The sequence below is a fragment of the Lepus europaeus genome, chromosome 5 (genome assembly GCF_033115175.1).
Source record: "Lepus europaeus isolate LE1 chromosome 5, mLepTim1.pri, whole genome shotgun sequence".
NCBI classification, from domain to species: Eukaryota; Metazoa; Chordata; class Mammalia; order Lagomorpha; family Leporidae; genus Lepus; species Lepus europaeus.
In genome coordinates this window covers 45,346,567-45,560,176 of record NC_084831.1, presented here as the reverse complement: position 1 = coordinate 45,560,176, position 213,610 = coordinate 45,346,567, and the positions used below count along the sequence as shown (strand labels likewise).

The following is a 213,610-nucleotide window of genomic DNA, read 5'->3' as shown; positions in this document are numbered from 1 at the left end:
CAGCGTCTGAGCGGGGAAGACAGGCGTGCTTGGGACCAGAGGACAGGCACACGGTGCTCCGAGCAGCCGGCGGGGACCAGTGGGCAGTCCACTGGCACGGGGCCTTGAAGCGTGTTTCCTGCAGGGATTGTTTTCGGATGGATGAGCAGGGTGCGCACTGTGCGGACCCTGTGGGCTGGGGACAGTGGAAGTCCCTGGAGGGCTGAGCCGAGGAGATGTGTGCATCAGGGGGGCTGGGCACAGCCAGGAGGGGAAGCCCAACCTCGCTCCCCTCCAGCCCTCCCCGCAGTGGGTTCAGTCAGTGCAGGTCAGCTCCCCAGGGCGAGAGCAGGGTGGGGAGGAGGGACTCGTGCATCCATTGGGATCCAGGAGGCCCGCACAGAACCAAGCAGAAGGCTTTTCTCTCCCTCAGGGACCGCTGGGAGTCAGCTTTGGTTAAAATGAGTAACCACTCAAGTACGTGCTAGAAGGGCACGGAGGCAAGACTCCAGCCGCCAGGAGACCCACTGGGCAGGGGCGAGGAATGGCGTCCCTGCCACGGGGAACAGCATGTATGAAGAGGTGCGAGCGTCCGTCATGCCTGAGAGCCAGGGGTGCAGGGATGAAGCTGGAGAGACAGGTGCAAGTTATTTAACGCACCGGCACCTGCTGCTTCTCCAGGAACAAGCCTGGGGCCTTGCTTCAGTAGGAAGGCAATGGGATGGGCACGGTGGCGTAGCAGCCATATGGATGCCGGTTCCTGTCCTGGCTGCTCCACTTCCGATCCAGCTCCCTGCTCATGCGCCTGGGAAAGCAGCAGAAGATGGTCCAAGTGCTTGGACCCCTGTACCCATGTGAGAGACCCAGATAAAGCTACTGGCTCCTCCTGGCTTCTGCCTGGCCCAACCCTAGCCTTTGCTGCTGCCATCTGGGGAATGAACTGGTAGATGGAAGAACTTTCTCTCTGTCTCTCCCTCTCTCTCTCTCTCTGTCTCTCCCTGTCTCTCTGTTACTCTGCCTTTCAAATAAACAAATAAACACTTTAAAAAAGATCTTTAGCTGGTGCTGTGGTGTAGTGGGTAAAACCGCCGCCTGCAGTGCTGGCATCCTATATGGGCGCTGGTTCAAGTCTTGAATGCTCTACTTCCGACAAGGCTCTCTGCTATGGCCTGGGAAAGCAGCGGAAGATGGCCCAAGTCCTTGGGCTGCTGAACCCACATGGGAGACCTGGAAAAGTCTCCTGGCTCTGGGCTTCAGATCAGTCTAGCTCCAGCTGTTGTGACCAACTGGGGCGTGAACCAGTGGATGGAAGACTTCTCTCTCTGCCTCTGCCTTTCAAGTAAATAAATAAACATTTTTTTAAAATCTTAAAAAAAAAAAAAAAAAAAAAAAGGAAGGAAGCAAACACGGACTGCGAAGGGACAGGAAGACTCTGGGTCGCTGGTGTCTTTTCCCAGCACAGCTCTTCACCTGCTGCACCTCATGCTGTCTGCAGGCCAAGCTGCCTCCTCCTACGGAGTAACCCTGGCTGAGCAAGCCCCCGGTTCTCCGGGTCTGCTTCCGGAAGTACTGCCTGTGCACCCACCAGGAGCCAGGACCAGCCAGGGGCGTTAGAATCCAGGGAGGGGTGAGGTCGGGCCCACGTCAGGAGATGGGGTGTCCCCATCTGTTCCAGATGTCCCCACCCTGCTCTGCCTCTTGCTGCCCGGAAGCCCAGGCGGATTCTGTGACCTCTGTGAGCCTCCTCATCTCTAAGTGGGGAATAATAGCAGCCATGTTTTTTGAAATTAACTCTCCACCATTTTTCTTGATTATGCTTTTTGCATTTATTTTTCCTTTTTTAAAAGATTCATATGTTTTATTTGAAAGGCAGAATTACAGAGGAGGAGAGAGAACGCTTCTGTCTGCTGGTTCACAGCCCAGATGGCTGCAATGGCCAGGCCTGGAACACCTTCCGGGTGTCCTGGGTGGGTGCAGGGGCCCAAGCACTTGGACCACCTTCCGCTGCTTCTCTCAGGCACATTAGCAAGGAGCTGGATAAGAAGTGGAGCAGCCGGGACTCAAACCGGCATCCATATGGGATGCAGCTTAACGCGCTATGCCACAACACCGGCCCCTGCATTTACTTTCTCACTTATGTCTCTAAAACAGCCCCTGTTCTTATTCCTTCTAAGAGAGGAGGAGAGGGAGTGAAACCCAGGTGGTAGGTGGAAGAGCAGGTGCCAGATCTCAACCGTTAGAGGAGAGCACGTCCGAGGGACCCCCGGGAAAAGACAGCAGCCCCCACACACATTTATGGCTGAAACAGAATACACCCCAAGCTTTCAGCATGCAGCCTGCTGCTGTTCTAGGAATCCAAGCACTTTCCGTGAATATGCTCTCCGAATCTGTGTATGAACACGAGGACGATACTATTATGGGCCCCATTTCACAGATGAGGAAGCTGAGGCCCTGTGTGAGCAGCAGGTGGAGGTCACAGCTAATAGCTCCTGCTGGGTGGAACCAGGAATCGCTGTAGGCACTCACATTGTGGAGGTCTCATGACCCAGGGACTGAGCCACAGAGAGACATTGGTGACTTGCCCACAGCCACGCTGCTGACCCTGTTCCCAGCCCCCAGCTCCAGCGCTCCCCCCCTTCCGCCCCCCGTACAGGGCCTGGGCGGAGCGTGAGCTGATGGTAGCACTGACCTACAAGACGCAGGCCTGCCAGGAGGCTGGACGATGGATGCTGGGCTCCCAGGCTCTCAGAGGAGCCCTGAGAAGCTGCTGTGTCAGAGCTCAGGCTGCTTCTGGACAAGGCTTCCAGGAATCCGTGGCCGCCCTGGCCTTCTGGTCGTGTCCATGCAGGAACCAGGACACAGAGCGCCGAAGCTGTGCCCAGCTGCCCTGCACACGGCGCCTCGGGGCCTCCTAGCGCTGCCTGAGCCTCTCCCCCCAAGCCGCCTTCTTCCTGGAAAATCACCCAGACTCACGGTCGTCTGCTGGTTCCCTCCAAGACTGTCCAGGCTCAGGGAGGGGAGGGCCACCAGCTTTCCCAGCACCCTCACGCCACCTGGGGCTGGCTCTCTCTCAAACCCACAGCCTCCCTGGCCGCTGCTCCAGGTAGCGCACTGCACCGTGCCCTGGCCGCCAACTCCTTCACCATGGCTGGCAGAGATGGCACTACAGTGACAGCGCACCTACCCTAGCCCTCACAACCAGCCCGCTTTGCAGGTGGGAAAGTGGAGGCCAAGCAAAGCTTAGGGGCTCACCGAAAACCACCCAACTGGTGATGGAGGAAGTGTTGAAGGGGGACTCAGGCCCTGTTCCATGGGGAGCCTCTTTCCATGTGATTGCACGGGCTGTCCCCAGTGCCCACCGCCAACCGGGGGTCACTTCAGGGGTATTTGTTTGTGGCTTAGAGTGTCAGGCCCCAAGCCCGACGGATGTTGGTTAGACAGCGGCAAACGCAGGAGTCTGGGGAGACGCTACCCCCAAACCAACAGTGACACAAAATTAGTGAGCGGAAAAAGAGCCCAAACACAGCCTTAGGGAGGGGGAGGTCTCCTGCAAGAGGCTGTGTCTGGGCGGGGTCCCAAAAGGTGCCAGAAAGAGAGGGGAGAGAGGTGGCCAAGGTGGGCGGTTCAAATGGGGGCGGCTGCCAATAAGGGCTTGGGGGAGGCTCAAAGCAACTCCAAGTTCACGTGATGGCTTCAGTGCAGAGTGGGAAGGAGCAGAGGGGGGCAGGGAGGCCAGAAATGAGTCAGGGCAGGCCTGGCTGGAGCCAGACTCCCCACACAGCAGGGCAAGACCTGGGGAATCTTGGGTGGCCAGTTCCTGATCCCTGTTTGGTGGCTCCTCCACCTCTGATAGAAGGGGCTCTCCCCATCATAAGCTCTGTGCACCGCCCTTTTTAGCTGAAGCCCAGAGAGACTGATGGGCCCAAGGCGGCCCCAGGCAGCTAGAACCACACCCAGGGCACCTGGCTCCTGGGGGCAGTCTCACTGGGGGGGGCTGAGTTTCAGCCTGAACACCGCAGGGGGTGATCAGGCGCCCCAACTCTCGGAGTTCCCCTGGCAACTCTGCCGCCTAGGCCCCACCCACTTCACCTGGGTGAGGGAGTTTTCCTGTCTTTGAAATTAAACACAAACAACCCCCAGAGAGCTCCAGATAAACCCGAACCCATGGGGCGTGCACACCTTTTGGCTGGCGTTCAGGAGAGGGGAGGAAGCAGATGGGGGCTCAGTGATTTACAGTTTGCAAGGTGCTTTCCCCAGATGGTCTGTCCTCTGAATGAGCGAGTGAGTATGTGGCGCCAGCTGCATACGAAAATAGGACCTAGCGGGGTTTTTTTTTTTTTTAAAGCTTTATTTATTTATTTATTTGAAAGTCAGAGAAAGAAGGAGGGAAGGAGAGACATCTTCCGCGTGCTGGGTCACTCCCCAAATGCCCACCATGTATGGGGCTAGGCAAGACAATGCCAGGGGCCTAAAACTCCACCCGGGTCTCCCACAGGGAGGGCAGGGACCTGAGCACTTGGGTGATCACTTGCTGCCTCCCAGGGTGATCCTTAGCAGGCAGCTTGAATCAGAAGTGGAGCAGGGACTCAAAGCCAGGCCCTCTGATGCGGGATGTACGCACTCCAAGCGGCGTCCTAACCACTGTGCCACAAGGCCCACCCCTCACAGTGTTTCGGGCACCAGCCACGTGCCAGCTGTTTTGTCTGGGATCAAGGCTGTGAGACTTGGGCTAGTCCTGCAGAGGCCTGCACACTGGCATACGTGTGAGCACACACACTCACACACACCCACAGATGCACACAGCACAGCCAGCCAGGCCACACTCCTCTCGCGTGAGGTCACACTGCCTCGCCCACCGCCTGGCAGGGTGAAGGAGCCTGCAGGCCGGGGTACCAGGCGGAGAGCAGGGCTGGGGTGGGAAGCAGCGCGGTGGGCTCTGAGGCCCGCTCACCCACTTCCTCCTCTGGCCCTGCAGCTTGCCAGCATTCGGCACTGCCAGCTGCGGTGGGCTGGTGAGATCCTCCCTTTTATCCGGTCTCCCCGCCCATGCAAGCCTGCACAAAACCACAACGGCCCGTGTCAAAGGATGCCAACAGGGTCCTTGTGCCTCTGGCAGGCTGGGCCCTGTGCACAGAGTTCTTTACAAACAGGCGTTACTCAAAGAGATTCATCGGGTACCCAAGGCCACCGGGAGCTCTGATTTAGGGGTGCTGGACCCCCCACCCAGTGTGCCCCTCAAGTGTCCCAGCAGGGTCCACCAAGCCCCCTTGAGGGTCTGGTGGGGAACACCCAGCCTCAGGGAGTGCGGAGGGAGCAGAGAGGGGCAAGCCTTGCCAGGCGGGGGTGCTGGTGGGGTGCAAGAGCATGTTCCCGGAGCTGACACGAGGGCCGAACTTGGTGCTGGCCAGGGCCAGTCTGGAGGTGTAGGGCGACCTTAACTGGGCCCCAGGCCCTCTTCCCCGGCTCAGCTGTGCAGCAGGAAGGGCCACTGCAAGGCCTGCTGGGTGTCAGGTGTGCTGTGCACATGGCAGTTCTGAGCAGCCGGGTGAGCTGGTGTGCCACGCGCCCTGTGCTGGCCACAGGCGTGGCTGCCGCCGGTTCCTTGTGTGTGTGTGTGCCGCCGGGGCTGTGTATGTGTGGGTGTCTTTGGCAGTGCCTGCAGTGTATGTGTGTGCAGTGTTGCCCCTGCTGCACCCTCACGGTGCCCGGCCCGCTTCAGTCCTGTCTCCTGCAGGGGCTCATGCGATGCCCACCCTGGGGCTGGGGGGCACCGTGGTGGGGTCCTGGGAAGGGAGACTGCAAGGGGAGGAAGGTAGAGTCCCTGCGGGGCTCCAGGATGGGCGCCTGCCTGCAGGAGGAGTTGTGTGTGTGTGTACGCATGTGTGTGTGCCTATATATGTGCCTGCGTGTGTGTACATGTGTGCACGTGTGTACTTGTGCACTCTGTCTAGAAAGACTGGAGTTGATGCTGCCTTAGGTCCCTCCGCTCGGCCCCCTCTTCCTGCAGGGCATTTGGGGTCTGGTGGGCAGGAGAGTCCTTCTGGGGACAAGGTGGCTTCTGTGTGTGCGGTGGGTGTGTGTCTGAGCCCCTGAGCCCTACTGGATGGCGGTGGGGGAGCCAGGCTCCAGGGACTGCTCAGCAGTCCTTGTGGCCCCCCACCCCCGGCAGAGGCCTGGGTTGGCGATGGAGACAGTGCCACCTTGTGGGGCTGTGGGGAGGGCTCTGTGGCACCCCAGGGGAGCTTATGGCCGCTCTGAGGAAAAAGTGCCAGGAGGAGCGTGGCCTGGGGGACTGGGCCCTGGGGGCCATGCACACCCTCTGTCCTGTCTGCTCCTTCCCCTCCTCCCTCCTCTCCTTCTGCCTTCCTGCCCACACCCAGCCCCACTGCTTTCAGCTGTTACCCTGGTTCATCCAGTCCCCAGGCTGACCGCGGAGTCTGGTATGGGCTGGGGGATAAGGGAGAATGCTGGCCAGGACCTGCAGCCAGGCCCCAGGTCCTGGGAATCCTCACTACGCCAGCCCATGGACACGTTGTTGTCCCGACCCCACACTGCTGGGACTTGGCTTCCACCTGCTCCTCGAAGGGCTCTGTCGGGGAGGCCAGCCGTGCCAGTGCAGGCCTCTCTACTCTGTCCCCGTGGTGTGGCTGGTGGGGGCTCCTGCCTGGGCACCATGTGCCTCACCCCCCCCAACCCCCAGGCTGAAGACAGCTCCTTAGCGTGGCCACAAGTTCTGCGTGGCTGGCCCCACGGCTCCTGCAGCGACACCTTCGGCTGCTGCTTTTGCCTGTCTCTGCTCTGCTATGGCTTTTCTATGCTCCATGGAGGATGATAATGTGTGTGCAACGTGTACGTACTTGGTGGTATTTGTGTGTGTGATGTGACCGTGTGGGTGGCTGAGTGATGTGTGTGCAGTGGCTGCATCAGTGCTTGTGAGTGCACAGTGGGTGTGATGGTTGTGTGGCCTGCATGATGGTGGTTGTGCTATGTGGTTGTGATGTGTGTGTGCATGGCTGTGATGGTGGATGCGACAGTTGTGAGGGTTGTTGGTGTGCATGGTGTGCATGGTGTGGCAGTCTTCCGGTGGTGGTGGTGGTGATGGGTGTGATAGTTGTGGTGTGTGTGTGGCTGTAGTGGTTGTGATGATCTGTGTGCACTTGCAATGGTGTGTGTGAGGGGTTGTGATGGACGCGATGGTGCATGTGTGTGGTGGTGGTGTGTGAGTGTGTAGTAGGGACGGATAGGGACGCCAGGCCGCTGGCCTCCGCTTGCCCCACTTGCTCTGGAGAGCAGGGCCCCACACGTGACTTTGTAACAGGGCTTCCGGGGCTTTGCCAAGTTGGGAGGTGGCGGCTCCGGGCAGAAGCAGCTGCTCGCGCCTCTCCTCGGTGCCAGCAGGTTTTCCTCTGCTCCCGCGGGCCTCCACCTCTCCGGGGGGAGGCGGCCCTGGCCAGTGCCCAGCCCCACTCTGCTCTGCGCCCCTGTCTCAACCTCCTTTGTGTTCCTGTCTCATCTGCGGGAGCGAGAGCTACGGACTGAGTTCTTTCCGCTAATAGTCCCCCGCTCTGCCCTGCTGACTCACGCAGAGAGGAACAGAACCCCCGCCGGCTTCTCGGGCAGCATGCAGCCTGGGGGAGGCACACAGATGATGACGTCAGGGACACCAGCACTGTGACGTGGGGGAGCCTGGAGGCCCCGACCCAACAGAATGGAGGCAAGAAAGAGGTTTCCCAGGAAAAACAATGCCCCGGCGTGGTTGTAGGATGTGACGCGTGGGGCTGGAGGAGGGGTGGGGAAAAGGCCTAGGCAGCAGAGACAGCATGTGCAAAGGCCCAGAGGCACTGGGAAAGATGCCTGGCTCCTAAGGTGAACTGGAAGCATCAGAGACTGCCAGGGCACTTGTGGGGTACTGTGGCCTGACATAGGGGTTGGGGAGGAGCCACGCCACAGGGGCCTGCCCAGGACGAGACCCTAGGGAGCTGGAACTTCATCCCAAGTTGCAGACAGCTGAGAAGGTACTGACAAGGTCAGATTGAGCTAAAAACTTAACATACTGGGTTGAAATTCATGTTAACTTTGAGCGCTTCAGAATGGCCAATTCAGTGGCATTGTGTGTGTCCACAATGCTGTGCAAGCAGCATCTCTAGTTCCAAAACATTTCCATCACCCCACAGTGAAACCCTCTCACTCGTCCGGAATCGCTCCCTCACTCCCTTCCCCACACCCTGGGGACCACCACCTGCATTTGGCCTGTTATGGGTTTATCTGTTCCGGACATTTCACATCAGTACTCACATGACCGTCTATGCGTGGCCTCTTCACTTAGCGCGGTGAGTCTGAAGTTCACCGCCTACGCCATTCCTTTGTGTGCATGAATGACATTCCGCTGTTTGTCCTCCATTCATGCCCTGGTGGACAGTGGCCGGTCAGGGTTACTCTTGCTCCTTCTAGCTGTGTCCATGCAATGGTGTACAGGGGACACGCACGGACCAGGAAGATGAGCTGGGGGTGGCTCAGCGGTGCAGGCCTAGGGCAGGTGGTTGGAAGGGAAGGAAGCTAGATAAAGGGAGGAGTGAGAAACGTCTCCTGAGTCTGTGGCTTGTAAATTCCATGGTGGCCTTGTCGGAGAAAATCACAGAGCGGGATCTGAGTCTGGCTGGGACCTTGCAAGTCGGAGCTGCTTGTGGCCCCTTGAGGTGTGGGCGTGGAGCCGGGAGAAAGTGCAGGAGGGAGGTGGGGGCCCGGCGTCATCAGCACGCAGCTGGCACAGTCAGGAGTGTGCTGGGGAGACAGGAGGGGCTGGGGCCGTCAGGCCGTGCACTCCGGAAGGCAGGTCCTCAGCGTCTTGCTCATCCCTTCATCATCAGACCCAGTCATGGGGACTGACACGTACAAACAGTCCTTCCCATCCTGATTGGATGAACGACCAGGGGCCCCCAAAGCCAGAGTTAGGATGTTAGAAGCACCGCAAGGAGCGGGTTTCAAGAGCCGTCAGCCGGGGAAGGACGACAGCCTCGACTCTGGTGTGGGATTGAGGCCAGCACAGGTGGCCCAGGCAGGTGAAGCCGGGTCAAGGAGGGTGCGGGGGTGAGGAGCTGGAGACAGGGCCAGACACAGGGCCCTGCAGAGCTCGGCTGAGAAGAGCAGGGGCCGGGGGCGGGGGCAGGGGTGGGGTTGCCAATGGAGGCAGGCAGGGGTTTGATTGGTTTGTTTAGGATTTGGTATTGAGGATGGGAGGGTTTGGGTGCGTTTCAATATTGCTGGGAAAAGCTAAGGAAGTGGGTGGGTGGAGACATTGACGTGGAGAACCCTCCTGGCATAGGGCCCTGGATGGCACCTCCATCCCAGAGAGCCCAGCAGGGGGCACACCTGCTGGGGGAGGGGGGAGTTGAGGGAGCCCACGGGATGCTTCTATTCCTTCATGGCCTGGGAGGCAAGACCATGTGTTTGGAATACAGGAGGGGATGGTGGGTTGGAAGGCTGAGGCCCGGGAGAAGCCGGGAATGGGGGTGCTGGCCACAGTCAGGCGGCAGAGGGAGTGCCCTGTGGAGGGCTGGCTAGGAGCTGCCGCTGGGACCAACCTGCTGCTCCAGGAACAGCTCGGTGAGTGGCATGAGGACAGCAGCTGAGGCTGCTTCCCACTTCTGCACCCCAGTGCCCAGCCGAGGCCTGGCATGGCCAAGAACCATGGCGCCCAGTGAGCGTCAGGCTTGCAGACTGGGGTGAAGCTGGGGCAGTCTCAAGACCTTTATGGGCAGCGCTGGGTAGCAGACAGTGAGCTGGGAGGCCTCCTCCACGTGGCTGGGCCCTGGCCCGGAGCCTCATCTGGCTGAGAGGCCTTGGCTGATCCCCTCCCCTCCCAGGAAGGTGAACGGCGGCTGCTTGTGGAGATGAGCGGTGCCCACTTGGTGCTGCGACGCAGGCCCTTGGCTCTGCAGGGGAAGGGCTCCCGCCTCGGGAGTGCGGACGGAGGTTTCAAGTGGCCCAGGGAAGGAGGTGGGTGCACACGGTCAAGCTTCCAGCTGCTCTGCCAGGATTTCCAGGGCTCCGAGATGGTTTCTTTCCTTCCCACAGCTGAGATTTGCTGTAAGCCCCAGGCACATGGGCTGGGAGCGGGGAAGGCACCCTGGAGAAGCTGGGAGGCACCAGAAGCACTGAAACTGGGGTTGGCCCTGCACCGATGGCTCAGAAAGACAGGTGCTCATGCCCGCTTTGTCTCTAACTCAGCCTGACCTTGGCCTCAGGCCTGAGCGTGTGCAGGGTCAGACAGCCCTGCAGGGCTGGGTTAACCAGCACGGCTCCTTCCCACCCAGCTGCTGATTCAGTCCCATCCCCAGGCCTGCACGGCTACCAAGCGCCTAGATGCTGGCCTCTGACCGACCGCAGCTCTGGGCAGGAACGGTGACCCCGGCTCTCCTGCCTGTCTCCTCCCAAGGGGTGCTGGGAGGCTCAAAGCAAAAAGCCATGTGAGTTAGGGCACTCCTGAGAGCTGACGGAACTCCCCACAGGAAAGGAAAAGAGACCGAGGACCAGCGAGACGCAGCCCAGTCTCACAGTGAGCGTTCGGAATCCGGGAGGGGATGCTGGGTGGGAGGGCCGAGGCCTGGCAGAAGCCTGCAGCTGCTGCTGCTGGCTTCAATTAGCTCCCTAGCAGCCTCCAGCCCCCTGGCATGGGCCCCAGGCTGAAGGCCGCGCTGTTAGCAGCTCGTCTTTCAGATGAGGCAACACTACTTGGTGTTTGTAGCAGATGCTGGGAGTGTCCTGTGCCCCTTGCTGTTCCCCGTTCCTGTGCGTGCTGATCTATGATTCTGCCCGAGGGTTTTCTCTGGCCTCAGTGCCTGTCGGGCCTGGCCTGCCTGCACGCAGGAAAGTACCAGGGAGCTAATATCCATTCCCCCATGGCAGGCCCCAGTCAACGACCGCCGGACACACACCCGGCTCCCCCGCCCCTTGGGGCACGTTCCGCGCTATTGTCCAGAAGTCCGTAGTGCAGTCCAGCCCTGGCTGAGTACAGCAGAAACCTGCTAACACATCCTGTGTTGGCTTCTTTCCCGCCCTGTCTCACCTTCAAACACTACTGCAGGTGCTTTTCCTGATCACCCCTGAAACCACTTGTCTGAAATCCTTGTTTCCACTCCTGGGGGAACCCAGTCTCAGAGAGTATAGTAAGAATGGTGCCTGCCATTCACTGAACACCTACTGTGTGCCAGGCATTGCATACGTGCTCTCACGTGATTTCTATGACAACCCTTACCGGTGGCTGCTATCTCTCTGTGGCCACTTGAGGTTGCTCAGGGTCAGAGAGGTGAGGCAGTCTGGCCAGGGATCCCCAATTCACCAGGGAGAGGGTGAGCAGGTAGGTCAGACTCCTCTCTGCATCTGTTCCTTAAATGTTATTTATCTGAAAGACAGAGCAAGGGAGAGAGAGAGAGAGAGAGAGAGAGAGAGAGAGAGAGAGAGAGACTTCCATCTGCTGCTTTACCTCCCAAATACCCATAATGGCCAGGGCCAGGCCAAGTCTGGGTGGCAGGGACCCAAGTACTTGAGCCATCAGCTCGTGCCTCCCAGGGGGGCACATTTGCAGAGAGCTGGATGGGAGGCCGCGTGGAGGTGGCATCTCTGGTGTGGGATGTGGGTGCCCCAGTGGCAGCCTAACCTGCTACAGCATGATGCCCAAATCTGCAATACATACACTGGAATTCAAGGGACCTGGGCACTCAGGCCCGGTCCTGTGACCTGTGGGTGGCCACACCCAGAGAAAAGGCAGTGTGGACAGCAGGATTTGACCCCTTCGGCCCTGACACTGTCCCCGTGGTAGACATCACCAACAGCAGCTGCAGTGGGATGACTTCCAAGGGCCTGGTCCAGCATACTGATGGAGGAAGAGGCTGAGCTGGAGAGGAAGACCTGCAATACCTTAAGGTGACTGCAACTGATAGACTGGTTTGTGGCTATTCTTGGGGACTCCCAGGAAGAACTAGGGACCCTTGGAGAAGGGTAAGTTCTTGCTCACGTAGGCAGGGGTTCAGGGTCGCTGTCTTTTGGGTCAAAATTTTGTAACCCAGGCTTGGGAAGCCAGAAAATGTGAGGCTACATCTGACATTTCTACTGGGTTTGTGGGGACAGAAGATGGTCTTGGTGTATGGAAATGCAATGCTTTGCTTCTGGTTTAAGTTTCAAAGCAGGTCTCCCTGCTACACATCTTTGTTACAGAAGCAAGCAGTTGGGTCATGTGGTAGAGCAGCTCCCTCGATGGTACTCAGGGGCCCCCATCAGACGTCCCATTGCTGGAAACTTTGAGCGTCTTCCTGTGTCTGGCCTCAGTCCCCTCATGTGTGACAAGCCAGGCGGCTGCACGGGCCCCAGGCTCTCTGAGGTCCCAGTTTGACAGGGCCCCTGGCTCTCCCTCAGTGCCACCTGGAAAAGCTAGGCAGGTTCCTGCCCCAGCCTGGCCTGGAAGCAGATCTGTAATTGAACCTGCAGGGCCTCTGTGACAAGCAGAGCCCGTAAACTGCAGCCGGGGAAGCAGCCCAGGGAGACACAGTGTGTGCAGCTGCTCTTGCTGGTGCTCTGGGACAGCCTGTCCCTGGGGTTCACATGGAGAAGGCGGAGCTGCCACGGTCATTCCCCATGGTGCAGACACCCAATGGGCTGGAGGATAGGAGGCCCAGGAGTTGTGGTGGGGTGGTGCTTGCTCCTCAAAACCTGCAGGCACAGACATGGACAACTTACACAAATTGGGGCTTGGACAGAAGGAACGCACTGGCATGGACGGGTCACATCCCCCTCTCCCCTCCCCTGGGTCCCTCCCTGGTTCTCAGACCAGAGCTTGGTGCACCCAGCACAGGCACCTGTAGAGAGCAGGCATCACTGAATACAAGTGGCAGAAAACAGTAATGACCTGGGCCAGGCCCTGTGCTTGTTACTCTATTCCTATGATTTACTCCTACGTAAGCCCACGAGCTACCCTGATGCTTGAGCCGAGAAGACACCTCCACAGCACCGGGTGTTAGAGAACTCAAGGCTCACTTAGCTAACGACGAGCGGCTAAGGCAGGCTTGAAACCCAAGCCTGAGGTTTTGCTCCAGAGCCTGGGCTCTGAACCACACCGGGTACTGATGATGACAACAATGCAGACACCTGTCATGGGGACACGGGGGAATCAGCAAAGGATGGGAGGAGTCGCCCAGGAGCCCTGGCAGAGGGAGCATCAGGTACAGAGGAAGAAGCCCTTGCAAAGGCAGGTTTAGGACTGCAGTGCAGAGGGCTGCGCTGGGAGATGACCCTGGGGCCAGGTCCCTGAGAGCCTCAAGCTAAGGTGCCAAGCAGAGGGGTATGGGCTCTAGCCAGTGGGCGAGGTTTTCAGCAGGGGCAGGGCAGTGACATGGCGGAGTACCACCCACACCACCTCCCAGGGGCCCTGTGGCCTTGGGCGCGTCACTTCCCCCCTTAGGACCTCAATTTCTGTATCTGAAATGATCTTTCCTACCTCACAGGGATGAGGCAAGGGACTAATGAGACAATGGACAAAAAAGATTTTGTAGACTCCTGATTGTACAAATGCAAGCTGGCGGGTGGGGTGGAAAGCGGTGGGCAGATCACCTGCGAGCCATAAGTCAGCTTGTTTTATGTAGAGGCTCCCAGATTCACTCCAACTTCCCTGCTACTACAAGCTGATATTTGCTATGGCCATCTGGCTTCATTACATCACCTGAGGACACCCCAACCCTTCTGAATCGGAAGAAATGCTTCCCATTTCACAAGTGAACACACTGAGGCCCAGACAGGAGCCAGCCGCCCCAGGCTGGCAGCCCAGAGGGGCAGTTAAAGCAGAACCGTGTTACAGCTGCAGAGCTGTGCCCTGCCTCCTCCGCGTTTCACATGACCCTGTTCATATGGAGCAGTTGGTCTGAGCTGATGCCTACAAGCAGCAAACCATGGGCATACGGGGGCAAGGGGGCAGGCAAGGACTAGGCGCCATGGGGACTGTAACACCCGAAGTTGTCATTAACCTTGAAGGTCTACAGCAGGTCATAAATTCTTCAACTGCATGATCAGTGTGTGCACCAAAAGCCCCATAGCGAGGAGTCCCACCTACGGCCTAGTGTACGCATCTCAACACAACCTCCGGGTTCTTCCTGTAGGGACAGCGTAGCCCCAGCACGGACCTGAGTCACCCCTTCTGGAGCTCCACCCCAGCTCTGCTGCTGGAGGCTGACGGGTGCTGGAAAAGCAGCATCCTGGCTCTGAGCTTCAGTGTCCCGGAGGTAATACAAGGATCATACAGGGAACTTCGAAAAGGTCACAGAAAGTGAAATTAAAAGATAAGCTTATTTTGGTGCAAAAACAAAAACAAAAAAACCCTGAAATGCATGCATACTTGTAACACCTACCTACAGGGCTGTTGAGAGGATTAAATGAGACATTCCCAGACTCTGCAGGATGCTCAAGGACCTGGTCACAGTGTGGTCTTAGGGAAGGAGCCAGGGGCACAGGAGTGCACAGGGAGGAAGACTGACTTTTTTGGGTAATTTTTTTTTAAAGACTTATTTATTTATTTGTAAGGCAGAGAGTTACAGAGAGGTAGAGGCAGAATGTGAGAGAGGTCTTCCATTCGCTGGTTCACTTCCCAGATGGCCACAACAGCCAGAGCTGCACTGATCCAAAGCCAGGAGCCAGGAGCTTCCTCTGGGTCTCCCATGCGGGTGCAGGGACCTAAGGACTTGGGCCATCTTCTACTGCATTCCCGGGCCATAGCAGAGAGCTGGATTGGAAGTGGAGTAGCTGGGACTCGAACCAGCACCCATATGGGATGCCAGCACTGCAGGTAGTGACTTTATCCACTATACCACAGGGCCGGCCCCAATCTTTGTTTTTTTAAGCAATGTGTATAGGGTTCCTTGTTCAAATTAATGGAATTTCAAAGAATGAGAAATTGCATGCAAAGTACTTAGAACAGTCTTGGCACTTAATTAGACACAATATTATAGTGATTTTTTAAAAAAAAGGTTTATTTGAAAAACAGAGTTGCACACAGAGAGAGAGAGAGCGCGTGCTTCCATCTGCTAGTTCACTTCCCAAATGGCTGCAACAGCCAGGGTTGGGACAGGCTGAAGCCAGGAGCCAGGAGCTTCCCTGGATCTTCCACGTGGGTGCAGAGGTCCGCGCACTTGGGCCATCTTCTCCTGCTTTCCCAGGCACATTTAGTAGGGAGCTGGATCAGAAGTGGAGCAGCCAGGACAGGAACCAGCACTCATATGGGATGCTGGCATTGCAGGTGGAGGCTTAACCTGCTATGCTACAACACTGGTCCCTATACAGTGACTTTTAAAGAACTCTGTGAGAAAGGACCCCTCCCAAAGCTAAATGCTCCTTGATGGAACTGAAGCGAAAGTAGGGAGCTGAAGACAAGTGGCCCTTCTCAGCCAGGGCACACCTGCCTTCCACTTGGCTCTGTGTTGGTGGAGCCCAGGCAGGAGCCAGAGAACCAGGAGCAGGGCAGCTTCAGTGCAGAGGGAGGCGGGCCCACTGGGAGGGCCGCACTGTCCGCCAGTCACAGGTACAGCCTGTCTCTGTGGCCTACTGGCTCAGTCCCAGAGCCTCTTGGAGCCATCGGTTTTGCATGTATGGAATGAGGACAACGCTAGTGGACAGTGTGCTGGGCTGCTGTGAGGGCTACACCAGGCAGCTGGGCAACAGAGCCCCTAGTCTCCAGTCCCACGAGGCCCCTCCAAGCAGCACCCCAAGCAGGAGGATGGCTCTGGACTGCGCAGAGAAAATCTGAATGTCACTAATGGCGCTCTGCCTTGTCCCCTCGCGAGGAGGGGGTCGGTATTTACACTTGTTCTACTTTGAGCAAAAGCGACTCCGACTGCTAAAAGCTGTGCTTCCCCGTGGGCTCCACACCATCTGCTGGCGCGTGCACCTGGATTAGCTGTGCTGCTGGGCTGTGTGCGCTCCAGGGGCCCAGCTGTGGAGGGGGGATGGGCCCAGGCCCACCCTTGCATCCACACATTCATTCAGCGCATTTGCGCTGAGCCCTGTCCAGGCTATACCTGGTGCCGGGCACTGGAGAGACACGCAAGGTCTCTACTCCCTGGAAGTGTGTGCTTTGTGGGGAAGAAGCCAAAAAAATAAGCAAAGGAATGGATGAGTGACTATGGTAAGTCCCGAAGTCCTGATGTGTCAGAGAGCACCTTGGGTGGGCCTCGTTGGAGACAGTGGCTGTGGAAGAACTCTCCCTGGGCCGGAAGGACAAGGAGGCCCCATGAGACCACCAGCATGTGCTGGGCAAAGGAAAGAGCGGATGCAAATGCCCCAAGGATGGGGCACAGGCAGCGAGGCTGAGGGACAAAGCCCGGTGTGTCTGCAGACAACATGGAGACAGTGCCAGAGTGCAGGGCACACATGTCTGAAGCGCACGCAAACAGGTGGGTTTTATGTGGAGAGTGGTGGGAGCCACAGAGGGCTCCGAGCAGGGCAGTGGCGGGACTTGCCCCTGCACTCACCGTAGACACTGCTGCATGGAGAATTGATTATGGCAGGCGTGAGAGGCCCCCAAGGAGACCAGGTCCGAGGCTCCAGCAGGGGGACGAAGTGATTACTGAGCAGGAATACACTGGGCAGTGGCAGTGAGATTGATAAAGTGTGTGAGGCCCTAGAACTGTCTCTAGCGTGTGGCAGCTGCTCACTGCATGGTGGCCGGGGCTTGGAGCCCCCTCGGCCACACGGCCTCCCTACAGTAATAGCTCTGACAAATACCAACATTGGATCAGCACAAGTACTGGCCTGGAGGCTGCTGTGGGCTGGCCTCGAGCATGCCTCCCAAGGCCACGTGGGCTGCTTGCCTCCGGAGGACACTGCCACAGGCTGCGTGTGCTCTGGCTTGGATTCGCACTAGCCTTCGGGCTTCCCCAGAGTCTCACTCCGCGTCAGGCAGGACAGTGTGCGGTGCCTGCAGGGAGAGGGTCCGGCTTCCAAGCCAGGCGTAACCAGGCTGAGGGAGGGTTTGGCTCCCGGTCCTGCCTGCTCTTCGCATTTGCTCCTTCAGTGTTTGTGGAGCTCCTGGGTGGACCAGACTCCGCCGGGGATTCAGAGATGCATCTGATGCAGTCTGCCATGGAAGCCCCGTTCGGGTGGAGGGGAGAGCAGACGCACTGGCCCGTGTGCAACACATGCTCCGTATTTGTTGCTAACAAGCAGGGGCCCCCACAGTAAGCCCCTGGTATGTGGAGCCAGAATTCTACTCAGGAGTTCCTTCGTCCCGAAATCCTTGAACTTCTCCAAGCGTAACTTCCCCGCCCAGCATCCGGGGCCCCGCTTTGCTCTTATCTCACTTGAGGCTACTCTTCCTCTTCCTATAGCTTGGCTACCGCCATTATCACACGGTTTATTGTTCCTTCTTCTTAGCCTACACAGTCGCACACACCCTCCCTTGGGCCTGGCTACCTGGTACCTGTTAAAGCCCAGTTAAAAAATCAGCATTTTAGGGCAAGCACTGTGGCATAGCAGGTAAAGCTGCCGACTGCAGTGCCAGCATCCCATATGGGTGCCGGTTTGAGTCCTGGCTACCCCACTTCTGATCCAGCTCTCTGCTATGGCCTGGGGAAGCAATAGAAGATGATCCAAGTGCTTGGGCCCCTGCATCCGCATGGGAGACCCGGAAGAAGCTCCTGGCTTTGGATCGGCACAGCTCTGGCCGTTGTGGTCATCTGGGGAGTGAACCAGCATATGGAAGACCTCTCTCTCTCTCTCTCCTTCTCTCTCAGTGTAACTCTTTCAAATAAATAAATAAATCTTAAAAAAAAATAATCAGCATCTGCAGAGCCTTTCCTGACTCCCTCCAGACTAGGCTCCTCCTCCATCCTGCACCACGTGCCCTTTTCCAGTTTCTCTCTATGGCCTGGGATCTGCCACTGGGCGAGGCTCAGAGGAGCGGGTGGTCAGTTAGACTGCCACTTGCGGGAGTGGGTACTGGTTTCTATGAGAGTTGCCATAACACAGAAGCACAGACTGAGTGCCTTAGGCCAAGAAATTTACTTCCTCACAGCTCTGGAGATCAGGATGTTGGCAGCTTTGGCTTCTCCCCAGACCTCTCTTTGGCTTGTGGCCGGCTGCATTCCTGCTGTGTTTGTGCCTCCTGCCAGCCACACAGGATTCGAGTCTACCGACAGAACCTCTGTCAAGAAGCTATCTCCAGGGGCCAGTGCTGTGGCACTGAGGGTTAACGCCCTGGCCTGAAGCGCTGGCATCCCATATGGGCGCCGGTTCGAGACCAAGCTGCTCCACTTCCAATCCAGCTCTCTGCTACAGCCTGGGAAAGCAGTAGAAGATGGCCCAAGTCCTTGGGTCCCTGCACCCATGTGGGAGACCCGGAAGAAGCTCCTGGCTCCTGGCTTCAGATCAGAACAGCTCCGGCCATTGCGGGCAATCTCTCTCTGCCTCTCCTTCTCTGTGTAACTCTGACTTTCAAATAAATAAAATTAAATCTTTAAAAATAAAAAAACACACTACCTTCAAACAGGGCCTCATGCCCTGGTACTGGGGGTTAGGACTTCAGTGTGTGAATTTGGGGAGGGCCCAATTCAGCTCACACCAGGCTGTGAAGGGCAGCAGTGTGTCTGTGGCATCAGCGGGTGAGAGGCACAAGGGGGAGGCCAAACAAGCCGGCAGGTACTTGGCTGGCGAGCTCTTGAGCGCCAGGCCTCAGGCTAGACTTCAGCCATGAAGATCAAGCTGAGGAAGAGGAAAACTAGCTCCCACTTAGAGGGGCGAGAGCGCAGGGAAGGAGAACTCTTTGGGGCTGGGATAGGGAATATAAATATTGATCATGTTTATGAGATGTTCTCAAGGGCTATTAGCTCTGAGCTCATTTTCCAACATAAATAAAAGAAGATAACCATTAAGGACTGAAGGTCTAATAATAGGCAACAAAATACCTGGACTCTTATAAACAACAAACATTCATCCCCTTCTTCACCTCTGAGGCCGTTCAAGAAACATCCCCTTACTTGGAGGGGGAACTCACACGGGGAGAGGGGAAGTAGCTCCTCTAAGGCCGCTCGTCTAAGAGCAGGAAGCCGACTACCACCCTACTCACAGCCAGCCACAGAGAGGTACAGAGGCAGAAATCTTACCAATCACAGGACCTGTCAGGACCTGTTTCTCACCTGCCACTGTTATCTGTATATTTTCCCGATTAAAAAATAAGCAGTACATGAATTGTCTTCCCCGTGAAGACAAGAATCAGATCGCATTATAACCCAGTGTATAAAATGCAGCAATGAGTTCATATGGACATCAATTATCTAACTAAGTGAGGGAGAGGAGGCAAATCCTCCGGAGAGAAGGAGGTCCTAGCTCTACCCTGCAGGAGGGGAGCCGTGGTGGGCCCCAGCCCGCCCAGCCCTTGTGCAGTCTGGATTTAGACTTCCTTCCAAGGAATCAAGCACCGATCGTGGACAGTAACTCACCATGGAAACGTGCCTGTAAGCACCACCTTGACCAAGCATTGCCGCTGATTAGGTCAGGTGGTTACTGTGTGCCCACATACCCGGTATGACGTGAGGAGAAGGGTGCCTCACCTCCACTGTACCCTTCCCCAGAACCCATAATCCCAATTTAGTCATAGGGAAATCCTCAAGCTCAAGTTTAGGGCACATCTACCTAGTACTTGTGGCCATGGGAGGAAAGAGTGAGACATGGTCATGGAGCAGGAGATCAGAGAGACATGACGGCCAAGGCCAGCCAAGTCCTGAACGGGAGCAGGGCATTAGTGGGAACACTGCTGAAACCTGGCTAACAGGAATACATCAAGAGTGGGGTTTTACTTTTGACAAATGGCTACTTTAAGGTGTGATGTTAGTAATAGTGGATACCAGATGTGGGGTATACAGGAACTCCACCTTTTGTAAGTCTAAAGTATCACAAAACGTTTAGATTAGGAGAGAATAATGACTCCCCCCCCCAAAAACAAACAAACAAACAACAACAAAAAAAAAAAAACACCACAATAACACCTTTCTCTTCTAAAACCTCTCTCTAAATTGGGCATGTATCTGTACATATCTTTTCCTTTTTCCCCACTATGGAAACAGCATTTTCCTTGCATAAATGGTTCATATTATACATGTGGTACTGCAACTTCCTTTTCTTTTTCATTTAAAAATATATCCCAGTGATGTTTCCACATCAGTACCTACAGATCTCCACTATTGAACATAGTAGCCACACGTGTGGTTATAAGCACTTGAAAATACAGATAGGTCAAACTAAGATGTATTATAAAATAAACACAGAGACTAAGAACTCTACCCCTAAAGAATATAGGGGGGAGTGTTGTAGCACTGTAGGTTAAGCCACTGTTTAAGATGTCTGCATCCCACGCTGTCTGCCTGTGATCAAGTCTCACCTCTGCTTCTGATCCAGCTTCCTGCCAATGCACCTGGAAGGCAGCAGGTGAGAGCTCAAGTACCTGGGTCCCTGCCACCCACATAGGAGACCTGGATGGAGAGCTCGGCTTTGGGTTGGTGCAGCCCTGGCTGCGGAGGGCATATCTAACCAGCAATGGGAGATCTCCATCTCTGCTACTTTGCCTTTCAAATAAATTTTTAAATGAATAAATATTAAAATATATTAAATATCTCAGTAATTTTCATATTGATTACATGTTGACATGGTAACACTTTTCAGTATATTTGGCTCAAACTATATTGTTTTTTTTTTAAATTTTTGACAGGCAGAGTGGATAGTGAGAGAGAGAGAGAGAGACAGAGAGAGAGAGAGAAAGGTCTTCCTTTGCTGTTGGTTCACCCTCCAATGGCCGCTGCGGCCGGCGCACCGCGCTGATCTGAAGCCAGGAGCCAGGTGCTTCTCCTGGTCTCCCACGCGGGTGCAGGGCCCAAGGACCTGGGCCATCCTCCACTGCACTCCCTGGCCACAGCAGAGAGCTGGCCTGGAAGAGGGGCAACCGGGACAGAATCTGGTGCCCCGACCGGGACTAGAACCCAGTGTGCCAGCGCCGCTAGGCGGAGGATTAGCCTGTTGAGCCATGGCGCCGGCCTCAAACTATATTGTTAAAAATTCATTTATGTTTTACTTTTTTAAAGATTTATTTATTTGAAAGGCAGAGGCAGAGAGAGAAAAGTCTTCCATTCACTGGTTCACTCCCCAGATGGCCACCATGGCTAGAGCTGGGCCAATCCAAAGCAAGGAGCCTGGAGCTTCTTCTGGGTCTCCCACGCAGGTGCAGGGGTTCAAGGACTTGGGTTATCTTCTACTACTTTACCAGGCAATAGCAGAGAGCTGGATTGGAAATGGAGCAGCTGGGTCTCAAACCAGCATCCATATGGCTTTACCCACTGCACCACACTGCCAGCTCCTCTTTTTACTTTTAATGTGGCTCTTAAGTTTAAAATTACATATGTGATGCGGATTATATTTCTATTGGCCAATGCTGTTACACAGCCTAAATTTACTTTTTTTCTGCTACACAGTATTCCAGAATCTGGATACATTACAATTTCTTTAGTCATTCTTTTTTTCTAATGTACATCTAGACTGCTTCTAAAGTTTTACTATTATCAACCATGTTGTAATTAAAATCTTCGTACAAGCCTGCTTTGTATACACATAAAAAAATAAACAGTAGCATATGAAACAAATCAAAAGCATGAAGCCTATTACCATCAGCAGGCCATGTAGTTCATTTTTTAACATGTAAACAAACCACTGTCTTGACCCCTCAAGGTCAAGATTGCTTCCCAAGAGGTTAAGTTCATGGCTCTATGATGTCCACACTCTCAGAATATCAAGGTACACAGGACCCTTCCCAAGCAGGAGCTCACACATGGTCAAACTTTTTGAGGTTTGAGTGCCAATAAGCTAACGAGCTCAAAGGCAAAGGTAGGAACCTACCCCAAGGTGTGGGACTATGAAAACTACTGACATTCACAGAAGTAAGGTTCCAAAGAAGACTATCAACACAGCATCCCTCATGGACAGCACAAACGTAAATTCAGGGGAAACACCTGTGACATCTAAAACATTATGTAGTCTGGTAATCTCTTAAATAAAAGCAAACTTTTAAAAGACTTCTAAGAATGATGAAAAATAATGTGGTAAATGATTATATTATCAGCTTCCTCGTAATGAAATCCTATCAAATACACAGCATTAAAAAGTAATCAAAGAGGCTAGCACTGTGGCGTAGCGGGTAAAGCCGATGCCTGCAGTGCCAGCATCCCATATGGGCACCAGTTCGAGTCCCAGCTGCCCCAGTTCCGATCCAGCTCTGCTGTGGCCTGGGAAAGCATAAGATGGCCCAAGTCCTCGGGCCCCTGCACTCACGTGTGTTTTCCTAATGGTGGGATGGGGTACAGAATCACTTGTCTTTTTTTCCCTTAAGATTTATTTATTTATTTATTTACTTATTTATTTATTTGAAAGGCAGAGTTAGAGAGAGAGAAAGAGAGCGAGAGAAATCTTCCATCTGCTGGTTCACTCCCCAAATAGCAACAACGGCCAGGGCTGGGCTAGGCTGAAGCCAAGAGAAAGGAACTCCATCTTGATCTTCCCAGGTGTGTTAGCACAGAGCTGGAGAGGAAGCAGAGGACTCAAACCAGTGCTCATGTGGGATGCTGGTGCTGCAGGCTGCAGCTTAACCTACTGACCACAACACAGGTCCCAAGATTCACTTATTTAACAGACAGATTTCCCATCTGCTGGTTCTCATTTGACTTACTTTGGAGAGAATGTCCCTCGCATATCTGAGAGTCCACTGGTCCCTAAAAAATGTTACTGGTCTATCAGGCCCCTGAATTTTCATGGGGTTTTCTCACCCTCTCAGGAAAGCATGTGTCTCATTCAGGCTTCTAAGATACTTGCTGTTTCTTGCTCCTTTGGCCCAGAATACGCTGCAGCAGTGAGATGTTCTGCACAATGCCTAGGCAGCACAGATCTTTTCACACCATATTGTGAGAGGGCAGGGGAGCCAGCCCTGGGCAACACGGGGAATGTACACAGCCTATTTCCAGCAAATGCGAACTGTTTCTGACTTTCCTTTCTGCCAGGGAAGGAACAGGAATCCATTCACATCAATAGCAACATACAGGTCCCTGAGAACATGCCGACACACTCGAGAAAGATGCCGCATCGGCACAGCTCAACAAGAACTACCGCGCGGTGGATTTTGCTGTAATCGCCTTTCAGGATCCTACTAGTTTCCGTGGGGAGCAGACCAATGACTGAAAAAGAGGCCTACGAGGGGCTGGCGCTGTGGCGCAGCAGGTTAGCGCCCTGGCTTGAAGCACCGGCATCCTATATGGGCGCCGGTTCGAGACCTGGGTGCTCCACTTCCAATCCAGCTCTCTGCTATGGCCTAGGAAAGCAGTAGAAGATGGCCCAAGTCCTTAGGCCCCTGCACCCTGTGGGAGACCCAGAAAAGCTCCTGGCTCCTGGCTTTGGATCGGTGTAGCTCCAGCCGTTGTGGTTATTTGGGGAGTGAACCATCAGATGGAAGATCTCACTCTCTCTGCCTCTCCTCTCTCTGTAACTCTTTCAAATAAATAAATAAATCTTAAAAAAAAAAAAAAAAAAAAAAAAACAAGAGGGCTACAGGACCCCCTTCCCCCCAAATCCTTTAGGTCTTGAAGGACGGCATGAATCCTTCGCCATTTTCCCAATTACCAGCAAGGCCGAACGTCTTTTAATGTTTACTGGCTTTCTGATTTCCTTTCCTTTGAATTCCTGTTAGTCATAATGCTTACTGTCTGTCTCCCTCACCAGACTGGAGGCTCCCTGAGGCCAGAGACGGCCTTCCTTAGCCCCGGGACCCTTGTACTTGGCACGTAGCAACTCGGAACATGCACACTGAATGAGTGACTTTCACAAGATGGAAAAACAGCACTTGAATGGGTACCACAGTCTTCTTGGCTCTTGAAACCAGTCTCCTCTGCTTACGGGTGAGTCTGTCCCTGACAGCATCATGTCATTTTGGTTGATTTACAAGGAAACACAATGTCATTTGATCACATGGTCTTTCCTTTGAAATCATGGCAGTGTTACTAAACTAATCGAAGCTCCCAAATCCTTGTTTTCTGGATGGACTCCCTTTGATGGCAAGACTGGGCAGTAACAAACTGAGCCCTTGCCCCATCGAGCTGTGATAAACGCATCCAAAACACATTACAAATCTCAGAGTGAGGCCCCGGGGCCTGAGGCAGCAGCAAAAGCAAACCGAGGTTGACAGGCACAAGTTTAAGAACATTATATTCTATCAATGAAAAAAGGCCAGCTGCCTGTTCCTTCACCAATAAACACAGTAAATGCATTATCTGGGCCTCCTGCCATTTCTCAAATCTGGAACTCTTTAATGATACCTGTTCGGGCAACTCTAAACTTCATTTGTCAAAAAAAGAAAAGAAAAAAAAAGCACAAACCCACACACTTTAATTTACTGACTCTCAAGTGTTTCTTTGCTTTCCTTTAAATTGTTGGGTTTTTTTTAATGTTTCAAATTTTTTAGGTATCTGTACAAGAACATTCTCATGCTTCTGAAACACACATCTTTATTTTTTTAAAGATTTATTTATTTATTTGTAAGGCAGAGTTAGAGGAAGAGGCAGAGAGAAAGAGAGAGGTCTTCCATCCGCTGGTTCACTCCCCAGATGGCTGCAACGGCTGACACCGTGCTGATCCGAAGCCAGGAGCGAGAAGCCCCTCCCACACAGGTGCAGGGGCCCAAGGACCTGGGCCATCTTCCACTGCTTTCCCAGGCCATAGCAGAGAGCTGGATTGGAAGTGGAGCAGCCGGGACTCGAACCAGTGCCCAGAAGGGATGTCGGAACTGCAGGCGGTGGCTTTATCCACTACCCCACAGTGCTGGCCCCGAAACACACAGCTTGTTAGGCCCTGGCCTCCTCAAATACTTTCACAGGCCGCCGTCCTCTGGGGTCGAGGCCAAACTCCCTGACGAAGCCCTCCAGGCCCTGGTGACTGCTTTGCTCCATTTCTCACCACCACTCTGAAGAATCTATTCTTCAGCTCCCTTGTACTATTTGCCTTTATTGAAACCAGCCACGATGTTCACTCTGATTTTGTACACAGACTGCTCCTGACCCCTTACGCCTTGTTTCAAACATGATCTCCTACGTGAGTACTTTCTTCCTCTCAGGGCAGTGTTAGTCACTCCTTTCTGCATTTTCTCAGTATTTTAAATAAACGTCTATAGAACACCCAATATGCTATGCCCTAATTATTAACTGGTGCGCCTGTCTCCCCACCAAACAGGTCCTCAAGCATGAAAATCAAATTTCACTGGTGTTTCCCCACTGCCAGTCCTTAACACACAAGATGAACAACACCTATTTGTTGAGTGAACAAAAATAGACTCAGTCTCTACCAAAAGACAGGGACCTCCAATTTAACCACTTGCAAGAAAAGCATCAGAGAACTGCCCATGCCGACTCTGATGGTGCTTACTTTCCCAAACTTCCTCCAGAAACTGAGCACACTTGGAAAACATGTTCACGCCTAGATTTAAAGGTAACTCAGAGGTCCCAGACCATCTCTCTGCCCATTTCAGGCACACCTCTTCCATTTTTAACAGGCTAGGCCCCAAGGTGCTTCTTACTGGGTGGGCAAGGATGTCTGCAAGGCTCCTCCTCTTCGGCAAGTGTTCAGAATAGCTCCATTAGTGATCATGGGAATTCTGCAGATGCATCAAGGAGAAACAGCCATAAACACCACGGCCTGCTTTCCGAATCTCCAAAGCACATCTCTGCAATCAGTCTGCTTTCTAACTATCACCACTGAAGACTTTCAGCCAGAGAGCACTTTGCTTTCAACTTACTCTGGGTTCCTAAGTTAGCAAACTCTTTGATTGTTTATGAGGCTTCCTATGTCCAGTCTCTCTTCCTGCCCCAGCTTCTCTTCACAAAGCCTGTTAACACAAAACTGACCAGTTTCTGCTTGGAGTCAGCCCCAAAGTCTTTACCTGATTCTCAAGTCCCTTCCAATCTGGTCCTGGGCCTAGGCCTGGCCTTTCTCTCCTGCCTCAGCTTCAGCCCCACCCCTGTGTGTTCCTCCTCTACTGCCACACGGATCAGCTTCCAGTCATCTCCATCTGAGTCTTTCCAGACCCTGCTCTCTGCCAGGCGTCCACTGACACCCTCCAATGAGCTACTACTGCCCTTAGGACAGCACACAGCTATCACCTCCTCCAGGAAACATTCCCTGACTAGATTACACGGCTTTGTCTTACAACCACATAACCAGTCATTCAACTATTCAACCAATAGTAAGGAGACCTAGAATGTGTCAAGCTGTATTCCAGGTACTGGACTATGGCAGGGAACCACAGATTCTGCTTTTATCAAGCTCCAAATGTTAAAGTGGAGGGATACACAAAATATAAATGTGAGGCTGGCTTTGTGGGGTAGCAGGTACAGCTGACGCCTATGATGCTGGCATCCCACATGGGCACTGGTTTGTGTCCCAGCTGCTCCACTTCTGATCCAGTTCCGGCTCCCTGTTAATGTCTGAGAAAAGCAGCAGAAGGTGGTCCAAATGTTTGGGCCCCTGCACCCACATAGGAGAACCAGATGAAGCTCCTGGCTCCTGGCTTCAGCCTGGCCCAGTGCTGGCTCTTGTAGCCATCTGGTGAATGAACCAGCAGATGGAAGATCTTTCTCTGTCTCTCCATTTCTGTGTGTCAAAGTGTACTAAACATTCTGAAGAAAAATAAAGCAAGGTGGAGTATTAAAGGGTAGTCGAGAGGGTAATTTTAGTTAGGGTAATTGGTGAGGCTGTTCTGATAAGAGAAATCAAAACCCTGAATCTCGAGAGGGGAGGATCATGCAAATTAGATATCTGGGAAAAGAGCACTGATATCTCAACAGTAAGTTCAAAGGCCCCGAGGAAGGAGCATGCTTAGGATGCACGTGTAAAACAGCAAGGGAACCAGTGGACCGCAGGGGAGTGACGTAGAGAGAGAGCAGGGAAGCTGTTGGGTAGCTGGTAAAGCTGCTGCCTACAATGCTAGCATCCCATATGGGCACCAGTTCATGTCCCGGCTATTCCACTTCTGGTCCAGCTCCTTGCTGATGACCCGGGAGGGCAGTAGGGATGGCCCAAGTGCTTGAGTCTCTGCCATCCATGTGGGACCCAGATGAAGCTCCTGACCTTGGTCTGGCTCAGCCCTGGTCATTGTGACCACTTGGGGGTGAACCAGCAATGGAAGACCTCTCTCTCTCTGTCTCTCCCTTTCTGTGTAACTCTTTCAAATAAATAAATAAATCTGAGAGAGAGAGAGAGAGAGAGAGAGAGAGAGAGAGAGAGAGAATGAATGAATATGTCAGAAAATGAGATCAAAGAGGCAGCCAGGGCCCACATCACTCTGGGTCCTGGAGGACACGGTAATGGCTTGGGATTTTATGCCAAATGAGATAGAAGCCTCTGGAAGGTTATAAGCAAGGAAGACATGATTTGTCTTACATTTTTAAAGGTTTATTCTGGTTACTCTGTGGATAACGGACTAAGTGGGGAACAAAGAAGAGCACAGACATCTGGACATCAGTAAATTCCACATGTATCTGTGGGCTACTCTATGGACAAATATGTTCCAAGTGCCTAAGATACCCAGTAAAACAGGCTTTCTGACTTCAAGGGTTAGTCTAGTGGGGAGACAGGGCCCTAGGCACAACCACAGAACACAGGTACAGCAGAACACAAGGGGTTTTATAGCAGGGGCCAGAAAAGGAATTAGGGAAGCAGAAACACATGACAATGCTCAGATGCTTCAAGAAATCTGATGCAGTCAGAAACTGCAAGCAGCCTCGTGAAGACGGAGGGTCAAGTTTGGGACAGAGCTTGGAAAGAGGCGAGAATGGCGAGGGAGGAGACCTTTTTATTCTTAGTAAAATTAGCCTAGATCATAGACAGCCCTGTACACCAAAGTTAAGGTGCTTATATTTTACCCTACATGTGATACGGATCCACAGATGGGTTGCAGTGGAGAAGTGATGGTTGGATCACTAATTTTGTATTTGTATGTTTTTAATTTAAATATTTATTTATTTATTTATTTGAAAGGCAGGATGAGATAGAGAGGGAAGCAAAGAGAGAGAAAGGTCTTCCATCTGCTGGTTTCACTCCCCAAATGGCTACAACGGTCAGGGTCTGGCCCAGGCTGAAGCCAGGAGTCTGGAACTCCAGATCTCCCACATGGGTGGTAGGGGCCCAAGGACTTGGACCATCTTCCTCTGCTTTCCCAGGCACATTAGCAGGCAGCGGGATCAGAAGTGGAGCTGCTGGAACTCAAACCCACACTCTAGCGTGGGCAACTGATGTCACAAGCAGCAGCTTAACCTGCTCACCACACCACCAGCCTGGGGTCTCTAATTTTGCCGTGTCAGTTTGTTTATTGTGTGGAGAGGCAACTGTGAAGAGGGCAAGACTGGGGTAGAGAGAGCAGTTAGGAGGTGAAGTAGTCTTCTGGGCAAGTCCTGATGTGATAGTACAGATGAAGAGGCAGGAGATCCCAATGTATCTGGGGAGTAAAATGTTTAGGACATGGCTAGCTGTGAGTAGGAGATGTGGGTTTCTGCTGAGCTCCCTGGGGTTCCTACCTGAAGACTGAGAGAAGACATGTTACATCTTAGATGTCCCTGACACATCCAGGAGATAACATCCCAAACTAGGGAACAGGTCTGGGCTAAAGATACAAACTAGAGTATCACCATATGATATGAGCTGGGGGCAGGTGTTTGGTTCAGCAGTTAAGACACCTGCATGCCGTATTAGAGTGTTTGGGTTTGAGTCCCTACTCTGCTTCCAATCTGGCTTCTAGCTAATGCACACCTTGGAAGGCAATAGGTAACAGCCCAAATACTTGGGTCCCTGCCACCCACTTGGGAGACCCAGATGGAGTTGTAGGCTCCTCACTTTGGCCTGTCCAAGCCCCAGCTGTTAAAGGCAACTGAGGAGTGAAATCAGTAGACAGATCTCTCTCTGTCATTCTGCCTTTCAAATAAGTAAAAATAAATTTTTTAAAAAGAAACTGTAAGGATGGATAAAATCAACCAAGGAGAGTGTCTACAGTCAAAGAGACCTGGGTTCTGAATCTTAGGGCTGTAGCGCACTATCTGTGACCTGAGTAAGCCACCATACATTTCTGAGCCGCCCTTCTCTCATCTCTAATTGGGTATTTTCTTTCTGTATAAAGTTTACCACAGTGCTGGTACATGGTACCCACTCTATTATTCTAGCCCAGTGTTGCCAGCAGCGGGAAGCTGAGCAAGATTCCTCTGCTGGGGGAGCCTCAGGGTCTGGCGTGGAGCTCCTGCTCGGCAGCCACTGTGCACCATGAAATGGGTACTCAGCAAACGCTGCTGAATACATGAGCGCATCTAAAAACCTGAGACAGTGCTGCCTCCACGGAGCAGGTGAGAGAATTAGACAGGACTTTAAGAATATAGAAAGATGCACGTATGTGTTAGCGAATCATCTTAGGAAAAGTACCCAGCACTGGAAAAGCTAAGACAATAGTGTTAGCCCTTTCTCATCTATTCTTGCTTCTCAACCCTTTCCTTTTTTGGGGGGATTTTAAATCTCCCCCTCTCCACTGGCTTCTTCTTTTTAGATTACAGATTTGCTTTGGTCTCCTCTAATCTAAAATCCCTCCCTGGGTCTCATTACCTCCCTCATACTTCTGTCCCATCATTCTTTAATTTCACTAACTTAACCCTTTCTCAACTCAAAATACTTTTCAATGCACAAACCACTTCTTTTGTTTTAGGAAAAAAAACCCAGTTTATTCTTTTTAAAAACCAAGTATCATTTACATAATTGTTCAAACAGGCCTGTATAGAGGTACTTCATTTTAAATTATGGATGGATGTAGTTTTTTCGACTGCAATAATTCATTTCAAGAGAAATTTCATTATGTATCTTCCACTGAGCCCCACGGAGAGCGGCCGCCGTATTCAAATCAACCCCGAGGTGGGGGGAGCTGGAGGCCAGCTCCTCATTAGAAGCCACAGCATGGGGGCTCCAAGACCAACGCGGAAGGTCTTCCAGGGAGAGCTGAAATGCTCAGATAAGTGAGCTCTGGCAAGAAGGGGTAGTGTGCTGGCTCTGGCAGGCTCACCCCTGGGGTAGAGCAAAGAGAAGCGAAGGGGAGTTCTGAGAGGCACCAGAGCTATCTAAACTCAGGGGGACGGAACCGAGTGAGCAGCAGCAGTAATTGAGTTTCAGTTACCTGCAGGGTGGGGAAATAAAGCAGGAACTTCATCTGCCTGACATGGGGAAGTTTAGAGGTGTCCTTGGCGTACTCACAGTGAAATCTATCACCCTTTCACCGTGTTGGGTGATGGCAACCGTACGGCGCTTCCCAGTGACAGCCAGTGTGCGTCCTGTTGGGCGGCAGCAGCATGCTACAGCTAATGAAGCATGTTCCTGCAGGCCTGTCTCCCAGGGCTCTCTGCTTCCTCCCTCTGAAGGAATGGCACCATGGGAAAATTTAGCTCAGCCCTCACCAGCCATCACCCAAACTCAAAAGAGTCTTTGAATGGCAGAGAGAGGCCCATTTCCTCTCTGCCTGGCCCAGGGTTGGGACCGTCCCCAGGTCACTTTTTGTGGGTCTGTACAAACGTGCCGACCGGCAGCGAGCCGCTCTTCACCTGAGCCCGGATTTCAGCTTGGTGCTTTAATGTGAAGACCAGAGCTCTCACCGTCCGCCGGTATGGCCCATTAATGAGGCGGGAGCAGAGATGAAACGTTTCCCGCTCAATATTTTCAACCAGTAGGTGATCCATCTAAAAAACAGCAAAATTATCAAATTAGGTCCTTGCATTGCATAAGGATTAAAAGCAAGAGAGGCTGGAGCACTCTGCTCAGAGGCCTCCATTAATCAAGTGAAATTCAAGGACATCTACTTCCTGTCACAAGAGAAACAGGAAGAGCAAATTAATTCCACCCTGGCAATTAAGGAACAAGGCCATGTGCTTTGTGACAGGGACCTCATTCACAACCCCTGCCGGGTGGTAATATTTGCCATTATAACAGGAAACTGGCCTGAACTAAGCAACGGGTACTGAGCCCTGTACTTTACCAACCAGGAAATGAAGACCAAGAGTAATAAATCAGGGTAACAGTTTATACTTTGTGTGTGTTTAAGGTGCCTTTTAACCCCTTATAGCATTTTAGAAATGCTAGGTCTGGATCCTTACATGTGCATAGAGCAGTTTATAAATCACTTTTTAAAATATTTATTTTATTTATTTGAAAGACAGAGTTACAGAGGGAGGGAGGTAGGAGGGGGAGAGAAAGAGAGAGAGAATGAAACTTCCATCTGCTGGTTCACTCCCCAAATGGCTAAAATGGCTGGGGATGGGCCAGGCGGAAGCTAGGAGCTTCATCCCGGTCTTCCAGTGGGATAGCCCAAACACCTGGGCTATCTTCTGCTGCTTTCCCAGATGCACTAGCAGGGAGCTGGAGCAGAAGTGGAGCAGCGGGGATTCGAACTGGCACCCATATGAGATGCTGGTATCGCAGGCAGCAGTTCAACCCGTCACTACAACACCAGCTCCCCATTTTTCACACTTAATGCTTGAACTCTTAGGATCACATTTTACGATAAGGAAACTGGTTCAAAGGTCAAGGTCTTACAACTACTAAGAAACAAGTGAAACGGGGACCTAGACTCCAGGCTCCAAAAGTTCATGTTTCCTCCCTTTCACTACACTTACTACCCCCTCAATAGTCCAGCTGAGATGGGCTGAATTTAGAGCGACCCCTGTAGGTTCAGCTGATTAGAGCAGGCCAAGGGGATGGGATCCCTAGAAATTCTAGGGTAATTAATCTGCCTCAGAGCCAAGCCATCCTGAGTCACAGATGGAAGCAAAGCCAGGTCTGGGATTTTGCTCATATGCTGTGGCCAGGCCAGGCTACTTGTCAGGGCATCCCAAACCTACCTTCCTCTCTAGGCCCATCCCCACTCTCCCCCTCCCCAGTGCTGACCATGGCCCAGCTTAAGCACTCCAAGCTGGGTGCTGCACCACCCATCACCAGCACATGTTCCGTTGGCAAGGTATACTTTTCCCTAGGAACCACACTCTGCCTGTGTGTCAAAACATAGGCAAACAGCCTAATAAAAACACCCCAGCACAAAGGACGGATAGTTCTCCAGACTGCCACGATGACCTGAGCTTCCTCATCATTCTCCGAAACCACGATATGGTCTATGTACTGCATTTGTCTCTGTTGGTAGTAACTTCCTGAAAAGTTCTCTCTCATTTCTTTTTTCTTCCATTCCTTCCTCCTGACCTCAGCCACTCATTCAGGTATTTGTCTAGCACTTGCTTTGTGCCAAGCTCTGCGCTTAGGCCAAGGAACAAGCAGTGACCAAGGAAGGCCTGGCCTTTGGGTCCCCGGGGTGGGTGGTGGGTAGGAGACAGAGATGGAAGCAGGGACTGTAACGGCGCTGAGCAAGTGCCAGGAAAAAAGAGAGGTGCGAATGCTGGCGAGCAGCTACAGCAAAGCCGCCCAACTCACAAGGGCAGCGCCTGGCTCCAGGAGGCAATGTTTAACCACAGACCTGGAGACAGAACAGGATCTGGGTGTTTGCTTCATGATGAATTCACTAAGCTGTTCATCTCTGTTTTGTGTACTGTTCCATACGTGTATTGTACTTCTACATAGAAAGCAAAGTTTAAAAAGAAAACATGCCTCCCCCCAAAAAAGGTCACTTGACATTTGATAAAATGTCCTAACATAAAAGACAAATAGGCAGTCCAGAGAACCATGGGGCAGCGTGACAAGTGCAGGACCAGCAGCATGGTGGAAACAGGAAGCAGGCACATGACAATTCTCATGCATGCCTCTTCTTCAGGGAGGAGCAGTCAGAATGGAGAAAAATATGGGACATTAAAATGCAAATCACAAGGGAAAATGATTCATGTGCCATGTGTTAAGTCACTCACAAAGTGAAGAATGCTTAATTTATAACTGCCTTTGGGTAATCCAAACCTACTCAGCAGATGAGTCCCTTCCAGTGTGTCCTAACCTGGTACCTCAGGTAAACCCCTTTGGTGAAAGGACCAGAGGCTCACCAAGACTTAGAGAAAAAAAATTTTTTTTTCTGTGAGATATAACTATGTAAATGGAAATGGGAACAGAAATGTTGCAAGGAACCTAGGGATTTACTGAGGGACCCAGATCCTTTCTTTGTGCTTCTCCTGATCTGCCTGGTCTCTTTCTCACATGCTTTGGCTCTTCTCTGTGGGTATTACTAACAGTTCTAACTGCCACTCCCCCTAGTGTACACATCTCTAACCAACCGCTCTGCTTCCTCAAAATTCCTTCAACACCCCTTCTGTTTCAAGCTGTTTTCTTGGTATTCCCTGGTTCCTCCTTCTCAGACACAGAGAATGTGATTTGCCTTCCTTATCTGCCTGTGCCTGTGTGTTGTCCAATCTTGGATGAACCGCCATCTCTGGGGGAAAAACATAAAACATGATCACCTAGAGCTGTGCTTCTTCAAGGATTTTTGATTTAGTGGGAAATGGTGCCATAATCAAGCAGTGATGGTTGCCATCGGTAAGCTCTTTAAAAGCAGGGGAAGGAGTTCTTCATGTGGTTATCCTAACTGCAGAACTTCCCACACTGTTTTGTAACTATTTGTCTATCTTCTTCAGGGGAATGCTTGTGACTCTAGGGCCCACACCACATTGAATCCATTTATAAATCCCCTATGTCTACCACAGGTACTGGTAAACAGTAAGTGCTCAATAAATATTTATTACATAAATGTCCTTTCTCCATACATGCATTTCTCTCCATTCCTGCTCTTTCAATAACATCATATATGTAGCAGATAAAATTCCTATTTTATATGTTTTGATTTTATGTGTATTTTCTTGTTAGCAGAATCCTACCCCTCTTACAAGGTGAGTCCAGTTGCCATTTCTTGCATGGAAACCACCCAGATTCCTGTATTCGATTTAACTACTTCATATTTTGAGTGTCTATACACTTGCTAATGCCACTGTCTCTGATTTAACTAATTTTAGTTAGTCCCTTACAGGCTCTCAGCCAGAACATAGTAGGCTTTAATAGAATACAGAACGCAACTCATTTGTTTGTATTCTCCCCTGGTAGTCAGCAGATCCCTACAAAACACTTGTTGAGTTGAATAGCTGCTGAAAGCAAACTTTGTGTGGGTTTTCCAGTAGCATGATTGAATTTGTACATATCTGCCCACACTTCTTTTTGACCACTTGAATACATTTATGAGAGAGCTGGTCAAAGCCAGGGGGTACAGTTTGAGGCCATTAAACAAAGAAAAAAGTAGAAGTCCCACATGGGGACATACCCCTGACCTGGATCTCATTAGCACCATCTGACAACCAACTGAGCCAACCAGCCAGTGTTTCCTAACTCTTAATGATACAGGCTCACTTTGAGAATCAGGTTCATTTTTTTAAATGACATAATAGGAAAATGATCACAGGTTGGAGGTAGGAAGAAGAGTGGATAATGAGGAAGGGGAAGTAAGAGAATGACACCATAGGGGACGTTCATACGAGGAAAGATCTAAAAGACAGGGAGGAACAAAGAAGATCTGGAAGGGAGAAAGTAAAAGGGAATGGAGCCCAGGTTTCAGTGATGGAGTTTTTATTCATCTATCCCATTATTCCAAGAACAAGGAAATGATCCATGGATCTAGAAAGCAAGCTCTGTAGGGTAATGAAGAGATGTACCTTTAGTTGTGTATATATTCTTCATCTGTGGCTTTTACTATTAAAGGCTATAACTGAAACAAGAAAGATGGAAACATCTTTCTCTACAAAAATGCAATCAGTACATCTGGTGTTTGCAAAAACAAATGCTAACAAAAACAAATCAGATTGGAAAGGCTGTTTTAGTACCTGGGTCGGTAACTTAGCCCACGGTTTACTACTGCCCAATAAAGTACATTTATGGAGATCTGACGTCTGACTTGAACGTACTCAACACTGTCAAAGACCAGATACTGGATTAAGTGGTTCACTGATTTATCCTAATACGGAAATGCTTTAGATGATGATAGGTGCTAGAACTAACTTTATGTAAAAATGTTTGTATTTATATTCTTTGACATACCAAGCTAACAAAAATACTATCAAATGCCATTTGTGCAAGAAAAACAGATTGGTTTTGTGGTGTTTTTTTGGCCAAGGAAGACAGTGAGATGCATATTTTTAATTTTTAAAATTTACTCTTTGGGAACAAAACCATTCAGCTGTGCTTAATCTTGATATTTCTTCCAATTACATTGGAAAGCACTAACGAATGTATCACTTTTTTAACTTTGCTTTGTAACACTTGAGTGCTTACCACTTGATGTGCCATTTAAAGGATAATTAATGGATAAACTAAAAGGATAATTATTATAGAGTTTAATATAGCAGGCAAACTGCTCATTAATCCTTGCAAGCATAGCTTCGTTATTATCATTTACTTAAAAAGATACCACAGGGAACTGGTATTTACCACCACATTAACTACATATTATATACCCACACTGTATGTTTCTACAATAATTTTAGTTCATATAAAAATAAACTTTATTTAAAATAGCAAATCTTGCTGAAGTGATATTCTGACTTCATATTTTGCTGTTCTTTGAAAGGTTTAATATTCATTTTAAAGCTCCCTTTAAAAAAGTTACACAAACTTACAGCATATCAATTCACCAAACTGTCAAATAGACATTAAAAATTATAAACATGAAAAAATAAAGACATTAGGAAAAGATATACAAAATGACACTAACCGAAATTGATCAAGATTAAGGAGACAACACAAATATAAATAATTATGTCAATTTTCTGCAATGCCATTTGAATAATCAATAAAAACATCTTATAGAATATTTGGAATATAATTTGCTTTATGTAAATCTCAGATAGTTGTAGCTTGTCCAGATTCATTGAAAAAGCTATAATAATTTACTAAAAAAGGAAATGCACTAAAATGTTAATAAGATTATGTCTTGGTGGTAAGATCAATGGTGATTTTCTTTTCCTCTTCATATTTTTCTCATTTTCTATTATACATTCAAATTTTAAAAACCTAAAAATTTCTTTTGTAAACAAAAGTAAATGATATACAAAAGGTCCGTTTGCTTTTTTTGTGTGTATAAATAGTTGAGATAGATTAAAATATCTTTTCAGAAAATGTAGTATCAGGTCTAACATTTAAGCCATATTTTTGAATTGCTTCTTTTGTTAATAATATTAAATGACTCCTTAAAAATATTTTAATAAGAATACCCTAGGATATCTTGGAAACAGGAAAAAATATATTTATGTCTGATTTTCCAGAATGTTAATTAGCTTACAAGACCTGTTGTTTGATGACAACGACGATGAATATTACTGTTAAGGCACAAAAATCCCTCTCCTAGCATGAATACCTCAAACCATTAATAACATCCAAACTGCTAGTTATGAAGATGATAGGAAATATGTCTATCCGAATGATTTTATGTCCAAGAACTAAAGATGTGGGTGTCGTCAAAGAAATGGGGGAGTAGAATTTTACAGTTTTACTTTGCCACTGATATTCCAAAACGTAGTCTACCCTAGAATTTTTACTTGAATGGGAAAGGAAAGAAATTCTGATGGGAAAATAGCAACATTCATGAAATATCCTCTAACCAGCAGGCATATACATCATTTCTTTGTGTAAATGGCTAATTCTTCCTATGACCTCACATGGTAGGAATTATAATCTCATTTTCCAAACAAGGAAACCAAGTCTCAGGGCTGGTGTCGTGGCACTGCCTGTGATGTCGGCATTCTATATGAGTACTGGTTCAAGTCCTGGCTGCTGTATATCTGATCCAGCTCCCTGATAATGTGTCTGGGAAAGCAGCAGAAGATGGCCCAAGTCCTTGGGACCCTGTCACCCATGTGGGAGACCCAAATGGAGTTCTAAGCTCTCAGCTTTGGCCTGGTTCAGCCCCAAACCTTATTTCCACCTGGGAGTGAACCTGCAGATGTAAGATCTCTATCTCTCCCTCTTTCTCTGTAACTCTGCCTTTGAAATATATAAGTATTTTAAAAAGAAACAAATCAAGTCCCAGAAATAGATTTAAGGCGTCAAAACTAAAAGGGTTTCAACTCAGGTGTTGCTAGTTCTAAAATGTGCACTCCTACGACACTGTCTCTCAGAATGCTTAAAAAATATCCTGTTTGAATAAATCCACAGCATTAAGATTACAAAAGCTAGGGACTGGAGTTGTGGAGCAATGGGTTAAGCCACAGCTTGTGACATCAGCATCCCATATCAGAGCACAGGTTCAAGTTCTGGCCACTTTGCTTCTGATCCAGCTTCCTGCTAGTGCACCTGGGAAGCAGGGGAAGATGGCCCAAGTGCTTGGGTCCCGGATTCTCATGTAGGAGACCAGGATGAAGTTCATGGCTCCTGGCTTCAGTTTGGCCCAGACTTGGATGTTGTAACCATTTGGGAAATTAACCAAATGGACGATCTCTATCACTTTGCTTCTCAAAATAAAAGTATCATGAAAACGTAAGGCTCATTTATCCTAGGATACCTAGCAATCATATTCTAACCAGGACATTACCTTTAATTCCAAGGCTTCTGACAGTAATTTTTTGGCATTTTTCCTAAAGGACTCAGTTTTGGGATCACTTCGAACTTCAATAGCAGGTCTATCCAAATGTTTTTCAATGAAAGTTTTCCACTCAGTATACACTTCTCCGGCAAGACAAGCCACCTCTGAATCTGAGTGTTTGCGCATCTTGTTCACGGTATGACCTGGAACAGGGAAAGAGAAACTAGAGGTAAGGTTCTTCTGTAGTAATCTGAAAAGCACAGGACTAGACAGACTGATGTGCGGCTCTAAGAAACGCATGCATGGGTCCAGAGCTGTGGTGCAGTGGTTTAAAGCCCCAGCTGCAGCATCGGCATTCAACATAGGTGCGGGTTTGAGTGCTGGCTGCTCCTCTTCTGATCCAGCTCTCTGCTAACGGCCTGGGAGAGCAGTGGAAGATGGCCCAAGTGCTGGGGCCCCTGCACCCATGTAGAAGACCTGGAAAAAGCTTCTGGCTCTTGGCTTTGGATTGCCTCAGCTCCAGCCACCAGGGCCATTTGGGGATCAGCTCAGCTCCGATCACTGCAGTGGTTTGGGGAATGAACCAGTGGATGAAGACCTCTATCTCTTTAACTTTGTCTTTCAAATAAATAAAATAAATCTTAAAGAAAAAGAAGACCGGTATGGAATATCTATACATAAAATATAATTTAAAAAAAAGAAGAAACTCACTCACATATCCAAGGTTCTTGTGCAAATGAGACTAATTTCACAAAGGCTGAAACAACAAGATAACCACTGGGAAGAGCCACCAGACCAGTGGATGTGGTAAGTCATAAAACAGAAGCATGACCAATTGATTCTCTTTTTAACTGTTTATTATTTGCATTTATATCAAGGAGTGAGATACAGAGAGAAAGAGAGATCAATATTCCATCTACTAGTTTACTCTGAAGTGTTCACAACAGCTGGAATTGGGCAGGCAAAATCCAGGAGCCAGGAACCCCATGTGGCAGGGACTCAACACTCAAGCTGCCTCCCAGGATGTACATAAGCAGGAAATTGGATCAGAAGAGGAGGCAGGACTTGAACCAGGCACTCTGATAAGGGATACAGCAGCATCTTCACCCACTCTGCCACAATGCCTACCCCATATCAATAGATTCCTTAAAAAAACAAAACAAAGGCATCAATTCCTTAATCTAAAAATTACAATAAAATTAATTATGCATTTTTCTTGCTTTTTTGAGTGTATTTCAAAAAGAAACAGACAGTTCTCATTGAGAGAATGTTCTTTATTTAGCTAATAAGTAGGGAAAGATTGACAAATTAGAAACGATTTTTGCGTCTCCTGAAGAAATAATTCATTCAGTAGACAATCATCAGTCGATGAAATTATTACATTCAATGAAAGGCTGATGGGGAAATGTAAAATGGGGGGCAGGATAAGCTTCATCACTTGAGTCCACTACTCCATGCTAGCTTCCCAAAAAGCGGGCCCTTCGGGCAGTGGAAGTACTTCATAGCACTACCTATGAAGCAGTCTTGCACCCTCTTCCCAAACAAGGGATGAATCACAACCCATTTAGTCATTCGGAGCTCACTTTCAGCTTATAGGAAGTATGAGAGAAACAGATTATAGAACAAATAAATTCAGAACGTGGGATATTCCACAGGACTACAGACATGGTCTCTTCAATAGTCAGTGGCTTTTTTTTAAGGGATTAGGGCTAAGAACTGTTATAGATTAAAAGTGTCCTTAGAGGGGCTGGTGCTGTGGTGTAGTAGGCTAAAGTCTCCACCTGTAGCACCAGCATCCCATACATGTGTCAGTTTTCAAGTTCTGGCTGCTCCTCTTCTGATCCAACTCTCTGCTATGGCCTGGGAAAGCAACGCTGGATGACCCAAGTAGTTGGGCCTCTGCATCCACATGGGAGATCCAGAGGAAACTTCCTGGCTCCTGGCTTCGGATGGGCTCAGCTCCAGCCACTATAGCCATTTGGCAAGTGAACCAGCAGATGCAAGACCTCTCTGTCTCTCCCTTTCTGTCTGTAACTCTACCTCTCAAAATAAATAAAATATTTTTTTAAAAAAATGTCCTTTGAATCCAAAGTACCAAATAAGACATGTGATTCAAATACCAACTGGAACAAATCAACTGCTAAAAGACATCTTGAAATAAACAGGAATGTGACTATCTACTAGATATTAAATTATACTAAGGGGGCCAGCACTATGGTATAGCAAGTTAAAGCCCCTGCCTGCAGCGCTGGCATCCCAAATGAGTGCTGGTTCATGTTCCAGCTGCTCCTCTTCTGATTCGGCTCTCTGCTGTGGCCTGGGAAAGCAGTGAAGATGGCCCAAGTCCTTGGGCCCCTGCACCCTCATGGGAGACCCCGAAAAGGCTCCTGGCTTCGAATCAGCTCAGTTCTGGCCGTTGTGGTCATTTAGGGTGTGAACCAGCAGAATGGAAAAACCTCTCTCTCTCTCTCTGGCTCTAACCCCCTCTGTAACTCTGCATTTCAAATAAAGAAAATAATTAGCCGGCGCCGCGGCTCACTAGGCTAATCCTCCGCCTTGCGGCGCCGGCACACCGGGTTCTAGTCCCAGTCGGGGCACCGGTCCTGTCCCGGATGCCCCTCTTCCAGGCCAGCTCTCTGCTGTGGCCAGGGAGTGCAGTGGAGGATGGCCCAAGTACTTGGGCCCTGCACCCCATGGGAGACCAGGAGAAGCACCTGGCTCCTGCCATCAGATCAGCGCGGTGCGCCGGCCGCAGCGCGCCAACCGCGGCGGCCATTGGAGGGTGAACCAACGGCAAAAGGAAGACATTTCTCTCTGTCTCTCTCTCTCACTGTCCACTCTGCCTGTCAAAAAATAAATAAATAAATAAAAATAAATAAATAAATATAAAAAAATAATTATTTAAAAAAATTATACTAAGCAATTATTGTAATTTTGTTAAGCAAAATGACATTGTGGTTCCAAAAGCAGGTATCCACATTTTTTAGAGTTACTGAAGCATGTGGAGCTGGAAAGACAAAAGGTCTGAGATTCTGGTTTTTTTTTTTTTAAAGATTTATCTATTTACTTGAAAGTCAGAGTTACAGAGAGAAGGAGAGGCAGTGGAGGGGAGGGGGGAGGTCCTCCGTCCACTGGTTCATCCCCCAAATGGCTGCAACAACCAGAGCTGTGCGGATTCGAAGCCAGGAGCCAGGAGCCTCTTCCGGGTCTCCCATGCCAGTACAGGGGCCCAAGGACCCGGGCCATCTTCTGCTGCTATCCCAGGCCATAGCAGAGAGCTGGATCAGAAGTGGAGCAGTTGGAACGCAAAAGATTCTGCTTTAAAATAATTCAGTAACAACACAAAAACAAAAAAGGAAACAATCAAATGGGGCCAAACTTAGTAGTCACTGAATCTAGATGATAAACATATAGGATTTGTTGTTGCACTATTCACTTTATTTTTGTATATGTTTGAGATTTTCACAATATAATGGGAAAAACAGAGGAAAGGTCAAAAGTATTGATATATAAAAGTACTTAAAAATAAATATCTACAAAAGCCAAGGAAATCAAGTAAACATTTAAAACTTAAAAAAAAAAAAAAGGAAGAATGTAAGACAGATAAAGTCAACAGTTTTCTTAAGTCAGCAGCAACTAGTCAGAATACAAAAAGAGAAAGTCCTGTTTAAACAAACTAGTAAAAACCACCCCACTTAGTAAAACATCCACAAGAGCGGTGTGTGAATGTGCACACACACTTCTTGTCTACTTCCTAACTACTCAAGAGCTCTGGAATTGCTCCACCCCTGTCCTTCCACACTGTAGCTAGAATGGCCTTTATTTAATTTCCATGGTTTTTCTGTTAGGGACATTTTTTCTGAGAACACACATTTGGCCATTTCACTCCTCTGCTTAATTCCTTCAATCACATATCCAAACTGCTATCTTTTCAGACAAGTCCCTTCACAACCTGCCACCCGCCCACCTACCTTCTGCTTCACTTTCCTCCACTCTCTCATGGTCAGCCTCATCTCAGCTACTTGTAGCTCCTAAAGTATTTGAATATTTTGTCTTGTTTCTTTTAAACACACACCCCAACGAACATCCTGGTTTTTCTCCCCTCTATCTGGCTTATTTTCAATGAGCCTTAAGATTCATTCAGGGGACCGGCGCTGCAGCTCACTTGGCTAGTCCTCTGCCTGCGGCGCCGGCACACCGGGTTCTAGTCCCAGTTGCTCCTCTTCCAGCCCAGCTCTCTGCTGTGGCATGGGAAGGCAGTGGAGGATGGCCCAAGTGCTTGGGCCCTGCACCCGTATGGGAGACCAGGAAGAAGCACCTGGCTCCTGGCTTCGGATCAGCGCAGCACGCCAGCCGCAGTGCACCCGCCGTAGCGGCCATTTGGGGGTGAACCAACAGAAGGAAGACCTTTCTCTCTGTCTCTGTCTGTCTAACTCTGCCTGTCAAAAAAAAAAAAAAAATTCATTCAGAAGTCCCTCTCTTCCAGGAAGTCTTCCTTAATACCCTAAGCTTGGTTGGTACCACTACTCTAAGGTTTCTTAATACCTTATCAGAATAATTAGTATAGTATGCTGTAATTATCTGATGAGTTAATCTTTTTATTTTTTTTTTAAGATTTTATTTATTTATTTGAGAGGTAGAGTTACAGACAGTGAGAAAGAGAGTCAGAGAGAAAGGTCTTCCTTCCATTGGTTCACTCTCCAAATGGCCACAACAGCTGGAACTGCGCCAATCCGAAGCCAGGAGCCAGGAGGCTTCTTCCAGGTCTCCCACATGGGTGCACTTGGGCCATTTTCTACTGCTTTCCCAGGCCACAGCAGAGAGCTGGATTGGAAGAGAGGCAGCTGGGACCAGAACTGGTGCCCACATGGGATGCTGGTGCCACAGGCAGAGGATTAACCTACTGTACCACAACACTGGCCCCAATCTCTTTTTCTAAAATTTTTATTTAAATATTTTTTGAAAGATTCATTTTATTTATTTGAAAAACAGAGTTAGAGAGAGAGGCAGAGACAGAGAGAGAGGTCTTCCATCTGCTGGTTCACTCCCCAGATGGCCGCAACAGCTAGAGCTGTGCCAATACGAAGCCAGGAGCTTCTTCTGGGTCTCCCACGTGGGTGTAGGGGCCCAAGGACTTGGGCCATCTTCTACTGCTATCCCAGGCCATACGAGAGAGCTGGATGGGAAGAGAAGCAGCCAGGACTAGAACTGGCACCCATAGGGGATGCTGGCGCTTCAGGTCAGGGCGTTAACCCGCTGCGCCATAGCACTGGCCCCTATTTAAATATTTGAAAGGCAATTAGAAAGATCTATCTTGATTTGCTGTTTCCCTCCCCAGATGGCCACTCCAGAGTAGGTGGCAGGGACCCATCTTCCATTGCTTTCCCAAGAACATTAGCAGGAGTTGTACCAGAAATGGAGTATTCAAGACTTGAGCCAGAGCTCTGATATGGGATGCCAGCTTCGCAGGCAGCGGCTTAACTTACTGTGCCACAATGCAGGACCCTGGGCCTGCACCTCTTTTGCTCACCACCGTGAGCCTTGAAGGAAACAGCTGTGACATATTCATCTCTATCTCCAGCAGTGAGCACAGCAGCAAGAGACAGGGACCAGGAAAGGAAGCTGGCTGAACAAGAGATGCATATGAAAAATAACATGTATTTTTACTGAGGGGAAAATATACTGTACTATGAGATAGAAAGATAAAAACTAAGATGCCAATACAGAAATTAATTTGTAGTTTTAGCAAAAATCTCAGTAGGCTATCTTTATTAGAATGCAACCAAATGAGCCAGTGTTATGGTGTAGGTAAAGCCACCACCTCTGATGCAAGCATCCCATATGAGCACTGGTTTTAATCTTGGCTGCTCCACTTCTGATCCAGCTTCCTTGGAATGATCCTGGGTCCCTGTGAATGTGCCTGGGAAGGCAGTGGAAGATGGCCCAAGTACTTGGGCCCCTGACACCCATGTGGGAGACCCAAAAGGAGCTCCTTGGCTCCTGGCTTCAGACCGGCCCAGCTACAACTGTTGTGACCATTTAGGAAGTGAACCAGCAGGTGGAAGATCTTTCTCTCTCTGTCTCTGTAATTCTGCCTTTCAAATAAATAAATAAATATTAAAAAAAAAAAAAAAAGAATCCAACCAAAGATTTCCGTACTTATTTTAGAACTACAACTGGGGTTGGCCAGCGCCATGGCTCAATAGGCTAATCCTCCACCTTGCGGCGCCGGCACACCGGGTTCTAGTCCCGGTCGGGGTACCGGATTCTGTCCCGGTTGCCCCTCTTCCAGGCCAGCCCTCTGCTGTGGCCTGCGAGTGCAGTGGAGGATGGCCCAAGTGCTTGGGCCCTGCACCCCATGGGAGACCAGGAGAAGCACCTGGCTCCTGGCTTCGGATCAGTGCAGTGCACCGGCCGCAGCGCGCCGGCCGTGGCAGCCATTGGAGGGTGAACCAACGGCAAAGGAAGACCTTTCTATCTGTCTCTCTCTCTCACTGTCCACTCTGCCTGTCAAAAAATAAAATAAAATAAAAATTAAAAAAAAATTAGAACTACAACTGGGCAAGAGTAAAAAACAGTATTCTGAAAAAGAGGAATTCTGAGGTACAATAAGCCTTATAAGGTATTAGAAACTATTTAAAATTCCCACATTCCATAGTGCAGTGCCTGAGTTCAAGTCCTGGCTCAGATCCCAAGAGGCAGCAAGGGATGGCTCAAGTGCTTGGGTCCTTGTCACTTACACAGGAGACCTAGACTGAGCTCTTAGCTCCTGGCTTCAGTTTGGGCAAGGCCCAGCTGTTGTAGGCATCTGGGGAATAATCAAGCAGATGGGAGGTATCTGTCTCTGCCTTTCCTCCTTTCAAATAAATAAAAATTCTTGGGCGGGGGGGGGGGGGCATTGTGGCATAGCAGATTAAGCTGCAGCCTACAATGCCGGCATCCCAAACTGGAGAGCTAGTTCAAATCCCAGCTGCTCCTCAAATTCAGTGCCCTGCTAAGGCACCTGGGAGGCAGTGGATGATGATCCAAGTCCTTGGGCCCCTGCCACCCATGTGGGACACCCAGATGAAGTTCCAGGTTCCTGGCTACCGCCTGATCCAGCCCTACCTGTTACAGTTATTTGGGGAGTGATCTCTTTCTCTCTTGGTCTCTCTTCTCCCTCTCTGTCATTCTGCCTTTCAAATAAATAATAATAAAAAGAAATTAAACTGTTTTAGTGAAAATAACAACAAACTAATGGTTAAGACACTATTTAAAACTAAGTCATGGCTGGCACTGCGGCTTACTAGGCTAATCCTCTGCCTGCGGCACTGGCACCCCGGGTTCTAGTCCCAGTTGGGGCACCAGATTCTGTCCCGGTTGCTCCTCTTCCAGTCCAGCTCTCTGCTGTGGCCCGGGAGGGCAGTGGAGGATGGCCCAAGTGCTTGGGCCATGCACCCACATGGGAGACCAGGAGGAAGCACCTGGTTCCTGGCTTTGGATCAGCGTGGCGCGCGGCTGTTAGCGGCCATTTGGGGGGTGAACCAACGGAAGGAAGACCTTTCTGTCTGTCTGTCTGTCTAACTCTGCCTGTCAAAACAAAAACAAAAACAAAAACAAAACAAAACTAAGTCTTACAAAAATAGATGGATTGGGCTCAGCATTGTGGCATAGAGGGAAAAGCCACCACCTGCAACACAAGCATCCCATATGGGTGCAGGTTTGAGAACTGGCTGCTCTACTTCTGACCCAGCTCCCTGCTAATGAGTCTGAGAAAGCAGAAGATGGCCCAAGTGCTTGGGCCCCTGTACTCAGGCGGGAGACTCAGAAGAAGCCCCGGCTGTTGTGGCCATTTGGGGAGTGAACCAGCAGATGAAAATTTACTCTCTCTCTCTCTCTCTGTAACTCTTTCAAATAAATAAATCTTTTTTTGTTTGTTTGTTTGTTTGTTTGTTTGTTTTTTGACAGGCAGAGTGGACAGTGAGAGAGAGAGACAGAGAGAAAGGTCTTCCTTTTGCCGTTGGTTCACCCTCCAATGGCCGCCGCGGTAGCGCGCTGCGGCCGGCGCACCACGCTGTTCCGATGGCAGGAGCCAGGTGCTTCTCCTGGTCTCCCATGGGGTGCAGGACCCAAGCACTTGGGCCATCCTCCACTGCACTCCCGGGCCACAGCAGAGAGCTGGCCTGGAAGAGGGGCAACCGGGACAGGATCGGTGCCCCAACCGGGACTAGAACCCGGTGTGCCGGCGCCGCAAGGCAGAGGATTAGCCTGTTGAGCCACGGCGCCGGCCTAATAAATCTTTTTTGAAAAAACAGATGGGGGGCTGGCACTGCGAAACAGTGGGTTAAAGCCCTGGGCTGCAGCGTCAGCATCCTGTATGGGCTCCAGTTTGAGTCCTGGTTGCTCCGCTTCCAATCCAGCTCCCTGCTACCGCACCTGGGAAACCAGCAGAGGATGGTTCAAGTCCTTGGGCCCCTACACCCATGTGAGATACCCGGAAGAAGCTCTTGGCTCCTGGCTTCGGCTCAGCTCAGCTCCAGCCATTGTGGCCATTTGAAGAGTGAATCAGCAGATGGAAGATCTTTCTCTGACTGTCTCTACCTCTCTCTATAACTCTGTATTTCAAATAAATAAAAAGAAAAATAAATCTTCAAAAAAGATGGACATATTTATGGAATAAAAAGTATAGCTCAGACCTAAATTATGTAAGAATTTAATATAGAGTAAAAGAGGCATCATTGAACAAAGGGCAACAGAAAAAGGATTTAAAATTGGAGAAATGGTCAAAATATATAGAAAACTTCTCCAATTATGTCCCTGCATAGCCTATAGCTTAAAAATTTATTTATTCTCCACTATTTACTGAAGGCCTATTTGTGCTAGATAGGCAACTATACCAGGCACTAGTCATGTAGGACTTGAACAAGAAATTGTCCCCACTTTAAAGATTCTATTAAAAAATCCTAAAGGTTAAAAAAAACCACTCTAAAAGGGAGGCATGGATAACATAATATTAATTCCTTAACTTCACACTGTAAACAATTATTTATCAGGAATTTTTCTACTGACCAGGGAAAGGAGTACATCAATCCTTAACAATGAGGAGGAGAAATGCAGAACGCTCATTAGAAATGATTTAATGTACTTCCTTGCAGGCAGTGCATAGGAAAGTGCTTCTGAAACACACATTACTTAAAAGCAGAAAGTGCTACTGGGTACTTCCCCTTTCTGGGTAGAGCTCTTCACGTCCCTGTGAAACTCAATCAGAAAACAATTTCTGTGTGCTATTGGTCTGTCGTAGATGACATTCAAACACTTGGATGAGTATCTCCTTCATGCCTGTGCTGAGGGTGCAGAAGTGAGGAGGACACAGGCACTTGCCCTGCCAAAGTGTGCAGAGAAGATACACACAAAAACATTCTCTCCAATACCGTGTGCGGTGGTGAAAAGCTGAAACAACCTACAAGATCATTACTAAAGGTCTAAGATGTTAAATATGTCATAGTTCCTTTAAAAAACAATTACTTTGCAATTATTAAAACCTGGAATAGCTCTACATGTAGTAACATGGCCAGATGATCACTTCCTTCAGTTAAGTGAAAAAAGCAGGTCTCAAAAGAGCACACAGTATAAGCCAATATTTATTTTTAAAATTACATATGTGTATACATATAAACACCATATTTGTTTATATGCAGAGAAAAAAGTCAAAGAATTTACAGTAAGATTATTAACTTGTCTCCTCGGCAGGATGCATACATCTATGCCGTTTAGCTCACAGTCTAGTGGGTTGGCTCAACATGTAAACATTCCTAATAGCCAGGCTGTGCCATCACGTAGCTACATGGACATTCCTCGGGAAAAGAGAGCCTTCCCTTCATGGGATCCCCACCTCATCCTTTTCTTTCTCCAAGAAAGGCACAGCTGCCCCAGCTTTCAGAAACGAAGATGCTTAAGTCCCTCAGACGGAGTCCCACTTGCCGAATCCTGTGGAACTGATGTTACTTTCTCTGTGGCATCTGAAGCTGCTGCGTTTTCCTTCAGAAATACTTTCACTGCCTTTTTTGAGATACCATGTGTTACCGATTCTCCTTTTCCTTCTCTGTCTCTTCTTCTTTGCTAAATCTTCAATTATCCGTGAACCCCAGCTTGGGTGTTATCCTTTGCCTCTTTTTCTACTGCCTTCCCTGAGTAATCTTCCCCACTCCTATGGTCCAACTAACATTTGCAAGCAGGTGGCTTCCAATTATCTATCTCTAGCCAATAGTTTCCACTATGCAAAGACCCCAAAACTTCAATCCTCTACTGGACATCTTCACCTGCTTATTCTATAAGCACCAATAAGTCAACATTTGTTGTCATAAAATAGCACCACCACCCACCCATTCCTCTAGGTTTTACCGTCTTTTCACATGTTCACTCAATCATGCCAAGTCATACAGATTCATTTTTTTTAACATCCTCTGTACCTTCTCTTCTTGCCAAGTCATACAGATTCACTTTTTTTTTTTTTTTTTGACAGGCAGAGTGGATAGTGAGAGAGAGAGAGACAGACAGAAAGGTCTTCCTTTTCGCCGTTGGTTTACCCTCCAATGGCCGCTGCGGCCGGCGCATTGTGCTGATCCGAAGCCAGGAGCCAGGTGCTTCTCCTGGTCTCCCATGCGGGTGCAGGGCCCAAGGACTTGGGCCATCCTCCACTGCCTTCCCGGGCCATAGCAGAGAGCTGGCGTGGAAGAGGGGCAACTGGGATAGAATCCGGCACCCCAACCAGGACTAGAACCCGGTGTGCCGGTGCCACAAGGCGGAGGATTAGCCTGTTAAGCCACGGCGCCGGCCCAGATTCACTTCTTTAACATTCTCTGCACCTCTCTTCCTCCTCCGCTTCCCGCTCATTCCTACTGCCCCTACTGTCCTTATCACCGCTCCACAGGTCTACTACAACAGTTCACTAAATATCTCCCAAGTATGGCCCTTCCTAACTCATCCTCTAAACTGAAGTCATGATGACCTGTTAAAAAAATGATTTGATAACGACATGCCCTTACCAAAAATCCTTCGATGGCTTTCCAATGCCTTACAGTTAACTTCTAGGTACAGCATTAAGGTTCTGGATAATTTGGAGCCTCTTCGGCCTTCCTCTCACCAGATCACCCTCTTCTCCCCTCCCCTCAACCCCAGCCCTTTCACCCTTTTGTCCCCAACACACAAAGTTCTTGCCATAGAGAGCAGCATCCATGTCCTTGTTTTAGATTATACTATTTGGCCTTCTGACATTTCTGTGCCTTAGCTCATACTATTCCCTCTGACTAGAATACTTAAATGCCTACTTTCTCTTCTAAACATCTTGTGAGCAGAACCTTTACCTTACATCAAGTTGTAATCCTAGCTCCCAGAAGAGTGTTTAACACAGAAGAGACAATGTTTACTGTACTGAATCAAAGAATTGAATAATAAATTATTTGCATTTGGCTTTCAAATTGGTTTAATACTAACATTTGAATATGAAAGCAGTTGATTGGGAAATCACACAATTACACACCAATTAATGGAACTATACTGCGAAGAATTGAATTCAAAGGTTCTATTGAAAGAAAACACTGGGGGCCGGTGCCATGGCGCAGTAGGTTAATCCTCCGCCTGCGGTGCCAGTATCCCATATGGGTGCTGATTCTAGTCCCGGCTGCTCCTCTTGCAATCCAGCTCTCTGCTATGGCCTGGGAAAGCAGAAGATGGCCCAAGTCCTTGGGCCCCTGCACCCATGTGGGAGACCAGAAGCACCTGGCTCCTGGCTTTGGATCAGCGCAGCTCCGGCTGTTGCAGCCATTTGGGGAGTGAACCAACGGATGGAAGACCTTTCTCTCTGTCCCTCTCACTATCTGTAACTCTACCTCTCAAATAAATAAATAAAATCTTAAAAAAAAAGAATGAAAGAAAGAAAACTCTATCCTTCCTGCTTATCAATACTGGCGAATTATTGCATCTAATTTTTCTAACTAAACAATGGATTCAGGGCCAATATTATATCTCTTTTTAGGAACTGTAAACTGAAGCTCTGCAAAGTAACTTGCCTAAGGTCTCACAGCTATTAAGTATGGAAGCCAGGATTGGAACACCTGATTCCATTTGAAGCAAGTTGATTCCAGGGCCTGCACACTTAACCACTAATATCCTATACTTATCTGTTATTAGGAACTGGGTACTAGAGAGTGTTCAATAAGGCTCCTTGGAGATAATGCTGTTCACCTTCTTAGTATTCTCAAACCAAATGCATCAGACCCTGAGAGGAGGCTAGAGGGCGGAAAGCATCAACTCTCTGGTCAGGGCAGTGGAGTCCCTGCTTCTGGCCTGCAGGGGGCAGTACACCCCACAGGTATGTCCACAGGAGCCATACCCAGACTGGTCCCCCATGGAGGAAACCAGCCCAGGCAGGCAGAGCTATAGGAGCTTAAGGGGAATTTAAGACTAGCAAAAGAGAAGAATCTCCAGAGAGTGAGAGCAAGAAAGGCAATCCAGGGTGCCGGTGCTGAGGCGTCACGAGTAAAGCCACCACCTGCAGTGTCGGCATCTCTTATGGGGTTATCTTTTTATATTTTTAAGATTAATTTATTTGAAAGGCAGAGCTATAGAAAGGCAGAGGCAGAGAGAGAGAGGTCTTCCATCCGCTGGTTCACTCCCCAAGTGGCCACAACAGCCAGAGCTAGGCCAACCCGAAGCCAGGAGCCAGGAGCTTCTTCTGGGTCTCCCACGCAGGTGCAGGGGTCAGAGCACTTGGGTCATCTTCTACTGCTTTCCCAGGCCACAGCAGAGAGCTGGATCAGAAGTGGAACAGCTGGGACTCTAACTGGTGCCCATATGGGATGTCAGCACTGCAGGCGGTGGCTTTACCCGCTACGCCACAGTGCCAGCCCCTAAACAAATCTTAAAAAACAAAAACAAAAACAAAGAAAGGCAATCCAGTCTGGGACAAGGAAAGGAGAAGAGAGGAGGTCTGAGGAATTCCCTTCTAGAAAAATATGGGGCAAAATCGTAAATCTTAGCTCATAAAGGAAATTTCATGGCAACATTAATGACAGCCATTGTGCCAAACACTTTATCTATCTTAACTTAGTCTTCAGAACAACTCAAGGAAGTGAGTGTTTTTGTAATTTTCCATTTTAGAGGCAAAGTACCTGAGGCACTGAGAGGCTAAGTAATTTGTGAAGCACGGCAAGAAACAAAGTCAGGTTTCAAATCCATACACAGGGAGTCCAGCTCTAGAACTCACGCATCCAGCCTATGTTACTGCGTCCTCTTGATCTGGATGAAAAACATGAGGCTCCATGACCTTTCCCCAAGGTCACAGGAAGTTAATGATCTGCAAAAAGTCATTATTTGCTTCATGAACTTTACGTTTTAAAGTAGGCAGTGTCACTGGCTGGTCTTATAACCTGGGTCGAGTCCCCTGGTTTTAAGGTCAAGGGGCTTCTACCTTCCAGCACACTGTTAAAGACAAATTTCCTGCGGGAAGCAGTCTCTTGTTCATTTAACAAACACAACCAAATACTAGACATGTACCAGGCCCTGTTTTGGGCACTTGGATAGAACACTGAGACACAGCCCTTGGTAGTGTTCAAGGAGCTCTTGGTAGGTCCAAACACAAGGGAAGCATTATACTTCCTAAGACAGTATTGAACAGAGAACCTCATGAAGGGCCAAAAGGACAGAACAATCAGTTGAGCTGGCAAAGGGGGCCAAGGATACCATAAAAGAGGTAATACTTATCTCTAGTCTTGACAATGATTAAGGAAGGCAGAAATGGGAAAAGGAGCAGAGTGAACAAGAGCACAGAAGCCTGAAATAGCATGGCATAATTTAAGGATTATGGTAGGCAAAACAATGGTCCCCAAAGGTGTCCATGCCCTACAACTCAGAACTCATGACAGTGTTACCTGACATGAGAAAAGGGACTTCATAGGTACGCTTAAGGTTAAGGACCCTGAGACGGAGAGATTAGCCTGGATTTTCCACCTGGGCCAAGTCTAATCACATGAGTCCTTAATATAGAAGAGTCAGAAAAGTGGATAAGAGAGATGGGATGTGGGAAGAATTTGATCATTGCTAGTTTTAGGATGGAGAAAGGAGACCAAAGTCAAGGAATGCAAGTGGCTTCTAGAAACTGGAAAAGGCAAGAATAGATACTGCCCACAGAGCTTCCATAAAGGAATGGAATTCCAACAACAACTTGATTTTTACTTTCGATGCATCTTTAGGTTTTAGGAGGTAGTATAACATGGCATAAAAGTATCAGCTTTTTAAAAAAATAATCCATTTTATTTATTTAAAAGGCAGAGTTTCAGAGAGAGGAAAAGGAAGGAGAAAGAGATGGAGAGAAAGAGAGAGATCGATCTTCTATCCACTTGTTCACTCCCCAAAAAGGCCACAACAGCTAGGGCTGGGCCAGGCTGAAGCCAGGAGTCTGGAACTCCATCTGGGTCTCCCATGTGAGTGGCAGGGACTGTAGCACTTGGGCCATCTACTGCTGTTTTCCCAGGTGCGTTAGCAGGGAGTTAGATTGGAAACGGAACTGATGGGACTTGAACCAGTGCACCATACTGGTGTTGGAGGTGGCACTTAACCCACTATACCATGATGCCAGTCCCAAGAGTATCTTTGCTTTGCCACTTATTTGGTTGTCTGACCTGGGACAAACTACTTTCAACTCTCCAAGCCTCAGTTTTTCCATTTGTAAAGTGGAAAAAAATAATTACATTTGCTTTCAGAATTGTTATATAGACCAAATGAGGTCACATATGTATATATAATCAATCATAATTGAAAATAAGGCAACTCTGAAATCAGATCAATACGAATGACATAGTTTCCTGAGAATATTCAAATACACAGTACTGCAAAGTAAAGGTTGATATTGCAAGATCTTAATTCCACGGCCTCATCATCAGCTGTTTGACGGATACCTCCTGACCACTAGTTTTCTTTATAACAAAGGTACCCATTCACAGAGGCCCTGTAACTGCTAGGTCCGTGGGCTTTTTCCCAACTGGCCTTCAGCTTCTCTTGAGAACAAGGAGGCCCTCACAAGCGCTGCCTATAGAAGCACTCTCCTCCACGGCCTGTTTGTCCCTATACTGCCCTGCCTCTCTTCCTCTCTCTAGCCACACTCCCTCAGCTTCTTTCACTGGCTCTTCTTCCTCTTTTCACTTCTCTACCATGATTTTTTTCCCCCAGGTCCAGGCTTCAGCTCTTTAATCTTTCTTTTTACTAAGAGAATTCACCAACTTATGTGATTTTAAACAAATACTTCCTGGAAAATGACTTCTCAACATGCATTTCTGGTTTAAACTTCTCAGTTGAGGGGCTGGTGTTGTGCTGGCATCATAGGGATGCCAGCTCCCTGCTAATGGTCTGGAAAAAGCAACAGAAGATAGCCCAAGTGCTTGGGCCCTGCTACCTAAGTGGGAGACCTAGAAGAGCTCCTGCTTCAGCCTGGCCCAGTCCTGGCTGTTTTGGCCATCTGTGGAGTGAACCAACAGATGGAAGATCTCTCTCTCTCTCTCTCTCTCTGTCTCTCCCTCTCTCTATAACTCTGAATTTCAAATAAATAAATAAATCTTTAAAAAAACAAAAACAGAAACAAAAAAATTACCAGCTGAGATTCAATTCCACATCTTCAACTTCCTACTGGACATGTCTACCTAAACAGTTTACATCAGGGCAAAATGCTAGGAATAGTAATGAAAATACAAACACTAGGGTGAGACTCCCATTTGAAATATGCAAGGCTCTAAATTCTGATTTACAAGAGGTAAGACTGAGCAGATGGCAGACCCATAGAGATGGTCCAATAAAATAAAGGCACATATGGCTCAAGCACAGGGCACAAAGGCAGCCTGCTCACCAGGAAGCAACACTGCCCAAGAGATCTGGGTTCTCATCACATCTCTGGCACTAACTCACTGTGTAGCCCTGGATAAGTCACTTCATCTCCCTGGGTCTCAGCTCTCTTGTTTCTAAATTGAGCTAGGTAAATGGAATTATAAAGATTACGACATTGACATTTTTACAAAACTCAAAAAATGGATGAGAAAAAATTGTAAGATCTCAATTATAAATGGACAAAGAACACAGATAATGACAATTATGTGCACCCTGGCAGGTAGTAGTAATAGCCCAAGTATGTGCGTTCCTGCTACCTACAAGGGAGACCTTGATGGAGTTCTCGGCTCCTGGATTTGGCCCGACGCAGCCCTGGCTGTTGTCAGCATTTAAGGAACAAAACAGTGAGTAGGAGACCTTTCTCTCTGTTTATCTCTCTCCCCTCCATCCTGGTCTTTCAAATAAATAAATAAATAAAAAGGCTTTTAAAAATCTTTAAAAAATGAATCAGGGATTGATGCTGTAGTGTAGTAGGCTAAGCCTCCACTTGTGGCGCTGGCATCCCATGTGAGCACTGGTTTGTGTCCCAACCACTCCTCTTCCAATCCAGCTCTCTGCTGTGGCCTGGGAAAGCAGCAGAAGATGGCCCAAATGCTTGGACCCCTGCACCCACATGGGAGACCCGGAAGAAGCTCCTGGCTCTGGATTGGTCCAGCTCTGGCTATTGCAGCTATTTAGGGAGTGAACCAGTGGATGTAAGACCTTTCTCTCCGTCTCTCTTTCTCTCTCCCTGTAACTCTACCTCTCAAATAAATAAACAAATCTTAAAAAAGAAAAAAAGAACCAGGACAAAAGATCCATGACCAAGAGGAGTCTGGATAAGGCTTCAATTAAGCTGGTTTTCCGGCTAAGTGTTCTGAAGCAACAACAAAAGACTGAGAGTTGAGCTTTAGGGAAAGGCACCCCTGTTAGGGGAGAGCGGACAAGGACAGAAAAACCAGAGAAAGGCAAGAAACAGGCATATAGAAGGCTAGATGAGCCATGGAGAAAATCTTGTCCAACTTTGTCATTTTCCCTCATTTGACAAATATATCCTGAACTCCCACCATATGCCACATTAATGCCTCAAATATACTTGCTGAGTAAAATAGCATGGTCCTGGCTGGCATGGAGTTAATGCCTAACAAATAAACAAAAAGAAGTAAATAATATAAGTCATTACAAGCTGAGATAAGGGCTATGAAGGAAACAAGCACTTTAAAAATAGATAGATACAGAATTGGCAACCAGTTCAGTGTCATTTATGTCAACAGAAAGAGTAATCAATGGTTTCAAATTCACGGTTCTGGGAAGATGAGAACAGAGACAAGACTGTTGGATCTGGATGGGATGAAATCACTCGTGTCCTGGGAGAGTAGTAGCAGTGTGGGAGAAGCCAGCTTAAAAAGGCTTTAATGAAGAGGTGAGAGGGCCAGAAATGGGGGGTTGTATCAATCATTTTTAAAGGAATTTGACTGTAAAAGGAAGAGAAATAAGGGTCTGGAAAGTGACAAAGACAACTAAAGGGAAAGATCTGTACAAGTCTGAAGATAGGAAAAAGCCCATGAAGCGGAAGAACGTGATGACAAAGTCCGGTCCACTCCCGCCGGTCAGTTCTCTGTCATCTCCACTGTCCTCCACATGTTCACCGTGTCTCATCTCGATGAGCACAGCCGTACTTGGTCCTCACAGTTCACTCTCTCCCTGCCTTCAACTTTCTGCTCAAAGGTCTCTCAGTGAGGCCTACTACTGCTTCTCTCATAAACGTTCATAATCCTGCACTTGCTCGGCTTTTCTCTTTTCCATAGCACTTTAAACAAAACACTGTCTCCTCACTAGAATGTAAGTTTCACCAGGGTGGGGATTTTTGTCTGTTTTGATCATGGGCTTCCAGAATAGTGCTTGGAATGTGGCAGGCATTCAATAAGTATCAGCCGAACAAATGCCTGACCGACCTCCTATCTGATCTCCTTTTCTCCATTCCTTCCCTATACGCTCTTCTGTTGGCCACCAGAAACCCATATCATGTCATTCTATAGCTTAAAGACATTAAACTGTTCCAACAGCATTTTTTCAAAAGCTCATATATGTTGCTAACAGATACTCACTTAAAGAAAATTCCTTGGAAAATCCTGGGTAAAATAAATTAAACAGGCTTATTTAATTTGTAAGGGACACAAGACAATTTATTTGAATCCAGAGCTTTTTCTTCAAAGTATGCCCAAAGAAATACACACTTGACACTAGCATATAGGGTAAGCATATAAGGAGAGCTGATTAGTTCTCAAGTTTCTTTAAAACCAGGCTCCATCTCTACCCAATTCTGCCCACCCTAGTCATGCATCCTAGACTTTAGCTGTGCTCAGGATTTTTAAGTTTTCATTCCCCCCTTATTCTTATCTCTACTGGCATTGAGCTTGCCATTTGCTAGGCCACTCTGACCCAGCAAAATTCTGTCTCCCCTAAGAAAGCCCCTCTTAATTTACCCAAGCAGTAGTCATTATCCCCCCTATATTCCCACAAATCTTTGTACATCCCTCGCTTTCAGCATTTTCATGTTATTCATAATGATAAACTATATGCCTATTTCTTCAGAGAGAGTATGAGTGCCTTATAAATATGGAACATGCAGTATTCCCTAGCACCTAGCATAAGGCATCATACATGGAAAGCCCTCAGTATGTGCTGAATGAAAAAATGACCCTAGATAAAACACACATATCAGATGATCCAAGGTGTTTGCTACTCCTCATCTTACTCAGCAATCTCAACAATTTAGGGTTCCATCCTTTTATCTTTCTCCTACATTAACTTCTCTTACTCTACCAGATTCTTCCCACTACTATTCAAAATATTAAGAGTCTCTCCTGTCTTAAAAACCAGAATTTTCTTCAATTTTACTTTCTTTTCTTATATTGTCACCTTTTCCTTTTCTTTCAACACCAAACCTCTGGAAAGAGTTATCTGTTTTCATAATTTCATTCCACATTTCCTCCTTGTTCCTCGAGGTTCTGCCCATAACCTTGCCTTTGAAACTCTTCTAACCAAGATAACACCTTTATTTTATAAAATCTAATGTATAGTTTTTAGACTTTGCTTACTTGGCATTTGACAACAATGGACACTGTTGTCCTCACATTTATCCCTTTGCAGTCCATGATTGCATTCTCTTCCATTTCCCTGGTAACACCCTCACAGTCACCAACTCTGACTTGAGACCTGTCACTCAAACACTGGTGTGCTTCAGAATTTGGACTTGCTTCTTCACTTTTCTTATAAACTCTACCTGGAAAAGCTTATCCATTTCCTTCACCTCAATTCCAAGTTATATGTTGATAATGACTCCCAAGTATACAGTTAGTCTGTCCTTTGCTTCAGCCTTATATATTCAACATCTTGCTGGCCATTTCCTCTGGGATGTTCCACAGTAAGTCAAACACAGTAAGTCTAAAACTGAACTCATATTCCTCCCTACTGCCAAACCTGCTGCTCCCTATCTTAGTAAGTGGTACTGCTACCCACCTACTTACCCACTTCAGAAATCTGTGCTCAGCCTTCACTCCTTCATCTTCATCCCCAACATTCACTCTCTGGGTCTCCTGGATGTTACTACAGGTATTTCTCTTGATTCCAACTACATTTCTCCAACTTCATGTCTATTATTCCATCTAGGGCATGCTCATTTCTCATTTGGATGTTTTAGTAGCTGGGAAAGCAGTAGAAGATGGCCCAAGTCCTTGGGCCCCTGCACCCGCATGGGAGACCTGGAAGAAGCTTCTGGTTCCTGGCTTCAGGTTGAGTGTAGCTCTGGCCATTGCGGCCACTGGAGAGTGAACTAGCAGATGGAAGACCTCTCTCTCTCTGCCTCTGCCTCTCTGTAACTCTGTCTTTTAAATTAATTAAAAAAAAAAAAAAAAAAAAAGTTAGCAAAGGCTAGAAGGATAGGACCAGGGAAGAGTACAGTAAACCAAGGGCTACTAGCAAAGCAGGGACCAGTCACTGTGGTGCACACTGCTGCTTGCAACGTTGGCATCCCATAATATAGTGTAGGTTCAAGTCCTGGCTACTCTGCTTCCAATCTAACTTTCTGCTAATATACCTGGGAAGGCACAGCAAGATGACCCAACTAGTTAGGCCCCTGCCACCCATGTGAGAAACTCAAATGGAGCTCTTGGTTCCTGGCTTCAGCCCAGCCAGGCCAGCCCTGGCTGTTGAAGGCATTTGGAGAGTAAACTAGCAGGTGGATCCTCTCTCTCTGCCTTTCAGACAGATATATAGATAGATAAATAAATAAATAAATAAATCTTAAAAAAAAAAAAAAAAACTAGCAACACTGCTGAAATACTTAGCTTTGGGCCCGTGGTAAGGTAGGAAAGCTAATCTTGGGACTCCCACACTGAGGTGGGATCCTTGAAAGGTGAGCTAAAGTACTCTAGGTCAGCGGTGGGCCCTGTTTTATGCAGAAACAGAAGAAGCTAATCCCTTTTAGTGGGATGTTTCTTCCAACTTAGTCCCATAGGATTCCTGCAGCCTGAAATAAAACAATGAACTCACAATAAAAAATCAACAATCATATGGGAAGGCATGCACCATGTGAGTCAGCAGAAATAATACATAAGAGATTTAAATCCTCAAACACTATAAATATTATTGAAATTAAGAATATAAAAGAGCTATACGTTAAAGATTTAAAGAAATAAAAAGTACAATAACAAGACTGCAAATAACATGTATAGCACACAGGGGAAAAGGAAAATGGTAAAAATGAAAAGAGGGGCCTGCACTGTGGTGCAGTGGGTTAACGCCCTGGCCTGAAATGCCGGCAACCCATTTGGGCGCTGGTTTGAGACCTGGCTGCTCCACTTCCAATCCAGCTCTCTGCTATGGCCTAGGAAAGCAGTAGAAGATGGCCCAAGTCCTTGGGCCCCTGAACCCAGTGGGAGACCCGGAAGAGGCTCCTGGCTTCAGATTGGCACAGCTCCAGCTGTTGCAGCCAATTGGGGAGTGAACCATCGCATGGAAGACCTCTCTCTCTCTGTCTGTCCTCTCTGTCTAACTCTTTCAAATAAATAAATAAATCTTTAAAATAAATGAAAACAGAATTTGTGAAATGATGAACTGAGTGAATGAGTTAAATAACAGATTAGAGTCAGCTGAACAGAGAATTAGTAACTTGGATTAAATATATCTAAAAAATTACACAGATTTCTAAGAGACAAAAACATAAAATTGACACAAGCTGAGTGATATGGAAAATATAAGGCTTAACACTTGTAACTGTAGAATCTCAGAAAGAGGTAATAGAGAGAATGAGAGACTTTTTTTTTTTTTTTTTTTTTTTTTTTTTTTTTTTTGAGAAGTACAGAGAGTCAGACAGAACAAGCTTCCATCTAGTAGTTCACTGCCCCAAATGCCTACAGTAACTGAACTGGGCTGCGCTGAAGCTAGAAGCAAGGAACCCAACCCAGGTCCCCCAGATGGATGGCAGAAACCCAACTACTTGAGCCATGATTTGTAGGAATTTGGAATCAGAATTTGAGACTCAAACCCAAGTATTCCAATATGCGACACGGATATCCTAATCTGTCTTAACCTCTAAACCAGATGTCCAAGAGAGGCATTTTTTAAGAAAGATTTATTTATTGATTTGAGAGAGTTACAGAGAGGGAGGCAGGGAAGGGGGGGGGAGGGGGAGAGGGAGAAGGAGATAGAGAGGGAGAGGGAGATCTGCTGGTTCACTCCCCAGATGGCTACAACAGCTGGGGCTAGGCTAGGTTGAAGCCAAGAGTTGAGACCTCTTCTAGCTCTCCTACATGGGTATTAGGAGCCCAAGCACTTGAGCCATTTTCCACTGCTTTTCCCAGGCCATCAGCAGGGAGCTGGACCAGAAGTGGAGCAGCAGAGACACAAATCAGTGCCCATATGAGATGCCGGCACTGCAGGCAGTGGCTTTATCCACTACACCACAACACCTGCTCTGAGAGGCACTTCTACAGATAAATTGTGCTAGGCTGCTAGGTCCAGCCTAGCAGTTATAATCTCTGTGTCCTACTTTGTCCTGGGATTAAAGCCCCAGCTCCAGCTCTTGATTCTAGCTGCCTGCCAATGTGTACCATAAGAGGCAGCAGGTAATGGCCCAAGTCTTTGGGTTCCTGGCTACCCTTGGAGGAGATGTGGACTGAGTTCCCAGCTCCCAGTTTCAGCCCAAGCCAGTCCCACCTGTTATAGGCATTTAGGGAGTTAACCAGTGGATGGGAGCTCTGTCTCTGAATTAAAAGTAAATAAATAATGGCTCTAAGTTTTTAACAAATGAACATGGACTGAATCTGCAAGTCCAGGAAGTGTAACAGATCTAGGATAAACAAAAAGTACATGCTGTGGTAGCCAGGATACAGGGCAGCCCTTAGATTCTGACTTCCTGGTAGTCATACCTTTTTGTAGTTGCCTTCCAAATCATGCTAGGATTGGTCTCTGATCCACAGAGAATGACAAGAATTGTGCGTCACTTCTGAGATTAGGTTATAAAAGACATTGTGGCTTCTATCTCGGTTGTTCTCTCCTAGATCACATGCTCTAGGGAAAGCCACCTGCCATGTCCTAAGCAGCCCTAAGGAGAAGTCTATGCGATGAGGAACTGAGGCCTGCAGCCAGCAATCGTGCAAGTGAGCCATTCTGAAGCATATACTCACGCCCTGGTCAAGCCTTCAGAAGACTGCAGCCCCAGCCAACAGCTCAGCTGTATCCTTTCGGGAGACCCTGAGCTGGAACCACCCAAATAAGCTGTTCCCAGATTGCTGACCCTCAAAAAGACTGTGTGAAATAATATTTTAATCAGTTAATTTTACACAGCAATGGATAAGTAATATACATGCCAAGATCAAACAGTTTTGAATGACTTACCAAGAGCCTTCTCCATGTGGTTCAAACTGTCTCTCCAGTCTCACTTCTTGCCACACTCTCTCCAGCACGTCACATTTCAAACACACCAAACTTCTTTTAGTTTCTGGAATGTGCATGTGCTCTCCCACCCCCACCTTCTATACAGCTCACATGTTGTACCCCCTACCTGACACATTCTTCAACACCTCTCCCCTTCTCCCAACATATACACTTACTTGGCTAACTTCCTCTCATCATCACACTTGTTAAACTATCTGTCTTTCCATGAGACTTCAGGCTCCAAAAAGGCAGAGCCAATACGTATTTCCTTCATTATTATGCCAGCACAGTTCCCAGCACAAAGAAGGACTCAGTAAATATTTGTCCCTTACAACTAAAAGGATAGGGACAGACAGGAAGGCTAAAGGTTGAAAAATGTAAACACTCTAAGGTAGTGGCCCAAATGGTATCTTTTTTTTTTTTTTTTTTACAGTCAGGGTGGACAGTGAGACAGAGAGGGCCGGCGCCGTGGCTTAACAGGCTAATCCTCCGCCTTGCGGCGCCGGCATACCGGGTTCTAGTCCCAGTTGGGGCGCCGGATTCTATCCCGGTTGCCCCTCTTCCAGGCCAGCTCTCTGCTATGGCCCGGGAAGGCAGTGGAAGATGGCCCAAGTGCTTGGGCCCTGCACCCCTATGGGAGACCGGGAGAAGCGCCTGGCTCCTGGCTTCGGATCAGCGTGATGAGCTGGCCGCAGCGGCCATTGGAGGGTAAACCAACGGTAAAAAGGAAGACCTTTCTCTCTGTCTCTCTCTCTCTCACTATCCACTCTGCCTGTCAAAAAAAAAAAAAAAGAGAGAGAGAGAGAGAGAGACAGAGAGAAAGGTCTTCCTTTATCATTGGTTCACCCTCCAATGGCCGCTGTGGCCGGCGCACTGCGGCAGGCGCACCACACTGATCTGAAGGCAGGAGCCAGGTGCTTCTCCTGGTCTCCCATTGGGTGCAGGGCCCAAGCACTTGGGCCATCCTCCACTGCACTCCTGGGCCACAGCAGAGAGCTGGCCTGGAAGAGGGGCAACCGGGACAGAATCCAGTGCCCCAACCGGGACAGAATCCGGTGCCCCAACCGGGACTAGAACCCAGTGTGCTGGCGCCGCAGGCGGAGGATTAGCCTATTGAGCCGCGGCGCCAGCAGCCCAAATGCTATCTTTAGCATAGCAACTGACATAACTACTATAAAGGAATCAAGAAACTCCTATATACCACACAACCTCAGGTTTAGGGAAGGCTTGGGGTGGGGTCAAAACTCAAAAATTAGATGGTTTCTAGCTTCTCCTAAGTCAAGTCCTTATATGTGACTTCATTATGACCCTTGAATTGAAATCTCTTAATATCAGATGCAATCATTCTTGTAAGCTTATTCACAATTATACCCAAAGGCCAATTAGAAATGATTTTTTTAAGATTTATCATCTATTTTACATTTGTAGGACAGTCCAACCTATTATGTTGATATTTAAGATCTGATCCCATATGGTAGTTGTGGTATGAGCCTAAATATGAATATATATACACATACATGCACACTTATAAACTATTAATCATTAGTACCCTCTACTGGTGGAAATTCCTTATCTGCTCATATGAATGATATTATTGCCCTCTAGTGACCACAACCTATAAAGACAGAAAATCCAGCAGCAGATGGAACAATCTCCTTGGCTACAGTGATAGGGTTTTATGTTCTTTAAGCATCTCATTTTCTCAGATTCTGGTTTATATTACAGGGGTACAGCTCTAAAACTCTTGGGGGGCCCTCTGGGGATTCCACACAACTCTTCCCAGCTGTTAGGGCCAGTGTGAAGCTGCTCTCTCTCCTATTTCTCATGAACAAGAGGTCAAGGGGAGGCAGACAAGGCAATGGCTGCATCAGTGAGGGCAAGAACAGCAGCTGTGAATGACTTCCCTGGACTCCCTGGGGAACTGGGAGCAGCTTGAGGAACACATGTTGGCTCTTCCTTGCATATTATCCACAGTTGAGTACTGTACTAAAATGGCAATTCAGTGTAGTGTCTCACCTCTTAAATATCTCCAAAGCCTCAGTAAATGATGCAGTAGCAAACACTGCTATTATTTGGTTCTATAAACTAAGTTTTCTAAGTTATTTCTACTCAAGATATAAATCCAAATCTCTTTCCAGATTTAAGTGAAATGTCCCCTCCTCTATGAGGCCTTTTCTGAATTCCAAAGACATGACTGCTGTCCTTTGTGCTAGCATATACCTTGTATAAATCAGAATGGCACCCAGAACATTAATGTTTCCCTTTATAACCTGCAATACTGCACTGCCCCCATCTGTCTACACATTAGGCTTACCTTCCAAACCCTAAGTTCCTTGAGGTCATGAAACATATCTTAATCACTTCTGCACACTCAGCACCACGCACACTCAAGATGTTATTCCTATATTATTATTAGTCCATAAGATCACTACAGAAACTGAATGCAAGCATTGAGGAGCTTTTTTTGCAGTTTGACAGTAATTTTATAACTACTAAATCTAATAAAAAATTGGGAGCTTATATTTTGTATACTTCAATTTCATTTTTCAGATAATTTTTATTATATACTATGAAAGTATTGACTGCCAACAAATGGAGAATTTTTAAAACAATGGTCCTTTACCAGAGATAGTTTGAAAAGCACTGATATGGCAGATAATGTAATACTGGAGGAAGGGAAGAAAAAAACCAAAATTTACTACTTTTCATAAAATTCAGAAGGAACATACCTATCCTTGTTGATTTTAACACTTCCCTGGAGGGTATTTTCTTCTTTAATTCTTGTAAGGCTTCAACTAGATTCTCTTTGGTTTGATTAGGAAGCTCCAACATAGTTTTCCATCTTTTTATGTCTTCTACAACCACAACTCTCTGGGAAAAAGAAAAGTCATTTGGAAAATGGAACATTTTCATTAGAAAGACATCTGCCTTCACCTGAGCTAATGGGGCTCCTATTGACATATGAATTATTGATTTTGACCTGGACTGAAGCACAGTGTGTGATGGCCCCAAATGATGCATAATTGCTTAAAAGCAGGTCCTGCTTACTGCAAATCAGGAAGAGAGTTGCATCTATCAGGAAAAGTGCAAGTTTTAATCTTACCATGTCGGACACTACTGGGCACTTAGCAGTGAGAGGCAATAAATATGAGAAAAGAGTAACGAGGCTGAGGTGAATCAACGCTATAGCTCACTGAAGAGTGTCTTCATTCATAGGCAAGGACAGAGAGCAGAAAAATCAGACGTGTTTATTTCAACAATAAGAAGCACTCTTCAACAGTCCCCCACCCCCTGTAGGATAAAACTCAAACTTTCCCTAGTAGAAAGAATCTTTCAAAAGTTCAAATGTGTGGAAAGGTATAGAGTAACCCATTTATAATAAAAGAAAGTTTAAGATGCTGCCATCCTATATAATCAAATGTTGTAACGTTTGAGTTCCTTTACATCCTTCACCAAATTCACTCCCTTCCTTCTCTTCCTGGAACAAACTACCATCTCACAGTTGGTATACATCTTTCCAGTTAGTGTAAAATATTGACAATTAAAGAATCTGGTGAGGATGGGAAAGTTCTTTGTACTGTTACAATTCTTCAGTAATTTTGAAATTATCTCACCTAAGAGTGAAAGTAAACTAGGAAACAAAACACTGAAGGTGATTTCATACTCATTAAAGAGATACTCATCTTGGATCACTACCTTGAGGAGGCGGGCTCAGTTAAAAGACTGGAAGAATTTATAAGACTCTTGTAAAGTTTCTTGATCTAGAACTAGTGTCTTCACATTATGAAAAATCCCACAGGATGTACAACTAGGATTCATGTACTTTTAAAAATTCTTTTAATTACTTTTTTTATTTGAAGGAAAGACAGAGAAAAGACAGAAATCTATCCACTGGTTCATTCCTCAAAAGCCCAAAACAGCCAGGGCTAGATCAAGTCAAAGCCAGGATCCGAGAACTGCATCCAAGTCTCCCACTTGGGTGACAGGGATCCAAGTACTTGGGCCATCAATTGCTGCCTCCCAGGTACACATCAGCTGGAAGCAGAGGTGGGACTCAAACCCAGACACTCTGATATGGGATGTGGGCAACCTAAGTGGTGTCTTAGCGCTAGCTCTTGTGTAGCTTTCTATATGGTAGTCTGACAGAAATCAACCAAAAAGTGTTGTCTCCTTCCTTTAACTAGGGTCTACTTCCAGCCTAGAAACTGCTGGAAAGGGGGTGTGTGATTCCTCTATTTCTCCATCTTTGTTTCTCTTCCTCCCCAGTCTGCTTATTTGCTTTGGTTTCTGGCCCTTCTAGGTTCAAGCCTTAGAAAAGGAGGACAGGAAATCAGGCTTTAGCCCTCTAGGGACTTGGCAGACGTAAACCTTTTTCCCTCTCTTAAAGGGTCGTGCCTTGGAAAGCTCCCTTCTCGGAATCATGTGGGCAATGCCTCTTCCAGCCAGCTGCTTGCAAGTCTGCCCTGAGGTCCCAGTTTTTGAGAACCAACTTCATACAGATTCTCTCTATAAGGATCCTTGTTAACCCAGCCACTTTAATTCAAGCCCAGGCCACCATTTTCTCCCACCATTGCCCACGTCTATGTCCTTAAAAATTCTGGGAGAGTAACAGCCTTCTCCATGTAGCCACTTCTCCCTTTGGAAACAGTCACTCTGTCTAAACCTTCCCAGGCACAGGTGTAATGTGTTCACCAACTCCAGGAACTGAAGTCAAGTTCTCCAAATGAAAATATCAGCACTCTCACTTAATTCAAAGGAATTCTTTCTCCTGTTCCTTTAATTTCAATCTTCTATAAAGCGATGGGATCAGGACTCTGAAATTGTACTGCTGTTGCAAGTTCTGCATAATTAAATGATCAAGAATCTCACTTAGGGGGCCAACACTGTGGCACAGCAAGTTAAGACTGCCTGAGGTGCTAACATCCCATATAGGCTCTGGTTCAACTCCCAGATGCTCCACTTCCGATCCAGCTCTCTGCTAATGGCGTGGTGCTTGGGCCCCTGCAGCCACGTGGGAGACCTGGAAGAAGCTCCTGGCTCCTGGCTTCAGATTGGCCCAGCCTCAGCTGTTGCAGCTGTTTGGAGAGTGAACCAGTAGATGCAAGGTCTCTCTTTCTCTCCCTCTCTCTGTAAACTCTGCCTCCCAAATAAAGTTATAATATATAAATATATTACATAAACATAATATTTATTTATTTACTTGAGAGTTTAGAGAGAGGAAGAGACAGAGACAGGAGCTTCTTCTGGGTCTCCCACTTGGGTGCAGGGGCCCAAATAGTTGGGCCATCTTCTGCTGCTTTCCCAGGCACATTAACAGGGCGCTGGATCAGAAGTGGAACAGCCGGGACATGAACCGGTACCCATGAGAGATGCCAGTATCAAGGCAGCAGCTCTACCCATTGTGCGGTGATGCCAGCCCCTAAATAAATTTTTAGGACAAAAAATGTCATTTAGGGGCCAGCACCGTGGCTCAATAGGCTAATCCTCCGCCTTGCGGCACCAGCACACCAGGTTCTAGTCCTGGTTGGGGCACTGGATTCTGTTCCGGTTGCCTCTCTTCCAGGCCAGCTCCCTGCTGTGGCCCGGGAGTGCAGTGGAGGATGGCCCAAGTGCTTGGGCCCTGCACCCCATGGGAGACCAGGAGAAGCACCTGGCTTCTGCCTTCGGATCAGCTTGGTGCGCCGGCCGCAGCGCGCCAGCCGCAGCGCGCCGGCCGTGGCGCCCATTGGAGGGTGAACCAACGGTAAAGGAAGACCTTTCTGTCTCTCTCTGTCACTGTCCACTCTGTCAAAAAAAAAAAAATGTCATTTAGGAATATTGTTTAATATCTATTGCTTTGTTCTTGCCTTTAGGGCACAGTCAAAATTCAAAGTCCTTTTTTATTATTCATTATAATATATAATAGTATTATTAGTGTTAAATGGTATGAAAAAGAAAAGCCAAGGGGATGTTTTTAATAGGAAGGTGTAAATATCATGCTTTTGACATTCAATTTTTTTTAAGATTATTTATTAATTTGAAAGAGTTACAGAGAGAGAGAAGGACAGACAGAGAGAGAGAGAGAGAAAGAGAAAGTCTTCTATCTGTTGGTTCACTCCCCAATTGGCCACACCAGATGGAACTACACTGATCCAAAGCCAGGAACCAGGAGCTTCCTCCGGGTCTCCCATGTGGGTGCAGGGGCCCAAAGACTTGGGCCATCTTTTACTGCTTTCCCAGGCCATAGCAGAGAGCTGGATTGGAAGTGGAGTAGCCAGGACTTGAACTGGCACCCATATGGGATGCCGGCACTGCAGGTGTCGGCTTTATCCACATGCCACAGTGCTGGCCCCAATGATGTATTTTTAATATTTATTTATTGAAAATCAGGTTTAGAAAGAGAAAGAGACAGAGAGATACTGATTCATTCCTCAGATGGCCACAATGATCCTCAGATGGCCAAAGCCAGGAGCCAGGTGCTTCATCCAAGTCTCCATGTGGATAGCAGGGCCCAAGCACTTGGGCCATCTTCTACCGCTTTTCGCAGACCATTAGCAGGAAGCTGGATCTGAAGCAGAGCAGCCGGAACTCAAACTGGCACCCATATAGGTTGCTGGTGTCGCGGGCAGCAGTTTTACCCACTAGGCCACAGTGTGCCCCCTCCCCTATTCCTGTGATCCATTTTAATAGTACTGGACAGTATTCCATTATTTTTATATACAAATGTCTCAGAATTTCAAAATATATTTCCCCATGGGTATTTGGGGGTTTCCTTCTGCCATTATTTTTCCTGTTGTAAATATGGCTTCAATGAGGTTCTACCAATGACAGTTCCCTTTGTACATTGTCTTCCATCCTTTTAAACTTTCTGGGTATTTTGCTTTAGCATATATTGCTTTATTTTGCTTCTGACTCTATCTGAGAATCTTAGGCATATTTAGTCCATTTGTATATATTATGGTTACTAATTTTAAAATCCCTATTATATGTTTTCTTTAATATTTCTGTATCTTCACCTCTCTGTGATACCGTCTAAGCAATTTTTTTGGATCTAGCTTTCAATTCACTAGTTCTCTCTCTCTCTCTTTAAGGTTTATTTGAAAGCCAAGGTGACAGAGAGAGGAGGAGACAGAGATCTTCCATTTACTGGTTCACTCTCCAAATGGTTGCAACGGCTAGGACTTGGCCAGGTCAAAGCCAAGAGCCTGGAACTCCAACTGGGTCTCTCATGTGGCTGGCAGGAGCCCAATTAGTTGGGTCATGTTCCACCGACTTCCCAAGTGCACTAACTGACATTCATATGGTATGCTGGTGTTGCAGGTGGCGACTTAACTTACTCAACCATGGTGCCAGCCCTCTCCCCCACCCCCGCCAAGTTTTCTCCTCAGCTATGGCTTGTGTACCTTTAACCTATTTAATGCATTTCAGCTTCAACAGAAATGATTTTATTTTTTTCCTCCAAATTGTTTTCTTTTCATAGTGTGCTGTTCTTATTTTATGATTTCTATTCCTCTCTTTATCTCAGGGAACATTTTAAATGTATTTGGCTTAAAATTTCTTCAGGTTGTTCTCATTATTTCCATTTGCTGGAGTAGAAATTCTATTACTAACATTTGCAAATTTTCCCTTCAGATATTTTCTTACAGAGTTTATAATTTTTGACCATGAATTCATCTTTAGAGGGGAATATTTCCCGTGAGAGTTCTGTGTACTCTACAATATGAAGAATCTTATCAGGGAAATCTCCCATTTGCCTCTGCCAAAGTCTTTGAATTTTCTTGGTTCTAGTTCAGTTTTTATGTTAATTTTTTTAGCTTTACAGATAGTGTGAATTTAAGCTACATATGGTAAGAAGTCTATGGTTCTACTTTATTATAAATTAATTTTCCATCCAAAATCTTGAGATTATAATCTTCATACTGCTTCCTGGGGCCAGTAGACAGAGTTGCTTAGCTCATTTTCCACAAACATCATAGTCCTATTCTGGCTCCTAGCTTCATATGTGAGGTCACTTCCAATTCCCACATCACATTAGCTTCAAGTTCTATCTCATATCTCCATACTGGTCTTAAAACCCCAGTCCCAGGGTAGGCATTGTGACACAGTGGGTTTAACGAATGCTTGGGACACCCATATTCCATATTAGAGTGCCTAAGATCAAGTCCCACCTCTGCTTCTAATCCAGCTTCCTGTTAATACAAACCTTGGGAAGTAGCAGATGATGGCCCAAGTATTTCTGGGTCCATGCCACCCACATGGGAGATCCAGATGGAGTTCTTAGCTCTTGGCTTCAGCTTGGCCCAGCCCTAGCTGTTGTTGACATCTGAAGAGTGAACCAGCAGACAGAAGATCAATCTCTCTCTCCATTTCTTCCTCTGTCACTCTCCTTTCAAATAAATATATATTTTTTTTTAAAACCCTCCTGAAATGGGCATTTGATCTAGCAGTTAAGATGCCAACTAAAATGGATGCATCCCATATCAGAGTACCTGAGTTCCAGTTCTGGCTCTTCTTCCGACCCCAGCTTCTTGCTAATACACACCTTGGAAAGCAGCAGGTCATGGCTCAAGTGGTTGGGTTCCTGCCACTCACAAAGGAGACGTGGATTGTGTTCCAGGCACCTGGTTTCAGCCTCACCCAGCCTTAGCCATTGCAGGCTTTTGGAAGTGAACTAGCAGATGTTAGCTCTCTCAGTTTGTCCATTTCTCTGCCTCTCAAATAAAATAAAAATAAAAAATAAACCCAGCTTCTAAGCATTATATATGGTTTTAACATTCCTTGAACTGTTCAGCTTTAGCTCCCACTTTTAGCTCTAGAATGAGATTTACTCTCTCTTCCTCGAAGCTGGGGATTTCCCCTTCTTACTTTCAGTCAAGCTCAGCTCTTTACTGGATACCTTAAAAACAAAAGATTTATTTATTTGAAAGGCAGAGTTGCAGAGGAAGACAGAGAGAGATATCCTCCATCCACTGCTCACTCCCCAAGATGATCCCAACAGCCTGGGTTGGTACAGGCCAGAGTCAAGGGCCTAGAACTCCATCAGAGTCTGCCACATGGGAAGCAGGGGCCCAAGCATTTGGTCATCATCTACTGCTTTCGCAGGCATATTAGCAGGGAGCTGTATCGGAAATGGAGCAGTGGGGTTTGAACTGGTACTCATAGGGGATGCTGGTGTTGCAGGCAGCAGCTTAATCTGCTGTGCCACAATGTTGGTCCCTGTATTGGAGACTCTAGTATTTCCACATGGTTGGACTCAGGTTAGGGGTTCCATATCAGATCATCTCAAAATGGGTAACTATAGAAGTTCAAACTCTTCAGCATGGCATAAAAGGTCTTCCATTACTTGGCTGCTGACATACTTTCTGGTCTCATAATTTGCTCTAGATACACCAAACTATTTGCAGTATCCAAAATGAATCACTGTATTTCAAACCCTTTGCCTGGGATGTTCTCTGTCTAATACACACCTATTTGTTTACTTATTTAAGATTTCATTTACTTGGAGGGAGACACAGAGAAAGTTCTTCCAACTGCTGGTTCACTCCCCAAATGCCTAAAATCAGAACTAGAAGTTGGAAGCCAAGAATGCAATGCAGGTCTCCAATGTAGGTGAAAGGGACCCAAGTATTTGAGCCATTACCTGCTGCCTCCCAGGGTGCACATTAGCAGACAGCTGGAATTGGGAGTGAAGCCAAAACAAAAATCCAAGTACTCCAATATGGGACATGGGCATCTGAACTAGTAGGCCAAATACACACTCCTGGAACAATTCATTTATCTATCACCAGGGTATTAGTAGGTAAAACTGAGCAAACTTTTACCTTCAAGACTCAGTACAGGGGCCGGTGCTGTGGTGTAGCAGTGCCTGCCTCCCATTTGGGCGCCAGTTTGAGACTCAGCTGCTCCACTTCCGATCCAGCTCTCTGCCATGGCCTGGGAAAGGAGTGGAAGATGGCCCTAGTGCTTGGGCCTCTGCACCCGTGTGGGAGACCCAGAAGAAGTTCCTGGTTCCTGGCTTTGGATCGGTGCAGCTCTGGCCGTTGTGGCCAACTGAGGAGTGAACCAGTGCATGGAAGAACTCTGTCTGCCTCTCCTTCTCTCTGTGTAACTCTGACTTTCAAATAAATTAATTAAAAAAAAAAAAAAAAGATAGTACAGTTTTCAGACCTGAAATTTTAGGGTAGAAATAGGAAAAACAGTCCCTTCCAGAACAAAAGAAATCCATATATATATATATATATATATATATATATATATGAAAGAAATGTCTCCTAATATCTTTCTAAATACAAGCCAGAAAACAGACATTTCAAATTCTTACCTGAATTATTCAGGACACAGATGGACACAAGAGAAATGGACCCCAAATATCAATAAGGAAGCTACAATGCATAGTGGGACAGCTTTTGCCAGAAAGAAGATGTGCTCTCCAATATACCATCTGGTCTTACAGTTGTGGATGGCTGAAATATTAGGTTTGACAAAACCAATTAGAGAAAATGATTTACTCAAAAGCAATAACGTGGGAACTATTCCACTGGTCAGAGCAGGAAACAACATATTGGCTAGTCAATTCTATAAAGGTTCATAGAGCACTCTAAGTGCTGAACCTAAAAGTATTAGCATATTCTAGGATATTTTCATAAAAAAAATAAAATCTATTGTAACCAACAGAAGAAATCATTTCCCTTTAAGGGAGCAAGAAGAAATTAACCAAATTAACCTTTACCATTTAAACATGTATTACATAAGCCCTAGTGAATATTAGTTTTATTCAATGTGATAAGGCTATGACAAAATCACTTGTAAAATTCTGATAAAGAACCACAATGGTCCTAACATTTGAAGATTTTTATAACTATTCAGCTTGGCATTCATGAACTTCTAGTTTAGTTCCCCTTTTAGGGGGCACACTATGAACCCAGACTGTTTAGTTAAAACCCCAGCTCTGCCATTTATATATGTAAAACCTTAGGCAAACCACTAATACCTAATCTCTGTGCTTTAGAGTCCTCATCTATAAAATACAAATGATAAAAGCATGAATTTCACAGAGCTATTATTAGGATTTAAAGAGTTAATATAAGGGGCTGGTACTGTGGCCCAGTAGGTTAATCTTCCACCTTTGGCACCTTGAGCACCAGTTCTAGTCCCAGCTGCTCCTCTTCTAATCCAGCTCTTTGCTATGGCCTGGGAAAACAGCAGAAGATGGCTCAAGTCCTTGGGCCCCTGCCCCTGCCTGGGAGATCCGGATGAAGCTCCTGGCTTCAGATCAGCCCAGCTCCAGCCACTGTGGGCATTTGGGGAGTGAACCAGCAGATGGAAGACCTCTCTTTCTCTCCCTCTCCCTCTCCCTCTCACTGTCTGTAACTCTACCTCTCAAATAAATAAATAAAATCTTTTTAAAAATAGTTAATATAAGTAAATATTAGCACAATGGCTGGCCCACAGAAATGGGATCAACAAATGTTACTAGTTCCCATTGTTAATACCATTACTAGCACCATCGTCATCATTCTGGGCTTTAGTCAGACTACACAGTTTCTTTATTCCTACATGAGAAGAGAAAACTACGTGCCAGGCACAATGCGCAGCCCTTCCAACACAATGATCCTGCACATTAGGCATTTATATTCCTGACAAAACTGATGGGGAAACTGAGGCCTGAACATTCAGCAGATTCTTGGTATTAAACCATGACGTTAGAATGTGGGAATAAGTTATTTGGCCGAGAGTGGGCTTATTAATACTCTAGAATTGACATTTAACTCATAGTTTTTAAAGTATGTTTTAAAAATTTTTTCATTTAGAGGACAGCGCTATGGTGTAGTGGGTAGAGCCACCTCCTATGGCGCTGGCATCTCATATGAGCACTGGTTCAGGTCCTGGCTGCTCTACTTCCCATCTAATGTGCTCCCTGCTAATGTGCCTGGGAAAGTAGCAAAGAATGGCCCAAGTCCTTGGGCCACTGTACCCATGTAGAAGACCCAGAGGAAGCTCCTGGCTCCTGGCTTCAGACTAATCTGGCTTCAGACCAGCCCATCTCTGGCCTTTGTGGACATCTGGGGAGTGAACCAGTGGATGGAAGATCTCTCTCTCTCTCTCTCATTCTCTCTCTGTAACTCTGCCTTGAATTTCAATTAAATAAATAAATCTAAAAAGTTTTTTTTTCACTTAATTAATCAATCTATGTATTTGAGAGGCAGAGAAACAAAGAGAACTCCCATCTACTGATTCATTCCCCAAATGCCCAAGGCCAGGCCAAAGCCAGGAGCCAGGAACTCAATCCCAGTTTCCCATGTGGGTTGCAGGAACCAATTACTTAGAGCCATCATCAGTTCCCAGGGTCTGCCTTGGCAGGAATGTAGAATCAGGAGCCAGAGCCGGGAATTGAACCCAGCCACTCTGAGATGGGATGCAATTGTCTTAACTGCTAGGAAAACATCTGCCCAATTTTTTTTATTAAGATTTATTTATCTGAAAGTGAGAGTTACAGAGAGAGAGGGAGAGACAGAGAGATCATCCATCTGCTGGTTCACTCCCCAGATGGCCACAATAGCCAAGTTTGGGCTGCCTTGAAGCCAGGAGCTTCATCCAGGCCACCCAAGTAGGTAGCAGGGGCCCCAGTATTTGGGCCATCTTCTGCTGCTTTCCCAGACCATCAGCAAGAATTTGGATCAGAACTGTAGGAGCCAGGAAGCGAACCAGTACCCATATGGGATGCCAGATTCACAGGCAGAGGCTTTCCCCACAATACCACACTTCCCACCCCTCCAACTTGTTTTTAATTTGCCACTGTGTACATATGGAAGTACTGTGCATGAATAAAGGAAACAGAACAGCATATCTTATACCACTTATTAAATCATTATATGCCAGTATTTTTGTCTGCCTAGCCAGATCTTCGATCTCCTTAAGGTGCCTTGCCACATAGCCTTTTCTGACTACTGAAACACTGAGCTCTCACCTCTCATAACTCTGTCTATATGACAATTTTGTAACAGATCATGTATGGTTTTTTGCATATCATGTATTAATTTCTTCCAAGAAAGCCCATATTTTGAATTTAAATTTCTCTTACATTTACTATAACATCTAGCATAATATAGGACATAAAAAGCTATTCAGCAGTATGTGTGGAATGATATATAGTCAAAAACCCCTACCAGGGCACACCAAAATAAGGATGACTATTGTTCATTAAATAATTTTTCAAACATTTATTTAATTGAAAGGCAGTGGGGCTGGTGCTGTGGCGTAGTGGGTAAAGCCACTGCCTGCAGTGCCGGCATCCCATGTGGGTGCTGGTCTAAGTCCTGGCTGCTCCACTTCCGATCCAGCTCTCTGCTATGGCCTGGGAAAGTAGTGGAAGATGGCCCAAGTCCTTGGACCCCTGCACCCACGTGGGAGACCTGGAGGAGACTCCTGGCTCCTAGCTTTGGGTTGGCATGACTCCAGCCATTGGGATGATTTGGGGAGTGAACCAGCGGATGAAAGGCCTTGCTCTCTCTCTCTGCCTCTCTGATAAACGAATAAATAAATAAAATATATTTTTTAAAAAAGGCAGAATTACAGAGGCGCAGTGAGAAAGAGAAAGAGAGAGAGAGAGAGATAGAGAGAGGTCTTCCAACTGCTGGCTCACTCTCCAAATTTCCCTATTGGTTGGAGCTGAGCTGATCCAAAGCCAGGAGCCAGGAGCTTCTTCAAGGTCTCCCACATGGATGAAGGGTCCCAAGCACTTGGGCCATCCTCTGCTGCTTTCCCAGGCCATTAGATGGGAACTGGATTGAAAGTGGAGCAGCTGGGACATGAACGAGTGCCCATATGGGATGCTGGTGCTGCAGGTGGCAGCTTAACCTACTATATGCCACAGCATCAGTCACTCATTAAATAAATTTTATATACAATGTAGCTGGCACTGCATTAACTCTTAGAGCAGAATTAGAACATAGCAAGATACTGAGGAGTTTTAGTGGACTGTGAAAAACTACAGGTAACCACATAATTACAATATAGTAAAATAAGTGCCACGACAGACTATTGAACCTAGTGTTAGGAGAGTACTGAAGGGGAAAGGATTAACACTCCCAAGGACCCAGAAAGCATTTCAACATTTATTAACAACGATTTACTGACTACTTATTGTGCGCCAGGCACTGTGTAGGTCCAAGGACACAGAGATAAATAATCAAGGTCCCTGAACACATGAAACTTATCATCTAGGATTAAGGGAATGTGGTACTTCAGTGGGTTGACAAGTAAGTAGGAATTCACTCTGTAAAAATAAAGAGAAGTGCTTTCCAGGAAAGGAACCAGCATCAAGCCAAAGAAAGCCCTGGAGACATGAAAGAGAATACCTTACATAAAGAACAGCAAGAAAGGGTATATGGCTGGAATGCATCCATATCAATGTGTGAATGGTGAGCCACAAGAGAGGAGATGATAAGGCATGGTGGGGTGGCACAGGAAAGGTCTCATATGTCATGTTGAGTCTTTTAAAGTTTTAGCTCAATTGCTCATTTAGGAAAAAATATTGTGGCCTACTATATGACAAATTCTGGGAACACAAAATCAGAAAGATACAGTTTTTAAAGACACTGAGAGTGTAGCAGGACACAGGCATTTAAAGAAACAACTGTATAAGTAGGTGTAATGATAGAGGCATGTTAAACTTATAGTCATGGCTCAGAGAAGGGATTAGACTGGCTCTGTACCCAGGGGAGAGACAGGTAGTCAGCAAAAGCCTCATAGCAGACTCTTAAACTAGATCACGGGAGTCAAACAGGATTTCATAAGTAGTAATAATAATGAGAACAAACAAATTCAAGGACTTGGTACGTACCAGACTCTGTTCTAAGCATTCTACATATGTAGACTTACTCAAACTTCATAAACAGATATTATTATTAATTCACACTTAATAAATGAGGACACAGAGGTCAAATAACCTGCCTGATGTCATAAAGGTGGTAAGTAGCAGGGCTAAGATTCTAACATGGGCAGTTCTGAGTTACTACACTGTGTTTCCTCCAAGATAAAGAGATGGTGAGGCCGGCACTGTGGCATAGCAGGTAAAGCTGCCACCTGCAGGGCCAGCATCCCATATGGGCACCGGTTTAAGACCCAGCTGCTCCACTTCTGATCCAGCTCTCTGCAATGGCCTGGGAAAGCAGTAGATGTCCCAAGTTCTTGGACTCCTGCACCTGTGTGGGAGACCCAGAGGAAACCCCTGGCTTCTGGCTTCAGATCAGCACAGCTCCAGCCACTGCAGCCAATTGGGGAGTGTACCAGCAGATGAAAGACCTCTCTCTCTCTCTCTCTCTGAATCTCATTCTCTATGTTAACTCTGGCTCTCAAACAAATAAATAAATCTTAAAAAAAAAAAAAAAGATAAAGAAATGAGGGTATTGCAGGCAGACAGAACATTGTATGCTATGGTGTAGAGGTGAATAAGCACGATGTCTCTGTGGAATTGTGAGGATGACAACGGATGGTGAGTAAATAGTAACAGCAGCAGTGGGGCTGTGGCCTAGCAGTTAAGAGGCCAGTTAGGAACACTCCTTGCATCAGAGTGCCTGCATTTGAGTTCCAACTCTGTCTCTGCTTCTAGCTTCCTGTTAACGCCTGCCCTGAGATGCAGGGGTAATGGCTCAAGCAGTCAACCTTAGTCAACAGATTATGGAACTGCTCTAAGTGAGAAATAACAAGATTTTGAAATCAAAGTGAAAGACATGAGTATTGGCAAGAAGAAATGTTATGAAGCAGAACTGAAAACTGGATTTAAGAGAAAAGAGTTAATGATAGTTCTTAAGATGGGTGTTGTGGCACAGTGGGTTAAGCCACTGCTTGGGATACCTGCATCCCATATCTGAGTGTCTGGGATCAAGTTCCTCCTCGGCTTCCAATCCAGCTTCCTACTAACGCACCTAGGAGGCAGCAGATAACAGCCCGAGTGCTTGGGTTCCTGTCACCCACATGACCTGGATGGAGGTCCTAGCTCCTGGCTTTGGTCTGACAGTCTGGGATGTGGTGGGCATTTGGGAAATAAGTCAATGGGAGGGTGCATGCATGCACGGACTCTATCTCCCTGTCACTCTGCTTTTGAAATGAATAAAAAGATCTTTAGGCTGGCACCGTGGCTTAACAGGCTAATCCTCCGCCTTGCGGCGCCGGCATACCGGGTTCTAGTCCCAGTTGGGGCCCCAGATTCTATCCTGGTTGCCCCTCTTCCAGGCCAGCTCTCTGCCATGGCCCGGGAAGGCAGTGGAGGATGGCCCAAGCGCTTGGGCCCTGCACCCCATGGAAGACCAGGAGAAGCACCTGGCTCCTGGCTTCGGATCAGCGAGATGCACCGGCCGCAGCGGCCATTGGAGGGTGAACCAACGGCAAAAAGGAAGACCTTCCTCTCTGGCTCTCTCTCTCACTATCCACTCTGCTTGTCAAAAAAAAAAAAAAAAAATAGATCTTTTAAAAAAAAAAAAAAGATGGTTCCTAGTTCAAATTACTCGGTAGATAGATACAGAAGTAGGAGAAGAGGAACAAGTTTGGAAGAAAGCTAACACATTTAAGGGGCATGTTAGCTATTCCATATGCCTGTTATTTATTCAAATTCTGTAATGGACACATCACTAACTTTCAACATCAAACTGTGATTCCCAGCTGGGGCACAAGTGGGGACTCAAAAGGGAGAAAGGGTAGGTGGAAGCACAAGAGTAATTCAGAAATTGTGGAAAACTTTAATTAAGAGACATATTTAGAACCCACCCATAGTTTTTTCATAATACACGTTTTCCTTGAACTTTTGGAAGTACCGTCACTGTTAATTAAACAGAATTTGGTTCCCCAAACTCATGTAGACCTTTAAGCCTTAAAGTCTTTTGTTAACAGTTAATGAATTAATGTTAATGGTTAATGGATTAGGGTGGAGGACTGATCCTGTTATGGTGTCTGAAGGTGGGCCCTTTGGGAAGTGCCTGAGTTACGTTGCTGAGGTAGAGCCCCATTATGGAATCACAATGGTTTTATGAAGACACCACACAGAGGGTAGATGAAGAGTGAGTTCCTTGTGACTCTCTGCTTTCTGGCTCATCACATGATCTTCCCTCCATATGTGTACACCATCCACTGCCCTCATTAGACACCAGGCTAATGGGTTGCCAGGTCTTAGACTGTGAATCTTCAAAATTGTAAACCAAAATAAAACTACTGATTTCCTAAGAAACTCCTCTCAAGTATTTAGTTAAAAAATAATAAAAAGTTATTGGAGTGTCTAGATTTGAGTCCCAACTTCATTTCCAATTCTAGCTTCCTGCTATTGTATACCCTGTGAGGGAGCAGGTGACTGCTGGTTCAAGTACTTGGGTTCCTGCCACCCATATGGAAACCTGTATAGAGTTCCTGGCTTCAGCCTTGTCCAGCCTCAGGCATCTGGGGAATGAACCAGCAGACAGAAGATCTCTCTCTGATTCTGTCTGCATTTCAAACAAATGAAAATAAGTAAAAATTAAAAAGAAATTAATGAAACTAAGCCAGCGCCGTGGCTCAGTAGGCTAATCCTCCGCCTTGCGGCACCGGCACACCGGGTTCTAGTCCCGGTCGGGGCACCGATCCTATCCCGGTTGCCCCTCTTCCAGGCCAGCTCTCTGCGGTGGCCAGGGAGTGCAGTGGAGGATGGCCCAAGTGCTTGGGCCCTGCACCCCATGCAGGGAGACCAGGAGAAGCACCTGGCTCCTGCCATCGGATCAGCGCGGTGCGCCGGCTGCAGCGCGCCTACCGCGGCGGCCATTGGAGGGTGAAACAATGGCAAAGGAAGACCTTTCTCTCTGTCTCTCTCTCTCACTGTCCACTCTGCCTGTCAAAAAAAAAAAAAAAAAGAAATTAATGAAACTAAAAATAAGTAATGCAATGAAAAGCTAATACACTTGTATATTAGAATCTGGGTGTTTATAGGTATATGTGTATGTGTAATTATTATCCCCCTCCACTGTCCTCCACAGAGTCTGATACCACAAAGTTTCCTTGAGAATCGCTACTGTCTACTATATCTATGAATATGCTGATAAAGCAGGTGCTGTTGAGAAAAATGAATGTGTCCCATGAAGTCACAGAACTATAAGACTAGGAGACTTTAAAGAACATCTATACTTACTAGGTGTCAACCAAGAGCTGCTTGGAAATACACGAGAGCATTTTTGGTTGTCATAATGGGAGGTGCTACTGACATTTAGTGTCTGACAGCCAAGGGATGCTAAGCATCCTAGAAGTCAGAGGACAGCTCCAAATGTGAAAATTGCAAGGGCCAGGCATTATAAAGTGGGTTAAGACGCTGCCTGTGACCCTGCATCCCATATCAGAGCACAGGTTTGGTTTGAGCCCAGGTACTCTGCTTCTGATCCAGTTCCCTCCTAATGCATACGGTAAGTTAGCAGAAAATGGCCCAAGTATTTAGGCTCCTGCCACCCAGGTGGGAGATGGAGTTCCAAGCTCCTGGCTTTGGCCTGGACCAGCCTTGGCCACTGTGGCCTTCTGGAGAGTGAACCAGCAGATATAAGATCTCTCCCTCCCTTCCCTGCTCCTTCTCTCTGTAACTATCTTTCAAAAAAAAAAAAAAAAAAAACTTAAAAAAGTGCAGAGTCTTCAAAAAGTCCACAGAAAACACTAGTTACGAAAACTATGCATGGATTTAAAAATCAATAAGTTTATCTTTTAATATTTTTCCAGGCGTTTTTGAAGCTCCTCTGTATCTTGCCCCAAACCACAACTGCACCCTTTGAAGAAAAACTTTAAACTCCACATCACAGAGATGAGGGAACTGACATCCCAGAGAAGGCAATGACTTAGCACCCTCCTGCACAGAAAGGCCTTTTACTCAGGGCTTTTGTCCATATGCCTTCCTTTTTTTGACAGGCAGAGTTAGACAGTGAGAGAGACAGAGAGAAAGGTCTTCCTTTTTCCATTGGTTCACCCCCCCAAGTGGCCGCTACGGCCAGCGTATTGCAGCCAGCGCACTGTGCTGATTCGAAGCCAGGTGCTTCCTCCTGGTTTCCCATGTGAGTGCAGGGCCCAAGGACCTGGGCCATCCTCCACTGCACTCCCGGGCCACAGCAGGGAGCTGGCCTGGAAGAGGGGCAACTGGGACAGAATCTGGCGCCCCAACTGGGACTAGAACCTGGGGTGCCAGGGCCACAGGCAGAGGATTAGCCTAGTGAGCCACGGCGCCAGCCATATGCCTTCTTTACTGCTTTCCAGTGTGGTTCTGGCAGGCCTGTGGGCCATCACACTGCCTTGTTATCACAGCCCATCTTCTCTAGTCCCAGATCCCCACCTTCTTTTTACAGAGATCTAGGCTGGAGATGCAGATGTGAAAGTCATCAGCATAGAAAGCCTGAGATGGGTGAGGTCACTCTGACCAAACATAAAAGCAATACAAGCTCTGGGGAGCATAAACATTCAGAATCTAATGGAAAAAGAGGAACCAACAGAGGAAATTGAAAAGAAAAAGTCAGAAATGTAGGCAGAGAGGTTCAAGATGACATAATGAACTAATGATAAGCTCTGCTTGTTTTTAAAATAATGACCACTTATCAGTACCTACCTTCATTGACTTATTGAATGTATTCTTTGTTTCTTCCTTGCTAACACAAATCAGAATTGAATTTGAGGTAGGCAAGGATCCATTAAGTCTCTTTCCCAGTCAGCTGTAGCTGTGGAGGCCATGTGATCCATCCTCACCAGTAAGGTGAGTGCAGTGGGGCCCCCCTCTCACGCCTGATTGAGCTTCTATAGGGCATAGAGAATCCTATTTGGTACTCTAACATTCCTATTTGGTACGCTAACAGAAAAGAGAATTTTTCAAAATAACTAAGGGAACTTGTCCTACCAGCTGGCAAGCACAGCATCAAGTCCAGCAATTAGAAGAGCCTTGAAGAGGCACAGGAAGTGACACCCGGAAGTCTGTATGGGGTTGGAGGGAAACTACAGAGCAGGCTGGTACACTCTGGGGAGGGGTTCAGCCTGAAACAGTCCATAAGAGAACCCCTCCAAGCCTCCCTGCTACACAGTCCCACACCCTGCTCACCTTCAAAGATTCAATCGTGGCCTGCCTGTAAGTCTTCCCTCCAGCATCTTTCTTCCGAGGGCTACTCTGGACTCTGGGCGTTCGAATGACGAATTTATCCATGGCCAGGGGACTTCCACTACCTTCACGTGCTTGCAGCGTGTTCTGAGAGAGAGAGAGAGAGAAAGAGAAAGAGAGAGAGAGAGAGGCTAAAGCTTCCCCGAGACTGCTGGGATGTGTGTTCCCCAGAGCGACACGACTGGGGTCTTTGGGAGCACTTCTGGATCACGGGAGCCCTTGGGTGGGGCAGCCAGGAAGGCTGCTCCTGGAAAAGCGAGCTCTTGCCGAGAAATCAACCTGGGCTCAGTGATCGGTCTACTTCCTGAGCTGGGGGGGTTCCTGGCTTCCAGAGGTGCACACCGTGGAGGGGGGTCCGACATGGCGCCGGGCGCTCGGCCTGCAGACTTCGAAACCCTCTTCCGACCAGGACTGGACTGTGACACGGTTAGGGTTCCACTGGGCTCAGCGAAGCCCGCCTCGCCCCCGCCCATCGCAGCCGCGGGCCCAAGGATTGCCTTGACAACCAGCACTAAAGACTACCGCTCCTCAGCATGGCCATCCCCAGGAGCACCTGCCCGGCGCTCCCAGGACCCTAACCACCACGGCCACGCTCTGGACCCTCGAGCGAGACGAAACGGGCACCCGACACGGGTGTGACAGGAGACCCACCAGGGAGACCAGCCTTTGCAGCGGCAACAGCAGCAGGGCCTCCTCAGAGCGCACCCTCTGGGCCCCCAAGGCTGGGTCCGGACGCTGGAACGGAACCGACGCCCCTCGCCCCGGCCACGGGTCCTCAGAAGCGGCTCCCGGGACCGCGCACTCGGGGACCCCGCCGGCTCCCGCCCCGGCATGCACTGCGAGGGGAGCGCGCGGCCGTAGTTTCCCGAGAGCGCGCGCCGCCGCCGAGAACTACCCGCCCCAGCCGGCCCCGGAAGGCGCGCCGGCCGCGCTAACACTCGCGATGGTTGCCGCCGCCTCCGCGCTCCTGCCCGCGAGTTCGTGGCCACCGAGCGGGAGCGAGAGGCTGCGGCTCCGGCGGAAGCGGCGGGCGGCGGGGCGGGGAAGGGGGCCGGCCCCGGAAGGAGGAGGAAACCCTGAAAAGAAAACAGCAACAAGCCGAGCTGCCGTGACAGAGGGGGACAAAATGGCGGCGCCGAAGGGGACCCTCTGGGTCAGGGCCCAACGGGGGCTCCCGTCGCTGCTGCTGCTCACGATGGCCCTGGCCGGGGGCTCGGGCACCGCTTCGGCTGAGGCGTTTGACTCGGTTTTGGGCGATACGGCGTCTTGCCACCGGGCCTGTCAGTTGACCTACCCACTGCACACCTACCCCAAGGTAGGGCCGGTCCGAACCGGGCTACGACCCTTCCCGGCGCCCCCACCCCTGCGTGGGCTCTGGGACTCTGGCGGTTGAGCGCGCCCCTCACCCGCGGCCTCCCGCCGGGGCGGCTTCTGTCTCCCTCCCTAAGCCTGCCTGCACCCGGTCCCTGCCGGAATCACCGGAAGTTTGTGCTGCACCACCCGGTGATAGGCTGGGGGACACACCGATGGGACCGACGCGGCCGCGTTCGTGTGGCAGCCCGCCGGGTCCTCGCGGGGCGGGAGGGAGGCCGGGGGCGGCACTCCACGTAGCCGCCGCCGGGCTCAGCAGCGCGCCGAGGGGCGCTCTCCCCTTGTGGACTCGCCGTGTGCGGGAGACGCCGCGCCCGGGGGGAAGCAGGCACTTCGCGCTCTGTGCGGCTGGCAGGGAACCCGTGGAGACCGACGGGAGGCTGCCTTCCTGGGGCTTCCCAGCTCGGGGAGGGGGTGACGGGGTCGCCCCCCGCCCGGGCTGCTGCCCCTTACAATTCCACTCCCCCTCCTCAAGGCGCTTTTTCAGCTTCTTAAGAACAGTGTTTACTCAAGATTTTAAATTGCTTGGTGGCTCTCCCCACACTTTCCCCATATATAATTTGGGTGCACACGCCCTACGGGTTATAAAAGCTTCTGCTGATGTTGCTGGGTTTTTTTCTTCTTGTCCCTGACACACACACACACACACACACACACTGTGGGTTATAAAAGCTTTTGCTGGTGTTCTTGGTTTGTTTTTTTCCTCCTCCTTGTCTCTCTCTCTCTCTCTCTCTCTGTCTCTTTCTCTCTCTATCTCTCACACACACGCACGCTGTGGGTTATAAAAGCTTTTGCTGGTGTTGCTGGGTTTTTTTCTCCTTGTGCCTTCGTCTTCTGTAAGTTTTTTGCTTAACCATTGTGGCTGGCCTCTTTGCCCTCAAACTACAAAGTGAAGTTGAGGATGTTGCATGGTGGCAAGTGCTTTCAGGTCCTCCAAATGAAAAGTGCTCAATGCTGTCACTTCCCGTGCTGTGAGGATTATATCTACCTTCAAGGAAAAAGAGTGGGGGGATTATCCTAAATTTTTCCATGTTAGAGGCCATTATATCAATCAAAAGAACATCAGAAGTTGTAACTTCCATACTGAATGTTGCCCCTTTCTTTGATAAACTTAACATCATTAAGAGGATTGTAAGAGGAAACTTATTAATATTGATTGGATCTAGGATTGGGCTGAGACTTTATTTTGTATTGTTCTAATGTGTGTTTCCTTTTTTAAGATGTTTTTCCTAGCAAATTTGTAATATGAACCAGAATGCTGGGAGAACAATGAAATTATTTGAAAGGCTATACATTCCTGGAATCTTTTGATACTTTTTGTAATATCTGTTGTTTTCTTTTTGGAAAAAAAAAGATTTATTTGAGAGGCAGAGTTACAGAGAGAGGGAGACACAGAGCGGTCCATCCGCGGTTCACTCCCCAGATGGCCGCAACAGCCAGAGCTGAACTGATCCAAAGCCAGGAACCAGGAGCTTCTTCTGGGTCTCCCATGTGGGTGCAGAGGCCCACGCACTATGGGCCATCCTCCACTACTTCCCCAGGCCATAAACAGAGAGCTGGATCGGAAATGGAGCAGCCAGGACACCAATCAGTGCTCACATGGGATGCCAGTGCCACAGGCAGAGGCTTAACCTACTGTGCCACCAGCACTGGCCCCTGATATCTGTTACTTTCTAACAATTGGTGTGATACCTCTAAATAATTTTTTACTTACTCATTCCAGCTATTTTTAACATTTATTTATTTGAAAGAAAGGCAGAGACAGAGAGATCTTTCATCTGCTGGTTCACTCCCCAGTCACAATGGCTGGAGGTGGGCCTATCTGGAGCCAGGAGCTTCTTCAGGGTCTCCCATACAGATTCAGGGCCCAACCACTTGGACCATCTTCTACTGCTTTCCCAGGCCATAGCAGAGAGCTGGACTGGAAGTGGCACAGCTGGGACTCGAACTGGTGCCCTTATGGGATGCCGGCGCTGCAAGCAGTGGCCTTTACCCACACCACCAGCCTCCCAGCTGTTCTTGACAGGAACTCCAAATCCTCTGACTCCCTGTATGTCCTGGTCTTAAAACTTACTCTCTACTTAAATCTGTTTGCCAAATATAAAGCAGGGGAGGGGAGTTTATCATGTCATTATCTCTAATTCTCACGACAACCTTGCAAAATGAGTTGGTTTTGTGTGTGTGTGTGTGTGTGTGACAGGCAGAGTGGACAGTGAGAGAGAGAGAGACAGAGAGAAAGGTCTTCCTTTTTGCCGTTGGTTCACCCTCCAATGGCCGCCGTGGCTGGCACGCTGCGGCCAGCGCACCGCGCTGATCCGTAGCCAGGAGCCAGGTGCTTATCCTGGTCTCTCATGGGGTGCAGAGCCCAAGCACTTGGGCCATCCTCCACTGCACTCCCTGGCCACAGCAGAGAGCTGGCCTGGAAGAGGGGCAACCGGGACAGAATCCAGCACCCCGACCGGGACTAGAACCTGGTGTGCCGTCGCCACAAGGCGGAGGATTAGCCTATTGAGCCGCGGCCTGGCTGCAAAATGAGTTTTACAATTAAGGAAATTGAGGCTCCAAAAGGTTAAGAGACTTGCCCAAGATTACATAACCAAGAATAAGTGGTAGGGTAGGAATTCAGTCCTAAAGTTTAATACACCAGTGCTGCCTCATGTTAATTAAGTTGCATCAAAATATTTTTGTTTCATGATTTCTGTTGGGCCTTTCTTTGAATTATTGTGCTTTGCAGCTAGGAAAATGCAATGTATATTATAAGAAATTAGATGAATTTACAAGTCCATATTGGCTCTCTTGGTTTGATATTTGTAATTGCCAGATAGAAATCTCATTTTAATGACTCTTTTTCAGAATTAATTTTGTATTGCAAGAAAGTAGAATACTTTTCCTGTTTGTAAGTAGTTACTTTTAAATTATCTTTTATCTTTTAACTGTGCTCAAAAATGTAATTGCATAATTTGCCTAGGTTCTAATACAAGTGACATGTTGTGTTAATAACAAAGCTAATTAGAGCCAACCTAATTTTTTTAAAGATTTATTTTTTATTTATTTGAAAGACAGAGTTACAGAGAGAGGTAGAGACAAAGAGAGAGGTCTTCCATCCGCTGGTTCACTCCCCAGTTGGCTGCAATGGCCGGAGCTACACCAATCCAAAGCCAGGAGCCTCTTCTGGGTCTCCCATGTGGGTGCAGGGGCCCAAGGACTTGGGCCATCTTCCACTGCTTTCCCAGGCCATAGCAGAGAGCTGGATGGGAAGTGGAGCAGCCGGGACTTGAACCAGCACCCATATGGGATGCCGGCGCTTCAGGCCAGGGCTTTAACCCTCTGCACCACAGCACCAGCCCCCAACCTAATTTTTTAACAGAGTGTGGGTTCTGGAACCTTACAAACCTAGGTTCCATTTCTAGCTACACTCTTCCTGTGTATCCTTGATGATCAATTCTCATAACATTTTTGCTGTTATTGTAAAGATTTACTTATTTGAAAGGCAGAGTTACAGAGAGAGAGATCTTCCATCTGCTGGTTCCCTCCTCAAATAGCCACAATGGCCAGGGTTGAGTCAGGCAGAAGTCAGGAGCTTGGAACTCCATCTGGTCTCCCACATGGGGCACAGGGGTCCAAGCACTTCAGCCATCTTCTGTTTTCCCAGGAACATTAGAGGGGGCTTGCTTGAAAGTGGAGCAGCTGGGACTTGAACCAGTGTTCTATGGGGTACTGGCATATGCCTTGTGCCACAGTGCTGACCCTTATAACTCCTTTTTGTCACCTGTGGCGGGGAAGAAACCTCATACCTTGCAGAGCTAGTGTGAGGATTAAAGATAATACATGTGACCGTCTTAGCACAGTGCCTAACACACAGCCACAGATAATTATTTCTTCTGTCACATGTTATAAAACTAGTTTGGTGTATATAGTATTACTACCATGAATAATTAGAGAATAACTAGCTTGACTTAGCTCATGATAAGAAAATGTATATAGGGTTTGGTGTTGTGGCGCAGCAGTTAAGCCCCCTCCTGCAATGCAAACATCCCATATGAGCGCTGGTTGGAGTTCTGGATGCTCCACTTCCCATCCAGCTCCCTGCCAGTGTGCCTGGGAAAGCAGCACGGGATGACCCAAGTACTTGCTTGGTTCCCTACACCCACATGGGAGACCTGGAAGAAGCTCCTGGCTTCAACCCAGCCCACTTGTGACCATTTGGGGAGTGAACTAGCAGATGGAAGATCTCTTTCTATCATTCTCTCTCTGTAACTCTGCCTTTCAAATAAATAAAAATAAATCTTAAAAAAAAAAAAAAAGGAAATGCATTTAGGCTCTCAGTTCTCTCCTGAGATGCCTGCCTGGTCTATTAGATATACTTTTCCTCATTAAACTTTGCTTCAATATTTACCTGCAAAAATGGATATAAAAGCTATAGATGTTATCATTGATGGACAATCTCTTTACATAGCTGATATTCAGTGTGATGGGAAGCATCATTTCCTTGTGCCTTAATGCAAAGGAAATAAATGTTTAAAATATTTTATTTATTTATTTGAAAGAGTGAGAAATCTTCCATCACTCTCCAAATGCCTGCAACTGCCAGGGCTAGAACAGACTGAAGCCAGGAGCCTGGAACTCTTGAGTCTCCCATGTGGGTGGCAGGGACCCATGTGCATGGGCCATCATACGCTGATTTCTCATGTGCATTAACAGGAAGCTGGATTGGAATAAAAGCAGCCAGCACTCAAACTGGCACTCTGATGTGGAATGCAGTCATTGCAAGTGATCTCTTAACTGTGCCACCATGCCTGTCCCAGAGGATGCATTTATATCACCTGACCCATCATATGAAATATTTACTGGACTTGGAGTGATAATATAGAACATGAAGTATTTAAAATAAGGATGATTCTTGAGAGCTATTATCTACCCTGTGCCCAGTGGTGTAATAATGTTAAAAGTTACTGTGATGCCTCGTACATGTGTGTTTTAAATGTTACTGATGTTACGTCTATTCATTAAATAATACTACATAATAGTAATTCTATTGTAGATATAATGTATAATCCTCCTAATAAGGAGGATTGACTTAAGAGTGTTGTCCTAATTTTACAAATAAGGAAACTGAGTCACAGATTTAGTAACCTGCCCAAAGTAATACAGAGTAAGTCATGAGGCTGACCTCAAACCAGGGCTGATTTTTGAACCAAGGCTCTCTTCACTGTGCCCCATGCTTTTCTGAAGTTGGTGCTGTATGCTTTATTGGATTGGTTTAACAAATAAAGCATCTCTGAGAATGAAATGGCTTGTGGTCTAGCTCATACTAATAAATTCGCTCATGCTTTCTCTGAGCAAATAAGGAGTAAGTGGTACTCCAAAGAAGAGAGAATTCTTCCACTGTTTTACAAAACCTTGCAAAAGCTCCTTACACCTTGCAAAAGGTGTAAACTTTATCTTAATTGTTAATATTCCTTGAGTTTCACCTAACAATAAATGCAAGTAGCACTGAGGTCCAAAAAATGTGCTACCTTCAGTTATATAATAAAGCATATTTAATATTAGACTACAGCCCTCACTTCAAAGGGGATTATTACTGCTGCATAAAACCCCTCTATTGGGAAGAAGTGTCTCTCTTTATTCCACTGGTTGTTATCTGGTGTAAGAACATGCTGTTTCCTTGTTAGTGCCTGCCAGTTTGAACACAGTAGATCACACAGTAAGTGGAAGGGGCTCCCGCGTGTGCCCTTGCTGGTTTCCAGTACCCTGTGTATTTTACCAAAGAAAAACCTGTCGAAGATACTGGTCTTAGTCTTATTAAGCAGCTCATATTTTCCAGTAGTGGAGAACTGTGTGTCCATCCTATATTGAATTCCCACACATGTGCAGTGATGCCTCTAATGTTTTCTGTTTTTAAAATCCATTAAAATGAATAACACTGCTATTTATTGAGCACATTCTATGTTCTAGACACTGTGCTAGGAATAACTATCTTCCAGAATTATGAAGGGTTTGAAGGTAAAAAATATTGTCCCCTTCTATGATGTGAAAACAGATTTTGACAGGTAAAGTAACTTGAGCAATCATCTAAAAAGTTTGATCCCAGTCTGGCTAATTATAGTAGTTTCCTGTATCACCTTGTTGCTCTTGTTTGTGTTTTCAGTTAAAGTAAGCCAAGTTTCATATAAGCATTTTTATACATATATCCCTTACTTTGTCAGGGCCTTTGTGTCACCCTGTTTCCTGAAAAGCCTAATGACATGGATGTGACAAAGTATATCATCCCGCCTGGAGTACTCGCTTACTACTTTCTGCCTTGGTTAAAGTCTTAATTACATCACTGTTACTTTTATTTTCAGTCCCCCTCCACACACACACACACACACACACAAATTGTGACCACAGAGTATGAGAAGAGGGTGATATTTTTACCTACTAAACTTTTTTTGTTGATGTCACTTTTAAATAAGGATCTAAAACTTATTTATATGGCAAAGGTTTGGGGTGTGACCTGACTCTCTAATTCTTTTCTTTCAGCTGTAAAATTATCAGACAGTTTAAAATAAACCATACTAACTTTGCTTTCTTTTTAACTGTTTTTCCGTGGGGGGAAAATTCTGTGTTTTGATGATCTTCCCTGTTCTTGGCCTTCCTAGGAAGAGGAGTTGTATGCGTGTCAGAGAGGTTGCAGGCTGTTTTCAATTTGTCAGTTTGTGGATGATGGAATTGATTTAAACCGGACCAAATTGGAATGTGAATCTGGTAAGATGCTGTGCTAATGACATTATCTGTATATGACACTGAGGTTTTCTTTGAGTTGTGTTAAGCTTTTTGTCTATTTTCCTTAGAAAACAACATACATACTATTTAAACTGCTTATCCAACGTTGTAATTATTATGAATTTAGAGTTTTAGTAGCTGCTGCTACAAATTTCATGGGCTTTAAATTTCATCTGTTTGTTCAGACAGTGTTTATTTTGTACTAAGGATAGGACAACTTTGTTTAGCCAAGCATTCTGTATTGAAAAACAGGGTAGTAATTACTACTTATAATTCATCACTACCTTTTCATAGATAGTGTAATTTTCCTAAGCCTTTCAATCAAAGCTTGGCTGACTTAGCTCCAAGGTTTTTACTGAATCAAGCCTTTGACTCAGTATTTAATAGTGTATTATTCTTTGTTGGTCATGCCAATAAAAGAAGTAACCAGAGGCTTTGTCTGTTAAACCACTATTCTTACCTTTGCTGAAAGAGATAGGTTTATTGAAAAAACAAAAACCTGTAATCAGGACACAATGCACATTTAACTTTCTTAAAACTATACTGGCATTTTCTCCATTCATTACAGTTTATTCATTGTAGCATGAGGTATCGTTTCCCTTGTCCCTGTGTCATGACTTATATCCAGTCTTATATAACCTTTTATAGTTCAGTCTTCTAACTGCCCGTCTTTAAATGTGAACAGTGCTGTTCAGTTTATTATCTGGCACCTCTGAGAAGTAGATTAAAATCTGACTGAGTTGAGAAGAAAAATAAAATTGTTACCGTGGTGAAATGTTTTATAAAAAGAAAGTCACTTTAATGAACTAAATGAAGAGACTGTCCATAGGGACCCATTTCAACTTTGAGGCACCTGCTGTTAGAATTTAGGATGTCAGACAGATTGCTTTATTTTTCCCTTGCTGTGTGAATACCTTTGCTTTTCAATTAAGTGATCCAATTCTTAACAGTCACATAAAATATTTGTATAAATCACTACTATATGTTATTTCATTCAACCCTGTATACTGGGTAGTCTAATTTCCATTTTAGACATATAGAGATCAATAGTTAGACGGTGTACATTTCTGCTTTGGTCTCAAATACAGCCATCAGATGATAAAGCAAAAACTTTGAATGGCATCTTCAGGATTGCTAGCTCAATGCTTTTCTACTACACAAACCTTAGGTGTGAAAATCACCTTATATGAGTATCATCTTGTGTAATTAATAAATTAATACTTGAAAGATTTGACTTGTGAAAGGGAGATAATACGGGGTTCTATTAAAACAATGCATTTCTTGCTGTTACCAAATACAGAAATTTATATTGATGAAATGCTTTTTTTTAGTATAGTAAATTTCTTTATAAAATGCCAGGTCCCTTTCTTTTTTATTCTTACCTTTTTTTCTCTCTCCTTCTTTGTAATTTGACTGTTTTTCTTTTACAGCATGTACAGAAGCATATTCCCAATCTGATGAACAATATGCTTGCCATCTTGGTTGCCAGAACCAGCTGCCATTTGCTGAATTGAGACAAGAACAAGTATGAAACAATTCTATTTTTCAAAATTGCCTGTTTGGGTGGCACTGACTTATATTGCTTGAAATGTTTATCACCCACTGGCAGTATATTTTATATTTGGTTTACAGCAAACAAAATTATGTTTGCAAATAGGAAAGTCAATTGAATAATTAGTTTTGTATAGTGCTTCACTGTTGAAAATTATATACACATCCACAATCTTATTTTGTTTCCTCTCACAGTCCAGTGAAAATATTATCTCCATTTTATGTAAACCTGAGATTCAAAGAAATTGATATTTCAGAGTCCTTTATTTTCATCCCAGCTATCATTGCCTTAAATCATCATCATTTCTGGCATTTTTAATAAATTAGCTTCCAAGCTGTTTTACCACTTATCCCTCTCTAGTCCATACTTTATTCTGGGCCCAGACTTAGTTTTTTCTTCCAAATATCGTGTCATCCTCCTATCTTAGATAGTTGTAAAGCTCCCAGTTACATAAAAGTTTAAGTCTAAACTGCTTATCACATTATCACTCCCAATTCCTCTCCAGTGTCATCTCAGAACTCCCTACCCCCTCATACTGCATCCTACAAATATAATGCAAAAACTTTTAAAATTTTTGCATAAGAAATATACTCATTTGGCATAAAACTCAGAAGGTATAAAGTATATGGGGGAAAGTCTTCTACCCCTGTGTATCTTAGCCACTCAGTTTTCCTCCACTCATATACAGAGATATTTTATGTATATACAAAGATGTGCATATGTATTTTTGGTGGCAAATTGAAGTAGCCTGGATTTGAAGCTTTACCATAGCTATATAGTTTACATGGATAACTAAGAGTTTACTCTAATGCTAATGATTTTGGTAGAGTCATTTAATTGTTTATATGCTGTCCCAATAAGGATTTGTTGAATATCAATTATCTTGAATATACATATGTTAAAATTGTATTTCTCATTTTTTTTTAAGCTCATGTCCCTGATGCCAAAAATGCATCTACTATTCCCCCTAACTCTAGTGAGGTCATTCTGGAGTGACATGATGGACTCTGCACAGAGCTTCATAACCTCTTCCTGGACTTTTTATCTTCAAGCTGATGATGGAAAAATAGTTATTTTCCAGGTAACAACCATGCTTCACAGATTCTTCTAAATACTGATAACAGCAGATAGATATGTCTTAAACAGTATTTTGCTATAGAACTGTGTACTCAGTCACTTATAAATATTTGTTATCAAATAAAAATTATTTATTTGGCCTTCATGAAAACATTGGGTGTCAGAACATATGATTAGACTCCCCTCTGCTCACTGGAAGCCTAGTTCTTATCTGAGTCTTTTAAATTGAGTAGTGGTTAAATTGATGAAATAAAGTCTTTAGATACAGAAGATAAGAATTAATGTGAACATAAATAGTCAAATATAGGGATATTAGAGAAAAGAAATATGACTGGCCGGCGCCATGGCTCAATCTAGTCCCGGTCAGGGCGCTGGATTCTGTCCCGGTTGCCCCTCTTCCAGGCCAGCTCTCTGCTGTGGCCAGGGAGTGCAGTGGATGATGGCCCAAGTGCTTGGGCCCTGCACCCCATGGGAGACCAGGAGAAGCACCTGGCTCCTGCCATCGGATCAGCGCGGTGCGCCGGCCGCGGCGGCCATTGGAGGGTGAACCAATGGCAAAGGAAGACCTCTCTCTCTGTCTCTCTCTCTCTCTCACTGTCCACTCTGCCTGTCAAAAAAAAAAAAAAAAAAGCAATATGGCAATATTTAGTTTCATGGTGCTTTTTTAAGTCTTATAAAAGAACTCATTGAATTTACCATATTATGTGATAATAATAGCCGCTAATACTTGAAGGCTTTGTTGTAGAAAGCATCTTATGTATGTAGTTATCCTTGGGTATATATGGGGGATTGGTTCCAGGAACCCCTGCCTATAATAAAATCTGAGAATGCTAAGGTCCTTTATATAAAATTGCATAGTGTATGCATATAACCTTAGGTATTCAGACAGTCATTGCTAGACAGCATAGACAGGAACTGGTTCTAGAAATGCATCAATATACAATTTCATTGTTGTGTGATCATAGAAGGTACTTAGACAAACTAAGACAGCTATGACATAACTAAGGACTGTAATCTCATATGCCATCTGTCCTTGACTGAAGCATTGTTATGCAGCACATAACTGTACTTTAAATCATCTCTAAATTACTTTTGATACCTAATACAGTGTAAACACTATGTAAATAGTTGTATTGTTTAGGGAATAATGACAAGAAAAAAGTCTGTACATGTTGAGTACAGGCAGTTTTTTTTCTAGAATGTTTTCTGTCCATGATTGGTTGAATCTGTAGATGTGGAACTATGGATATAGAGCTCCAACTATATTATCTCAAATTTTCAAACTTATGAGTTGATATTATCCCTATTTTATTGACAGTAAACTGAGAATCTTAACTTGTTTAAGGTCACACTGCTAGTAAGTAACAGAGCTAGGTTTTAAACTCACGGCACTTTAACTCCAAGACCCACATACCACCCTATCATGCTACTTTCCTTTTTTTTTTTTTTTTTTTTTTAAGATTTTATTTATTTATTTGAGAGGCAGAGCTATAGACAGTGAGAGGTAGAGACAGACAGAAAGGTCTTTCTTCTGCTGGTTCACTCCCTAAATGGCCGTAACAGCCGGAGCTGTGCTGATCCAAAGCCAGGAGCCTCATCTGGGTCTCCCACACGGTACAGGGGACCAAGCACTTGGGCCATCCTCTGCTGCCTTCCCAGAACATAGCAGAGAGCTGGATTGGAAGAGGAGCAGCTGGGACTAGAACCAGCGCCCATATGGGATGCTAGCACCGCAGGCGGAGGATTAACCTACTGTGCCACAGAGCCGGCCCCAGCTACTTTCTTTTTAATTCCTCAGTTTTGCCAGTTATACACAAATTATGTAGCATTATATTCCTTTCTGGTAATAAGTAAGGCATGCCTTTTGATATAATAAATTATTACTAATTGGGTAATGATTTGTTATATGATTTTTAGTACTATCCTGAGCCTTGAGTCCCTTGTGCTTAGTTTAGTAATCAGTAAAACACAGAAAATTTCTGTTTAAGTTCATAAGCAAGTTCTGTGTCCTATAGCTACTTATATTACTTAAGTTGAATCTCAAGAGTAGAACTCTCATTCATTTCTCATTAGAGGTGAGATTACTTTGTTTCTTTCTGAAATTTTTCTCAAATTTAGTGTGAGTGGGATGGACAGACTTCCATTCCAGGGGATCAGACTTGTATAGGAGAGTGAAAGTTTGGAGTGTTTGGCTATAATTTATGAATTGTTCATACTTAGAGAAGAATTAGATGAAAAAGAGATAATATGTGTTAAGCAAATTATTACTAGTATGCTAAATTATTCCTGATCAACTAGAATTAGAACTTACTTTTGCAAGGTATAGTATGTAATGTAATATTTTGCTACAGTGTTTCTCTTTCTCTCTTTTTTAATATTGTTCAGAAAATTAAACTGACTAAATAGTTGATGCCAGAAATCTGTTTCTTTGCCAGGCACTGGAGCTAATGTTTAGGAAATGCTGTTAAAATATATTGTGATTAATTTGTTGTTTTTTTTTTTTTTTTTGTATACCCTACTATTTTACTCTTACTTCATTTTAAATGTTTACATAGATGATATATTGTAGAACTTTTTACTATAAAAAGCTAAAGAAGTACAAGTGACTTAATTGCTTTCATTATCATTTTAGTCTAAGCCAGAAATTCAGTATGCACCACAGTTGGAGCAGGAGCATACAGATTTGAGAGAATCATCTCTAAGCAAAATGTCCTGTAAGTTTTATTTGAAATAGCTTGCATTAAAACATGAGTAGTGAAATCTGTTGTGGTAGAGTTGGCTGTGTGTGTATCTTTACAGCAATAGGAAGTGAAAGGTAACTTGTGATAGAAGGTGAACAGATCATTTCTAAAACAGTGTTCTCAAGCATTCATGCGCTTCAGACTCTGAAGAGCTTGTTGAAACACACAGTGCTGGGGCCCACCTCCAGGGTTTCTAATTTCCTGGGTCTGGGAGCAGATCTGAGAATTTGCATTTCTAACAAATTCCGCATTTTGCTGATGCTGCTGAACGAGGGACCACACTTTGAAAACCAGCATTCAGAAAGCACTTAGTTTGCTTCATAGGATGCCTTGAGTGTAATGAAATATTCTAGTTTTTCCCAATATGTTAAACAGTGAAACTCCTGAGAAATATGACTTCCTATTCTATTTTAATTTCCATGCCAGAAGTGAATTTTAATTCATAGGAACATAAAATACCAAACTAAAACAGAGCTTAGCCTTTCAAATTCACTAGCTCATGCCTTATTTTCAATGCTGATTTAATTAACCTGATTGTTTTTGTGAGTGAGTGATAATGGCACATAAGGCCAACTTTAATTAGATTAGAATCACCAAATTTTGTTGCTCAAGACCAAATTAATTAAACAGAAGGTATCAATATTGATAAAAATTTGAAAATAATACAGGAACTCCATAATGTGGTAAAATATCCATTTGGTTTTTGATGTGCCAGAAGCACTTAGGTACATTATAAGATGTGTCATGTTATACATACAAAGACAGTTGGTTATCTTGAAATTAGATAGATCTAGAAGTAATCATAGGAGACTAGCTTTTAGGATATTATAAAACTTTCACCTCATTATTTCAGCAGATCTGCAGATGAGAAGTTCAGAAGCACACAGAAACTATCTTGAAGATGGAGAAAGCGATGGCTTTTTCAGATGCCTCTCTCTGTATGTATTCCTTTATAAATATATAGGAGATAAAATCTGTGTCACAGAGATACATTCATTTTTATTATCTTAAAATTACATTAGCAGCTCAAAAGTGGAAAAAGGGGCAGACATACAGTGTCTGGGTTCAGCACCTGGCTCTGCTCCTAATTCTAGTTTCCTGCTAATGCAGACTCCAGGAGACAGCAGTGATGGCTCAAGTAATTGGATTCCTGCCACCCATGTGGGAGACGTAGGTTGAGTTCCCAGCTAGAACAGGGAGCCAAGAACTCCATCATGGTCTCCCATATGGGTGGCTGTGTCAGAAGCAGAGCAGCCAGGACTCAAACTAGCACTCAGGATATGGATATGGGATGCCAGCATCTCAAGGTGCAGCTTAACCCACTGCACCATACCACTGGTCTCAATGTATTTTAGTCTTGTTCTTTTAAATCTGACATTTTAAAAAATAATGTCAGCAGCTGGCACTGTAGCACAGTGGGTTAATGCCCTGGCCTGAAGCACCGGCATCCCATGTGGGCACCGGTTCAAGACCCGGCTGCTCCACTTCCAATCCAGCTGTCTGCTGTGACCCAGGAAGACATTGGAGGATGGCCCAAGTCCTTGGGCCCCTGCACCTGCATGGGAGACCAGGAGAAGCACCTGGCTCCTGGCTTTGGATCAGCGCAGCTCTGTCCGTTGCGGCCAATTGGGGAGTGAACCAGTAGAATGGAAGACTTTCTCTCTCTCTCTCTCTCTCTCTCTCTCTCTCTCTGCCTCTCCCCTCTCCTCCCCTTCCCCTTCACCATCCCCTCCCCTCTCCTCCCCTGCCCTCCCCTCTTCTCTCCTCTCCTCTCCTCGTGTAACTGACTTTCAAATAAATAAATGAATCTTTAAAAAAAAATGTTGTCGGAGCCAGTGCTGTGGCTTAGCAGGTAAAGCTGCTGCCTATAGTGCTGACATCCTAAATGGGTCCCAGCTGCTCCACTTCTAATCCAGCTCTCTGCTATGGCCTGGGAAAACAGTAGAAGATAGCCCAAGTCCTTGGGCCCCTGCATCCACGTGAGAGACCCAGAAGAAGCTCCTGGCTTTGGATTGGCACAGCTCTAGCTGTTGCAGCCAATTGGGGAGTGAGCCAGCGGATGAAAGACATCTCTCTCTTTGCCTCTCTTTCTCTCTCTGTGTAGCTCTGACATTCAAATAAATAAATAAATCTTAAAAAATAAATAAATAAATAAGTGGTAAGCAGAATAGAAAACTGATTTTATAACTAGAGATTTGTTCTTTAGATGTTTCTGTGCATAAGCATGAATTTTTTTAATGATGTCCTACATTTAAATATAAAATACTCTTTTTTTAATGCTTTTTCCAGTTAGTGATCTCATTTTACTCTTAGAATATTGCCTTGTGATAAGTAGGTGGATGAGAGAGGTGAATCGAGTATCTCCAAAGTTACACCATCTTTTTCAGTTCCAACCCAGCTTTTCTAATTTTACCTCTTGTATGTGCATCCTGTTCTTCCATAACTGTCTATTTCTTAAGGGGTCATGATTTTTCCATTATTACATACAAGATCAGCCAGCCAGTTAGTGGGATCTTGTCTTTGGACTCTTTCTGCAGTGCCTCTTTTCATTGCACCACATAGCTGTTTTGGAGACACCTTCGAAAATTGTAGTCACACTCACTTTTTTCACTGGTCATTTCTTTTTCGACAGTCTTGTGCCAGGCACTGTACTTTGAATTTGAGACCTAGGAAAGCTGATCAGTCTCTGCCTCTGTGGTGTTCTCATGTTTAGCCAGACACAAAAATAATGAGCATCATAATGATGATTGTTACACAGACATACAACACATGTCTTAAATACAGAGTACATGGAGAACATACCTAAGTCTACTAGAGGTTTCAAGGGAAAGATTTATGGAAGAGGTAGAAAGCAGTCTTAAATGATGAGTAGAGATTTTTGCTAACTGTAACTGAAGTCCTTAAACTTTTTTTTAGACATACTGCCTTGCTGAATGTATGAGGTGTATCGCTATGGTATGGTATGAAGGGTCAGGAGAGTCAGAAATTTGCCCAAAGCAGATAGACAGGAACCAGTGAGAAGCAGGAAAGTAATCAAGTGTGTCAAGAAGAGGCCTCTATGTGAAGGGTAGATTGAAGACTAGGTTGGAGAGCTTTGATCAATCAAGCCAGAAATCAAGAGACCGGATCTAGGGCAGTGAAGAACACGAGTTAAAGCAGGAGGTTGAGAATTGATAGGATCTAGTCATTGTGTAATTGTGAAGGTTGAAGAAGGGGGACTCTAAAATGAGCTCCAGTTTTCAAGCTTAACTTAGTTGCTACAGCAATCCAGAGATCAAATATATCCTCTTTATTTCATGCTAGATAAATTCCTTAGTATCCATGTTGAGGCTGGAACATATGTAGCAAAGTGGGTATTTTTTTCTTCAAAATAGTTTTTAGTGTATTACCTTTATGAATTGGAATACATAAAGCAAACCATCATGTGCAGTGCACTGCGTCTCCAGTATCCACCCTTTGCTGGGAGGCAAACAGTAACTGCATACTATATCCCCAGCACATCCATGTGTTTGCAAACCAAAGGAATGGCTTCTTGTGAGTGTGAACCTTTTATTGGGCAGAGTTTGATGAGTGGGGATCTGAAAATTAGGGACTTACCTGTGTTACACAGTTTTTCAGAGTTAGACTCCTAGATATTAAAAAAACTTGACTTTCCTGTTCCTTGAATCTTAATAGGTCGATTATGAAAAAACCTCCAGGTACTGACTTTTCCCTTGGCCTTCTAACTTAAGATATTTTAATCAAAAGAAAAACGCAACTATCTTTACTGAGATATGCTGCAGTGGTTACAGAATGACTCATAATAGATGTGCTTTTTAAAATTGAAGTTTAATTAAATTGTAGCAAATTAAACACTTGAGATGTTCTAGGAAATTTTGCTTCTAGAATCCTGTTACAAAAAACTTTTTATAAAATAAACGGTCATTTCATAATTTATTCCATACCTTAACTTGTAATATTGAGTTTTTTTAAAGTGTTTTATTGTAATATTAAGTGTGACTTTTTTTAAAGATTTTATTTATTTATTTGAAAGTCAGAGTTATACAGAGAAAGAGGCAGAGAGAGAGAGAGAGAGAGAGAGAGGTCATCCATCCGTGGGTTCACTCCCCAGTTGGCTGCAATGGCCAGAGCTACACCGATCTGAAGCCAGGAGCTTCTTCTGGGTCTCCCACACGGGTGCAGAGGTTCAAGGACTTGGGCCATCTTCTACTGCTTGCCCAGGCCATAGCAGAGAGCTGGATCGGAAGTGGAGCAGCTGGGTCTTGAACCGACGCCCATATGGGATGCTGGCACTGCAGGCGGCAGCTTTACCCACTACACCGCAGCGCCGGCCCCAATATGTGACATTTTGTATAACAGTTCAATTTACAGAACACTTTTATTTGCCTTATCTCATTTAGTAATTAGAAATACTCTTGACAGTAGTTTAGTTTAATTTTATATATTTAGCAGAAAATCAGATGTCTGATTTTAATATTTTTAAAATGACATAGCTGGGGTCAGCGGGTTAAGCCGCCACCTGCAACCCCAGCATCCCATGTGAGTGCCAGTTCTAGTGATTTAGCTCCCTACTAATGCACCTAAGAACGCAGCGCAAGATAGCTCAAGTGCTTAGGCCCCTGCAGCCACATGGGAGACCTGGAAGAAGCTCCTGGCTTCAGCCTAGCTATTGTGGTTATTTGGGGAGTGAACCAGTGGATGAAAGATCTCTCACCTCTCTCTATAACTCTCTGCCTTTCAAATAAATAAATAAATCTTAAAAAAATAAAAAGATATAGCCATAGCCATGTTATAGAAACTTTGGAAATAGAGGAAAGAATCATAGCACCCTAATATAATAGCTGTTATCATAATATTTCCTTCTATAAGAATGTTTTTAAATAGTTTTAAAGTTAGTACAGAATTTTTTAATTGTATTATTAAACTAAGTAGGTAACATTGATTGTCTTTAGTTAAATTAAGAGGCTCCTAGTTCTTACATTATGAAATTTTGAGCCACTGTCTTTTTTTTTTTTTTTTTTTTAGTAACTCCGGGTGGATTTTAACCACAACTCTTGTCCTCTCGGTGATGGTGCTGCTCTGGATCTGTTGTGCAACTGTTGCTACAGCTGTGGAGCAGTATGTTCCCTCTGAGGTAAGTTTAATTCTGGCCCTTGGGCCACTCAGAGACTGACTTTTAAATGCCTTATTTACTTAACTAGAAAAACAAGGCCTTTCTACCAGTAGAATAAGAGAGGATTTGAGGATTTTAATTTGGTTGGATTGGCACATGTGAAAATTAGCAGGTTTGCAGTACAAGAATCTCTGGTCCCATTTTTTTGTGATGCTGGCTGCCATAGTTGATGTAAATGTTTTGGTTCTCCAAGACTGAAGGAACCAGGTGGTGTCCATTTCTGAGATGGTATTTTGGAGAGAACACTCGTGGAACCACTTAAAATCTTAAATTAGTGGCCACAAATGTAAGGGGTATTTGCTGCTTTAGAAGCATCAAGGGGTCCAGGATGCTATGGCATAGTGGCTAAAACTACTGCCACCTGCAGTGCCAGCATCCCATATGGGTGCTGTTTTAAATCGTGTTTTTAAATAAAGGGTTTTTAAAATTTATTTATTTGGCAGGTAGAGTTACAGACAGTGAGAGGGAGAGACAGAGAGAAAGGTCTTCCTTCCGTTGGTTCACACCCCAAATGGCCACTATGGCCGGAGCTATGCGGATCCAAAGCTAGGAGCCAGGTACTTCTTCCTGGTCTCCCATGCGGGTGTAGACACCCAAGCACTCGGGCTATCCTCCACTGCCTTCCTGGGCCACAGCAGAGAGTTGGACTGGAAGAGGAGCAACTGGGACTAGAACGCAGCGCCCATATGGGATTCCGGCACCAAGGGCGAAGGATTAGCCAAGTGAGCCACGGCGCTGGTCGCTTTAAATAGTGGAGGTCTTGACCTGAACTTTGAAGAATGAGTAGTGAGGTTCAGATTAGCAGAGAGGAAGGTGGACAGTTTTCCAAGGTACAGACAAGAAAGAATAAGCTGTTAGGGAAGTTAAAAGGCTTACTTTAAGAAATTAAACCAAATGGATACAGTTGGACTGGATTAGGAGAACTTTGAATTGTGGAAGTTATAGAGAATAGGTAAATTTCTGCAGAATTCCTTTGTTTATGATATGAATGTACTGGTAAAATTATCTTGTTACATTTATTTAATATGTTCCCTAGTGTCCATATTTCAGTCACTTTATTATTCCTTATAAAACTGAAATTATATGTATCTTAATGTAGGATTGTTTTTGTCTATTACTTCATTGAGCTACCTCTTGTAGTCCCAACTCTTATGGCAACAAACATATAGTAAAACATCTTTGTTAACCACCTCCCCAACCCTGTACCATTTTATTCCCTTTCTTCCTTTCTTCTTCTATCCCTATTTTTTCTCCTTATTCCTAAGATGCCCCTTGTGGGGCGGGGGGGGGGGGGGGGACACATAGACTGGTCTGGCTATTGCCAGGAAAGACTTACTGGGGGTGGGAGGGCTTCCAGTGTAATTTGCCTAGGTAAATTCACTGCAACCTGGATTGTGGTCCCCAACTTACCATTGGGCACTGTTGAAGTATTTTGTGTAAGTTGGTTCATTTAGTCTTCACAGAAATCTGTTACCTATCATCATTTGCCAGATGGGAGAACTACAAGGAAGAATTTATAATTACACCAGTGAGTGGTAGAACTGGGACTGAATGAAAAGTGTTTGCTCTGAAGTCCTGTTAGTTAGCCTGCAATTATAGTTATGTGCTTCTTACCAGAAGCCAATACTCTGCTGCCCTCCTTGACACTAGGAAGACACACAGCTGTGGGACCATGTGGCTCATGTTTTTGAGCCAGGATGTGCAAACTCTGTTATCTGACATCTTCTTGGATGGCAAGTTCCTGTCTCCTGTCTTGACTTGGGGAAGAGACCCCCTCTTCAGGTGGTGGTCACACGTAGCAGTGCCTCTCATGGTGGTTATGGTTACATCTTGTAGACCTGCCTTTTCAGATGATTCTTGATCTTTCTCTTTCCTTTATATATATCTTTGCTGTAATGAGTTTTGTTTTAATTATATAACTTTGATTCTGTGACAAATTTTTTCCCCTTATTTCTGATTTTTGGTATTTATTTATTCTCCAAATGGCTGCAACAGCCATGGCTGTGCCAGGCTGAAGCCAGGACATATATGGAAATATATGTCCCCCAGACCCTGGTGATCATAAATCATGAACATCCACAGCACACTTGGGGGTCTGTTGGTTGCTATTACATTCTTTCCATATACCAGTCACAAGGGTGTTACTCTCCTGCCCTTCTGTAGAACTCTTTTCTTCCTACCCTTAACAATTAAAATCGTGGCTATGCCTCAGAGGACCTGTATTTTTCTAAGGGCATGCATATTTTTTTAAGTATTTTTTTAAATGATTTATTTATTTACTTGAAAAGCAGAGTTACAGAGAGAGGGAGAGATAGATCTTCCATCTGCTGGTTCATTCCCCATATGGCCACAACGGGTGGAGCTGAGTAGATCCCAAAGCCAGGAGCCAGAAGCTTCTTCTGGGTGTCATGTGGGTACAGGGGTCCAAGCACTTGGACCATCTTCTGCTGCTTTTCCAGGTACATTAGCAGTAAGTTGGATTGGAAGTGGAGCAGCCAAGACTTGAACCAGTGCCCGTATGGGATGATGGTGACATAGGCAGTGGCTTTACCCACTGCACCACAGTGCCAGCCCCTGGGGATGCATTTTCCAGATAGCTGTGGAAAACAGTCAGTTAGATGTACTACTTTTAGACTTTGTATTTTAAGTATACTTTGTATAATAAAAACATTATTATATTTATTTATTTGAAGAGTTACAGTGAGAGAGGTAAAGACAGAGACATCTTTCCATCCACTGCTTCACTCCCCAGATGACTGCAATGGCCAGTGCTGGGCCAAGCCAAAGCCAGGAGCAGCTTCTTGGTCTCCCATGTGGGTGGCAGCAGCACAAGTACTTGGGCCATCTTCCACTTCATTCCATTAGCACGGAGCTGGATCAGAAGTGGAGCAGCCAGGATGTGAACTAGCACCCATATGGGATGCCAGTGCTGCAGGCAGTGGCTTTATCTACTAGGCCACAACACTGGTCCCCAAAATATTATATATTTAATATAGAAATTTACAAGGTCCATATAAAAAGGTGGAAAAAGTATTATTCAGTCAGCCATCTAGAGCTTTACTTAGTGTTTCCATTTTAGTGGATTTCTTTTCAGGATAAGCAACTTATAGTACATATTAATATCTTATTTCCCTTTTTAGATTATTATAGTATAAATATTTCAGTCTTTTTTGGTATTTTCTCCTTTGTTCACTGTACAAAGAAGTTAAAATTTTTTTTAAAAAAAGATTTATTTATTTATTTGAAAGTCAGAGTTACACAGAGAAAGGAGAGGCAGAGAGAGAGGTCTACCATCCGCTGGTTCACTCCCTAGTTGGCTACAATGGCAGGAGCTATGCTGATCTGAAGCCAGGAACCTGGAGCCCCGAGCCCCCTCAGAGTCCCCGCGGGTACAGGGGCCCAAGGACTGGGGCCATCCTCTGCTGCCTTCCCAAGCCATAGCAGACAGCTGGATTGGAAGTGGAACAGCCGGGTCTCAAACCGGCGCCCATATGGGATGCCGACACTTCAGTCCAGGACATTAAGCTGCTGTGCCGGCCGGCGCCACGGCTCAATAGGCTAATCCTCTGCCTTACAGCACCGGCGCACCGGGTTCTAGTCCCTGTCGGGGCGCCGGATTCTGTCCCGGTTGCCCCTCTTCCAGGCCAGCTCTCTGCTGTGGCCAGGGAAGGCAGTGGAGGATGGCTCAAGTGCTTGGGCCCTGTACCCCATAGGAGACCAGGAGAAGCACCTGGCTCCTGCCTTCGGATCAGCGCGGTGTGCCGGCCGCAGCAGCCATTGGAGGGTGAACCAACGGCAAAGGAAGACCTTTCTCTCTGTCTCTCTCTCACTGTCCACTCTGCCTGTCAAAAAACAAAACAAAACAAACTGCTGTGCCACAGCACCGGCCCCAGAAATTAGAATTTTGTGCTAGGAAAGTTACTCATGGGGCCAGCATTGTGGTATAGCCAGTTAAGCCGATGCCTGAAATGCTGGCATCCCATATGAGTGCTGGTTGGAGTCCCAGCTGCTCCCCTTGTTTTTCTCTTTTTTTTTTTTTTTTTTAAGATTTCTTTATTTGAAAGGTAGAGTTGCAGAAATAGAAGAGTCACAGAGAGAGAGAGAGATCTTAAATCCACTAGTTTATTCTCCAAATGGCTACAACAGCCAGGGCTGTGCCAGGCTGAAGCCAGGAGCTGCCTCCAGGTCTCCCACGTGGGTGCAGGGGCCCAGGTCCCTGGGCCATCCTCCACTGCTTTTCCAGGCACGCCAGCAGGAAGCTGGATTGGAAGTGGAGTAGCTGAGACTCGAACCAATTCCCACATGGGATGCCGGCACCATAGCTTAATTTGCTGAGCCACAGTGCCTGCCCCTGCTCCACTTCTGATCCAGCTCTCAGCTAATGTGCCTGGGAAAACAGTGGAAGGCCCCAATGCTTGGGCCCTGCCACCCACATGGGAGATCTAGGTGGAGTTCTTGGCTCCTGATTTCTGCCATTGCAGCCACTGGGGAATGAGCCACTGGATGGAAGGTCTCTCCCTTTCTCTCTCTCCTCTGTCTGTATCTCTGCCTTTCAAATAAATAAATTTTTTTTTAAACTTTTATTTAATGAATATAAATTTCCAGTGTACAGCTTATGGATTACAGTGGCTTTCCCCTCCCATAACTTCCCTCCCACCCGCAACCCTCCCCTCTCCCGCTCCCTCTCCCCTTCCATTTGCATCAAGATTCATTTTCAATTCTCTTTATATACAGAAGATCAATTTAGTATAAAGGTTTCAACAGTTTGCACCCACATAGACACACAAAGTGAAACATACTGTTTGAGTACTAGTTATAGCATCAAATCAAAATGTACAGCACATTAAGGACAGAGATCCCACATGAGGAGCAAGTGCACAGTGGCTCCTGTTGTTGACCCAACAAATTGACACTCTAGTTTATGGCGCCAGTAACCACCCTAGGCTGTCGTCATGAGTTGCCAAGGCTATGGAAGCCTTCCAAGTTTGCCGACTCTGATCATATTTAGACAAGGTCATAAAAGACAGAGTGAGAATAGTAACCAATGATCCTAAGAGTGGCATTAACCAGGTTTGAACAATTATACAGCATTAAGTGGGGAAGAGGACCATCAGTACACACAGGTTGGGAGTAGAGCCATTGGAGGTAGAGTAGAGGTTATGATTACAAAGGAATGAGGCCCAAGTACGCTAGACAGGGTCTAGAACAAAGGACAGAGTCTTTATTAGAGGAGCTAAGAAAGGTGCTGTCTAAGCTACAAGTAATTTTTCTGATTGAGAGGCAAATAGAATCTGATAGAAGGGGCTTGATAATAATCTGTTGGGCTTTAGGCCTTGTAAATTCAGAGGCCCAGACCTATCTATCTCTTCACATGGGGTATATCCTAAGGGAGGTGTGAACCTCCTAGGGGAAGGCACTCTGTTGACTTTCATTACTTGGCTGGCCTGGGAGGAGAGCTGGCCAGGTAAAGGCAGGTGGCAACTCTAACAAGAAATTTACAGTTCTGCCTTTAATGTTGCTGACCCTACTTGACCATCCCCTCAGCTGCAGTGGTCACTTTGGAAGTTGGGCTGAGTGAAGGGCTTTTCAGCTTAGAGCCAATAAGATCTGTGGCTCTGACCTGGGCATCCTTCGACTCCAGGGCAGGTCCTTTTCCAGTGATCCAACTCTTGGCAGAGCTGCCAGGGCTCTTCACAAGCTGACTTCTGCTGAAGCCCAGGCTTACCACATTGAAAGCCACTGCAGTGGACTGGCCTGTTGGGTCTCCTTGAGGGCAGATCACTGTATAGATCAGCCATTAATAGGCCTGCCACCCATTGCTTCTGATGCCTAGCTTTCTTTTCCTCCTGGTTTGTGTTAAAGCAGACCAGAGGATGCAAGTCAAGGGAGTGCCCGTGTCCCATCTCTAATCTTCGGTGGCCTGAACTACAAGTCTATAGTCACAGGCATGTTCTGTAGTAGTTTTTCTAAGGTAGACAATGCCCATGAGGAAAATTATATTCTCACTTTAAAACTTTCTTTCCCTTTGGTCTGAAAGGGAGGTTTTTTCTACTTACTGTATACTTTGCTGATGGCGAAGTGAATCTAGCTATGAGATTATTATTTAAGTTCTTATTTTGGCTATGCTATTACAGAAAAATGTTAGCCATCTCTTTTATAAGGTCTAAAGATTAAATTGTGCGTCCTACAGATTCCTTCATAATAGATTTAGTTTCCTATCTTGAAGAGAATAGAGAAATGAAAGAAAAATTTCCTCATGGGCAGGCATTGTGACACAGTAGGTAAGCCTCTGCTTGGTACTCTTACATCCCATATTGGAGTGCTAGTTTTGTGTCCCCAAACCTTCACTTCGGATCCAACTTCCTGCTAATGTGCATTCTGGAAGGCAGCAAATAATGGCTCAAATGTTTGGGCAACCGCCACCCACATGAGAAACCCAAATGGAGTTCTGCGTCCTGGCTTTAGCCTGGGCCAGTTCTAGCTTTTGCAGTCATATGAGGAGCGAACCAGCAGTTGAAAGATCACTCTTATTCTGTTGCTCTGCCGTTCAGGTAGATGGAAAAAAAAAATTTTTTTTTTTTTTTTTTTTTTTTTAAGGAAAAGTTACTCAGATTTTCTTGGCCAGAAGTCACCTTTTTAAAAAATAATGTTTTTTTACTTGAAAGAGAAAAACAGATGGGATATGGGTGTCCCAAAAAATGTTTTAACTGCTGTGCCGAGTACCTATTCCAGAAGTCACCTATTTAAAACCTTCATGAAGCTTTTTCATGGGTTTTGTTATTGGAACATGAGTTATTTTCCATCCATAGTAACACAAGACTCCATTTTAAGTTTGATAAGCCCTGGGGACAGCACTGTGGCATAGCAGGTTAAACCTCCTCCTGTGATGCTGGCATCCCATATTCGTGCTGCTTTGAGACACAGCTGCTCCACTTGCAATCCAGCTCCCTGCTTAATGTGCCTGGGAAAGCAGTGGAAGATGGCCCAAGTGCTTGGGTCCTTCCACCCATGTGAGAAACCCAAATGAAGCTTTGAGCTCCTGGCTTCAGCCTGGCCCAGCCTTGGCCATTGCTGCCATTTGGGGAGTGAACTAGCAGATGCAAGATTCGTTCTCTCTCTCTCTAACTCTCTAACTCTCTAACTCTGCCTTTCAAGTAAATTAAAAAAAAAATCTAAGTTTCTATAGGATAGCTCATCCATGAGCAGTGTTATTTGTGGTTTTTTATGTTACGTAGAAATATGATCCCGGCGTGTTTGTGCTGCCCTTGGCTCACAAGTTTCCTTTTAAATCACCATAAACAAAGCTTAAAATGATAGAGATAGGCCGGCGCTGCGGCTCAATAGGCTAATCCTCCGCCTGTGGCACCGGCACCCCAGGTTCTAGACCTAGTTGGGGCGCCGGATTCTGTCCTGGTTGCCCCTCTTCCAGGCCAGCTCTCTGCTGTGGCCTGCGAGTGCAGTGGAGGATGGCCCAAGTGCTTGGGCCCTGCACCCCATGGGAGACCAGGAGAAGCACCTGGCTCCTGGCTTCTGATCAGCGTGGTGTGCTGGCTGCAGCACGCCGGCTGCAGCAGCCATCGGAGGGTGAACCAACGGTAAAGGAAGACCTTTCTCTCTGTCTCTCTCTCTCTCTCACTGTCCACTCTGCCTGTCAAAAAAAAAAAAAATGGTAGGGATAAAGGTCAGAAATGTGATCTTAGAAATTGAAGAGCTGCTTCATTTTTTTTCTTATTTAGGAAATCACTGAAATAATTTTTTTATATGCTTGACAAGTAGTAGATATTCATCATGTATGATTTGATTGTAAGGGCCAGAAGGAGGTAGCCAGGAATTCCATTTCCTTGGTTGATCTTAAAGTAGTGACATTTGAGTGATTTACAAATTTTTTTATCTTCTCTCCACTTTTTTCTTATTTCTTTTTTCACATTTATGTTGTTATTTTTGAAGCCTCATGGGATGAAGCTTTCTCTTGTCGAAGTGTCTGTTTAAGGTAATTCAGTTTGGTGGTGGTCCTGTCAGGCAGGACCTGGCAGGAGAACCTCATTCAGCAGTGTTAGCTGCTCTTCCTAGAGGTCAGGCAGCAACAGAGGGTAATGGCAGGGCGCCGACTTCGTGCCGCCTCACTACCTGTGTGCTCCCTTCTGGCTGTTTCTGGAAGAGAAGAGCAGCATTCTGAGTTATTTGGCAAGACCACAGTCACCGGATGGCATTTGGTATGTTAAGGATATAAGAGGACTCCTGATACCATACATGTTAGTAAATCACACACAGTTATGCCTAATACCGTTCATGTTAGTAAATCACACGCAGTTATGGATAATATAATAAGTGCCCTTTTCAAGGAATTGGCACTACAATGAAGAACAAGACCAAGAACCTTCCTCTTTAGAAGCTTTAAGTCTCATAACAGAGTTAGACAATCAGGAAACAATGTAAGTGCTGCCACTTAATCCAGATTCTGTTAAGAAACTGAGTTTTGGGGGCTAGCATTTGATGTAACGCGGAAGACTGCATTTGTGATGCTCACATCTAGTACAGGAGTTCCTGGGTTCAATACCAGGCCCTGCTCTCAATTCCAGCTTCCTGCTGACTGCACCCTGGGAGGCAGCAGATGATGACTCAAGTATTTGGGTCCCTGCCACCCACATAGGAGACCTAGATGGAATTCCTGGCTCCTGGCTTCAGCTTGACCCGGTCCCAGCTCTTGAGGGTCTTTGGGGAGTAAACCAGTTTGGATGGAAGATCTTTCTCTCTCTGCCTTTAAAGTAAATAAAATAAATAAGACTTTTTTTTTTAAAAAGGATTTATTTATTTACTTGAAAGGCAGAGTTTACAGAGAGAGGAGAGAAAGAGAGAGCTTCCATCCACTAGTTCATTCCCCAAATGGCCGCAATGGCTGGATCTGGTCTGATCTGAAGCCAGCAGCCAGGAGCTTCCTCCGGGTCTCCTATGTGGGTACAGGGGCCCCACTACTTGGGCCACCTTCCACTGCTTTCCCAGGCACATTAGCAGGGAGCTGGATCAGAAGTAGAACAGCCAGAACTTGAACCATTGCAAACTGCAGCTTTACCTGCTACACCACAGCACCAGCCCCAAAAAGTAAGAAATGTTAACAAACTGAGTTTCAGAGAAAGAGGTAAGTAACTTATCTAAGCTCAAAACCTAGCTGGTGGCAGAACTAGGCCTAAAGCCCACACACATATTTACTTACTAAATTTATATTTTTTAACTTTTAGGAGTAGTGCAGACATATGGCATAAAATTAAGTCTTTTTCTTCCTCAGTACTTTAGGTAAACTGCAATCAATAGTCTTTTAAAAATTCACCAGTTGTCATTTTTTAGTTTTATCATTTTTTATTTTATCAACTTTAGACATTATCCAGTGTATCTTCCTACTGAGGGATGGGAAATATAGTTCCCTTATGCTGTCTTCTACCTCACCTTTCTCTCTTTACTCTCTGATTTTTGTAATAGATACTGTTATTTTGTGTACTTTTCATGATTGCTTTGTAAAGTGATCCTTACTACCTTTTCTTCCCCCCTTTTCCTGTACTTCTTTCCAATTTCATTGGGTATTATAACTCTCAACAATAAAATAAATAAATACTGCATATTTACTTCCATGCTTTTTAGGTTAATTTGAAAATTAAAATGTATTAGGCAGTAGTTGTTGTTGTTGTTGTTGTTGTTGTTTTTTGACAGGCAGAGTGGACAGTGAGAGAGAGACAGAGAGAAAGGTCTTCCTTTGCCTTTGGTTCACCCTCCAATGGCCGTCGTGCTGATCCTAAGCCAGGAGCCAGGTGCTTCTCCTGGTCTCCCATGCGGGTGCAGGGCCCAAGCACTTGGGCCATCCTCCACTGCCTTCCCTGGCCACAGCAGAGAGCTGGCCTGGAAGAGGGGCAACCGGGACAGAATCCGGCGCCCCAACCAGCACTAGAATCCAGTGTGCCGGCACCACAGGCGGAGGATTAGCCTATTGAGCAGCGGCGCCAGCCAGGCAGTAGTTTTCATACTATGACTATGTGAATACTTAACAGTAGGACCAAATACTATGATTAATGATTAGAGGCATGTTTATATATATATATATATGGGGGCCAGTGCTGTAGCCTAGCAGGTAAAGCTGCTGTCTGCAGTGCCAGCATCCCATATGGGTGCTGGTTCAAGTCCTGGCTGCTCCACTTCCAATCCGGCTCTCTGCTATGGCCTGAGAAAACAGTAGAAGATGGCCTAAGTCCTTGGGCCCTTGCACCCATGAGACCTGGAAGAAGCTCTAGGCTCCTGGCTTCATATCTACCCAGCTCCAGCCATTGCAGCCGTTTGGGGAGTGAACCAGCAGTTGGACAGCCTCTCTCTGCCTCTGTCTGTCTATAACTCTGCCTTTCAGGTACATTTTGTAAATACATATATACCTGAATTCTTTTTTTTTCTTTTTTTTTTTTTTTTTTTCTTTTTTTTACAGGCAGAGTGGACAGTGAGAGAGAGACAGAGAGAAAGGTCTTCCTTTTTGCCGTTGTATACCTGAATTCTTTAAAGTTTTCCCAGGAGAATGTTCCAAATACCTCCACTTAATGGATCTGTTTGTTTTGTTGTACCTTTCTTCCCATTTTCTAAATCATCTCTAGGCCGGTGCCGTGGCTTAACAGGCTAATCCTCCACCTTGCGGCGCCGGCACACCGGGTTCTAGTCCCGGTTGGGGCACCGGATTCTATCCTGGTTGCCCCTCTTCCTGCCTAGCTCTCTGCTGTGGCCAGGGAGTGCAGTGGAGGATGGCCCAAGTGCTTGGGCCCTGCACCCCATGGGAGACCAGGAGAAGCACCTGGCTCCTGGCTTTGGATCAGCGTGGTGCGCCAGCCGCAGCGGTCATTGGAGGGTGAACCAACGGCAAAAAGGAAGACCTTTCTCTCTGTCTCTTCTCTCACTATCCACTCTGCCTGTTTAAAAAAAAAAAAAATTTATCTAAATCATCTCAACTGTTGCTGTTTCTTGTATTCTGTGTTGTTTTCTTTCAAAGATTTTGCTGGAATAGTATCTTAATTTTTTTCGTTTGATTGATACTAAATCCTTTTACTATTAGTAGGAAAGCTAAGATCTTAAAGGACTTGCTCACTTAAGATACTCAGCAGACACCGAGAATCAATGCATATGAACTTGGGAGCATTCCTGGGTCACCTTGCTCCCTGCAGACTCGAGATTAACCATCCCACATAGAAAAAAGAAAAAAAAATTTTTGAAGACTTACTTGAAAAGATTCCTAATTATCCACATTTGTTTTTCATTTGCAGAAGCTGAGTATTTATGGTGACTTGGAGTTTGTGAATGAACAAAAGCTAAACCGATACCCAGCCTCTTCTCTTGTGCTTATTAAATCTAAAACTGAAGATCATGAAGAAGCAGGGCCTCTGCCTACAAAAGTGAATCTTGCTCATTCAGAAATCTAAGCTGCTTTTTTTAAGAACAGCGTGATAGACATCTAAGTTTCCATTCCTCATAGAGCTTTTTAAAATGGTTCCATTGGATATAGGCCTTAAGAAATCAATATACAATGCAAATAAAGTTACCCAAATCCATGAAGACTGTATTTGCTGTAACTTTACCTGTATTTTTTTCCTAGTAATTTAAAAAATGGATGTTTGGGATTATATTTTTATTTTACTAATATCTGTAGCTACTTTAATTGTTATTGGCATTGGTATTTTTCCCTTTCTTAGTCAAATTCTATGAGCTGATCATTGTTCTTCCCTACCTCCTACCATGATACTGTCAATTTTACCTTACTCCATAAGCTGAATACTTAGTAGGATATAGTGCTTCTGCTCAGAAATGGCCCATGAGCCGTAACTTTAAATTTAGCAGGAAATGCCCTTTAATGACACTACATTTTCAGTTGTATTGAACTGAAATCATTAAAATTTTATTTGAATAATTATGTGCTGAAATTTGAGTATCTGATTTTTCTGGTCTTTCTTCCTGCCCTTACCCAACTCGGAAAGCATTTAAAATGGTCTGTGTTTATTGCTGTTTAGTACAATAAACACAGGGGTACATGCTAAAGCAAAAATGAGCCTCTTGACAGTACACACTATGTTATTTTGCACAAGCTGTAAGTTTGTGTTGGATGAATCTTTCCAAAGAACTGTTTTTCCTCTGTTAGATAGCATCAGATGCAAGGTAAAGATATTTTCAGAGAAAAGTCTTCATTCTGATGGTAAGAGACTTCTTTGATCTAGAATTACATATAGATTTCACTTGGCAAAAACTGTTACTACCACTCCTTTACCTGTGCAGATTTAAACATAAAAATCATGCCATACAACACCAGAATCTTGCTGCGATTCAGTGTCATTATGCTGTGAAATGGTCAAAAACATTGCAAACCTGTGATTTCCTGATGCCAGAGCATCGCTGACCATTGCAGCCATGTTGCTTGGCTAAAGGAAGAGTCACACACTCACCCCAAAGTCTGGGCTGCAGTTTTCTCGGAAGCAGGAGAAAATAGAACTAACAACTAATCAACTAAGACTGGTTACAAATATATAGGTTTTGGTTTTTAGAATGTCCAGCTCTGGAAAGTAGAAGTTCAGAAAGTTGTGAACACATGTGGATGGGGAAGAAAGGAAGAATTAACTAAGCAGTCATTGCCAGCCAGTCCTCACCTCCCTTTTTTGCGTGTAAGAATGTGGGAAATGGGTTGGGATTGCCTTTAAAGGAAAACTCCCAGTCACTTTGTTTCTCATCCGTAGGGCACCCTTGCTGAGGCACAGGTTTAAGTGATGCATTGAGCGAAGCCAGCAGATGGGGAGATCTACAGAACACTGCTGTCCCGCCAGAGTCTGCAGCGAGGGAACCCGAGGGGAAGGCCTCCCTCTTTAGGGAAGGGCCAACTCTCCGGCGGTCCTGTGTCCCACTTTCCTTTCTCTTTTTTTTTGACAGGCAGTGTTAGAGAGAAAGGTCTTCCTTCCATTGGTTCACCCCCAAAATGGCCGCTACAGCTGGCGCTGTGCCGATCCGAAGCCAGGAGCCAGGTGCTTCCTCCTGGTCTCTCATGTGGGTGCAGGGCCCAAGGACCTGGGCCATCCTCCACTGCCCTCCCGGGCCATAGCAGAGAGCTGGCCTGGAAGAGGAGCAACCGGGACAGAATCCGACGCCCCAACTAGGACTAGAACCTGGGGTGCTGGCGCCGCAGGCAGAGGATTAGCCTAGTGAGCCACGGCGCTGGCCGAGACTGACACTTTCAAAAAGACAAATTTCACTTTTTTTTTTTTTTTCAAAGATTAATTTATTTATTCAGAGTCAGAATTACAGAGAGAGATCATTCCCCGAATGGCCACAGTGGCCAGGGCTGGGTGAAGTCAGAGCTAAGAGCTTCACTCGGGTCTCCCACATGGGTGCAGGGGCCCAAGTACTTGGGCCATCTTCCACTACTTTCCCAGACACATTAGCAGGGAGCTGGATTAGAATTGGAGCAGCTGGGCCGGCGCCGCGGCTCAACAGGCTAATCCTCCGCCTTGCGGCGCCGGCACACCAGGTTCTAGTCCCGGTTGGGGCACTGATCCTGTCCCGGTTGCCCCTCTTCCAGGCCAACTCTCTGCTGTGGCCAGGGAGTGCAGTGGAGGATGGCCCAAGTTCTTGGGCCCTGCACCCCATGGGAGACCAGGAGAAGCACCTGGCTCCTCCCATCGGAACAGCGCGGTGCGCCGGCCGCAGCACGCTACCACGGCGGCCATTGGAGGGTGAACCAACGGCAAAAGGAAGACCTTTCTCTGTCTCTCTCTCACTGTCCACTCTGCCTGTCAAAAAAAAAAAAAAGAATTGGAGCAGCTGGGACTCAAACCTGTGCCCATATGGGATACTGGCACTGCAGATGGCAGCTTAATCTACTACACCACAGCACTAGCCCCTGGGCTTCACTTTTCAAAAAACTAAAAAGAAAATTAACCCCCATAAGTATAACATGTTTCTTATCTTGAAAATTCAATCAAAACAATAAAACAGCCTCTAGGGCACTCCTTAAAGTAGCAGTTGTGACTTGGGTGGGCCCAACATTATTGGCTCCTTGCTTCCACCAGGAAGAGACATCTGGAGAGTCTTCGCTAGGCCAGTTCGCAACACCACAGGCCTCTGGTTCACACCTACCCCACTCCTGGAGTCCTTGCTTCAGGGTCCCTCAGCTGAGAGACACGCGTGCAGACAATTAGAAAATAGTCATTACCGTGATGAATGAGCCTAGGCCTGGGTTCCAAATCTTTTAACAAAACTGTGTGGCACCTTTTATCTGATAAATTTTTTGGTAAATCAGAAGTTACTGGGGCTGGTACTGTGGCACAGTAGGTTAAAGCCCCGGCCTGCAGTGCCAGCGTCCCATATAGGTGCTGATTCTAGTCCCAGCTGCTCTTCTGATCCAGCTCTCTGCTATGGCCTGGGAAGGAAGCAGAGGATGGCCCAAGTCTTTAGGTCCTTGCTCCCACGTGGAAGACCCAAAAGAAGCTCCTTGGCTTCGGATCAGCTCTGGCCATTGCAGCCATTTGGGGAGTGATCCAGTGGATGAAAGACCTCTCTCTCTAACTCTTTCAAATTAAAAAAAAAAAAAAAAAGGTTACCAGAGTATCTGGTTTCAGTGTTGTCTCAGAAACAAGTGATGCATCAGTCTGCTATTGATCACATAAACATAAACCTTGTATTGTTACTCTGAGCTCATATTCAAGCCAAAAAGAAACAATCCAGTATTTGTTATTTGCCTTCATCTTAGATAAATGAGTCATTTCTATGAAGATTTTTTTAATGCATTAATAGCTCCATTGTAATTTTTGTGGACCGTTAAATATCAAGACCACATATTGTAGGGCCTGCACTGTGCCTTGGTGGATTAAGACTCCACCTATGCTGCCGGTATCCCATATGGGCTGGGGTTCAAGACCTGGCTGCTCCACTTCCATTCCAGCTCCTTGCTAATGGCCTGGGAAAAGCAGCAGAGGGTGGTCCAAATGCTTGGGCCCCTGCACCCACATGGGAGACGGATAGAGCTGGCTCCTGGCTTCAGCCTGGCCATTGCTGCCATTTGGGGAGTGAACCAGCAGATGGAAGACCTCTCTCTCTCTAACTCGCTCAAATGAATAAATCTTTAAAAAAAAAAAAAAAAAAAAAAAGACCATATACTGGGAATCATGGATCTAGAGGTTTCTAGTTATTTGCACCACCACTCGAAGGCCATTTCTACCTGGAGACCCTAGTTTACCTCTTCAGCAACCACTTGCCAAACCTGAGGGAAAGTAGGCTCCAATTGCTCAGAGTCCAAAGAGAGGGACAACTACTGTGGTAAATGCTATGGCAAGATGGGCACATAGGAGGAGCCTAAACTTGAACAGCCAGGCTTAAACCTGGAGGCGAAGGCAAGTGGGGTGTAGGGAGCAGTGCTGGGGCAGTGGAGATGGGATGCACAAAGACTGAGGCCAGCGAGTCCAGGACTGCACTTGGTTCAGTTAGCTGAGCTACAGCCTACAAAAGCACCGTAATAGATGGGGCGAGACGTGTCAGATAATGAAGGGCTTTACTAGACCTGCGCTGGATCCTGAGCCCAGCAGAGAGGTGTTGAAAGGTTTTAAGCATGCTTCCGCCCCAGTGAAATCCACTTGCCCTCAAGTCCTGTCCTAGGGTCTGACTCCTGGGAGCCCTAAGTTGAAACACCCTTCGTCTAGTCTGTCTCCCTAGGGAGTGGAAGCAGGAACTGAGGCCTGGGAAGGGGAGTTGCTTGCCCACGTGAGAGCCAGCTGCAGGGCGCTGACCAAACCCCGTTTTCCTGGTGCGGGACTCAGCTCTTTCTCTGTAGCTCCCAGCTTCCTGAGGGCTGCCCCTATGTCTGCCCTCCCTACCCTTGTTCCCAGGGAGTGGGCGTTTTATTTCCCAGTGCAAAAGAAACGGCTGGCCATAGGTGAGCAGTCGGGGCAGGCTTCCAGGGGACCCCAGCCTAGAACCCCTGGGCTGGCTTCTGGAGGTGGACACCTCCCCTTCTCCCTTGGTCTGGGCTCTGGTCCAGAGTGAAACGCTTCTGGGACGATGGTCTTCCTAGCAGGGAGCTAGGCTGCTGGGGAGACTGCAAGTGGGTAGACAGATGGGTCGCTGGGGGGAGGCTGGTGCTGTGGTGCAGCAGGTTAGGCCACCGCCTACAATGCTGGCATCCCATTGCAGCACCAACAGCAGTTCCCAGTCCTGGCTGCTCCATTTCCAATCCAGCTCCCTGCTGATGCACCTGGGAAAACAGCAGAAGATGGCCCAAGTACTTGGGCCCCTGCACTCACGGGAGACCTGGAAAAAGCTTCTGGCTCCTGGCTTTGTTCTGGCCCACCCCAGCCATTGTGGCTTTTGGGTAATGAATTGGCAGAGGGAAAAGCTCGCTCGCTCTCTCTCTCTCTCTCTCTCTCTCTCTGTCTTTCTCTGTCTTTCTCTGTCTTTCTCTCTCTTTCTCTGTCACTCTGCCTTTCAAATAAACAAAATAAATCTTTAGTAAGGGATCACTAGAGCCAGCAACCTGCTCCTGCCCCATCCCCACCCCCAGCATTGTCTCAGAGAAAACTAGAGTGCACTTTGCCATATTTTAATTTTATTTATTTATTTGAGAGGCAAAGAGACACACAGAGACAGACAGGAGAGATCTCCTATCTGCTGATTAATTCCCCAAATGCCTATAATAGCTGAAACAACTGAGTTGAAACCAAGAGCCAGGAACTCCATCCCAGTCTTCCACATGGGTGGCAGGACCTAAGCACTTGAGCCACCTCCACCTGCTGCCTTCCAGGGTGGGCACTGGCAGGAAGCTGGAAGGGAGTGGAGCTAGGACTCAAGACCAGGTACTCTGAGACGGGATGCAGGTGTCCTAACCACTAGGCCAATGCCTGCCCCGCCACTCCACGTTTCGTGTGCTTGTTTTGTTTTAGCAGTTTTAAGTGAACGTTGTCTCTAAGATTACTTTATTCCGGCATCTTCCCGAATGCTGCTTCCTCACATTTGCCCTTCCCCGTCAGACTTGGTGAGACCTGGCTTTGCGTTCCGGGATCTTTTTACGTGCTGTGCAAAGAGCGTGCTTTCAAGCTGAGAGGCCGCCCACTGCCAGCGCCATCCCGATTCCACCAGGGCCACCTCTGCCACCTGTCCAGGGAAGAACAAAAGAGGCTGCTTCCCGATGGCCCTGTGCCGCAGGGCGGGGAGGGGTGGCTTCCTCCTGGGCTGGGATCCTGAGGGACTGCACCTGGGAACCTGCTTGACGTCCAGCGCTGGGCTCTGGCCACTCCTGAGGACACTGTGCTCCCTGGGACCTGTGACGCTCAGAGGTCGGAGGGGGACAGAAAGAAAAAGAAAAGGATCTTTTTTGTGGTCTTTGTCCAGTTTCAGGCCAGCGGGGACCACCCTGTTGGGTGACTGCCACACGGACAGGTGTGCCTGTGGCCTCTTCTGCCGCACCTGTTCAGTGTGGATGGTTGATTTCTTCCGGTAGCCCTGGGCCACGCTGCCCATCTGCCGGCCTTCTCCTGCCTCTCGCGCTGCGCCTCCTTTCACACAGGCGTGGAGCACAGCTTGAGCTTCTGTCTCAGCTCTCCCGGACGAGGGGGACTCGGCCTTCCTGCATTGCAATGCCTCCTGCAGCCACAGAAGGGTTGAGCTTCATCTCAGCCACAAATGGGAAAAGCCTCTGCCACATTTTTAAAGAAAACGATGAAAAATTACAGTTGCTTTATAATTTAGTGGGAAATGCATATTCTTTTTAAAAGATTTATTTATTGGCCGGCGCCGCAGCTCACTAGGCTAATCCTCCACCTTGCGGCGCCGGCACACCGGGTTCTAGTCCCGGTCGGGGCACCGATCCTATCCCGGTTGCCCCTCTTCCAGGCCAGCTCTCTGCTGTGGCCAGGGAGTGCAGTGGAGGATGGCCCAAGTGCTTGGGCCCTGCACCCCATGGGAGACCAGGAGAAGCACCTGGCTCCTGCCATCGGATCAGCGCGGTGCGCTGGCCGCAGCGCGCCTACCGCGGTGGCCATTGGAGGGTGAACCAACGGCAAAAAGGAGGACCTTTCTCTCTGTCTCTCTCTCTCACTGTCCACTCTGCCTGTCAAAAATTTAAAAAAAAAAAGATTTATTTATTTACTTGAAAGGCAGAATGTGTGTGTGAGAGAGAGAGGGCGAGAGAGACCGTCCATCCGCTGGTTCACTCCCCAAATGTCCCCCACAGCCAGAGCTGTGCTGATCCGAAGCCAGGAGCCAGGAGCTTCCTCCGGGTCTCCCATGTAGGTGCAGGAGCTCAAGGACTTGGGTCATCCTCTGCTGCTCTCCCAGGCCATAGCAGAGAGCTGGACTGGAAGTGGAGCAGCGAGGACTCAAACCAGTGCCCATGTGGGATGCCACAGGCGACAGTTTTACCTACTATGCCAAAGCACCAGCCCTGAATTATCTATTTAATTAAATGACCCTTCTTACTGGCCACTGACACAGTGACCTGTGCCATGACTGGCTGCCTCTTCACATGCTGAAGGCTGCCAGCACCCAGTCTCACCGCAGGCCCTGCAAAATCGCTGGGCTTAAGTCTCACCCCTCCCACCTGCTGTGTGACTTGAGCCAGTCTCCCTCTCCTCATCTCGGCTCTGCTCGCGGTCTGTAAGAAGGGAATGAGGATTGCAGCCTCGGCGTGTTGCTCTCGGACTGCAGAGTGGGGAAGAGGCCTGGTGCAATCAGGACCCTGCTGTCCTTTCCTCTGCCTGGGAGGGCGTGGCCAGGGCCAGGTCCCTCCTCCAGGCTGCCCCTGGTGACAAGGGAGGGAACCTGCACTGGGTCCCTGGAGACTGGACGCTGAGAGCTGGAAACATGAACAAGGTCTTCCCCCAGGTAAGTGCGGCCCTGCGTAGCTCCTGATGCAGGAAGCAAACTCAGGTGAGGGCAGGAAAGGAGCCAGGGTAAGACTGCACCTGCCCCAGCCACTGAGGTGAACCAGTCCCCACCATGCCCCAGGGGCTCACTCCCAGGTGTCAGCCCCCACACGTGAAACAGCTGGACAGTTCAATGATGAGTGCTGGGAGGAAGCCAGGGCAGGGGTGGTGCAGGTGCACAGGGTCCGGGGGAGTGGGCGATGTTAGGAGATCAGAGGAAGCCTCGCTGGGGAGCTGCCTGGGCAGGTTTGAGGGGTGGACGTGTGGCAGGCAGGCAGTGGAAGAAATGGCGCTCCCAGCATGGGGCATCGAGGGACAGGTGTGTAACTGTGACACAGTCAGAGTGACTTAGGGCGATTAGCACCCCGCGTTAGGAGGGTCCAGTGGTTCCATCTGAGGCTGTCCGTGACCCCTGAGGCTGCTGACCCCCTTACCCAAGTACACCCCCTGCTCTGTTCTCTTGGCAGGGAGATGGCACTGGCAACGCTGCTGCTGGGACCAAAACACTCTCTAGAGGGGAAGGTAAAAGGCGGGCGCTCCCCATCCCCAGGGGGGCTGCCTGAAGCTGGGCTGGGGCTCTGCGGGGCCCCAGACCTCTGCCTCCCACTGTGGTGTCCTCTTCTCCCAGCGTCCCTGCCAGCCAGGTCCACAGTCACTTACTTACTGAGCACCTGCTACGCGCCGCCTATCGCTCAGGTGCTGACAGTGCACGCAGTACCCACCTGTAGCAGCAAGGAAAGAGCTTGAGTCCGTGGGTGACCTGGGCAGTTCTCTTTACCTCTGAGGGACGATGTGAGTCAGGATCACACGCTTCTTTAGCGCCTGCTAACCCCGCAGACTCACTGTGTGGCTAGGACAGCGCTCCGTACCTTCACTGATGGGGCGTCTCCCATATGTCCCGTCTCAGCCCACGTTGCAGCAAGGAGGAAAGAGCCCCAGCGAGGTGACGCTGCCAGCCGCTAGGATCAAGCCCCTACTGTGTACCTGGCACCACAGGGTCTCTTTCAACCCTCAGGACCCCTCTGAGAGGGGGGCCCTGTTGTGGGCAGGAACAGCTGAAGCCATGAAGTTAGGCAGCCAGGCCAAGGTCATAGAGCTGGGAGGGAGCTTTGGGGCTTGGGGGGGTGCGGGTCTCGAATTCCGAGGTTAGGCAGCACAGCCCTTCTGGTGGTAGCACCCCAGTGCCCTTGTTGCTTCAGGCTGGTGTTTGTGGATTTCCAGGTGCGGGCTCGTGGTGCGTGTGGGTGTGGAGCAGAGGCCCTCCCCTCTAGCTCCGGCTCCAGCTCCAGGGAGAGGCTTGGCCACCGAGGGCGTCCAGCTCAGTAGTACAACGTCTCAAGTCTCTCTTGTGACTCCACCTTGCACACGGCTGGCCAAGCCACACAAGTATTGGAGGAGCGGCCTCTGCTGGCCCAGCGACACGCCGTCTCCCTGGTTACCTGAGTGAACCTGTGTTTGCCAACAGACCCGGGAGCCGCTGACCCAGGCTGTGGGAATCATCTATTTTACTAACTTATCTTTAAAGATCTACGTATTCATTTGAAAGGCACAGAGAGACAGAGACAGAGAGGGAGATCTTCCCTCTAAATGGCCAGGGCTGGGCCAGACCAAAGCCAGGAGCAGGAACTCCATTCTGGTCTCCCATGTGGTGGCAGAGACCCAAGCACTTGAGTCAATATCCACTGCTTTCCCAGGCAGGGAGCTGGATCCGAAGCCGGGCAGCCGGGACGTGACCGGGAGCACATAGGGGATGCTAGCCTCGTGGACACAGCTTAACCTGCTGTACCAGATGCTCTGATTTAGATTGGTCTGCATCGCCCACTGTCTCCTCTCCGCGTGCACACCCATCCTGGGCTCCACCCATGCCAGGCCACTTCCTGTTCCCCATCCCCCAATCCTGGCTGCATGCCACCCATCAGGCCTTTCCTCCTTCCACGCCCTCACTCTGCCCTCCCCCACCTGCCCAGAGCGCCCCCCCCCTCCGGCACCTGGCCCCTGCTTCTTCACTGCACTGACCCGGCGCTTGGGGCTGGCAGCACCTGGGCACGGTCTGCCTGGAGGCAGCTCCGGGCAACTAGGAGGGGCTTGAATGAAAATGACCCACGCGGATGCAAACTGGGGGCCTGCTCTTGTCTCCCTGACCTCTGGGGCAGCCTGTGCTCTAAGCACTTACAAAGCACCTACTGTGTGCCTGCCTCTGGCCTGGACTCTGCCATCACAGGCATCAGTGAGACGTGCTCCTGCCCCTTTCTCCGCAGGCCTGAGACGCGGACAGGACGTAGCTCACGCTCTCCCTCATCTGTGCCCGCCCCTTGCTCCTAAGGACAAGGGCCACAGTGACGGCTACTTCTGTGCTCTCTGCAGAGCAGGGCGCCCAGTGGGTCCCCAGGGAGGCTTTCTTCCCTTGTTTTGCAAGCAAGGGAGAATTCAAAGAGCAAAGGACAGGCCTGCAAGAGCAGAGGTGGCCACAGTCACTGCTGTTCTACTGTGGTTAGAATGGAGCTCAGCACATGGCAGGTGCGCCTGGGCCACAGCTCCATGCAGACCCCCTCCCACACCCCGGACTCTTGGCAAACGCCGGGGTAGCTCCTGTGAGCCTCACTTTCCACCTGAGGAAACTGAGGCACATGGAAGTGAAGGGACTCCCCGTGGCCCCGCTGGAAGGCAGCCAGCAGCCTGGTGGGCTCCCAAGCGGACAAGCAGCCAGACGTGTGGAAAGGCCTGGGTTGTAGCTTCAGGCAGGGACTCGCATGCCAGCCCCACAGGCGGGGATATCCCCTCCGAGCTGCAGGTTCTTCATCAGTAATAATAAAGGGTTGTTTTGACAAGCAAAATTCCTGGCTATGAAGGACTTGGGTTTTCTGCCCTGTGGTAGGGGCTGGAGCCACCTGTGTCTGCCCCTGCCTGTGTCCTGAGGAGGTGGATGGGAGGCTGGGGTGTGGAGCAGAGGCCCAGGCCACGGCCGGGCACCTGGCGAGGGCTGACTCCGGACAGAGGCACAGAGCGGTGCAAAGGTGTCCCTGCCCCAGCCCATCTGAGGGGAAGGGGCGGCCGGCAGGGGGCGGGGGCGGGGCTGAGGGACCCCAGGGCCCCAGCCCTGGCGCCCATGCCCGTGTCTCCCTCACAGCAGACTGCAGCCCCCTCTGCTGCTCACGCCGGGGGGCCTGCCTCTCGGCCTCTCTGCTGCTCCTGCTGGCGACTCTCGCTGCCCTCGTCGCGCTGGCCATCGTCCTCGGACTCCCGCCACGCACGCCAGGTCTGGGGTCGGCGGCGGGAGGTGGGGGAAGGGGGTCAGCAGGGGAGAGCCAAGGGGCCACAGGTGCAGGAGTCCTGAGCCCGCCGGGCTTCTCCACGAAGTGACTTTGGACAGACTCCTGTACACCCACAAACACACGGGGGCTCTATAGAGTGTGCATGATGAAAAAACCATGCATGGAGCTCAAAAAATATTTGCACCAAAATAAATGTATCTTTTAGTTTTGTTTTCCGTGAGCATTCTGAGGTCCCCTTGTGTGTGACTCTGAGCCTCCATTTGCATACCTGTGATGCGGGTTTATCGAGAGGCTCTGCCTCTGGAGTCGTCTCCTCCAGGAAGCCTTCCTTGAGCCCCAGGTTGGGTTAGGAGCCTTGTCTCCCCACACTTGCTCTCACCTTGCCCCAGTCCCCCTGGGAGGTCTCATCCACCTGTGCACCTGTCTCCACCCCAGAGATCAAGGCCGTGTCCAGTACATTCCAGCAACCCGGCCTCAGTGGCTACCAGCCATGACGTCCCTCTGAGTAGCACACTCAGACCAGGCTAGTGGGAGGGCTGAGTCTGGGGCAGCGGCTCTGGTCCAGTCTCGGAGGCAGGGTGGCCCTTGGAGAAGCCACAGGGCACTGAGCATGAGGGGAAAGAGGGGAGTGGTTGGTGGAGGGAGTGTCAGGACAAGCCACTCAGGCACAGGGAACAGCATGTGTGCAGTTCCCGGGGAGGGAGGAGGCGTGAGGACCAGCAGGGAAGGCGTGTGGACACCAGTGGCTGGGGCAGTGGGTGAGCTGGGAGCCCGGGGCCTCCAAGGCTGCCCCGGGGAGGGGGTTGTGGTCCAGGAGCCATGGAAGGGCGTAAGCTGGGGGCTAGGGTCACCTTCTCTCCTCTCTGAGTGATCATTTCATAGCCAGGCAGGGCAGGTGGAAGGGAAGGAGGTGGGGGAGGAGGTAACATTCACAGTCTGTCCCAGCCTGGGCGGGGCACATGTGGGCTGCAGTCACACGCCCACGTGCCTGTGCCTGCGCCTGCGTGCGTGTCTGTGCGATGACACACATCTACACGCGTGTGCCAGTGTGTGCAGGGGTCTGTGAGTGTACATACCTGTCTGTGTGGGAGTGTGTGTGTGTGTGTGTGTGTGTGACAACACCAGCGCCCCTGAGAGCCAGCTCCCTCCAGCAGCCCAGGCTGGTCTGAGGACCAAGACAGGGTTACCGTGCGCAGGACACAAAGGTGCTCTCACCCCCACTCAGTACCTGTGTGCACATGTGGGTCTGGGGGGGCCGCCCAGCTCATCCGCCCATTTCTCTCCTTTAACTCCTTGAGGCAGCCTAGGGGAGGGTCTCCTATTCCCCCACGGCGGCTGATGAGAGTTTTCAGGGGAGTTTGGGGCCCAGTGGAATGAACACGGGTCAGTGCTGTGCAGGCAGTAAAGTTGGGCGCGGAGGGAAGGGGCGCTGACTGCACTCGAACTGGCGCCGGCAGGTGCATGGCAAGGGCCGCTTCACGGAACGCAGCGTGGCCCCGGCAGGCGGCTGCGAGGTGTGGCGTGGTCTCAGCAAGGAGAGGCACTCCTGGCCATGTACCCATCCATTTGCTCCCCACTGCAGTTCAGTGGGGAGGCGCTATGGTCCCTACTGGCCGGCAAAGCAACAGAGGCTCTGAGAGCTCAGGTCATCTGCCCGAGGCCAAGCAGCGGGAAGGGGGCAGAGCTGGGGCTCAAACCCCACCTGCACCGCTCGGTCCAGGGTCCTAGGTTTGCCCCCTGCCCAGCCCCTGCCCCAGCTCCGCTAGGGGGTGCTCCAAGGAGGGAACCTGCGCAAGTCTGACGTCTGCCTAGCCAAGTGACACCCTTGTGAGCACCCTCTTTGACTGTCAGACTCCCCTGTCCCCCGCCATTCAGGGGCCCAGGCCTGTGTGACACGGACAAATAGGACGGGCTTCCTGTGCCACGACCGGAGGAGCTGCATCCCGGCCAGTGGGGTCTGTGATGGCGTCCGCACCTGTACCCACGGCGAGGACGAGGATGAGGCCTTGTGCCGTGAGTATCTGCCCCAGTCCCGGCCCCGGCCCCAGGGGTCACCTGCCCCCGCCCCTCCCTGCAGCCACACCAAAGCTCCGCTGACCCTGAACATACCTCACACCCTCGTGTCCACGTGTCTCGGATGATGGGTCACCTCCAGCCAGGAACACCTGCCCCCACCCTTTCCCAGCCATGCACACACATGAGTTACCTCCACTCTCGGAGAACCTGTACTCATCCTCAAGGCAGTGCTCAAGCGTTACCTCCTCCAGGAAGCCTTCCCTGACTCCCACACTAGGTCAAGCTCCTTCCATTGGGCTCCCACAGCCCCTGAGCCTTCCTGTGTCTCAGCCCTAGTGACAGTAGTTTGTCACCCTCGATTGGCACCTCTGCCACCCCCGTCAGGCTGTGAACCCCCCCGGGGCAGGCCTGGTCTGCTTGATGGTGGGGCTGCAGGGCCTGGCACAGAGGGCAATCAGGGTTGCTGAATGGATGAGGGGGTGAGTGACTGGAAAGGCCTGGTCCCACGCCTGAGAGAGCCGACAGTTCCCACGGAGAGGAGGCGTGCCTCCTGGAGCAGGCATGGAAGCTTCGGGTCAATGGCAGGACCCACAAGAGGGAGGGGTCAGGGGACATTGGGACCGGGGGTAGGCGGTTCGGCACAGACCCTCCAGTACAGAGGAGACCCTGAGTCACCCAGTCAGCTCCATCGGGCCCGACAGTGGCTGCCCAGCCTCTGCTTGCATACTGCTGGGATGGGGAGCTCACTACACGTGAAGCAGCCACTCCCAGCGTGAGGTCTTCCTCGCCCAGAGCTCAGAATGGCCGGCGGCTGGTTGTCTCTGGCTCCAATTGCCCACCATCAGCCCCGCCTGCCCGGGCGAGCCGTGTTTAACCCCTCTCCCGTGATCATCGGCTGCAGGGCAGAGATTCGGAGATAGCTCTCTTGCTCCCCAGTCCACACCCGAACCCCCACTCCTCCGTGCCCTGTCGCTCCCTCTGCAGGAGACGCACCCCGCAGCCTCCCAGGCTTCCTTGTGGCCCGCTGCGGGGACCCAGCCTCCTGGATCTACTCAGACCAGAAGTGTGACGGGACCAACCACTGTGGCGACTGCTCGGACGAGCTGAGCCCAGGTGGGGCTCTGGGCAGAGGCTGGCCTGGGGCAGGGCGCCAGAGCATAGAGGCTGACCGGGGGTCTCGGGGGTCCCACCTGCTGCACGCCTTCCCAGGTCCTAGGGGTGGGGTGCTCACTATCACCCCCATGGCTCCTTCTGGAGGTTCGTCATTCTGTGGTGGGGACGCCACGGCGAGGGCACGGAGGAGGACCCAGGGTGGAGGAGAGGGCCTTGAACCTGAGTTCTCTCATCTCTGCCCCTCCCCACAGCCCTGTGGGGGAAGCAGGCAATCAAGCCCCGGCCCACTTCACATGCTGGCCAACAGAAGCTCCCAGGGGAGAAAGCACTTACTACACTGAGGGAAGGGCAGGGGCCATGGGCGTGGACCACTTAGTCTGCTCTAAGTTCAATCAACAAACACGTTCTGAGCACTGTCGGAGCTGGGGCTGACACCAGAATTCAGGCACATTCCTACTCCCAGGACCCCATCTTACACTAAAAGGAAGTGCCAGAGCCCAGGAGGAATCAAGGGAGACTTCTTGGAGGAAGCAGCATTCAGCAGGCCTTAGAAAAGAGGCAGGGCCCCAAGCGGCCGAGGCTGGGTAGGCGAGGAGGAGTACAGGGGGCCCAGGCTGCAGGGTAACGGAGAGAAGTCTGCGAGGCGCCTCAGTGAGCCCTAGTGGGTTGGTGTGGCTGGAGCCGGGGGTGGACGGGAGAAAGCACAGGGCAGGCGATGTGCTCCTGTTAAACCGTGAGTCCTGCCTGCCGTGGCTGTCTAACAGCCGGGAGCCAAGGAGGAGACCGAGGCTCAGCCGGGTCCAGCAAGGTCACCGCGGCAGGATCAGCATTACAGTCAGCTTGTGTCACGTGGGCCGGGGTCTGGGGAGCTATGGCGGGGTTCCGAGCTAGGGAACGCCCTGGGACACAGGGACCAGGACCCAGCAGCTGTTCTCTCCCCAGTGAGTGCGTGCCCGCCCTGCGGCCCTGGCTGGTGGCGCTGCCCGCCCACCGTCTTCAAGTACTGCAGCTGTATCCCGAGGAGCCTGTGCCGGGACCACGTGCAGCACTGCTCCGACTGGTCGGACGAGTACTCCTGTCCAGGCCTCTAGCCTCCGCGCAGGCTGAGGACCAGCGATGGAGTGGCGCCGACTACCCTGCTGGTGACCGTGAGCAAGGGAGGAGGAAGGAGCCTTCCGCACCTTACCTGTAGTGGGATCTACACACCTACTGAACAGCCTCTTCTTGCACACCTCCAGTGACAGGGAGCTCACTACCAGGCCAGACAGCTTCTCACAAAGATGGGGGAATCTGCCTGTCCCTGGGGCCCAAGGGCGAATCCTGCTCTTCCGCTCTGAGACAGGCTTGTAGCTCCCGAGCTGGGCCCCCTTCGGGAGAGCTCTGGGTCCTGGATGCAGCCCCACGGGGGATGCAGTAGGGGGGCAGGGCCACCTCATGCCCATCTGGCACCTGCGGCAGGTGTTACTGGACTTGCAGGCAACTTTAGCATTTCTCTCAACTGAGCTACCCTCGCAGGGCTTCCAGTCACTGGCAGACAGGCCCTGTGGTCCCACGCTGGGAAGCCGCGCTGCCTGATAAGGACTGGGATGCCCCTCCCCCGCCCCAGCCCCGCCCCCAGCCCCGCCCTGGGCTCCACCCCCACCCCACCCCAGGCGCCCAGCTTTCCTCACATTAGGGGCGACATTCGGCCCTGGAGTCCAGCTGCTTCTCTGCATGCCTTCGCAGCACCCAGGCAGGCAGGATGGACATCCCCACTAGCCAGATGGCAAAACTGAGGCCTGGAGCAAGGGAGATGATGGCCCGGGACCATTCAGAGTCAGGGCTGGCAATGGGACGCCAGCACAGGCCCCACCCAGGGGCCCTACTGGCCACCAGCGTGACTATACACTGGCAGGGGTGCGGTCGCCTCAGCAAGTGTCCCTCCCTTGGTCTGAAAGAGGCCCCGGGATCCGGCCAGCGGGAGGGTTCCTGGCGAGGGAGACAGATGTGCCCCACCCCCGGAAATCAATAGAATTGATGCTGTGTATCAGACTTCTGTGTTTCCAAACCTTCTCCTCATATCATTATTTTTAATTTTATCTGAAAGACAAAGTCAGTTTTCTTCTATCTGCTGCTTCACTCCCCAGAGAGCCGAACCAGCAGGGGCCCGGTCAGGCTGAAGCCAGAAGCCTGCCGCCACCAGCTGCCTCCCTAGGTGCCCATTAGCAGGAAACTGGAATCGGAAGCAGAGGAGCCAGGCCCTCCGACGTCACCACTGAGCCAGACACCTGCCCCTCGTGTGAGAGCTACACAGAAAAGGGGCGGCCCAGAGCCCGGCGCTTCGGTCCCTTCACTGCCTCTCTCGTCCGTTCCTTCCCTGCCTCCGCACACCGTGCCGGGCCGAGCCGCGGGCCAGTGCTGGCCCCCAGGGGGGAGGCTCCTAAGGAGGTGGCACCTTGCACCGTGGAGGGGCAAGTGGGACAGCAGGAAATACTGGGCGCAGGGCCGCAAGGAGGGACCTTGCAGAGCTAGGACAAGTGCATTTCTGGCCCCCTCCAGCCAGGGACCAGCTCCCGGAACAAGGCCCCCTCGAACCCTGCCTGAGGCATGGGCAGCCCTGGGCTCCGGCTCCTCTGGGAGTCTCTCTGCAAGGGCAGCGCAAGCCGCAGGAGTCCTCTGGCGTCCTTTGTTCTGATGACCCTGCTGGAGCCTTCCCTCCCCAGGAGGCGGCGCTCTGGCCGGCTCTGGGGGGCTGGGACGATCTCCAGGGTAGTGGTGGGGGAGGAGGGCATCCCTGCTGGGCAACCAGGCCCCTGTGGCCAGAGCATAGGGTGGCAGGGAGGGGACAGCAGTGACGAGGTGAGAGAAGAGAGCAAGGCCTGGCTCCCATGGGCAGTGGGCCACAGCGGTCTCAAACTACATCTCTGTGAAGTAGCTTTTGTTTCCAAAGAACACAACACACCTGTTGGGGAGAGGCGAGGCTGCTCACCGAGGGCTGTGGAGTCAGGTGTGCCCCTGTGAAATCTGGCCTCTGACCACGACAGCTCACCATTCTGTGCTATCTCCAGGGAGATCAGGGAAGGCTTCTAGGAGGAGGTGGTGCCTGAGCAGGGACTTAAAGGATTGGGAATGGGCCAGGTGGGGAGCAGGGATAGGGCCTGCCAGGTTGAAGAGGTGGACCGGCCAGTGCAGGGCAGGACAGGGGCGTGTGGTGGGGCTTCCCGGGCAGTGCAGGGAGGATGCTGGGAGTGTGCAGAGAGCCTTGTGCTCTGGGCTGCGCAGAGGGCACGTGACTACGGGGCCACAGGGGCTGGCAGAGGTTTGCAGCAGGTAGGGTGCCTCTAAGGCGTTCCTCCCCACACGTGATCCTTGCTGGCCAACCAGGAGGAAGCAGGGCCACTTGCAAGCAGCAAAGCGCCAGGCAGAAGGAGGGCCAGGCGCAGCGCTGGAGGCTCCCCCGGGTGATAAGGAGCCAACACTCAGTGGTGTCTGGCCCGTGCCTGGCACTGCAAACCTTCCAGAAACTTCCTGTGGCTTTGCTCAGCAGTCTCTGTCTTCTGCTCCTCCTGACCACCGTTCCAGGAGCCTGGGCTGGGCCCTGCACGTTACATAGGCACAGAGACACCAAGCAGCCTTGCCTGAAATCACACAGCTTTTTAGAGGCAGAGCCAGGAACTACACCTTGATAGGCGCAAATCCAGAGCCTGCCAAGCCCCTACTGATGCTTCACTCTCCCAGCTGGGTGCCCCCCCAGGAGGAGAGCTGGAGCCCAGGCCAGGGGGCCTCAGCCTGCAAACGGGAGGTGGTCGTTGGCCAAGGGACAGGCATTTGTTCTCCCCTTGCTGACTGGTTCTTCCTTTCAGAAAGGAGCAGGTGTTGTGGTGCAGTAGGTTAAGCCGCCGCCTGCGATGCGGGCATCCCAAGTAGGCATTGGTTTGAGTCCCGGCTGCCTCACTTCCAATCTAGCTCCCTGCTGATGGCCCAAGTACTTGGGCCCCTGTACTCACGTGGGAGACCCAGTCGAAGCTCCTGGTTCTTGGTTTTGGTCTAATCCAGCCAGCCTTTGCAGCCATTTTGGGAGTGAACCAGCCACCTCTGGAAGGTGCGGGGTAGAGGGTGCTAGGGCAGCCAGGCAGGCCCCTCCCCTGGCTCATGTGGGCAGAGCCGTCTGCAGCAGGAACCAGCGTCAATATTTGCCATCTCTCAGCCTGCCTGGCCCCAGCTCGGAGATCAGTACTTTCAGTACAACAGGTTCCTGGCTGTGCAAACACGCGGGGATAGATTAATGGAATTTAAAGTGGCTCAGGCTCGGCCCTAGGGACCGGCCTGGAAATCTGCTCCGGTTTAACCGTCTGCTGCCACTGTTTGCCGAAGACTCTCCCTGCAGCCTTACGCTCACAGAGGCACAGGCCTTCGAGCCAGCCAGGAGCTCAGGGCCCCGCCAGGCTTTTGGCAAAAGAGGACCCCCTCTCCCCAGAGGGCGGAGGCCCCGGCCCAGAGTTCTGAGGGTCCCCAGCAACTCCTGGTCCTGGTGCAGGTCTGAGTCCATTTGGAAACAATTATGTACATACATGATCATTATATATTAATTATATATATTACATACAGTGAAATGCACAGATCTCAGGTATACAGTTCAATGAGGGTTATTTTTAACAGCCTGATTGAGGTACATTTGATACACAATAAGCCAAAATGTTAAAGCATACACTGTCATGAATTGACATCTGCCTAGGAGGGGACAAAAAGTTCCCAAGAAAATGGAACCACAGGTAAGCTTGCTCTGAGAAAACCCTCAGAGGTTTCCTTCTACTCCTTGGTAGTCCCCCTCCACACCCCCTCCCCCCACCCCTCCAGCTGGGCGACCACTGATTCACGTTATCAGTACAGAAGAGTTTGCACGTTTCTAGAATGTTACACCCATGGGATAATAAGTTTCTACCCCTGTTCTATTAAGTTGGAGAGGCAGAGAGGAAGAGACAGATGGATAGAGAGCTTCCACCTACTGGTTCACTTCCCAGACGTCCACACCGGCTGAAGCTGGGCCAGGTTGAAGCCAGGAGCCAGGATCTCAGTCTGGTCTCCCATGTAAGTAGAAGACACCCAACCTCTTTAGCCACCCCCTATGCCACTCGGGGTCTGCATCAGCAAGAGGCTGAATGGAACTGGGACTCAACCCCAGGCGCCAAGGCACTCCCATGTGCAATGTGGGTGTCTGTGGGTTTTTGTTCTGCTGCCAGGGAAGGCGGCAGAAGATGTGGGAGATTAGGATGGAGTTCTTGGTGCCTGGCTTTGGCCTGGCCTGGCCTGGCTGTTGCAACCATTTGAGGAGTGAACCCGTAGATGGAAGATCTTTGCCTCTCAAATAAATAAACAAATATTTTTAAAAAGAGAGCAGAAAGCTTTTAGTTTGATTAAGTCCAATATATAAATTTTTAAAATAAATCATGCTTTTGGTGTTATAATTTTTAAAAAAAGCATTGCCTAGGGGCCAGTTTTGTAGTACAATGGATTAAGCCATTATCTGCAATGCAGGTATCCCATGTGGGTGCCTGTTTGAGTCCTGGCTGCTCCACTTCTGATGTAGCTCCCTGCTAATGTGCCTGGGAAAGCAGAAGATGGCCCAAGTACTTGGGCCCCTGCCACCCATGTGGAAGACCTGGATGAAACTCCTGGATCCTGGCTTTGCTCTGGTCTAACCCTTGCCAATGCAGCCATTTAGAAAGTGAATCAGCAGATGGAAGGTCTCTCCCCCTCTCTCTGTGACTCTGCCTTTCAAATAAATCTTTAGGAAAAAAAATAATTTTGACCTATTTCTTGTACCATATGCAAAAATTAACCCAAAATGTCTCCTAGATCTAATTATGTATAGCATAACATAACATATATAAAGATTTATATATTTATTTTGGAGGCAGAGTTACAGACAGAGAGAGGGAGAGACAGAGAGAGAGGTCTTCCATCTGCTGGTTCACTCCCCAAATGGCTGCAATGGCTGGGGCTGGGCCAATCCAAAACCAGGAGCCAGGAGCTTCTTCCAGGTCTCTGATACAGGTGCAGGGGTCCAAGCACTTGGGCCATCTTCCACTGCTTTCCCAGGCACATTAGCAGGGAGTTGGATCAGAAGTGGAGCAGCTAGGACTCAAACCAGTGCCCATATGGGATGCCGGCACTACAGGCGTGGAGGCTTAACCCACTAGGCCACAGCACCAGTGCCCCTAGATCTAATTATAAAATCTAAAACTATAAACCTTCTAGAAGAACAAGTAGGATAAAAGCCCCGTGGCCTTGGGTTAGGGGCCCAAGCACATGGACCATCCTCTGCTGGCCTCCCAGGTGCATTAGCTGGCCCCTGTTTTTACAGGTACCCTCGCAATGTTTTCTGCCTTTTGATTGGGATATTAAGGTCATTTACGGTGACATTATGATTAATGTGATCATGGATACGGTTTCAATGTGCTCACAGTTTGTTTTCTCTTTGTCCCATCTGTTCCTTGTTCCCTCTTCCCCGCCTTTATATGACTTTGTCTGAGTTAAATACCGTTTATCATTGCGTGTTACCCCCGTGTCGGCTCATAAACTAAAACTCTGCGCTTCACTCTGGAGGTGCTCTGGGGTTTCTGTGCAAACCTTTCACTTATCCCTGGCCCCTACCCCAGTGCTGTTGGCGCGTTTCGTTCCTGTGAGTGGGAGAAGATTCTAGAATCCTGCCCTTCCAACGCCCCCTCCCAGCCCTGTCCAACTGCTGTGACACTTTATAACTCACCGCTGACATTCAAGCCGCCGCTCGCCTTCAGAGACGTTCAGACACCAGGAAGGAGACGTTGTGCGTTCAGCCCGTGGTTCCGCCCAGGGCTCTCCTGTTCGCGCACAGAATCACATCCCTGTCTGACATCGTCCTCCTTCTGCCCGAGGACTTCCTCTAGGAGGCTCTGCTGGTGGCAAATCCCTTCAGTGCCCTAGAGAGGTTCTTCGCTGAGAAGTTTACTGTTCCTTTAGGCCTATGTGAAAGGTGCCTTTTTTCTTTGGCTGTTTTTAAGATTTTCTTGGGGTGGGCACGTGCCCAGGGGTTGGGTTGTAGCTTGGGAAACCCACCTCCTGTATCAGAGGGCCTGGTCTGAGTCCCGGCCACTCTGCCTCCAGTTCAGCTCCCGGTTACTGTACACCCTGCAGGCAGCAGCTGGTGGCTCAGGTATTTAGGTCCTTGCCATCCACATGTGAGACCAAGATGGAGCTCTGGGTTCCTGGCTTCAGCCCAAACGCCCAAGCCAGCCCTGACTGTTGCAAGCATTTGGGAAATGAACCACCAGACTGAAGACTGTCTTCTCTCTCTCTCTCTCTCTCTCTCTCTCTCTCTCTCTCTCTCTCCTTCCCTCCCTATTAAGATGAATAAACTTTTTTTTTTATTTGACAGATAGAGTTAGACAGTGAGAGAGAGACAGAGAAAGGTCTTCCTTCTGTTGGTTCACTCCCCAAATGGCCGCTATGGCCGGAGCTATGCCAATCAGGAGCCAGGTGCTTCCTCCTGGTCTCCCATGTGGGTGCACGGCCCAAGCACTTGGGCCATCCTCCACTGCCTTCCCAGGCCACAGCAGAGAGCTGGCCTGGAAGAGGAGCAACCGAGACTAGAACCCGGCGCCCATGTGGGATGCCGGTGCCACAGGTGGTGGATTAACCAAGTGAGCCATGGTGCCGACCCCGAGTAAACTTCTTTTTAAAAAAAAAAAAAACCTTTATATTGGTTTTGAACAATGTGATGATATGTGCCTAGGTGTGTTCTTTTTTTCATGTGTCTTATACGTGGGCTTCTTGGGTTTGTTTTCACCAAATCTGCAAAAATAAAACCTTTTCTCTTTTTTTAAAGATTTTTAAAAAATTTATTTGAGCCGGCGCCGCGGCTCACTAGGCTAATCCTCCGCCTTGCGGCGCCGGCACACAGGGTTCTAGTCCCGGTCGGGGCACCGGATTCTGTCCCGGTTGCCCCTCTTCCAGGCCAGCTCTCTGCTGTGGCCAGGGAGTGTAGTGGAGGATGGCCCAAGTGCTTGGGCCCTGCACCCCATGGGAGACCAGGAGAAGCACCTGGCTCCTGCCATTGGATCAGCGCGGTGCGCCGGCCGCAGTGCGCCTACTGCGGCGGCCATTGGAGGGTGAACCAACGGCAAAAGGAAGACCTTTCTCTCTGACTCTCTCTCACTGTCCACTCTGCCTGTCAAAAAAAAAAAAAATTTATTTGAAAGGCAGAGTTACAGAAAGAGGGAGAGACAGAGATTCTCCATCCGCTGGTTCACTCCCCAGTGACCAGGGCTGGGCCAGGCCGAAGCCAGGAGCCAGGAGCCATCCAGATCTCCCATGTGGGTGCAGGGGCCCTAGGTCTTAGGCCATCTCCCACTGCCTTCCCAGGAGCATTGGTGGGGAGCTGGATCAGAAGTGGAGCACCTGGGATGTGAACTGGTGCCCATATGGGATGCCAGTATTGCAGGCAGTGGCTTAACTCACTGCACCACAATGCCAGCTCTGAATCTGCAAAATATTTAATCCTTATTTCTTTAGATCCTCCTGTTTCATTTTCTCTCCTCTCCTTCCAAGTCTCCAGATACACACATACACACTGGGCTGCGAGATGTTATTCCTTTTTTTTTTTTTTTTAAAGGTTTATTTACTTAGTTGAGGCAAAGCAACAGACACATTGCGGGGGAGGGGTGAAGAGAGAGAGAGAGATCTTCCATTCACTGGTTCACTCCCAAAATGGCCTCAACGACTGGAGCTGGGCCAATCCAAAGCCAGATCCAGGATCTTCTTCTGGGTCTCCATGTGGGTGCAGGGCCCAAACATCTGGGCCATCCTTCATGGCCTTCCCAGGCTACCAGCAGGGAGCTAGACCGGAAGTGGAGCAGCTGGGATTTGAACCAGCACCCACATGGGATGCTGGTGCCGCAGGTGGAGATTTAGCCCCCACTATAACACAGTGCCAGCTCAAGATGCGGTTCCACAGCTCACTGATGCCTCACTCATGTTTTACACATTATTTCTCCTCTGTGTGTTTTGTTTTAAATACTTTCTATTGCTGTTTTCAAATTCACTACATTTTTTCTCCTGAAATATTTAATGTGCCATTAATTTCACCTTAGAAAATGTTGTCTTCATCTGTAGGAGTTGGACTTGGGTCTTTTAAATCTTCCATATATTTCCTTAACTTAATTTCCTTAATGTTTCCACATACACAGCACAATTATATCCTTCAATGTCTCTTTCTGCTGAGTCCAGCCTCTGTATTAGTTCTGAGTTGATGTAGATCTATTGATTTTTCTCCTCATTATATATATTTTCTTGCTTCTTACAATGAGTATTAATTTAACAACTTTATTGAAGTATAATTTATGTACCATAAAATTCACCTGTTTAAAACATACTTTTAGTATCTTCATAGAACTGGGCAACTATCATATTTAGTTTTTTGAAAAAAAAAAGTTTAATTTATTTGAAAGGCAGAGAGAGAGAGAGAGAGGGAGAGACAGAAAGAGAATCTTCCATCTGCTGGTTCATTCCTCAAATGGCCCCAGTGGCCGGAGTTGGGCTGGTCCGAAGCCAGGAGGTAGGTGCTTTATCTGGGTCTCCCATGTGGGTGCAGGGGCCCAAGCACATGGGCCATTTGCTGCTGCTTTCCCAGGTGGATTAGCAGCAAGCTGGATCGGAAGTGGAGCAGCTGGGTCTCGAACTGGTGACCATATCAGAGCACTGGTATGAGTCTTGGCTACTCCACTTCCAGTTCAGCTTCCCATTAATGGACTCGAATGGGCAGCAGAAGATGACCCAAGTACTTGGGCCCTTGCCACCAAGTGGGAGACCCAGATGGAGTTCCAGGCTCCTGGCTTCAGCCTGGCCCAGCACCAGCTGTTGGGCCACTTGAGGAGTAAACCAATGGATCTCTCTCTCTCTCACTCTGCCAAATAAACATTAAATCCTTATTTAAAAGATTATTACCTAGGATTAACTCTTGCCCACTACTGGGGCAAGGCTCTTTGAATGCCATCCCCACTACCCTGAGGATAACGAGGCTCTTCCCAACCCGTGAGTCTGTCAGGACCCCGGTTCTTTCCCTGGCGTGGGGGAGCTGACAGCGCTTGGCTGGGCACTGTGGAATGTCTCTGTGGCTCTCCCACTGGCCACATCCTCCTCTCCCGCACTCTGTCCTGTGAACTCTGGCTGCTGCCTTGCTTTCCCCCGCTCCTGCTAATCACTTCACTTCAGGGAGTCTGTGGGCTCTGCTACATTTTCTCTTCAGAAATCCCTGTCCTGGGGACAGTGTTGTGGAGTACCTGGTAAAGCCACCACCTGCTGGCTCCTGGCCTTAGGCCTGGCCCAACTCTGGCCATGGGGCCATCCTGGGAGTGAACTAGCAGCTAGAAGATCTCTCTTTCTGTCTTTCCATCTCCCTCTCTCTCTGACTTTCAAATAAATCTTTTTTAAAAATATTTTTTATTTATTTGAAAGGCAGAGATACAGAGAGAGGAGATAGGTCTTCCATCTGCTGGTTCACTCCCCAAATGGCTGCAATGGCTCAGACTGAGCCAGGCCAAGCCAGGAGTCCGGAACTCCATTTGGGTCTCCCACTTGGGTGACAGGAGCCATCTTCTGCTGCCTTCCCAGATACATTAGCAGGGGCTGGATCTGAAGTAGAGTAGCCAGGACTTGAAGTGGTACTACAATATGGGATACAGGTGTCGTAAGCCGGGACTTAACCCACTGCACAGCAACACCAGTCCCTCTTCCTCTCTTTATAAGAACATTTAATTCCATCGTGGGAGCTCTGCCCTTGTGACCTAATCCAACTCCAATTACCTCCTAAGGACCCTACCTCCAAATACCACCCCACAGGGGACTAGGGCTTCCACACATGAGCGTGAGAGCCAGAGCCCACAAACACTGTCAGTGCAGCTTTCTCAGTTACCCCACTCGGTCGTGAGATCCACGCCTCGCAGGTTTGTTCTTAGTTCATCCAGGACACAGGGCACCACCACTTCACTCTGGATGAAGACGGGCGTGGTGACCTGCACCTCGTGTGTTTGCCGGGTGGGAGGAGGGAAGAGAATGCGATTAGGCCTGCCACGGTCTCCATTTCAGCCTGCTCAGAGCCACTGGAAAACGCTGGACATGGGAGCCAGTCTGACCTGGGATTCACCCCTGCCCCCAGACTTTCCTGGAATGTCCATCACAGCAATGAGCCTTTTTTTTTTTTCCCCATCTGCAAAACACGTGGCTACTAATTCAGCACTTCAGTTGGAGGATGTTTTCTAAAAGATTGATTTAAAAGGCAGAGTTACAGAGAGAGAAGGAGAGACAGACAGAGGGATCTTCCATCTGGTTCACGCTTCACATGGCTGCAACGGCTGGGAGCTTGGAACTTCATCCAGGTGTCTCACAATGGGTGGCAGGGCCATCTTCCACTGCCTTCCCAGGCACATTAGCAGGGAGCTGGATCAGAAGTGGAGCAGCTGGGACTCACTCATACAGGATGCCAGTGTCGCAGGCGGAGGCTTAACCTGCTACGTCACAGCACCGGCCCCAAGTTGGAGGGTTACTGTCTCCCTCCTCCCACCAACGTCATCCCGTTTCTCCAAGAGGCGTGCTGGGACGCGCCCCGTGACTGGAGGGACGGAGGGTCGGCTTGTGTGAAGCACACGTGCTAACCCCGGCCAGCGCTCCAGAAGCAGAATGCACTTCCACGGCTCCCCAGCTGGCCATTGCCAACTTCTGGAAACCACTGCTCCACGACCTGGCTCAGTGATTTCCTTGGCGAGGGCCACAGTGCTTGCCAGGTGCGGCATTTTGCTAACTCACGCTACCCCTTTCTCTTCATCTCATCAGCAGTACATGGCATGATTCCTTTTGAATTTCCTTTTTGACCACGTCACAAATGCCTTCAAGTTGATTAGGAACACCTGACAAGCCTGGACGGGAACAATCCCACACTCTGAGGTCTGGATCATCTATGAGCCAGCCCTGCCTCCGAGTCACCTCCCAGCATCAGAACACTTGAAGAGAAGCACCTTTCTCCCCCTCCCAAGCGTTGTGACTTTAGAAATTTCCTCCTAGGGACTGGCGTTTTGGCAGAGCCCGTTAAGCAACCACCTGTGACACTGGCATCCCTTAGGGCCACTGGTTCGAGTCCCGGCTGCTCCACTTCTGATCCAGCTCCCTGCTAATGTGCCTGGGAAAGCAGTGGAAGATGGCCCAAGTGCTTGGGCAGAATTCCCTCTTCTTCTCTCTCAAGGCCTTCAACGGATTGGCCGGGGCTCACCCACATGTTGGAGGGTGATCTGCCCTACTTCAAATATGCTCACCTACAAAATCCTCCCACAGCAACATCTGGACTGGTGTCGACCAAACAACTGGGCACCATGTAACCATCCCAGGGAGTCAGCTTCTCTCTGCTCAGCTTCCCTCTGTAAAGCGGTGAGCTGTGACAAGGTGCTAGGATTCTCTGAAGAAATCATTAGAATTCGGTAACGTCTGCCTTAGGCTTTAGAGTTGAGCACACTTTTCCTCACATCCCTATCATTGAATTCCAACAACAGTTCTACCAAGCAACGTGTACTGTCTTCTTTTCCACATGGGACGAAATGAAGACCCAGGGAGGAGAAGAGATTTGCTGGCAGGTGGCAGAACCTGGACTGCAGCCTGGTTCCCAGTTACAGCTCATCCTGCTGGGCCAGAGAACTTTCTCTGAGAGGAGAGAGAGAGAGAGAGAGAGAGGTGCCGAGACTTCTGCTACGGAAACTTGGAATAAGCCCTTTGCAGTAGATGTCAAAATGGCCTGGTCAGGCCAACCGAGGAATCCAGAACGTAATCTCTTTTCTCCAGTTGAGAGGTTCAGGTGTGGTGGAGGTGCAACACCTGGTATAGTAAGAACGACCAACCTGGGGCTAAGGCTGACTTTCAAATGGCACAGGTGACAAAAGATGGGTGTTAAAGTGGCCAGGGAAGCTGGGCCATCACCCTTTACTGATGAGGACCTAGGTAGCACTTAACACTGCCAGAATATTCTTAGAAATCTATTCTGAAGCTATTTCCTCATTTAACTCCCAGACCAAAGCTGCGAAAGCACCTTCCAAGGAAGGACTAGAGGCAGAGCTAGGCCTTCTAGCCAAGGCTTCTATTTGGATTCCCTTGGTGCTACTTCTGCTTACTCCCAGCAGCCCGGAGCTCAGTTTAACACTGTTAGGGCAGTGGGGAGAATCTCAGAACCAGAGAGGAATCTGCTCCCCAGTCCCTGCGATTGGGAAAATATCACTCGCTCTTTAGCACTGCTGGGCCTCCCCGTCCTGGTGTGTCCCCTCTGCCTGGAGGCTCCGGGGAGGCCCCATTGCCTTGCCTCTTTCAGGATCTGATCAGGCTCCTTCCTTGCATGGCTCCAACCTCTTGCTTCCATCGTCCCTTCTCCTACTCTTGATTCTGATCCTCCTGCCTGGATCCACCAGGCTAATGCAGGATATTCTTGGGCGCCTTTGCTTCATCACACCTGGCAACTGGCAACAAAGGGCCTGTTACCTTGGAATGTATTCCTGGACATCTTGGGAAGAAAGCATTGCGTAGCCCAGTACAATGGGCAATGACCCACAGAGGGGCCTCTTCTAATTCATTTTTGAACACGTGTGACTCACAATTCACGAAGGACCCCAAGATCCTAGTTGCAACTGGAAATTGGAAGTTTTACTCCCTTACACAAACGTCTGCAAATTGTCTGTAGTCCTGGTCTCCATTTCCTCACTTCCCATTCTCTCTAACCTATTACAGTCGGGTTTTGGTTGTTTTATATATTCTTAGTTTTTTCTTACACATTTCTAGTTTTGTTCTCCCCCCTCCCCAGTCAGGCTTTAACAAATTTTCACCTCTAAACATATAATATGTGCATTCTTGTTTTATCTCCACCTCCAGCATCCACTCCCCGCCCTGTCCCCTGGGTGTGCTGAGCTGTCCCCTCCTCCCCAGCTGTTTGCAGGACTTGCCCCTTCTCATTGCTCCTCAGCCGCCCTCTGTAACCCCTCCATGCATCCAACCGAAATGACCACCCTCATCCGTCTCCCAATATCCTACCACCTTGGCCCCTTTTCTTCAGTCCTTAAAGTGCAAACTTGGCTTGTTGGCTGACTGTCCTGTTTCCTTCCTTCCTGCTAGGACCCCAGCATCTTTGTTTTTCTTTTTTGAAGATTTATTTATTTATTTGAAAGTCAGAGTTACACAGAGAGAAGGAGAGACAGAGAGAGAGAGAGAGACAGAGAGAGAGAGAGGTCTTCCCTCCGCTGGTTCACTCCCCAATTGGCTGCAATGGCCAGAGCTGAGGTGATTCAAAGCCAGGAGCCGGGAGTTTCTTCCGGGTCTCCCATGCAGGTGCAGGGGCCCAAGGACTTGGGTCATCTTCTCCTACTTTCCCAGGCCACAGCAGAGAGCTGGATCGGAAGTGGAGCAACCGGGACTTGAAGCAGCGCCCAGAAGGGATGCCGGCACTGCAGGCGGCAGCTTTACCCACTACGCCACAGCGCCCCCCCCCCCCCCCCCCAGGATCTGAGCATCTTAAAAGCAAATGCTGGCTGGCGCCGCGGCTCAATAGGCTAATCCTCTGCCTGTGGCGCCGGTACCCTGGATTCTGTCCCGGTCGCTACTCTTCCTGTCCAGCTCTCTGCTGTGGCCCAGGAGTGCAGTGGAGGATGGCCCAAGTCCTTGGGCCCTGCACCCGCATGGGAGACCAGGAGAAGCACCTGGCTCCTGGCTTCGGATCAGCGCGGTGCGCTGGCCGCAGCGGCCACTGGGGAGTGAACTAATGGAAAAGGAAGACCTTTCTCTCTGTCTCTCTCTCACTCTCCACTCTGTCAAAAAAAAAAAAAAAAAAGGCAAATGCTGCTTTCTGTTCCACTCAGTGTTGAGTCCCCAGCAGTTGGTCCATGCTAAGTGTTCCACACTTTTCAAATAAATAGCTCAGGGTTTTTGTTTGCGTGTTTGTTTTTGGCGAATGCATGAAAAGAAAAAATTGGCTTACTGTCGATTCTCACAAAGACTCTGATTCAGTAAATATGGGTAGGATACAAGAATTTTCATTAAAAAAATTCCTCAGAAGGCTCTAGGGTAGAGTCCAAGGGACTCCTTTGGAGACCACTAATTCATTCACTCTTGATTATGGAATTAGGCAGCCTTCCCTCCTTTAAAAATTTATTTATTTACTTGAGAGGTAGAGTTACAGAGAGAGGGAGAGACATAGAGAGAAGTCTTCCATTTGCTGGTTCACCCCTCAAATGGCCACAATGGCCAGAGCTGGGCTGATCCAAAGCTAGGAGCTTCTTCCAGGACTTCCACGTGGGTGCAGGGGGCCAAGCACTTGGGCCATCTTCCACTGCTTTCCCAGGTGCATTAGCAGGGAGCTGGATTGGAAGTGGAGCAGCCAGGACTCAATCCGGTGCCCTTATGGGATGCTGGCACTGCAGGTCAGGATTTTAACCTGCTGCACCACAGCACCGGCTCCAATAAATAAAATCTTTAAAAAAAAATAGCTTTATCCTCACATGTAAGTTAAACACACTTGGAAATCACCCCATCTGTCTTACACGAGTCATAAATTCTTACCTCAATCACTAACACACAACATCACTAAAACAAAGGCAGACTTCAGTAACTCCATTTTGGAGACAGGAATGAACTCAATGTTTGAATCCCCAGCAGAGAAGAATGTGAGCCTTGAGGAAAAGGATTCAAGAAAAATGAAATCTGAGTTTCAGTGTACACTGTGTTACAATCCGAAGCTGCTCTGAGGAGGCCGCTGTGGAAGGAAGATCTGCCTTCCAACGTGATCAGAACGGGCACAGTGTTCGAGGAGTAACTCCAGAGGCCACTTTTGTTGTTGTTAAATTTACTTATTTGAAAGGCAGAGTGAGGCCGGCGCCGTGGCTTAACAGGCTAATCCTCCACCTTGCGGCGCCGGCACACCGGGTTCTAGTCCCGGTCGGGGCGCCGGATTCTATCCCGGTTGCCCCTCTTCCAGGCCAGCTCTCTGCTATGGCCCGGGAAGGCAGTGGAGGATGGCCCAAGTGCTTGGGCCCTGCACCCGCATGGGAGACCAGGAGAAGCACCTGGCTCCTGGCTTCGGATCAGCGAGATGCGCCGGCCGCAGCGGCCATTGGAGGGTGAACCAACGGCAAAAGGAAGACCTTTCTCTCTGTCTCTCTCTCTCTCTCACTATCCACTCTGCCTGTCCAAAAAAAAAAAAAAAAAAAGGCAGAGTGAGCAGAGAGGGAGAGACGGAGAGGTCTTCCATCTGCTGGTTCACTCCTCAGATGGCCGCAGTGGCCAGGCTGAAGCCAGGAACCAGGAGCTTCTTCCCAGGCTCCCACGTGGGTGTAATGGCTGTTTTCTCAGACCATTAGCCCAGAACTGGATTGGAAGAAGGGCAGCCAGGACACGAGCCGGCACCCATGTGGGCTGCCAGCATCACAGGCGGTGCCTTTACCTGCTGCGTCACAGTGGGAGCCGCTCCAGATGACACTGACGCCACAATGCACTACAGGCACCAAGGGGAGATGGTGTGGGGGTGGGATCAGACTCGAGTCTGACTACAATGTATTCGAGTTTGACAAGTGAGGCTGCCTCTTTATTTGCTATGGTGACTTGGCAGGGTGTCCACCCAAATGACATTTTTTAAACAATCAACTTTACTTTTGCAAAGGAAAAAAAAATCTTCACAGTGCTTACCTTTTTCATTTTACAAATTTCTGAAATCAGGGCTTTTGATAAGATCCCAGGTAGCAGATCACCATGATGGAAGTAGCACCTTGCCTAGCTCTGAATATCAAGTAAAACACCAATCTGGTCCAAGAGGTACATTTATTAAAATCCAGGCTGAGCTCCATGGCATTTCCAAATGTTGAACCAGTGTTCTCAATTTCTTGAGGTATTTTCTCCTTTACTTTGACTTGGCAGTAACCCAGCTTCTAGTTTACCTAGTTCACCTTCTTCTTCTTCTTTTTTTTTTTTATTTGACAGGTAGAGTTATAGACAGAGAGAGACAGAAAGGTCTTCCTTCCGTTGGTTTACCCCCCAAAAGGCCGCTATGGCCGGCACTGCGCCAATCTGAAGCCAGGAGCCAGGTGCTTCTCCTGGTCTCCCATGGGGTGCAGGGCACAAGGACCTGGGCCATCCTCCACTGCCCTCCCGGGCCACAGCAGAGAGCTGGACTGGAAGAGGAGCAACCGGGACAGAATCCGGCGCCCATAAGGGATGCTGGCACCACAGGCAGAGGATTAACCAAGTGAGCCACGGCGCCGGCCCCATTAGTTCACCTTCTAAAGACGGATGTGGTCTGGGGCACCACTGTCCAACAGAAGCACAACCCACACCACAAATTGTCTGATTTTAACTTTTCTAGCCACATTCCAAAAATAAAAACAGGTGTAATTACTTTCCACTGCCATTTTAACAAGTAATCAGTATTAAACACCATGGTATTTCACTTACACTTTTGGGTCCTAAGTCTGATTCAGGTAACCCTAACCCTAACCCTAACCCTAACCACTAATCCAGTGGGTAGTCTTTTTTTCTTTTTTTAAGTTTTTTTTTTTTTTTTTGACAGGCAGAGTGGACAGTGAGAGAGAGAGAGAGAGAGAGAGAGAGAGAAAGGTGTTCCTTTTGCCATTGGTTCACCCTCCAATGGCCGCCGCGGCCGGCGCATTGCACTGATCCGAAGGCAGGAGCCAGGTGCTTCTTCTTGGTCTCCCATGCGGGTGCAGGGCCCAAGTCCCATCCTCCACTGCACTCCCTGGCCACAGCAGAGAGCTGGCCTGGAAGAGGGGCAACCGGGACAGAATCCGGCGCCCTGACCGGGACTAGAACCCGGTGTGCCGGCGCCGCAGGTGGAGGATTAGCCTATTGTGCCGCGGTGCTGGCCTTTTAAGTTTTATTTATTTATTTGAAAGGCAGAGTTACGGAGAGGCAAAGGCAGAGAGAGAGAGAGAGAGAGAGAGACAGAGACAGAGAGGTCTTCCATCTGCTGGTTCACTCCCCAGATGGCCACAATGGCTGCAGCTGTGCTGATCTGAAGCCAGGAGCCTTGAGCCTCTTCCGAGGTCTCTCATGCAGGTGCAGGGAACCAAGGACTTGGGCCATCTTCCACTGCTTTCCCAGGCCATAGTAGAGAGCTGGATTGAAAGTGGAGCAGCCAAGACTCAAACCAGAGTCCATATGAGATGCCAATACTGCAAGAGGCAGCTTTACCCACTAGGCCACAGCACCAGCCCCTCCAGTGGGCATTTTATAACACATTTCAATTTGGCCTAGCCAGATTTCAGGTACTCAATGCATCCAGGGGAAGGAGCTGGCATTGTGGCACAGAATTAAGTTAAGCCACTGCCTGAGATGCCACCCGAGGAACACCAGTTTGAGTCCTGGCTGCTTCACTTCCGATTCACTTCCCTGTTAACGTCCCTGGGAAAGCAGCTGAAGATGGCCCAAGTTGGGCCCCTGCCACCCATGTGGGAAATGCACATGGGATTCTAGGCTCCTGGCTTTGGCCTGGCCCAGCTCTGGCTGATGCAGCCATTTGGAGAGTGAACCAGCAGATGGATCTGTGTCTCTAACTCTTTTATAAATAAATAAATCTTAAAATAAGATCTATGTAGCCAGGGCTGTGGTATTGGCCAGTGAAAGTCTAGTGCTTTGCTACTCATGGTGGCCCACAAATGAGCAGCACTGGTGCCCGCCGGCCACCAGTTAGAAATGCTGAATCTTAGGCCCTACTCAATCAAAATCTGCATTTTAACAAGATCTCCAAGTGATTTGTGAGTGCATTAACGTTTACAAAATAACTGATTCGGGGGCTGGCGCTGTGGTGCAGCGGGTTAATGCCCTGGCCTGAGACGCCTGCATCCTATATGGGTGCCAGTTCAAGTCCCAGCTGCTCCACTTCCAACCCAGCTCTCTGCCATGGCCTGGGAAAGCAATAAAAGATGGCCCAGGTCCTTGGGCCCCTGTACCCGCAGAGAGGGAGACCTGTTAGAGGCTCCTGGTTCCAGATTGGTGTAGCTCTGGCTGTTGCAGCCAATTGGGGAGTGAGCCATTGGATAAAAGACCTTCCTCTGCCTCTCATCTCTCTGTGTAACTCTTTCACATAAATAAATAAATCTTTTTTAAAAAAATAACTGATTCAAGGCAGAGGTTGACAAACCATGGCACACAAGGTACTCCAGTGAGCCCCTTGTTTTTGTAAATGAAACCTGGAGTACAGCGACACGCGTTATGCACTGTCTATGGCTGCTTTTGTGCTTCACACGCAGGGCTGAGTAGCTGCCACAGAAGCCTACGGCTTTCAAAGCCTCACACATTTACAACCGGCCCTTTCCAGCAGAAGTTCATCTCAACGAAGAAAGGAGCCTCTGCCTCTTTCTCAGGCAAGTCACTGGTCTCAGGTTCTTGTCTAACGCGAAGATTCCTGTGGTTCACTTAACAGTCAGGATTTTAATAAGTGGGAATAATTATTTAAGAAAGTAATGCAGGGAACTGGCATTTTGGCACAGCAGGTTAAGCCACATCAGAGAGCCGGCTTAGGTCTCCACTACTTTGCTTCCGATCCAGCTTCCTGTTTGTGTACCTGAGAAGGCAGCAGAAGATGGCTCAAGTGCTTGGGCCCCTGCTACCCAAGTGGGAGCCCAGGATGGAGTTCAAGGCTCCTGCCTTGGCCTGGTAAGGTATTGTGGCCATTTGAGTAAACCAGAGTATGGGAGTACTCTCTCCCTCTGCCATACACACACACACACACACACATACACATTATTTTTTTTAAAGAAGGCAATGCGGGTGGTACTGTGGTGTAGTGGGTAAAGCCATCACTGCCTGTACTGCCGGCATCCCATACGGGCGCCATTTCCAGTCCCAGCTGCTCTACTTCTGATCCCGCTCTCTGCTATGACCTGGGAAGGCAGTAGAAGATGGCCCAAGTGCTTGGGCCCCTGCATGCACATGAGAGACCAGAATGGACTTCTGGGCTCCTGGCTCTTCCCTGGCCTAGATGCTGCTGTTGCAGCCATTTGAGTAAACCAGCAGACAGAAGATCATCCCTGCCTCTGCTGCTCTGCCTTTCAAATACATAAACACATTAAAAACAAAAACAAAAAAACTTAAGGACAGCAAAAACGTTTATTTGAAAAAATTACTATGTATTGAAAATATACATTAGAAATTATTACATACTTCCATAGCATTCCCCTCCCCACCACAAAAGTAGAAATATCTGCTTGCTATGCTAATGCCATAGGTAAATTCAAACAAAAGTAAATCATCATCATCCCCTTTCTCTGCAGTTAGAGTTTTGGGAACACAGGTCTGCCTGCAGCGGCCAATCAGTAGGAGTTTAGTAAGTCCCAGTCCTGCACGGTGAGGCACACGCACTTCTGCTTGGAAGCCTGTGAGGAGCTACTCTGCTCTTTCTCGGACTCCTCAAAAGCTCTCTTCTTGCTCTTCTTCGCCTCCTGGGTTGAGCCAGCCTCGTGTTTCAGTGGCGGCCCGTGGGAGTCTGCAGTCTTCTCTCTGTAGAACTGGAGCTTCCCAGAAGAGTGCATGTAGGTGTCTTCCAGGGGACACCTCAGCGAGGCCTCTGTGAGAAACCGGCTGCTATCTACGAGAGTCACAGGAGGGAGGTGATGAGCCCAACACCCTGGCGGTGAGCGCCTGCTCAAGTCTAGAAAGATACCCATGGGAAATGACAGACACGATGTTTATATTAATTTTCTTTTGTTTCGAGTGCCCTGTGGAGTAGGGTGGTATACACAGGAGCACGGGTTGAAGGAATGGACTCATTTTGGAGTCTGACAGGTTTGGGTTCAAATCCCAGACCTGACTCTTTCTGGATAGGAGATCTTGGGTGAGTCACTTGCCTGAGATGCGGTTTCCCATCTTTCTAGTATATAAAACCTATTGCAGGGGTGGGTGTCTGGTCTAGGGGCTAAGACGCCCATTAAGAATCCCGCACCCCATATCAGAGTGCCTGGGTTCACCTCTCAGCTCTGGCTCCTGTCAGTGCAGATCCTGGGAGGCAGTGGTGATCTGGAGTAAGCTCCCAGCTTCCAGGGAGAAAACGGGCAGATGAGAGCGCAAGCTCCTTTCCTACCTCTCCCTTCCTCCTCACACACAGAGAAAATAAAAACAACATAAGCAGCTGGCACTGTGCCACTCAGGTGGGAGACCCAGATGGAGTTCCTGGTTTGAGGTTTGAGCCTGACCCAGCCCCAGCCATTGTGGCCATTTGGGGAGTAAAACAGTGAATAGAAGATAACTGACAGGCTTCCTCTCTCTCTCTGCCTTTCAAGTAAATAAAGATTTTTTTTTTTTTAATTTAAAATCCTTTTTTGTGAGGGTGGTATAAAGATAAATGTCTACAAAGTACTTAGCATAACGCTTGGCAAGCACTGAAGGCTCAAAAATTGTTAGCTGTTACTACTCAGAATCTACACTTGACTCTCTTTTAAGAGCTAAATTTACAGCACAACTCTAGCCAACAGCACAATCTTATTCCACGTAATTTGATCAGTCCTAGATTCTTATTTTAATATCTTTACATTTCCTTCATTTTGATTTTTTCCCTGGTAAAATATACGTGATATCAAACTTGCCACCTTTCCCAACTTAAAGGGTACAGTTAAGTGTTATTAAGTACATCACCAACTCTGAGCCACCATCATCACCCTCTTTTCTAGAACTTTTCCCTTGGCAAATTAAACTCCTGTAGTAAACAGGGACTCCCCAGTCTCCTTGCCCAAGTCCTACTACAATGTAGCCCAACCACAATTCCAACTTATCTATGAATCTGACTACCCTAGTAACCTCATGAACAATCATGTAGTTTTTCTCCTTCTGTGACTGGATTATTTCACTGACCATGATGTCTTCAAGGTTCACCCATATTATAACACATGTCAAAATTTCCTTTTTTTTTTTTTTAAAGATTTATTGAAAGATGGAAAGACACAGACAGTGAGAAAGAGATCTTTTATCTACTGGTTCACACCCCAAATAGCCAGAACAGCCATGTCTGGGCCAGGCCAAAGGAGCTCTATCTGAGCCTCCCACATGGGTGCAGGGCCCAAGCATTTAGGCCATCTTCTGCTGACTTCCCAGGGGCGTTAGCAGGGAGCTGGCTCAGAAGCAGAGTAGCCAGGACTCAAACCAGCACTCTGACATGGAATGGCAGTGTTTTAAGGAGTGGCTTACCTGCAGAACAACAACAACACAAGCCTTTCTAAGACTGGATAAAACTCTATTGTATGTCAAGCCTACATCTTTTTTATCCATTCATCTTTTGAGGGACTCTTGGGCTGCTTCCACCATTAATTCCTTTCCAATCTTCTATGCTCTATCTACTTTTGTGCCATCATTGACCTGTTTTGGAGAGCTGGTACTGTGGTGCAGTGGGTTAAGCTGCTGCTTGGGAAGCCTGAATCCCATATAGGAGTGCCGATTCGAGTCCTGGCTACTCCATGCTTCCAAGCCAGCTTGCTGCTAATGTACCTGGGAAGGCAGTGGAAGACGGCCCGAGTGCTTGAGATCCTGCCACTCAGACTGGAGAACTGGATGGAGTCCTAGGCTCCTGGCTTCTGCCTGGTCCAGCCCTGACTACTGCAGGTATCCGGGGCAGGAATCAGTGGACAGAAGATCGATCTCTCTCTCTCTCTCTCTCTCTCTCTCTCTCTCTCTCTCCCCCCTGTGTCACTTTGCCTTTTTTTTTTTTTTTAAAGATTTATTTATTTATTTGAGAGAGGCAGAGTTATAGACAGAGAGACGCAGGGTGAGAGACAAAGAGACAGAGAGAGATCTTCTATCTGCTGGTTCATTCCCCAAATGACCACTGCAGAGCTGGGCTGATCTGAAGCCAAGAGCCAGGGGCTCAAGCACTTGACCATACTGCCACAGCAGAGAGCTGGATCGGAAAAGGAGCAGCCGAGACTCGAACTGCTACCCACCTGGCATGCTGGCACAGCAGGCGGAAGTTCAGCCTACTATGCCACAGAGCCAGCCTGACTGTGCCTTTCAAATAAATAAATCCTAAAAAACAAAGCAAAACAAAATAAAAAACTTTCTTGGAACAAGATGGAATATAAGTAACTATAAAAAGCTATCTTCCTGGTGCTGGTGCTTAAAACTAAGGGTGAATTTACACTGCAGCTATTTTGAGAGAATGTAAGTCTTGGTGATCTCAAAGTCAGCGCTATTATAATTTCCCCACTGACTAAAGATAGGCTGATTGCTTTAGGGGTATAAAGACCTAAGGGCAAAAAACTACGAAGTAGGGGGATTTCTCACAGAAGTACTGCGCTGCTTTCCGAGGCTCCGCCGCCACTGGTGTCTTGGCAGATTTCACCGTCTTCCGCTCCCACTGCCGCACGATCTGCAGTGCATTTGGAAAGATTTGAATCTCGTTACAATCTCGAGATTTCAACCTCAGGCTTCCTCGTTCCCCACTGCTCTCTTTCCGTAACACAAACCCTGCGGTAAACGTTACTTCATGATTGGTGACAGGGCCCAGTGCGGTGCGGCCTTTCTGTTCCCAGGCTGGAACTGAGGCAGAACACGCACGCCGGGCAGATGTATCTGTGGGACTCAGGAAATCGGCGAAGCACACTTCCTATCTTCACCTTTATTCCAAACTAAAAATAAACCGCATATCCTCAAACTGGGTAAGTACTGAAACCTTGGTCATCACACTTTTCACACATTCTTAGACCACTCTCATGCTTTAAAACACAAAATTATAACTCAAACTCATGCAAAGCGCCCATGTCTCCATATCCTCAACATTTCACAATTCTGTTCCATTTTTATTCAAACTGTTACAACTGTATTTTTATTATAAGCTTCTACAAACTGTCTTAGAAATTTGGCTAAATGCAAATTATACATAAGTAACATTAATGATCATCCTAATATGCCATTAGTAAAAAGAACTCCACATTTAATAGTTCTCATTATGGTATACAAAGGCCTGATCATAAAGAAAACCACAATAAACACTATAGGACACAGAGATAGCAAAACACAGTCCCAGAACTCAGTTCCAGAGTTGGCTCTAGCACTTCTTGAGTCTCCACTTCCCCATCTATAGAACGAGGATTAATAACAGTTCACACTGCACGAGGCTCCCTACGGCTGAGATGAGAGAACGTGCAGGAGGCTCTCAGCACAGCATACGCCGCAGAGAAAGCACGCAGCAACAGCAGCTGCTCTCCTTCCTATAATCTTTCCTGGTTATGGAAAACGGGCAGATCTAAGAGAAGGCCGAGATGCAGGAACTAAACGTGTTGACTTGGCAGCCAAGAAAGGAAAACTGTTTTTTCACTAACAGAAATATTCTGAGAACATCAATGAAGAGCCATTTTGGAATGGGGAAGAAAATGGCTGCTCCGGACAAGCTGAATTTGAGGTGCCAGGAGAGATTACAACACGACAGTAAAGGGTCTGGTGTCTGAGGCATGGCAGAGTCACCGTCACAGGGGCCGTCAGAGCCCTGAGAACGGCTATGATGGCTGGCAGAGAAGAGAGCAGTGAGGCGGGAAGGACAGGCCACAACTGGGGGTGAAGAAAGCCAGGGAAGAGCCAGGGAGGGGCGAGAGGAAAAGCAAGGCACGTGTGCTCGCACAAAGGTGCACAGACTCAAGGGAGGCGGGGCAGGCGGTCCCTTGCCACCTCGGGAGAGCACGCGCAGTAGAGCGCTGCGGGCAAGAACACCGAGCAGGCAGGGTGGAGGAGCTGCTTCTCTCTCTCTGGTTCAGATAAATATACAGGATACAGAAACAACACGTGGTTATTCTGGGGAATGAGGGACAAGTCAGAATAAGGACAGTCTACATCTGTGCACACAAAACATGCCACCAGAGGGTGGCACTGAACATGTGGTGGGCAGGTAGCAGGCAGAAAATAATTTTTATTTGAAAGTCAGAGTAATAGGGCCGGCGCCGTGGCTCAATAGGCTAATCCTCCGCCTTGCGGCACCAGCACACTGGGTTCTAGTTCCGGTCGGGGCGCTGGATTCTGTCCCGGTTGCCCCTCTTCCAGGCCAGCTCTCTGCTGTGGCCCGGGAGTGCAGTGGAGGATGGCTCAAGTGCTTGGGCCCTGCACCCCATGGGAGACCAGGATAAGCCCCTGGCTCCTGCCTTCGGATCAGCGCAGTGCACTGGCCGCAGCGTGCCGGCCGCGGCGGCCATTGGAGGGTGAACCAACGGCAAAGGAAGACCTTTCTCTCTCTCTCTCTCTCTCTCTCTCTCCCTCACTGTCCACTCTGCCTGTCAAAAATAAAAAAATTAAAAAAAAAAATTTTAAAAAGAGTCAGAGTAATACATACATACAGAGAGAGAGAGAGAGAGAGAGAGAGAGAGAGCGCTTCCATTGGCTAGTTCAATCTCTGAATGGCAACAAGAGCTGGAAATGGGTGAGGCCAAAGCTAGGAGCCTAGAACTCCATCCGGGCCTCTTACATGGATGGTAAGGGCTTAAGCACTTGGATCATCCTCCATTGCCTTTCTCAGGCATATTAGTGGGGAGCTGGATCGAAAGCAGAGCCAACCAGGATTTGAACTGGTACCAATATGGGATGCAGGCAATGCAGAGAGCAGTCCAACCAGCTCTGCCACAATCCAGCCCCTTCTATTACTTTTTAAAAAGTTATTTGTTTTACTTAAAAGGAAGAATGGCAGAGAGATGGAGAGACAGTAAGTGAGATCTTCCATCTGCTAGTTCACTCCCAAATTCCGCAACAGCCAGGGCTGGGCCAGGCTGACGCCAGGAGCCAGAAATTCCATCCCAGGGTCCTACAAGGGTAGCAGGAACACAAGCACTTGTGCCATCTGCTGCTGCTGTCCCAAGCACATTAGCAGGGAGCTGGATTGGAAGTGGAGCAGCCAGGACTCAAACTGGCACTAAGATATGGGATGGCAGTATAGCAGGTGGTGTCTTAACCCACTGTGCCACACTGGCCACAGGAAATTATGTTTTACAGTAAATATGACAAAGAAAGCTGGAGCTCTAAGGGAAAAAGAACATTAAAACAAAACAAAAAAACCCACCAGGCTTATCACTGGAATACAGTGGCACACCTAATCCCATTGGGTAGCAGGAAAGGGAATGCAGAGAAATTTTGAGACAGACATCAAGAAGCAAGCGTCTTGTTACTTTCATGTCACTTGCTGAGAAAGAGAATGAGGGCACAGGGAGAATGGGTCAGCCTCGAATAGCTTCCGTAGGTATCAGCAAGAGATGGAAGGTGCACCCCTGCCAAGCCAGGCTGCCTGGTGTTAGATTTGATCTTACCATCCCTGACAACAGAGGTCTTGGGGTCTGCATCATATGGATAAAGATACAGAGACTCAGAGTTACCTTAAGTCACTCAGTTTGGGTTGCTGAGCCAGAACCCCAAGTGCAGGTCTCACTTCACAATCTATGACCCTTCCACTTTGTCACCAGCTACCAAACCCCAATAAGCCCTGTACCACTACCCTATCCCAGCCAAGTCCGCCAGATGCACCTAGGACTCAGCCAGAGCCACGCTTTGGCAATTAGTTCATCATGAGTGCTCTGGAGCAGGCCTGAAGTGCTTCTGAAACAGGACTCGCAGTCTCCCTTCTTTACCTACAGGGAGGTGCTGCTCCAACAGGCAGCTGGAAGTCCACCATCATGCAGTGTGGGCAGGAACCCAGAAGGGGTCTGGGACAGAACAGCTGAGGAGTCTTCTGGCCTCCACCAAGAGTCATCAACTCAAAGTGTCTGAGAGAGAAAGGCACCAGCCGCAAGCTAGCTGGCCTACTCATGCTGTCCTACTGAAGCCTGTATTTATTTCACCAAGTTGAGAAAGACAATCAAGACAGCAAGAGATATGGCCTGGGAAAGCAGTAGAAGATGGCCCAAGTCCTTGGGCCTGCACCCGTGTGGGAGACCCGGAAGAAGCTCCTGGCTCCTGGCTTCAGATCGGCACAGCTCCAGCCAGTTGCGGACAACTGGGGAGTGAACTAGGGGGTAGATGACCTCTCTCTCTCTGCCTCTCCTTCTCTGTATAACTCTTTCAAGTAAATACATCTTTAGAGAAAAAACAAAACAAAACAAAAAGCCAGAGAGAGCTCGGGCAGCAGGAGGAGCAGCTGTGGCTCCACAGCCCAGCTTCATGAAGGCTCGCGCTGTGCCACAGCCCGCAGCCACCCAGCATGCCCTGCCCACTGCTGAGCTGCCCAAGAGGAAGGTCGCTCTGCTGAAGGGGTGGTGAAGGTGTCAGCTAATCCCGCTCCTGCAGATGTGGAAACGAAGCCTGAAAGGGGCAGTCGGGATGGAGAAGCCAGCAGACAAAACAGGGCAGGCAGAGGGAAGAGGAGCAGCGGGCAACAGGCCGAGGTGGCTAGCCAAGAGACTAGCAATCTGCCTGAAGGAAACACAGAAACTGAAAATAAGGAGAGTCCAGAAGAAAAAAGAGGCCAAGTCTGATTAATGTTACATGTGTCTTATCAGTGGGCCCAGTCTCATTCTGCAATCCAGGGAACATTTGCTTTTAAAGATTCACTTTGTGTTTGAAAGTCAGAGTTACACACAGAGAGAAGGAGAGGCAGAGAGAGAGGTCTTCCATCCGCTGGTTCACTCCCCAGCTGGCCGCAATGGTCGGAGCTGCGCTGAACCAAAGCCAGGAGCCAGGAACTTTCTTCTGGGTCTCCCACATGGGTACAGGGGCCCAAGGACTTGGGCCATCTTCTACTGCTTTCCCAGGCCATAGCAGAGAGCTGGATCAGAAGTGGAGCAGCCAGGACACGACCTGGTGCCCATATGGAATGCCGGCACTGCAGGTGGTGGCTTTATCTGCTACGCCACGGCACCAGTCCCGCCAGGGAACATTTTTAGCAATTCTTTTGTAAATATAAGTTTTTTAGTAGCTTTAGAACCATTTTTAGAGGGAAGCCCACCTCATCCATTTTTGAAGTATAAATGATTTTTTGAAAAGAGGTGAAATCAGTTGCTGGTTGTTTATTTTTTGGAACAATCAGAACACAGTGGGGTACTGAATTATGTGAAGCTTTGACTAACTTGGGTGTCAGCTTAACATTCCACCAGTGGGGGGTGGTTTTCAACCCTACAATACCTCACATACTAACCAGCAATTTGGAGTCAAAGTTGTACATTTAACCTGTCTTGAATATTTTCAATTACTTCTACTTCCATGTTGTTTAGTAGAATTGCTTCCTGCAGAAAACCACTCCCTGTTGCTCTGTCAGAACCATATGTGCTCTGTTAACATCTTTGGTTGGGGAGTCCAAATAGGCCAATTTTCCTAATTTTGTTAATGTGCTGTGAAAGGCTGAAAATTTGGGAGGCCGGTATTGTGGCATGGTGGGCATCCCATACTGGAGTACTGGAACGAGTCCTAGCTGCTCCACTTCTGATCCACCTCCTTGCTACTGTGCCAGGGAAGTTAAGGGAAGACAGCCCAAAATCTTGCCACCCATTTGGGAGACTGAGATGAAGTTCTAGTCTCCTGGATTTGGCATGGCCCAGACCTGGCCGTTGCGGCCATTTGGGGAGTGAACCAGCAGATGGAAGACCTCTGTGTCTCTCTCTTTGTAACTCTGCCTTTCAAATAAAGACAAAAAAAAAAAACCTGAAGCACCAGCATCCCACATGGGCGCAAGTTCAAGACCTGGCTGCTCCACTTCCGATCCAACTTTCTGCTGTGGCCTGGGAAAGCAGTGGAAGGTGGCCGAAGTCTCTCACCCATGTGAGAGACCCAGAAGAAGCTCCTGGCTCCTGGCTTCAGAGCAGCACAACTCTGGCCGCTACGGTCAATTGGCGAGTGAACCATTGGATGGAAGACCTCTCTCTCTCTCTGTGTAACTCTGACTTTCAAATAGATAAGTAAATCTTAAAAAAAAGAAAAAAAAAAAACAATGACAATTCATGGCTTTTCAGATATTCAGTCCTTGTAATCAGTAAATCGAAGACCTCTGTCAGAAGGAAGAAGGAAGGAAGGAAGGAAGGAAGGAAGGAAGGAAGGAAGGAAGAAGAAGAAGAAGAAGAAGAAGAAGAAGCAGACACTGAGAGAATCAAAGTCGAGCTGGCTGCGAACCCTTGAACATGACATGAGTTGATTCTTTCTCCAGGACATTACACACTGCTCAGAGATCCAGTCCTGAAGTTAGGTCAGATTGCTTCTTGGCATACTCAGCAAGAATCCACTTATTTTCTAAGACATCTGTAAGATGTTATTTTTCCTAGGTTGAGGAAGGAGGAGGCACAGCAGAGATCAGGGCCCGAGATATGAGATACAACATCCAATGCTAACTCCTTAAGTAACAGCCCTTCAGTGTCTGTGATTTGACGCTAAGATGACAATTCAGCCAAGGAGCATCAAGAGGATTAACGCATGTTCCACTCGGTGGATAAAAGGCCCGAGCCTCAATGAGAAACTGGTAACCATAGGGGAGGCAAATGCAGAGTACCTGATCGGCCCAGCCCTCCGTCTTGCAGTTACTGTGGTCAAATTCCTTCAAGGGCACTTTGGAGTGAACAAGGCCTATGTGTGTCTGCAGCTTGTGCTTGACGGCTTTTACATCCTAGTGAGGGAGACAGACGAGAAATGCAAACACATTTATCAATTCTTACTTGCTTTCAGTAAGCAATGAAACACCATGACACATATCAGCACTTTCCAAACACCAGTTACCAGAAGCAAAATATGAAATTGCAGAGCATGAAAAAAGTGAAAGCAGGAACAAAAAAGTCATACCTTGAGCCCTGTCCCAGAGATATCCAAGCAGTTTAGTTTTCTGAAAGAAAACAGGTATCCAATTCCCGCATCTGTGATCTCAGGGTTACCTGGATGGCAACAACAAGGAGCATTCGGTTTCAATATAACTAATGCTAAAGTACCAACCATAAATTGAGAAAAATGCAAGGAAAACTATGAAATATTGAATGGGCAAACTTTTCAGAGTAAATTAAATGTAGAGTTATTATCTCCCATCTGTAACATGAAGGATCACACTAGATGATCCCAAGACCCTTTGTTGCTCTAACTTCTTAGGAGTTGGAGGTGAGCAGAAAAATAAATGATCCAGGTAATTACCCCAAACGGTGGAATTTTGAGCCACACATAAATAGTATATAAAAATGTATTAAAATGCCCCATCATATTTTATTCCTGGCCATTTTACCTCCAAAGTAATGGAATTTATTTACATTTTTAAAGTTTATTTATTTGAAAGGCAGAATGACAGAGACAGAGCAAGATCATCTACTTGGTACTTCACTTGCCAAATGCTCTCAACAGCCAGAGCTGGGCCAGGCTGAAGCCAGGAGCCAGCAACTCCATCTGGGTCTCCCACATGTGGGTAGCAGGGACCCAACTACTTGAGTTATCACCTGCTGCCTCCAAGGAGGAAGCTGGGTCTGAAGTAGAGGTGGGACTTGAACCCAGGCACTCCATATGGTATGTGGGTGTCTCAAGCAGTGGCTTGAACCATAGTGCCACAAAACCTGCTTCAATATTTATTTTAATAAGATTTTCAAAAGTACTTTGACACAGCAGCTGGTGTTGTGGCACAGTGGGTTGGGCTACCACCTGCAATGATGGCATACCATATGGCCATCAGTTCAGGTCCCAGCTGTTCCACTTCTGATATAATCCCCCCCCCCTTTTTTTTTTAATTTTTAAATTTTTTTGACAGGCAGAGTGGACAGTGAGAGAGAGACAGAGAGAAAGGTCTTCCTTTTCCGTTGGCTCACCCTCCAATGGCCGCTGAAGCTGGCGCACTGCGCTGATCTGAAGGCAGGAGCCAGGTGCTTCTCCTGGTCTCCCATGCGGGTGCAGAGCCCAAGGACTTGGGCCATCCTCCACTGCACTCCCGGGCCACAGCAGAGAGCTGTCCTGGAAGAGGGGCAACCGGGACAGAATCCGGCGCCCAGACCAGGACTAGAACCCGGTGTGCCGGCGCCGCAAGCAGAGGATTAGCCTATTGAGCCATGGCGCCGGCCTGATATAATTCCCTGTTAATGCACCTGGGAAAGCAGTAGAAAATGACCCAAATGCACCCATGTGGGAGACCCAGATGAAGTTCCAGGCTCCCAGCTTTGTCCTGGCCCAGATCCAGTTATTGTGGCCAGTTGGGGAGTGAACTGGTGAATGGACAATCTGTCTTCCTCTCTCTCTGTAACTCTGCTTTTCAAATTAAGTAAATAAATAAATCATCTTTTAAAAAGAGTATGTTGACAGACACCATCACTACTTGCATCATTTCTAGAATCCTCTCTCATATCCAGAGTACTGCATTTAGGACTGAGTCGTGAAAACCACAAGCACAGTCCTCAGCACACTACAGATGCTCAAAAAATATTTGTTGAATGAACATACACGTCCCTGGGTATTCATTCACCCATGGCCTCACTTTACAGAGACCAAAACAAAAGCACAGAGAGGTTAAATAATTCATCCAAGGGAACACACTCAGATGCCAATAAAACCAGCAGAGCAAGGAGGTCCTCTGACCTCAAACCCTGCTCCTACCATTCTCCTGACACTGTAACATCCTCCCATATAGTCAATGGATGCTCAGATAAGCCAGAAATGATCTCTGTCACTTTTTTTTTATTTATTTATTTATTTATTTTTTTGACAGGCAGAGTGGACAGTGAGAGAGAGAGACAGAGAGAAAGGTCTTCCTTTTGCCGTTGGTTCACCCTCCAATGGCCGCCGCGGTAGCGCGCTGCGGCCGGCGCACCGCGCTGTTCCGATGGCAGGAGCCAGGTGCTTCTCCTGGTCTCCCATGGGGTGCAGGGCCCAAGCACTTGGGCCATCCTCCACTGCACTCCCTGGCCACAGCAGAGAGCTGGCCTGGAAGAGGGGCATCCGGGACAGGATCGGTGCCCCGACCGGGACTAGAACCCGGTGTGCCGGCGCCGCAAGGCGGAGGATTAGCCTGTTGAGCCACGGCGCCGGCCCTCTGTCACGTTTTTATGACTGGAGTAAATATCTGGTTTATCATAATTGTGGGTTTACCCACCTTTGGATCAGGCAAATACTGATAAAAAGGACCAGGCTGACAGACACCATGGATCAGACTCAAAGTAGAGCTGAGCCAAACGTTCTTTATGGAGGCTATGAACATGATGAAAGCAACTCATCTGCACTTGGTGAGGAGCATCGTGCAGTCTGCAAGGGCTTTTCCCACCCTGAAGAGGTGGCAGTTGCCAGAAAAGGTGCTTGGCCAGGGGTCAAAGGCCCCTAGCTCTAGTACTGCTCTGCCACTAACTTGCTTTGGCACCCAAAAAAGCCACCTTTTATCACCTCTAAAGTGAAAGTGGAGAACCTGAAGACTGCTAAGGCCACTCTTCCAACAATAATGATCCATCATTTCTAATAAAACTTACAAGATAAGTCTAATAACGTCAGATTTTCAAGGCCTCTTTTCATCACTCGAACAGGGGCTGTCATTTTCCTCACCCCAGCATCAGACAAACAATTATCCTTCAGGTGGAGTTGAGTGACACTAGGGAAACAAAAGTCCACAAAGGAATTAAAGAGAAAGTCTACATGAGAACATGCTTTGAAAACTTTCATTTAAAAGTACAAAATGTCCTCCATCCCCTTCTGTTTCACACCTAATGCATTTAACTGTCAGCAGCATTTCAGTTACCCAGGGAGGGTTCATCCAGGGATCACTGTGTCCTGCAGTACTGATCTCGAATGGCAGAGGGCACTGAAGATATATGGTCAGATCAGGTAATCAGGGCCGGCCAGTGGGATACATACACCTTACCACAAACACTGTGTTTCTGACAAAGCTTGTGCAAATCAAAAGCTTTCTAAGTATCTCAAGACAGTCTACTAAGGAATTCTCAGAGTTTCTTTTACAAAGCTATCAATCTTCTAATTTTAAGCAGCTTTACAAGTCTAGATTTTCAGACTGGGTTTATAAAGTTATCCTCTTAATCCAATCCATCCACTAACCTGAAATCGGTGTGTTTATACGCTCCCCTGGTCCTCACAACAAATTGAGGCCTTGGTACTAACCTCACACAAAAACACCTCTGTATGGGGCAGCCTGTAATTGCTGCTATCAGAAGCAGGCCCCAGGGAGCAGGTCACACACCCCCACCCCCATTGATAATGCGCTTATTCTTCTGAGTGTATATAAAACCACAAAGAAATCCTTCCAGCCTCCTCTCTGCTGGCCAGACCAACCTGAGATCAGCTGAACTACTTATCAGTGATATGAATTATTGGCCATTTTTTAAAATCATGGTTCTCATAAAGGATTTATTTGGCTGTCTTTAATAGTTCATATTCCTTATATTTTATACTCATAGTTAGCTGATAATTGTGAGAAATGGTATAACTCTCATCTCTTGCCAGAATAATCCAGGAATGGACAGGTAGCTTCAGATGCTACATGTTAACATAAAGGTTTACAAAAAGGAATCATCAGACTGACTTTCCTAAGGACTGTTCAATTTATATTCTTGGACCAAGTAAATGGAGACTGAAAATACTTTAGAAAAAAAATCAGCAGATAACTACAGGAATGGAAAGTAATTAGCATTTCTCATGGTGACCCCATCAGATCACACTTTAAAAAAAAATTTCATCTACCAGTGGTGGCAGGTCAGTACCTGGACAGAGCCTCATTGGTGAGGTGTTCTAGAAGTTCGTGGTCATCTCCAAGCTTGCAACAGGAAAGATCCAGGCAGGTCAGCTCGCGGAAAGACTTAATCTCCTCAAGCTTTTCTGAAATCACCAGATATCTGTGGATGGTAGAGAAAAATCAAGACTTCCTTTTTCTTTTTTTGTAACATTACCATGCATGGCTTTGAGCCATGGTCAACACCCCATCATCCCATCGGAACACAGTGCTGTGTAATAAGCAGACCTAACTGATTACTATCTCGTCACAAGTTGAATTTTTAATTAGTGAATACCTTGAATGTCTCCTTCACAACAGTGGTATGAAAACGTTGAATAAGTAAAAGGCTACGAGCCAAGGCAAGTCACCAGAGAAAACATGTGCTGTGTTATTAGAGGGACAGACCTTGGCAACGGTGCTGAGACCTTATCTGAGGAATTCCAAACTTTAGGATACTCAGAATATTAACTTCTCTTTATAAAGTTGCTTTTAGTCTGATATTTAGTATCTAGTGATCTGAAAACTACAACATAGCCAAGAAATCTTGAGCTCTAAACATACTAAGAGATATTTGGTAGATGACAATTCATCTTTCCTACTCCTTGTCTACCCCACTGTGCCACGGCTGTCCTGCTAACTTCACTTCAAAAGTATGTGCAGCACTACTCCTACGAGGACTCACAAGCCAGATGGTCATTAGGACCGACCGCGGCAACTTAATTACACTGACACACCTTGTGCCAAATTGTTATCAGGAAGTATCAGGGAGGCCCTGGTAGGAAAAAGGAGATCCCAATGGCATTCCAGAGCCTGGGCTCCACCCAGCTTTCGGGCTGTTCATCTATTTCAGATGAGGTCAGTGAGGAAAAATGAAAGGGATTAGGTGTGACAGGAAACAGAGGAGAGGAGCCTAAGAGAACCGGGGAGCTGACTGTGGCAAAAGCACGCCTTGCTCATGCACCCTCCTTTTGGATGGCTAGTCTGCACAGCAAGAGGGTGAGCTAGGACCAGCAAGGTTACACCTTTCTGAAGCACAAACACTACTGCCCAAAACAGGACAGAATAACCAGAGGGCAGCAGGGAGGTCAGCTTTTTCTTCCTCCTTCCAACCAAAGCTGTACTCAAACTGATCACTGGCTTGCCAGCTAAGTACAGATGGTTTGAGGCACTGACAGCCCCTTCAACCGGAGGAACCTAAGTGCCTGGAGACCAAGCTCAGCTGGGTCCACAAATGAGCCTTATTTACTCAGATGCATTTGAACTGCACTGTAAACAGAGCCACTGTTTTCCATCTTCCAATCACAGAGCTGAACTGTTAATAGGGATTTAGGAGATTACTGGCAATCAGAGAAGGGAAAACACACACCCTTTGATCAATTAACCAAAAGATCTTTAGTAATTCTGCAACAAGGGTTATCTGTGAAGGACATAAGGCTGTGTAATGTGATTAACAAATGTTACAAAACTCAAAGCTGAGGAAGCAACATGGTAGGCCACAGCATCAGGAGATGCTAATCAAAGCTCTGGGTTACAGCTGGCAACTGGTCTTCCAATCTGCCCCTTGAAGGATTCAGTACAGTATGGGGGAGACACAACACAAACAGCATATGTACAAGTGCTTTAGTGCCAGACAAACCTGACATAGGATCATAAAAGCCCTCATTACTCGTATAATTCTAAGTTACTTAATCTTCCTGAGCTTCAGTTTCTCTAGCAACAAAATGTGGCTGATTTTTTTTTTTTTTTACCAGTACTGTAGGCCAGGGCTTTAACCAGCTGTGCTACAGCAATGGCCCCTAAATGGGAGCTATTATTATTACTTCAGTAACAGAGTGATTTTTATGGAAAACATAACTTGCCCCCCTGTGACCAATGGGATTAAAAATCCTGGAGAGAGGGAGCCAGCGGTGTGGTGTAGGAGTTAAAAGCCTCAGCCCACTGTGCCGTCATTCCATATGGGTGCCAGTTCGAGTCCCAGCTGAGTCCCAGCTGAGTCCCAGGTGCTCCTCTTCCAATCCAGCTCCCTGCTGATGCACCTGGGAAAGCAGCGGAGGATGGTCCAGGTCCTTGGGCCCCTGCACCCACATAGGAAACCCAAAAGAGGCTCCTGCCTCTTGCCTTCAGTTTGGCTCAGCTCCGGCCATTGTGGCCATTTGGGGTCTGAACCAGTAGATGGAAGACCTCTTTCTGTAACTCTTTCAAATGAATAAAATGAATCTTTAAAAAAAAAAAAAAATCACAGAGGGTAGAGCCATTGTTGTGGCATAACTGGTTAAGCCACTGACTGAGACACTGGCATCCCAGAGCAGAGCACCAGTTTGGGTTTGGGCTGCTCTGTGGCTGACCCAGCTCCTTGCTCTTAGGCCTGGGAAAGCGGTGGAAGATGGCCCAAGTGCTTGGGCCCCTGCCACCCACAGAGGAGACCCAGATGGAATTCCTAGCTCCTGGCTTTGACCTGGCCCAGCCCCAGCTGTTGCAGCCATTTGTGAACCAGCAGGTGGAAGACCTCTTTCTCTGCCAATCTGCTTTTAAAATAAATAAAATCTCTAAAATCCCAGTTTTAACACAAGGGAAGAAAGCATCTTTGGGTTGCTCTTTGCAAAGAGCCCCCTTGGCTGCTTCTGGCAGGAAGCTTTGTGACCTAACCAAAAGATAGGCGGCACCAACCCAATTATCTTTTTTCTTTTAAATAAAGATTTATTTATTATTTAAAAGTCAGAGTTAGAGAGAGAGAGAGAGAGAGAGAATCTTCCATCCACTGGTTCATTCCCCAAATGGCTGCAATGGCCAAGGTTGGTCCAGGCTAAAGCCAGGAACCCAGAACTCTATCAGGGTCTCCCATGTGGAGGATACAGGGGCCCAAGCACTTGGGAAAATTGTTTGCTGCTTTCCCAGGCACACTGGCAGAGAGCTGGCAGCTTAACCTGCTGTACCAAACACCAACCCCACAACTACCTTATTTTCAATTATTTTCTCAAGCTCATTCCCTTTGACCGGGATCCTTCTGTTCTGGTAAAACATTCACTGCTACAGTTTCAACAAATACAACTCTCAATCTGCCTTCTATCTTCCTTTAAGGATTCAAAAGAAGGGTTTTTTTTTTTTTTTTTTTTTTTTTGTTTTTTTGACAGGCAGAGTGGATAGTGAGAGACAGAGAGACAGAGAGAAAGGTCTTCCTTTTTGCCATTGGTTCACCCTCCAATTGCCGCCGCACTGCGGCCGGCGCATCGTGCTGATCTGAAGCCAGGAGCCAGGGGCTTCTCCTGGTCTCCCATGGGGTGCAGGGCCCAAGCACTTGAGCCATCCTCCACTGCACTCCCAGGCCATAGCAGAGAGCTGGCCTGGAAAAGGGGCAACCGGGACAGAATCTGGTGCCCCGACCGGGACTAGAACCTGGTGTACCGGTGCCGCAGGCGGAGGATTAGCCTATTGAGCCGCGGCGCCGGCCAAAGGAAGGGTTTTTAAGGCTGGAGTTGTGGGTTAAGTCACTGCCTGCGATGCCAGCCAGCATCCCTTGTGAGCGTGGGTTTGAGTGTCGCAGCTGCTCTACTTCCAATCAGCTCCCTGCTAATGCACCTGGGAAAGTAGTGAAGCTGGCGTGCTTGAGTCCCTGGCACCCATGTGGGAGACCCAGATGGAGTTCTGGGCTCCCGGCTTCAGCATGGCTCACTCCAGCTGAAAGTGGAGTGAACCAATTGGTTGGAGGATCTCTAAATCTGCCTTTCAAATAAATCTTTAAAAAGCATATTATGTTAATAGTTATATATTTTATCCTATAAATGGACCATAATCTGCTTAACCAATTTCCTATTGTTGGACATTTAGTTTTCAATTTCTCTCCAGGACAAACAATACTGCAATGAACAATTATGTAAAAATATTTGCTCCTATCTGATTATTACATTACAGATTAGAGATTTCTAATAAGTGGAATTGGCCAAAAGTTTAGATGTTTTTAAGCTTCTTGATACATACTGCCAAACTGCTTTCCAGAAATACTGTACTATTGTATGTGTTCATCAAACGTGAATGAAAGTGCTATGCTCATCACAGTCTGACCACTGAAACAATATGCAGACATCACAGATGAATAACCAGCAATTTCAGCAGTATGGGAAATATTTAAGCTATGAAAACAGGTGGGCAGGAGAATACAACTGTAGAATCTGTTCCCAAGTGCACAAAAATATGTATCTGAAAATTATCATCATGGTGGAATTATGATTTTGTTTTTAAATTTTATTTATTTACTTTAGAGAGAGACGCAGACACAGAACTCCCATCTAGGGATTCACTCCCCAAATGCTCAGAACGGCCCCAGCCAGGGCTAAAGCCAGGAGCCGAGAACACAGAATGCAGGAACCCAATTATCTGAACATCACTGCCTCCCTGGGTTTACAGTAGTAGGAGGCTGGAGACAGGAGCTGGAACCAGGCATCAAACCCAGGGACTCAAACTACCAGGGTAAGTATCTGCTTCCTATGAGGTTTTTTTTTTTTTTTTTTTTAATAGTACAGCTTTATGTACTGCCTAAATGGTATAGACTGCTTTTATAAAATAATTTAAAATAAGGTATACATGAATAACTTTGAGTACCAAGGAGTAAAATGTAAAAACATTAGATCTATGAACTGTATCAATACACTGCTTGACTTTCTCATTTAGGCAGGGTCATTACTTTCCTTCCCACTGGCAGCTGTGTCAACCTCAGCACCAAGCCAGAGCTTCTGTGAGGTGCCTGCTCCAGAGTTTGGTTCTTTTCGGCATATGTCTTTTCTTTCTAAAAATTCAGTATTTGGCCTGGGGCAAAATCATTACTCCTACAAGCTGATTTTTTTTCTTAAGCATATGAGTTTAGCTTATATTTTCTGATTATCAATTTCTCTTCTCTGACTACATACTTTTTGTTTAGCTTCATTTTAATGGGCATAGTGACTATACACCTTAAAAGTCAACTGCTATTCACAGTTTCTAATCACAAAAAAGTTCTGCTACTGTTACACTATAAAGTTACTTTTAAAATCTACAAATATTGGGGCAGGTGTTCTTTCCAGTAGTTAAGATACTAGTTAGATGCCTGCATCACACACTGAAGTACCTGGATTATGTTCCCAACTCAGGATTCCAATTCCAGCCTCTTGCCAATGCAGAGCTGGAGGCAGCATGTGTTAGCACAAGTGGTGGGTCCCCGCCACCAAGCCAGGAAACCTGGACTGAATTCCTGCCTCCAGGTTTTCACCTGACCCAGCCTTTGCCTTGTTGAGGACCAGTGGATGGGAGCTCTCCCTGTGCCTGTATATATAAGATCAAAAGCAAGTCACAAGAGAAAACATCAGCTTTCTTAGGAGACAAAACTTCGGTGTGTTTCTCTTTTTGCCTATCAATTAAATAAATTTAAATCTACAAGTATAGGTGATAATTTATTTTGAAATTATGTGAAAGCAAGGTGCATAAAAGTGTATATACTGGGCTGGTGTTGTAGCATAGTGGCTAAAGTTGCCACCTGTGATGCTGGTATCCTGTATGGGTGCTGGTTTTTGTCTCAGTTGCTCTACTTCTGATCCAGCTTCCTGTTAATGGCCTGGGAAAAGCAGTGGAAGATAGCCCAAGCACTTGGGCCCCTGCCACCCACATGGGAGGTCTGGATAAAGTTCCTGGCTCCTATCTTCTGCCTAGCCTAGTCCCAGCCATTGCAGCCACCTGAGAAGTGAACCAGCAAGTGTAAGATCTTTTTCTGTCTCTCCCTCTCTCTGTAACTCTGTCAAATAAATAAATAAATCTTAAAAAAAAAAGGAATGTATGCACTGTGCTGCCATTTATATAACAAAGGAGCTAGCTATATAATCATGTATATGTATAGAGTATTCTTGGAACAGTATGAAAGAAAGTACTAATACAGCTGGCCTCTGAGGGGAGGACACAGGAGAGATGACAAGGAGACATGTTTTACTTAATACTCTTTTGTGTTTGTAATTTGCCTTGTTCATTTTCTTTAAAAATTTTTTAAAATTAGTAGATGCTTTAGAAATGTTTTTACATGATGGCAGAATAAAAAAATAAATAAATAGATATCTAATATGAAAAGCAAGTCACAAGAGAAAACATCACCTTTCTTAGGAGATAAAACTTCGGTCTTGGAACCTTACCTAACAATTTCCAAACTTTAGGACACATGAAGTTTTTCTCCTTCTTTAAAGGTTGCTTTTGATCTAAGAGTCAATACCTAGTGGCCTGCAAACAGAAACAGGACCAAGAACTCTGGTTCTTGGTGCAGACCTTCACCACCCACTCAGCAGTCTCCAGTGAAGAGGCATATGACAGACCACATCTTGTCTTCTCTACCTGCTATTACAGAAGTTGGTAAAACAGTATCCTCTGGGGCTGGCACTGTGGCATAGCAGGTAAATCTACTATGGGATGCACTGCTGGCATCCCATGTGGGTGCCAGTTCAAGTCCCAGCTGCTCCAATTCTGATCCAGCTCTCTGCTATGGCCTGGGAAAGCAGTGGAAGATGGCCTAAGTGCTTGGGAGACCCAGAGAAAGCTCTTGGCTCCTGGCTTTGGATCAGCACAGCTCTATCCATTGAGGCCACTTGGAGAGTGAACCAGCAGATGAAGAATCCCCCCATCTCTCTGCCTCTGTAACTTTGCCTTTTAAATAAATAAATAAATAAATAAATCTTAAAAAAAAAAAAAATGAGTATCTTCTGCCTAATGGAGGAGATGGGGCAATCAACTGACCCTTGAAAATGTTCCTGCAATGAAGCTCAGTGCTCTCTGGGGGCTGGGGTTGGGGTTGGGGGAGACAGACACTGCTTTCTTGCCAAATGGCCCGCCACTATTCTAAGGGGAGGTGCTCTTTGATGTGGTAGCCCCCAGGCCCACTGAGCCCCAGCACCCAACAGAATCAATACACCCAAAGGACCCGATACCCTGACCAGAACACCCACCTGTTCCGCAAACACAGGGAGCAAAGCACCAGACTTCCATAGGCCTCCGTAAATTTCTGCAAAGCCCTCAGCCCTGCACCTGGCTCTGTGAATTTCTGCCTGGCTTCAGCAGCAGAGAACAGTTTTTCAGCAATCTGCTCAGGAAAGCCAATGAGGGAATCAACGTGATCAACATTGTCGGAGATGAAGCCGAGGACCAGGTTGAAGAGGGATTTGGCGGAGTACCGGAGATTCCCCTCCCGGGTGTACGTGAAGATGAAATGGTCAGTCTTCTCTTTCTGTGCAGTGTCGTCTTCCCTGTTCATGCAAAGCTCCACAGAAAAGCCTTTGGAAAACAGCCGGAAGGGCCTCGGCTTCTGCAGGCTACTCCTGACATTGTCCAGAGCCAGACTGACCATGTGCAGCTGACCGTTTTCTCGCACATAGATGGGACCTGGGTCCAGGTGGTTTTCTGAGTTGAGGTAGTAAGACATGGCCTTGGGTGTGACTGTAAAAGCAAGGCACAGGGAAGCAAGTCCAATTAAAATGCCATTTGTAACTTCATCATGCTGTGCTCAGGGCTTTATGAGCCTCCCAGGCAAGCCCTGTGGCTGGTGTGGGGAAAGCCGGGCTCACCTATGAACTTTGGCACTTGAGGTTGTTGCTGTCTCCACCTGGAATGCCCCTTCGCACCCTTTTCTGGGATCTACTCATCTTTCAAAACCCAGCTCACATCTCATATCTAGAATGCCCCCAAGGAAGTTATCAGATATTGGCACAGATTCATCTACAAATAAATTCATCGCAGCCCAGTTATATGTACACTTGGACACAACCCAAGAGCCCAACAGTTGGGGTGTAACGAAATAGTTCATGACACATCCATACTATATGCTATATGCTATAAAGGCACTCAAACTGTAGAATTATTTTTTAAAGTATGTTATGTACAGAAAAAAAAATAAAGACTAGAAATAAGCAACTCCCTCACTAGCTTGGCACTCTCTACACACTTCTTTATTGCACTTGGCTCACTGTTTTGCTACTGATTTGCTTCTGGGCCCACCTTTTGCTGCTTTGAGCGCCTTGAGAGGAAAGATCATGTTTAATTTATCCGGACTCCCTAACACAGTGCTCTGGCATGTTATAAGCCCTAAACAGATTATTTGTGGAACTAAAGTTTATTAATTTGCTAAGCCTCACCTTCCCATACTCCACAAGTAATGGAATTTTTTGGATTTACAAATAAAGACCGCCCTCAAAAGAGCTAACGAAAGCCGCTCTACCCCTTGGAAGTATGTCTTTTAAGGTTCTATTAGGGTACTTTTGAGATAAGGCAAAAATTTTAAAAAAGAAAACAAAAACAGTGGGTATTGCAGCAATCATGTGGGTGACATTATGTGCTCAAGGACTAATTAGAATACTTGTTATCCTGAGTAATTGCAAGATTTCAAAATACAAAAAAACTGCTAAGTAAAATAAAATGACGGTATTTTTCTTTTTTTTTTTTTAAGATTTATTTATTTGTTTATTTGAAAGGCAGTGCGCCGACAGAGGGAGAGAGAGAGAGAATGAGAATCTTCCATCTGGTAGTCTGCCTCAGCTGGGGCAGGCCAGGTCAAAGCCAGAACCAGGAACTCCGTCTGGGTCTGCCAGGTGGGTGCAGGGGCCCAGCTACTTGGGCCATCATTCACTGCCTTTCCAGGCACATTAGCAGGAAGCTGGATTGGAAGTGGAGTAGCCGGGACTCCTATATGGGATGCAGGAGTCCCAAGCAACAGCTTAACATACTGCACCACAAGACCCAGCCCTAGAAGACAAGTAATATTTAACATAGGCCTGATATTCCTACAGACTCTGATGTTGCCCCCCAAAAACTGACAGACATTTGGAGTGAACCAACTCAGCTTCTTCTGCATCAACATAGGGCCAGCCAAGTGTCAGCAATTAAGTCAGTGATCAAAAATGCTGAGTCTCTGGAGATTCAACAACGCTCTTACTTGTGGGAATTGTTACTATCCATGTTTTTCCTGAGGATAATTAAGCATGTAAAAGCACAATGGAAAAGAGGGCTCGGCCTAGCCCAGGGCCTCACCTTTCCCCATTCACCTTCTTGTACCCCATACTCTCCAGCCGGGAAAACCTACTGGCTTTGCCTAGTCTGCTTTGTTTGGCTGGAAATCTTCCTCTGCCTCCCTAACCTGGCTAATGCCTATTTTTTTTTTTTTTTTAAGTATTTGAAAGCAAGATTTATTAGAGGGCCAGCACTGTGGCTCAGTTGGTTAATTCTCCGCCTGCGGCGCCGGCATCCCATATGGGCACCGGGTTCTAGTCCCAGTTGCTCCTCTTCCAGTCCAGCTCTCCGCTGTGGCCTGGGAGGGCAGTGGAGGATGGCCCAAGTGCTTGGGTCCCTGCACCTGCATCATGGGAGACCAGGAGGAAGCACCTGGCTCCTGGCTTCAGATCGGCGCAGCGCCGGGTAGCGGTCATTTGGGGGGTGAACCAATGGGAGGAAGACCTTTCTCTCTGTCTCTGTCTATAACTCTACCTGTCAAAAAAAAAAAAAAAAAAAAAAAAGATTTATTAGAGTCAGGGACCTCCTGCCAGAGTGGCATGGAGGGGGCCTCCAAGAGAGGCAAAACCCAAAGGGGCTGTGGTAGTGGAGTTTTTAAGCACAATTTTTGGGAAGAAAAAACTGACAATCATTAGTAACAAGGCAGGGACAAAACCCATCAACAGACCTGATTTGTTATCTTATTTGTCCTGACTGGCTTGTTCATAAAACAAAGAGCCACCCAGAAGGTGAATAGTTTTCACCATGAACTGTGAGCTCAGAAGGTTGGAATCACTACTCCCTTGCTATCCTCATGGTAAAACTGGGAATTCTTAAGGAATGGGCAGGCACTTTTGACCTGGCTAAAGTTAACTTTTGGGGAACGCAAACATTTTGCACCCTAAATGTCTACTGGGACCACCTTGCCTATTAACCCGGCTGACTCCTCACTTCCCTCCCCCAGAAGAATGGACCTGAGCTTCTGTTAGGAGGCATGGGATGATGAAAGCCCTGGCTTCTTCAAGCTGAGTACGGGTGGAATAGCATTTAAGACACAGTTCCAGGAGCAGGTGGGGGATGCAGTACCAACATGCAGAAACTGCTTCCATCCGAGGTTTCATTTATCACTAACACTCAACTCATGTATCTTCTCTCTCCTGGACAATCTTCCCAAATTCTATACCAGGATATGCCTAACTGGTCTTTTTAAAAAAATTTTTTAATGATTTATTTATGTATTTGAAAGGCAGAGCTACAGAGATCTTCCATCCACTGGTTCATTCTCCACACAGCCCCAACAGCCAGAGCTGGGCCAGTCCAGAGCCAGGAGCTTCCTCCGGGTCTCCCATGTGGATGCATGGGCCCAAGCACTTGGGGGGCCATCCTTCACTGTTTTCCTGGGCACATTAGCAGGGAAATGTATCTTAAGTGGAGCAGCTGGACGCAAACTGGCACCCATATAGGATGGAAAATGCTGGCGCCACAGGCAGTGAGTGGCCTTACCCTTCAAGCCACAGCACCAGACCACCTGTCTAGTCTTTACCCAGGGTCTCCTCTACAGCACTCACCACCAGTACTGTCTGTTCACTTGTCAGTGTACCCAGAGCTGTGAGCTCTTTGAGGGAAAGACACTTACTTCTCTCTTCCCAGGCCAGACATAATGCCTAGATATGAGTTAGCTCCCAAAAGATATTTGCTGGACTGAGTAAGAGAGGGAGTGTGAGACCTCAAATGGATGGACTTAGTGCTCTGAGTTGCTGGCCTGCTGACACTGTTGCTAGGAGCCAGCTTTCCTTCCAGGCAACAGCTGCAGGTCCCTCCCCCACTTGCCCGAGACTTCTGCAGGTGGTAGAAGCAGAGCAGATGATGGGAGTATATTGGTACTGGGTGGGGGAGGGAGGAGGAGGAATATAATAAGGGGGGAGGGGAAGGGAACCTGTCACAGTGCCAGCTCTTATGACCCACACTCTTCTCTTGCCAGCATTCAGTGTCTGCTACTAAGGAGACACCTCCCTTATAGCTCTCCAATAGGGGTATCTGGCATTTGGCCCCTCCAACCACGAGCAGACCTTAATCCTGACAAGAAGATAAAGCAGATCTCCTTTGATCTCTAGCCCCCTGACTGGACATTTAGAGCCCAGCTCTCCCAGGCATGGCCCTAAAAAGCAATGACCTGCCTTCAATAGTAGGGACAAATTCTCTGAAATTTAATACATAATAAATCAGCACACTGTGAAATGCTTATTTCTCCTACCTCTCATCCCCAACAGTGCTTTCCACAAATTCCAGAGAAAAATGGACAGATGGATGGGTGACTACTATGAGAAAAGTCTGATTCCATCCAGCAGGGGGCATAAGCAGCTGGAGACAGCAGTAAGGACCCTAACCCAAGCAGCTTCAGCTTCATTTCTTGAAAAAAGGAGACAGTTATAACTATATTTTATCTTTCAATTACTTATCAAATGCTACTTTTTTTTCCAAAATTATAAAAATTCAAAATTCATGAAAAGCAAACCCACATCATCTGTCCAGAAGTCCAAGGCTTCTTTTTTCTTAATCAACCATGAACTGGAGGAACCAACTTTGATTCAGGGAATCCTGGTATCTTTGATTTCTCCTCCTAAATTAGTGCATCCTAAATTGTCCCAGTAAGGGGGCTTCCTGAGTGTTTAAGAAGTAGCATAAGATGATCCAAGAGATAAATTAATGTTTAGACTCTTTAAAGACCATAAAAACATGAGATTCTACACAAAACTTTTGTACTTGGCTTTGCTTGCCCCTGGCTATTATACAGGGTGGTCTATTACAAAGCCGCCCTCACCCCCCTCACCAGGCCAGGAGACAAGGTCTATCCTATAGCATGGCAAAAATCCATACAAAATGGAAAATCAAAATAAATCAGTATCTGCAAGGTAACAATGTCCAGTGTCAATCTAGGGAAGCTATATTATATATTAGGTCAACAGAGTGACAGAGGCATTCTGATTGCCTCCCAAACCACTTAGAGGCAGTTCTGTAACTCGTACATATCACAGAAAAATGTTACAACAGCGTATGTTCTAGTATTTGGTCACCACTTATGAGCCAAAGTAACCACAAGCATATCACTTCATCAAGTAACTATAACCTCACTACACGAAAAACTCAGTTCTCTACTTCTTTGAAGAAGAGGCAAGATAAAATAATTGATAACTAAACATGAGTTTTTAAGACCCTGAAGCCGGTTTACCAAGCATAAAGCATGATTCTTCCAGTCAGGTGCACTGAGGGAGGGAAAGGTAACCGGGTGAATGGTGAGCTGGGTCTACAGCTATGGGATCTGAAAAGAAAGCGCCTAACTTCAGTAGGTAAAGTCAGTGAAGAAGGCCCTAACAGTAACAAGTTCTAGTACTTTCTGACCGATGTTCATGATGCTGGATGTGATGGCTACCACTTATCAAGTGGCCTCCAGCTGCCAAGCACTACACAAGGCCCTATATAAAATGACCTCCTGTGGTCCTCAACAAGGCGATGAGGTCACTGTTATCATTTAATACATGAAGAGGCCCAAAGAAAAAATTACTTATCTCAAGTCCCAAATTTTTTATTCCACAGATATTTCAACTACACCATACTTATTTCACCTCAAAATTACAAGAGGGGTATATTTATTGCTGAGTTTAAGTCTATCTAGACATCCTATATACAGGATGATGAGACATAAGTAAGCCGCAGAGCCAGAATTCAGTCTCTGGGCTCTGATTACTGCAAAACTCAAGCTCTATCCACTGCATGATGTTATCTCTCAAGAATAAAAATATGACATCAGCCTTAAGGATTTAAAAATGTGTAAAAAAATTAATCTCACCCACCTGTTGGATCCCTCCAGTACTCAATGGTTCAAGCTGGTGGGATGGGGGCAGGGAGGAGGCACAAACAGAGGACATCTAAGAGCTGCAGGGAAGAGAGCCAGGACAGTACAACCAGGCCTCCTTTCTTCCCTCTGCCGGGCCAGAAACTGGCCACATCCACACCAGGAAAACATCCGTCCACCCATGGCCTTCATCCCAAGGCTGCAGACATCCTTGGCTTAGTTGAAAATGTAGTATTCTTGAGAAATTTCTAACATAGGAACCTCAACAGAAACTAGTTGCGTAGTACTCCAAACCAACCCAGATCCAGCTTCAGGGTCTGTGATCACTGCCATTATCCCAGCAACTCGTTCGCTCCCCTCCCAGTCACCGCACTTCCCACCTGCCTTCCCTCTCTCCTCACACCAGCCTCTTTCTTCCTTCCAGATACCCCCGACAACCCCGGAGCTTCTCACGCAGAACTCGGCCCCACACCCGCAGTCTTCAGCCCCCAGCTCCTCCGCCCCACCCTCACACCCTCCTGTGCCCCAGCTGAAAGCCGGCTCCATCCCACCTCCATCCAGCGCCCTTCCCCCACCTCGCCCCCTCACCCCGGCTCTCCTTCCCCACCCACCCCACCTCTCCCCACTTCGGCTCTTCCCTCTCCTAGGACCCCAATCTCCGTCCCTTTCCAAGTCTTGGGTCCTCAAACCTCACAACCCCCCTCCCTTCACGCCTCACTAAACCCGACTTCACAACCTACAAGACCCAACTTCTTTCTTCCCGGCCCCCTGGACCCCACCCCTTGCCCACTCGAATCCTAGTGCTTTCCTCCCGGCAACCCTCAGACCCCACGCCCTTTCCCAGGACAGCAATCCCCCGACCCTCTCGCGATCCCCAGGCATGCCCCTCCTCGAACCCACTCGGGCTGAGCCCGCTCCCACCGCCGCCCCGAACCCCGATGCTCCACTCGCCCCACAGCGGGCCCTGGCACCCCGACCCCTCCTTTAAACCCACGTCCCACGCCCTCCACCCTCACCCCCCCATCTCTCCCCGACCCACCCCACATCCCGTCCGCTCGGTTTTCCCCTCCCCCACCCCCTCCTCCCTCACACCCCGCCCGCACACGCAGCCCCGGGCTCCCGGAGCGGCCCGGCCCGCGGCCGCCACCTACCTGTGCCCCTACCCGGGGCAGCAAGCGGCAGCGCCTCGGCGGCGACTCCCTCCTCCCCCGGCGCGGCCGACGGGGAAACGGCTCGGCACCCCGGGCACAAAGCTAGGAGGGTGGGACACAGACAGGGCGGGAGGAGGGAGGGGGCTGGGGGCGACCTGGCGCCGTGGGACCGCGGGACCGGCAGCGCGGGGGGAGGGCCGGGCGGGGAGGCGCGCGTGCGCGGGACCCGGCATGAGGGGCGGGGCCGGGCCCGGGGGCGGGGCCGTGCCCGAGGCCGAAGACCTGAGAGCCGAGGGCTTCGAGCCGGCCTAGGTGGGCACTGCGCGTGCGTGCCCTCGCGAGGGCGGGTCCCCTGGGTCCTCCGCGCCTCGGGGACACCGAGCTCAGCTGGAGGGTGGGGGTGGTAGGAGAGGGTTGGCAGCGCGCGTTCTGGCAGTGGCCTGGGGAAAGACGCTTGGGCGGGGCTGCGCCGAGAGGCGGAGCCTGGGAGCGGGGCGGGGCTGGGGCGGGGCGAAGAGCCGGGGACTCCGCGGAGGCGCGAGGCTGGGGGACGCGGGGGCGGGGCGCTCGGGAGATCCGGAGCCTGGAAGGTCTGCGCGCCCGGAGCTAACGGGAGGCTCAGGCCAGCGGGTCGGTGGGGCGGGGTAGCCGGCACGGGGGGAGGCGGGAGTCTGCCGGGCGCGTCCGGCGGAGGCGCGTGCGGGAGTGCGCGGGCTGTGAGGAGACGCGCGGCGGAGGCGCGCCTCAGGAGCCCTGGAGCGGGCGGTGTGAGGCCTCTTCCCGCCCTTTGGCCCCGGACTCGCCGCGGCCGGCCAGCCAGTCTTTTTGGGGCCTGGAAGAGTGTTTTGACTCCCAAAAGGGAAAGCCGACTGCAAGTCGAAGTTAATAAGTTTACCAAAATGTAAGATGTGAGCTGCACCGTAACCCGTATACTCATGAATTGCAGTGGATGTCGGCACGGGCGCACCCAGGGTGTTTCATGTTATCGGGGCGGGGCCTCGGGGGCCTCAGATGGCCTTAAACTGAGGAGCTTGGGTCTGGTGTGGGGGAGTGTGTCCCAGGGAGACGGTGGGTGGCTGTTGGCTGGCTTACAGGCAGGTTGGGGGGAGGGGTAGTGACGGGAGGGGGGAGGGAGGTTCTGCGGAGCCAGCGCGGTTCTAAGAGCCCCCCGCACCCAGGGCTTGTCCCTAAGACGTTTCTGGAAATAAAGGCTCCTTTAAAAGGGGCTGTGACCTGGAGGTGACCCCGGTGACCCCGGTTAAGGACGAGGGCCCAGGATTTAAAAAACTAGAAGGGCTCTGTAAATTGAGGGCCAGGGTGGTTGAAGGAGAGCTGCCGTGTGCATGACGGTGTATTTCAGCCCGGACCCTCTCCAGGGGAGCAGAATCACCCCAGACCTGGATGACAGCATAGAGCCTATTGCTTTTTTTTATTTTTTATTTTTATTTTTGACAGGCAGAGTGGACAGCGTGAGAGAGAGAAAGGTCTTCCTTTGCAGATGGTTCACCCTCCAATGGCCGCGGCAGCCGGCGCACCACGGTGATCCAAAGCCAGGAGCCAGGTGCTTCTCCTGGTCTCCCATGGGGTGCAGGGCCCAAGCACTTGGGCCATCCTCCACTGCCTTCCCGGGCCATAGCAGAGAGCTGGCCTGGAAGAGGGGCAACCGGGACAGAATCCGGAGCCCCAATTGGAGCTAGAACTGGGTGTGCCGGCGCCGCAGGTGGAGGATTAGCCTATTGAGCCGCGGCGAGCCTATTGCTTTTAAAGCCCTTCATTATCTGGTCCCAGTCTACCTTTCCTAGAATTTAACTTTGCCAGAAAGAACTGCCCATGCAGGAATCCTTTCTTTGGCCTACTCTTGGACACTTTCAGGAATGGAAAAGATTTAAGTCTCTGCTTTGCTAAAAAGTTTCTGTATCTATGAGGGCTTTCTCTTAAAATCGGATTTGTTGAGTCCAGTTTGCCCTTTTGGAGCAGTAAAACTTTGAATGGTTTTCTAAGAATTACTGATATTTAAAATTGTAGTCACATTTCACTCACTGTTTTATCTCCTTGAAATCACTCAATCCTATCTTCTTTTGGCTTTCTTCATGTAACATTGTTTACAGATTATCATGAACATTCTCCCCTGAACAATGTGAAACAAAACAATGTCCTACTTAAAACATTCTGCCCAGAAGAGATCACAGCATTCTGACTGTGGATAACATGATTTTTTTTTTTTTTTTTTGACAGGCAGAGTGGACAGTGAGAGAGAGAGTCAGAGAGAAAGGTCTTCCGAGAGAGAGAGACAGAGAGAAAGGTCTTCCTTTGCCGTTGGTTCACCCTCCAATGGCCGCCGCGGCCGCTGAACCGAAGCCAGGAGCCAGATGCTTCTCCTGGTCTCCCATGGGGTGCAGGGCCCAAGCACTTGGGCCATCCTCCACTGCACTCCCGGGCTACAGTAGAGAGCGGCGTGGAAGAGGGGCAACCAGGACAGAATCCGGCGCTCCAACCGGGACTAGAACCTGGTGTGCCGGCGCCGCTAGGCAGAGGATTAGCCTGTTGAGCCACGGCGCTGGCGGATAACATGATCTTAGCACGTAGCCTATTTAATTGTTAGTTGATGCTTGTCCTCTTCTCTCCCCTCCCTCAAAGGTTTATTTTATATTTGAAAGAGTTACAGAGAAAGGTAAAGACAGAGAGAGCAAGAGAGGTCTTCCATCCTCTGGTTCACTCCCCAAATGGACCCAACAGGCCTAGATGGCCCCAGCAGCCCCAAACAAACCCATCAGCTGGAGCTGAGCTGAACTTATCTGAACCCAGGAGCCAGGAGCTTCTTCCAAGTCTCCCATGCAGATGCAGAGGCCCAAAGACTTGAGCCATCCTCTGGGTCTCCCATGTAGGTAGCGGGGCCCAAGGATTTGGGCCATCCTTCTGCTGTCTTCCCAGGCACATTAGTGGGGAGCTGGATGGGAAGTGGAGCAGCTGGGACTCAAGCCAGTGCCCATATGGAATGCGAGCGCTATAGGCCAGGGCTTTCACCCACTGTGCCACAGCACCAGCCCCTGTCCTCTTCTTAACTCAAGGCAGGAACCAAGTCTTAGTCACTTAGGTTGTGCTCATCTTTGCATTACTAGCGTAGAGCCTGACCCTTAGTTCAGAAAGCTGTGGTTGGTATTCACAAATTATTGGACTATAAATACTGCCTTCACTCTGAAATCTAAGAGAGATACTCTTTTACCTTTAGAGGCACATATAGAACATTGATTTTGTGATCAACCTATTAGTTTGATCTAGATGAAGGATGGACAACTTTTTATATAGATAATAAATATTTTAGGTTTTATTAAGCTGATAGTCTGTCACAGTCACACAACCCTGTCACTTGGCACAAAAGCAATCACAGAGAATATAAATGATTTAGCATGGCCATGTTGTGATCAAACAATAGTATACATTAAAATATGAATTTCATATAATTTCCAAGTACCACAAGAGATTGTAATTTTCAAAAGTAATTTTTTAAAAAGGCTATGCATAGGGTTTAAAAAAAGATTTATTTTTCTTTGAAAGAGTGACACAGTTCTTCCATCTTCTGGTTTACGGTCGAAATGACTGCAATTGTCAGGTAGAAGTCAGGAGCCCAGAACTCCATCCAAGTTTCCTTTGTGGGTAAAAGGGGCCCAAGCTTTCCATTAGCAAGGAGCTGGGTTGGAAGCAGAGCTGTTGGGATTCCAGTCAGCCCTCTGATATGGGATGCCAAGCCTCGCATGCGGTGGCTTAACCTGCTGCACCACAACACCGGCCCCTTTAAAAGTAAACAGTAAAAAGCATTTTTAGCTTATGAGCCATACCAAAAACAGGTGGCAGGCCAGATTTGGCTCATAGTTTGCTCACCCATGATGTGGGCAAATCTTTGTATGGTTGATTTTTTTTTTTTTTATTTTAAATTAGTTTTGGGCTGGCACCATGGTACAGTAGGTTAATCCTCCGCCTGCGGTGCTGGCATCCCAAATGGGCGCCGGTTCTAGTCCCGGCTGCTCCTCTTCCCATCCAGCTCTCTGCTGTGGCCTGGGAAAGCAGTAGAAGATGGCCCTAGTCCTTGGGCCCCTGCACCCACATGGGAGACTGGGAAGAAGCACCCGGCTCCTGGCTTCGGATTGGCGCAGCTCCAGCTGTTGCAGCCATTTGGGGAGTGAACCAATGGAAAGAAGACCTTTCTCTCTGTCTCTCCCTCTCACTGTCTGTAACTCTACCTCTCAAATAAATAAATAAAATCTATTTTAAAAATTAAATTAGTTTTATTTGACACAGATCTTCCATCTACTGATTCACTCCCCAAATACTCTCAATAGCTAGAGCTGGGCCAACGGGAAGCCAGGAGTCTGAAACTCCATCCAGGTCTTCCATAGTGGCAGCAGAGACTTGAGCCATCACCTACTGTTCCCATGGTATGCATTAGCAGGAAACTGGATTAGAAGCAGAGTAGCTGGAACTTAAACCAGGCATTTTGTGTGGGATGCCAGCACCTCAAGCAGCAGCTTAACTGTTGTACCAAAAGCCTACCCCTGCACCTTGTAGATTGAGTATTTTTATGATATTCAAAGTTGTTCCCCCTACCCCCCCGTTGGCTTTTGTCTTAGTCATTTTGTGTTGCTGTAACAATAGTTCAGGCTCTGGAAGAGCGTGATGCCAGCATCTTTGGTGAGGGCCTATTGGCAGATAGCTTGTTTGAGGAAGATCACATGATGAGAAAAGAAGCAAGCGATTAGATAGGGGCTAGGATCACTCTTAACCTGTTCTCTCTGGAATGCACTCTCCTGTGACACCTAAGCCACTCTGTGAGACGACCTTTAATGCCCTCATGAGGGTAGTCATGATCTAAACACCTCCATTGAGCCTCACCTCTTAAGGGTTCCGTGACCTTTCAGTACCATTACATTGGGGACCAAGCTTACAGCACACGAATCTTTGGGAGACAAACCTACCCAAACCGTAGTAGCCTTCTTATACCTCTTTTGTTTTATTGTTTTTATTTTTTAAGATTTAATTATGGGGCCGACACTATGGTGTAGCAGGGAAAGCTGCCACTTCTGGCACTGGCATCCATGTAGGCATCAGTTTGTGTCCCAGCTGCTCCACTTCCAATCCAGCTCCCTGCTAATGGCCTAGGAAAAGCAGTGAAGATGACCCAAATGTCTGGGTCCCTGCTATCCACGTGGGAAACCTGAAAGAATCTCCTGGCTCCTGACTTTGGCCTGGCCCAGCCCTGACTATTGTAACCATCTGGGTAGTGAATAGAAGATCTCTCTCCCTCTTTCTCTCATGGATTTTCAAATAAATAAGTCTTTAAAAAAACAATAACATGTATTGCAAGTTTGTTTATAATGGCAAAAAACTGGAAAGCAAAAAACTATATCTAAATGTTTATCAGGTAAATGGAAGGATACTTTATAGCAGTTAACACAGATAAATAGATTTACATGCATTAACATGATTGAGTACTAGGCCAGCCTGTGGCATGGTGGTTTGAGCCACTAATGAAGCTAGCAATTGATGTCAGAGCACTGGTTTGAGTGTCAGCTGCTCCACTTTTTTTTTTTTTTTAAGATTTATTTATTTATTTGAAAGTCAGAGTTACACAGAGAGAGAAGGAGAGTCAGAGAGAGAGAGAGAAAGGTCTTCCATCCGATGGTTCACTCCCCAATTGTCTGCAACGGCCAGAACTGCGCCAATTTAAACCAGGAGCCAGGAACTTCTTCCAGGTCTCCCATGTGGGTGCAGGGGCCCAAGGACTTGGGCCATCTTCTACTGCTATCCTAGGCCATAGCGGAGAGCTGGATCGGAAGTGGAGCAGCCGGGACTTGAAAAGCCAGGACTCGCCCATATGGGATGCCTGTACTTCAGGCCACAGTGCCGGCCGCGAGCTGCTCCACTTTCTATCCACCTCCCTGCTGATGTGCCTGAGAAAGCAGTGAAAGCCTGAGAACATGGACCCCTGCCACCCAGATGGAGTCCCAGGCTACTGACTTTGGCCTGCCTAGGCCCAGCCATTGCAGCCATTTGGGAAGTAAACCATGGGATGAAAGAGCTCGCTCACTCTCTCCCTTTTGCTCTGTCCCTCTGCCTTTCAAATAAATAAAATAAACCTTTTTTTTTTTAAATTATAAAATATAGAAAACATAATATCAGGTGAGAAAAGCAATACCAAAAGGACTTATACACTGGAGTAACTAAATTTTAAAAGAACAGTACATTTGGGGCTGGTGCTGTGGGATAGCGGGTAAAGCTGCCGCCTGCAGTGCTGGCATCCCATATGGGTGCCAGTTCGAGTCCCAGCTGTTCCACTTCCAGTCCAGCTCTCTATTGTAGCCTGGGAAAGCAGTAGAAGATAGCCTAAGTCCTTGGGCACCTGCATCCACGTGGGAGACCCAGAAGAAGCTCCTGGCTCCTGGCTTCAGATCAGCACAACTCTGGCTGCTGCAGCCATCTAAGGAGTGAACCAGCGGATGGAAGACCTCTCTTTCTCTCTCTCTGTCTTTGCCTCTCTGTGATTCTGCCTTTCAAATAAATAAATAAATCTTTAAAAAAAGGTACATGTTATTCATGGATGCATACATGGTAAAAATGTGAGGAAATGTCAAAACTTAATAAATCTGTGCAGTGGTGCTTGTTGAATATGTATGATATTTTCTGTGCTTTCTGTTTGGTTGTTTATTTGAAATAGAGCCTCAGTATAAAAGGTATTGGGTACCACTTGAAACCTTGCCCCCTTTTCTGAGTTCTCTTTGTCATTTAACATTTAACAGGATAAATCTCTCCTGGTCACTGTGTAGCTGTGTATTGATTTGTGCCCTGTCACCACCAGATCAAGTAGGAGGTTGACGAGGTCTGCTAGAATCTTCTCTCCAACTTTCCTCCAGCCTCCAAGATCCTTTTTAGTTACTAAAATATAACCTTACAAGGGTAAGCATTTGACCTAACACTTAAGATGCCCAAGCATCATATCAGAATCCCTGGGTTCGATACCCACCACTAGCCCCTGACTCCTAATTCCTGCTAACATAGACCATAGAAGACAGTGGTGATGGCTCAAGCCTGCCACTCATGTGGAAAACCTTGACTGCATTTTTAGCTTTTATTGTGAGCATTTGGGGATTGAACCAGGAGATGGGAGATCTCTTGCTCTGTCTCTGTATCTGCTTCTCACATAAATATTTTTTTTTAATTAAAATATATAGGGGCCAGTGCTGTGGCACAGCAGGTTAAAACCCTGGCCTGCAACACCAGCATCCCGGTGGAGGATGGCCCAAGTCCTTGGGCCTCTGCACCCAGGTGGGAGACCTGCAAGAAGTTTCTGGCTTCTGGCTTCAGATTGGCTCAATTCCGGCCATTGTGGAAATTTGGGGAGTGAACCAATGGATGGAATACCTCTCTCTCTAACTCATGTCTATCAAATAACAAAATAATGAAACAAAAAACTTTAAATTAAAAAATATATAATTTGATTGCTTAAATATGTTTCAAGTCCATGACTCAAAGTGATTAATGAGAATTTTGAAATAAGTAAATGTTATTTTTTCTCTTATTTCACATTTCTGCTCAAACATGATGATAATGTCTTTTTAAAGATTTATTTATTTATTTGAAAGAGTTACAGAGAGGGAGAGGCAGAGAGAGAAAGAGAGGTTTTGATCTACTGGTTCACTCCCCAAATAGCCTTAACAGCCAGGCCTGTGCTAGGCCAAAGCCAGGAGCCAGGAGCTTCATCTGGGTCTGCTACATAGGTGCAGGGGCCCAAGGATTTGGGCCGTCTTCCACTGCCTTCCCAGGCACATTACCAGGGAGCTGGATCAGAATTGGAGCAGCGGGGACTTGAGCCACTACCCATATGTCAGTGCTCCAGGCCGTGGCTTAACCCATTGTACCACAGCACCGGCTCCCAAAGTATGTTTTTATTCTTCAGATTTCTTTAAACTTAAGAAACAGAGCTATAAGCAACTCTTGAAATTTGCCCACTGAGTCATGTCACCCTAGCTTGTTAACTGTTTCCATGTAATTGTTGAAGATTTTTAATTTTAGAAGTAGAAAAATGTCAGAGTAGTCAGGGACTTTGTGGGGCAAAGTGGAAAATAGTCAAACCCTACACAGTGTCCCTGGTAGAAGTCAGTTTATTATGTAAATAAACACGTTAGGGTTCCTCCTACTTGTTGAATAGCTTAGATGTTGCATTGTGTGCTAGGCAACAGGCTGTCCTCCCTTAAATGAAGCTCAGAGAATCAGGAAGTAGCATTTTTGTTACTGGGTTTTTTTGTTTGTTTGTTTGTTTTTGCAGGTTAAAAGCATTAAGATGAGAAAAGTTGATCTCTGTTTGAGCTCTGAAGGGGCAGAAGTGATTCTAGCTACATCAAGTGATGAAAAGCACCCACCTGAAAGTATCATTGATGGGTAAGAGTTACTGTTTTTCCTAAAGTCTTAGTATTAGGTCAGTGAACCTCTTGATTCCTGGGCCTATACATTTTACAGCAGTTTGCCCCGTTAACTGTAGTTGAATAAATGGTTGGTGAAGTGGGTTGCCTGATAGGATCCTTCCTGGAACTATTTGTGGACATTGAGGTTTTTGATCCTTTTCTTTGCAGTTTGTAAACTGACCTCTTCATACATGTACAAATAGGTTTTCTTAGAAGCGGTTTACCAAGATAAAGCCACAAACAGTAGCAATTTTGTTATATGGAAGTATAAGTTGTAGTGTCTGGTTATGGTTTTATTCCAACTTTTTCTTGGAAATAGGGATATAAACATCCTAACTTCTTATCTTCTCCCCATCTCCCTGTTGGTCTGAGCAACATCGGGGAACTGAATGCTTCACTTCCTGCTGTCCTTCTGCACTGCTTGCTTCTCGGCTTCCTGATAACATTCCAGTTGCCACCTGTGATCTGCTAGGCCTTATTCTAGGTAGAGATAAAATATTATCCTCAGACTTTCAATTCCAAGAAAAGTAGTTGATGAGAGAACTCCTTTTTAGTAGTTCTGGCTTACTTTCATATTCTTTCAAACCAAAGTTTGACTAACAGAATTATATCATTTTGAATCTGGAAGGACTTACAAGTTCAGCTTCCCTAAACCATTTTTTATTTTATTTTATAATTATTTGAAAGGCAGAGAGACAGAGATCATCCATCCATTGGTTTACTCCTCAGAAGCCTGTGACAACCAGGACTGCACTAGGCCAAAGCCAGGAGTCAGGAGCTCCATCCAAGTTCCCACATGGATGGCAGGGACCCAACTATGTTAGCATCTCCAGCTGCCTCTCAGGATGTGCGTTAGCAGGAAGCTGGAGTTGAATCCGAGCATTCTGATACGGGATGCAAATGTCCTAAAGTGTATCTCAACCCCTGTGGCAAACACCCTTGCCTAAACTAGTTTAGACCTGTGCTAAGAGAGGCCTGTGGTAAGAGGTTAAGTATTAGTTTTAATTGTTGGAAGCAGAGAGAGTTGCAATGTAAAGATTTTGTGATTTTTGTGTTTGGATAAACTTCTAACAACTTGACCTCTTCCTTTAAGGCTAGTTGTAACCTCCTTTCTGAAATCTACCCTTTTTGCCTCAGGTAGGATTAGTTTATCTTGCTTCTGGGCTCCAATAACATGAGGTGTATACTCTTTTATCTTATTTATTTCTTACTGTGTAATTTAAAAATTTTTTAATGTTTTTCTCCTCTCTCAACTGTGAATTCCTGACAGAGACTATACTGTTCATCTTTGGCTCCAGAGTATTTTATTTATTTTACTTTATTGGAAAGGCAGAGCAACAGAGGGAAAGAGAGAGAGTGAGTGAGCAAAAGAGAGAATCTTCCGCCTACTGATTCACTCCCCAGATGCTCACAATGGCCAAAGCTGTGCTAGGCCAAAGTCAGGAGACAGCTACTCTTTCTGGGTCTCCCATGTGGGTGGACCCAAGTACTTGAGTCATCATCTGCTGCCTCTCAGGGTATGCATTAACAGGAAGCTGGATTGGAAACAGAGCCAGTATTTGATCCCATGCACTCAGATGTAGCATCTCAAGTGGCAGCTTAACCCAGTGCACCACAATGCCTATCCCAAAGTATCTTTTTTTTTTTTTAAATAAATAAATAAATAAATCTTTAAAAAAAATTAGATTTAGGGGCCTGCGCTGTGGCGCAGCAGGTTAACGCCCTGGCCTGAAGCGCTGGCATCCCATATGGGTGCTGGTTCTAGTCCTGGCTGCTCCTCTTCTGATCCAGCTCTCTGCTATGGCCTGGGATAGCAGTAGAAGATGGCCCAAGTCCTTGGGCCCCTGCATCCATGTGGGAGACCTAGAAGAAGCTCCTGGCTCCTGGCTTTAGATCGGCACAGCTCTGGCCGTTGCAGCCATCTGGGGAGTGAACCAGCAGATGGTAACTCTGCCTTTCAAATAAATAAAATGTCTTTTTTTAAAAAGTGACAAAATCAACTAACACTTATGTCTTGTAACAAAATCCTACTTCAGAATTCTTTGTATTTCATTATCATTTATTCGGACTTAAAGTTTGAATGAAAAATTTAATACCCAATATTTGCCTATTTATCTTCTAAGTTCTTGGTGTTTTACATCCTGAAGTTCAGATATAGTTATTTCTCCCACTGTGACTTGGAGCAGAAAAATCAATGTGGGAACTGCTGTGAGGATACACAGAAGTATATGGATTTGCCTTTAAGTTGTTTGCTAGAAATAGAAATCTTTCCAGAAATATTCCTTGTCTATAGCTGGAGATAGATCATTTTTCCCAAGGCAAGATCAATTTGTCTTGCACCCTTCTGGTGACCACTCTCTGAAGGGAATCTGTTCATGGATCACTAGGATTCGCTGTCAAATGGAGCAGATAATATTTTAGGCTCTATCTGTCCCTATTAATGATTAAGGATATAATATTTTTTAGATTAAATAAAAACTACAAAAAGCCAAATGGAGTAAAGTTAGCTACTGCACTGGTAACCGAACAGAAAATATCAAAGACATTGCATATGCAGTTCTAGCAAATATAGTTAGACTTTATATGGTAGATGTTGATTATTTTCTATTCATAAGTTGTTTTACTTGTCCTGTTAGGAAGTAACCTTAGGGTTATTTGGAAAAAACAGTGCTATAAATCTGTCACTCTTGGACAGTGTGGGTGGTTTTATGGCCCCACTTCAGCTTCTCCGTTTCCTCAGAAATAAGTGTGCAGATGACCATCTTCTGTTTCTGCTTGATACTGCTTTGCCATCCAGTATTTAATACGCTAATGAAAAGGAGAAAAGAAATTCTACACTAGAAAAAAAAAAATGGTAATTGGAGTGGACATTGGGTACACCACTTGGGATGCCCACAACCCATTTTGAAATGTTCAATTCATATTCCTACCTACTTCCAATTTCAACATCCCTGCTAATGGAAATCTGGGAAGGCAGCAGACTGTGGCTCGAAGTACTTGGAGGAGGTGCTGGCATCATGGCATAGCAGTTAAAGCATCTGCCAGCATCCCATGTGGGCACCAGTTTGAGTCCGGCTGCTCCTCTTCTGATCCAGCTCCCTGCTAATGGCCTGGGACAGGCAGTGGAAGATGGCCCAAGTGTTTGGGCCCCTGCTACCCGCCTGGGAGACTGGGACCCAGGTTAAGCTGCTGGCTCCTGCCTAGCCAAGTCCTGGTGGTTGTGGGCAAATAAAGTGAAAATAAATGAATACAAATTTTTTAAAAAGGAAAAATTTAGTCAGGAAAAAGAGGTACAAAACAGAGACTTGGTTCTTTTTGCATGGCGTGGAAGAGTGATACTAGGGAACTGACCTTATGTGTTACCTTGGGCAAAAAGTACACGTGTTAGCCTCTGAGCTCCATTCTGAAAATGATCCTTTACTTGCCCATATCAGAGTAATGGAGGAAAAAATCATAAAATAATAAATGTAGAACAGTTGTTAGGGGCCATAGTTGTGGCACAGTGGGTTAAGCTGCTGCCTCTGATGCAGCATCTCATATCAGAGCCCTGATACAAGTCCAGTTTAAGTCCTTACTACTCTGCTTCCAATCTAGCTCCCTGCAAATGCACCTTGGAAAGCACTGGAAGAGGGCCTAAGTGCTTGGGCCCCTGCACCCATGTGGGAGACCCGGAAGAAGATCCTGGCTCCTGGCTTCAGCCTGCCAGCCTCAGCCATTTCAGTCATTTAAGGAATGAACCAGCAGGTGGAAGATATCTCTCTCTCTCTCTCTCTAACTCTTGCTCTCTCACTCTCTTGCTCTCTCGCTCTCTCTCTGTCCCTCTTTCTGTCATGCTGCCTTTCAAATAAATAAAATAAATTTTAAAAAAAAGTTGTTAGCTATAAATCCTTATTTAAAAGAGAACTACTACTTTGGCAGATTCCTTATATCTTATTATAATGATTCAGTTAATATATTAAACTTCAAGTGTGTCTCTACATAATATTTGATATTATTATATTGGTGGAGCAGCCAGGACATGAACGATCACCTATAAGGGATGCCGGCATTGCAGGCAGCACCTTTTACCTGCTATACCACAACACCGGCCTCCAGGAAAGTACTTTTATGACATTGGACTAGGCAAAGATTTCTTTGAGAAGACAGGGAGATTGGTGAGATTAAAAGAAAAAATAGGGGCTAGTGTTGTAGTGCTACAGATTAAGCTGCCACCTGTGATACCAGTACCCCATGGGAGAACACCAGTACCCCCATGGGAGAACACCAGTGCAAATTCCAGCTGCTCTGCTTCTGATCCAACTCCCTAAGGCACCTAGGAAAGTAGAAGATGACCCAAGTGCTTGGGCCCGTGCCATCCATGTGGGAAATCTGAATGGAGTTCCAGGCTCCTGGCTTCCTCCTGGCCCAGCCCTGGCTGATGAGGCCTTTTGGGGAGTGTACCAGCAGGTGGAAGACATGTCTCTTTCTGTCTCCTGCTCTTTCTTTATCACTCTGCCTTTCAACCGGGATAGAATCCGGCACCCCAAATAAAAAATCTTAAAAAAAAAAAAAGTGAGTGAAAAAAAAAGACGTTTCACAAATGAAATCTATGAATGACAATTAAAAGTACTTAGCATCATTAGTTATTAGAAAATACAAATTAAAACGAAGCAGGATATTATTTCACATTTGCTAGAGTGGGTAAAATGAGAAAGACTGACAACAACAAACTTTAGCAAGGATATAGAGCAACTGGAACTCTGACCTTACAGCTTACAAAGTTAAATATACCTTGGCCGGCGCTGCAGCTCAATAGGCTAATCCTCCGCCTTGTGGCGCTGGCACACCAGGTTCTAGTCCCGGTTGGGGCACCGGATTCTGTCCCTGTCGCTCCTCTTCCTGCCCAGCTCTCTGTTGTGGCCCGGGAGTGTAGTGGAGGATGGCCCAAGTGCTTGGGCCCTGCACCCGCATGGAAGACCAGGAGAAGCACCTGGCTCCTGGTTTTGGATCAGCGCAGTGCGCCGGGTGCAGCCACAGTGGCCATTGAGGGTTGAACCAACGGCAAAGGAAGACCTTTCTCTCTGTCTCTCTATCTCTCTCTCTCTCACTGTCCACTCTGCCTGTCCAAAAAAAAAAAAAAAAAAAAAAAAAAGTTAAATATACCTTTACTTTATGAGCCAACAATTCCACTCCTAGTAATTATCCCCAAGATAAATGCAGTCATGTCCACAGAGACACTTGGGCAAGTATGTTTCTAGCAGTTTTATTCAAAATGGTCAAAAACTAGAAACAGGAGCTGGTGCTGTGACACAGCAGGTGAAACTGCTGCCTGTGATGCCAGCATCCCATGTAGATGCTGGTTTGCAACCTGGCTGCTCCACTTCTGATCCGGCTCCCTGCTAATGGCCTGGAAAAGCAGTGGAAGATGGTCCAAGTGCTTGGGCCCCTTCATCTATGTGGGAGACCAAGAAGAATTTCCTGGCTCCTGGCTTTGGCCTGACCTTTGGCCTTTGTGGCCGTCTGGGGAGTGAACCAGCAAACAGAAGATATCTCTGTCTCTCTCTGTCTCTCTCTTTCTGTCTCGCCAGTTCTGACTTTCAAATAAAAATAAATAAATCCTTTAAAAAATAAAACCTGGGAGTAGTCCAAATAGCCAACAAAAGAATGAATAAAAACATTGTAGCATAGTCCTTGGTGATAAAAATCAAAGCAGTGGTGATCTAGGGGAGGTGGAGACTGCAAAGAAGACATGGAAAATTTCTGGATTCATGGAAGTAGTATCTATAGTGATTGGGATATTAGTTGTCCTGGGTATTATGGTATTAGCATAATAAACTTTTATTATCATCAAAACTCATAAATTATGCACGTAAGGGTCAATTTACTTCCAAAAGGAAAGAAAAAAAGCTTATGTAGTTAAAACAATACTGAGAAGACTAAATTAATAGGTAGTAAGGGACCACCAAAGGTGTTCAGACAGGAGTGATAGTAGTGGCGTTCCTATGTTTTGTATTTGTTTATTATTTATTTGAAAGGTAGAGAGACAGACAGCTACAGTGGTCCCATCCACTCGTTCATTCTCCAAATGCTTTCAGTAACAAGGGTTGGACTGGGGCCAAAGCTGAGAGCCAGGAACTCAAACCAGGTCTTCCACTTGAATGGCCAGAAACCAATTACACAAGCCATCAGAGTCTGCATTAGCAGGAACCTAGATTCAGGAGCTGAGCCACTAATTGAATCCAGATACTCTGAATTGGGACATGAATATCTTATTCACTAGGCTAAATGCCCACCTATATTCTTATGGTTTAGAAGAGAATAGTTGTAAGGAAGAATTATTAAAGTTGGGGAGAGACTAGAGGCAGAATTAGCCATTAGAAAGGGTCAGAAAATAAAAATTAGTAGTTGTTTTTATTTTTAAAGATTTATTTATAGGCCGGCGCCGCGGCTCACTAGGCTAATCCGCCGCCTTGCGGCGTCGGCACACCGGGTTCTAGTCCCGGTTGGGGCACCGATCCTGTCCCGGTTTCCCCTCTTCCAGGCCAGCTCTCTGCTATGGCCCGGGAGTGCAGTGGAGGATGGCCCAAGTGCTTGGGTCCTGCACCCCATGGGAGACCAGGAGAAGCACCTGGCTCCTGCCATCGGATCAGCGCGGTGCGCCAGCCGCAGTGCGCTACTGCGGCAGCCATTGGAGGGTGAATCAACGGAAGACCTTTCTCTCTCTGTCTCTCTCTCACTGTCCACTCTGCCTGTCAAAAAATAAAAAATAATAAAAAGAAAAAAAGAAAGATTTATTTATTTGATTTTTTAAAAAAGATTTATTAAATTTTTTTGAAAGGCAGAGTTAGAGAGAGAGAGAGATCTTCCATCCATATTCTTTCCCCAAATGGCCACAATGGCTGGGGCTGGGCCAGGCCAAATCCAGGAGCCAGGAGCTTCTTCCAGGTCTCCCACGTGGGTGCAGGGGCCCAAGCACTTGGGCCATCTTCCACTGCTTTCCCAGGCACATTAGCAGGGAGCCGAATGGGAAATGGAGCAGCTGGGACTTGAACTGGTACGCTAGCAGGGAGCTGGATCAGAAGTGGAGCCCTGGAGACTCAAAGCAGCACCCATACAGGATACAGGTGTTACTTAATCCTCTGCACTACAATGCCAGCCCTGTTTATTTTTTAAAAAGTGCTTGTTCATTAGAGTTTTATGATTATCACTTCTGTTTGGCTAATCCTCTTCCTTTAAAATTAACAATAGGAATCCAGAAACGTTTTGGACCACCACAGGAATGTTTCCTCAGGAGTTCATTATATCTTTTCACAAACCTGTAAGGATCGAAAAGCTTGTAATCCAGAGTTACTTAGGTAAGCAAGTCACGTGTCACTCTCCCTCACCCTTAAATGTCTCCGTGGGCAGAGAGCACATGTGTGAACTTTGGCAAAACATGATTTTCCTTCTCAGCATGGAAGCCAGTTAGATGGCTAGGGTGGGAGGGTGAGGTTTATAGGTGCATGGCCGTAGGCACACTAGCCTCACTGGAACTACAGAACCGAGCCCCTTCCAAGGCATACAACCATTTCCATGCACTTTACTCTGTGAGAGTCTTTGGCAGAAGACCCTGTTGGGAACATAGGAAATCAGCCTGCCAGGACACCAGGTGCTGTGACATCTTTCTATTCTAGACTCATTTGGCGTGGGGTTTCTGTCAGATAATTGCTGAAGATGTAATAGCCCTGTTGGTTCACAGTGATAGTTCTTCTATTACTAGTGGTATTGTCTCGTTTGGGTTCTCCCGTGGTGGCTGGGGGTAAGACTGGCGCAGAATCACGACACAGACACTGGGAGTTGGGTGGAAGCAAGCTAGTGGGGAGCAGCTGGCAAACTCATTTATTTCAGTTAGTGCAGCAGCTTATGTAGGGGTTCCAGCCAGTCACCTCAGAGGGTGTTTCTTTAGTTGGCCTATAAGTGCTGGTTGCTGGACAGAGTACTTCTGTGGCTGTTCCCTGCCTCCATTTCCTGGTCGCTCTGTTACGCATGGCTTGTGGCCGCCGCACCATCTTCTATGATGGCTTGTTTTCCCCACATAGTGGCATCTTCTTTAGGAAGAGAATCCCCCAGTGAATACCATTATAATCCTCTCCATGTTTATTGAAGACAAATCATATCCCAGATGGTTCAAATGCAGAGGCTTTATGATGGAACGACTTAGAGAATTACAGCCTGGGCTAAGGGACCAAACAAAGGATGAGGAGGCCCTCAGAAACTGGCCAAAGCAGGAAGACATTCACACTCCTGGGACAAGGGAAGGAAATAGTGATATGGGAGCCTAGTGAGCACCAGAGCCCATGCCAGAGGGGCTGCCCATCAGGAGCTGGCATTGTGACGGGACATGGTACTGTCAGAAACAGGGTGCTGTTGCTGGAGGGAGTACGGATAAACTCACCAGACTTCACTGCTTCACTGTCCTCTGGCATCCACTTGGTGCCTTCCGTTGGCCAAATCCAACCAGCAACACATGCGAGAGTCTGGGCAATGCAGTCTACAGAGATCAGCCACTCAGGACACAGAACAGAATGGAGAAGGAGAGGAATAGATCTGGTATAGCAGAGACTAGGTCAGGGACAGTGGAAAAAAGCCAGTACAGAAGGAGGATAGCTGTGCTCCTGAGATGTCTCCCCTGTCGTTCATAGTCGAGGCTCTGGAGCAGACAGACCACAAGGTTGCATTCTAGCTCCGTAACTTACTAGCTCCATACTGCTGAACACCTTGCCTGGCTTCTCGAAGCCTGTTTCCTCATCAGAAAAGTCAGTTACTAATACCTTTCTCGTAAGAGTGTAGTCAACAGTGAGTGAATAAAAGTGCCTGACTTACAGTAGGTTCTCTGTAAAGGTTTATGACTAAAACCACACAGTAGTGGTACAGTTACTAGTAAATAAAAAGGGGAGGTGATTCCAAGTTTTAAAAAGCTCTACTGTCTCTATTGTATAATTACAAACATTTGTAAGATTATAGTTATACAAGAAAGCACTTTGCCACAGAGATTTATAGAAACACATGATGGATAACTTCCAAAACATGGTGTTCTTAGTCCCAGTACTGTGTAGTCCCACCAGTGTGTGGCAGTATGATGTGGTGGGATAGGGGTGGGGATGCACAACATAGAATCTGGTAGGCAATTTACTCTTTACTTACTGTGTTTATTTATATTGTCAGTGCGGACCTTGAGGATCGAAAAGAGCACGTCTAAGGAGCCAGTTGATTTTGAGCAGTGGATTGAAAGAGGTATGTGCTTATCTCAGCAGTGCTGCTCTGAGCATGGAGGTGGAGGCCATTGCCCTCTGACTCTGCACTTCAGTCCGCCTACATTTTGTGAAGGATGATTTTGATGATTCTTATGACACATGTAGGGCCTAAAAAAATGCAGGTTTGGATATGAGACTATTTCTTCACTTATTGGCTACATAACTGTTAACATATTACTGAATTTCTTTGAATTTCAGAATCCTTATCAGAAAAATGGAAATGATACCTACCATTTTTTAAAGATTTATTTATTTGAAAGGCAGAGTTAGAGAAAGAGGGAAAGACACGGAGAGAGAGAGAGAGAGAGAGGGAGAGAGAGATCTTCCATTTGCTGATTCAGTGGCTGCAACAGCCAGGATTGGCTAGGCTGAATCCAGGAGCCAGGTACTCTATCCATCTTTCCCATGTGGCTACCAGGGGCCCAAGCACTTGGGCCATCTTCTGCTGCTTTTCCAGGAGCATTGGCAGGGAGCTAGTTCAGAAGTGGAGCAGCCAGGACTCAAACTGGTGTATATATGAAATGCCAGCATAGAAGGCAGCGGCTTAACCCACTGAGCCACAATGCTGGCACCAGTACCTACCATTTAAAGTTTTTGTGATGGGCCTGCTTTGTGGGTAAAGCCACCACCTGCAACACCAGCATCCCATATGGGTGCCATTTCATGTCCTAGCTGCTCTGTTTCTGAACCATCTTCCTGCTAATGACCTGGGAAAGCCAGCAGAAAATGGCTCAGGTGTTTGGCCCCCTGCCCCCAACATGGGAGCTCCTGGCTTCTGTCTGGCCCAGCACTGGCTATTGTAGCCATCTCAGGAATGAACCAGAAGATGGAGTATCTCTGTCTGTCTGTGACTCTGACTTTCAAATAAATAAATCTGGGGGCCGGCGTCATGGCTCACTTGGTTAATCCTCCACCTGCGGTGCTGGCATCCCATATGGGTGCCAGGTTCTAGTCCCAGTTGCTCTTCTTCCAGGCCAGCTCTCTGCTGTGGCCTGGGAGGGCAGTGGAGGACGGCCCAAGTGCTTGGGACCCTGCACCCCTATGGGAGACCAGGAGGAAACACCTGGCTCCTGGCTTCGGATCGGCTCAGCGCTGGCTGTGGCGGCCATTTGGGGAGTGAACCAACAGAAGGAAGACCTTTCTCTCTGTCTCTCCTTCTCACAATCTGTAACTCTACCTGTCAAATAAAAAAAAGTAATCTAATTAATAAAAATAAATAAATCTTTAAAAAAGTAGCTTTTGTGATCTAATGTCAGGCATTTGATAAAAAAATGAACATTAGTTTCTCATCTGTCCTCCTTTCTTCCTGGTGAACACTACTATCATTAGCACAATCAGTAGCCTCCAGTTAAACACGCGAATTCTTTCATGTGTCTCTCATTTCCCAGTGTATTAGCTGGCTTTTTGTTACCTTAAAATACCTGGGAAGGGAGCTTCTTGGGGAGGAAAAGATTTACTTTGGCTGAAGGTTTTATGTTTATAGCCCAAGATTGGCACCATTGCTCTGGCATCTAGTATAGGCTGATGGTGGTGGAGTGGGTATGGAGGGACCATCTATCATATGGCAAGCCCAGAAGCAGAGGCCCAGGGAGCACGCTTGACTATATAACTAACCCCTTCATGAGAACATCTGCTAAGGGCAAGCCCCAGTGTCCGAGACCTCCTGCCAGGCCCACCTACCATAATTAAATCAAGTCTTCACACTTAATCCATCAACCAGGGTTTAAACAGCTGCATGAATTTGGGGAGCCAAGTCCTGCTCAATCTATAATAGTCTATCCTTGGCTCCCCAGAAGTCATGTTATTTCTGCACATAACATAGAAAAGTCCTAAAATCTTAACTCAGCCTAATATTAAAAGTCCAAAGTTCACAGTCTCATGTGAACTTCAAGGCAAACTCCCTTAATGGTGAACCGCAGAACAATAAAAACCAAATTCCTTACTTCCAGGCTTTGATGGTGGGACCGATATGGGATAAGGATTTCCATTCCAAACAGGGTAGACAAGGAATAGAAAGGATTAATTAGGGCAAAACAAAATCAGAGCAGGGCAAACATTAGGCCCTAAAGCTCCATGTCTGGCATCCTGGGCAACTGTGGTGGAGGCTGGGCTCCCTGTGGCTTGGGAAGTCCCATCCCTATGGTTCTGCTGGTGACAACCCATGGACTCTCATCTCTGCAGCTCCACTAGGCATTGTCCTGGGAGAGACTCTGCACCACTTCAGCCCCACTTTTCCACTTGGCATTGCCCTAGTGGATGCTCTTTGCAGTGACTCCTCTCCTGTGACCAATCTTTGTCTAAGCCCCGAGTTGGTCAGAAACATCCTTTGAAACCTAGGCAGAGGCCACTGTGCCTCCATGGCTCTGTTGGTCTTTCCCCAAGGGGCTGCTCTCTGATGTTTGAAGTTTTACCAGTCTTGCCTGGCACAGTGCTTGCAGCTTTCCTCAGTGTGTGTCTCATGTTTCTGGCACCTATACTTTTCTGAGGTCTCCTCTGCACTCTCATAGCTTCACAAGGCATTGCTCCCTACAGTAGCTCCAACTCTGCAGTATACTCTGCTGGGCCTCCCAGGCTTTCCTTTGAAATCTCTATGGAAGCTGCCATATCCCCATAACTCTTGCATTCTATGTGTTTGCAAAACCAGCATCACCTGAATGATGCAACAGTCTGTTGCTAGCAGGAGCCAGTCCAGGACCCACTTGAGTCAGGGCTGCAGAAGCCTCAGAATACTTGGTCCTCAAGCCAGAATCCAGAGCTGACCCTGGGTTCAGGAAGCAATTCTGCCCTCTCAGGCCTCTAGGCTTGTGATGAGAGGGACAGCCTCAAAGATTTCTGAAATACCCTTAGGGTGTTTCTCCTGTTGTCTTGTTTTTTGTTTTTTGTTTTAAGAATTATTTTATTTCTTTGAAAGACAGAGTTAAAGAGTGAAAGAGGTCTTCCATTCCTCTGGTTCGCTCCCCAAATGACCACAACGGCCAGAGCTGAGCTGATCCAAAGCCAGGAGCCGGGTGCTTCTTCCAGGTCTCCCACGTAGGTACAGGGGCCCAATGACTTGGGCCATCTTCTACTGCTTTCCCAAGCCATAGCAGAGAGCTGGATTGGAAGAAGAACAGCCAGGACTCGAACTGGCACCCATATAGGATGCCGGCGCTGCAGGCTGGGGCTTTAACCCACTGCGCCACAGTGCTGGCCCCTGTCTTGTCCATCAGCATAGGGTTGATTCCTTTTTACTTTTATTGATCTCTTTCACAAGTGGATTCTCCACCTTACTTTTCATTCTCCATCGAGCTTTTTCTTTGATATTTCCCTAACCAGACTACAAAATTTTCCAAATTTTTTTAAAAAAAATTTATTTATTTATTTGAAAGGCAGAGTTATAGAAAGAGAGGAGAGACAGAGAAGAGAGAGAGAGAGATCTTCCATCTGCTGGTTCACTCCCCAGATGGCTGTAATAACCGGGCTGGGCCAGGCTGAAGCCAGGAGCCAGAAGCTTCCTCCAGGCCTCCCACTTGGGTGCAGGGGCCAAGGACTTGAGCATCTTCTGATGCCAGGCATATCAGCAGGGAACAGGTTCAGAAGTGGAAAGCTAGTACTTGAACCAGCACCCATATGGGTTGCTAGTGCTGCAGGCCATAGCTTTAATTTGCTGTTCCACAGCATTGTCCCTGAAAGAGATCTTTCATTTGCTGGTTCACTCCCCAGATGGCCTGGATCATTTTAGACCTAAGCGAGGAACCTGGAACTGCATCCTGGTCTCCCATATGGTGGCAGGGGCTGCTTTCCCAGGTGCATTAGCAGGGAGCTGGAATGGAAGCGGAGCAGCTGGGACTCAAACTGGAGCTCTGATGTAGGATGCTGGTGTCAAAAGCGGCAGCTTCACCTGTTACACCACAGCGCCAACCTTACATTTTCCAAATCATTATGTTGTGTTTCATTTTGCTCCTGATTCTCATCATAAAACTTAACTAACAGCAGCCACTAACATCAATGCTGCAGCATAAGGTTTGCTGTTTTTGCATCTCTACCAAACAAACCAGTCCACCAGCTTTAATTTCAGCCTCCCATAGCATCTTGAAACATGAACAAAAAAGCCAGATTCTGTGCCACCATGTAGCAAGGATGGCCTCTAGTCCAATTCCCGTTTCTGCCTGAAAACTCATCAGCCTGGCATTTACCACCCACATTTTTACCAGCATTCCAGGCTTCCAGGCCCTCCCCATAGTCACCCGAAAGAAATACTCTGCCTACAGCATTCTAGGGCTTTTCTAGCCTGCTCTTCCAAACTCTCCTAGTCTTTTCCCATAAGCCAATTCTAAAGATTCCCAGACTTCTTCAGGTACAGTTAATAATAACAGCCCTGCTGCTGGTACTGATTTTCTGTATTTGTCAGCTTTATGTTATTATAAATAAATATCTGTGATTCTGGACAGCCAGGGATCCTGTGTGCCACTATGGCCACGAGAGGTCTTGGCTTCAGTGAGAGATGGCAGTCAGTCCTGAATGAGCAAAGTGAAAGCAAGGCCTTTAATTAAAGAGAATGGCAAAGGATAGCAGGCAGCTCCACAGACAGGGCAGCCCTGTGTGTTGTTTCAGCTGTCCTTTGTGAGGTTTGGCAAAGGGATGTTAACATCTGGGTTACTGTTCATCTTAAATCTAGAAAGAAGAGGGCGTCTTCCAGGAACTCAGGATCCACCTTTTTGTTCTTTACATGGTCACATCCATAGGTTGTCATGGCAATTATAAACTGTCATGCATGAGAGGAGTGATTTTATTACGCTAACACAACATAATGAGTGTATAATGAGGGTTAGGGTCTCCTTGAGGCTAGGTTTGGCGCCATGTTGGATTTAGCTAATTCCAACCAGTTCTTTTGCCTGTGTCTTATTATTATTATTATTTTTAGCTCACTTCTGGGTGTGTAGAACTGGGCTTGCCACATACCATCTTACCTGAGAGGAGCTTCTTGGGAAGGAAGAGGTGTTTTGTGGCTGACAGTTGGAGGTTTACAGCCCAGGGTTGGGCAGCACCATGGGTCTGGCATCTGGTGGAGGCTGGCAGTGGTGGGGCAGGGACAGAGGGATGAGCACGTGATGAGCTGGGAAGCACGTGTGGCTAGATAACCAACCCTCTCATGAGGACTGCCTTATGAAGGCAAGGCCCCAGTATCCCGAAGACCTCCCGCCAGGCCCTCCTACCAAAAGCCATACTTAGATCAAGTCTCCACTCTTAAACCATCAATCAGGGCTTGACTATCTACACAAATTTAGGGAGACAAGTCCTCTTCACTCCATAACACCCTCCTAAAATACCATGAAAATAGCAAAGTCATAAATCTACAAGGACGAAAAAACAAACAACAGGAAACTTAAGCAAATACAAGAGATCAACATATATTATAATGGAGGGAAAGCAGATTGAGGAGTAGTAACTTCTGTAGCTGATTGCACTGCACCTAAGTGCCTGCCAAAGAGACTATCATTGAGAAGTATGCCATTTTGCCACACAGAACCCCAGAAAGATCTGGAAATTGGCAACAGGTACCAGGGAAAGTTTGAGTAGAGCAGGGCCCAGATAACAAGGGTGATTTGAATCTCTATATAAGATAGTGGTTGGGCTCTAGGTACCTTCTTCCACCCCTCAAGGCTAAGGGACTGCTCCTTTCTCCCACAGACCTCCACCACCACGTTCAAGAGATGCACAGGGACAAACAACTACATAGGAAACCAAGCATAGTACAGAGAGTGAATGAGACAGGGAATCGAAAACAGGCATTGGAAGTAGAAACCTACTCTAGTTTCTGCTATTAATGACAGCTACTGAGAGCATAATATAAACTAGGAAATTAGAGGATTTATCTTTGGAGAAAGTGAATGGCCCCAGAAAAAAGATCTGTGGCTTCTGACAAAGGCCAGTTCACTCTTCGTCTCCCTGTTGACATCTATCAGTCCAGACGCCTGGTTCATGCACAATTGTTTTTTTTTGTTTTGTTTTTGGTTTTTTTTTTGACAGGCAGAGTGGATAGTGAGAGAGAGAGACAGAGTGAAAGGTCTTCACCTTTGCCGTTGGTTCACCCTCCAATGGCCGCTGCGGCCGGCGCGTCGTGCCGATCCGAAGCCAGGAACCAGGCGCTTTCTCCTGGTCTCCCATGTGGGTGCAGGGCCCAAGGACCTGGGCCATCCTCCACTGCACTCCTGGGCCACAGCAGAGAGCTAGCCTGGAAGAGGGGCAACCGGGACAGAATCCAGCGCTCCAACCAGGACTAGAACCTGGTGTGCCGGCGCCACAAGGTGGAGGATTAGCCTGTTAAGCCACAGCGCTGGCCTTCATGCACAGTTTTGAAATGGTTTGTTATTCATAAGTAACAAAAGACAGCTAAAGATAACCAGATATTTCATGAAGCCCTCAAATTCTGAGTATAATCAAGCCTTTTGCTCTTATTTCCTATCTGTAGGAAATATAGAGGATAGAACAAATTAAATGAAACCACAAGGGGGCAAGATGACAAAATCTAGAATGGGACATGCTGCAGGACAACTGACCTGGTCTCTTCAACAAGTCAGTGGCTTTAAAAAATGTGTTTGTGGCCGGCGCCGTGGCTTAACAGGCTAATCCTCCGCCTTGCGGCGCCGGCACACCGGGTTCTAGTCCCGGTTGGGGTGCCGGATTCTATCCCGGTTGCCCCTCTTCCAGGCCAGCTCTCTGCTGTGGCCCGGGAAGGCAGTGGAGGATGGCCCAAGTGCTTGGGCCCTGCACCCACATGGGAGACCAGGAGAAGCACCTGTCTCCTGGCTTCGGATCAGCGAGATGCGCTGGCCGCAGCAGCCATTGGAGGGTGAACCAATGGCAAAGGAAGACCTTTCTCTCTGTCTCTCTCTCTCACTATCCACTCTGCCTGTCAAAAAAAAAAAAAAAATTAAAAAAAAATGTGTTTGTGGGAGAGGAAGCAGTTCAAGATTAAAAGAAACTTAATTCTGATTTGAATTAGCCAACTATAAAAGACATTTGAAGGAGGACAGTAGGGACTGGGAATTATATTATATTAAAGCATTACTTAAATGTTAGTATAATAATGATGTTGTGGTTATGTAAAAATGATCTTTATTTATTTATTTATTTGACAGGCAGAGTAGACAGTGAGAGAGAGAGACAGAAAGGTCTTCCTTTTCCATTGGTTCACCCTCCCAATAGCCGCTGCGGCTGGTGCGCTGTGGCCGGCGCACCGCGTTGATCCGAAGGCAGGAGCCAGGTGCTTCTCCTGGTCTCCCATGCGGGCGCAGGGCCCGAGCACTTGGGCCATCCTCCACTGCACTCCCTGGCCACAGCAGAGAGCTGGCCTGGAAGAGGGCAACCAGGACAGAATCCGGCGCCCCAACGGGGACTAGAACCTGGTGTGCCGGCACCACAGGCAGAGGATTAGCCTATTGAGCTACAGCGTCAGCCGATCTTTATTATTTAGAGATGGAAAGTCACATATTTAGAGGTTAAGTGTCATAGTGTCTTATATTTGCTTTAAAATATTTTATAAGGCCTGGCATTGTGACGCAGTGGGCTAGGCTGCTTACAATGCCAGCCTCCCATATGGGAGCACCGGTTCAAGTCCCAGCTGCTCTACTTCCAGTTCATCTCTCTGCTAAAATGCCTGGGAAGGCAATAGAAGATGTCCTAAGTACTTGGACTCCTGACACTGTCTTGGGAGACCAGCTCAGAGTTCCTGGCTCCAGCCCTGGCTGTTGCAGCCATTTGACGAGTGAACCAGAGGATGGAAGATTTCTCTTTTTCTCTCTCTCTGTTGCTCTACCTCAAATAAATCTTTAAACTATTTTGTTAAAAATGAAATCATCTATCAAAACTATGTTGGGGCTGGCACTGTGCCGTAACGGGTTGATGCCCTGGCCTGAAGCACTGGCATCCCCTATGGGCACCGTTTCTAGTCCCAGTTGCTCCTTTTCTGATCCAGCTTTCTGCTATGGCCTGGGATAGCAGTAGAAGATGGCCCAAGTCTTTGGGCCCCTGCACTCACATGGGAGACCCGGAAGAAGCACCTGGCTCCTGGCTTCGGGTCGGCTCAGCTCCAGCCGTTGCGGCCATTTGGGGAGTGAACCAGCAAATGGAAGACCTCTTTCTCTGTAACTCTGTCTTTCAAATAAATAAGATAAATGTTAAAAAAAAAAAAAAAAAAACTATGTTACTGTGCTCTCTCTTTTTCTATGTATCCTGGAAATTTTCTACTTTTTCCTCACTAAAAAAAATAATAATAAAAAGGGGAAAAATAAGCAAATAAAAAATAGGTTATTATTTAGTTCTGGTAGAGAATTTGTATAAGAAAGAAAATGTCACCATAACTTAATAGTTACTTCAGCTGTGAGTAACATTTATGTAGACATAATCATATAACTATCAAGTACTGATTTCAAAATTGAGAGGATAAAAGGAGGGAGAAGTTACAGGAGAAAGAAGAGAATATTGGTTTAAGAAACCTAAATTTTCATATGCCATAATATAATGTCAATCAAAAGTTGACCAAGAAGAAAAGGAATATAAGCATACTTTCTAGGGAAAACAGCTTAAAGAATTGAAATCATTTCCCACGGGATCAGCACTGTTCATAGTAGGTAAAGCCTCCACCTGTGACACTGGCATCCCATATAGGCACCAGTTTGAGTCCTGGCTGCTCTACTTCCCATCCAGCTTCCTGCTAATGCACCTGGGAAAGCAACAGAGGATGGTCTAAGTGCTTGGTCCCCCATACTCACATGGGAGACCTGGTGGAAGCTCCTGGCTCTTGGATTGGGTCTAGCCCAGCCCTGGTTGTTGCAACCATTTGGGGAGTGGTACAGTGGATGGAGGATCTCTCTCTCTCTCTCTCTCTTCCTCTGTCTCTGTGATTCTGACTTTCAAATAAATAAGAAAATCTTAAAAAAAAAAACTTGTTTCCCACTAGAGAGAGGAACTGGAGGAGAAAGGAGAGGGTAAAGCAGGGGTTTACTGTTCTTCGTGATCTCAGAGGAGGGTTAGGAAACAGAAACATGTCACACACAGTCTCATTTCCCAGAGACTTCCCCTTTTGTACTGAGTGGCTTTTAAAATCATGTACATTAATCACTTTGATACAAATAACATTGATATCTAGTCATGTCAATAGTTGTATCAATTAAACATTTCATGTTTCCAGAAGAATGCTTGATATTAACTCATGGCCAAATACATTAATCTGGCCTCCAATTATATAAGTAAAGGTTTTTAAAACTCGCTGCCAGGAAAGATCCCATGTATGGGGCTCAGAATTCTGCATCGCAGTGAAAATGCACTGTGAGATCTGCGCCTTCGTGGCCATTCGTGGGGATGGTGAAATGGCTCCTTTCAGGCCTCTAATTACTCTTAGTGACTTCATCCATAAAAGGGATTTTCATGATTGAAAAATGTCTTACTTTATATTCCTTAAATGTAACTTACATTTGCATTTCATTTTGCTGACAAAGATATTTTATAGGTTATGAAATGTTTGTCTTTTTTTTAACCTTCTGTATCAACTCTCTGTTTATATCAAATTTTTTTTTAAAGATTTTATTTATTTATTTGACAGGTAGAGTTACAGACAGTGAGAGAAAAACAGAGAGAAAGGTCTTCCTTCTGTTGGTTCACTCCCTAAATGGCCATAGTGGCCAGAGCTGTGCCGATCCGAAGCCAGGAGCTGGGTGCTTCTTCCTGGTCTCCCACGCGGATGCAGGGGCCCAAGCACTTGGGCCATCTTCTACTGCTATCCCAGGCCATAGCAGAGAGCTGGACTGGAAGAGGAGCAACTGGGACTAGAAACGGCGCCCATATGGGATGCCGGCGCTGCAGGCGGAGGATTAACCTACTGTACCACGGTGCCGGCCCCTGTTTATATCAAATTTCAACCCCTGCCCCAATTAATAACTCCTTTACATCTGGTATTAACTTGGTATTTGCCACAGGTCATGTTCTGCTGAACCTAAATCTTAGTAGCTGTCTTCACTGTATTTTAAGCTTTTTTTTTTGTTCAATTTGTGTTTTAGAATTCACACACACCGAGGGACAGCTTCAGAACGAGATTATGGTGAGTAAACACACTGTGTAAAGAAGAGCATGAGCTCTGACCAGCACAAGGTGTCTGTACCTGACAGCCGTCTCCGCAGACGCAGAGTTAGCAAGCATCCTGGTGCTCTCAGAGTTCTGCTCCTGACCCAACAGGACAGAGGTGGTGCTCAGTGGTATTTCCCGTTTGATGTGTTCTTAGGTGCTCTTATCTGTCCTGGAAGGGTGACAGCAAGGATAAAACTATTCATTCATTTGGTTTTTGTTTATTTTGCCCATTCATTTATTTTGCAGTGTTTATTTGCTTTGCTTTCTTTCATTTCATCCTGTAGGCCTTTTAGAACAGGAATCAAAAAAGGCCGAGATGTCAGAATTGGCTGTTAATTTAAGCGTGAAAGGACAAGGCAGACTAAGATAAGGGGAACTGGAGCATAGGATCAGCAACAAATAAGCCAAAGAGAGATGAAGTGGAAAGAGAACAAGTATTTTCGACAGCATTCCATCGGGCTTTGCTTGTCCAGTGGAATGAATGGCCGCTGATGAGGAAGCTGCTGCTTCATCAGGAGTTGCTCGGTCCCTGCTGGCTTGTCAGGCCCTGCTTTTAGACAAACACAAAGAAGGAAAACAACTGAATGTGTGGTTTTTTAGGTAGCGGGTGTTTCTTTAGTGAAGGTTTGTGTAAATGAGGGTTATCGCCCTACCTTGCCCCTCACATCTTCCCAGGAGCGTATGTGGAAGCCGTTTCCAAAGATTCCATAGAATGTTTCCGACTCGCGTGAATTCCCTTCTCTCCCAGCACAGTCTGCCCGATGACTGGGGAGGCGAATGCAGCCAGAAAAAGGACCACATTGTGTCTTCCCACTGTCTTCTGTCTTATGCAGTGGGTCAGGATTAGTAAGCCTCCACGTGGTCTGACAGTTCCTTCCAGGATTCACTGAGGCTGTGGGAAGGCATCCGAGGCAGTTTGGAAAACACGAAAGAGGAAGGGGAAGCTGGGAATCAGCCATTTGTCACCCATCACAGTAGCCTTTACTGTGTTTTCGCTCTTCCAGCCGTGAGCACAGGCATCACACGCTTGCAGTAACACTGTATGGACAATTCCATGTCATTTTTAACTCAGTGTTCTGCCAGAAGCTTCCTACGTGTAATTTCAAGATCACATTTGCCTATTTACACACATTTAAGATAATTTCCTTTTTTCTCAAAGGGGACATTCTATGTATGTTCTGGTTACCACACTTTTAACTTTTTGCTTTTTTTTTATTATTTTCTTCTTTTTTAAAAGATTTATTTATTTACTTGAAAGGCAGAGTTATAGACACAGAGAGGGAGAGACAGAGAGAGAGGTCTTCCATCTGCTGGTTCACTCCCCAAATGGCCTCAAAGACTGGAGCTAGGTTGAAGCCAGGAGCTTCCTCCAGGTCCCCAACACAAGTACAGGGGCCCAAACATTTGGGCCATCTTCTACTGCCCTCCCAGGCCATCAGCAAGGAGCTGGATCAGACAAGGAGCAACCAGGACAAGAACCAATGCCCATGTGGTATGCCGGTGCCGCAGGTGGATGCTTCATCTACTACGCCACAGCACTGGCCCCTTTTTGATTATTTTCTAAAATTAAATTTCATAGGATAGAACTACTGGGTGCATAGGGTATAAACATATTCATGTATTCAAAATCCTTTCCACAGAAGTTATATAAATATGAAAGTGTAGCCATGCTTCAGGGAGTATGTTCTGAGGCCTCCTGAACCAAGGACACAGCTTATCATAAAAAATGCTTTAGGAGGACACTTTGTGAAAGTGGATTGTGAGTGTACAGTTGCAGCTTGTAGCCATACCTACTGCTTTGCACCAAACTGATATGGGCTGATTTACAGGCGAACAACCGTATGTGCAGCTGGCTTAGCTTCTGAATGTTACATGCCTGGAATATTGTTCTGACCTCACTATTTCTTCAACGCGCTGCTTGCTCTTGGGTAACCAGGACCACTAAAAGCATCCCTGTTGATTTCTCCCCACAGGCATGCGAGTGCTCTGCCACTTACTTGAGGGTCATTATTATATCAGCCTTTGACCATTTTGCATCTGTGCACAGCATTTCTGCAGAGGGAGTAGCCATCTCAAATCTTTCTTAGTAATTACAGCACAATGTTCTGATGATTTTTAACACTGTTACCATTTAAACGCAAAGATGTCACTGATATACTCTATTAAAAGGATTTGTATCAATGTGTCTCAGATTTCACTTATGTTTCCTTCAGTGTTTTAGCCAAAGAGATTCAGATTTCATCAGTCAGCAGGCTATCAAGGAAGTCACTGTACATGAAGATCTGACTGATAAAATACATTTTTATTTATTCATTACTGACAAAAAACATTTATGTTGTGGGGAGAGCATCTCGTTTGGTGCTCATGAGATCTCAGTGCATTGATAGTTTGATTGATTAACGCGAAGGACTAAGTGAGCAGTCTACACCATAAACCATGTAAGAGTTCAGATAAGAGAAAGTGCTCATGGGAAGGTCTCAATGAGGTCATAGAACCTGAGCTGGATCTGCCTGTCAAATAGCAAAAAATAAGAAACACACCCAGTTGCTATAGGAAAAGAAGAAGACGATGTGAAGGTAAGTACTCATTTGTAAGTTGCACTTACGGGTGGTGGTGGATAGCGTGGTGTGACTGGAGCCCGGAATGAGCCAGGACTGCACCACAGCGCCATCACAGGGCTGACATGCCTTCCGTTCTTTTCAGGTGACAGAGCCACTTCAGGTTTTTGGAAGGCATGTAACTGTAGAGCAGTTGTGTTCATGTTCAGTGGAATGAAATGCTGAGGATTTTCTTTTTGCCAGATTCCTAAACTGCAGTGCCACTTTGCTTGTGTGAGAGGCCCTGTGTGAAGGCTCACAGGAAGGGGTCCCCCAGATGGACCTCTTTGACACAGGCCTCATGAATCTTCTTCCAGTCCTTGTTCTCCACCTTCCGTGGATACGCAGAACAACTGGTCAGTGTAGTGGTGATAACACCTAACTTAGGATGGCTGACCACAGCTTGCTTTCCGAGTCTGTGAAAACTCATCTTCTCCTTGTAAAACCATTCCACATATCAAGCAATAGATCAGTGCCCATGGCGTCACCTTTTTGTTCCATCTGAGTGTTCACTGCTGAACCCCAGCGTCATTTCAGTCTGGTTTGTCCTCATTGGGCCCATGTCTCCCTCTCCAACGGCTTCCCATGGATCCCTGCCCGCTCTGTGCTGTGTGCCTGTGGCCCTTGCCCTGTGGCTCCTGCTCCCCGGGGATCTGCAGCCTCGGTGCCCTCAGTTACTCCAATGCCCCTTCCCCGGGAGCTGGTCACCTTCCCCCCAACACCCCCTAGCAACAGAAACACATTTAATCCTGCTGTTTTGGTTCTCTCCCCTTTTTTTGGATTAGGGACGTGAGGAAGTGTTTCATGCTTCCAAAGAGTTCTTAAACCTTACTTTCCTTTTCTGACTACTATTTCCCCCTTCAGTGAAATCCCACAGGTGCTAGGAAAGGAGAGTGGAGAGCAGCCTTCTTTCAAGTGCAAGTATCTTAGGAGGGGGTTGCCCTCAGCTCTGGCCCTGCTGCTGGCTGTGTGATGCATGGTTTTCTTATTTGTCATGTAAGTTGTGCTTATTGTCTTTTGCCCCCACACATGCAGGGAATTCTGTTGCCTTAGGATTTAGCTCAGTGTCCAGCACACAGGTTTTCACTACCTGTTTGAACATTATTCATTCATTTGTGTCTCCATCTCTTGATACTGTGAAATATTAAAAGATTTCTTATTTTAAGATTTTTTGTTTATTTGAAAGGCAGAGTTACAGAGAGAAGGAGGGAGGGAGATCTTCCATACTGTTTCACACCCCCAAAATGGCAGCAATGGCATGGGCTGGGCCAGGCTGAAGCCAGGAGGCTGAAACTCCATCCTGGTCTCCAGGCACTTGGGCTATCTATCTCATTCTGCCTTCCCAGGCACACTTGCAGGGAGCTGCATCAGAAGCAGAGCAGCTGGAACTCAAACCTGCACACGGATATGGGATGCATGTACCCTAAGCAGTGGCTCAACTGACTGTGCCCCAACCCCTGCCCCAAGGAGTTTTGGTGTCTTGGTGTTGGTTTGTTTCAAGATTTATTTATTGGAAAGTGAGAGTTACACACAAAGGAGAGACAGAGAGAGATCATCTTCCTCTGGTCCACATTCCAGATGGCCACATTGGAACCAGGAGCTTCTTCCAGGTCTCCCATGTGGGTGCAGAGGCCCAAACACTTGGGACATCTTTCACAGCTTTTCCCATGCCATTAGCAGGGAGCTGAGTTGGAAGTGGAGCAGCTGGGATTTGATCCCATTCCCCTACTGGATGCCAGCATTGCAGGCTGCAGCTTAACCTGCTATGGCACAACACCAGCCCCACGCTAAGGTGGTTTTAATAATATTAGCTAATAATATGTATATTTTTGGATTATGCACCATGGACCAATGACTATGACAGTGCTTTTCATAAGTTAACCAATTAAAAATTATTTAAAGGAATGGATTGAAAAGTAAAACTAATGATCTTTTAACCAGATACCCATTAAACGAAATAAATATTAGAGAAGAAAACTATTGTGCTTATCACTCATTCATGCAGATTTTTAACAAATTTTGCAACTGTGAGTCCCCTCTGCAGAGGTCACCTCTGAAGACTTCATCTTCTAGGAGCCTTTGTGAATTGACTGTGGTATTGAGTCTTTAAGTGGTAGTGTGTGGCAGTGTGCATCAATGTTTTAAACTTGTATTTGGCTTTTAAACAGAATTTTCTAGAAACATTTTAGTGAAATAATCAGTTAAGGGACACAGAAAAATAGATAAAGATTAGTAGCAATATTGTTTATATAATATAAGACAGAGAATTGCTTCTCTGCCTTTTGGCTAAGATCAAGTGTAGTATCTGTTCTTATCAATTTAAGACAGAGAAACCAGAAACTACTGTGCAGCTATACATTAGAAAGTATGAGATACCCAGATGTCACACAGCATCCTTTTTTTTTTTCTCAAGATTTTATTTATTTTTATGAGAGGCCGAGTTATAGAGAGAGACATACAGAAAGGTTTTCCATCCATTGGTTCACTCCCCAAATGGCCACAACAGCTGGAACTGGGCCGATTTGAAGCCAGGAGCTTCTTATGGGCCTCCCCTGTGGGTGCAAGGTCCCAAAGACTTGGGCCATCTTCTACTGCTTTCCCAGGCCATTGGCTAGATAGGAAGAGAAGAAGCCGGGACTCAAACCAGTGCCCACATGGGATGCAGGTGCTGCAGGTGGAGGCATAGCCTACTATGCCACAGCAATGGCCTCACATAGTATCCTTTATAATGGAATATAAATCACTGGGTTTTGCCAAAAAGGTCATGGCAAATGCAGTTAAAAGATAAGTTTAGGCCGGCGCTGCGGCTCAATAGGCTAATCCTCTGCCTGCGGTGCTGGCACACTGGGTTCTAGTCCTGGTCAGGGCCTGGATTCTGTCCCAGTTGCCCCTCTTCCAGGCCAGCTCTCTGCTGTGGCCCGGGAGTGCAATGGAGGGTGGCCCAAGTCCTTGGGCCCTGCACCCGCATGGGAGACCAGGAGAAGCACCTGGCTCCTGGCTTCGGATGAGCGCAGTGTGCCTGCTGCAGCATGCCGGCCTCAGCGGCCATTGGGGGGTGAACCAACGGAAAAGGAAGACCTTTCTCTCTCTCTCTCTCTCTCTCTCTGTCCTCTCTGCCTGTCCAAAAAAAAAAAAAAAGATAGAGGCCACAGCACCAAACCCTAAAGTAAATCTTAGGTGAGTATACCAAACAGAGTCAAAGAGACAGCATCATTATGCAGGGATACAAGAGCCCCTGCTGTAGGTGGTTTTTGTGGTGTAGCAGGTTAAAGCCACGGCCTGTGATGCCCGCATTTCATACGGGTGCTGGGTCTACTTCCTCTCCAGCTCCCTGCCAATATGCCTGGGAATAGCCCAAGTGCTCAGGCTCCTACACCCATGTGGGAGATCCAGACAAAGCTGCTTGCTCCTGGCTTTGGCCTGGCCCAGCCCCTGCTCTGGCACCATTTGGGGAGTGAGCCAGTGAATGGAAGATCTCTGTCTCTCCCTCTCTATAACTCTTTCAAATAAATAAATTTTGTTTAAAAAAACAGAGTTCCAGCCCAAGCTAACTTCCTACCCACTTAATCCCACACCACCTAAGGAACCGGTGTTGTGGCATAGCAGGTTAAACTGCGGCCAGTGATGCCTGCTGCTAGAGCCTAGGATGGTGTTCTGGGGAGTAGATCACTCCATAGATAAGATTGTGCCATTTTACACATTCCTCCCTTTTGTTTTTTATAAAGCAAGAGTTGTATGGGATTACATCAGCCCCAAAGTCTAGGAGGGATGGAGGGATGAGAATCTGTCTTTAGAGCTACTTCCTGCTGACATGGGGCAATGTCTCAAGCCACTGTCTCCTGGATGAGAAGCTGAGTATATCCCTGTAGCAGCATTTGGTTGACCACCTGGTTGGTGAAGGCTTTGGTTCGTTCCATTATCACCTCCTACGAACACTTAAACAGACACAGTAGTATAAAAGAAGGGTGAGAATAGAAAATAATGATCCTAAGAGTGGCATTAACCAAGTAATGAAAGGATTTCATAGGGGAGAGGAAATGAGGGGGGTCTCTGGACCCTTGTGAAGACTGGTGGACGTGGTTTGAAACTGATCCCAACCAAGAGTGGGAGAAAGACCACTCATCTTTTGTGGGTAGAGGGGTTTGTCTGTAGAGAAATTCTGAACAATCATACAACATTAAGTGGGGGAGAGGACCATCAATACACACAGGTCAGGAGTAGAGCCATTGATGTTAAAGTAGAGGCTATAACTACAAAGGAATGAGGTCCCAAGTGGGCTAGATAGGGTCTAGAACAAAAGCTGGAGTCATTATTGGAGGCCTAAGAAAGGTGCCAAGCCACAAATAAGTTTTCCAATTGAGAGGCAAATAGAAACTGACAGGAGGGGCCCGATAATAATCAGATGAGCTTTAAGGACTTGCCAGTTATGAGGCCTAGGGCTAGGTATCTCTTCACATGGGGTACATCCGAAGGGAGGTGTGAACCTCCTTAGGGAAGGTACCTTGTTGACTTCCATTACCTAGCTGGCCTGGGAGGAGAGCTGGCCAGGTAAAGGCAGGTGGCATCTCTAATAAATTTACAGTTCTGCCTGCAATGTTACTGACCCTACTTGGCCATCCCCTCAGCAGTGGTGGTTACTTTGGAAGCTGGGCTGAGTGAAGAGCTTTTCAGCTTAGAGCCAACAAGACCTGTGGCTCTGACCTGAAGTCCTTCGACTCCAGGACAGTTCTGTTTCCAGTTTCCCAACTCTTGGCTGGCAGGGTTCTTCATAAGCTGACTTCTGCTGAAGCCCTGGATTTCCATATTGAAAGCCACTGCCTGTTGGGTCTCCTTGATGGCAGATCACTGAACAGAGAGCAGCCTTAATTGGCTTGCCACCTATCTTTAAATTGCTTTTGATGCTTAGCTTTCTTTTCCTCCTGGTTTTTGTAAAGCAGACCAGAGGATGCAAGTCAAGGGGAGTGCGAAAGTCCCACCCTCTAATCTTTGGTGGCCTAAACTAGAAGCCTATAGTCACAGGCATGTTCTGATAGTGGTTTTTCTGTGAGGTAGACAATGCCCATGAGGAAAGCTAAGTCCTCACTTTAAAACTTTCTCTCCCTTTGGTCTGAAAGGGAAGTTTTTGCCTGTTTACTGTGCACATGGAGAAGTCAATCTAGCTGTGAAATTATAATTTAAGCTCTCCTTTTAGCTATGCTATTACAGAAAAATGTTAGCCATCCCTTTTAGAAGATCTAAAAATCAAACTATGCATTTTGGATAGTCACTCAGTATAGTCAATTTCCCACCTTGAAGAGAATAGAGAAGTGAGGGAACAAGTCAGCCTTAGAATAGAGAAATGAGGGAGCAAGTCCCAGATCACTTACTGACAATAGCAATATCAAATGAAAACTTAGCAAGCAATTTCAACCATAACAACTATGAAAACATTTACCAGAAGGTCTAATGCCCTCTATAAACTTTAAGAATATATATACTTAGAAACATATCTTAAATATATAACATGGTGTAGCTTGTTTGACCAGCAAACTCAAGCACAAAAATATAAAAACATTTTTAGTTTCTTTCTACCAGCAAATTTAAAACATCTGATACATAGATTCAGGTCACATGAATCAAAATGTATCTTTGATTAATTTTAGCAGTTTAAATTTATGGGCAGTCTTTTAGCTATAAGCCAATTAAAAGAGTTCTTAATAAATTTTATCTTGTAGACATATAATACATATACATGTATGACATAACAATAAAGCAGTTTTAGTAATAGCTTCTTAAAATCTGTTTCCAAAATTACCAATTGATTTAAATTACTTTCTGCTCTTAGTAACCTCAGTTAACCATACTTTCTCTCAGTTGGAACCTGCAGTGCATTATTGGCTTCATCTGTTTATACACTTGTATACAATAGAAGTGGCTGGAAAAAGTCCATTGGATCCTATAGGAGGACAGCTAAACACAGAACCAACAATGTTTAGTTTTATAAGCAGCAAATCTGATATACAAAACTGTGGATGACAAAAGACTTTAAATAGCCACATTTAAAATTATAAACTCATTAATCAACAAGAGGCACTTGCTTACTCCACACAGTATTTTAGAAAGCATCTGTAGGATTTAACAAAACATTTAACCCTTTTAGGCCTCTGAGCCTTTCTCATTAAGATAGCCATCACATCTAGTAACATCAGATCATTAGACTTTTTAACTTTTGGGCATTTGTATCTGTAGCATTTTACATTATCATAACTTAAAATTTAGTACCACTTCACATTTTGACAGTACTTCTAATATAATCCAAATAGCCTGATTAGTTGGTGGCTCAACAAGATGAGAGATATATCCTTTGACATTTCCAGGGGCCCAACTGGAAATATAAAAGTCCAAATTCTTTGGAACTTTGATTTTTTTTTTTTAATGCCTGTCAAGGATGCCAAGAAGGCTTAAAATATCTGATTGAAATAAGATCCCTTGGGACTGGCACCGTGGCTCACTTGGTTAATCCTGTGACACCGGCATCCCATATGGGAGCCAGGTTCTAGTCCCAGTTGCTTCTCTTCCAGTCGAGCTCTCTGCTGTGTCCCGGGGAAGGCAGTGGAGGATGGCCCAAGTGCTTGGGTTCCTGCACTCGCATAGGAGACCAGGAGGAAGCACCTGGCTCCTGGCTTCGCATCTGTGTAGTTCCGGCCATGGCGGCCATTTGGGGGGTGAACCAACAGAGGGAGGACCTTTCTCTCTCTCTCTCTCTCTCACTGTCTAACTCTATCTATCTGTCAAATAAAAAAAAGAAATAAGATCCTTTAACATCATGACATAATATAGACCAGATTTGATCACTGTTATAAGGTGATTACTCAAATGTTTTAGAATAAGCGTGTATTTAAACAAGCCATAATTCTTAATAAAAAAAAAAAACTCAACTGTTTTTAAATAACTAGAACCTAACATAGACATTAAGAGAATGTAATAGATTACTTTAACTCATTGCTTTAACAGAGGATCAGATTCTAATTTTGTGTCAAAGAAAAATAGATTCATAGCTTTTGTGTCCAAAAATTTCTTTTTTTTTTTTTTTAATTTTTGACAGGCAGAGTGGACAGAGAGAGAGACAGAGAGAAAGGTCTTCCTTTTTGCCGTTGGTTCACCCTCCAATGGCCACCGCAGCTGGCGTGCTGCGGCCAGCGCACCGCTCTGATCCAATGGCAGGAGCCAGGTGCTTCTCCTGGTCTCCCATGGGGTGCAGGGCCCAAGAACTTGGGCCATCCTCCACTGCACTCCTGGGCCACAGCAGAGAGCTGGCCTGGAAGAGGGGCAACTGGGACAGGATCGGTGCCCCGACCGGGACTAGAACCCGGTGTGCCGGCGCCGCAAGGCGGAGGATTAGCCTAGTGAGCCGCGGCGCCGGCCTGTGTCCAAAAATTTCTATCTTTCATAGCCTTCTGTGACTTCCACACACCTTCTTCAACTTACTTAAAACTTTCTATCATTTCCATTCCAGTTTAGAGTAAACTAGCTATCAGGAAAAGTAATTCTTACAAACTATGTCCTTTTCTATTAAAAAAAAACTCTTTTGTTATTAACCTTCTTACCAAGAACACACTTTTATACTTGTGACCTTTTTCTATCTGCTGATTTTCTTGATTAACATTTTGAAATAGCTTGTTAAAAGTCTCCAAATTAAGGCATTATTTTCTAAATAAGGTAACACATCCAATTTCAGCCTTACTTTTAAGTAGTGTTGAACTATTGTTCAGACAGTTTATGAAAATGTATTTGTTACCAAGCCCAAATAGTTTTTCTATAGAATATAAGATGCTAAAAGTACCAAAGTTTACATTTAGATTTATCTCATTTGCCTTTACCCAACTTACATTTAGCAGTTACACAGAAATGACTTAAGATGCTGATATTATATTATACCTCTATTTGAATTAAGTCCAAAATTGCATTCATATGGAATCCTACTCCTTTTATAAAACTCTAGCTATAAATCAATGACATTAAACCAGAGATTGCAAAATCTACCTTAGGGACTATAACAAGTACTGGTTACCCATTGCTGTTTCATGGAGTACTGATTACCCATTTCTATAGCATCAGAAACCTCTTAAAACAAATTGCAAAATAAGTTCAGCAAGTTACAAAGCAATATTTTTAAAGGCAGTGATCTTCCTAAATTCGAAGAGAAAAATTTCTTCAAACCCAATGTTTAGTTACAGCTGTTTTTTACCCTAAGAACACAGTAGGCCAATGATGCCCTAGTCAACAGTCAGCCACTTGGGACTGCCTCTGAAACAAAAGTCCAGGCAGCTGCCAGACAGGTCCCAAAGGTGACTGTGGGCCAGGGGCCAATGTGCCAGGGAAAAGGCGTCCACTGGAGATTGTTCACCATTATATTAGGTTTAATGGGGGGGGGGGGGAATCCATCAGAGTAGATAATTGGAGAGAGAGATTTTAAGGAGGAGAGTCAGATAGGTGACAGATTAAGGGGCAATTAGGAGATATATCTGAAAATACTATTTAACCCGGTAAGCCAGCTGGTTTAAAGGGCCAGTCTAGGAAATGCTCACTAATGGAACCAGGAAATCAAAGTTGTAGGAATTGAGGAGACCTGGCAAGTCAGCTTGGTATTCAAAAGACCTGATTATCCTGTCTGGCTTGCTCATGTAAAACAAAAGAGCCATCAAAAGGGTGGGATACTTAATTTGTTTTGCAGTAAAGAGGGAGCTCAGAAGGCTGGGATCACCACTCCCTTGCTATTCTTACAGTAAAATTGGAACAGGAGGGGGAGGGGCAAAGACCAGTTGGAGGAATAGAGCCAGAGGGAGAAGGCATGGAGTGGCCTATTCCCAAACTAGCCCTTGCTTCTCTGGGAGGAGGGTGTTAGAGAGGCTCATTGATAAGATGTGAGAGAAGACTTTGGACAAGGCCTGGTTCTGAGATAAGGTCGGAATTCCTGGATGGGAGGGGAAGGTACAGTGGGCTGAAACAATGAGAGCTGGGGCCTCGAACATAGAAGAAAGGGGTATTGGCTTTTTTGGTGGGAGCTTTGAAAGTTAAGAGAGTTTGAGCCGGAGAAAATTTAGAGCTGAGATAAGAGAAAGCTTAGACATAGGAAAGCTTCCACTTTTCCAAACGCTCACAGAAGTGGTAGAGATCTCAATAATGTTGGGGTTAAATGTGTCGTTAAGCAGCCATTTGGACTGAGGTGTCAAGGTAGTAGACAACCGAGAGGAGGGTTGGACACAATGTGGGACAGAGAAGTTCCCACAGTGACCCATAGAGTCAGATTGGCGGATATCAGGCGTTCCCAGGATCATGGCCATCCAACGAGAGGATATGGGAACAGATGGTGGGGGTTGTCACCCAGGTGCCCACTGGAGCCCAGGACTTATCCCATAGAAGGGAAACAGGAGTTGAGTTGTCACCCAAACCCACTGTTGCCCAGACACAGAGTCCATATGTTGGACCTCTCAGTTGTAGAGATGCCCACTTGCTCGAGAGGACGCCCAAAAATCCAGACTCCAGACCAGTTGATGCAAAAAGCATGAGGTATTTATTGTACGTTTGCGCAAACGGGCCCCCACCTAAGGCGGTGAGGAGCCCTGAGCGGCAGTTTCATACAGGTTATATAGTCAACAAATTAGCATATGGGATTGGCCGGTTCGGAGGGACAATTAGCATACCGGAAAGTGCTGAGGAGAGTGCTGGGGGAACCAGCTGAAGAGAATGCTGAGGAGAGTGCTGAGGGAACCAGCTGAGGAGAATGCTGAGGAGAGTGCTGAGGGAACCAGCTGAAGAGAATGCTGAGGAGAGTGCTGAGGGAACCAGCTGAAGAGAATGCTGAGGAGAGTGCTGAGGGAACCAGCTGAGGAGAATGCTGAGGAGAGTACTGAGACTCTCCGAAGGGGAGTGGCAGCTCTGCTCTGGGCATGCCTAGAGGTTCTCTAAAGGTGATAGACTTTTCCTTCCCAGAGAACGTGCCTGCTGCACTCTGGGGAACATCTAACCTCTTAAGAAGCCCCTGATATCTGCCCAGGCCTAGTTTCTTGTCCCTCTCCCCCATAAGGGTCCTTCACATAGAGGCACAAGAGTTGTGGTGCCCAGTACCAGGACTTTGAGACAAAGCAGAGCGAAACCACAACCTATAGTGGAGTTGCGCTGAGAGGATCCTCCAAGTACCCCATCTTACCTCAGGAATTTGAGAGGCCAGTGTGTGGGTGTAGATAATGGAGAATTTGGTGGTATGGAAGAAGGTCCGGAGGTGTGTTTTGTGACTGGCAGAAATCCAGGACCCCAAGGCAGCTCAAATCCCTAATGGAGAGCAAAGTCAATGGGGGATCTTGGATCTGAGTCACGGCACCAATGTAAGGCTGCCATAAAGCAAACACTACAGTTAGAGGAAAGGTTTATTGTCAGGTAGGGGAAGCCCAATAGGCAAGGGGAGAGGGTGGGAGGGTAAGAGAGAGGAGAGTGTGTGAGAGAGATCAAGAGAACAGTGTTCAGGAACAGGTCCTCTTAAACCTTTGTAGGGGCGGGGGGCAGGCAGGGAAATAGGAGTAACCAGTCCCACTAGGGTGGGAGTGGGGCTGACACCTATGGTTGGGCTATGTGGTTACCTGGCTTCCAACAATGGCAGCAGGGGTGGTGGTGGTGGTGTGGTGGTGGGCTAGAGCCTAGGATGGTGTCCAGGCGTAGATCATGCCACAGATAAGACTGCGACATTTTACTAACAGACACAAAGTAAGGAGCCTGGCAGCTATGCCTAATTCCTGGCTCCCCAGGGGAGTAAAGGCAGAGAAGCTTCACGTTCAAAGGTGGGGCTGATAGGTGCCTGTTCAGTGCATGTCCAGCTTCCTGGCTGGAGATGCTCATGCCTTCCTTGACTGGTCAGTGTTCTTTGTGCTGGGCTTCCATCCAGGGGCTATGTGCAGGTGGTGGTTGCTTCCTGCCCTAGGCCAAAATTCCCAGAAATGAGACCCTTTGAGATGATAGGGATCATCAAGATGCTAATTGGAGGA

General features: G+C 47.4%; 5 protein-coding genes, 1 non-coding gene and 1 pseudogene across 16 annotated transcripts; 5 read left to right on the top strand and 2 right to left on the bottom strand.

Moving 5' to 3' along the window:
• Nucleotides 1-29,762: 29,762 nt before the first annotated feature.
• TCEANC2 (transcription elongation factor A N-terminal and central domain containing 2) lies at nt 29,763-81,366 on the bottom strand. Its single transcript, XM_062191387.1, has 5 exons — nt 81,192-81,366; nt 80,484-80,627; nt 63,157-63,298; nt 37,607-37,800; nt 29,763-30,791 (listed from the first exon to the last, which is right to left on the bottom strand). Exons 2-5 carry the CDS (start codon nt 80,583-80,585, stop codon nt 30,603-30,605), a joined length of 627 nt encoding a protein of 208 aa, XP_062047371.1. The 5' UTR covers nt 80,586-80,627; nt 81,192-81,366; the 3' UTR covers nt 29,763-30,602.
• A 228-nt stretch (nt 81,367-81,594) lies between these two features.
• On the top strand, nt 81,595-111,148 carry TMEM59 (transmembrane protein 59). 2 transcript variants are annotated; one of them, XM_062191386.1, is made up of 8 exons: nt 81,595-81,855; nt 88,553-88,658; nt 90,107-90,201; nt 91,157-91,309; nt 93,938-94,019; nt 94,903-94,984; nt 99,072-99,180; nt 110,505-111,148. In XM_062191386.1, exons 1-8 carry the CDS (start codon nt 81,667-81,669, stop codon nt 110,658-110,660), a joined length of 972 nt encoding a protein of 323 aa, XP_062047370.1. In that variant the 5' UTR covers nt 81,595-81,666; the 3' UTR covers nt 110,661-111,148. The 2 variants fall into 2 exon arrangements, with proteins under 2 accessions (XP_062047370.1, XP_062047369.1); XM_062191385.1 differs by having other exon boundaries at nt 81,596-81,855; nt 94,900-94,984.
• A 5,317-nt stretch (nt 111,149-116,465) lies between these two features.
• On the top strand, nt 116,466-116,556 carry LOC133761354 (small nucleolar RNA SNORD88). The gene has a single exon (XR_009866152.1). It is a non-coding gene; the product is annotated as a small nucleolar RNA SNORD88 (small nucleolar RNA).
• A 1,512-nt stretch (nt 116,557-118,068) lies between these two features.
• On the top strand, nt 118,069-125,622 carry LDLRAD1 (low density lipoprotein receptor class A domain containing 1). The gene is made up of 6 exons (XM_062190083.1): nt 118,069-118,089; nt 118,598-118,652; nt 121,258-121,386; nt 123,278-123,415; nt 124,403-124,531; nt 125,474-125,622. Exons 1-6 carry the CDS (start codon nt 118,069-118,071, stop codon nt 125,620-125,622), a joined length of 621 nt encoding a protein of 206 aa, XP_062046067.1.
• A 19,049-nt stretch (nt 125,623-144,671) lies between these two features.
• Nucleotides 144,672-172,351, bottom strand: LRRC42 (leucine rich repeat containing 42). Of its 3 annotated transcripts, none has more exons than XM_062191383.1 (8): nt 172,167-172,351; nt 165,131-165,617; nt 158,170-158,301; nt 156,928-157,046; nt 154,289-154,377; nt 154,002-154,115; nt 147,842-147,926; nt 144,672-145,160 (listed from the first exon to the last, which is right to left on the bottom strand). In XM_062191383.1, the coding sequence occupies exons 2-8, from the start codon at nt 165,601-165,603 to the stop codon at nt 144,886-144,888; spliced, it is 1,287 nt and encodes a 428-aa protein (XP_062047367.1). In that variant the 5' UTR covers nt 165,604-165,617; nt 172,167-172,351; the 3' UTR covers nt 144,672-144,885. The 3 variants fall into 3 exon arrangements, with proteins under 3 accessions (XP_062047367.1, XP_062047368.1, XP_062047366.1); XM_062191384.1 differs by lacking the exon at nt 172,167-172,351 and adding an exon at nt 171,014-171,115; XM_062191382.1 differs by lacking the exon at nt 172,167-172,351 and adding an exon at nt 169,417-169,538.
• A 108-nt stretch (nt 172,352-172,459) lies between these two features.
• On the top strand, nt 172,460-202,160 carry IFT25 (intraflagellar transport 25). 8 transcript variants are annotated; one of them, XM_062193350.1, is made up of 7 exons: nt 172,460-172,478; nt 178,958-179,114; nt 180,484-180,596; nt 187,847-187,953; nt 189,803-189,871; nt 199,929-199,969; nt 201,969-202,160. In XM_062193350.1, exons 3-7 carry the CDS (start codon nt 180,499-180,501, stop codon nt 202,080-202,082), a joined length of 429 nt encoding a protein of 142 aa, XP_062049334.1. In that variant the 5' UTR covers nt 172,460-172,478; nt 178,958-179,114; nt 180,484-180,498; the 3' UTR covers nt 202,083-202,160. The 8 variants fall into 8 exon arrangements, with proteins under 8 accessions (XP_062049334.1, XP_062049333.1, XP_062049331.1 ...); XM_062193349.1 differs by lacking the exon at nt 172,460-172,478 and adding an exon at nt 172,694-172,756; XM_062193347.1 differs by lacking the exon at nt 172,460-172,478 and adding an exon at nt 172,720-172,796.
• Nucleotides 202,161-204,858: 2,698 nt separating this feature from the next.
• LOC133761390 (U2 spliceosomal RNA) lies at nt 204,859-205,071 on the top strand (annotated as a pseudogene).
• The last annotated feature ends 8,539 nt before the right edge of the window (nt 205,072-213,610 follow it).

Coding starts and splice junctions, on each gene's coding strand:
- LRRC42 (XM_062191382.1), bottom strand. Junction 157,047..158,169: donor ACCAATGAGGCTCTGTCCAG/GTACTGACCTGC, acceptor TTGTTTCCCTAG/TGTCACTCAACTCCACCTGA. Junction 154,116..154,288: donor TCTCTGGGACAGGGCTCAAG/GTATGACTTTTT, acceptor CTCCCTCACTAG/GATGTAAAAGCCGTCAAGCA.
- TCEANC2 (XM_062191387.1), bottom strand. CDS start 80,585: ATGGATAAATTCGTCATTCGAACGCCCAGAGTCCAGAGTAGCCCTCGG. Junction 63,299..80,483: donor CCACGATTGAATCTTTGAAG/GTGAGCAGGGTG, acceptor TCTTTTTCCCAG/AGAGTTGTGGTTGTAGAAGA. Junction 37,801..63,156: donor GTTAAAATCAACAAGGATAG/GTATGTTCCTTC, acceptor TCCCTGTTCCAG/GTCATACCGTGAACAAGATG.
- TMEM59 (XM_062191385.1), top strand. CDS start 81,667: ATGGCGGCGCCGAAGGGGACCCTCTGGGTCAGGGCCCAACGGGGGCTC. Junction 91,310..93,937: donor GAAAAATAGTTATTTTCCAG/GTAACAACCATG, acceptor TTATCATTTTAG/TCTAAGCCAGAAATTCAGTA. Junction 94,020..94,899: donor ATCTCTAAGCAAAATGTCCT/GTAAGTTTTATT, acceptor TCATTATTTCAG/CAGATCTGCAGATGAGAAGT.
- LDLRAD1 (XM_062190083.1), top strand. CDS start 118,069: ATGAACAAGGTCTTCCCCCAG. Junction 118,653..121,257: donor AACACTCTCTAGAGGGGAAG/GTAAAAGGCGGG, acceptor TCTCCCTCACAG/CAGACTGCAGCCCCCTCTGC. Junction 124,532..125,473: donor CTCGGACGAGCTGAGCCCAG/GTGGGGCTCTGG, acceptor TTCTCTCCCCAG/TGAGTGCGTGCCCGCCCTGC.
- IFT25 (XM_062193350.1), top strand. CDS start 180,499: ATGAGAAAAGTTGATCTCTGTTTGAGCTCTGAAGGGGCAGAAGTGATT. Junction 187,954..189,802: donor TGTAATCCAGAGTTACTTAG/GTAAGCAAGTCA, acceptor TTATATTGTCAG/TGCGGACCTTGAGGATCGAA. Junction 199,970..201,968: donor AGCTTCAGAACGAGATTATG/GTGAGTAAACAC, acceptor TTCTCCCCACAG/GCATGCGAGTGCTCTGCCAC.